At 33.9% G+C, this 268,866-nt stretch overlaps 22 protein-coding genes and 1 long non-coding RNA gene across 37 annotated transcripts; 12 read left to right on the plus strand and 11 right to left on the minus strand.

The window, feature by feature from the left end:
• The first annotated feature begins 32,953 nt into the window (after positions 1-32,953).
• On the plus strand, positions 32,954-38,403 carry LOC116773942 (Bardet-Biedl syndrome 5 protein homolog). The gene is made up of 7 exons (XM_061523880.1): positions 32,954-33,064; positions 33,179-33,327; positions 35,123-35,300; positions 36,344-36,434; positions 36,773-36,919; positions 37,210-37,398; positions 37,902-38,403. The coding sequence occupies exons 1-7, from the start codon at positions 33,000-33,002 to the stop codon at positions 38,118-38,120; spliced, it is 1,038 nt and encodes a 345-aa protein (XP_061379864.1). The 5' UTR covers positions 32,954-32,999; the 3' UTR covers positions 38,121-38,403.
• A 705-nt stretch (positions 38,404-39,108) lies between these two features.
• Positions 39,109-44,650, plus strand: LOC116774030 (microcephalin-like). Its single transcript, XM_032666636.2, has 9 exons — positions 39,109-39,397; positions 39,468-39,659; positions 40,150-40,318; positions 40,511-40,680; positions 40,992-41,151; positions 41,361-41,495; positions 42,692-42,843; positions 43,407-43,859; positions 44,222-44,650. Exons 1-9 carry the CDS (start codon positions 39,362-39,364, stop codon positions 44,519-44,521), a joined length of 1,767 nt encoding a protein of 588 aa, XP_032522527.2. The 5' UTR covers positions 39,109-39,361; the 3' UTR covers positions 44,522-44,650.
• Positions 44,651-72,441: 27,791 nt separating this feature from the next.
• On the minus strand, positions 72,442-80,026 carry LOC116773852 (protein krasavietz). Its single transcript, XM_032666382.2, has 11 exons — positions 79,870-80,026; positions 79,447-79,518; positions 76,248-76,421; positions 75,935-76,035; positions 75,676-75,741; positions 75,514-75,586; positions 74,662-74,827; positions 73,706-73,949; positions 73,298-73,444; positions 72,860-73,055; positions 72,442-72,725 (listed from the first exon to the last, which is right to left on the minus strand). Exons 2-11 carry the CDS (start codon positions 79,505-79,507, stop codon positions 72,697-72,699), a joined length of 1,257 nt encoding a protein of 418 aa, XP_032522273.1. The 5' UTR covers positions 79,508-79,518; positions 79,870-80,026; the 3' UTR covers positions 72,442-72,696.
• Positions 80,027-80,567: 541 nt separating this feature from the next.
• LOC116774185 (large ribosomal subunit protein mL45) lies at positions 80,568-84,805 on the plus strand. The gene is made up of 4 exons (XM_032666844.2): positions 80,568-80,792; positions 80,866-81,109; positions 81,729-82,117; positions 84,461-84,805. The coding sequence occupies exons 1-4, from the start codon at positions 80,769-80,771 to the stop codon at positions 84,773-84,775; spliced, it is 972 nt and encodes a 323-aa protein (XP_032522735.2). The 5' UTR covers positions 80,568-80,768; the 3' UTR covers positions 84,776-84,805.
• A 314-nt stretch (positions 84,806-85,119) lies between these two features.
• Positions 85,120-130,020, minus strand: LOC116773962 (regulator of G-protein signaling loco). The gene is made up of 12 exons (XM_032666559.2): positions 129,439-130,020; positions 124,499-126,003; positions 123,931-124,137; positions 90,545-90,637; positions 89,703-89,857; positions 89,241-89,430; positions 88,923-89,054; positions 88,409-88,504; positions 87,189-87,365; positions 86,502-86,882; positions 86,239-86,392; positions 85,120-85,950 (listed from the first exon to the last, which is right to left on the minus strand). Exons 1-12 carry the CDS (start codon positions 129,842-129,844, stop codon positions 85,853-85,855), a joined length of 3,594 nt encoding a protein of 1,197 aa, XP_032522450.2. The 5' UTR covers positions 129,845-130,020; the 3' UTR covers positions 85,120-85,852.
• Positions 130,021-130,297: 277 nt separating this feature from the next.
• Positions 130,298-137,667, plus strand: LOC116773963 (nucleolar complex protein 3 homolog). The gene is made up of 13 exons (XM_032666561.2): positions 130,298-130,457; positions 130,548-130,822; positions 131,040-131,263; positions 131,835-132,076; positions 133,058-133,223; positions 133,555-133,675; positions 134,028-134,238; positions 135,212-135,400; positions 135,750-135,931; positions 136,171-136,376; positions 136,847-137,025; positions 137,115-137,323; positions 137,452-137,667. Exons 1-13 carry the CDS (start codon positions 130,452-130,454, stop codon positions 137,642-137,644), a joined length of 2,403 nt encoding a protein of 800 aa, XP_032522452.2. The 5' UTR covers positions 130,298-130,451; the 3' UTR covers positions 137,645-137,667.
• A 2,683-nt stretch (positions 137,668-140,350) lies between these two features.
• Positions 140,351-148,228, minus strand: LOC116773964 (uncharacterized). The gene is made up of 17 exons (XM_061523915.1): positions 148,150-148,228; positions 147,849-148,069; positions 147,617-147,782; positions 147,065-147,548; positions 146,776-146,959; positions 146,495-146,587; positions 145,830-145,915; positions 145,472-145,658; positions 144,634-144,768; positions 144,137-144,225; positions 143,819-143,934; positions 143,467-143,677; positions 142,425-142,563; positions 141,979-142,109; positions 141,513-141,654; positions 140,888-141,102; positions 140,351-140,699 (listed from the first exon to the last, which is right to left on the minus strand). Exons 4-17 carry the CDS (start codon positions 147,112-147,114, stop codon positions 140,534-140,536), a joined length of 1,944 nt encoding a protein of 647 aa, XP_061379899.1. The 5' UTR covers positions 147,115-147,548; positions 147,617-147,782; positions 147,849-148,069; positions 148,150-148,228; the 3' UTR covers positions 140,351-140,533.
• A 460-nt stretch (positions 148,229-148,688) lies between these two features.
• On the plus strand, positions 148,689-149,709 carry LOC116774068 (trafficking protein particle complex subunit 2). Its single transcript, XM_032666697.2, has 3 exons — positions 148,689-148,895; positions 149,020-149,169; positions 149,437-149,709. Exons 1-3 carry the CDS (start codon positions 148,806-148,808, stop codon positions 149,614-149,616), a joined length of 420 nt encoding a protein of 139 aa, XP_032522588.2. The 5' UTR covers positions 148,689-148,805; the 3' UTR covers positions 149,617-149,709.
• Positions 149,710-150,034: 325 nt separating this feature from the next.
• Positions 150,035-151,365, minus strand: LOC116774067 (uncharacterized). The gene is made up of 4 exons (XM_032666696.2): positions 151,182-151,365; positions 150,875-151,111; positions 150,595-150,738; positions 150,035-150,185 (listed from the first exon to the last, which is right to left on the minus strand). Exons 1-4 carry the CDS (start codon positions 151,267-151,269, stop codon positions 150,127-150,129), a joined length of 528 nt encoding a protein of 175 aa, XP_032522587.1. The 5' UTR covers positions 151,270-151,365; the 3' UTR covers positions 150,035-150,126.
• A 212-nt stretch (positions 151,366-151,577) lies between these two features.
• On the plus strand, positions 151,578-156,359 carry LOC116774019 (DNA-directed RNA polymerase III subunit RPC4). 2 transcript variants are annotated; one of them, XM_032666622.2, is made up of 9 exons: positions 151,578-151,840; positions 151,915-152,042; positions 152,182-152,291; positions 153,862-153,994; positions 154,426-154,503; positions 154,731-154,837; positions 155,395-155,475; positions 155,596-155,706; positions 156,167-156,359. In XM_032666622.2, the coding sequence occupies exons 1-9, from the start codon at positions 151,677-151,679 to the stop codon at positions 156,323-156,325; spliced, it is 1,071 nt and encodes a 356-aa protein (XP_032522513.1). In that variant the 5' UTR covers positions 151,578-151,676; the 3' UTR covers positions 156,326-156,359. The 2 variants fall into 2 exon arrangements, with proteins under 2 accessions (XP_032522513.1, XP_032522514.1); XM_032666623.2 differs by lacking the exon at positions 154,426-154,503 and having other exon boundaries at positions 151,579-151,840.
• A 1,378-nt stretch (positions 156,360-157,737) lies between these two features.
• LOC116774065 (small ribosomal subunit protein mS26) lies at positions 157,738-158,595 on the minus strand. Its single transcript, XM_032666695.2, has 2 exons — positions 158,047-158,595; positions 157,738-157,978 (listed from the first exon to the last, which is right to left on the minus strand). The coding sequence occupies exons 1-2, from the start codon at positions 158,512-158,514 to the stop codon at positions 157,802-157,804; spliced, it is 645 nt and encodes a 214-aa protein (XP_032522586.2). The 5' UTR covers positions 158,515-158,595; the 3' UTR covers positions 157,738-157,801.
• Positions 158,596-159,088: 493 nt separating this feature from the next.
• On the plus strand, positions 159,089-166,888 carry LOC116774184 (calcineurin-binding protein cabin-1-like). Of its 2 annotated transcripts, none has more exons than XM_061523750.1 (2): positions 159,089-159,259; positions 159,561-166,888. In XM_061523750.1, exon 2 carries the CDS (start codon positions 159,573-159,575, stop codon positions 165,639-165,641), a length of 6,069 nt encoding a protein of 2,022 aa, XP_061379734.1. In that variant the 5' UTR covers positions 159,089-159,259; positions 159,561-159,572; the 3' UTR covers positions 165,642-166,888. The 2 variants fall into 2 exon arrangements, with proteins under 2 accessions (XP_061379734.1, XP_061379735.1); XM_061523751.1 differs by having other exon boundaries at positions 159,089-159,254.
• Positions 165,708-169,315, minus strand: LOC116774004 (protein unc-50 homolog). Its single transcript, XM_032666610.2, has 6 exons — positions 168,933-169,315; positions 168,380-168,445; positions 167,832-167,952; positions 166,763-166,896; positions 166,356-166,457; positions 165,708-165,936 (listed from the first exon to the last, which is right to left on the minus strand). The coding sequence occupies exons 1-6, from the start codon at positions 169,156-169,158 to the stop codon at positions 165,800-165,802; spliced, it is 786 nt and encodes a 261-aa protein (XP_032522501.1). The 5' UTR covers positions 169,159-169,315; the 3' UTR covers positions 165,708-165,799.
• A 1,161-nt stretch (positions 169,316-170,476) lies between these two features.
• Positions 170,477-182,295, minus strand: LOC116774106 (proclotting enzyme). Its single transcript, XM_032666757.2, has 7 exons — positions 181,938-182,295; positions 173,583-173,630; positions 172,526-173,503; positions 172,175-172,367; positions 171,471-171,631; positions 170,745-171,001; positions 170,477-170,632 (listed from the first exon to the last, which is right to left on the minus strand). Exons 1-7 carry the CDS (start codon positions 181,984-181,986, stop codon positions 170,477-170,479), a joined length of 1,842 nt encoding a protein of 613 aa, XP_032522648.2. The 5' UTR covers positions 181,987-182,295.
• Positions 182,296-190,851: 8,556 nt separating this feature from the next.
• Positions 190,852-213,457, plus strand: LOC116774039 (glutamate-gated chloride channel). Of its 10 annotated transcripts, none has more exons than XM_032666649.2 (11): positions 190,852-190,978; positions 196,197-196,268; positions 200,133-200,245; positions 202,581-202,648; positions 205,613-205,682; positions 206,137-206,373; positions 206,881-207,015; positions 207,916-208,068; positions 208,363-208,637; positions 209,040-209,218; positions 209,455-213,457. In XM_032666649.2, the coding sequence occupies exons 2-11, from the start codon at positions 196,204-196,206 to the stop codon at positions 209,492-209,494; spliced, it is 1,335 nt and encodes a 444-aa protein (XP_032522540.1). In that variant the 5' UTR covers positions 190,852-190,978; positions 196,197-196,203; the 3' UTR covers positions 209,495-213,457. The 10 variants fall into 10 exon arrangements, with proteins under 10 accessions (XP_032522540.1, XP_032522537.1, XP_061379704.1 ...); XM_032666646.2 differs by lacking the exon at positions 202,581-202,648 and adding an exon at positions 203,175-203,245; XM_061523720.1 differs by lacking the exon at positions 190,852-190,978 and adding an exon at positions 193,011-193,187.
• A 4,862-nt stretch (positions 213,458-218,319) lies between these two features.
• LOC116774051 (cyclin-H) lies at positions 218,320-219,495 on the minus strand. The gene has a single exon (XM_032666670.2). The coding sequence runs from the start codon at positions 219,361-219,363 to the stop codon at positions 218,383-218,385; it is 981 nt and encodes a 326-aa protein (XP_032522561.1). The 5' UTR covers positions 219,364-219,495; the 3' UTR covers positions 218,320-218,382.
• Positions 219,496-219,736: 241 nt separating this feature from the next.
• Positions 219,737-224,299, plus strand: LOC116773959 (ras-like protein 2). Its single transcript, XM_032666555.2, has 4 exons — positions 219,737-219,984; positions 221,204-221,291; positions 222,162-222,373; positions 222,975-224,299. Exons 1-4 carry the CDS (start codon positions 219,880-219,882, stop codon positions 223,167-223,169), a joined length of 600 nt encoding a protein of 199 aa, XP_032522446.1. The 5' UTR covers positions 219,737-219,879; the 3' UTR covers positions 223,170-224,299.
• A 3,483-nt stretch (positions 224,300-227,782) lies between these two features.
• On the minus strand, positions 227,783-229,541 carry LOC116774024 (ATP synthase subunit b, mitochondrial). Its single transcript, XM_032666630.2, has 5 exons — positions 229,381-229,541; positions 228,884-229,016; positions 228,519-228,717; positions 228,105-228,293; positions 227,783-227,998 (listed from the first exon to the last, which is right to left on the minus strand). Exons 1-5 carry the CDS (start codon positions 229,406-229,408, stop codon positions 227,825-227,827), a joined length of 723 nt encoding a protein of 240 aa, XP_032522521.1. The 5' UTR covers positions 229,409-229,541; the 3' UTR covers positions 227,783-227,824.
• Positions 229,542-230,185: 644 nt separating this feature from the next.
• On the plus strand, positions 230,186-233,851 carry LOC116773885 (small VCP/p97-interacting protein). The gene is made up of 3 exons (XM_061523861.1): positions 230,186-230,351; positions 232,289-232,453; positions 232,890-233,851. The coding sequence occupies exons 1-3, from the start codon at positions 230,292-230,294 to the stop codon at positions 232,902-232,904; spliced, it is 240 nt and encodes a 79-aa protein (XP_061379845.1). The 5' UTR covers positions 230,186-230,291; the 3' UTR covers positions 232,905-233,851.
• Positions 233,852-239,742: 5,891 nt separating this feature from the next.
• On the plus strand, positions 239,743-245,931 carry LOC116773927 (solute carrier organic anion transporter family member 1C1-like). Its single transcript, XM_032666505.2, has 12 exons — positions 239,743-239,934; positions 240,322-240,486; positions 240,675-240,842; positions 241,431-241,616; positions 241,820-242,023; positions 242,508-242,629; positions 242,900-242,980; positions 243,142-243,338; positions 243,640-243,753; positions 244,184-244,308; positions 244,709-244,849; positions 245,151-245,931. Exons 1-12 carry the CDS (start codon positions 239,910-239,912, stop codon positions 245,324-245,326), a joined length of 1,704 nt encoding a protein of 567 aa, XP_032522396.2. The 5' UTR covers positions 239,743-239,909; the 3' UTR covers positions 245,327-245,931.
• Positions 245,932-247,423: 1,492 nt separating this feature from the next.
• On the minus strand, positions 247,424-249,876 carry LOC133319446 (uncharacterized). Its single transcript, XR_009753059.1, has 2 exons — positions 248,386-249,876; positions 247,424-247,844 (listed from the first exon to the last, which is right to left on the minus strand). It is a non-coding gene; the product is annotated as an uncharacterized LOC133319446 (long non-coding RNA).
• A 1,527-nt stretch (positions 249,877-251,403) lies between these two features.
• Positions 251,404-261,709, plus strand: LOC116774180 (UTP--glucose-1-phosphate uridylyltransferase). Of its 4 annotated transcripts, XM_061523781.1 has the most exons (7): positions 251,404-251,540; positions 251,889-251,915; positions 257,414-257,600; positions 258,101-258,333; positions 258,776-258,981; positions 259,881-260,652; positions 260,944-261,709. In XM_061523781.1, exons 1-7 carry the CDS (start codon positions 251,511-251,513, stop codon positions 261,049-261,051), a joined length of 1,563 nt encoding a protein of 520 aa, XP_061379765.1. In that variant the 5' UTR covers positions 251,404-251,510; the 3' UTR covers positions 261,052-261,709. The 4 variants fall into 4 exon arrangements, with proteins under 4 accessions (XP_061379765.1, XP_061379767.1, XP_061379768.1 ...); XM_061523783.1 differs by lacking the exon at positions 251,889-251,915; XM_061523784.1 differs by lacking the exons at positions 251,404-251,540; positions 251,889-251,915 and adding an exon at positions 254,223-254,452.
• An 896-nt stretch (positions 261,710-262,605) lies between these two features.
• LOC116773987 (solute carrier organic anion transporter family member 2A1-like) lies at positions 262,606-268,081 on the minus strand. Its single transcript, XM_061523780.1, has 12 exons — positions 267,885-268,081; positions 267,070-267,234; positions 266,760-266,930; positions 265,389-265,580; positions 264,955-265,146; positions 264,751-264,872; positions 264,522-264,617; positions 264,134-264,333; positions 263,634-263,747; positions 263,394-263,515; positions 263,029-263,169; positions 262,606-262,770 (listed from the first exon to the last, which is right to left on the minus strand). Exons 1-12 carry the CDS (start codon positions 267,889-267,891, stop codon positions 262,622-262,624), a joined length of 1,671 nt encoding a protein of 556 aa, XP_061379764.1. The 5' UTR covers positions 267,892-268,081; the 3' UTR covers positions 262,606-262,621.
• Positions 268,082-268,866: the final 785 nt, after the last annotated feature.

Raw genomic sequence — 268,866 nt, forward strand, 5'->3', positions numbered from 1 at the left:
GAGGTGTTATAAGTTTAAATCTACGTGTGAATGTGTTTGTGTGTGTGTTGTGTATGAGTGTGTGTGTGTCTGTGGTATCCTAGCTCTCAAAGGGATCGTCCGATTTAGATGCGGGTTTTTTTCATATCAAGCCAGTTCCCACGCTCAGGTTCTTAGCTATCTTTGATAAATAATCATAATTAGATATTTTTATCAAACTACCATTTGCGGAACCATTTGTAAAATATTTTAAAAGCAATAGAACTTTTTCTAATACTCATGGATATTGGCCATTTAAATCAGAAATAAAATGAATTTAACACAAACATTAGTGTTTATTAAAATTCATCAAAACTTCCAATTATTTCATACGTATATTTATTAGTCTTGTACCGATTAAATTAAAACAATAAGTGTAGTTAAAGTCTTTTCTAGTAATCAAAATAATATAGAATTTTATTTAGACCTTCACCTGATTTCAGTTAAATAAATAATTAAGGCTCTACTTTAACAAATCATTTAAACTTATATCTGTTCCTTGGTTATCAGCAAAGATCTTCTCCAACATTTTCAAATCAGTTCTTTCTTGAGCCAATCTCCTCTGAAGGTTCTAATTTTAAAAGCTTTTATGGAGTGCTTATTTAATGTCATTTCATAAATATCATGAATTTATTTAACCAATTGTAATAATTATTTCGTAAATAGGAAGTTCTTTAAGTAACTGAAAATAGACGTTGAAAGCATATTAATGTCTGCCAACGTTTATGTGCGACACAAGGAGCAAGACTAAACGGCTGCTCAGTAAACAGAGAGTGCACTAAACCCTGAACGTTCCACACTTGAGATTAGCTTTGATATAACTTGTGCGTGACATAAAGACTTGTATTAAAGGTGTGGTCTTCTTAAACATATATATATATACATATATCTGTAATTTAATAATCGTCTTTACAAACTTAGTTACTAATTTTGTATTTATTATCTTAAAATTAATAAAACATATATGTGTTATTACTTTGAAATAACCTTGTATTCGTAAAATTCAAATGTGCGTTTATAGCCCACTATTCCCCAGCCTCCTCATTGGTCATATCTCATCACCTTCTCCACCCCGCAAGCGAAGACTGTTATGCGGTTTACGTATAAACAATAATCAGCCTCCTGCTTTCAAATATTATTCAGTCGTTTATTTACATACGTAAATATTAATTAAATCATAAAAAACAATGACAACATATTTTTTATCCCATAATTACTCGTTACGACCCCGAGCAATGAAATGTAGTTTTATACTTGCAAGACTGTAATATATACATATATATAGATAATCTCTTCTAATTCCTTATTCTCTTATCATCCTAACTGAATTAAAGACAGAATTACGAAATTTAAGTAATCTCGATCATATCTTTTTTATCCAAGCACCAAGCACCAAGCACCAAGCACCAAGCACCAAGCACCAAGCACCAAGCACCAAGCACCAAGCACCAAGCACCAAGCGAACTTTAAATAAAATAGTTGTGTTCCCAAAGCAGTTTTATTATTAAATGATAAATATTACTCGTGTTGAATTTAATACAAAATGAAATAAAAAGTTATTCTAAACCGAACTGTCATGTGTTTGAAAATTACTTCTTTCAATTGTAATTATAAAGTAAGACTGAGTACAATTTCCACCGATAATGTTTGTAGATGAAGCGAGCTCATACACTTCGTTACATCCACTACTTATAGTGGTTTCTGTGAAAATAGAATTAATATATATTTTTTTAAGTAAACCGTTTAATTAATAGAAAAGACGACGCTATTCTGTAATGACATAAAAAGCGTTACACTTCATAAAACCATGCTAAATGAAGGTTATTGTAGCTCATTGCTCGAATACACTGCACCGTTAAAACCTGGAAAGGGCGGGTTTGGATCCAGCAAGGGATAATAAGATTTTAAATATACCCTAAATTAAAATTATTACATAACATGGATGATAGATGAATATATATATATATATATTTATTACTTGCGTTAAATAATCAAATTATAAAAGATTCTCAAAATCGTTGTCTTAGTTCACAAGTTATAAATGACTATCTTTTATAAGGAGTGAGCTTTACGTCAGCTCTGTTAACATTTATAGTATACCCTAAGACGATCTAGAACATAGGATAAGCTCAGGGATCACTTAAACTTGTCTCCGCGTCTTGGGACTTTAACTTTAGAATAAAAAACTACAAATATATTTTAATATTTTTGTTTACTAGTCGTAAACGTTAAGTAATCAATATAATATGAGCTAGATTGAAACATTTAAATAAAAAATATATACTAAAAAAAAAATCATTTATAAGACCAAGAGTCGAAGATGCTTACCAATTTAATTGTCGTGCCCCGACTCGGTCAGTGTGTACAATCTTTATATTTAGCCATTATATTAACTTGCTAAAAATAAAAATATTTTACAAACGATGCATTTAATATCGGTATTTAAATAGATATATCTAATATTTTTAACCGACTGTGGTAAAGATAAAAAAGAAAGATTATATTATTGCAATTATACGTGACTGTGTAAGTGCGAGTGTGTGTGTGAATATGTTTGCAACTTTCCTTTCATCCAAATAATTTCAGTGAAACATTAGGTACGAGAGAAAAACTTGTAAATATATAAAATTTGAAATAAAATGTGCATGAAAAAAACTATCACGCGTTATTATTATTTATTTCTTCTTTATTTTCAGTTAAAATTTTGGGAGTCAATTTATAAATTTAAAAAAATATTTTTATAAATTTACTTTTGTTGATAGGTATTTCATGCGACATCTGTTGTGTACGTGCTGGTACTAGATGAGATAGATAAAGCTGATGTTACGATCTGTTGATATTGAGAGGAAAACAAGATGGATCTTTACAAGCTCTTCGGGTTTTGCCCCAAGGGAATAATCAAAATCATGTTATAAAATTTGCACCTTTATATGAGAGATGATAACTTTAGTGCAAATCTTTAAATTTTCCTTATTTTCCTTATTTAAAAAATAATTGAAAAAAGGTAGCAAAACTTTTAAGCGGTCATTTAAATTTTGGTAAATTTTTCCAATACGATATTAATTGTCAAAACTAATTTCTGTTGTTAAAAACGAATGGCTCATAAAATAAGCTGTGACGATCACAGACAAACGAAGTAACAACCAAACATTAGTTATGGATGAAATCTCAAGGCACACCAACGATATTTGGTTACAAATCCCCAACAATTTCCTGGAAGCAATCAACCGTCAAGACGCCATATCTCCAGTGTTATAAAGGGCAGTGCTGACGTTCCCAATGTTCACAAATCGCCCGTACTCTATCAGGCCCTTTTCAATCCTTATACGACATATAACTTTTAGTTATGGAGAATAATAAAACGGTCCGATTTCGCCGATGGGTCACCTTTGAACATTTGTACATGTAGTTTATCAGTATTTTACTATTTGTCACTCATCATCAGAAGTGACTAACAACATTACAATCCATTCTTTTAATTGCATATATATTATAAATGATTTTGCACTTGACTTTCACTGTGTGTGTGTGTGTTTTTACCATTTTTTCTATCACTAAAAAAACAAACAAACGTACATATAACAGTTTAAATGTTTCCTGGTTACCATATCTATTATTTTAACACGCTATATACATTTCTCTCTGATTCCAATGCTGTAGTTTAAGATGACGAAGTCGCGGGCAAAAAGCTAGTGATATATTATTTTATGACATAGAATATGATTTTAAGATATTTAATTCAAATCGAAAGTTCTTTGGTACAAATTATTTGCCATCAATACAAGTCTTGGCGTTAACAAAAAACTTCAGGACTATTATTTATAATTAAATATCACGTACACCACAAATGACCGCATCACACGCATTACACAACGTATTTCAGTGTTTTAAAATTAATAAAAAGACTATTTTTTCACACAAAATACATTAGATTACATCAGAATTATATCTGAGAGTAATAATAGTGAGTTGCTAAACTTTAAGGCTCTTAAAGAAAAGGCTGAACGTATAAAACGTTGAAATAAATCCTCAAGATTAACCTCAGCGCTTTCTTGTTAACTGCTAATTGCAGCGCAGCGTTAAAGTAATTGCACGCGGAGTAAGCATAAAGGCTTACGTTACTTTCAATATAAATGTCCAATGAAAACGGAAGTTTGAGATTTCCTTGTGGAGACATTTACTTATATAAGCTTTTTCGCTCAAATATATTATTATTTCATTTTTTGCAAGGCTACGGAAGTCCTTCTTGTCATACATCAGTTAAAATCATTAGTATTAAATAAAACTATATCTAAATGTTTTTATGCTCTTGTAAATTAATTTAACCTGGAATCGTAAAAGTAAAAGGAAGTACTTTTTTATTGGTAAGGCTTCATTCGCACTGGAATCGTGGAATATTTTACCAATGTCAACGTTTTTATTTTTGGACGTATTATAATATCAAGTACTGTGTGGAGGAAAAACAAAAGAGTTTTTCGAGTGGAATAAAGGCGTTTATTTATTATAATTATTTTTATTGTTTAAATAATACTTTAGATATATTTTTACCAGCAGGTAGAACAACAAAAAAAAATCCAAACATCTTAGAAAGATGTAATTATTATTTATTTAAGAATTTATTAATTGTCAAAATGGAATACAACAAAACAATTTATTTCATATGTGCTGACCAAAGAGTTTCTATATCAGTCTTCCAATTTTACATTCCATGTCTGTCAACCTTAACCGATATTGAATTATTTTAGAGCAATGTACATTATAAAACGCAAAGAAAAAAATAATAAGAAATTTTTAGTTTATATACAAGAGAATAACTTCTGTTTTTTTTTTAATTAGTTGTTCATAGAGCGATTTAGGATATAAGAGTTCACATTCCTCTTATTTAAAGTGATAATTCAGATAAAAAGACAAAAGTATCGATAAGAGAAAAATAGAATAAGAGCTAATAACACCTGACAGAGTCTTCATAACAATATAATATATTTCTTGAATGCTATCGAGTTATGAATTAATATAAAAAATAAAAAATAAATGCCTTAAAACCTACTTTGATTTACAAATACCTTGTTTACAAATAGATATTATATACGAGCAATGTTTTTAGTTTAGCTCGCTAAAATATTTTTAAATTTCCTTTGCACTAAACAATTACATCATAGAAATGAATAATAGATATTAAAAAAAAAATCTATCACAAATTATTCTTATAGCATATGTCCTGTAGAAACTGTGGAAAGGGAAAAGTAATCTCTAAGCACATCAATCCTATCTCGGAAAACCCATCTCGGATCATTTTTTCAACAGATGTCGCTGTGAGTCACAAAAGGTTTCCAATGACCTGATGATTCCGTACCATAGCGATGTTTATCAACAAAACGCCACATTATACTAACTCATATGAGGGACATTTACTTCTAAATCTCAATCAATTTATTTACTCAACACTATTTACTATGAATTCAATAATAATTATATATTTTTAATCAATATACCTATTTAAAATGTTTTCCTAACAATCAAATTTGGAGTATGTAGTTGTTATATTTCGAAAACGGGAAATTTTCATTGTTTAACCCCTCGAAAACGACCTTGTGGGTTGAATTTCGTAAAATCCGTTCTTAGACCACCTCTACTCGGCGAAAGGAATATACCTACGAAATTTCAAGTCCCTACACCTTATACTTCCAAGGATATCGTGATGAGTCAATATATCGATGGAAGCCTCATATATTATTGTAACACCTAACTTTTATGGTTAGGAATATGTGCTGCTAAAAGAAATTATTTTTCGTATTCTTCTTCTCACATATTATTTCCATAACGATAACTTTCTAAACGAATTCTATAAAACTGTCCTATGAATGTTCTGAAAGAGTTTGTACCAGAACAATCACGGTACATAATTTATTGAGTACTAAAATCATAGCTATGTTTAGTAAACGAGTTTGAAATCCTTAATACAGTAATAAACTTTAATATTGAGACCGTTAACTGAAACATACTTTGCATTGTAAGATTTAAATGTATACATAAAAAATTATTACAGAATTTATAGTAAATAACTGTTGCATAATAACTTTCCGTCTACCTTACTGAAGCCTAGTTTTGTTTCTTTATAGTGTATGTACTTTTATTTTGTACTTTCAGTCTAATCCACGAGAACTCTAAAGCCTTCGACTAATATTCTCCACTGGTACCTATTGCTGTCTTTATCTTAGTATCCCATCATGCAATAGATTTTTCTGATTCTTTTGTCAAATAATTTGATCTTTTATCTATAATTCTTGCTTTATGATCTATCATTTTAATTTTCAAAATTTTAAGAACTTACTAACTTCTGTTGACAATTTTGCTCAGATTAATAAAATATGTAACACTCATAGTAAACAATCTTTAATTTTGCAGTATTTGAACAGAAATTAATTCCGATATAAAAAAAAAAAATTTTTCCTTGACTCGTCTATGGGAGTGATGGTTTAGAACAGAAAGCGACTTCTTAGGTCTAAGCTAAACTAGTCTTAGGTTCGAAACGAATTGTAAGATGATGGAAAGGGTCATAGTGGCGCGTGTCACGGGACACATGAACATCGTAGGGCCGAGTTTAAGCCCCAAGCAGTACGGCCTCCGTGCGGGACGGTCAACGATTGGGGCAATAGCGCACCTGCGCGATGTTATAGAGGAGACCTTAGCTCAGGGCGGAGTAGTTCTGGCGGTATCGCTAGACATATCTAACGCGTTCAACTCCCTGCCCTGGGCTACAATCAAAGAAGGACTCCGGTACCACGGAGTACCCAAATATCTACGGAGGGTCATAAACGACTACCTCTCTGCCCGCTCGGTGCAGTTCCCGACGCAGGATGGATGGGAGGAGCACGAGGTCGTGTGCGGCGTTCCACAGGGGTCGGCTCTAGGGCCACTCTTGTGGGACATTGGGTACGACTGGGTGCTCCGTGGTGCCTTCATACATGGAACAGACGCGATCTGCTACGCCGACGACACTCTAGCCATCGCGCGAGGGCAATCACACAGGGAGGCAGTGCTACGAGCCACAGCTGTGGTTGCACAGATCGTGCAACGAATACGCGCCTTAGGATTGACAGTTGCCTTGAATAAGTCAGAGGCCATCATCTTTCACAGACCGAGGAACTCGCCGCCACCAGGGACACGCATCGTGGTCGGTGGCACGAGTATAGAGGTCAGGCCATCTATGACCTACCTAGGTCTCGTCCTTGACAGCAAATGGTCCTTCAAGGACCATTTCAAGAGGCTGTCCGAGAAGGCCACGAAAGCTGCGGGAGCGTTGGCGGGGCTCCTCCCTAATCTTCGGGGTCCGAGCCTCGGGTGCCGACGTCTCTATCTGGGAGTGGTACAATCTATGGTAATGTACGGTGCACCGATCTGGGCAGCGAATCTGCAGTCCGAAAACCGCACAATGCTCGGGAGGACGCAGAGAATCCTTGCTATCAGAGTCGTGCGCGGTTACCGTACCATTTCCAGGGATGCGGCATGCGCATTGGCGGGCAGCCTACCTTGGGACATAGAGGCCGAGTCATTGGCCGAAGTGTTCTGGCGCTGTCAATCCCAAAGAGAAGAGGAAGGACGCAACCCACCACCCAACATCATCCGGGGGTGGCGAAAGAGTGCGAGGGAGCGGGCGCTCGAAGCCTGGAAACGGAGACTCGGGGAGCAAAATACCAGCTCCAATCTGATGACGGCCATACGTCCCGTCCTGAAGGACTGGGCCAATAGAAAAACTGGCGCTTTATCATTCCATCTCACACAGATGCTGACCGGGCATGGCTGCTTCGGTAAGTACCTGTGTGAGGTGGTACAACGGGAAGAGACAACGGCCTGTCACCACTGTACTGAAGTGTGTGACACGGCCGAACACACGATTTTGACATGCCCCGCATGGGACAATGAACACTCGTATTTACGACAAATACTCGGATATGACATCTCCCTTCCAACATTGCTTCACGCATTGTTGGACGGGGAAAGGAAGTGGCAAGCGGTGGAGACCTTCGCTCATAGAGTGATCTCCGCCAAGGAGGAGGCTGAGCGCAGAAGGGAGCTGGAGACGCTCAACCCCCGACGCAGACGCAGGCCAAGACAAACGAGACGCCAGATCGACCATGATCGGAACGTCCTGCCTTAGCCTGGGAACTCGGGGTGGCGGCGTGGGGACGCCGTCGCCCATTGCACTGGGTCCCCGAGCTGGTTAAGGTACGCATCATACTCCATGCGTGCCGTAAAGAAGAAGAAATAGAAGGGTGAAAAACACTCTTGCAGAGTCGGTCCTGCTAGACCCACACGGCAGGTAGACTGTCGGCGGGGTCGCGGAAGTCATATAAACAGTTCCCGTGGCTCCTCCAATGGCGGTGAAGAGGGAGTATCGCTGAGTTTTTAGTGGGTAGAGGCTGCGTCCATTTACCATCTTTCGGGAGCAGCGAGTCCCACATACCCGCGGTCGGTTTCCCCAACTGACCGAGGGATGCGGAAGAGCATTTACTCAGCGTAAAAAAAAAAAAAAAAAAAAAGGTTCGAAACGAATTAACTTTCCAGATTGTTTCTAAAAAGTCTTTATTTAATAACATAATAAAACATTTGCTGTTTCATAATCACAGTCGTAAATTGCTTTAAATTTTTCTAATAAAGTACTGTAACTAAAAAGGAAATAAAAGTTACCAGTTAAATGCCATTCCTGAACGTTTTTATGGCACGCGATATAAAATCTAGGTTTATATACACTTCCATTACAAAGATTGGCGAATTTAAAGCAATAAATGCAAATAAAATACAATGATATCTAGAAAATAAAAAATTATATATCTTGATTTATGTAATAATCAAAAACTTCATATCAATGTAAACATTACCCGTTGAATAATTCCTTTTTCTGTTAATCAGATACTAACCATCTGTGCTGTGGAAGATCAACAATGTTACACACTGTTGCCTAGCGACGAAACAAAATATGTTACGAGCCGATAGCTCCCAAGAAACTATGTTAGTTTTAAGATAACACTTAAATATTTTTTTAAATAATTTTTCTTTATGAAGTGCCTTGTTATTTAATTAATATCAATATAAAAAAACATCAAAAGATATACAAATAGCCAAGTCAGTAAGAAATCTGGTTTCAAAATTATATGAGACGTCTCAGACTAAGGGTCTGCGATAAAGACACATACATCATGATTGGTCACGTTACTTAATACTGATTACATCTCTACTGAGTACTGGATTGAGTCAGTGTCATGGTTTTAGAATGGACTTTCGCCTCACTAATCTTATGAGTGACACTTGCATTCGTACAAGTGCTTGTGTTGAGTTAAGTGAGTAAATACTTTCACTGTTGTATTTGCTCTAATCAGTGTAATTATAATCATTTTTAAATTCCACTTAATATAAGAAACAGATTATTCATAACATTATGTTTCTTAACGTCTGAGATTTTCGCTAGGATTGATTTAAATAAAACGTAGGGTTTTTTAATTTACTACACGTTTTATTTAACTACATTGCACTCAAGGTTTCGTTAACTTTTTTCTTTAGTTATCACGAGTAGGAGATGTGAAACTGTTTTACGTGATTATTTTAAGTATTCTTATAAAAAAAAACTGTTACAGAATAAAGAAGAGTAGTAAATATTCCTCTTGGAGTTTCCCCGAGTGTGTTTTTTAAGATTAAATGAGAGAAATCTGCTAAAAGATAATCTTTTGCTGGATATAATGAATGTTACTTTTATTTTATGTATATTCAAACTGAATGTGATTTTTCTTTTAATCACGCTTTAAATTTTCATTTAATATTTTCCGACTTTTGCGTCTTTTATTCATATTTCTCCGCATATTTAAACATTTTGACCAATGACAGAACATAGCATTGTCAATTTAAGAGGAGATGTTTGATTATTTCAAGAAAACCATTACGGAATAATTGATGCTTATTCCATACCTGATGATTTATCAATTAGTACGAATTTGGAATCCAGATGGCATAGACTTTATAGCTCGGAGCTTCATTTCGAGAGCATTACTGCGATTTTTTTATTATAAGTACACCCAGTTCCAGTTATTCATTTCTACACATCAAACAAGATACTTTTTCTATTTAGTTTTACTATTCAAACTCTTGTTGAAAATAAAATATGATATGTGTTTTTAACGGAAATACAGATTTTAAGTTATTTTCTTCCGTATTCGCCTTTCCTTAACTCGTCTGACCCGAATTACGGTATTTGTCTGACCGTTAATAAACAATTTCCTAAACATTAATCCTCAAATTCGTTTTATAATGAGCTCATTAAAGTCCAAAAGCAAGTCAATCGTGAATTGTGAAGAAGGCTGACTCAATTATATTCAAGAGTAAGTAAAGAAAAGAACTCAACAAATAACTGGCCGTTTCATGCCATTTATATATTTTAATGAAGTTAGGAATTAAAGAAAAGATTAAATGTCGTTAAAAAAATAAACGTTTTTAACTAGCAAATAAAAAAAATCAAATTAATAGCAACAGAAAAAAATTGTATATACATTTAAAGTTCATTGAGAATTGTTCAAGAATTTGTCAACAACTCATCGAAAAGAAAACAGGAAGCAATTTTTACGTCATTATATTCAGAAGATAAGAGAAATATATTAGTAAGTGTAATAAAAGATATTATTCTTTGGTTAGTGGAACATAACCAAGATATATTTAACCGAACAAATTAATACATCGTTTGAACTCTTTGATACTATTTAAATAACATATATTGAAGTATGAATGAAAGTCATTGACTTCGTTAAGTAAAGTAACAAACATGTTTTTATATTATCTCACTGATTACGAAAAATATTTAAGTTATAACAATTTTCATTGATCACTTGTAGAAAATAAAACTGGTATTTTTTATTACTTCACGTATTTCATTGATCTATTAAAACTACTGTTCATTTAACTTGATAAAAGTGTCTGACAGTTTGTGTTGCATTTTTTCGACTACCCTCAAAGATTTCTGAATTTTCTATAATACTGCTTAGAATGAACTGTGTCTTGAAGTTTGGTGACGTGATCACGGACATGGGATTAAATATTTTAGTTAAAGGGATTCCTGGTGTTCAGTAATTGTCACCTATCGCCTCTCTTGAAATTTGATGAACTTTTTATTTCAATAGCCTTGCTGACTGAACTTTGTATATATCTGTCATCACAGGCGAAGATCTGTGGTTTGTGAAAACGGCTTGACGTCTGTGTGTTCAAACATAGCTGACTTTGACAGGTGCCTATATTTAATATCTGAGATATATTCTTTAACCCTTGTATTAATGCTAGTCTTTTGTCCTGTGGACGATAAGTCGCAGTCACTATCAAGTTTGTATTCTGCTTCTTGCAAAAGAAAGATACACTCAATTGATCTCAAGACTTAGTGGATCTTACTAATTGGTTTAAATTGTATTAATTATTTAAGATACGGCATTACTATGAATGACTTCCTTGACATATTCAAATATAGCTGATTATTACTCTTGTGGATGGATTCAGAAGGTTCTTATTAGGTTACTATCAATCATCCCTTACCAACAAAAACACGTCACTAACAAAAGAGTGTTATATAAGAGTCGTCTCTTAAAAAACAAACTTAATATTAAATTAAGTACTATTATATTCTATTGTTTGATTTATTGGCGTTTCCTTGTAGATGTTGTCATAGTATGTGAATATTAAACTCAACTATATAAAGAGGATTCGTGAATAAGCAAGTTAGTCAATAGATACTAAAAACTTTGATAACGCTCAGACCGTTCATATAAATGAAATTAAAGCAATATGATTAGTTAGATTTGGGTCAACGTCTAGAAAATACAACGAAGAAGAAAGAAAAGGTTTACGTCTCATTGATGCAATTTTTCTATCGTCTTATTTAAGAATTCAATTTGCTCTTCAATAATTTCAATTTACTTGATTTTATTGTGAAAAATTGCCTTTATAGATTTTTGCTTACTTTATTGACTTACGCTGGAAAGTGATGTAATTTCGTACGAACAACAGGAAACTGATATTGATATTTTTCAGTATTATTTATATTAAGAGTATGGTGAAAAATATCTGTTTTTTTATAAACACTCATCTCGAACTCCCTGAAAGTTCTCGACTACAAATGAGTATATTTCTTCCAGCTTCAATCTGTCGACGTGATTGATGACGCGACTTGATCGTTATGTTACACGAACTTCGCCTTAAACAACGCTAACTTAACTTTGTATTAACATACAACCTCCGAGCTGTACGTGGAATACTCAACTAAATAAACATGTAATGTCTCTGCGAATGGGTTTATCAGATTTAAAGACGAACATAGTTACGTTAAAATAAACAACGCAATTATTGTCATAACTACTATATTGGCACCCGCGAGGCAATAAGTCGTTCATACGCTAAAAATGCCTAATATTATTTAGGGAAAGAAAAAATAGCGTTAATCTTGAGAGATATTAACGATACGTAGCTAAGAAACACTGCATGTTTTTTTAAATTGAAACTAAGATGGTTTCAATTTAAAAAAAAACCTCAACGATATTATGCGATCCCTTTAAGAGCTAAGATGTCACAGACAAACACAGAGGCTCATGTCAAAGCTACAACATCTCTTCCGCGCCGTGGGTTACAAATCAAAAGGGTTTTGTGTAACTTTTATCCACAAATTTTAAAACTCTTCACTTCAAAGTGTAAGATATGTATTTCATTAAACGAATAACAATCGCACTTTAAATGGTTTTTAATATCTAAGTTTGTTTTGCTTTCAAATTCATTTCCATTAAAATTATGTATTTTCTTAACTAATAAAAAAAATCTCAACTGTGACGTCAGTGTGAATGTTGACACGTGACTTTTATTAAAACTATCAGTGGTGTGATCTCGTTCAAAGTTCGTCCGCATAACCTTTGTTAAGATTTAATATTGAGCAAAGACGCGAAGACCTGAAACATCATTCCAACTACGAGTTGATATTATAACATGATGAGTGATAAGTGATTGATCTGTGACGGGATGCGGATTACTGACAAATATAACTTAATGTATGCCAAGAACGTGTTGTATCCGTCTCTGATACTATCTACAGTCGCTCCACGCTATTCTTTATAAAGTTATAAAAGTTTTGATAAAATGTTAGTCTCTGCGAATGGTTTATCTGTTTTGAGACGCTTCTCTTTAACACATTCAGAGAGCAAGTAATTAGGAAGCTGCACCAGAGCAGCGGCACTCGTAAATCAGTCGTCAGAGATTAGCTGACGTTTGTACAGAGACGTGACATTTAAATAACATTAAGATTAAGACGTCGTTTTACTTAAAGTAGCAAAAATAAGACCGTGAGTCATTTTAATCACTTGTTTACTGATAATTTATTATAGATAATATATTTAGACTTTCTTCACTAGACGGTTTCATTGACAAGTTAAATTGTATAAGTACGTAGAAATAAACCTACACGCGGAACATGGAAAAGATAACTTTAGTATTACTTTATTTAGATCAATTCTAACCAATGACTTATATGGGTAGGATATAAGGCTTTGTCTTTGTATGAAGTCCTTTGAAACGGCAATGGACAGAAACACAGTGTACAAGTATTTTTAATATCAGTGTAAATTACAAAACGAGCTTGATGAAACGTCAGCTCTCTTAAGAGATCCATTAAACAACACGGACTCCCTCGACAGACATCGCCGTTTGTATTATTAGTACGTGACTTCAAGATTACAAACAAGATACTTGTGTAGAAGTAAAGATAACAGTACATTGCAGTTCTTGATGTTTAATGAAGACTTGAGTTACTCATGGATAAAGACTGTTTATATCTCTCAGTCATAAAGGTAACTATAGGTCATGGGATCGAACTTAACGGTGAAGATCCACATCTGAATATTCAAGTTTATTGGAAGGAACTATTTGAAGAACCTGTATTGTAACGCACTATAACATCACTATGTGTCTTTGTCTTTTTTTTATCTATGGCAACCTGAAAATAATTCTTGCATTAAAGTCTGGGTTCATTGAAACTCCCGTCGTTAGTGCATTCACAAAGATGAAACTAAGATTAATGTAAATCAAAATTAAATAACCAAGTAAAGTTTTTCCTGGTCTTCAATATGACTGAATGGAGCGAGTCTGTACATTTGACAGTCGATGTTATAAGAATACAACTGGGAAAGAAAAATTATTTTGCATTTGGTGGAACGAAAAGTAAAATTGTTCTCAGGTGGAGCGCGAACCTATAATCTTTGGTTACGGAACATTCAGACGTCATTTGTAACGGGGAATGTCACATTATATTGTACTCCTCGTTGTTTAAAATAATATTTTTCCAATTTGATTCTCGTCACTGCGTTCTGACAGAGTCGCTGCTATTAATATTACTTATAAGACTTACTGTTTGTACAGTTAAGTTATTTTTTACATATGGTTTTTGAAGTATAAACAATAATTGATTACAACCATAACAACTGCCCTTGCCTCCTCTGACAATCAGCGACATCTCGTTTGAAGTCATGATATCTCAACTTAGAGTAATATTAGGAATTATAAATAGTTACAAGTATCGCAGCAAGTCCGTCTTATAACACGAGAAGTGTTTGCATCAGAGGTTAAGAATTAATGATTTAAATTTAAACCCGGATGATAACTGTCAAATGTAAATAATAAGTATTTAATAAAACAGTTGTGATATTAATTAATTACTTTAAAGCGAATGGCTTCCATGCAGAATATTTAAAAGTATTTTACGTTATTTCAATATGAAGTTTTAGTTTTTATAACTAATCATTGATATTCAATTTAATATCTAAATTGTATTATAAAGGCTCGCCCTCTCGTACGATCTCTGACCCCTCTCATCTTACCTCACTCGTTGTTTCGTTACAACTCGCTCGAAGGATTCGCACGTTGCATATCAACATATTAAAATCTAAACACATCTGATAGCTTCGGAGCTATAACTAGCTGGTGTTTAACGGTTCATTAAGAATTAAACTCAAATCTTATTTATCGTTAGTTTAGTAACTATATCATACAATGTGCTGTGAACGCGTGTTTACGAGTGATTCTGGTTTTGATCACTAACCAACAGCAAGCCGATATTTCTGTCTGTCGTAACAAAAGTATATTACTGCTTGATTGTTACTAACAGAGCTTAGTATACTCAATTAGACGTAGAACGTCTGCCGTTGTAGCTATATTTTAACAAATGTGTTATTATTTTTAATTCTTACATTATTATAACTAAATACTTCAACGTTAAAGGCTTTGTTCTTTTTTGAATGCGGGTAAACTTTCACGTGTTTCACTAATAATAGTTGTAGGAAGCGAATAATTTCCTTACTTATTAATACATTACTTACTCAAACTACACTGACGACACGCTTTCTCTATAACGTTATACTAATTTAGAAATGCAGACCTAAAAAAATATTTCAAACGACACTCTCTTAACATCAGAATCTTGAACTGTTAGTGAAACACATGCTGTAACAAAACTTAACTGAAACGTACTTTAAGTTTAACGATGACATTAACAAGTAACTCGAATACAGAGTTCAGGATCAGGTAGTTGAGATAAGATGCACGTTTTAAAAATATCTTCAGGATTGAGGCAAGAGTTCGCAAGTAAGATCCAAGGTAACCGAAAAATAACAAGTGACTGCAGCACAATAAGGTTTGATATTTCTGTTACTATTGATCGGTGGATGTGTTTATAAGGTCTCGGATAATACCATTTATAATGCTAACAGAATAACTAACCAACTCATGACGGCGATACGTAACTGAACTTTGAACAGAGATTTATCTATGAACAATGTTGAAACTGCCGCTGTTGTGTCTGACAATAACAACTCATAATGAGATCTAAGATTATCGCGAGTATTCATTTAAATGAAACTAGTGTTATTCGGATTTACTACGCGGATTTTATTATTTAAAAACTACATAATCCCGACGTTTCGGTTACTTTGCAGCAACCGTGATCACGGGCAGACGAGGTGTGGATGATGAAAAAAAAAAAACGCGATAGTACATCCAAAAATATAAGTTTTATTTAAACTAAAAAAAAATATTATTCGGATAACGAATATTTAAAAAAAATATCAAATTAATAGCTTAGTGTGAGTGGAACAAACGTATATTTATAATATTAGCATAATGAAAACAGTCTCCCTAATGACCCATAAGGCCCGTAAACTTTTTAAGTGGGTTCGTTAAAATATATTAAAGTTTAATAAATTTGTTTTAGATAAAGTTTATGAGGCATTATGATCAAGTAACGTCATAAATCACTCCGACGTATTGAAGGCGGGAGAAAATGTATTCGTTTGTAGCAAAGATCTTTTTCTTTTTTAAATAAATTCGAAATTAATAAGGCATTACATAAAAAAAATATTACCAGTATTACCATGATCTATACAGGGTTAATATATTATATTTACTTTATATGATATATGTCTTTGTATTTTGAAGGAAATAATATCTGTCTTTTAATACAATTACTTATATTTTAAATTTGTATATTTAACTAATATAACTATAACGAAACACCAACACGAGCGAAGTCATGATAAGTAACTAGTTGCGAGCAAAATAACTTATCATTATACGATACTATAATGCAAGAATGGAAATGACAAACATATGTCATGTTTTAAAATACTAAAGTATGTGTGGTTATTGAAAAGACTATACATCATTATCATTAAGTTTTATATATTAATACAAATAGTAATTGCAGCAAAAAAAAAGGCGCCAAACTGAAACTGAATATTAGTACTTATAATATTCATATCTGTTTGAGATCTCAAACTAGTTCTGTGTTTGTTAAGCTCTTTGTATTGTGTAAATATCGTTAAAGCGTTGCAAGTTGTTTTTTATGTGAAAGGTGGCAAACGAGTAGACGGTCTACTTGGTAGGCAGTAGTCACCACCGCCCGTGGACATAGATGTTACCAACATAGATGTTACCAACCTTGGATGTTTAGGAAGAGGGAGGAGTGGGAATAAGAAAAGGGCAACCAGCTCTCTCACTCATCGGACGAAACGCAGCCATAAACGGCAACTTCACGCCGATGTTCTGTGAAAGGGTGGTACTTCCCCGGTCGAGCCAGCCCATGGTCGATAAAAGTTATTCACTCTTACATATTACGATAATGTTTGTATAAATTATGTTATAATAATCATGAATACTTTCGTAGTAAATACATAATGAAGTTGTGATATTTTACGGAAGTGAATTTTTAAAACAATTAAAAGAAAGACACAAAACATTTGATTATGTCCAACTAAGTATTATTATTACTCTCTCAGATGCACTATATTTTAAATATACATATGTTATGACATAACCTATGGACTAAGAGACATGACGTCTTTAAGCATTGTCTACACTCTACAGGATAATTCTTCTTATAAAACTGTAAGTTTTTATATATTAATTTATTTAACAAACTAAAACAACTATTATTAGTAAAATAGAATGCAGTTAAGAAACGGTATAATATATTTTTTACTTGTAAATATTTTAAACTTTTCATATTATAAATAACCACATTTATATTCTTTAAATAAGACAAGTGCTATGAGACTTTCGTTGTAGATCTTCCTTGCATACGGACGATGGAATACTCATCCTCCTTCCGCAAGATCACAGTCAGGTTCATTTATTAGGAAGTCTGCAGGGAAAGAATTAATAGGCTATTACTGAGTTAGTGTTCCGTCCGAGGCTACACCAGTACCGTCAGGTACAAGGATACCCAAACACCACCCAGAACTAATTTAATAAATCTTTTCATCATTTATATCAATGAATTAAAAATTACGAAATATAGAACTTAGAAAAGATATAATAAAAGAAAATTTAAGTGTTATAATCTTTAATCTGGCACTAAGTTTCTTGGACGCTATTTACCTTTGATGTATATATAGTTTTTTAATGATTTGTTGTAAGTCGTTTATACAATTGTAAAAATATTCAGTTCAAGTACTCAGCAACTTTAAGATTTGAAATACTTACCCATCACATGTCATACACAATTCTAGCACGGTGGAATTATTTTTAAGCCCACTTCATAAAACGGTTGTTTTAATTCAATGTCCTTAAATAATATTTAAAAGAAACATAAAGTAAATAAGAAGTATAATATACAGACGAGATATAAGGCTCATGGGATCAAACTTTCCTGTCTGCTGGGTCTCCTTTCGTAGAGTAGGATTACTTCTAATTCAGTCATGATTATGGAACAACTTCTTCGCTGAAAACTTTATTTTATTAACATAATAGTAGTTATCTGGGAAGACTTTACCAATATGTTTAATTTATTATTCATTGCTACCTTATGATTTTTCTAATTAAGGTCCTTACAGCTAGTTATCCTGAAACCGCCATGTGATTTTAGTATTTAACTATTTAATCTTGAGATTTTTCTTCCTTTTGGACAGCATTCGCTTGGTATAAACTAGACTATTTTAAAAGATAAATCTATATGTAAAATTCATATCCGACAAGATACTAGCACCATCCTAAATTTGATATTAGAAGTACTAATTAGTACACAGAACAGTCGTGACACTCAATAGACCATTCTCCACACCAGCAACATAACCCAGTAATCTTTCTCATCAACCTTTAGACACATCTTCAAGAATACTGAAGATTTTCTATCATATTGGAACATAAATTTAAATAAATTAATTGAAAGAAAGATTTATTTTCATACAATTTGCATTGGGTATTCAGTAAAATAATAAAAATATTTTATTCTATACGAGTTTTAAAGTTATCAAAGGGTGCTATCACTGCCTGTTTATGTTAAAGTAGGTAAATAAAAATTCTTTAAGATAAACTATTTTGATCGACTCACACCGACAGGTTGACGGTGGGAGACAAGAAAATATAATCTGTGGTCGAGAACTTTAGCACCACACAACAGCGGCCGTTTCAACATTGTTCATAGATAAATCTCTGTTCAAAGTTCAGTTACGTATCGCCGTTATGAGTTGGTTTTTATTCTGTAAGCATTATAAATGGTATTATCTGAGACCTCATAAACACATCTAACGCTCAATAGTAACAGAAATATCAAACCTTATTGTGTTGCAGTCACTTGTTATTTGTCGTTTACTTTGGATCTTATTTGCGAACTCTTGCCTCAATCCTGAAGATATTTTTAAAATGTGCATCTTATCTCAACTACCTGTTCCTGAACTCTGTGTTAAGTTCCTTGTTAATGTCATCGTTAAACTTAAAGTACGTTTCAGTTAAGTTTTGTAACAGCATGCGTTTTTCTAACCGTTCAAGATTCTAATGTTAAGAGAGTGTCGTTTGAATTAGTTTTTTAGGTCTGCATTTATAAATTAGTATAACGTTATAGAGAAAGCGTGTCGTCAGTGTAGTTTGAGTAAATAATGTATTAATAAGTAAGGAAATTATTCGCTTCCTACAGCTGTTATTAGTGAAACACGTGAAAGTTTACCTGCACTCAAAAAAGAACAAAGCCGTTAACGTAGAAGTATTCAGTTATAAATAAACAAACAGCAAGTCTTATAAGTAATATTAATAGGAGCGACTCTGTAAGAACGCAGTGACAAGAATCAAATTGGAAAAATATTATTTTAAAGAACGAGGAATACAATATAATGTGACATTCCCCGTTACAAATGACGTCTGAATGTTCCGTAATCAAAGATTATAGGTTCGCGCTCCACCTGAGAACAATTTTATTTTTCGTTCCACCAAATGCAAAATAATTTCTCTTCCCCAGTTGTATTCTTATAACATCGACTGTCAAATGTGCAGACTCGCTCCATTCAGTCATATTGAAGACCAGGAAAACTTTACTTGGTTATTTAATTTTGATTTACACTAATCTTAGTTTCATCTTTGTGAATTCATTAACGACAGGAGTTTCAATGAACCCAGACTTTAATGCGAGAATTATTTTCAGGTTGCCATAGATAAAAAAAAGACAAAGACACATAGTGATGTTATAGTGCATTACAATACAGGTTCTTCAAATAGTTCCTTCCAATAAACTTGAATATTCAGATATGGATCTTCACCGTTAAGTTCGATCCCATGACTTATAGTTACCTTTATGACTGAGAGATACAAACAGTCTTTATCCATGAGTAACTCAAGTCTTCATTAAACATCAAGAACTGCAATGTATTGTTATCTTTACTTCTACACAAGTATCTTGTTTATAATCTTGAAGTCACGTACTAATAATACAAACGGCGATGTCTGTCGAGGGAGTCCGCGTTGTTTAATGGATCTCTTAAGAGAGCTGACGTTTCATCAAGCTCGTGTTATAATTTACACTGATATTAAAAATACTAGCAAACTGTTTTTCTGTCCATTGCCGTTTCAAAGGACTTCATACAAAGACAAAGCCTTATATCCTAGCCATATAAGTCATTGGTAAGAATTGATCTAAATAAAGTAATACTAAAGTTATATTTTCCATGTTCCTCATGTAGGATTATTTCTGCATAGTTATAAAATTTAATTTGTCAATGAAACCGTCTAGTGAAGAAAGTCTTAATATATTATCTATAATAAATTATCAGTAAACAAGTGATTAAAATGACTCGCGGTCTTATTTTTGCTACTTCAAGTAAAAGGACGTCTTAATCTTAATGTTATTTAAATGTCACGTCTCTGTACAAACGTCAGCTAATCTCTGACGACTGATTTACGAGTGCCGCTGCTCTGGTGCAGCTTCCTAATTACTTGCTCTCTGAATGTGTTAAAGAGAAGCGTCTCAAAACAGATAAACCATTCGCAGAGACTAACGTTTTATCAAAACCTTAATAACTTTATAAAGAATAGCGTGGAGCGACTGTAGATAGTATCAGAGACGGATACAACACGTTCTTGGCATACATTAAGTTATATTTGTCAGTAATCCGCATCCCGTCACAGATCAATCACTTATCACTCATCATGTCATAATATCAACTCGTAGTTGGAGTGATGTTTCAGGTCTCCGCGTCTTTGCTCAATATTAAATCTTAGCAAAGGTTATGCGGACGAACTTTGAACGAGACCACACCACTGATAGTTTTAATAAAAGTCACGTGTCAACATTCACACTGACGTCACAGTTGAGATTTTTTTTATTAGTTAAGAAATACATAATTTTAATGGAAATGAATTTAAAAGCAAAACAAACTTAGATATTAAAAACCATTGAAAGTGCGATTGTTATTCATTTATATTCATTTTATTTACACTTTGAAGTTAAGAGTTTTAAAATTTGTGGGTAAAAGTGTTTACACAAAACCCTTTTGATTTGTAACCCACGGCGCGAAAGAGATGTTGTAGCTTTGACATGAGCCTCTGTGTTTGTCTGTGACATCTTAGCTCTTATAGGGATCGCATAATATCTTTGACGTATTTTTTTTTAATTGAAACCATCTTGGTTTCAATTTAAATAACATGCAGTGTATCTTAGCTACGTATCGTTAATATCTCTCGAGATTAACGCTATATTTCTTTTCCAAAATAATATTAGGCATTTTTAGCGTATGAACGACTTAACGCCTCGCGGGTGCCAATATAGTAGTTATGACAATAAATGCGTTGTTTATTTTAATGTAACTATGTTCGTCTTTAAATCTGATAAACCCATTCGCAGAGACATTACATGTTTATTTAGTTGAGTATTCCACGTACAGCTCGGAGGTTGTATGTTAATACAAAGTTAAGTTAACGTTGTTTAAGGCGAAGTTCGTGTAACATAATGATCAAGTCGCGTCATCAATCACGTCGACAGATTGAAGCTGGAAGAAATATACTCATTTGTAGTCGAGAACTTTCAGAGAGTTCGAGATGAGTGTTTATAAAAAAACAGATATTTAATAAATATAAATATTACGTTAAACAAGTCGTAGCATATTGTTAGTAAAACTGTTATTTAGAATGATTTCCAGAATCAGTTGTTTAGTTTTAATTCATTGTTCGAAAATGTGACTTCAGAACTACCGATATTTAAGTATGTAATACAAAACAAGAATGATTTACTTTTATACAATATATATATATATATTTAAATTTCAATCTTATTACATAGAGATCTCTCCAGAACGTAACGCACTCATTACTAATTAAGTATTAATTAAATTATTAGTTTTCCGTAGATCGAAATTTATTCTAACAAAATTATATTGTTATATGAGAATATAATTTGATTTTTTTTTAATAATAAATAACTTCATTGTTGTTGGTATATATGTATAAAATCAGGGTAATCAAAGTTGGGAAGAATTGTTATAATTCAGTGGTTGATTTTAACATCTGCGTTGCAATTAAGAATAGTGTTGTGTTGGAATTGACTTTCGGTAAAGTTATCGTTGTAGAGAGACTTTATATTCCCTTCCTTATTTTGGTAATGTAAAATTTTTATAACAAATGCTGTGTGGTATTTGCAAACTGAAAGTTTATATCAAAAACCGTTTCTGAGATGAATAAAAGTTATTTGATTTCATTAAACAGATAAGTTTGTGTATTTATAAATTTATATTTATATATATATATATTCCTATTTTAATTATAAACCGATTAAAATATATTGAAACTACTTTCTTGGTATACACTATTTCCTTTTATTGTTTTATTTTTCATTTATGTCGTTTAAATAGCAGCAACCGTCCTGAGTGTCAGGTGTACTAGAGACAATCTTGGTTCGTTGTCTTAAATGTGGCCTTCATCCGTGCAAAGACGTGCACAGTATATTCTGCCAGTGTCGTGTTGAATGGAGGAGACGCGATCCGGGATTAACTTAGAGATAACCTTAAATAGCAACATTAAAAATTATTATTATTAGTCAATGTTTTTTTATCAGCATCAGCTTTCTTCACGTTTCACTTACGACGTGCCAGTAAGCGGTTGTAAGTTTATCAATTTAAAGGTTTCTTTATAGATATGTTAAAAATTATTTGTGAAGACGATGACACAGACATATACTGATAATTAATTTAATTACGACTTGATGAATCGAAAGAAAATGTAGATTTCCCGATGTTTTTATCGTCTTATTTTAAGGTAATTTTTGTTTAAGAATCTCGAAGCTTTCAAATGTTGTTGAACCAATAGCTGAGATTATTATAAAATACTTAACAAATATGTATGGTATAGAGATCATATGATCATATGTAAATTTTTTCCGTTCCGGATCTTCTGTAGGTTTCGATAAAAAGAAATTTAAAACTATCCAGATCAAGATCGCAAAACATAACATTAAACTAACATATATTATATTATAGTAATATATAGATGTATAATTCATATTTGATTCTGTAAAAAATGTGAACAACGATACAGCATTCAATAGCCGTCTATGAAAACATACCTATACATTATAACAAAACTTGGCTTCACCAAAGAAAAACGTGATTTTTCTACGTTAGATTAAAATATTTAACAATATATTAAAGAAACAAAAGTGATAGGATTCTAAAGATGGAAACCAAGTAAACGGCCTACCAGATGGAGGTAGTACCGTCGCCCTTGGACCACCGCAACATAGTTTTACGGATGTGTTGCCACTCTTGATTGGGGAAGACGGAGGGGAGAAGGTGGGAAAGGATGGGAAAAGGGAAAGGGCAACCGGCTCTTTAACTCATCGGACGAAACGCAGCCAGTAAAGACTTCACGCCGATCTTCTGTGAGGGGGTGGTACTTCGCCAGTCGAACGAGCCCATGTTCGAGCTGCAGTAACTTGACCACAGCTAGGCTCTAGCATCTCGAAAAATATGACAGTACATTAAAAACTAAATGCAAAATAAATTTCATTTAGTTAAGGACTGCTTTGAACGAAGCATCGAATAATAAAAAATAAATAAATATAATTATATTAAATCTTTAAGATATTTTATTTTCAAGAAACAAAAATATGAGCAAAATAAAATAAGGTTTTATAAAAGATCGTCCAAAATGTGTTATAAAATGAAACAAATATACCATTAACGTACTAAAACATACTAAGACCTAATTGGTAGTACATTCATTATAGCCAGATAAAGAATATCTTTTAGAAGATTTTTCTCATTTTAATCATAAGCCGTGCGCTCGTGGAAAATCCAAGAGGACTGTTTCCTACTCCTTCCTGTAAGAGTTCTTTACAAGAAACTGTATAATACTTTAAGTTTAAATAAACACATAAAACAGCTACACATCGACTCCTCGTGATTACGAAAACTGCTAAGTTATCGACACGTTGAGTACAATGTGGTAAAATAAATAGTGTAATGAAACCTTAAATATCAAGAAATGTATTGGTGTTGGAATTAATTCGTAGCGATTATTATTAAAAAAATAACGATTTTTTTTTTAAATGAAAATTAAAAATTATCTTATTCAAAATACTGCCCACCGCTTGCCACTACTTTCTCCCATTTTTCAGGGAACTGTCAAAAAACTCTTCGTCCTTGGAGGCATCCATGAATCGATCCAATTTTGGCAATCCTCATAAGATATTAGTTTTTCCCTGACAAAGCCATGATCGAAACAAGTGGTAATCAAAATTTATACCAAATAAACACTTTATTTGGTATAAATTTCGACATAATTTAATAGCTGCCACTTGTTGTTTAGTAACAATGAGAAATAAGATGCGTCGTAAAAACAATAGCTAATAACAGATGTTTAACGATTAGTTTGTTTCCGAAGGTTAAAACAGAACTCTGTTATAAGCACGCCATCTCTTATCAAACGCAACGAACTAATAATATTAACTGAAATCTGTTTTTAAAAGAAAATTAACTTTAAGAATGATTAGAATTAGACTGATTAGAACGCACGCAACGTTGCAAGTATTTAAATACAAGCACTTGTACGAATGTAAGTGTCACTCATAAGATTAGTAAGGCGAAAGTCAATTTTAAAACTACGATACTGACTCAATCAGGTACTCAGTAGAGATGTTGTCAGTATTCAGTGACATATAAACAAGTTTAATAAATAATTTACAAGTAACAAGTATATATATATATTATATATATATATATATATATATATATATATCAATAACAAAAGTTTAAGAAATCTGAGAATTAACTTCAGACCACGTAAAAATATATTAAACCCAACATCAAGTTAAATATTATTTACTACTGTAATATATCATAAGATCTGTCTGTTTAGTCCACATTCATCTTAATTAGTAGACGAACTACTCTGCTTCATCCGAGAGAATCGCGCAGAATTACCTAAGTTGAGCTATTTACACATACATTTATTTAATTAAATCCTTAATACATTGTACGAAATTTACCACATATTACCTCTGCCTCTAATAAACTTGTTTTTTACTAAATATATTAGACAAGTTTCCTTGAAGGCAAAGCTGAATCAGAGCCACCAACATTTTTAATTCAATTATTAAGAATTATTTAAAGCTATCAAATTTTAAGCTTGAATTTCCTATCTATAATGATTTAGAAACAAACAGAAAAACGCTTTTAAAGCAACAGATGATTTGATTATATTGAAAGAATAATGTATTGAATTATTTAAAAAAAATTAATTCTTTATTTCAGATACATTGATTGCTATTAAAAATAGTCATACAAATACTGTGACAGAAGTTGTTGTAGTCGGGGAAAGGATATTTTATTACAGGATCTATTTTATTATTATCAAATATTAATGAGATGAATATAACCGACGCTTGTCACAATATACCACGTACTAGTTTTTGTGACTGGTTTTCAGTGTTATGTTTTACCATCAATAACATCTACAGTTGATTTTAAAGACAGCACAATATATTTCATCTATACCCTTACTACAAGTCGATACTACGAACACAGAGTTTCAATTTTCATTTCCTAAACTACGTCGAAAGTAACATATGCGAAGACTTATTTATTCTCACAAATCATAAATCTCTCGTCGTTCATGGTATACAGCATTATCATCCGCAGAATCTCAATCAACTATTTAATTCTTTATATAGAAGATAAAAAAACAAAAATTCCTTAAAATAAACTGTTCAATAGAAATGATCTCACTTTAATATTACTTAAGAAGACGTATGGGCTCAGGACGAATAATCCCTCGTCAATGGAGATAGATGTTTTCACTGAACCTATAATAATAAAAGACAAACTATACTCTAGTGCTTTTAAAAATACAATGAGTTTAAGTGACTGTTTCGATTTTCACAAACAATTCATGGCTATATTTTTAGTGTTGTAAATCATTAATTTTGAAACGTAGGCGTCATTAGACATCTTTATACAGTGTAAATAGTTGGGTTATTTAAAAGTATCTAACAACAGAGTTTTCTCTATTTTCTATAAACTGTCTATAACTTGGATTTTTATTTTTTTTTGAGTGAGAGATTTAATTAAAAAAATAAACATCTTCCATTATTGATTACACATTTATTTAAACTGACAATACACGTGTTTTGCACGAATAGCTTCATTGAGGCGAGTTGATAATATTATAAATCACGCAAGTATAAAGAATCTACTACTACTAGAATCTACTATTATTAAATAAGGCATAACCTTAATTTTTTAAGTCAGTCCATGTACATAAATAATACTTCAACTTGTATATTTCAATCCTTGTGACTTCATAACTCTAAGTTTAAATTTATTTATATTCTGATATTGATTGGGAACTCTTATAATGGGAAACTATATGATATTGTAATCTACCCTCACCGTAATGTGTTACCATTGAATATTAGGTATAAATAGTATGCAAGTGCTGTAGACTCGAGATTGTTACAAGTTGTAGAGAAATAAACAGCGAAGTGGAAGTACTACCTAGACTTAATTCTGAAAGTAAATAAGGTACATTAAATATTATGATACGAAGAATGACTTGAATTTTTGAAGTAAATTTCCGTTTCAACCGGAAATACTACTGCCAAGGCCGAAGCTTAACAATAGTTTCTGTTAGAATCGCCGTTTCCGTTGGATACTAACTTTTTGAATTTAAAATTCGTCTTCCGGCGCTCCAGTCCCACTTCCGGTTTTGCTCAAAACATTCGGCGTAATAAATATATCTAACATTAATTAAACATTAACTCAAAATATTCAACAGTACTTTATGTTCTTCAAATAAAAATCGGTTCTAAAACAGCATTATAACAATGAGTTATGAATTATAATTTAAAAACTTAACCTCTTTGGTTGTATCCAAAATACTTTCACAAATCGGACACCAGGCAATACGTAATGAAAACTTCTAGAATAAAATAATGTATACATACGAATATTACTAGAAAATCAGGAAGTCTAGTAGTCATTAAAAGAATTGTAGTTCCTCTCCACTATAACATAAACAATCGTCATTAATTACAGGCAAGGTAAAATTTTACAGTTCTTACCACAAGTCTGTACCTCCATACAAAGCGTTTAACGTTTCTCATTCGATAACCTACGTTAATATTATGTGGTTATTGACTGAAAAACTGTTAAGCATAAACAGCGTGACGCACAAACTTGTCGTAAGCGTGCTGTTATTATTTATTATACTATAAAAAGTATACCCTTTGTTACTTCTACCAAAAGTTGCAAGCGAAGCAATGTTTATCTTTTATAATCAAAATAAAAATTACATTACTATATAAATTTACATTGTCATTGTTGTTTTACAGCACACTATCGCCAGCACGTCGAGACGATACGTACATTACGAAAAATTTACGTGAATATCTTGTTTTCTTTAAATGTTTTTACTTACTAACAAAGCTTTCCTTTTACTAAAAAAAATATTCAAAATAATTAATATCACTTAGTAAATTTTTTCAAATCCCAATGTTTTCTTAACAATTTTTTTTTATGTGACAGGTGGCAAACGAACAGACGGCCTACTTAACGTCAGTAGTGACCGACGCCCATGGACATCCGCAACGCTTAAGTTGCCAACCTTTATTGTTGAGGAAAAGGGAGGGGTGGGAATAAGGAAATGGCGTGAAAGGGAGGGAATAGGGAAAGGGCAACCGCTTCTCTCACTCATCGGACGAAACGCAGCCGCTAAAGTCTGCTTCACGCCGATCTTCTGTGAGAGGATGGTACTTCCCCGGTCGAGCCAGCCCATGTTCGAGCTGCAGTAACTTGACCACAGCTAGGCTCTACCACCTCAATATAAAGATTTTCAAGAATTTTCCAGAATACAGCTTCATAAGTACTTCTAGATGAATCGAGACGATTTGTTTCTTTAAAAATATAACTATATTTCATTAATATGTTATAAATTAATATGTTCAATAAAAAATACACTTTAAACATACACATTAAAATAATTATATTATTTAACTGATAACTTGAAGATCAAAAACAATGGCCGTTCGCCGTTGAAACAGCTTTAGTAATTAAATTAATCTTCCTACTTAACAAATGTATTGATATTTAAGTATATTCAGATATAAACATATAATTTTTAAAGTTTGACATATGTAAATTAAAAGAAAAAGATTTTAAAATTCATTGGAACGGAACAATTTCAGTTGATAAAATATTCTTAAATACCATCAATAAAATATGAAAGCACGGTGAGATCTAAGACTTTAATAAGTATTAATTTAAATAAAACTAATATTCTCGGATTACTTCGCTTTTTTTATTATATTAAACTACACACTCCCGACGTTTCGTTACTTTGCTGCAAACGTTGCCGCGGGCAAATGAAATGAGTATATGGTTTAAGATGATAAAATTTTATTTAACATGTAAGCGTACTTTGAATGGAAACGTTAATCAAACGCGTGGGTCTAAGAAACGCTGTCGCCTAACCAAATAAGCCTTTGTCACTACAAACTTACCATGTTATATTCGAACAAAGCAAATTCCTATTTAAATCACAATTACATGAATTTACGACTAAAACTATGAACTAGTTTAATTTAAACTAGTTTTTTAACCAGTTTTTTTCTTGCAATCGTTTCAATTTAACTATTTTATCTCGTATTAACTAACAGACATTTTAAAAATCCTTACGTCTGTTTGACTCTTCATCTCTAACCGACACTAACTATAGAAGCAGTCTTAATGAAATGTTCATTAATACTTTTAATTGAATAATTTTACGCATCTGCCGACAGTTACTTCTAAACTTGACTTAAGTTATACGAGCTCATTAAAAGGGTAGTCAGGAAGTTGTTTAAAGAAAAACACCGATTGTGAAAAGACTGAATAAGTCTTAAAGTTCCTAAAAATAAAAAGATGCTGAGTCTTAAATTTTTGTCTCGAATTATCGAAAATTATCGAATTAATTGCATATATATAAATAAATATTATACTGAATTACTGAATACTCGAAGATTTTTCGCTATTAAAAACCGAGAAAACAATATAAATTCGGTAACTTCAATGTCAAAACAATTAGCTTAACGTTAAATAACAAAATTATAAATGACAAAGAAGACGGATGCCGTGAAAGGCTTTTAAGAGGGTTCCGTCAATTTGGGGCCCGTCTTTAGTTAGTGTAACTTTTAGATTTGACGTAACCTATTTGACCATGTAATTAAATTATGCTAAAAATTTTATTCTGTTATTAGATTTATAATAATGAAATGAAAAAAAAAGTGAAAAAGCAGAATATAATTACTCACAGTCAGTGTTACTAGATGTAAGTTACTATTTATAGATAACTATTGAACGCTATAAATTAGCTTAAGTTTTAATAACAATGCTTTTGAGTTAATTTTTTCTAACATACGCGGTTACTTGAAGTATCTGATTTATAATATAAGTCTGTAAACAATCGGTTTTTACACTTCGTTAATACATTATTTTTATTAATTTCTCAAAGCAACTGAATATCTAACTAACTGAACGCCACTTTCCAACTCTACCAAGAATATTTTGTTAGGATTTGAAGGTCAGAAAATGGTCTATAAGGAATACGAAAACGAATTCAACACATTCTTGTAGATTAAAAACCTTACATATGACATCAGACGTAACGGAAGGTGACTTAAAAATATATAGTTTGAGAAAACTAAGAAAAGCGCTTTAATATACATTTTATATACATACATATATGTATATCTATAATTCAAAAAAACTGTTATGATTTCTGCTCTTCCTTATATGTAAATAAAATTGAAAATCAACTTAATATACGTATTCTTGATAATTCTATAAGCTTACCAAATCGTTATTATTTAAATGGGATAACACGCATTAGACTTTAAATCAATTTAGTCCTGAACCTTCCGAGGTTATTTTTTAAGTTATTTCACGAAGAAAATTAAGAATATAATACTGTTCTAAAACAATCAGAGATAGCTAATTACCCCGATTCCTTATGACATTGTGTTCGGAAACGCGGCAGTACTGATCTCTTAAATAGTATGATTAAGTAAAATTTGACTTTGATGTCTTTTGGGTTTTTTCGTTAACATCCTAAGAAACTTTTTGATAGCGAACATTATCTTTATATCTCATCATTATGATGGATCTCATGAATCTGACAAACACACTGTTATTTCTGTTTAAATCTTGGTTACTATCATCAACTTATACATTGCTCAAAATATTTGTAATATACATTTATACACAGATTAATATATAAATACTTCTGTAATAAAATTTCGGGATTCCCATATTCGAATCCTGATCTGAATTATTAAATAACCCTGATATTCACTAACTCACTACACCACCGATACGACGTGCAATCATTGATAATATTTAAGTTTAAATTATAATCCTATGAGAAAAGTATTTATCACTCGGCCGATTTCCGAACGACACTCGGCCGGTTTCTGAACGGAGGCTCTGTACTTTCTCAGTACTTTTTTAATAAAACTGAAATACAGCGAACCAAATGAACGCACCTGTCGATGACTTGTGGAACTTCTAATATACGAACTTTTTCCTTCCCTTGCTAATAAAATTATGAATTTACACCCTGTTTTGATATGAAAAACGTTTGATATGAAATATTCCCGGATATATTATATTTTGATTGAATAAACTTTTGTTCAAATTATTTATAGATAAATCGATGAATTGTGTCCTTTAAAACTAAAATAAATCTTTTTGTAACAAATTTTATACGTTAATTATGAAAAAAAAAAAAAATCAATATTCAAATAATTTAATTTGAATTAAGTATAAAATACAACTTTACTTTTATTATTCAAAAAAATGATAAATATTTGTCGTGTTTCATAAAAAAAAAGTATTTTTTTATATTTTTTATCTGTTAGTTGTTATTGTATGACAGACGGGTTATAATTGTTTTGACATTCGTCTTTTCAGAATACCGTTATGTTCGAAACTAAATTAAAATATCCCAACTCTACTACAACAAAATCTTATTTAATTTTCACGCCAAAAATATGATAATTTTTAACAAAATAAAGATTAATGAATTATATTTTAAAATGTTGACACTTAATGTCACAAATAACTAGCTAAATTCTAAAACATATACATTAACTAGCTAAATTCTAAAACATATACATTATCTACATTTTATTTTTATGCAACATCAAAATCAACAATTATTAATACGTAAACAGCAACATTTATCAATTACGTCTGATACTGAAGAATGCGTGAGACGCCATCTATCGGTGACAGTAGTTAAATATGAAAACTATGTAGCTATCCTCATTTATGTACAAATAACTTGCTTACAAAAGCATCACCAGAATTCTAACACTATTGCTTATAATCCAATCTTACTGTCGATGAGAATGCTTATAAGAAATAAGTCAAATTTGTATAAACTGCTCTTTGAACCATTTCAAAGTCCTATTACATACAACACAAGACAACTTTAGCGAAAAATATGAAAAGCTTGATGTTTCATAAAATAAATTTCTATTATATATATATATTTCTATATTCCACTTATTTTCTTTACTTAGGTATTTTAATTCTAAAACATTAAAACCTCAAACGGGTCACGTACTCTCCCTCAATACTTTGTACGTGTCATTGATTACATATGAAATAGATGAGATTAAACTCATGCGTGTTATAAAAGTTTAATTTTTAAATGTACTTACGTTACTTGCATTACATTACAAACTTTTTAGAAAGACCTCCATGAATTCTTCTGAAGTGTCAATGAATTGACAGTTGTTTTTTTTTTTAAAGAACCACCCGTATTTATTTAATTGTCAAAATAAGAATAAATATTTAGTTGTTAAAAAAATAAAGAATATGTTAAAAAGTTATTAATAAAAATCATGAGAATTAGAATTTTTTGGCGGAAAATATTTGGTGAGTGGATTTAAATCTTTAGGTCCTTGTACTCTGAAACGCTACTAGACACGTCCACGTAATAAAACGTTTTAAAAGAGTATTTCTATAAAATATATTTTTAACAAGAAAACAGGGGATATTAAACCAAAATAATAACAGTGAAGAGCCATTTTATTATCAAAATATGAATTATGAACTATCCTATTATTTTATAAATAGAATTTGATTTATAAAATTTTGCTAAATTTTCTAACCGATTTTAACGACGTTTGAGACAAATCCGATGAAATGCTTTTAAGATATTTCCGTCAATGAAAGTTAGTAATTTGTTCTAAAACGCTTTTAAATTTAACACCAACGACATAATGTTATTATTGGAACAAGATGATAAGTGCACAAAAATATAAAAACCCCTTGTTTAATGTTAATAGTGTTTGAAAATGCGCAAATAGAAGAGATGTTTATGAATATTCGGTTATTTTAAATGAAAAAATCGTAACACGAAAATAATAAAAACGTAATAATATTACCTATTTAAAATGTTACACAAAAAATTTTGGTCAAAATTGTGTTTCTTGTATTTGTATGTACATTATATACAATGTTTTACAATAACAAATTGAAGCTCTGGAGATTTTAATGGTAAGAATATAAGATATTTTTTTGTAAACCTTTCCGATTTCCACGTATAACAGAACCATAGACAGTTAGACACGTTGCTATGACAACCAATACAATAACACACGAAACTGATATAAAACATAAAGGATGCCGAAATCAAAACGAGGAATTGTTTGGGAAGACCGCGAAGTTCTTTTCGATCTGCCGTTCTCGTGAGAAACGTTTTTAAATTATATATTTGTACATAAAAAGACAGACCGTTTATACGGCTTGCGATTGTGAAACAAAGGTACCTTCATTCCTATCGTTTGTATTAATGCTTTCAGATATCTCAAGCTGAGAACCGGCGAGAAAGTCTTCGATAGAATTGAACCGATAGAGGACACGAAAGGAAACAGTGGCATGAAGGGCCGGCTGGTTGTTACCAACCTTAGAATAATCTGGCACTCTCTCACCTCGCCCAGGATCAACTTAAGTTGGTATTATTGATTACTAACACCTCACTCCTCAGATACTGATATCTTGAACACTGTCAAAATAAAACATAGCTAGCTTAACTAAGAAATGACATACGATTTTATAACAGATTAAAAATATTATTTTATTTATATAGATAAATGTTATTTTTATTGCACTTATGTCTGACAAGTAAAACAATTAACATATTTTGTATATAAAAAAAAAATATAATAATAACATTGATTAATATAATATGTGAAATAAATTAAACAAAAAAATATTATTTAAATTAAGAATATTAGAAAATATCTTTGGTATAATATAATATTATAACCTTTGTTGAGCTTATTTTATGTTTAAACAATAATTACACCAGCACACAAAAAAAATTAAGTAAAATGTACATTTTTGACCGAACCTACCTACGAGTACGTATTTTGGTCCGCTAAATCCGAATCAGAGGTCGGTTTGACCCCTACACCCTCGATAGTCGACCTAGACCCTAGATAGTAGACCGATTTTCATAATTTTTAAGGTTTTTCGAAGTTTCCTCGAAATTACCCCTTGGTAAGTCCGGTCAAATGCACATTCTACTTATTTATTTTTTTTGTGTGTCGGTGTTATTGTTAAGGATAATTTTGTTTGTTTTATATGTAAACTTCACTGAACAGATAAAAAAAAAAACAGAAATATATTTTGAGAGACGTGCAATTAGGATGATCTTCTTTTAAAATACATAGAAACTTAAAACAATAAAAATCCAATATAATTAATATATTAGGCCTTACATCAAAACCTACAAAATGGTTTCTTTGACACTCAAACTTGGTGCTTTCCTAAACATATATTTTTTAATACAACTTGTGTGATTATATTAGTGCGTTCGCTATGCTCGCACCTTCGTCCGGTGAAAATAGTTTTATAACAGGGTGGAACAAACAGACAGGTAGACAAAAATATATTAAAACCTTATCTTCGTATATTTGTACTTAATAATAATGATATATCAATACTGCAAACAGACACTCTTAACATCATTTATTTGTATAAATAAATACTAACTATGCCGAGAAGAATTATCATAAATTATTAGTAATAACGCTGTATTTATATTAAATAAAAGCTTATTTTTTATATTTCGTAACAAAAAAAATTCTAAAGAATAAAACCACAGGAGACAATAATATATCTACAAAAACCGTTCCCAAATACGATTCACAACAATCAAAGCGTCGTTCAAACCCAAGACGTGCCCAAATATTTGCCATTCCCAAACAAACTTCCAATTGCCCTCTTGACCCTTAAAATGTCGACTGATTTATTCAGACAATTAGCTTTAAGATGGAATTCTTTTCATTGAAAATCCTAAGATTATTTTATAAGTAATAAACACAATATAAAATACGGGCTAAAGAAAAAACTGTTAAATTGATTATATATTTTCTGACTTTACCTTAAAAGTGCACGACTTAGTACTTTATGTAGACATCTACACTTATATATATTTTAATAATATTTGAAATATCGCATTTTCTACCAATTAACATAAAAAAGGGGAATTATTTGTTCAGACGTTACTGAGATTAAAACAAAAATATTATTTTGAATGTACTTTGAATAAATCGGCCAATTATCAATTCTCTCGTAAATTTTATTGGTACAGAATATAATTGTATAATTACGCGCTAAAAGTTTTTCGTTCAGAAATCATGTATCTTCTCACATTGTTTTATTAATATAGGTTACTGAACGTAACGAAGGATAATATAATTTTAATATATTAAATATTTATATGATATAATGTTTTAAAGCCGTCGGTCTGAACTGCTTTATGTCCACAAGCACGAAGGTTGTGAACTCCGGTCTCCGTGGGACCACGCAGGCTCTATACATACTGGCCGGTTACAACACGAACAAGTACGAATTCGTCTTCACCAATCTGGCGCCAAACTGCGTGAGGCATTACACATCCGTTTCCGGCGTTCATAAGTGAGTACATTTTTATATTATTATAAATATGTCTTGTAGAAAACCTTTTTCTAAATGTATTATTCATGTGTGACACTTGACCAGCCTTCGTGATCACGTTTATTACATAAACTATTAATACTTATTAAAGATATTATATTTATTACTAAACACACAAACTCCATTTCCATTTTTGAAAAACAATTTACGACTCACTTCCTTTCTGTCTAATATTTTTTTTTCTAATTTGTTTTGTATCTTCCTTATCATTTAACAACATATCAATCCAGCGTATTCGTTTCTATTTAGTGTCGTTACTTACTTTAAGTTATAAAAATAATAATAAATGTATATAAATATATATTAAATATATCATATATCTCGCATATACCTCACTTCCCCTTCTTAAAATTTTAATCTCTTGTAATTTTTGGGTTGTCTGACAGAGATAGCTTTTTTGAAATAAAATTACCCTTGGTAGACTGCAGTTTAGTTTTTATTCTGGGACTACGTACCAGCCCCGGCTCCGCACTTTTAACAAAAGCCCGGCTCCGGGCTCTTAACAAAAATATAATATAGCCTATTTAATTTTATATTAAACTTATATTATGATAACTTTCAAATGGCATACCCGATTTTAAATGATTTAAAAATTAATTTACAGATACTGATGTAGGCTTGAAAACGAAGTAATTTATTTTGATAAGACTTAATATCGTATCTATGTAAATAGCTTTCCAATAAACGCTTTAGGAATGCCAATTTTTAAAAGTTGTAAAGAGATATTGTATGTTATCCTTATGTAGACCTATATAAAATACACAATTCCACCATATATATATATATATATATACTAAAACCATCCACGAGAATCACGCTATCGAGTGGTGATATCTGTTTGATAAGCCGTGCAGTAGTTTTTCTTTTTATCGCGAACAGACTGACAGACAGACGCGGCGAGGGACTTTGTTTTATAATATGTATTGATTGATGGTACAATAAATAGTATTATTATAAGGCTTGCTCATTACATATACTACACTCAGATTAATTTCTATATCCAGAGCATATGCCTCTTCTCGTATGTACCGCGACCTCAAGCTGAGAGGTGCTTTCATTCACAACAAGCAATTGAAAGTATTACCACTAGAAAAGGTACAGTAAGTAAAGTTCATATTTTAAATCGTTATACAAAACATTAATAGTCCGGTCGCTCCGAGTTTTCTGATGGGACGGACTATTAATGGCCGTTTCTGATGGGTCGTTGTATTATTAGCAAACTCTAAGCAGCCGGACCATAAAGAATATTGTTAAATACACGATGCTAGCAAAGCAGACAGATGTCCATATTCACAAATAAAAAAAAAAGAAGCATGTTTTGACATGTGACATTTCTAATCAATGTAATTTCCCGCCATTACCTTAACGATTGAATACATGCACCGATATATTATAACATCTCGTTATGTTTCCGATTTTATGTTTAATTTCAGATCTGTCTAACTCAAAACGGTATATGGAATTTATCCAGCGAATCTGGTAATTTGGGGACAATGGTAATAAGCAACGTACGGATAGTCTGGTACGCTGATATCAACGAATCATTTAACGTATCCATGCCGTACATCACTATAGAAAGTGTGAGCTTTTAAATTTAAATATTAAAGTATCTTCAAGAATTATATAATATTCATAAAACTGAGATGTTCGGATATACTAAGCGTTTTTTATTATTTTACAACGACACACTCCCGATGTGTCGGTTGCTTTGCAAAAACCGTGATCCCGGGCAGACGAAACGAAAATGTCTGTCAGCTGGTCTTGTTGGCCAAATAAACACGTAGTATTTCAAAAAATCTAAGGCACATTTAAAAGAATACATCTGAAAATCTTAGATATCATTATATTTTGATAGTGTTGTGTAATTCAGATTACGGTGAGAGATTCAAAGTTCGGTGATGCATTAGTGATAGCGACTCGCCCGTCTTGCGGCGGCTACGTGTTGGGGTTTAGAGCTGAACGAGAGAGACTTCAGCCGCTATTGAGTGAATTACAAACGTTACACAACGCGTACACTGACGCGCCTGTATTCGGAGTTGAAATGTGCTGGGAGAGTGAGGTATGTATTTAAATGAACTTAAAATCAATTTCAGCTAACTTAATTTGTGTTTTTGTACATTTCTTCATACAATCATACAATTGTTTTTGTATAAGAATGTTCTCTTCCGGTGACACTGTAAATGCGGCAGGGTTAACAGCAATGTAAATAATAAAACTATTTTTTTTTTCATACAACCCTTATAATTGTTTTTATAAAATAATATTTTTTCTTTTAACGACGATTTTGTTTCTCAAAAAAAAATTGGGCGTGGTAAAATATTAGGTCGTAACTGTTTCATTCTTGACAAAAATACTGTTATAGTTTTCCCTACAAGCAATTACTATATTAAATCGTTAATAAAAAAATACTATAAGTGCCAAAAATCATTTAACAAGACAAAATCAATGGATCTTTATATCTTTATATGTGGTTGGAAAAAGCTTCTTTTTAGACCAATTTTTACTATTTTACATCTTTAGTTTTGTTGGTAAACCATAAATATATATTTGGAACCTTCATAGATATCCAAACCTCTACACGATGATATAAATGAATTGGAAGAAATCGGGGAACCCCGCGGCGAGATGGGACCCTCGTTATATTTAGCGTCTCAACAGTCTCAACACAAAGACGACGCTGACGTACAACCCGTGTACAGCCAGTACCTAGGGCTGGCCATAGAACCGTTAAAAGAAGGATTCACTTTACAAAGCCTTTTTGAAGTTCAGACAGCGTCTTAATAATCGTCTCATTACTATATTAATATTAAAAATATACTATATAATTTTATATCTAATAATAATAATAATTTATTGGTCTAAAAGCAAAACAGCTTACAATTATGTTAACACTGTTAGTTATACTTTTTATTAAGCACACAATTATTATATTATTTTAGTGAAAACGGTTTTCTATGCCCTGTGCTAGTTAAAAAACTATTACAGGGCACGGGACCTTTCGCAAATTAAGAATTATGTAAAGAGTGGTGGACGTTATTATTTAAATAAAAGTAAATTTGATGGAACTGTTTAATTTTTTAAGTTTTTTCTCAAGTTTGTTACGTAAGCATAGCAATAACCTTATAGCACATCAATGGTGTTAAGTACCAAGTGCTGACGCTGAGCCATCGGTGGGAATCGGAAATGTATTTTAACAAATATTCAGTCTGGAGTCAATAACTGACTTACAGACATATCTTTAGAATGTAGCTACTTATAAGTCTTATTTGTAACATGAATATAGTTTTATAAGTAAAATTTTTTGCACCCTCAGCTGCCACCAAACATAATTAGTTTAAAAATAATTATGTTTTTGTAACGTTCGGAAATGGTAACATCAAGAGGCAGTAACAGTGGATTGATAAGAACATTATTGTTAGTATGGTCTTTTAAAAAAATATCTTTTCTTATTGTTATTCTTGTAAATGGTGAAGTTTGTAAGGATGTTTGCACGCCAAAGTTACTATAACGAATTTCTTAAAAGTTTTCGTAGCACAACGTAAATATAAAAAATGAAAATATTCTTTAAATTATATAAAACTGCATACGAATTTTGCTTGAAGCTTTGGCATCGACCTGCCAGGTGAATAACTGTTCTTAATATTTATATATAGAGGACTCTTTAATTTAAACAGGACTCTGTATAATCTTTAAGTCCCAAGTCCAAACCATTTTACTATCCGATCGCCCTACAAATGTCAACGTGACAGTTACAAAAGTCAAAATATAAATAAAAATGTAAGTAACATAGAAATCAGACTTGTTCGAACTTGTTCTATTGTAAGCAATATGCTGTTTTTGTAAATCGTCTACAATTTTTATTTAAATTTTTAAGTAACAACTAATATTTTAATAATATAGGAAAAGCTAAATATTTCAATCTAAGTGTAAATTAAGTAACTGAAAGATTATAGTAAAATTGTAGGTCAGTTTCTTGTTATTTTAATGTGAGAAAAGCCTTAAATAAAATCAATATAAGCGACATGGCTAAAGACGATAACAGAAGCGCAGCAGGTCTTGTGAGTAATAGTTGTCTGATATGTTAATATAAATTAATTTGTAATGCTAGACAGTTGTTTTATCTAACAGAGACGCTCAGCTATTGCTGAAAGATTACGTCTTCGAGAAGAATGGTCAGCGTTAAAGGAGATCGACAACACAGTAAATCAAGTTCCAATACAACGAAACAATACAAAAAAGCAGCACCGTGGCAATTTGATTATTCGGTATCCTAAAACGGTTCTCAATAGTAGAAGTGTGTCAAAAAAACTCACACCGAGAGTAAGTATTAAAATCAATGTTATTTTACTATTATAGAACAAATGGTTTAGGAGTAACTAGTTCTGAACACAGTGAGAAATTTTAAATCTATTTCTTAATTACATTTTATACATTACACATTACATTACATAAGAAAGTTATTACCAAGTATTATTTGATATAATAGTTCATCATGGAACTGAATGAAATATAATGAGATCTAAGACTTTTACGACTATACATTTAAAAAAAATTAAGATTTTCAGATTTACTATGAATTTTTTATTATTTTAAATACATATTCCCGGGGTTTCGGTTACTTTGCACAATCAGAGTTGCTGCAAAGTAAATCTGAAAGTATTAGTTATATTTAAAAGAATTAAATTTAATGTGAAATTCAGATATTATGTCAACAGTGTGAAATTATTATTATTTTTTTTTAATTAAAAAAATTAGCAAACTTTGTAAGTCCTTTGTATTCATGGTAATAACTCTTTATATTTCAATTAAGCATGAAAGAGCTTGTAATAAGACAAGTGAAGTACTCCGAGGGCTGGTCGTACATGTGGATATCGGTTCAGAATCCAAAGCATTAGCATTACGCGCTGCCTTGATGGCTTTAGGAGCTTCTGTGGTGCCTCAGTGGAGTAATCTCGTCACACATTTGGTTTGGTCGGAAGGTCAGTATTTTAATATAAAATTTGTTGTATGTGTACTGTGATAAGTGGTGAGATTGTATGACAGAACATAAGATAATATAGTGGTCTACCGATATAAACTTAACAAGATATTAAGTATAAACAATACACAACAATAAGTTATAGCCCCCGTAAAGCTGGAGTTAGCACAGTAATTGTACTTAAATTTCACAGGTGGTTCTCGTGAGGTCAGGTCTAGAGCTCGATTACTGGCTTGTAAGCTCGTTTCCCCGTTATGGGTTGAAGCTTGCGCTACCGCTGGCAGGCGACTACCAGAAGGCCTATTCCCAGCTGCTAGTAGGCCTTCGGATCTTCCATCACCAAACAGTCTTAAAGTTATGTTGGTGGGTTGAAAAGATACTGATTTTTACATACAATTAGATATTTAACGTTTTGCTATAACAAAATTAATTCTAAGTAAATTGAATGTCTGTAGCTATTTATTATTGAAGAAAAGCAAATATCGAAAGTTTTTTAATGAAAAAAATTACATTGTGTGACAAATTACTTGACGTCTTGACTCCAATCTTCGTGATATTTTTAATCTAACACGCCAACGAGAGTCCTGATGTCCTCTGACAACGGCTTACGTGTCGTTGGTCTCTCCTACCCTCGCATATTCCTAAAATATAATAATTCATGATTTAATTCACAGAAAAGATTTGAGCTGGAAAATCTACCGCTGGGACTGTTATCAGATTCTGGAAGTAGTGATAACATTGGACGTCTTAGGATATCAAGTGACGATGATACTAACGACAGGTCTGGAGATAGATCTAAAGAAGTATCTGGAGATGTATACCCTAGTAGTCCCGGTTAATATATTCACTTAATTATTTTACTTAAAATATAATTTTCCTTAGTATCATATAAATATATATATATATAACTAGATAATGGATGGTTCTGTATACAAACAATATGTGTGATTGTATGTGAGGAATTAACTCAGAAATCTCATAGATGTGTAATAGTTGTTACATTCAATATATCATTTTATTTAATAAAATATTTCGACCAATAGATATAGCTGTCCGTGTGAACACAGCCCCTCGTAGACTCCTACCGCTGTCACCACCCCACCCACCAGCACAAACACGCTGCAAGAGAAAGTTGTTCACGCACAAGGAAGCGGACACACAAACAGGATCTGATACTGGTATATATATATTTATTTATTTATCTTCCTACACTTTGAAAACTTCCTAAAACAATAAACATATAGAGGCATTACTGAAATAGAAAAAAAATATCCTCTGTGAATAATATAAACATATATCATGACAAAAGGAATTTTTTTAATTCAGAATTTTAAAAAAAATATATTGATTGGGAAAAAAATGTTGCCATATATAATAAATATTTTGTATTATATGACATAAAAACTGTTTATACGATATTAACATCATAATAGTATATAGGATGTATTAATTTATCCCGTAATCCCGCTAGTTCCCGCGGGATTACGGTTATTGCACACGGGGTCGTTTGGAAACAGATATTTTCGAATGGTTCAAATTGACACGATTTTCAGTTCAAAATTAACTGATAGTTTATCAAGTAACAACCAGCAAATATAATCTAAGTAGTACATAAAATAGTTAAAATTTTAACAACGTAAAAGGAAGGCCAGTCTTCCGTATAATACTTCCACAGATAGATTATCCTCATTATTACTATGATCACATCTAAAATAGTTATAACATGATAATTCTGACCCTGGCTGATAATCGAGATATATATTTTTCACAGACGCCATCTTTATTTGTTTTGAATTAAGTTTTTTGATGCAATAAATATTATTTTGTTAAAAATCCGCATCGCGTTCGCCTCATATAAACCGTATTTAATGTCGACGGATCCGTTTTTCCAGAACCGATCCTTAACAGTTCTATTTTTATGTAGCGACGTTACACAGGCGATAGATGGCGCTGCCAGTCGGTTATTACGTATATTATTTTAATTGAATTATTTATTAAAAATTATATATATATATATATAATATAGTGATTTGGATGACACAATCGATTAAAATATTAATGAATTATCTGTAAGAAAAGATTTTATTGTTAGGTTTACAATGGATACACTCTGTATTGGTTCACAATAAAAAATTTAAAAGACTAATCTGTGAGATAGGAAACGAAATTTTAAGCTATTAATTTACAATGCCGATTCCAATATCACAATTAAAATTAATATGACATATTTTAAAAGTTCTCTTCTTGACTACGTTTTCGTTATACGCAATGAATTTGAAAACAAGCCACAGATAACAATATTTGGTGTTTGTCTATGATACGTGAAGAAAATTATACATGTATCTTTTTTACATACATATAACTTCATTTCCAGATACAGAGCGGACACCAATCAAACAGAAAACTCCGAGGAAACCACAAGCGAGGAGGCAGATAGACAAACAGCTTGTGAGGAAAATAATTGGAACACAAAAAATACCGCATGGGATAAAAGAAAAAGATAACAAAGATAAAAGATTGAGATTTGTGAGTATCTTTTAATTATAAGTTAGCATTTGTGGCTAAAAAATATTGTTAATTATGTACATATATTGATTTATTTAATAAGAACACAGAATGATTTGTCTATCTGTCTTGAGACTATATACCACTATGCCAAACACAAGTTTGCATCGACACACTATAAACTGAAAGTTAAAAGTTTTTCCTTCACAAATCTTCTCACATTAAAGAATGAATTAGATTATTGTATGAAAAACAGGAAAACATTCATACGTAGTTATATATGATAGAAAGTTATGGTAATTCAAAAATGTAAATTTAAAGGCCGGATTCTGTTTACTATATATTAATTTTAATAAAAAAATTGTTGCGCCATTGTTTATATCATAAAATAAAATTTAAAATCTTCAGTAATTATAAGTATATTTAGTTACCTACAATGAAAATGAGTGATTATGATATATATTTTTTTAATATAATCTCTATGTTACTTAGTATGTACTTGGTTAATATTAAAACGGCATATTATAGAATAGAAAATACTTATAAGAGTATTTCAGTAATTTAAACCTGGATACACATTCTAGGTGTTAACTGGTATGTCGAGACAGGAACGTCAAGAGGTTGTCACATCAATCAAGAAGCTGAACGGTAAAATACAATCATCGGTGAACAGGAAAACAACACATATCATACTCGGTGACAGAAATTACACAACATACTGCAGTAAATGTAACAGTCCGGATAAGTTGTTGTCGCAGATGTTAACTGATGTGGTTATAAATGATCATATAAATAAGCCTGTCCGCTGCTGTGTATGCAGGTGTGACGTGAACGCTTCATTGCTCGACCAACGTTGTCAAGGGGAAGTTTGTGATGGTAAAGTAAAAATTGATAAGCCGAGGACTATCAACACATTACTCGGTGCTGTAAGAGGTTGTAGGGTGTTGTACTCGAAGTGGGTGTTTGATAGTTTGAGAGAAAACAGATGGATACATCACTGTGGCTACGAAGTTAGACATTTGAAGAGAATATATGAGGTACGTTTAATTATATATATTTTTCAGCTATGACTTTAATTATATTAATATATCCTGCTCGTTTATTTTAATAAGATTATATATGTGCATTGATTTTTTAATTTAAATCCTAATTAAAGTTCTCGATGAAAGTCCGAATACCACTCGAGTTGACTTGTATCGATTTTTCGAGATAGCTTTAATGTTACAGAAATAATTATAACGACAATACATATTATCATTTTTCATATCGATACTGTGTTACTAAGCTACGTAACTATTATATCAATATACATGTATCCATACATATTTTCTCACTTTTCGCATTAACTATAACATTAATGAAAAATTCTAACACAACGTAAAAAACAATTTTCACACAGAAAGCAAGAGCGGAGAGATCGGCACTACAGAAAAATAATTCCGAATACGCTTACAACGTTTTCAACGGAATTAAAATAAACATCACAAGTAACGCACAACACAGGAACGCCATTACGCAACTTCTGACACTTTGTGGCGCGAGAATAGTAAATGGCGGGGAAAGTGACATTACGATAGGAATAAACAACGGAGAAATATGTTCCAAGTGGATATTTGATAGCGTCGCGGCGGCGAGACTGAGAACAACGAGACGTTATGTGAATAGAATTACAGCAGACGTGATTGATTTAAATCAATAATTATTTTATATATGAATTAAAACGTACTGCATGTGTATACTTTTTGTAATTATGATATTTTTCATCTATATTCATGTTTCATTTTTTTTTTGTTGTGGTATATTTAATAAATTATTATTTTGATGTGTCTTTCAATTGTTATTACTGATGATACAAGTTTCAATTAAATAAATAAAAAAAAATTGGTTTTGTACGGACCGTTTAGGATTTATTGATGTAGAGTATAGGATTTTTTTTATTTCCTTTAAAAATACTAACAATGATACTGCTACTTTTAAATCGTCCTAAGAAGATTTCAGCCTTTTGATGATTTTAAAGCTTGAACTTCTCATTATCGTTAACACAAGTCCCAATGGTTAAACTATATACTGATAGTATCCAGTTTTTTATTCATTAATATTCTTTATAGCGTCATTTAGGTTTATAATTGAAAATCTTTAACTATGTAGGGTTGTTTGACAGCACAATGTTCTAACGTAAAATTGTTCCTCCTTATGCAAATAAGCAATTCAAAATGAACTATTTGTACTAAAAGCATAGAAAAATAGGAAAATAATATTTTAAAATAACAGATTTGTTAGAGCATTCGGAATAGTATAAAATAAATATATTGACCAAACAAAACTTTTCAGCACGTGGGGACTGGTAGGTTCTTGAGAATATAAGAATTCTAAACGCCTACAGCATATCTTAGCCTTCATGGAATACGGAGTATGAGAATTCCACATGGAGTCGTGTCGGTGCTTATAGTAAAAACTAATTCAATTGTCTTTATTTATACTTCCTAATATAAACTGAATAATTTTCTAAAAATCTTCATAAAACTTCTATAAGCCGAAATGATTTTCACTCGCATGTGTTTTTATGAAGAATTGCTCATTATAACTTTGTCCTCGGCCCTTCATACTTTTTAACACGTTACCAAATACCAATTTATTCCAACAGATGGCGTAAAAATTAATCGTTGCATAAATTATTAGTTACTTTCATGTCCGCTAGATGTCACGACCAACCCAGCTTTTGTCACTTAATCATTTCAGTTTAAAATTTTCTGCCTAATTGTTGACATTCAACATGAACTTTGTGTCGAGTAAATTACTTGAAAGATTTAATTTTTTTTGGTTCGAAAAACAAATTATTTGAAAATTCCATTCTTATTAATTTTCATCCCTGAAAAGTGAAGAAGTTTGTATTAACACACATTTTCATGATATAATAATTTAAATTATTCTGAGATTATAATTAATGTCGTGATAAGTTTCAATAGAGTAAAAATTTATGACCATTAAAACAATATGCAGAATCAATAACAAAATTATTTTATTAATCGAATGTAAAGGCCCGCGATTACAGAAAAATATTGAATGGTTATCTATAATAAAGGAAGGTTTTGTGAAAAAAAAATTTTTTTTTTTTTTCTAAAATTTAATTGAAACCACAAAGACTCAATATAATTAACAAAACCGGTCCAATTCTTGTTTAAATCAGACTTAATATTGATACTCTTAAAATAAAGAACTCGTTTTTTTAATGTAAGCTATATTTATAAGAAAGATACACGTTTACAGAGTTTATAGTGTTTTTAAACTTATTTAGACCCAGAATAAAACTGAACTACAAATTATTATTTACTCTTTACGAAAATTATAAAACTTCAATAGATTTCTGTTTACTTTAGAAGTGTGGGGAAAAGCCAAACCCTTTTGATCCATCACAACGAACCAAAAAATGAAGGTTGTAGTTCTAACTCACGCGAATACTAACTAAATATTAATTAAAATTTGGGCTTTTAATTAAAAAAAAAACGCTTGAACCGATTGTTTTTTAAATATTAAACATTGTAATAAAAATAAAATCTTAAACTATTCAATGTTGCTTTAGAATGTTAAATAAAAAATCCTTTTTTACGACTTTAAAAAGTATTTTTTTTAATTTTCATTCATATTCACTGATACACCAATTTATAGAAATATTTTAAAAGGAAGAAAAGAAAAATATCATAAACAAAGATAAAATTTGTATTTCAATAAAAGTTTGTGTTAAGATTAATAAAAAAAAAATATATTAGTCGTGTAAAACATTTTTTTTTTTATTTTAATAAATAAAAAAACACTAGGATTAACATTTTATTTTATGACAATGTACGAGAGAAACTTTGTGAACAAATTCATTGTTTTATTTTAAAAATAGTCGTGTTTTGAAATATATATATATATATTTTTTTTATACACTGACGAGAGACATCACAGTCTATGGACGTATATGCATAAAGGCGCATTCGGATGTCAATCCCGATTTATTCAAAAGATAATTTTATTTAATAACATCTAAAACTTTCGAGAGTATTCAAGGAAACATTAAGACATTTTCATCTCGTCTGCCCGTGATGACGGTTAGAGCATAGTAATCGAAATGTCGGGAGTACATAGTTCTAAAATAATAAATAATTCGGTTGAAAATATTAGTTTTATTTCAGGTAATATTATCAAAAAAAAACATTCAAAATAGTTAAGGAACAATTTTGTAAAGGATGACACTCCTTCCGAGCTTAGAATTGCTATAGAGTGGTAAAAACATTGTAACTTATGTATTTCACAGACGTAAAACTGAAAAGAAGCACTTATAATTTTAAACAAGAAAATACTCCTTACATAAATATTCACATCTCGTCTGCCCGTTGATCACGGTAGCTGCGAAATAACCGAAACGTCGGGAATATTTAGTTTTAAAAGTAATAACATAACGCGTAGTGATCAGATAATACTAAGTTTCATTTAAATGAATGCTCGGTAAAGTCTTAGATCTCATTAAGAAAATACACCAAAAGCAGGTCCAGAAGTCGATACTCCGCCGTGTAGACCCTCCACTCTAATTACAGTCCGAAGACATCTAGTTCCAAGTTCAACAGTTCCCAAGCTCTGTTCTAGGGAAGAGACAAGAAGTCGCAAAATGAAGAATGAGGTTTGACAAGGAAAAAAGTCGACGGGTTGCATCAAAACTTAAAAATCACAGGACTAATAGGGTAATTCGCATACATCAATATCTGTATCTCAAAAATTATATATTAATAAACAATCGATTGAGGTAAAACGACTTTTTCGAATGACAACAGTCAGCTGTTTTACAAATCAATCGACCGTCATGATTTTATTTGGATTTCATTAATGATTCAGAATAAAGAATGAATTGAGCTCCATTTTATCTTATTAAAAATACATGATTCGTATAAAATTATATTCGTTCAGAAAATGTTTTAAAGAAATGTCAGGACAGCTTACAGAGAATCGCTCCAGATAACATAAAAAATTAAACTACTTATATTATTTGTCTTAAATATATCGTTAACAATAACAAAATAAAATTTCAACACGCCATAAAACTTAATCTATCATTTGTTCTGGTCTCGTGTAGTTCCCGCAAGTGCAGCCCATATAATTGAATTGTGTGTGATACGTCACAAAACAGACAACAGATGTCGCTGAAGCAGATGCTCGTTACCGAATCTATTGTTAACAATCTACTTTTTCTCTCGGAGCCCATTTCCGGAGTTTAAGTAGACGATGTCTCTAGTAATAATTAGTAAGCATTAAAAAGCTAATCTAAACCTGTTATTTAGAATCAAGTTACAGCAAACTCATGATTTATTCTAATTGACCAATAAATTAAGTATAGAAGAAATAATGTGATGTATGACTAACAGAATTCATATTATTACAATATATATGCATAATAAATAGAAAACAAAGATTCAATATTCCAATAACATCATCTATATCAAAATTACGAGCATACGATAAGATTTTTAAAGGAATAAATTGACTACTTTTTTGTCACAATATATCGATGAACACTTACAAACATCTCACTCGGTTATTACTTTTATTTTAAACGAAGTAAATCTAATAACTACAAGTTATTTATATATATATTCTATAACTTTTTATACAAAATAAAGGATTATAAATAAAAATAATACCAACATAAAACATCTTTATTAAAAGTATACAAGAGCTTTTCTGTTCATACAAAAAAGTTCAACCTTGGGTGAACTGCGCCACTAGTACAACCTAACCTCATTCAGCCTAGAGTCTAGACTGAGCGTAGTCTAGACTACATCCTAACCGTTATAATTGTAGACATGCACGTTGCCCTTTAGGTATGTACACTCAATAATTACCCTAATAAATATACGATCCAATTCTCAGAATTTTACGCTAAGTGTAAAGGCATTAGCGGTCTTAATAAAGTACTAGTGAATTTTCTGTATCTGTTAATATAAACAAGTCTCAAACAAAGGTTGCTTAAAGAAAGTATGTTACCACTAACTTAAAACAAGCCTGAACACACTTACTAAGTTAGAATATATTTATACGTCATCACATGCAGGTCCGAATTGTATTGTATTTGCAGAAGCTATAAATTTGTACATAAAAAATGAATAAGTACATAATTAAAAAAATGGCTGCCATGACGTTACTTAAAACAGGCGACGAACTCAACACGTCTGACGTCATAAATTATAATGTAATTGAAAATTAATTAATTCAGTCACATCATAACAACAAACAATAAAAATTAACATCGCACCGACCTATATATAGAACAATTGTATTGTCTATTGACATACAACTAGGAAAACGTTCGGTTTCATTGAACGTAACAGTATTATTGTTATATATCTTAAAATAACATTATAAGCTTTTAAAATATTTCATCTTGTGCTATTCAATTTATTTATTATTCAAACGACGCCGCGTGCATGAGCTAGTAAACCATAACAGAAATCAAGGCAGAACCAGTATTCCTTATTATGAATAAATCATTGACATTTCATGAATAATTTGCTAAAATGCAAGCGTGTCATCTTAATTAAAATAAATGACCATAAATCCGGGCGACGTTACCTTCATTTGCTTGGCGTTCGTCGCATTTCTTAAGTTTTTTTTTTCCATTCCAAATGAAACTGTTAAGTTTACAACCCAAGACAGTTTTACCAACATTGCAACATAAATAACAAACAAGTCTTATCAATGACTAAAACCTCCAAGCATGAAGCCCAACTCCGACCGACAAATAGAAAATGTAAAAAAATGCATCAAAGCAACACGCTGTTAAAATGAAAAGTGCTGCACGCGAACTGTGGGAAAATACTTTCACGTGCCGTTAACGCAAGCATACAGAGATTATAATTATTGTAGTAGCTTGTGTTTTAATATTACAAAGTTTCTCTTTTACAATTTTATATCCTTGCCGTTTCCTTCGATTCGACTCATAAAAACTTCTGCTTGTTGCTTGGACTTATTAAAAAAAAAAAAGAATTTCTTCTTCCGTTTCGAACACTTCAAGCAATGCGCGTCCTGTTTCTGTCTCTCTCTTCACGTGACATTAGATATTGCTGTCTCGCTCAGGTTTTGGTGCAACGACTCCACAATTGCATTACAAAAGGGATGCCAAAATACAAAAAAAAAACGCGTCGTTACGAACTAAAGTAACCATAAAGCACAATATTTTATGAAATAAAGCGATCTTCTTGTTAACAACGGAATACATAAATATTATTATTCGAAGTAATTAGTGTGTTACAACGGCAAACATTAAAAAAGAAAATAATAATCGTAAGTTACAATATTTACACAAAATTATGTAATTCATAATAAAAAAGCAATATTTATATCGATGTAAAGTAAGTTTATAATAATAATGAAATTATTACATCGTCACAAAGCTGAGTAAGGTAAGGTAATTGCAACAGAAATGTTGTAATGACATACATCTAATATTCTAGATCAATACCGGCAGTTTCATCGTATGTCTCACCTACGTATGGACGACAGAACACTTTGTAACCAACAGTTTGAAGTAACAGAGCTGAATGAACAAATATGTACTATCATTATGTTGTTAACTGAGGGTGAAATGAACTAAGGGCCATAACTAACTCTATCAGAACTCCGACCAAACAATTATTATACCATTAACAAAGACTTCAATAACCTTATTGCATCAAGATCATTACAATTGAATCCTCATATGCTAGAGAAATATTTGTATTCAAGAGATGACTATTGTTGTAAGATTTCTTTGCTCTTATAAATTCTAGTCGTTGAAACTTTTTATTCATGAAATAAAGACTTTAAAATCATATTTATATCCATATTTGTTCAATATTGTAAATATTTATATTTGTTATATGGATCTTAATTTACGAACTTCAGTTTATGACAAGCGATAGTCAGGAAAGACTATATTAAAAAGTCCCACAACCAGTAATAAATACTTACTTATAATTAGTAGGTACATGGTAAGGGATTTACCAATACCAATGTATTGAACTGAGTGGATATGACAAATACTTCAATTATATCTTCATACACACACTCATTTACATATATATTTCCATATTTCAACATATCACTTCTTATTTCAACTCTTCTTATTAAATTCAGAATCACATCAAAGCATCTTAAGTATTATATTCACACCTATCAATTGCATTACAAAATATTGTTTGTTATATTAAAACCTTTTTTTCAAACCGCACTTACTTATAAATGATTAAAATGCAAATGAATTAAAAACATGCAATATATAACTATATTACATCATCAAAATTATTTTTCGTGAAACTGAGATTTTATGCAACTAAACAAAAGAAATTACATTGATAACATGCATATGCGACAGTCAAATTAATAAAAACTTACTTAGATTAATTAAAATATAGAGTGACATTTGAAGGTACATATCAGGATGTGTGTAAAGATTCTTATAAACTTAGTTATACGAGCCTTGACACGGAAGCAGTCGACCGATTATTTTTCGCTTTTTAACTCATTTTGAAAGGGAATCTTCTTATAGAACACGAATTAAAATGTTCCGTCCACTTATTATGCAAATTAAAATGTTATAATTACAATATTTATCTCATTGTATCTACGATAGCGGCCGTTTTACAATTCACGCGTGTCAATAGCTTACGGTTGAAGTGATTTGATTTTATTGTTTACGTAAAAACGAATAAATTTTCGGTAGTTTAAAGATTTGTCCGATATAGGCAAGTGAACTTAAACATGATTATTTTAGTTTTATTTCTATAAAAAATTATTTTCCAGAAGATTTTATAAGGCGCGGGAAAAATTTTATGATCTTTGTTGATGATAGTTAAGTCGCGACTCGCGGGTACATTTGAAAAAATATTATACAATCTACATTAGTTTATAAGAATTCAGAATGCAAATTATATCCTTACTCAAAACTTACTTTAAAAATATATTCTTATTCAAAATCGTAATTATATCAAACACAACTTACGATTTGAGAACATATCCGTTTACAATTTTATGTTTTGTAGTTTCGCTAAAGAAACATTTACGTTCTCAATAACATAAACTAGTAATAATAATAAAACTATCGACACTTTTATTAATACACATTTAAAAATTATTTATCTTAAGTTAAAATTATTTTAAGTATACTATTAATAATTTGTTTAGTGCATTGTTCTTGTTAATACCAATTGTTTGGCGGGAAAGTTAAAATAATGCCAACATTGGATGCAAATCGAGTATTAAATGGTGTCAACTCGTGCGAGTAGACACAGAACTATCTTAGATCAACAATAGATATCGATAGACTTATATTTACATTGGACCGCCTTGAAATGGCCGCCTTTGTGTTAAAAAATAAACTTGCCTGTGAGTTCTTGCAGAAATATAAGGTGACCGTAAAATTATATTTGTGAAAATCGTTCTTGACAAAAACATAATTACCTGATACAATAAATCACGTCTGTCAAATACATTGCAAGTTTCGTATTTGGATTATAACGTCTCGAGTTTTGTAAAGATAAAAAAAATATGTTCCATTTTATCAACTAATCGTTGAATATATTAACTTAATAACATTAATCAAATAAAAAACGGTAACACATTTTAGTTACAGAGAAATCCTTACATCTGTGATTAAATAATGGTACGGGACGCATTTTGATGTTGGGACATAACGAGTTTTTACCGTTTTGGCGCCACGATCGCAAGGTAGGTATGTAGGTACCGCAATTCGTGCATACAGCTGTTGTAATTTAAATCATAACCGTTACTTTTCTTGGACGATGAATCATCTTTCCGCTGAGACGTCTTTGTGAGTTCGTACTATTTGAAAACAATATGTGCGTGACTGGATTACGTTAGGGAGAGACAGCGGTCGTCGTGATTACAAATCTGTGATCACAAAGACATCAGCTGTTTCAGCTCGATATGATAATTTATAGAGCGGAGGTTTAATGGGCCGGTGTCCTTCGTTTCGGCGGTGTCGATGTGTAGTTATACGTACGATAAATTTTATGAGAACCGGTCCTGTGTCTCCATCGATTCAGTCACCCCGTACGAAATCACCAATGAATCACCGGACCCGACTTTCTAAATCTAATACTGTCTTCGGGGATGTCACATTCTGATGGGTTTTAGGAGACGTTTTACATATTACCTGAGCAACATTCATTGCCACGTGCAAGCCGACACAACATCCACAACACCAGCAATGGCCGCATGCAGGCCGGGATTGGTGCAATGTGATAAAAGGCACAACGTTTACACCTAATCACGTCCTATGCGTGGCCAACGCAGTGAACGACCGGCCGTGTAACGGGACCCGCGCGCCTCGGATGCTGAATGTAGCGGTCTCCGAAGGCCGGGCCCGTTTGGATAGGCCGGGACTGGTGCAATATCGCTCCGAACCGAATATAGCGCCAGTCACCGCCCAGCCACCCGGGCCTCTTGGACAAAGCGCCGCACCCAGTGACTTCTTATTGTGAACTTATGTTAGTGAACTCGCGTACCGCACTTTGCGGCTTTTCAGCGCACGAAACACGTCTACCGCGCACGACGATCGGCGCCGGAGTGCGGCGGCGCGGGGAGAGCGACGCGCGCGCAGCTGTCGTGCCCCCTCCCGCGGCCCCAGCACCCCTCACCCCTCTCACCCCCCGGCCCTTTATCGTTCTGGGAAGTGGTTCCTAAACATCCCGGCCGAGTTGTTCTCTCAAATCCTCCTCGATACGTGGGAAATGTATGGCGTCGTAAAAGTTGTGATCCTTGACATGTTTCAACGTGTCTCGTGACGTATGGAGCTTTTCGTCCATATGATGCAAGTTTGATCTCAATGAATGATCATCGGTACGATATTTTATCTAAATCGCTACATGTCAAATAAAACATTTTTGGACTCGTTTTTAATTTTTTGTGACCTTATGGTAACTTTTAGATGTGGTCAGGCAACACTGGATCGCTTGCCTCATCCTGAGTTCCTACCTGCATGAACACAGAGTACACTACCGACAGAAGCTGTAGGTCATGAAACGTATTTAAAAAAAAATACCACGACACGGACGCTTTTCAAAATATACGATTCATTGTTTTTTCAACTTTACATTTTAAAACTATTAGAAAAACTTCTATTTAATTTTAGAAAAACAAGAAACAAATATTACATTAATATTATACTAAATTAGTTTTTACACAGGATTACACATAAATAATTACAATTAAATAGCCTTCTTCAACCTCTGAACTTGGTTGCTCTATAACGTTTTATTACACAATGTTATGGATACGGAATGAATAAATTTAAAGTATTTTAAAACGATGTATTTATGATTATTTAATAATTTTCCCACAGTCGTATTGTAAGAAACGTCTCAGTAAGGAATAATCTAGATGATCACATTTCTATAAATTTTATTAAAACTAAATTACAGACTGAAAATATTAAAATTATACCCTAATGAATAATAAAATAATAAACTATTTATACTACTCCATTAATGAGCGCACATATTATTATTTTTTTTATTCCCGATAACTTTTATATAAATTAAACGAATTTTTCACGGGACTGTTTATTTATTTAACGTAGCAATAAGTTTCAACTAAACCAAGGAGGTTGATTGGCTTTTTAATATCCAAAACATTTTAAAGTATTTCTTTATTATATTTTAACTATTTTCCAGGAACGGGCTTTAGTTTAGACCCACATCAGGCGGACGCAGACTGCGGCTCGGATTACAGAGGGCTAAAGACAATAGCCTTACAATATTAAAATATTTAGCAAAATCCTAAACTAGACCCACGCCTACACCTATCAATTGTTGTTTTAAAATTGAATTTATTTCATTCCATTCAGGTAAACATACCTGTTTGAATGAACTATAGAAAATATTATTACAATAGACGGGATTTGGTTTTTGCAAAACGGCGGGCGGATTTCGTTCAATCTAGAACAAAAGGAAGGAACCATTGGTTTTGCAAATTCTGTTAGTTATTGGCAAACGATTCTGAGATCTCCCACAATGACATAAGGTATAGAATTAAATGCTTCGTAATCTTTAAAACTCGGCCATGTTCAAGCATCGGTTCTTAGAAAGCATAAAGTGGTCATTCCAATGAAATTTTTGCACACAACTTTTCAACTAATAAATATATGTATAGAGATAAATATTTAGATATTGTTAATAGAAAATGCCCCGGCATACTAATTAGTACAACATTTTTTTTTACATTCTCAAAACAACAAAACTTTTTTTACTACACCCGTTTTAAGAAACTAGCATTTGTTTGACAATTGTCCTATATTGTCCTATATGGATATTAAGTTTTCGCGCGTTACACTTGATAGATCTGTGTTTCTCAAAGTTTTAACCTCTAAGCGTAAAGGTGAACTAGTAACATAAGGTTAAGTTATAATTATACACTTATTTTGTTAATAACTAAGTAGGTTAATAGCTGACACTCAAATATCGCTTACATATCCGTTTATGATATAGAGTAGTTAAATGTGATAAGTCGAAAACATTCGTTGGAAAAATTACGTTAGCTCATTAAAACTTTGTTTCAGTTCTACTATTAGGATGTTTATATAAAGGGCTTTAAACATTGTGCCATCTGACAACAATTAATATTTGTTTATATAATATAATAAAGACGGTTGAATAAAAAATAAATAAGTTTTTTTTTAAGCAAGAAATGACTGACGAGCAAAGTTCGGTTTAATGTTGTAATCATTAATGCAAATCTTTTATTTTTATAAAAAATATATCGAAATTAATTTAATTGACATTAAAAGAAACTTTTTTGTGTTTTACATTATTAGACGAATGTAACCATATATATAATTAGTTCAAATCGATTTACCTCATTTCCGGTTAGAAGGGAACATTTATAATACATTATAGGCAACATGCATATGTATACAGATAAAAAAATAATATGGGGTATTCATTTCGTCTCAGTTGTTTAAAATTTAGATATAACAAAACTATTCAAATTATAAAACTTTGTATAACTGGATATTAAAAGCAAATATCTCGAGTTTATTATATTATTATTAAAAAAAACATTCTAATTCACTGTCATAATTTCAAATCAACTTCTATCGAGCTTGTTGTATTATGTAATAGTTGAAATATTCCACTTTTATTTTATAATAAAACGTATATAAAAATATCAAAATTATAATGTGATATAAAACTTTTAAAATCCTTACATATTAATAAGTATATACGTATAATTTCAATAGGAAACTTGTATTTTAAAAGAATAAAACAGTTATTCTAGGTGTAAAGAAGCGTCTTTAAGTCCGTGGCATAATAAGATAAGGTAAAGTCCGTTAAATGACAATCCATGACAGTTAAAGGGGCGGGAAAGAAAGTAATTTTATCAAGTAATTTGAACAAAATCTAGGCTAAATTTTATTGAATTAATGAGGTTTACTTAGTTTTCTTACATAATTTTAATAACATAGTATTCAGTGTAAGCCAATTCATCTAATATTTATAAATTGTTAATATGTGCTCCTCGCTGACAATGGAAATCGAACACGCAATACAGTAAGTAAATTGTTTATACGTTTAACCAGTATGTAACTATTTCAAGTATTCAACTTTAGATTTGTTTATTTTAAAGTTAAATTGTAAAACAAAGCCTCTTTGTCATACTTATTACGTGTCGCTTGATATTTCCTTTAACAATCGATATTAGGAATTTCAAGTACAACATATAGCGTGAATAGGTTATTATGAAGTCTCTTTGAATTATTGGATCTTAATTTAGGTCATAATAACTACCCTATTTATTAATATTTGGATTGCATTTTTTAGTTTTATAACTTCATAGACATTTTATTTGTATACATATAGAAATGATGATATTATTGAGATAACGTAAACAATTTTAGTAATGTGAAAATTATATTTGCGATTAATATCAATGGATTACTTATTAAGTCTATACAAAGACATGAATAATATATTTTTTTTATGATATGGCTTCATTCGCACTGGTATTGTGAAATATTTTGCAATGTCAAAGTTTTTATATAATACATATATAGTTTCAAAGTAGGCCTCGTCGACTATACTAGAATAAAAGACATAGTTGATAAAATATGTTTCTGTTATAATTTCCTACTCTTATAAGTAATTAAAACTTTGATGAACAAATAACTGAAATACTTTCTATAATTGATAGTTTCTTTATTACGGGAGTGTAACATTATATTGAAGTAAATTTTACATAGTTTATGTAAAGATTTCAGTAGTCTAAAATTAAAAATATATATATGTATATGTTTTCGTGTAACTAAAACAAATCGTTTATCCCGGAATACTACTAAGTGATACATCGGACAAACAAAAGCTGCGTACACAAAAATTATAAGACGACAGTATTGTAACGCACGATTAAAATATATTTAAGACGTTGTGTAATCTAATAGTGGATAATGAACTGTTACTCTAGCTGAACGTTATCAGAGGCGTAGGTGAGAGGATGTTTGGACCTCACAGATCATGAATCGAAACACGATATTATGCATTAATACAAACTATAACATATGCTACCAAGGTTAAATAATTCATTTATAATGAATGATCGGTTAGTTCGCTATAGACGCGCAGGGCAGATGTGATAGCAGCTGTGAACGCACGCGCCGTCATGTCGATTGGCGAACACCTTTACTGGACTTTTTGTTCTTTGTTCAAAGATTGATTCAAGTTCCAGAATTTCTCTAAGCATCTGCTTATTGCGATTTTTTTTTAATTTGCAATTGTTAATACTGTCGATGGTTTGAATTTTTTCTGCCTCGGATTTCATACGACTCCCTCTCGTTAGAGATCCCGAATTCGTCTGAAGGAATTTGAAATAATTTAAGACTAAGACATGAGTAAAAGATTATGTATATATAAGTAAGTTTTATGGTAGAGATGAAAAATTTTATATCAATAATATATATATTTAATTATTGCATTATTTTTATTTTATTCGTATCCTTATAAAATATTATCATACAAAATCATTTTTTTTAATAGCACTTGGTTATCTTATATCTTGTTCCAAAAGATTGTCACAAGGGAATGTTATCACAAAGACTTTTTTTTTAATATAAAAATCTTTGTACTATTTGTTTAGTTGTGAACTTCTAAAGGATTTTAAGATAACTTTCACTATTTAATAATAAAAAAAAAAACACTTATTTTGATCACTGTTCTCGTTCGTAAACTATCGGTTCGTAGGTAGAAGCTGAAAACTTGTACTAAAGCTCGATTTTAGCCAGCTAAAAGGTAACGTAGGATTTGCCTATCTTTGTTATTCATAGTAACTTCTCCCTTTATAAAAAAAAACACAACTAAAGAGCTGGACTTAATATCATATTATAAATAAGATATTTTAATTTTTTTTTGTTGGTTTGGTAAGGTAAATTTGTAGAGAATTATTTTCGAACTACCTGTTGCCTGCGGCGTTGCTTGCATATAAAATCCCCTTTGAGATACGCGTTATAATCCTTATGAGGCATCATTCAACTTCTAGAGACTCCATTCATTATATGCTCGCTTTAGTGACTATAGAACTACTTCACGACAATGTTAATTCGTAAATAAAAATATTTCGCCGTATGAACAATTTCCTCCATTTTTAAATCGGTTAAATACCTAATAGTCGAAGTAACTTCATATAACATAACCTACCCGCTAGTGAAAACTCCGTCAAAATCGATCCAGCTGTTTTAAAGATTAGACGGAACAAACAGGTAAACAAACAAATTGAAATTGTATGTTTGATGTAAGTAACGTCAGTGAAAAGTTGTTAATTTCAAAATACAAATAGGCGGTACAATTTTATTAACTTATACAGTGCTTAGACTTAACAAGACATTAGTTGTGTCTTGTGCAGTATGTTGAAATGTTGTAAAGAAATTCTAATGTAAAAAAACTTTAATATAAATAGAATAAATGAAAATTAAATCTATTACTTTTAAAGCAAGATTGTTCTGACTGTCTAGATTAAAAAATTAAAATAATGAAAAGTATATATACTTACTGCATACTACAATTCTACCACAGAATTACCACAATTATATATCATGTAGATTTATAGGCATTATTTAATTTATTTAATCTTATAAATTTCTAAGTGACGAGAGATGAAATCTCACGGCCTTCCATGGATTCAGCGTGCCGGGTCCATCGCGTTACAAGGAGACGGCACCGCCTCTCTCTACTTAACCAAATCTGAAAGGAAATTATTATAATTTAACTTCTAAATACGTATTTTTAATAAGTATAGTTAAGCCAAATATTACAACGCTGGCGACATCCACGTCTATAACTCCTTTACCAATACTAATTAGCTGCTCCTTTTGGGAAACTCAACACCGATAGTTTGTTGTTTTGTTGTTGTATGCGTAGGGTAGGCAGTGCTTATTTGCATCTATGGAGTGCATGCCACTGAGTTTTTTTTTACAAGTGTCATATACTACGTTCTGTTCGTGATTTCGTCAGCGTCGACTTTATTATTTAGTTAAGAGATAAATTAATATTACTATATTTGGCAACGAAAGGACAGCGCCATCTATGGTCTGTTTCAGTGACTTATTACAGATAAATGTTCTAAGTGTTCGTAATGCCTAGGCTATCAAGTCTAGATTGTCTTATAAAGGAGTTATATTCAAAGTCTCATAAAATAAATTTAACGAATATCCAAAAATTAATTCACAGGTTCGTTTCCCATTATTACAATTATATTAGAACAGAAATAAATATTATTTACATTAGCTCGCTTATTAAGTTGAAATGATGAAATTATACGCAATAAAATTAAATTTAATGAAAAAAATACACACGAATAATTTTATTTCTAAACATATTTTTAGTATTACATTTGAAATTTATTTAATATATAGATAGGATAGATGTGATGAATGCTATGTTGCGAACACAGCTGATCTGATGATAGCTGACTCCGAGCCCACACCAACGACTACATACGCCATACACCAAAACCAGCAGGGTACCATGCTTTACATTGTTATACATAATAAATCCTTTAAAATTGTGTACCACCGTCATCTTTGATATTTTATATATATATATATATATATATATATATATATACATGATTTTATCTCGTTTCTAATTACGTATCTATTTAGAAGTATATGGCACGAATTGATTCATGTTTTCATATTCTATTGTTTTTTTTTGCATAATCTTTTAATACATTCCGCTCTGAATATAAAAAAGGAAGTATTCGATTAAATTCTTTTAACCCGTGTGTGTAGAAAAAAGTTTATATGCTTCTAAAATTTTAATATGTAAAACCGTTCCCGCCAAAATCATCCGTCACATTGACAGTTGACAGGAGTTTTGAGGAGAATTTGACAAGCGGCGTGATCACCTGCGTGATTGAAGCCAGGTGAGGCCAGGTCAGAGCCCTCGGAACACGCGGTACCGCTACTTGAACGAAAATATAAAAACATTTTTTGAATAATTTAATATAATTAATTTTTATTTTTAAGACACGGTTACACTTTATTTTGCATGAAGGCATTCAGCTTAGTGTTTAGAGCTTGCCATAAGCTGAGGTAGATAAAAAATATAATGGATTAGTTATCGTGGTCGTATTACGATAATGTCCTAACCGATGTAATACACACCAGTATTGTGTGCTATCTGTGCTGTTTGTTCTCTCTGTGCTGATCGTTCTCTCCGTGCTATCTGTGCTGCCTGTGCTGTAAATCCTTTTCCAACAGTCGCGCAATCTGTCCATGCAGCTGTGATGACAGCTGTGTCCATCTCAAACGAGTGTCTTACACCGCACCGCGCAAGTAACATCATACGAACATTATAAGCATTTAAACAATAAATACTTTATTCGACAGCACCAATATTTCATAGCACAGTATTTTTTTTTACGATAATAATGTACTATAAATTTGTTAACTCTTTGTCTAATAAATCCATTACGTACACTGAGACGGATGTAGAAGTTACCAACATATTGAAACATACATTTTTTAAAACGATGAAGAAAAAAATCTCGTTTGTTTGTTAAATTTCGATACACTAAACACAAGACGACCTTTCTTATGCAGTCGTTGATAAAATTCCGTCTTATGGTAAAACATTTTTATCTTTTGACATCTTCTATTTATGCTTGGAACACGGAGAAGTAAAAATGACGAAAGTACCCACTAAATGTACCTGTCTTTAGTCGACATTTCTGTTACAGAGCTACTTGGCACATTTTTTATCATATTATATATATGTAGTTTTTTAAATAAACGTGTACCCAGCCAATATTTTAATGTCGAAATCACGTAAGGTTTTCTTAAATATAAACAATTCAGTCACTTGTCTCTTCTACGAACTTATTAACAAAAAAATTTGTTTTTGAACGTGTAAAACCAATACATGTCTGAAATAATATACCATGAATTAAAAGAAAGAATAATGAAAGAATAATCCTTCTATCTTTCTAGTACTATTTTATTTATAAAATATAATAGGCGCTCGGATTTGTTTTACATAAATAAAACATTTTAAAAAGACATAAAAATATATAAAAAACAGCTTTCATATTGGTTTTAGACGCCTTTATCATTGGATTTTCTTGAAGCGAACAAAAAAATAGTTCTAATAATAATTTAATCGATGATATTGAAGAGTCATTAAAAACTTCGCAGCTATCAAACCTGAGTCGCCCACCGTACTGTATACGAGAGTGGGGGTTGACTATCGACGAAATGTGAACACATACTTTTACCGCCGACTTTCCTTATACTAATAACAATAACTTAACTCGCTAACTTATTACAATACGATGCATTTGCATCAACAGTTAATAATATTAAAGTACTAGTGTTATTTCTGAATCAACTTTTAAATGGGAAAATATGTAGTTTTAGAAAAAAAAATTTAAATAGGCACCTCGCATCTAGTTTTTGAGAAAGCAAAATTCTGCATATATTTAAAATAAATTATCTGAGCCGTTAATAATTTTTTTTTTCCAACGATAAAATATATCGAGAACAATCTAACATTATTCAATATAAAAACTATAAAAATTATAATTTTACAAATAAATTTTAACGTAACTCAATCTACTAGAAAATAGTATTCTGTTATTTATAATAAAAAAAAAAAACAATAAATATTTATATATCGCGGATTGACATTTTAGAAGGTGATGCTTTCTCTAAACTGGGTAGAGGTCAAAGTACAAAGGTCAAATATAATTTGACTCGTAAACCTTGACACTAAGGTATTGGTTTTTCACATCCAGTTCATATCAGTCTAAAGGGGATCATAATAAATATTAAGTGCATAGATGTCTTTAATTAATAATATACAATTAAATATTTGATGTTTAAAATTATTAATATCATATATGTATATAATAAAATAGTAACGTATGTATATATATAACCGGTAAGTATTGACTGTACCCTTATATAGTTTTAAGTACACTTTTTTTCGGAAAATAATATTAAAGATCATGGAAGCTTTCACCAAACTATTCTTACAGGTTAAATCTAAAATACTATATTCTAGAGACTTCAATTCACAAACGGACATCTGATTAAAAAAATATCAACCAACTCCTCTCTCGCAGACAAAATTAATGGCTGAAATCACTTTTATTATTAATCAGATAGAATTTTATGCACACAGTAATTAAAATCCTTCAAAAATGCCCTCAAAAAAATATATGCCACCGACATTACATTTCCGGACGATAAACAATTATTGCATTTAAATAAATAAAAATTAAAAGTTGTATAATATAATGAAATTCACTAATAAATATTGATTTTATTATAGAAACATAGGATCACGTGGGCAGATAGCGGTCGACACAGATGGGACCGGTTGACTCTCATATAAAACATACATATATATTAACTAATACATATAAATACATCTGTTGCCAAATGCTTATTTGGTTTTAATGAAATCATGTTTAATTCCAGAAAAAAATATCTCATTATATCGCAATAAGTAAAATGAGTTTCAATACCTATTTTTTTTTAATTCTAAATAAAAAATACATTACTTCAGTCCGACCTCAAGTATATTTCATTCAGACTTTGATCTGCCCGTCTTATAATTATCAAAATAGACATATCTCCTTACGACGGACATCCGGTTGCCTTTGCAATGTGATACAATGACTAGCTACGACACTATGAAGATCTTAATGTGATAATACTGTCCAGTTATGAAATTAAATTTATAAAATAAAAAGATTCAATGCAATACATATTACAATACCTTTTTTTTTAACAAATAAGTTTACGAGTTAATAATTCAAATATATATGAAGGTAAATGAATAGAGTAATGACATTATTCATACTTCAAAACTGCCGCCATTTTAAAAAAAAACGTGTATAATCTGAAATCAATCAGCCACCCCGCTCCCCAAAGAGCCGTGGAATTGTCAAACTAGAAATACATCACATCTATTATAAAGATAACTGTCAAAATGGCGGACGTCGAACTTTCTCCACAATTATGTTTCAAATAAATCATACCTGGCTTTCAAAGAATTTTTAACAATACACCCCACAGCCGGGGTTCGGTATTTCCCTGGAACAATTCCGTGCACAGATAATTGTGGGACAAATAAAAGTTTCAATAGATATTACTTCCTCGACGACGTTTTTTCAAACATATTTTATTGTGATATTTGCAATGAATTCTGTATTTAACTTTTTTTTAGCACAAAATACACCTGCACATGCCCAAAGCATTCATCCAATGATATATAAAATGTTTGTTAAATGAGCGCCGTGTTAAGTTAAATGTTTGTTTTTATCTCCGTGTACAGTTGACTCACCTCTGACTCGAAAGTGCAGCCTCCGAGCAGCGCTGACCTCCTTCATCTCGATATGTAACGTTACCGCCATTTTGAATCACTTCATTCAATTTACTCATAAAACAAAATGAGCTTATACATAACACGACATAATATTTTTGTATTAACCCTAATGTTTTCGTACTATAAGTATATCGCTACATGTGGACCGCGGCTTTGCTCGCATATTTGAAAATATACTCTGTTTTTTTTTCTCATTCATAACTTACCAGACAACTATTACGTTGCATTAAAAAAGAATTACATAATTTAATCCAACACATAAAAACTTTTAGTTATAACATTATTCAAGTCTAAAAACGGGAAGAACAGAAAATCAGTTGCTACAAATAAGTTTAACTTACTTAATCTATATACATATATGGTTTCGTTAAATATTAAAAATATACTTATAATTCTAGTTTATTATTAACAATACTGTTATTAAAATCTTACATTATGTCTTTAAATTATTTTGAGACGAGCAAAGTTACACCAACGCACATTTAAGATATATTTTTTTAATCCATACAACTGCGAGAAACATCTTAAAATTTTGTAATAAAATCATATCTATCACGATTACACGTATTAAATAACAAGTAGAGTTTCTAACAAAAGTAAATTATTGGCGAAATGAAAACCAGAAGATTATAAAAGTTTCAAAAAAGCCCGAACAGCTGCAGAATCAAAAGAATACGAGATGGTGATGTTCTTTGTCCGCACCTGGGTGTATTGAATGCTCAGACAAATAGAACAAGTCCGCTTGGGGAGTACTGATACCTGAGGGATTTCAACTCACAAGTTTTTTTCGCTAAGTACCTATTTAGTTTTTCACAACGGATAACTATGGAGGAGATTATATCACGGGCTCAGCTTTTTTGTGTTTTTAAGCCAGTTTTTTATAAATACGCTTAAAATCACATTATCCTTACAAAGATTTCTTTCCAGTTAATTTTTTTTATATTACAATGTGCTTAGAATGTTAACTAGAATTAAAATTGAAGAACTATAAATAAATTTAATTGTTAAAACATATTTTCCTTCTGGATGATAAAAAAAAAACGATTCAATTTTTTTTTAGTTTAATCCTTATTACGACAAAGGTCTCCTTCATTATGCCTAAAAATTTACAAACTGTATTGTATCATGTGAAAATTTAGTTCCCGTTAAAACCACTAACTAACCGTTAAAATCTCAAACAGGTATATAATAAGTCTTTATAAACAGTAACATCACAAACACACAATCGAAGACGTAACTGTCACCCTTTAAATATGAACATTTTTATTTCAATGGTCTCGTTAACTCCTTATTATAAATTATATAAATTATTCAAAAGATTGCCATTTAAATAACATTGGATCAGATTTAAACTTAAGGGTGGCAGAATAATATTACGTACAATTTCCTGTACATACAATTATTGCCATATAAATACATTAATATTCAATAAAAATAGTATGTTTATATAATGAATGGCTACGTTTCAAATATTTAAAAGTATACAAAAATTATAAAACTATTCATTCAATGAGTTGTTTTATTAAATTAAGCCATAAAAATACAAATCACGGATTATTGAATCATATGTACCTATTGGGTATATATAAATTATTATAATATTGGCACACCTGATGCGTCCTTGGACGCAGTGGCCTTGAAGCGAGGGGCTAACAAAGTACGGCCGTTAAACGGGTCTCTCCGGAAACACTCCCCTTTGTACTTCAACCTACCGAATAAAGGGTAGGAATATTCACTATAACTTATGATTATAACATATTTACATATATTTCACGCTTTATTGTACGTTTTAAGATATTGTAAACGAGTTACCGTTTAAAAATTTGGACTTAAGTAACGACGAGCAACAGACGATGTTCAATTAAATATGAAAGTACTCATTTTTGTGCTCGCTGGCTCACAAATGGCAGAGAAGATTGCAGTGAGTTGTATTACAATTTAAATTATTTCTTTATAATTTAATTCAAGTCTTACATAAATATCATATATTATAACATAGAATATGATTTGGGAATGGACATGTTTCCATGATTTAGTAAAAGACTTTGCGTTGAAGTACACACGACTTATAGCACGTTCAAAAACATCAATCTTATCTTTAATTTTATTATTTACCATAAAAAGTATTACCTGATAATTTTTTAAATATATAATTATAATGTACAGAATATATTACGCGTATAAAGTATTCATATTTACCAGATTCCTTAAATAAGAAAATTTTATATGTCGATGAAGTTAATTCAGTAATCGTACTAGATATATGTGTATAGAGAAAAGGCGTCTCATACCTATATTTTAATTTAAAGAAATTATTTGCGAATCGGACGTTGATTGAAAATTTCGTTGAAAGAAAACAAAATATCTCTTATTAATTATTAATTATATTTCGCTCTCAATAAATACTAATTGCATGTTATAACCACAACATCCGTTTATTTTAAAACCAGCCAGCTAATTGTAACGATTCTCAAGCATAACGAGAATTTATTCAACATTACAGTAACTAAAACTAATGTATAACTATTTATTGCTTTTAAGTTTTACAATTGCCATTACATTTTTGTGTCCATTGTTAGTCGGGTACTACAATCACAAAGACCTCTAGGGTAGTACCCTAAACTATTGTAGATATTCTGTTTAAACTCGGCTAGATGCTGACGGAATCTATTCAAAATATAAAATAGGGCTTACAATAATGAATGGGGCTTATTTTTATTATCACATCACCGTAGAAACTCAATACCTAGCTTAAAACATTCAAAGAATAATATAAACATAAAACGTTTTCATTTTTACACCACTAAAAGCATTGAAGAAAAATATTATATAAATATTTATAAATATATATGTATTTTCTATTTTAATAACCGGCAAACAATATGACACAATTAATTATCTGTGGTTATATTATAACAGATTATAAGTCCATAAACAATTTGATATACTTTTTGTCTCTGGAGTTGTCAGATTCCGTTCCTGTTATGATTTTTTTGTCTTTCAATGTTTTACATAACTATCGTATATAATCACAGCCAGGAGCGTTGTCGGATATTAAAATTATATGTTACAGAAATGTCCCAGGGCGTATTCATACAATATCAACGTGTACCTTCAAGGATAACTTGAAGGGTGCTTTGTTGAGATTTTTTAAGCTCTTTTGATTCTTTTGTATAAAGTCCTTGGCCATGACAGATCATACGCCGCTGTACTACGATGTTGAGATGTTTACACGTGTACGTTCAATTAATAATAATTTTAAGAATTTGTTTTTCAAATATTTTTATAAAATTTTTACAGCCAACGATTCTCAGAGTAACATGTTAGATTTGAAGTTAAAAAATATTCTTTCATTATTTAAAGGTTTTGTTTCTTATTTCCTTACATTTAAAGAAAAAAGTGTAATACCTAATATAATTAAAAAGAATACATAATATATTTAATTATATCCATATTTTTAAAGTATACAATGTTTGTTTTTTTGTTTTTGTATATTATCTGTCGATGTTTCATTAATTCTTAAAAAAGTAATACGAATATTCATATTTACATTTTAAGACTCCATGGAGGAATGGTATTTGTACATCTATATTGAAAAAAAAAACATTACAAGTATTAATAATTGTTACCCATCAGCCAAACATTTTATATTTAACCTAATAAATTAGATTTTCATATTTTTTAAGTACTTTTAGAATGGTAATCAGTATTTATTAGAAAACTATGTCACTACAACTTGATCACAAGACGGTTCAAAGTTTATCTTCCAGCCCCAAGACAGTTTAAAAATTACAACATTTTAGAGCCACAAGCTGTAATTTTTCCTATCTTCATAATTTCTCCACAAGATGGTGACAATGAAAAATTAGGTAATTAAAATTTTTTCATAACATATGTTACATGTAGCTTAGGTACAAGTAGGGAACCTATCAAAACTTCTTACTACCTCGTTAAAATATATGAGCAAATTATATTATGTAAAAAACGATACACGCATTTTGTGATATATAAAGTGTGTATTAAACCTTACATAGAAAATTTAAAAAGATTTTTTTTAGATACGAACAGGATTATATATCCGGGATATACAATTATTGTTGCTTGTGGCAACTTTAAATATCTGGAATCGGAACTTTTTAGTACCTGACTTAACAGTTAAACTGATTTACTTCAGTTCTTGTGATGGCAACACTACTTGAGTCTCTGTGATGTCTCCTAGACATCAGTTGACGCTCTGGTGAGCGAACCCAGGTTACAGCAGCCTTATACTAACGATTACAATATTTCAGGTACAAGACAATTGATAGCTTTTATAGTCTACTCTGTAAACAGCTGAAGAAAGGTCTGAAAGTAAAAAGTACACGAGTTCTTGGCGTTCCTTCCACGGAACAGTTCCATGGTCTATCAATTACAAAAAATATTATTCAGGAAATAAGCACGATTAATGTTAACTTCTTAGGGTTAAGTAAGCTTATATGGATAGGACGGGAACTCAGAAGTATTCTAGCGAGCAAGGTGTCGGTATGGTGTCTCATCAGAAAGCTTCAAATCCAACCTAGAAATGGGCCATTATACCCAGGTAACATTAAAAAAGTTTAGAAAACGTAAAACGGCTTAATGTAGAATGTTGCCAGTACTTTATTATTTTTCGAAATTATTTCCGTTTCTCTCTACACATCGAAAAGCAGCGGGTCCGTTATTCCTTAGGAGTCTCTTCTACAGCATTTTCGTATGTTTTCAGGACTCGTAAAACAAATTCCTTGATTTTTATCTTTATTTCTTGGGAATAATAAAAGTAGCAGAGCGCCAGGTCAGGACTGGGTGGCGGATGACTCATTGTCTCGACACCTGCCATAGTCAAATATTCGACAGTCTGTTTTAAGGAGTGCGCTGAAGCATTATCGTAGTGAAGAAGAACCTTGCTTCGAGGGCGCTGCAGACGAATTTTATAAAAGCAACAGCCAGACACCGATTGATATTCCAGTCTACAATAATCTTCTAGCGTACCTGTCGCGAAGTGACTTTTCCGACGAAAGAATGAAGCAATTACCTTTTTTCCTTGACTTCTTCCTTCCTTTACCTAAGTTTGCCAATCCTCGAAAGGAAACGTCCACTTTGCCGATTGTCTTTTGGTTTTGAGTTCATAGCTATATAACCAGCTTTCATCACCTGTGACGATGTCAAATACAGCATTTGGGTAACCGTAGTTGAACTTATCTAACATTTGGCGACATCAGTCCATGCGACAGTGTTTCTGGTCATCCCACAGCACTGCTGTTATCTTCAGTAGTCGCTGTTAAAGGACGTCCCTTACGCGAGTCTTCACTGAGATTGCTAAGTCCACGCTTAAACTCGTCAAACCAATTGCAAATAGCGGCATGATATGAGGCTTCATTGAGCAATGCTTATCGCAGCCTATAATAGTTTGTTGTTGAGTAAGTCCACAACAAAAGTCATAAAAAATGATTAATCGAAAATTTTCTCGCGTTAAGTAAATTTTCGCGTGTAACAAGAGTTTAAGATTTGCCGCCAATTTACAAAAGCGAATGACAAATGAATGCAATATACTTACTACATTAGGTGACGAAGAAGTTCTAAAATGAAAATTTAAGAAAGTTTTCATTATCATTGTTCGAATTGTCCAGTCCTAAACATTTTCAGTGTTACCCACGTACAGTTTTAGCCATGTTCCTACTATACTCATATGTTTGATACTGATAACTAAATAGACGTATACTCGCATAAACCTTTTTTTTCGGGGAGAAATCCTCTTACAGACTGCTCACTGCCCTGGCTCGACAGTGAGTTTTGTGTGGGGGTCGCCCAGCGCCTGATGGTATTGGCACTGGAAATACCCACTAAAACTCCCCGGCTTCCCTTCCTGCCTGTATTTAGGGTGATTTGGGACCTGCTGTAGCAATTCACCAATTCACCCCCGGGCCGCCCGGCTATTGTGCCGGACTACCGCGCCGATGGGGGACTACCCGGGAAAGCCGAGATAATCCCCAAACGTGGTGACCAGGTGCAATGCCTGCGTCAGTGCCATTTGACGCAGGCTGGTCGAACCTCCAGGTCGTCGGAGAAAGGCGTTTACGGGTTCACCCGTCTTCTGCGACCCGTACGTCTACGCCGGATGGAAGCGGCTAGAGCATCCTCCTCCCGCTCCCTCTCCGCGGCTTCTTTCGCCGACATTACTGCTTCGGCGAAGCAAGCAGCAGCCTCCAAAGGTTCATCGCTACCAATCATGGCCTCGACCAAACTTGGAAGCGAGAGGATCCTCCCGCCGAGCGCCGCAGTGAGTGCACGGCGCTCATTTTGCCACGCCGAACACACTACCATAGTGTGGTCGGCAATGTCGTTGGGATATACTCGCATATACCTATATAAACCAAAGCGTCAAATGATATGAAGGAGTTATCGAGTAACTTACTCATGAGTTAAGAAACATACTTCTACGCATCAAAACTTATGTCAGAACTCATCTAAATTTGGATGTCATAAAATGTATGAAACAGTAACTAAATGTTATTAAAATAAAATAAAAAATCCGCCCTTTAAGTATTAACGATTGTACTGGCAGGCGTCAACCGCTAAACACAGCAATCATAATGTTGGAAAAGCTGCTGAACCGATATTAACCAAATATAGCGAAGAATCACAGCAAGGAAACTAGCTTTTAAAATAAAATGAAAATACTGCATCGAAGTCGATAGATCCGTTTGAGAGCTACAACGCCTGGCGGACAGATATAGACAGTTTTTAAAACTAATTTAAAACCCCGCTTTTTACGTGGGCGGTTAGAAAAGAAAGTCGATCCTATAAATCAAAAACCCATCTAAAGTCCGGCCGTTCGGAGTTTGCGTTTCTGACGCGTCGTCATCGGATGCTAGCTGTAACTTTGAATTCCGGTTACATTTAACGCCAAAATTTTCAATCCTTTATAATATGAAGAAAAGTTTAATTATACCCAGTTACAAAAAAAAAGTACTAATTTATGACTAAATTTGTTAAAAACTATCTAAAAAGCAAATATTATTTTTTAAAAGTCGAACCCGTCAACGACGCTTTTTTCAAGATTATGTCGACTGTTTGTGTGACTAGTGATGTGAGTTGTGACAAAATAACGAGGCAAGGTTATCGAATATTGTATAATTATATATTCTTAATTCATAACAATAAATTAATAATTTTATTCCAATATTTAATAATGGAAGTAGTTTAAAATATAACAAAATAAATAAAAATTTGTTTTTCAAGAATTGTCTTGCTAAATGTCGATTGTCATGCAAGTACAATAAGGTCATGAGGGCCATGTGGAGAAAAAAAGTTAGCTCCTAATTATTATCAGTGTCAGAAAAACGGTGAGGTGTGAACATCGCATTGAGAATAGGTACATTCTACAAAACAACGAAAAGTGTTTCTATGTGAACACATTAATGTCCCTGTCACAATTTTACTTGGAGGTTAGCTGTAAAAGGAGCGACGATTTTTTGCAATTTAAGTAAGTATAATAACCAAGTCAAGAAAATATTTCTATCAATAAGAAACCTCAACATTTTTATCAAAATAAGACGAATATTACAGCTGGGATCAGTTCAGATTCGGTGAGGGAGTTACGATGATAGAGGTATTGTTACTAAACTAAGCTGTATTTTTAGTTTAAAGTGTTTATATGCACGGTTCAAATTAAAGGAAATTGTTCTTTCTACATTATGTAATCAGTTCTCTGAGTATCTTGTCAAATTGATAAAGCTTGCTTATTATTTATTAGCAGACTTACAGGCAATAGTCTGTAAATACTAGGTAACCTTCTTGGTCCTTAGTGTAACTGCTATTCGAGGTTCAATTTCAGTCTTGATATTTAATGTTCAGCTTTACTCCAAGTAATTTCCTACAAAGTGACTGAGCTAGTAGCTATTTAGTTTTCAAATATAAGTTGGTACTTAAATGTTGAAATTACAAAATTCGTTCAGTTATAATTTGTCATGAAAATAATTCTATGAATAGAATATTACAATTATTACGGCACAGATGGCGCCACTTGTAACACTACTAGTTTCTAGCGGTAGTTCTCCTACTTCAAAGTTCCAACAGGCTTCACGTGGTCTACAACACCGAAATCCAGTGCCTTATTGACCGAAGACGTGACATCTATTCCTAACATATTTCCATCACTCGCACCACTTCCCCCAAGTTTCAGAAGAAATTTTCTCTCATAAACTTAAAATATTTTGTTACAAGTGGCGCCATCTGTGCCGCACTAATTATAACATACTATAATCCTTGCAATTATTTTTATGGCTGATTATAATTATAACACTGAACCATCGTTATTGTCTAATGGCAACATTTAAGTATCGGCTTGTATTTGAAAACAACAAAATACTGGCTTCAGCCATTTTGTAAGATATTACCGGAAGTAAAGCTGAACAATAAACATCAAGTCCGAGAGTGTGGCTCAAACATAATTTGTTATAGTACGGAGTGGCTTTGACTCCGACTTTATCAAATATTATTTTAACGAGGTTTTGTCTTTAGTATTTATAATAATTATCAATATAACTTAAACTATATATAAATATTAAATGTGATATAAGTCATCACTAGTAAATGATATCAGACGTAGGTCAAGTACGGAACAATTGTAAATTTATAATGATTGTGAATATGAAGGATTTTATTTAGGAAGATGAGAAAAAACCAAACGCAGGGCGAGTGTTGCCACCGTTTATTTGAATTTTACTAAAAAAATTGAATAAAAAATATTTTATTTCAACATGTCACTTTAGAAATGAATAATATACAGTTGTAGAAAACGTCCCGCCTGTATCGTGGTGTTGGTGGCGCGACCAGTGGCAGTGCGGCCGCGGCTGGGTGGTCGGTGGTGGGTGGTAGAGGTCATGTGTGGTGGTGTCGGTGGTGGTGGTCGCGGGACGGCGCCTGTGTCAGTCTCACTCGCTGCCTTAAACTAATCTTCCTCCTCGCCGCTCTCCGATTCTATAACATTTTAAATACTTAGTAAAAATATAAAATAACTTAAGAATTTCATGTCAATATATTTATACAAGTCTTCGGTCTCCTGAGAGGGACACTGATGTCCGTATCATTATATATATGGGAGCACAGCCTACCCTCCTCGGCGCTCTGAAGCCACTCCACAAACTTCTTCATCTGGTCAAGGAACATGACCTTCCCCTTGCTGGAGTTGGGGTCTCTGTACCACTTGAGGATCACCTCCTCACTCAGCACGTTACTCTTGTACAGCATCAGCACCAGCTTACTGAAGGCCCTCATGAAGCTCATATTCTCGTAGCAGTACTCTTGAACCTGACGGGGAAATTGAATAATTATTGCTTTGTATCTACCCTGACCGGGTCGACTGAAGCTGATGACACGGATATGATTCAAAGATAGTTAATACAAATCATTACAGAATCTGTCATATCACAGTAAATGGGTTTCAGTATGTTAACACTGGTAGGTATTCAATATTACTAAGTTGGCCAGGTGTAGAAAACCTCATTTATTTTATATTTATTTAAAGTGTCACAAATGTTTGTTGCATGTACCTTAGTGAGCAGAGCTATCTCAGCCTTCGCGGACTGAGCGAACGCTGCCAGTAGCGGCGTGTAATGTCGGAGATGTTTGGCGGCCTGCTCCGCTAGCAGTTCCTCCTTCTTGTTCCACTCGCCGCGGGACATCACGCATTGCCAGGTCTGGGGGAGGGGGGGCTTGTCAACACGTCACTCATGTGTGTGTGTGTGTTAGTGTGTGTGAAGAGTGAGATCAGGCTGCCATATCGACTTCGCCACAGGAGAGACTGCACGAGCTTCAGAACGAACGAAATACTCGGCCGAGCCTCGCTCGTACACTCAATTCCTGCAACTCCGACTCGTCATCGAGTATCATCATATCAAGTGAGTGTGTCTGTATGTGTGTGTATGATCGTGTGTGTGTGTGTGTGTGTCCGTACTTACAATAGCGACGACCTCGTGGTCAGGTATGTCGAGCCTCTGCGCCATGTCTCGGAGGTCTGTGATGAGGTCCCTGACGGGTCGCTCGTCCGCCAGCTGTTCCTGCAGCGCCTGGGTCAGCTCGCGGCGAGCCTCCTGGGACGCCTGAGCCCGGTGCAGCCTCAAGAGCTCTGCGAGACCGCGTGATGCGAAGGCGCTAGCCAACACGTCCTCACTGCGCCGGTTCAGAGGGAGGAACTCTAACAGTCTGTAACAACATAGACGAAGTTTGTTAGTTAAGAGATTGATTGTCTATTATCAACTTAAGGAGCAGAATGTTGTATAAACTAACGTCGAGGCTGAAACGGGTCGATTGTGGGAATATTGGCTGTTATGTTATATGTGTAGCGTCACTTATGACTCCGCAACAATGAATGCTGCGTGCCAGTACATGATGCACTGCTCTACCCGCCTTGCCGAGCGGCGATTGGAACATCGACCGCCACGCCGGCATGTCGGGGTGGATCACACGCGTACATTAACCTCTTAATGTTTTTACCCGAGAGACTTATTAACAACCACTTGTTCCTATTGTCATCACACAACGTTCTTTAAAACTTTTTACGATATTTAATACTGTCTAGATATTAAGTTACATAGAGAATCATTGTACTCGTTATGTTTGTAAATGTCACTTATGAATGCCAGTCTAGAGTATCTGCAGGTAGTTTGGAATCACGACTTAGTATATATACAGATTTACTGCTATTTTTAATTATAAAGTTTTATCAATATCTACCTGACACAGAGCTAATACTATACTAAGCTAAGCTACAGTGAGTACATAGTCACAAGTGATTCTGTATAGTATCTAAAGCTCAAAAGTACTCGTATCCAGACGTAAAAACATACTATATATATATATATATATATATATATATATATGTATGGTATCTCTGTAGTGTATAACATAACCAGACCTGCCCTCTAGTTGTCCTCTCTTGAGCGCGGTGACCAAACTGGCGACTCCCTTCTCCGCCTTAACCGTAGCGAACACCTCCAGCACAAACTCCAGCGCCAGATTCTCCTTCAGCAGATGCTCGTTCACCAGCACCAGCAACACCGAGGGGGGCACACAGCCGTTGCCTATAACGAGTAATTTAACTTAACATATATATTTAACATATCGGATCACTACGCGTATTTTATTATTTTAAACTACATACTCCCGACGTTTCGGTTATATTGCAGCATCCGTGATCACTGGCCGAGATGTGATCGGGAAAATATTAGTTTTATTTCCAAGGACACTCGCGAAAATCTTAGATACCATTAAAACATGAATATTTGTAGTTTAAGTGTAGTTTTTAATCAAATAATCTGATGTGATTTTATTTCAGCATAAAATATTTTGTAAGTATTCAGAACAAATGTAGCGGTGAGTTACGAATATTTCAAAGGTATTATGTAGTAAATAAGGATGTCATATCATCTGCTTCATTCCTAGCTTATCGTGGCTTAAAGCTAATATATATTCCATGTACGTATGTTTGTGTCGCAGCCCGAGTATCGTGTACGTATGTAACGTACACGGAGATGAGCTGAGATCTTCAATGTAGCATCACTTCGACACCAGCACTACGATACACAGAGCGCTGGCTCTAATTGTGTGCAATATTCACATTTATTAAACATTTCCATAATTATCTTGATATCTACGTTTTTTGGACACCACATTCTGATTCATATTATTTTTGTCATTGTAACATAATAATTTGAGACGATCTTTTTACACCGTTACCTAATGTTCTAGAGACTGTTTTTCTACTCACCGATCCACAGAGCAGTCATTCGTGCCAATTTGATGCGTTGTAGAGGTTCGAATCCCTTGAGGTATACCAGCACCTGTGACCATATATATATTAATAAAAAATCTATCATTTAATCAATAATATATTAAAAATATTATTCTCCTTATAAATGTTTTCTCTCACCTTCTTCATTTCCTCCTCGAACATCTTCTCGAGATATTTGTAACGACGCATCAGTTTGACAAATACCTTTAAAAGAACAATCTCATTTCAGTTGGACGAAACAAAATCTATGCACCATACGTGATACGTTATCATAATCAGTGTAAATACGAACGAGAAAGGTTTTTCCACATCGATGTTCAGGACTCTAGCCATGTTTTTCATCATTTTGTTTGTACTGCGGTGTATTTTATATAGTTATCAGCGGTGTTAAGGTTACCTGTTCAAAGTTCCTCATAGACTCCATATCCTCGCTGGCGTTGAAGATGCAAGTGTTAGTCTTGGGAGTTTCCCCGTCCATAGACACCGAGCCGCCGGGCACTACACACGATGCATTAAACACAATCTTTATATAAACAACATGAAACATTGACTTGTTAATTATTTTTAAATTACAATATTTGAAAGGTAATGATGAATAGACATTTAGCTGGACTACATTATTAGATTACTTAGACATTAAATCTTATTTCGATCTTTATCATGAGTTCCGAGTGCAGGCGGAGTCGCATCATCAGCTATGTATTACTCACGCAGTAGCCCTCCGGCGATGAGCACGTCGAAGATGACCTCGCCATAGCGGCGGTAGTCGAGTTTGGACCCGGCCGCGTCTAGGTACTTGTAGGCCGCGTCCAGGTCCCCCGCTCGCTCCAGACCCGACACCAACGCGTCGCGGAACCCGTTAGGGTCATACTTCTCTTTCTCATCTGGACAAATGTACAGACGTCAGGTTAACGACGGTAAAGAAAATATATGGAGTCAGGTTAAAAACATATATGATATAGTTACACCACTCGGTTAAGAAATACGTATTGACTTATAAGTTATGTTAGTTTTCAGTGTTTGTGTCCAGAATAGCACTATTAGATATGTGTCGTTTTTATAACCGATAGCTACTTCGAGAGTGCGTTCAGAAACTGTGAGAAACGAATAGTTTGAGAAACGTGCGGGTCGTTACGTAACTACATATGTAATAATTAACTAACCGCTAGAAAATAGTGCCATATGTATACTGTGTTCGAACAGTCCCCAGACACGATTCGGTAACCTCTCAGATCACAACTTATAAACTTCTTTACCACGTGTGACCTGGGTCTTGTGCGATCAAACTGAACTTGTCACTTATTTTAGTCTTAGAAGTAACATCTAATATACAAAATACTTATCACAGCCCGAATTTTTAAAAAATCCTGTTTTATTGAATTACAAGAGATATATTTTTTTCGACCTTTATTAGTCAACTGGCGGTATGCTCTATAAAAAGAACAGTAAACAACAATACATAAATATCTAGAGTTGTCTTATATATTATTATAGGGAAACCTTGTAATAAACAAGCCGGCCATGTTGACGCCATGTGTCTCACGAGGGATAAATTATTGCCAAGTTTTGAACTCCATAAAAGCATTTACTAAACTTTACTTCGTCGTTTTTTAGAAGCAACATAACACATAGTAAGTAACAAAGTAACAAGTTTAAATGCTGTCGAGTTAGAAAATTTTATTCATTAAACCAGTAACGATCATTTTCCTCTACATCAATATCAGCACAAGGACGTCATGTTAGTCGTTAGTGACGCGTCATTACTGTGGTGACAAGATTTCAGTCAATAGTATATTGCATCTTCCTTCTTATTTTGTAATTTTTATTGTTTTTAATGTGGCTTGGTACTATATACATGTCTAAAATAGTTCAACTAGCGACGACATTCTAGAAGTCTCCATTACATAACTAAAAGGAAATGTGAATCGAAAAACATCTAGACTCATGACAAATCTTAAAATTTCATTAAGACACGACACACAGAAACTAATACAAAAACAAAATTATATAACATGTATGTTTGTATGACAAAACGTTTCAACAGGTATGACATCATGAAGTCTCGAACAAATCGAAGAATCCAGAAGGAAAATTGTTGATCAAGTAATAATATACAGAATCATAATTAATTTACATAACACGAGTGTTTATATGAAAAATAATAAATACGCGAACGCATCACGAATCGTACGACAATTTTGTTTACAATACTATCATTATATCGTTTTATTATACGCGTTGGAATATACGTACATACAATAAAACAGACATACAAAGAACTGATTTATTAAAGACTCCGCCGAGGCGTCGTCCATTTTCATTTGGAAATGCGTTGGTAAACAGTTGTAACCCAAATTACGAGCGCCATCTATAGGCTGTGCCACGTAGCTTTATTTATCACTTCCTGTTCCCACGGGAACTACACGAGATGCCGAACGTAAAGCACACGCTGTATACGATTCCAATTTCTGAGCTACAACTACTAAGACTTCATAAAAACATGTTGCATGAATGTGTAACAAACAGACAAACATCCATCTATCTATTTAAACACTTGCTCGGTGTAGTTGAACGGCTTCTCATTACAGGTATTCGGTTCATAGCAACCAAATGGCATTGGCATTGAACGACTTCCTCATTACCGTCTTTGATGATAAACCTAAAAAGGTCACACACCGTGGCCACCTCAAACAAACTGTGTCAAGGACCTATATGAATATTCATCTGTATTTTTGTCTAAATGTGAAATATCATCGGATACCTTATATATGAAACATAACCTTTAGAAGGCTACCCGAGAATAAATTGGGTCAATTCCAAGACCCACTTTTAATGCTTGCCAAAAATCATAGTTTTGCCGAGTTTAAGTTGATACAAATGAAAACAAAGCAATGTCATGGTATCTCACATGTTTGTGCCAAATATATATAATGTTATTAATTTGGAATTTATATATTATCGTTATATGTACATATATACTCATAACATTCCTAAAAATACTAATATATTCTTATATATTTTTTTTAAATATAATTTTATCAAAACAATTGAAAACATTCGTAATCAATTAGAGTAGAAGACCTGATGTTACGGATCAATTTTTTTATCCTAAAAACTATCTTTTTCCACCAATGAAAAATAACTCTTCAATGTGATTTGAGTAATTCCTTTTAAATTCACAGATATAATTGAAATATTTTTTTGTATAAAATAAATACATTGATTCACTGTGTACCTTAATTTAGAGAATCTAACAGTACTTATAATTTTTTAATTCAAAAAGCATCTCAAAAGGCAAGTGATCTTGCGTGACAGTCCTTCTGTGGTTCCTGTCATACTTATGGTGGCAAGATGTTTAAAATTAATATCAAGTTAAATATTTTTTGTATATAACTAACAAATCATACAGAAATCTGTACAGAGTACTTTCACTATGATAGTTTCAGCAGGTGTTATTTCAAATACTTTCACCACATATCAATTATGTGGAGGCGGAACTCCTAATCATTAATGATAATGATTACATGAGTTTAGCGAAATTTATTATAAATAATGTTGAATTTATATTAAGGAATACTTCAATACTATAAAAGTATAATGTTATGAAATGCTACCTATTTTTTATATTAAACAAACTTAAATCTTTAGTATGGGATATAAGCTATGAAGATAAAGTAGTGCTCCCGAATCGAACTTATAATATTGATTGGAGCATGTGCTTAGGCTACTTTCATACTAACAATGCTATTAAGACGACCTACTTACAGTTGAATGCGAAATATAAACTAAAATGTATTCGTAATAACCTAACTTTAATCTAACACCATCGAATTATTTGATAGCATTTTAGATTTCAATGATATGAAGGAAACACGATAAAAAATAACATAAATATAATAAAAATCTCACCTCTTTTTCTGGTCTTGATCCGTTGACCCGATAATACTGGTTTTTCTACCTTCTGACTCATACAATATATTGCTGAAACAACACGTGGCAATTAGGAAGATGCAAGGGTCCATTCAACGACAGGTCATCGCCCGCGCTACCCTACGGTATCTATACATGTTATTCGATTGCGTTCTAATACAATATACATATAATAATATCAGATATTAGCCACCTACTTATAAAGCAATCTATGTAATTCACTTAAAGAACACGCTAGACGCTTCCCCGTTACAGCAACCTGATTAAAACTTAGCGTATGACTCAGCAAGGACTCGAGTAATAATCGCTTGCTTTGAGTAATCTCACAACAGAAAATACAACAAAAGACAGGAATTGTCTAAAATTATGCGCAATAAAACAAATGTATGCACTGATACTCACGTAGTTACAGGTTATGTAGGAGCCTTTTACTCCTTTTGCGAGTTCTCTCGGACTGCGCCTGTTCAGAAAAGACAGAAACGCTGCTATGGTCTCTATTCTTTCGAGAGCTAGAGACAACGTGTATGGAGTCGCCGGATATCCGGTAAAGTAGGTCACGAATATCGATTCAAAAATTTTGTGTCAAGTTATATTTTTGCAATTTATAGATCAATTAGAAGTCAAATATTTAAAATCATATATTTTATACTTAAGCTTCAAATCCAAAATATAATTTAAAGTATAATTTCGCCTAAGAGATCAAGAAATCTATCGACGTGATAAACATAAAAGCAATTTATTATATTATAAAATGAGTTCAAGTGCAGCCTGAATTTATTAAATAAATTTTAAGGATACGGCACGGTAATTTGATGAATTTTGTAATATCTTATTACAAAATCACTTTTTGAAAGGAAAACATATGACTAAAAATTGCAGAATATATTTTTCATAGACAATTACTGTTGCGTCCAACTTAACATTATGTCTTAAATTTGGATAAATTGTGCTATTCCATAAAAATATATTAAAATTTAATCAATGGCCGCATATTTAATATTAGAAGATTAAATTAAAGTTTTTTTATAAATTCTATTTTGTAATATTAATATATACCAAATGTATAGAACAAGTTCGACTTTGACGTTTTGTCATTTGGTTATTACTTCATTAGACTTAAGTTTTGGTGTATACTGTTTAATTTCTAGGTTATGAAATCTTTATTATAAAAAAGTAAACATTATTTGCGGAAAATAAAGTAACTAAAGAAAAATAGATATTAATAAATAGGAGGTATAGAATAAAATGTGGTAGTAATTAAGGTGGATTTTCTTTACAACACTAACATTTTCTTTTAAATCATGGCGAATTCAATTTTGGCCAAGGTACGTGTTTGTTTATTTTTAAAATTATAATAATTAATAAAAGCACTATATTAAAGAGGAAAACACTTTCTAGTCCTCTGCACTATGGCACCGTGCTACAATAAGTGTTATTCAACCATACCGGACTACAACCAGCAAGCATTACAATCCGAAATTCAGAAAACATCGCGCTCAGAAGTACCTGAAGATTGATCTACCGGACATGAACGAGGATCCAGACACCATCCCCCCGGAGAAGATGAGGCAGAAGATGAAAGAGCGCGGGGTTTTACCCCCTCGCCCCTGGATGGAACGACCATTTTATATTTCCGCTACTGGTATACATTTACTTGTTTATAAAGACTATATTGTTTTGCAAATGTTCTGAAGCTGAAGAATTTGTAACTTTGAGTTAATATACAAAAATATGAACATAATAATGAAGTCACAGGTAAAATCCTTTTCTAATATAGTTGGTTGACCTCAGAATACATAAAATAAGGAAAAAGTAAGAGAATTAAAATATTCTGTTGATAAATTGTTATATTTGTTACTAGCTTCCATTTTAAGTAACTTTCTCCGAGAAGTCCTTTACATTTAATTAAAATGATCACTAAATTATATAATATTGGATTTTTTTAAACGGTATTTTGATAATTTTAAAATGAGCAAATTCCACTATATATGGTACAAATACCAAAATGACCTATATATTTTATATTACTGTTTGTTTGTTCCACATAATCTCAAAAATGGTACCGCTTGTACTGATTTTAATGGGATTTTCGTATGGATTAATATGATAAGGAAGCAGTTAGGCTACTTTCATACAAGAATTTCTTTTTGATTTACTAAATAACATAAATAATAAAAAATATATATCTTCCTCAGGGACAAAATCACCGGCGTAGTAAGAATTGTCTCTTATGTGTATATAATTCACGGTTATTATTCCAGGTGGAGTTTTCGAAGCCTATATCCCTCCGGAGGGTGATGGAAAAGCATCCCTTGTATCGACGACCCGAGCAAAGCAAGCCGTTCAATTACTCGAGAAGAAATCAAAGTCAATGATGGCCATACGGAAAGTTAAATCATACGAAGAGGATTTCGATGCGAAGGAATTCGCTAAAATAGCTCAGGATATTTACATTAAAGCTCACGAAAGCTTGGCTAAAGGTGACAAAGCTGAATTGAGGCGTTACGTGACCGAGAAGGCCTACCCGGAGTTCAGACATAACAGTCATTTGAAGACGATACATTGGAGGTATCTGGATTCATTGGAGCCCCCGAGGGTGGTCCACGCTAGATGTACTGATGTGGTCTCCAAGGAGAACATCTTCGGACAGGTACGGAGAAGTATTCAATCCATCACTGTACAATAGCAATTGTGATACTGAATTCTGATACAACTCTCACTTGTTGTGTAACGAACTGCTCAAACCCAACTCTCTGGTTGCGGAGCCCTCAGTGAGCCGAGTGCTAGTTTCAGTATGTACAGCCTAGTATATGTCTGCAGAAGTATTTCGATTCTTCATCATAACACAATCAATAAAATCAATAACATATTTTGTTCAAATACATTTTCCATTGCTATTGATTTTATATTTATGTTTAATAATAAAAATATTCTGTTTTTTAAATCTATTCAAAAAAAAAATATAAAAAAATACTTAGAATTTCGGAGACATAATATTGTTACCACAAACGAGCGCCCAGTAGGTTTTGTGAGAGAAGGCACTAGGGCTATCAAACGTAAAGCCTTACTCTATTATTAAAGCGGCTTCGGATTGGACTTTAAGGACATATTTATGTATTCGCGAACTTTAAAGCGCGTTGTTTAGGTAAAGCTCACGGTTGCTTGGGAAACCAACGTCCCCAAAGATTATGCCATCAAGGTCAACAAGTATTACGAGCTCACTAACGAACTCAAAGAATATGTTCGTTGTAAATTTGTACGCGGTAGAAGTGGGAGCTAGAGGTATAACGGCTAAATCTCTCTACAACCCGCTAAAAGACTTGGGCCTGTCCAGAACTCATATCAATTCATTCTTAGAACGTGCTTCGAAGGCAGCATTAGTACGTTCGTTTCTAATTTGATTAGGTAGAGAGAGGAGCTTGGACGGTGGAGGTGAGCGTTTAACGCGCGTTAGATAGGGGCCCCTTAAACCTACACCTGGGTCGCAAGTCCCAGGCACTGTTGAAGCTCCTCTCCCTGCAACGCTGGACCGGGCACCCGCACGGTGAATCCATGGTAGCTGAGCAGCTTCGCCTCGTCTGTAACGCCTTAAGACCTCAAAGCGAATATCCGTCTTAGCAAGTTATGTTGTATTAGAATCATTATTTATAGTAATTTCATAATTGTGAACGGCATAGAGCGGAGCAGATCCGAAAAAATCCTCATCTGAAGTTAGGTCTATCTTAATATACATTTGTTATAAAGAAGACGTTTGAAAAATTACTTAGAATGACATAGAATAGTTTTAATATATTGGTGTTTGTTAAGTATTCCTTACCACTTTAGGTTTACACTACATAGACAAATTTATATGACAGAGCATTCAACGTTCAGCGTGATTATAATATGTAAACTATGATTCAGTAATGACCAACATAGTATTAAACGCGGACAAAGAATAACATATAACAAAATTGAAAGAAAGTTAAGACCTTAGATGATTTTAAACCTTATTTAAATATTTTAATTTAAAAGCAGTATAGCGTTGGCAACACAATAAATACCTCGGTGGCTCAATTGAAGTTACAAAATTTGAGGATCATCACAGTCTGAGGCGTTGGCGGAATCCCAGAACGACAGCTACAGCTTGTGGGTTAGACTAGCAGCGTCAAGACGTGTTGGTCATTAGTCTTATATAAAACATGCGGTTCTCTTTGAAATTCCATTACAAAATGTTGAATATAAAGTTTTATTTTACGACGGATTTAATGAAAACATCCCCACGAGTCATTATTCCCTAAGCATTTGCATTTTTTTTCTTGAATTCCTCTGTTTTCTATGGAGATCACAATAAAAGTGTTTATTGAATAAAAAACTAGGCCCGCTTGTTACACTCGCGTCACGCGTCACACGTCACTCGCCTGTCACCGAGCGCGCACGTCTTTAATCACGTGATCAAATATGAAACGTATATAATTTCTGTAACGATTTTTTTCATGAAAATGCATACATTATAACTCAATTAACGAAAAACTTTTTTTGTAACAATTTGTTTTATATTTACATTGGAGTCAAGCACCCTATATATTATATGAATTACGTGTCGAGTTGCATTCTATAGGTTATTGTACAAGTTGTAAATCGCTCGTTGATCTCAGCCGATTAAGATCTACGGCCGGTAGATCCGATCACGATAAGCCTGTTTTTAGTATTATGACCGATTGCTTAATAATATTTATTCGTATATAGAGATCAGATTGATAGAAGAAACGTATTTGTCGTTAGGGTCAGCTATTGGACTATATCAGCAGGTATCTTTATATTTGTAAATATTGCATAATTTAAAATAGAGCCATCTAATGAATGAAATAGAAACATCAATAATATTCTAATTGCTGTTATTACGTTTTGTCTGTTGCGACATCTTAAACAGCTCGTCTCAGTATATTAACGCGTTACAATACGCTTGTTACTGAGATCACGACATCACAGCGCCGTATTTACCTCGTTCCAGATCACAGTGCGTTTCCACTCTCGCCAGCAGCTGGCCGTGTACGACAGGTTCGGCCGCTTGATACACGGCAGCGAGATCGTAGCGAAGGACGTGCTAGAGTACGTGGTGTTCGAGAAACATCTGTCCAACGTGTACGGAGCGTGGCGGATCCACGACAAGATCATACCGGACTGGGCGCCGCCCCGGGAACCCTCGCGCCTGACGAGGGCGAAGCCCGACCCTCCGCCCGCGGAGCTGATAGAGGAAGGCAAAGACGAAGCGAAGGATGTGAAGGAACTCGAACAGAACAACCAGCCAGCTCTAGCCAGCGCCTGATGATGCATGTTAATATATAGTTAGATTGTTTTTAGCCTTTCATTTTTGCGGGTAGTCTTAGAACTTTCCTTGTAACGTTGTCTATCTACCTCGCTCTTTGGAGTCGTATCTATATCTCTCCTTGTAGATGAAAAAATTTATACAAATTACGGCCTAAATTTTCCTAATCGTAATGGAGTTATCGGTATTTAAGAACTTATCGAAGGAACTGGTTTCTTTCTTTCATTATGAACACAGAATAATTGTCGATATCTCACGATAATCACATAACTTTGCCTAGTTGTTTCTCCCGACCTGATCCACACTCCAGCGCTCTCCGCAGCGGATGAAATAAAATGTCCAGATACTTATACGATCTTTATTCATATAATCAATAAATCTTTTTTTTATCAAAATAGTACGTTATAAACAATAAGTTATTTATCTCAAACGTGTGCCGGCTACCAACTCCTCGCCAGCCCTGGCTCCGGCTCTCTCTGAGGTATATTAATGTATTAACGCAATGTTTATTTAGCTTATTGTATGGAAGTCATTGATTAATAAATACATTTTTCCTAGTTATTAAATTCATTCCAGCACTTCATCTAACTAAATACAAAGTCTCAATATATTACATGTCTTAGCGCTAAATGGAGATTTTCAATGAGATAATATAATATTTATTTACAATAATCATTAATTTAATGATATAATGTTGAATCACAACGCTTCGGATAACGTCCGTGTCGTGAAAACAATCTAAGGAGCGGCGGAAGGTTCTTGGGAAGGTGTTCGTGACGTCATATCCGCTCCGATTTCTTCAGCTCGTATGTACCATGTACATATTGTTATCTTCCACAACCCTGTGTGTGTGTGTGTGTGTGCGTGCGTGTATGTGTGTCTGCGCGTGTATGTGTGTGTCTGCGCATGTCCGTGAGTGTGGGTGTGTCTCACCCAGCGGGAGGCAGTCCCTTCATGTGTCCAGCATGTCGTGTGTCTGTGTGTGTATGTGGGTGTCTGCGCGCGAGTGTGGGTGTGTTTCACCCAGCAGGAGGCAGTCCTTTCCTTCGTGTGTCCAGCATGTTGTGTGTGTGTTTGTCACACGAGTGTCGGCGCTCGAGGTTTAGGAGGTAGCGGCGGCGGCGTGCGCGCCGGGAGCCTCTGACGCTGCGTCTCGCGCAGGTTTTCAAGGAAATCTAAAAACGTTAGGATGATAATCAATGCACGTGTTTATGTTGGTCACAGATACGGTTGTGTATCGTAAATAAATTCTGAGTTGGTCCGAGCCCCGTTATATATGACATAAGCTTATGTTGAAATATCATATTAGTCTGTGTTCAACATTTCGACGAACTTTGAACCTTCAAGAAATATAACATAGAAAGGCGTCGACATTGGAGTACGTTAAACTATATAAAATATTGCCCGAGGAAGCTCAATGTTTTTATCATTATATAGGGTGTTCCGTTAAGACATGTACTGACCAGGAGGATGATGATGTAGTGGCGGGCCGGCCCGCAGCGCCGCCCTCACCCTGGAGCCCGGGCCGCCGCCCCCGCCCCCGCTCACACCGGACGTGTTCACAAGGGAAGTCACGTCCACAGTCTGGTTAGAACTGACGCTACTTCGACTTGTACTCTGTAACGAGGACGAGCTTAAGAGAGAAGTGAAAAGATACTATATACAATAATTAGTTCATTCTTGGCTCGACTTAAACTGTTAGTTTTCATTACTTCTAAATTATTACCTGGTTGTCGTCGAGGTCGTCGGGGCGGAGAGCCAGGTCGCTGAGCGAGTCTCCGTCCTCGTCGCGGGTGATGGTGACGGGCGGCGTGCTGGTCGTGTCGTCTTCCAGTATCTGAACCCTGGCCCCGTCCAGCTCGTCGACTGGCGTGTCGGGGTGTATGGGGACGCCGGCGGAGAGGACCCGATGAGAGCCGAGATCTGGCCAGTAGCGTTGCAGGACGGGGCGCAGGACGTGTCGCAGGCGCCGCGACGGACGACACCGGACCGCGACCGCCCGCCCGGCGACGGACACGCGTAACACCACGCGACGCTCCACGCGCGCTACGCGACCTCCGAGGCGGGACGACGGAGCGGAACACGGGACGGTGGAACCCTCACCCGCCTGTCATGACACACGCAAAGATATATATAGGAGACGCAGACAACAGACCTGTATCAGTGTGACAGTCAAGATGATAGTTTCTGGAAGTAGTAGAGGCCAGGCGTTAATATTATGATATCTAAGATTTACTCCACGCCGCATTCAGACAAAACCACGTGTTACGGACATACTTAGTCAACAGGATCGCGTCAGACCAGTTAAGAATTTAATATTACTGATGTTTCCATACGTAGAGTTGTATAAAGAAAGAAACTAACTATAATAAACTATTATAACTCATATTCGTGATAAATCAATATAAGCTACCTGATCGACGAGTATGACGTCATAGGTGTTGCAGTCCAAGTTTCGTCTCTGGAGGAGTCTGTCCACGAGGCGTTTGACGGTGACCTCCTCGTCCACCCCCACCACCGACGTAGCACCGTCTGGGAGCACCACGCGGCACAACGAACACTGACCGTTCGTTTGACTCGACTTCACCACCTGACGGATAGATGCGGCTCAAGCAGATCATCAAGTGACAGCGTACGCAGGAGAGTCATTCATTGTTAGATAATACTTCATAGTTATGAAATATTCTTAAATTAGACGTTAATAACGACGTAAAAAAACAATATGGCTACAATGGATACGAATACATCGGGTTTTCAGACGACAGACAATATAATCTCACATTTCATTTACATAGATGATATTACGATTGTGCAACAAAAGGTAATTAACATTATATATGGAAAGTAATCTGAGTTCTGACATCTATTTATAAAGTAATCTCAGTTCAACTCGTAATTTAAACAATTCAATTAATGAAAATAAATTCAATGAAGTCACGAAGTAAACGGACAGTTGGTGGCGCGAGACTTACTGAGATAGAAACAGACTCATTTGAAACACTGATAAGGAGCGGAACTGTGATTACTTTTCTTTTTGCCGTGTGAACCGTGTCTTATTAATTAAGACGAGTGGAAGAAATTTGAATGAACGTAAATTTACACAATGACATCATTAAAAGTAACAAAATAATCCCCGAAGAAACAATGATCATATGATATTGGTGCTGGGTGACGGGTGGCGGGTGACGGGTGACGGGTGGCGGGTGGCGGCTGGCGGGTGGCGGGTGGCGGGTGTCACCACATGCTATTATGGTGTTGCTAATATTTGTTCCGCTTGTGTACATTTTCCATTCACTCGCCGTATAAAGCCAACACAAACAATGACTAGGTCTTTTCTTATTTAGTTATAATTTATTTTAAACCTGCCCGCGCCTAATGTGTATTGAACATTACAAGTCAGACGTGTTTGTAAGGAGTTAAGGGATTTCTGTGATGTTAAAAAACACACATACTTAAGTAAATTGGATTGTCATATTGGTGGGGAATGAGAAAAACCTTTTTTGTATGTTTGTATGATAATAATGTTACAATGATTGGATATATATATAGTCTGTCAGAAAACCGAACACTGCCTGCTGTCGATCTCTATCTCCGCCTATCTCTGCTATCCGTCAGTGCCAGCCTCATACTCACGTCTTCGTCTCTCTCCCTGGACAGCGCCCTCGTCCTCCAGGGCAGGAGCGACCCGCTGCGCCGCCTCTCGGACGCGTTCGACGAAGTCTTCTTCAGCTGATAACAAGACAAGTCATTTCGTTATCAACATTTCGCTAATAACATGAAGGAAAATTTACAAAGTCTGGCTGAGGTTCAGTGTTAGTTAGTTCTTCATTACTTAATATAAAACGGATAACATTTTCAGCTTCCAATCATTATTTGTAACCAGGTGTCTGCCCAATATTATTTTTTATTTTCCTTCTCTCAATGTTATAAGAAATATTTTAAACTTCTCTAAGGACCCAGTTATTAAGTTATCATCATAGGATATCATTTTAAACATCTGTTGATATGCAGCAGTTACAGGTCGGGTCCTCGTCGGGATGTGTCATATGTTCATCAGTCTCCAAGAAGTAGTTCATCAACTTCTTCAAGACATATATAGGTTACTCGCTCATAGTGTCGAGGCATAAAAACTGGGTTTGACCTTCACCTTGTTGTTTTCTGGTGCGTACGGCGGCGGGAGGCCTCGGAGGTCAGCTCGGGCGCACTCCGCGTGGACCGACGAGCGAAGGAAACGAGGGTAGCTGTCGAACTTCATCACGTTGAAGATCTGCTTCTGAGCCTGGCGGGGAATCAGGGCTGGCATGTTATCACTGACTTAATACTCACACTAATCGTCTTGGGAGATTTTTTTATTAAAAATACAGGAGTAATCGCTAAGTAACAAATATGAGATTCGTTTGGGTCGTGGGGAGGAATTTTTTTGGGAAGACCCGTTTTGGACGACAGTGACTAAACTTCTATATACCTGAAGAAAAAGATCTTGCGGCGGCGGAGTCTGGTGCAGCCTGAGACTGACCGCCCTCAGGGCTGCGGCGTCAACATTCACGGGATCCGAGGCCCCGTCCGCGAGGTGTCTCTGCCAGATCTGAGTTGCGAGGGCGGAGCGCTCGGCCTCCGCCCCACTCAGGCGGTACTGCTCGCACGACCACCAGAACCTGGACCGGATATGGGACATTATGTTTTGGTCTAATGTATTTAAAACCTTAGTTTTACATGATATTATCTAGTGATACTTAAAACTTTTTTGTATAAAATAACTTTCTTATCGATTAAATATATATTTTAAATTTTGAACATTATTTGACACGCTGACACTCTTTTTAGTATGCAAACAAATATTAATGCCATTTATAGCACAGACCTCCAACCTGAGTGTCATTACTTTACCGCCGTAGTGAAAACTGATTTATAGAGACCGTTCACTCACCGGATGTTCTCAGCGGCGTACTCCTTGTCCAGGAAGTGGGCGAAGGCTGCAGCCCCTGCTGGATCGGCCAGCAGCTGTTCCAGGCCTAACGACCAGCGAGCCACGCCGCCCTTAGCGGAACCAGACTGGGCTGGCGCCGAACCTTCGCTCATTTGCTATTAAAGATAATTTAACTTAAAATATATATCTAACTAAGCGCGTCTGATTTCGTTGGGCTTAACTCTAATTCAAGTTCAAACAAAGTTAGTTTGCGAGTACAATGATTCATGTTTATAAATAACCCAACACTAGCTGAACGCTGGCTGCTGTTTTATTCGGACGATATCGTGCGACCCCATTACCTCGCGTTTGTTTTGCTGCGGTTCATTTCAACGGAACTGTATCCGTCACATCGTAGTATTTTGTTGTATATAACCTACTCATTGCTTTTCAACCTGCTTATTAAATTGCTAAATTTTCAGCTATCAATTCAAATTTGCTGGTCATATTATTATCAAAACACACGTTCAAGTCTTGAACTTGAGGACTAACTAAATGAGTTAAATTTCCTGTTATACGATCTTTCTAACGGTCGTTGTTGATATACTGTTATTAAGAAGTTTTTTTATATCCACTAAACAAAACTGTTAAATTATATTTTTATATTTCATTTAAAATAATCTAAAAATGTAAGTAAATCAATCTATGAACTTTTAATTGGCACGCTCTAAACCTTTCGTATTATAGGTTACAAGGTTGAAAAACTTGACCTACCCTCAAATCAGAACATTACATAAGTGAAGCATTCTTCTCTTAATGGTTTTATTTCTTAATTAAATTATATATAATTCTGTGAAGCAAACCTTATTGTATAGACCTCGGTGGTCTGGGTGCCTGTAAGAGCTGCCAGCGCCACCTCCTGTGGTCCATCGACGGAACGGGGAGGACTGTTCGCTCTGAAACAAACACATACTATTACAACCAGCTCTGGATGGATAGGTGATTCAGAACAAAAGACAGATGTCATCTTAAATAGGATTAAAGTCTGAAAAAAATTATTAGTTTCTGAGGAAAATTTACGATTGGCATGAATTGAAGATGGGAGAGGAGATAAACATCTTGAATTACATCTCATACTTGATTTTATCAAAATCGCACTATAACTAATACTTATATTTATGTATATGTTAACTTTAATTTATGACGATGCAATATTCGCATATATGTAGCTCGACACAGATTAAATGTGCTCAAATTTCATTTTATACAATTAAATTACCAAGAACTTTATAAATAATAAACTAGAAGATGTCTTCAATTGAAGGCGTCAACGCGACGGAATCTTCCGAGAAAAGTTACATTTAATTCTAAGTACGGATTGAATTAAAGCGTGAGAACAAAAATTACAAGGATATTAAAAAATAATTTAAAATTATTAGTATCATATATATTAATGAAACATTTAAATACTATTTTTCTTGCTTTATTGTCAACAAATTTAGATAAATATTAATAAAAATAAACTTAGAATAATTGCAACTAAATTAATAAATTAACTCAATTCAGCCTTTCTTTTATTTTATATTTAAATCATTACTGTACATGTTTCTAAGCAAAGAAAATTCTAGAGTACATTCACGTTCAATGCTCACTATTCCAATTGATAGCATCTGTACGCACGTAGACCTTGAAATGATATTTTAAATTTCTTTTACATGACAATACGCTTTCAAAATAGACTCGGTTTAAAAAATATACAGATAATATTCTAATGTAATGAAAACAATATACAAAAGAAGGTTTTATATATATATAAATACCTCGTCGTCGTCCGTATACCACACGACCATTTTGTATACGTTTTTACTCAAGCAATAAAAACGTCCGCGATCACCCAGCGGTCGCCATAAAGAATTTTATTTCGGATTAAAAACCGCATGCAATTATTTCAGCGTCGTTGCTGGGTTCCGGAACCGTTGTACAGAAAAAATACTTTTCACGTATGAATTTATATCAAGCTTACTTTTAATGCAAATGTCTTAGATTAACGCAACACTCGAATAAATAATGTTTTAAATCTTCGAATGTTTATCGCGACTAACAAGCACTTCGTTTACTAGATTTGATATTATTTTTTTCTATATAGCAACACTGTATTTCTGTCCGGCATCACAGAACCGACTGGTGGAGACAGTCATCCAACGATACATAAATTACAATGACAATCAAAGCGAATACAGCCCTATTTCCGGCGGACGGCGGACCTCGGCGCAAACACGCAGCAGAGGCGGACGGTGGCGGAGAAGTAATTATCTTGTTATAACAGCAATCATACAATAAACATCGCATGCAATTTATATCGGTTTTGGGTTATAGATTAAATTATAAATCGCCAATGATCAAAGATGATATCGTAACTGTCGAGGCCGGTCAACTTCAACCGACTGATCGGGAATAAAATCGGTCTTCCGACCGTCATAAACACGCCGATGCCGATTCATTAATATCGATCAAACCGAAATTAACGATGGAATTATTTTATATATATGTCACGAGCGGTTTTAGTCTTTTATTGTTTGTACGCCGATATAAACTCTGTATTTATTTACAGTCGTAGCTAGTTAATGTCATATTGCGATCACGATCAATTCCTCAAACTTGTCCCATCAGTGACGCATCCAAGCCAGTTGGCGAGCGCCCAGGTTCTTGGTCTGTTATGGCGCTAGGGACATTGTTTGCTAACAGCCCATTCAATTATTATAGGTCACGGCGACCAGTTCAGGATGTACTCCGCATATTTGGCAACTTTTCCTATTCTTCCATGAACCGACGTCATCATAGCCAAAGACATAAATTAAAAAAAATACGATACAACTAATGGTTTTTTATTTACTAGTTTATTATAGAGATTTAATAGTTAATTTAATACGCGTACTCGAAGGTTTTAAAACGCGATTTTGTATATTACAGATTCCAAAGGCGCGAAAAAATATATTTTTCCAAGGTAAAGTTCCCAGCGAGGACTGTATAATCAGGACAATCCCGCGTGCAGGAGTACTCAAAACATTTCCACTATCGGCATTCTCTGCATAGCGCACTCCAACGAGATATCCATCGCTACACGTGATAGGAGCTATTGGCGTCAATAGTACACTTCAATAACATTCAACAAAATATAAAAGAATTTTCTGACCAAAACATGTCTCAATTCGTAGCAAATCACGTCCTTTTTGAACCTTTAAGGAAAATAATATCTTTAATATACACATAATATGACCACAAACTCATTGTATGAAGACATCACTAAAATATTGTTTTAGTGTCGTTTGTTATAGAATAAAATACATTACAATGCAATTAACAATCATTAAGGATATTGCGTAAGAAACATCTATTTCTTACATGTTATACGAAATAAAATATTTTATTCAATTCAATACTAGACTAGAAGTTTTTTTTGGAAACCTATAAGCCATATATGTAACTTTTTCTACCTACGATCTACATTTATATTAAATATTTACAATTTCAATATATAAGTGTAATCCAATACTCACAAATCTATGCAAAGTAACCAAAAGCTTCTCTACAATGAGCGTTGGCATCTTATATTTTATAACGCAACACACGCTACTGAAACAATCTCAGTTTGTGAGATGAATCTTCTTATCACCGTTGACAGTATTATGACACGGTTATATATAGCAAGGCTGCAGTGCACAATAAAACTAGAAAATTATCAAAATCACTTATAAATTAATCGTAACACGACTTTTGTACTGTTTTCTAAAATACTAATTGGATTGAGGTGTTCTTAACCGTCTCCGAGTATCGATGCTGATGCGTTTATCAGCCGGGAGGTCCGAGCTCCGACTGCTGGTGGAGTGGGCGAGGATTACGGTTATCATATCAGCACGCATCTCGAGCGTGGTGACTGTAGATACTACCCACGTATACGAGATAACTTGTAGTTAATATTGTACGATCCACACTCAAGATCCTCTACAGAATATGTAAAGCACGAATTACATTGACGATTAATAAAACGATAACCTTGGGATATATCTGACCGTATTGTAAGGTATTGTTGAGTTTCGAGACCCTGAAGAAGTACTGATAAAGTGATAAAGATAACTACTGAGGTCAAGGACGCTTTCCGAAGACACTGACATTATTAAGAAATCGAAAAAATAATCATCATTAACCTATCGGCGCCCACAGCTGAGCAAAGGCCTCTTCTCCCACGGAGAAAGTTAGAGCATTAATCACCACGCCTGCTCAAAGTTTGGCGAGTTCGAACTTATGATTTGAAATTATGAGTCCAGGTTTCCTCACGGTAATTTCCTTCGTCGCCTGTCAGTGGAGTCTGAATACTTTTAGAAAGTACATATAACTCGGAACTAAATCACATTAGTACTTGCCAGGTCTCGAACCCGCACCCTCGTGCGCCAGACCCGGGGCCTTAAACTCTAGGCCACCGTGACTTAATAATAAATAATTATTTTGTAAAAATATTAAGACGAATCATTAGAAGTAAGAAATCTTGTCTAACTCATTGGACATTTATTCGCTATTCACATAACTAATAAGGATATATTTATTTTACCGCTTTGTTTGCTGACTTCAAATTATCTAAGTATAGAAGACAGTACAAAAATGTTTGGTCTGCTTTTACGTTATATTGTAAAGGAAAATATTCAAATATTATAAGAAATTTTTATAATTGTGTCGGGTCATATTATTATTTGTTTATAATTAGGACTAAACCAAAGGGTTCGTTCATGATGACGTCATATTATCCTTAAAAGTCTCAGCAAGCGAGTCTATAGCCTGTGGAAGCACCATCAAAACCAGCTTAGCCTTTCCAACGATTATCATAACATGAAAATATTTCTATATTAAGCATCGGTATTAGCTAACCGGACGATAAGTTTATTTATTTATGATTTAGATCTGAAGTAACTGGCATGCAGGAAAAGATAAGGGGACATAAAAAGATATATTTTTTTTAGTGTTAAGTCTATAAATAACCGTGTTGATTACAAAACCGTACAAGAGTTTTAATGACTCCGGTTCTATGTTGACGGAGTGACTTATACAGGTGTAGTATAGTTTTATTGTCAATTTAAAGGTGTGTCCTTTACGATTACCACGATTTTTGCATAGTCACACTACATACTAAGCGTATCCCGTTCCTCAATAAATAACCCACATTAATACTGCAATGTTCGAATTACGATTTGTAGACTGGAAACAGACCGTACGTAGTTCGACGAAGCGAACTCGGAGTTAGCTTACAGAAGACGTTGCGCGCGAGGTGCATTAAAGGTTTTAAATTAAATTTAATAATCATTTAATTACTTCTGTGATATTGTGTTAACTGCTGTTACGTTTAAATTAATGTTTGACATAAGTAACGATTCAAATTCCTGTTGCTTCTTCTTTTTCTAAACTACAAGATATTCATCCCTTACCCTTTTTGGAGGAGAGAAAAAAATAGAAAAAATATAAAGAAATATGTTATACAGTACGTTCCGCATCGTCAACCTCCCTAGCAGGAAACATCAATTCAGTAACAAAGCCTCCATACAAGGGACATTGAGTTAGGAAAAGTTAATATCAGATACACACCAATAGAGAGCTCATATTTCCATCACGCTCGTGCACAGAGAACAGCACTCTATGCCCTGCATAATAAGGTTCATCGAAAAATTTCCCAGCTTTCCAAAGAAATTCAACTTTCACTCAGCACTCAATGCATCAAACACATAGGACACTGAATTATTAATTTAATAAATAGATGCGTCTTATTACAATAACATAAGATTGTTTTTTGTATGACACTTAGTAATGAACCGACCGCGAAAGCCTACGTCCGAACATCGACTGTTAGAACCGTACAGTCACGCTCCGAGTGATTTTCCCACATACAAATCAACTTTAATATACAATGAAAACTAAACTTTAAATTTATAGTATAGAGATATTTTTCAAAAGATTTACGGATATGTATCGTAATATTTAAAAAGTTGAATCACAGACAAATAAATAATTTCAATTAAAGGCACATACTAACATTAACACAACTACAAAATTAGCAAAACAAATAAATTATTATTTTAATACAGGATATATATAATTTAAAAGGAAAATTTTACAAACAATAGAATCAAATTAAGAGTAAAATATTTTATAACATATCCTACTACTATAACAATGAGACAGTTTATGAGGATGTTTGTTACACTTACATGCAAACGCTGGTAAACGGATGTCGGTGGTACGTTACAGTAATATAGTTAAGACATCAGAATAAGATATAGATGATAATTTACCCCGAAAATCTGTATAATTTCCACGGAATCACGGCATAAGTTGTATTCTGTTTGAAGTTAGGTGACACAGACAATAGATGTCGCTGACAGTTGGTTATCATATCTATAGTTTTACACACTTGACAAATTTATCTCTAAGCACAAATCCGAAGTATAAGCTGACGAGTCGCGGTTAAAAACTAGTTACAAATAAATTAACTGTTAAATAAAATTTTGCGTTGATTTTGTTTTGCATCTACGCCAAATGCGTTCAAGGTTCTTCCGCGTTTCATAACAAAACAAAAATGGTACGCTATGTGTCTGTCAGCTGAAAAATCTTTACGACGTATCTTGTTGGAATAACTCTTACAATTCATATGTATCCTTACTATATGTTTCAATCAACGGACTTAATACGGCGCGTGTCCAGTTGTAACTCCGAGCCTGCACACGGTAACATCAATGTATGTAGTATGGAATTTAGGTTGAAAATGTACACTTTTGGTAGGTGATTGCACGAAGTTATGAGTTCAGATCACTGTACGAAGCTTTCTTTTAGTTTAAAATCAGCTAGATATTTTATGTTTCAATAAATTAACATAGTTTACGGTAAAATATAATTAAAATATATATATAATACAAACATGTGTTAAGCCTATGATAACAAGATCAGCGGTAAGATCCTCAATAGTAAAACGAATGCGTTGTTTCCTACATCAAAGTCTAATAAAAAATATCTCTGCGGAAACATTCAACTAAACAAGACTTTTTTCTTTTTTTAAGCTTTTCCGTATAAAGAATTTAAATATAACAATAGTATGGTTTTAAATTATAACACTTTCAAACAAATACAGAAACAGTTGAATTTATATGTAATCCTACCAACGTAACTGATACGAAAGTTCTGACTAGGTACGAATGTTTGTTACTCTTAAACGAAAAATCTATTAAACAGATATTGATGAAACTTTCCAGTGATGTAGCTCGCACAGCACAATAAGACATGGACTGTAAATGCATCTGTATCTAACATTAAGTGTAATTCCTTTGGATCAAGGCCAATTAGTTGTATTGTGTATGTAGTCACAGGACACAGACCATAGATGGCGCTGGCTGTTAGTCACCCCATGTATTGTTTTTACACGCTATACATTTCTCTCGGAGACCAATTCCGAAGTGCAACGTACTAATCTGAGAGTTGAGGGCAGTGATTAATCATCGGTTCTTTAAATTATTAGATAAAAACAGTTATTAGATAAAATATAAATATATTTTAACAAAAATTCCAACTTTTTTTTATCGAAAACTTAAAATAGGACACCTTAAAGTTATTAGTTATGTGACAAAAAAAAATTCTATTTCTTAATAATAACACTATCAGTACAGTACAGTACAATGCTGAGTACAATACACATTCAGCTCACAAAGATATAATATATTACACTTCATACTGAAAACTGTATATAATTCTTGAGAAAAGAAACCTTCCATGTTTCATATAAATATATAAAATAATATATTCGATATATTCAAATAAAAAAAAAGTTTTAACACAATCAGTTACTTTTTATTTGACTTACTAAAATAGCCGAACTGTTTTCACCGTAAGTAATACTGTATAGTCCAATATCCCATTGGACTGGAATGATATACAATCTGAGACAGTTAAATATAACTGAAGATTACTATACAGTCTCGATACTTATCTGTTAGACTATACGAGGCGAAATAGACGAGGTAATATCAAAGAACGGCGCCCGTTAAAATTGCACGGTTGTTAATTGATGTTACTTAATTGTTATCGCGAACGCATAGAAATAAAACCAAGGGGGTCACTGAACCGACACTGAGGACGAATATATTTTTCATAACTGATATCAAATTATTCGTATTCAGAAGACTTGCTTTTCACTACGACTTCTTACAGGTGGACATAAGAATTTTTGTTGAGGAGGAAATACGTTAATTATGGTTAAGAAACAGAGAGCGCCATCTATTGTCTGTATGAAGATACAACTGCCCGTGGCCCAACGGAAATTCCGACTTCAGGCTTATAAGTGAATCCATGTCAACGCTGCGTTTTTGGGAAGTGTCGTTATAAACGGTTTAATAGTTCTTAACTAACACGGTAGCGTACATTCAAACACACATTCTTTAAAGAATTACACATTAAACTAATTTTTTCAACTACACTCAAACCGATTTCCTTTCACATGTCGTATGGTGAGAGACACAATATATATGTTTGTATAAATATAGAGTTATTTATTACATTTTATTGAACCACAAAGTAATCAGATAAAATACAGACATCTCTTATGACATTTTTTCCATTTATTTCGTTCTGATAACACATTAAAGATCACACGTACAGTAAATATAATTTATTACACGTTACAATTTAATCATTTTATATATCATTAAATCATTTGTATCATTATCATTTATTATGACTGTATGGAAATTACAATTAAGTTATGTATATAATCGTTGTACTGATTAGGATGATAGGATCGTGTATTTACGACAGGGGAAGCTTCACCGTCTTCTTTGCACATTTAAATTCTTTAAATAATCTGTAGCCATTACAATACAACTAATATTAATATATACGTTATAAGTAGAAAAAATATTTATTTATTTTTATTCTGTCAAATCGAAGATAGTTCATTAATTGTGGTTGTACCTCCCACTACATATAAGAATAACAAATTTCAGGTAAAAATTTAAAATACGTACAGTAAAGTAAAGACGTGCAAACAGACAATGGGTCGCCCTAATTCCATTACAACAATATAAAAAATATTGATTAAATAATATCATATATTATTATGTACAATAATAATAAAAAATAAATTTGATAAATAACTTAAAAATAAATATAAATTATTAAATATAAAGATATTTTTAATTAAATATATATTATAAAAAGATACCTGTTTGATTGGAAATTGAAACTTTTGCGGATATAGATCCTGAAGCCGCTGACAGAGCTGCACAGCGCTTGTCGCTAGACGGGCCATTTTAATAAATGCTAACAATTCCACTGATTCCATATATACCAATAAAAAACAATCACATCACATTTACAACGATATTATAAAATAAACAGCGAGAGTTCAAATGTGGAGCGTTTTATGGTTTGAGTATCACACGTCCGTCCTGTTAGGCGGCCGGTTCACGACTAACGAGTGACTCTCGAGTCTCACATCTTGGCCACACGTAGGGCGTCACAGCTGAAAATGTATTTCAACTGAATTTTGAACTCATCGCATTATACGTATATTATGATATAATTAATAAAAAATATATATATTTCCACCTATTTTGGGCATCGTGATTATAGGCCTAGGTTAAAAAAAATTATGGCACTAAAACTATTGGCGTGTCAAGTGACGCACTTATTCAGCTGACTGTCTTTGTCGCGATGAATATAGTGTTGATACGTTCCAACGATAAACACCTTACAATGAGATGCCATTAGGTGGTACAAAAGTTGAATAGCTCACTTCATGACTGTAGAATAACGCTGAAACAAACTAACAAGTGTAAACATATGCATACGTACTATATATTAAAATTGTCTTTATATTCCTAGTTTATTAGATACGAATACATCCGAATTATGTTATAAGGAGAGCTCATTCGGTCGAATTAATTCACATGACCGACGCCCTTCAAGAATTTCTATTCAAGGCAATAAAAATAAAACATTATTGTGTAATTAAAGCCAATGTTAGAGACTCGAAGATTGTTTTATTCCGATCGTTGTAGCTGAAACGTTTGTTTATCGAAGATGTTTAATAAAACCTTTGAAACAGCAGAAAGCAAGACAAATTATATCCAGCTTTATTGGGAGATATCATGAAATCATATTTCTATTACAAATGATCATTAACAATCGGAAAATTCTGAACATCCTGATGGTATAAAGACGTACTTATTATGTTCGTGTAAATCTCTTTAGCACCAGCAGCAATCACGAGCTGCTCAGTCACTTAGCACCTAAGCCGAGCTCGTCTCGGATGAGGTTCACGGTCTTGTGGTACATTACATTAATATAAATACATTATATTCTACTGTTGTTATAGACAAAAATGTTTGTAAGGATCTTTGTTGCTCTTTCAGGCAGACACTGCTAAACCGATTTTGATAATACTTTACGGTAATGTAGCTTGGACATCAGAATAGGACATAAGATAATGTATCTGAAATTACGTTCCCGCGGGATCAATGCATATCTTTTATCTCGTGTATGAAGTGGGTAGGTGGCATGGACTATAATGTCGCTGATGGTTGGTTACCATTTTTAGACAATTTAACCTATTTCACCGGTAAACTTGGAAGAAGTCGCATTCAAAAACTAGTCTTATAGCTAAAGTTAATTTGGTTAGAACGTAAAATGTAGTGTATTTTTCAAACAGATTAGAGTAACAAAGTTTATCACTTAAAGCAAACAATACTAGCTGAAACAGGCGACTTTTCTTGCTATATCTAATATATTAACAGTTTTCATATGTGACAAAACACATCTCTAAAGATTTTTATCGTCCTTGGAGAATACATTTAATGGAACTAATGCAAAGTTATATAAACGTAAAACGCCCGTAACTACGCAACGTAACGACGGAATCTTGTAGTGCTCGTGATGGCAAAGTATAATTTCGTTAACCCAAGATGTCACACGTTACAATCTTATGATCTGTTATTCCGTAACGTTGCTCGACACTTCTTGTTCCTGGGTAGTGTTTATCTCATTCTCTGTGGAGCGATCTATAAACTGCAGTTATCTGGAGCGACCTTCTCATCAGACGTCTCAATGCGAATCTATGTCGCGATACATTTTCGACTCATCCGTATTTTATCTTGTTTATAACTATTTTTGTGTTATTCGACGTTTTTTATTTTTTTTATTTTCTACAGACAAATATTTTAAATATTAAAATTTTAGACGGAAATTAAAATTGCATATAATTGGCCACAGTTATTCTATTTTTTTAATATTGAGAAGGAGAATTATTTATGTTTTCTCAATTCATAAAATAAGAAGAATTAGCAACAAACGACAGGTTCAAAATCTTAGGAATCATATAAATTATACGTTAATACACATTTTGTATTTGTAAGTTACTTAAGATAAACATTCCGAACTATTTTCTTCAAAACTAACTGTTAAAAACTAGACATAGGAAAAATATTAAATTACAAATGACTAAGGGTTATCAATAATTGTAAATATTACGTTAATAAAAAAATATCAGGCGTCAAAGACGATTATTAAACAAAAATAAGAAGATTAATAAATAAAAATAAATAGCAAACTGAGACAGTATGTTAAAATAAACTTTGCTAAAATAATTAATTTTAACACATACTACCCTATCGATATTCAACAGTAGAGTCTAGACTGAACGTTCCTTGATAATTGAATATTTGGTATACGTGACCAACTAGTCTCAGACTCAGCCGTATCCGTGCGAACGAGCCATTGTCTCTAGTGACGCCAGCTATCCAATATTGTACACTCAATGACATCTGTTACAATACTAACTACAGAACAATACAATGGCTGTTATATTAATCAATAATATATTGTATTAAAAATATATTACTTATATGAATTTTTTTAACAGTTCGATCACGTTAATAGAGACTGTTGAGCGAGTCAGAGAGTAATTTACTTGTAGGTTAGAATTTGATTCTAAACTGTAAAAAAACCTTTATTTTTCTAACATGCGCTTGATATATTTCCTATGAACTAATTGTTTTCATTCATACATATATATTAATTGTATTGTAAATGCGTTTATTCGTTATCATTCCTGCCTCCAGGGTCATTAGATTCATATCAGCAATCGACATCTTAAACCCATTTGTCAGATAAGATCTCGTCAATGGCACATCAGTTCAGAACACTTTGATACAAGTTCTTGTATCATACGCTCTCATAACTTAAATCACTTTATTAATACTCTCCATACATAAAAAATTGAATTAATTAACATAAAAAAACTATACGTTTGTAATGTATTTAAAAACCTATTGATTTAGTTATTGGGAATCTGTCTTGTATCTCGACGTCTTGTTGTTGTACAGTCAAGGACACTGCAGATTATCGCGACAAATTCACTGAGAAATAGGCGTTATATCATTTATTTACTCTGTCCAAACATTCAATGATTTGAGAGTCATGACTCAGCCACAGCATCCAGCTCCCGAATACAATTCCAGTGTTAAGAAAATTAACGTTTTTGTATCACGGAAGTCATATTTTCGGATTTAATGCAAGTTTTTTATTATTTCAAACTAAATACTCCCGTCGTTTCGGTTACTTTGGAGCATCCGTGATCACGGTCGAACCAGATGCTCGTAGAAAATATTACTTTAATTTAAATGTATACTCGCGGAAGTCTCAGATCTCTTATACAACGTTTTTGAATCACGGAACTTAGTAATCTCATGAAAAAATTATGACAATTCTTTTGTACTACAAACATACCATATTCGTATTTATTACATTTATTATTATTATTTAAATAACAGTATAAATATCAATAAAATCATGATAAATATTTATCAGTGTCGAAAATAACACAAATTCAATATCTTGACGAGATAGCCCGGTTAAGAGAAATGATGTTGTGTTTTAAATAGATTTAGTACTAAAATAAACTGAGAGGCCTCTTGATATAAATATAAAGACCAAAACACGAACGGGAAGTTATACACGAAAACGTCGTAAAGTGAGTTACATGGTGTTTATGATAGCCTTACTATTAGTTCATCATCATCATCATCATCAGCCTATATAATCTTATAACTTGAAATTATAAGACCAGGTTCCTTCACCGTCCGTCAGTGGTGTCTAAATACTCTTAGAAAGTATATGTGATTCGGAAAAGATCACATTGGTACTTGCCAGGTTTCGAACCCGCGCCCTCAGGTATGAGAGGCGGGCCTTTTAACCTCCAGGCCACCACGACTGTACTATTATTAGTTGGCGTGATCAAACCAAACGAAAAAAATTTGCAATTCAACAATTACCCCTAAGCTACGTTGATACTAGATTAAAGAATGGAAAACTGCCAATGTGTAAGAATAGAGAAGACTTGTAGTGTTTTCGAGAAACGAGAGTCCCCCAGAACTAATTAATTTAGTCCAATAACAATACTCCATACGCTACGCTTCATTGTTCCTGTACCCGGTAGTGTAAGTCAAAATACAAAAACAAATTTGAATTCAATTTAAATACTCGGTTTCAAATATCGATATTTTACTTTTAACAACGTGACTTAAACAAAAAAATATGACAATGCTTTTAATGAACAAAGTTATAATAAGCAATATGTATACGTACATATAATTTTCATAATTACACTCCGCTTTGCACGCTTGAAGGACAATAAAACCGCTTTAAACAAAAAGACTACTAAGTTCAAAGTATGCACTGATATGTATTTTGATGTCGAAGCAGACTTAGACATAACATTCATACGTAGTTATCAAATAATGAGATTGTATAAAATAGTAATGTCAAAACGTACTTTCAATCATTAACATTAATAATTGATTTCTTTTATAAAATACATTAAGTTAAGACCATTATCATTTTGAACAAAGTATATAAGACGTAATATTATTGGAAATTTATGTATTTTTTAAAATAAATATAACACACACACACACAATCCATGGACATTCCTTGATGTACTGTCACTGAATGTCAAACACAATGACACTTCTATTCTACTACTGAACTCGAAATAATCAATGAATTACGTTCGAGTATCGATAGTTATACAAGGGATTTTATTTTCACTTTGTTTGCATTGAAACGGCATTTTAAAACTCGTCTTAGTAAAAAAAATGTCATTGAAATTGAAATAAGGATGTCTTAAAACATCATTTGAAGCCTCGCTAAGTACCTTTATAACTCCCCCTCGTTTCCAATCACAATACGTCCACACATATATCATTCATTATAAAATATAAACTATAGATTGATTATGTATAACAAGCCTTTGTACGCCGGATTTCTATAATAAAACCCTTGTTAGGAACACCAGATATCAATAGACAGACATACACGTACGTATACCTTCACAAGCTTTTTATTTTATAATCAATGTCACAGCGTCATTCATATTCAACAACGGATACCTCTTTCGTTGAAGTCGGTTATTATGAAACATCTATTAATATACTTATCATTAATTCAAGGAAGTAATTTTATCTATAAATAGCCACCTATAGTATTCAACTGTTCTAGTGGCTGCGATACTGTGATACACCACACTAGTATTTGATCATCTCTAGAACAATCCATCAACGATTACAACTACACTTGATTAGTATTCTGGAAGAGATCACCAATACTAGGATGTGTGTATGTTTGTGGAAACTGATATAGTGATTTACAGATTACAAGGACCTCTATATTGATTTGAGAATACGAACCCGGGTAGTCAGGGGTAGCGATTAGCTTGATAAAAATTTTAATTATCATTTTGTTTTATTTATAGAGCAAAATAAAGTTTTAATTTTTAGCGTATTTATATAAGATGAGTCCTTGGTAAGTCTTCCTAATACCAAAATTGTTATTATGATATTTGTTTAAAATAATAAAAATTCGCGCAGTAAATCCGAAAAGGTATTAGTTTTATTTACATGACTCGCGAAAGTCTTAGATCTCATTATGATATTTGTTATTTTTTTTTTACATGAAACACTAATATAATCTGTGGATCATTGTTTGCCTGTGCGGTAGTTCTGAGTGGGGTGGCAGACCTGCCGTGACGGAGGAGCAGGTGGTGGCACACCTGACTTCATAACGGCTGCAGACGCACATAACACTATATACGTGAATTGGAAATGTTAATAACATAAACGTTATGAACAATACTAAAATTATTTTTTTATATTAATAATGTATATTTTTTCTTATCAAAAAAGCTTCTTATTATTTATTGCCGCTCCATGATAATGAATTTTGACGGCAAGGTTGGGTCAATGTGAAACAACACGTCAGGAGCCGAAGGACATTACTTACACTATATACAAAGAAAAAATCTATTCCATTTAAATAGATATATATAGCATACATTATATAACATAAAAGGCAAGTTACGCACGTGGTGTCGAAGGCATTTTAAACATCCGTTAGTAAATACCGCAGATTGTAAATAAAGGGATTTAACCAACGTCTTGTTATCATAATGAAACGTTATTTAATTCTATGAATACTAAGAAATTTACTATTTTTATATTATAGATATGTATGGGTAATTTAAATTTATATCCGTGCTAAAGAGACATTGTCACAGTCTTTCAAATACACGTACTAAATAACATTTACTGAGTTACAGCGGTAGGGGCGATGACACACAATTAGTCATTTAACAGACGAAAACATACAATTAAATATATATTCTAACAACATAACACTAAGGGTCGAAATCCTTAGCACGGTTTGAGCATACCAAAACGTTACGAGCGATGTATAAGTTACTTAAATATGTTACCAGGAAACGTTAATGTATACAAACGTACTGAAACACACTTTATGACTCGAACTAAGGTATCAATATTATAAGAATAATTCTGTTTTATACGACATATTTTGAATAAATGTATTGTATGTATGTATATGTTTATAGCAATCTCTTATATTCAACTACGAACCTTGAACACTAAGTTCTTGAGTCCCTCTGGTGGTTTCCGCGCTCTCAGTGACATGTACCCTCTATCCATGGTGGTGACTACCATACCACAGCACCACCCTACCACTCGACCACACACCAGCACTTCACAACGACGACTGAGCTACCATTAGCGTCTGTGAGCACTGAACTGTGACGTCTGACCTCGAGAACAACCCTCGCGGGTACTTCCCTGTACGTGCTTTTTTATAATCTTTAATATACAAAATGTGTATAATGATACAATAAATCATTTATATTTATTAACATTTTTATATTATCATAGATATGACATACGTCAGCTGATTACAAAATAAATTTAAAAATAACTCAAGTTGGTCGACACGTAAGAAACAGAAACACGCCCGCGTCGTCTTCATTACGGCATAGCACATAAACCTCACCGTATTAACCGAGACGGTGACGTTTTAATGGGTTATGAAATCTATTACATGCCATTAAGGTTTAAAATTGATCGATTCATTTTATATAGCATTGTTGCTTCCCCTTTTGGAGCGGTCATACACGCAACTATCAAATTCCTAGAATTCTTTAATTCACTAATACTTTTGTAATGAATTATATATAAAATGACAATAACCACATCTCTAGTGAAACAGATGATATCATGTACAGAATTAAATTAAAATATAAATATACAAACACGTACACACACACGCACAAACACACACACACATACATATACTTAGAAAATTCTCAACACTGATTAGTCTAAACGAGAAACAATTTAAAAGACATTTATAAAAGCTCTCAATGAATTTTAAAGTAAGAAATAAAGTCGCATTTTTTAAATGTAACCACAGACCATTATAAACGCAATGGCGGAGCAGACTTCCTGTGTTGATGCGTTAATTGGAGCACTTTAATATACTCAATAGAAACAGACTATCCACACTATTTAACGAGCTGTCTACAGTCTGGACAGATATAGACGCGGTTAAATGTACAAGAAAAACTACACACATTTTAGAACGATTTAGTTGACATTACATAAGCTATAAATGTCGTTGAACAGACACTGTCGTAACACTGTCACACGTGAAGCACTTAAACGAATGGTTTAAGTCATTTTGGAAAGGGACTGATAGTCTTACAATCCTTATTAACTAAATAGCCAAGAAGTATCAATATCGGTCAGTATCGGTCGACCCGTTTGAGAGCTACGATGTCACACACACATTGACAACAAACTCATATATATATATATTACACCCCATCTTACATCGGGCTTTCAAAATAGATTGAGAATTATATAACGAATATAATATTATTAATCAGTTTACTATGAGCGGCCATTGTCAAACTATACAGTTACACTAACAGTAGCAACGTCCAAAGAATGAACTAGAAGCTGATCGTTAAGTTTGAAAATGGGGGATCGTAGTAGAGTTAATGAAACGATTTACTTAAGCGAAGAAGTTTAATAATTCTCCTCTAATAACAACATATGTATGAAAAAAATATTATATTCTTAATATAAAAACGAAGTTTTCTAAAAAAATATTATAATTTTATAACAGTAATGGCTAACAGTTATATCGTAGTTATTTGATGAGTTAGATCTGAGCACTCAGCACTGTCCCCGGATGTGTTATAATGGAGCAATGGAGACAAATTGCTCAGAGATCTTCAATTACGAGGAATTGAGCGTGGGAGGGGGAGGAGGGGAGAGAGGGGGAGGAGGGGGAGACGGTTCATTGAGAGACGTTCAAAATAATCTACAATTGTTCGACATGTGGGTCATTTGTATTTAATAGATCTTAGTTATAGACATATAAACCAAAAATCAGTTTTAAAGTTTGGAACTTTAAGGATATTGATGTTAGTAAGGCGTTACAGCAAGTTACTATTTTAAATTAATAGCTTATACTTATAATATTTCATATAAAATAAATAAAAGTTTAAAAAAAACTAAAAAACACGCTTTTTATAGAAAAACGAACTAAGAAATAGAAAATAAATTTTAATAAATTTAAATTAAGAAAATAGTGTTAAAAATTTCAATAAATATAAATTAATAATAGTGTGAATAAAAAAAATGTATTTTATTTTTAAAAAAGCGTGGGGTGCTTTTTAAGATATTATCGAAATGATAATCACTCTACTCATATCTGTCAATAAAATATTTATAACTATTGACACCATGCACCCCAGGCAGGCTGTGATAAGAGAGGGGGGGGGGCTTTATAATCCAAAATGGACGCCGTGACGTCATCACAGACGACATGTCGACGGTAGGTGGTAGGTGGTAAGTGGTGCAATAGATAACTGAGTCAATTGTACAGTGATGAGCAACATAACTGACACACGCTCTGTGACGTATTGAGATAACAATGACGTCACAGTCTAGACTAGTACGACATTATAGACTACTGAGTATAGTTAAAAGGACTTAGGAATTTCTAATTAGCTGTTAAATGGTTTATAAATTAATGTCCCAATTGTTCCCATTCGCTTCAGCTCATGAATCACCAATAAAATAATATAGTCACAGCCGAGCACCGAATCCCGAACACCGAATACGACAACAGCTGAGTCACAGCGGAAACACAATCACCTTAAACACATCTGGATCATAACACAGACATACAGATATATTACGCACGTAAAGAATACGATATATACACACATATATACATACATATATATATACATATGTCATTTAACAAAGCAAACAGAATCATTTTTAATTTATAAAATCATTTTCAAACACTATTAGTGCTGATTTATATTGCATGTTAAATTATGAATTATGTACATTATTTGACACGTATGCTTACCATCAGTTCATATGACGTGTTATTCACACTACATACGGAGAGTATCTCGTTTCTCACTCAATAAGCTACGTCAGTACTGTAAATGTAATGTGAGATGTGAATGAAAAAATTTAATGCTCCGTGTGTGGTGACGATTACATTTAGTATTTGAATTGGTTTTATAAAAATTAACTAGGCTTATAAATATTTTAAATTTAAACAATGTTAAGTAAAATCCATACAAAATATGTACATAATGTTTTGTGTAATTAATTTGTGTATATGAATATTTGTTAAATCTATTTATTTAAAACTGTAGTTTCCTTCAGCAATTTACTACATACTACGCGAGTTGCTTAGATTATTATTTATTTATTTTTGTTCTTGATGCTTGTGAAAATATAATTGGAGCCTTTAAAAAACGTCAGCATTCCATTATACAGACTCCTTCGTGTTTTCTCCACAGAGTATTCAAAGGTATATTTGTTTATAAGAATTAAAAACGTTGACATTGCCAGAATATTCCACGATTCCAGTGTGTAAAGAGCCTTAGTAGAGAAAAATATATAGTATTGTTTATTTGCGACATATATAATGTGTTTTTCACCATCTGCCATCACAGTATAATGTATAATACATTTTCCTGATGTCCCACTTCAAATGTTCCAATTCGCGTGGTCGAGTTCGTTGACACCTCACGTCCTGGATTAGGTCATTGTGTATTTTCATGAGATGAACACTTTATTTGGCTTCACGATGAGGGAATTGTCGTACTAAAATACTGCATTTATATATAACGTGTCGAACACTTTCTGTTTGTTTCAAATGAAATTGTAGTCTTATGAAGCACTCCTCGTGAAATGTTGATGCCCAAGGATGTAATATTTGGTGTAACCTTTAAATCACCAAAGTATATAGTACGCATATAGCCAAATCATCACCAGAGGTCACTCCAGGTTAAATCTGGACGTATGTGCAGGACGTAATCCGCTTCCTGCACGTCCCATCATAAAAACAATCGCCGCCAACCTTGACGGCTCGCGTCACCCAACTTCACTGTAACAATGGCTTAATTGAATCTGACATCCAGGGTCGGGACGAGTTAGACGCGACTGTCATTGACTGTTGATTTGGATATCGGGTTATTTAAATTGAACTACTATTGACGGACGGCTTTGTTTGTTTTGTTTCCATACTCCTTTAGATCTTTCCGTATATTTTAAGAGGCATGTTTTCATGCTTCAGAAACATCAGACGATGATTGTAAGGAAAACTACTTTCAGCTTTAAAATAATCGTTAAAACCTGTGTGGTGGTCAAGTACAAAAGTGTAACATTTAAATGAAACTAATATTTTTCGGATATTCTACGCGGATTTTTATTATTTTATAAAACTACATAATCCCGACGTTTCGGTTGCTTTTCAGCAACCGTGATCACGGGCATCTCGTCTGCCCGATTATGTAGTTTTTTAAAATAAAAAAAATCCGCGTAGTTTATCCGAAAAATATTAGTTTCATTTAAACGAATAAAACTCGCGAAAATCTTAGATCTCAAAAGTGTAACAGATAAGAGCGGTTTAGTTAATTTAACGCTTCATAAATAACTTTACATAAAAACCTGTACAGGAACTGTCCGTCTGTACGCATTTCATTCATTATTTCCAATTAACGAACCTGAACAAAATTTTCACACCTCGTGGTTCATTGTAACTGAAAAACTAACATCTCACAAAATACATATCATGGAAAGGCTGCTTAGTGATTTATGATACTTAATAAATACGTTACACAATTATTATACCTACGTTATATATATATATGTAACCTGTGTAATGTAACCTGTGTAATATATATATTACACAGGTTACTTAATATCCAATTACATAGTGAAAGTGTGAGGAAAAACAGTAACTAACTAATAGCGGTTTATATAAGAACGTGAGATAAGTATCTAACAATATCTTTATACAAAGATTTTTTGAATGCAGTTAAAACAGCTGTAAGACAAGGGCAAAGCCCCTTAGAGAGAGACGACACTCGGTGATGGATGCTGCGAGAGAGATGGAAGATCATGTCATGGGACCTGTGTTTACTGAACATGAAAAAAATATCAATCAAAGTGACAGATGCTGTGAGTATGTCAACAACTTGGCCGGTGAGAAGAGATTTGAAAGTTACATTATAAGGTGAACTTAGAACGTTTGTTACAAAAAATTACTCAGAACTATGTTACACTTGAAGGTTGTAACTTAGTTACGGATAATAACGATACAAATAATAATCTTTACGAACATTTGAGTTTCAAAAAAGATCTATTTTTGTATGTTTTTTTTTATTAAAAACTTTTAATAAACGAATAGCTTGAAGACAATAGCCGTAGTTCCATCAAAGCGTTAAGTCGGAACAAATAAACACACATACAATGAATTATTCTTGATTCAGGTGAATTTACAAACAATAACATTTTGTTGTTTACATCAAATGTTTACCAGACGATTAGGTAAGTAAATGAGAATGTTTGATTAAGAGAGGAGAAGAACATGTTGTTATTACGTTCGATTTTATAACAACGGACAATAATCGATTACACAGAAATAAATGTCCAATTATTGATAATTGGAAATCAGTTTTTTTAATTTCTTGTTGGAGTATTATAATAGCTTATTTATATTTATATTATATATAAAATTTCTGACGTCAAAAATAATATATACGAGTAATTTTTTTCATCATCATCATCATCAGCCTATCGGAGCCCACTGCTGAGCAAAGGCCTCTTCTCACATGGAGAAGGTTAGAGCATTAATCACCACGCTTGCTTAAGACGGGTTGGCGATTTCAATCCTAAATTTGTAATTATACGACCAGGTTTCCTCACGGTGTTTTCCTTCACCGTCCGTCAGTGGTGTCTTAATACTGTTAGAAAGTACATATGACACGGAAGAGATCACATTGGTACTTGTCAGGTTTCGAACCTGCGCCCTCACGTATGAGAGGCGGGCCCTTAACCTCCAGGCCACCACGACTTCTATTTTTTTACATATATGAAATAACAGTTAAGTATGTTCCTAATGTTTTATTTTTACGAATTATAAAAACTTATATAAAACTGTATATTTTTGTATACCTATCTATTAGTCATTTTGTTTACGTTTTAAAATCTCGCTATCCTGAGAGCATAACTGCAATATGCAATATAAATCTCTGCACGCTTACCACGAATCTGCGTAGTCACACGTCATACGGAGCGTTAACAGTTATTCAGTCATAAATCCTCTCACGTTATAAAATTAAGTAAGGTTATTGAATGAGAAACGTAAAACGCTGTGTATGTTGTGTGACGATGTAATACTTGTAGGAATATGAGAGGGTAGGAGACTCGAACGGCATCTAAGCAGTTGTCAGAGGACGTCGGGACTGTTTATTCTTTAGTAACACGCGTTCACGCGTTCAAAGATAAATCAATCGTAATTTTTCAGTGTGTTTAAAAGTTTCGTTTGTGTTATATTCATAAGTTTAAATCGAGACAGTCGATAGATATTAATTTAAATATAATAGTGGATATTGTATCCAATATTATTTAAAAAAAAGTAAATTCTGATCTTGTCTCTAAGAATAACTATATTCAGAAAAAATAAATCAATTAAATTACTGTGGTTTTTGAGAATTTTTATATATTGATACCGTATATAATACAGTCAGATGCGTATGATAGAGATTTTAGTTCAAACAGAACAAATGAATCGGAAAGCATTCATTCACGTTATCTATATATAGATACGTTTGTATGAATCACTCTAATACTGAAATAACGTAAATTCCATACTACTTGTTACGTTACGAAGAATGTTTTAACGTACATCTGTTATGTTACTTCAATACTAGTTTGGTTTGACAAACCGAACACGTGTAGTTCCATAGTTATACAAATTAAGAAACTATGTTCGTTTAGTTTTAGAGTGCAAAGTAGTTGATGTAGGTACAGATATGATATTTTGTTGCTTATCAAAGATAATGATAATTTGTTCAAATAAACGAATAGCACAGATCATAGTATACACTATACGCCCAACAGACAATGTGATTGAGACATTGTAAATATATATCATTAAAAAGAATGATTACCAAATATTTATCATATCATTAAATATGACGCGATTATCGTAACACCCTAGATAACTTACGAAAAGTACTCCCCCTAACGTGTATACAGAATGTACATAAATTATAGCCAAACATATAAATAGTCACAGTCTCTGTGTCATTATCGCACACTGAACCTCACCTGTTGAATATCAAAACTATATTAATATTCTCAAAGTGTCACACTTCCGCTAGAAGCGCGGGATAAGCCTCGCTTCATTACAATTAACATAATCAAGGCATATGATAAAATCTGAACATGGTATATTTCTTTACCGGTATTTATGTAATTCTCGGTTACGTTTAGTCATCAGAATAAGATAGAGGAGGTGATTTTTGCTGAAATTCATACAAGTAGGGAACTACTTGTAATCCTATCAATGCTGGTGATACGAGTGTTCTGATCACATGCGGATGTTTGTTGCGTTTAAACGAAAAATCTATTAAACAGATTTTGATTAAACTTTCCAGTGACGTAGCTCGCACATCAGAATAAGACATAGACTGTTAATGTATCTGTATCTAAAATTACGTGTAGTTCATGTGGATCAATGCCAATCAGCTACATTGTTCATGTACACACTGCTTAAACGATTTCGATGAAACTTTACAGTAATATAGTTAAGACATCAGAATGAGATATGGATTATAATTTCCCCCAAATTCTGTATAGTTTCCGCGGAATATCGACATAAGTTGTATTCTGTTTGAAATTACGTGACACAGACGATAGATGTCGCTGACAGTTAGTTAACATATGTGTTATTTTAAAAGACTTTATACATTTTGCTTTGAACTCAGTTCCTTAGTTCACAGTAAGAAATGGTTAAATATAAATAACTATTAAAAGGGATTTTTAAAACATCGGAAGTAATTACGTTCTTGTTATAGACAACTCAGTATACATATTACAATTTAATAAAATTTTACTATCTCTTTCAATTGAAGCAAAATTTTCTATTGTTGAATGTTTATTAAAAATTTAAAACACTGACTGTTAATGAAACTAGTATTATTCGGATTTACTACGCGGATTCACACCTCGTCTGCCCGTGATTCACACCTCGTCTGCCCGTGATCACGGTTGCTGCAAAGTAACCGAAACGTCGGGATTATGTAGTTTTTAAATAATAAAATCCGCGTAGTAAATCCGAATAATACTAGTTTCATTTAAATGAATACTCGCGAAAATCTTAGATCTCATTACTGACTGTTAATAATTAATTTATTTCATATTTAAAAAAGGTGATTATTTCTTGATCCTTAGGTCACTAAAGTTTTTCTTAACTGTATAAATCACTGAAAGATTACTACGAAAGTCATGATAATTGTATTGGACAAAAATTAAGCCTCCGCCATTTTGGGGCCTCCGCCATATTGAATTTATTGCCATATGGAATCGTCAAAGATAACTAATTTAAAATTTCACTTTTAAAATTGCAAGACAAATAAGTGCTGGTCAAATACGTTTTATATACGCTGTAAGGTATCAAAGATAAAGAAATTAGAAAAATAGCACACCATACCTTTAGTACGAGTTTTTTTATTAAAAACTATACACCGACAGTTTCAATGTTTAACGCTTAATTATTATCTACGTACGTCGAATAATACAAAGATTTATTAATTATACACTGAGTGTTACAGTTTGTGAATGATGGTTTACGTATTCATATATCACGAGAGCATTTCGCGGTTACCATCATCAAACAGACACACATACATGTTTTAGTCACAGATAACTCGAAAACTTATTATAAGATATTTTTCTTATAACACCAACAGTAATTGGAAGTAGAATCATGAAAGTAAACAATTTTCTTCGGACTCATTTCACAGGAACAGATATTTATAACTGGGGTCGGTTCAAAACTATTCTTGAAACTGCTCTTGGCATTAAAAATCCTGAACAACTTTTGATGATATTCATCAAATATAATAGATTATAGTGGAGATCATATCTATGAATCCATTCCACACAACAACGAGTCTGATAATATAACTATTTAAATGGCACACAGACTTAGTCTTAGCCTTAGTGTCTGACCTAGTTTGATTTCCAGGCCAATTATTCTGACTGACCTGATCCACTTACAACAATTATATTTGAGACTAGTTTTTGCACGCGACCTCATCCGCTGGACTCAGGAATTGGGTCCAGTGGCAGAAAATAGACTCGTCTATGTCACGTGGCCTCTACAAAATACAACCACATGCTCACCCCAAGTCTCCATAATCAGACTACAAACGAAGCGCTAACAGTCTCATTCCTAAATCTTCTCACATTATAGTAATAACGTAGACTAATGAGTTAGAAACGGGAAACGCATTGTATTTAGTGTGACGACAGAAACTTATGGTAATCATACAGTTATGTTTTTTATCTGAGTTGCTACACGGAATCAAAGCATACATTACATTCCTTACATTTTCCTCGTGTATGACCTACGCTATTGTTGAAAATCATTAAAATCAGTTCAGTGTGATTTTTGTCAGAAATGTGTTACATCATCTTATACTTACAGGAACATTCATATAATAATGAGTAGTTTACAATCTCGATTGCTATGCTGTTGCTGAATTTGCCATAATTTGATTATTAATTAATTCGGTCAGATACGGTTCAACCGTAACGGAGATCGTTAGGACAAATACAGACATACAGACAATTAAATGAAACTAGTATTTTTCGATCATCACATCTCGTCTGCCCGTGATCACGGTTGCTGAAAAGTAACCGAAACGTCGGGAGTGTGTAGTTTTTTACAAAAATAAATCACGCGTAGTTTATCCGAAAAATACTAGTTTCATTTAAATGAATAAAACTCGCGAAAATCTTAGATCTCATTATTAGACATACAGACAATTCTATAGTAAAATCTGTCCATGATATCCAATTGTTAATATTAGTTAATACGGAACAACATTTGAAAATCCGCTAAAATATTATTAGTCTAATTGGTTCCGTGATACAGATCATTGGACTTAAGGATCTCCAATGGGACAGAACACCAAGTAGAATGACAAGCATCCCTGAATATTCACGTCAGTATACGCAAAGTGTATAAAATTATAATAGATTTCATAAAGTTGAAAATCTTAGAAATATAATATACAGAACATTTAAGTTGAGATATAAACAAAATTAATTAAATTATTTAAATTTAATAACTGCTCCGTAAGAAGCGTTCAGTATTTAAGTTGTTATAGAACATTATTTCCTCGTCGCTAATGATTCAATACAACGAGGAAAATAATTTTCGGAGCACGCCCATACACAGTTCAATTAAAACTATTCAATACCAAATTTTCGTAATACACAACACTAGTATTTGATCGCGACTTTCTCAATGAACACGAGAGTTGCCCTTAGAGATAAATGCATACCTAGTTTTTTAAAATAATAGGCATGGCAACCACCTAGCGGCGACATCTGCAGTGTGTCATGTGACTTCATACATAAAACACCTATTAGCCTATACCGAGAAAATTACACGTAATTCCGGAATAAATTACAACTTGTGAGTTATGTTAATAAGCAAGCAATATTATTCTAAAGTTTTATGAAAATCCTTTCAGTATTTTTATGTTAAACATTCCTACAAACAGTCTGACAGACTATAATTTATAATATGTATTAGTGCTATTATATATTTTATCAGAATATTGTAACATTTAAATATAAAAAAATCGTTTACGTCACAACATTATAAAGCGACACGTAATAATATTTTCTTCATAAGAGGGACGAAACCGTAGTATTCCACTAGTACGTAAAAGACAAAGCGAAAAATCAACATTTATAACAATAGTATTTTTCTCAAGATTGTAAAGAATCGATTCACACGGATATTCAATAGTAATAGATGTTCCACTTCTGTGTACAACTTATAAGAGACGGTTCTTAATATGTACAATTATAAAATACTTTAAAACTCAACTATATTTCATTACTTTGAGTATGTTGAAAAATAATTAAATAAGTCTTATTTGATGTTTTATTATATTTAATACTTCTATAAGTTATCTATTTAAATGTATAAGTGTATAATCCAAACACCTTGTATAATAGTGTATGTGTATAATACAAAAGTATTGTATAATATGAAATGTAAATATATATAATATATTAACACATGCCACTGAAACCAATTATCTCTCAAAGACACAGTGACTGTAACAAAAAATACTTGCATTGCGCGTAAAAAAAACATAATTTATACAAAAAAATATAATAATTTTGATAAAAAAAATTGGCATAAACATTATAACCATGCGAACTTACCATCAAATTATCTACTGAATTGTACCCGCATATAACGTATCCCATGACTTTGTTTGCCATTGTAAAATCACATCACAACACAGACGATCACAAACGAACATCAAAATAACAATTATAAATAACAATATAACAACTCGTATAACATAGAATACTATATTGATATAAACGGTTTAATTTAAGCGACTTTAATGTAAGGAGACGTGTAACACTTGCGGTGCTCTGTGGGTAACTGATTACAGGCTGTTCTGAAGGAGGTGGAGACGTTACTCCTGACACCTATTACGTGGGGTTAAGGTCGAGAATGGTCATTGTGGTCCGCTGAAGAACTTAGAAATCGTCCCTCGGTATAATAAAGACGTAACTCAACAGTCAGAGATCAAATGACAACAATTGGCTGGTTAAAAGCATGTGATGTGAGTTCATCGAGAGACAAAAAAGAAATGTATTTCGTATAGTAATTATATCAAAATCATTTTTTTTATATTTCCGTTTCAAACAAAGTATCATAAATACATACATAGATCCCTTAACAGACAAATATAATTTATTTTGGTACTTTTTAAAGTGATTTAATTTGTTTATAAAGTGATAAAAAACAGTTTTATATAATTCCATCAACGATACGTAACTTTAAAACAATACCGGGATATAACATCACAAGAGAGTGTCGCAGCGGGGTATCGACCCCGGAACAGTGTGACAGAGGCAGCCATTGTAACTAACAAGCCATCGGGCTATACATTTTGTCAGTAGTCGATGTGATTATGACAAATTAATGTTATCATTTAATGAGCAGGTTTCGGGGTTATTGTTACAAAGGGTTATCAAATCGACGGACATATCTTAGAGTCGACGGAGTGACCTCGATGATTCCGGCCAAAAATTTTTATATTTATCTTTAGAACAATGACTTTGTATTAGAAATGTGTTGTGTAAATTAATAAATACTTCAAGAAAAATAACGAACTTTTATGAGATCTAAGACTTTCGCGAGTTTTATTCATTTAAAGTACTAACTTTAGACAAAATATATGTATAAATAATGTAAAAATACGAAAAATATACACTTCAAAACTACTATATTTTAGAAAACGTAAATAAAACATGAGTAATGATTACACAAAGAAAATAAAAATAAAAATGTGACAACAACGATAACGCGAATTTGTCAGGTGAGCCTAATATAAAAATAAAATAATGTAACGTAAATACCGATGACATACAATGACATACAATGGAATATACAATACGGATGACATATAAAGAAATATAATCACATATAAATTGACATCTCCATGTATATTACATAAGAGGTTGTGTGTGAATCTATTTCTGTAACGTAAATAGGCCGCAGCCTCAATACATTGCTTCAACTTCTAATATATTATTCCAACACTAGCCCCGTTTCCATACTACGCTCACTGATTTGTATTACGTATGACACAAACGTAGACAGAGATATCACAGTTTATATATTATCATAATCACAAATATCTCTTAAATCGGTTCCAAATATATTGATTGTAGTAATATTTTAATGAAAATTACGTATATATATATATATATATATATTGTATACCAAATAACTCCGAAACTATTAATAGAGACGTGAAAAGTGCGAGAGGTAAACTAAAACAAGCAATTAATTATTTGCTTACAAATAAAATGTTACCAAATATAATAAATTATTTTCAGACATTTTAAATCCTGACTTTGTAAAACAAATCTAACTACATCATTTATCTATAATGTTTATATAATTTATATGATTAACCGCTCCTAACCGGTTCAATCTAGTTAGCAAACTTATCTACGTCTATAGTTCATCTACAGTTCAGAATCACGTTTCTATTCAATTCAATGTAAATCACTAATATAAATAGTGAATATTGTACATCTTTTAGGAGCTACCGAAAAATGTACCCTTAGCGCGAGTTCGCGTCGTCGAAGTGCACACGCACAGAGCACAGTTTTCATTCGTACACACACGTTGGTAGGTACTAACTATTTGCGATGGATGAAAAACCGAAAATTATGAGTATTGAAAAATACTGGTTTGGCGTGAAATTGTTTGGTTTGATTTGATATTTGATATTCTTGCTAGTTTTTGACAGTGGCTTCGCCTATGTGAACTTCGTTTGTGAACTTCGTCTATGTGAACTAGCTATTAGGGTATCAAAGAGCTATTATTGTATACAGCGTGTTCCATCAATAGATATTTTAACCAACTGTTAGCGACATCTATTGTCTGGGTCACGTGACTTCAAGACAATACAACTATTCATTGATCATGTGGCAATTTCACTGAATTTCAGGATAAATTATAGCCAATGTCTTTATCTGAAGCCAAGTCTCTATTATTGTAAAGTTTAAAGAAAAATCGTTGATAAGTTTCTTCGTTAATATGACACAAACATACATACATCCTCACACAATTTCGCATTTCTATTGATAATAATGAAAACATCTTAATTATTGCATCAATAGAATCGATTCAATATATTGTATTACACTGATTAATAAGTAAAAATCAATATAGTTTATAACCAATCAATGCTTTAAGTATATATTAACAGACAGACAAACATTATATACACAAAGACCCCGCAGTTTAACGGCTCATTCGTGAACTAGAATCAATAATCATACATCGATTTTACGTCTGAAATTATTGCGACATTGGCCTATTTGTTGAAAATATACGGAATGACAGCACATCACTGACGTACGTACTGGAAACTTAATAAAAAACTTTCGTTTTATCGATAATATAAAATTAATTCATTTACACTGTAATTTGTATACAAATTCTTTGATTTTTTAACTAAAGGATACACACGCGACTTATACACACTTAACAGCGTACAGTTTGTGTGTCCGTCTTAGACGTGATGGATTATATCACATAAATTTAGCAATTATCAGCTAATAGACATACATATGACACTTGACATAGAAGGCTATCACATAACACAAACCAAAAAAACATTTCACAGGCTAAAAGATCACCAAACTGGCAGTCGGTGTGTGTTTAGGACGAGTGGCTTGTTGTTTGTTTATCCACACGAATATCCCTTATCCTTACTCGCTGTTAGCATCGTCACACTGAATACGGGACGTTAAGAGTTTTTCATTCATGAACCATCGCACTTTATATTATAAACGTAGGTTTTAGTGAGAAACGTGAGACTCTTCGTATGCGGTGTGCTGATTCAAACTTGTGATAAGCATGCCTACTGATTAAGACACTCCCAACGTCGTCACATTTAATGCATCTGTCGGTGGGTACAGTACATATTCGAAAAAGCTTTTCCCAATTCCGTGATTACATGTCTCATAGTCATAAGTTACAATATATTATTATATAGTAAGATCTGACAAAATAAAGTATTTTTTTTTATTAAAGGTAAAACAATCATTAAAGTATAGAAAAATATCATTTTTTTTTTATATCGATAATTAGAATCGACTACAGATCTTGATATGAAAATTATTAAATAATCAATTTAGTTTGTCAATTATTTAAAACTGTATTATATCGTAGAAGTTACTGAAGAGCAATTTCTTGTTTCATTTTATATATTTGGACGAATGGAACAAGAAAAAATATTGGCTTCTATAATGTTCATGAATTTTCTACATGAATGAAGAAGAGAACAGTGGCTGTACACATTTTGAATAAACTTTCACACACCGATAGTTGATTCAACGAAACGACTAAGAACAATCCGACAAATATGTTTTGAACGCCCCACACTATTTACACTCACTGTTTGTGATCAGATAGACACATGATAAAAGGTTCCACAAACACGCACACATCAAACCAACAAACACTTAACAGGAACAGACATTATTAACAATACATGAGGTCAGTGACCTGAGGGGTATCCAAAAACGAGGATACCCACACCAAAAAGTACGAATACCCTCAAAAAATTAAAAACTTATTGGATGATTTCTTTACATGAAAAATATGCCAAAAAACAAGTTTTATCGAAAGATAATCTTTATATATATATTATCATGTCACATGATCTATTTATATACCAGTAACATAACAACAAGCTCACGATCCTCAAACACGCAGTGCAATATAATTGAACGAATAAATTTATTATCTCGTTTTATAAACAACAATATTATTACTGTTACTTAACTTACACAAAACCAATTTTTACAAAATTTTTGCGTCGCATTTCGAGCGTTTTTTTAAACGATCGCTTATGTTCGCGCTGTATTGTTCGATATTGAACATTCTGAACATTATTTTCATATTATATTTCTTGATTTAAAATAAATGAAATTTTCTTCTATATGAATAATTGTTTAACTTCATGGCCGGCGATATTATATAACAAAGGACAACTTTGTTCGAGCCGCTGTCACGACGGACATTTAATTTAAATGACAAAGGAACGACAACTGTTTCACATGAAGCAGGTCACGATCCGTCAGCGCGAAACTTTTACATTACACTATTGGTTTTTAATATATTAAATCTTCCGGAATACCAGTTTTTTGTTAGCATTTTGAACATACTCATGTTATATGGTAAGTACGACGCGTGCGTACCACAAGTTTGTACGACACACTGCATACGGAGCGTCAACAGTTTGTCATACATTAATCTTGTCGTATAGTACTAACGTATATTATTGAACTAGCGACCCGAACCGGCTTCGCACGGACATAAAATTTTAATAAGGGCCATATATATATTATATCAACAATGTATTTACGGTATTTATTTGGATAAGAATTATTGCTGTATTTGTTAAAATCGCTTCGAAAAATAGCCGTTATTTGTCGTAAAAAATAAATGACAAACAAATGTCATTGTCCCATTATCCATAAGGGATAGATATATATATGCCATCGCAGAGTTTCCTGCAGACCTTTTCAATGTGTGCAACGCTCTGATAAATCTCGTAGGCTTCAGCCTGCGTTTGCAATGTGAGCGGAAAAACATGTAATTATTTACGACATCACATTAGAAACTTCAAAAATAACAGTATTTGTCTAATATTTTGCGGATATTATTATACATGTAAACGTTCCTCTTCAATCATTCTATCTATTTAAAAAAACCGCATCAAATTTCGTTGCGTAGTATTAAAGGTACACAGGGATATAGGCACGGAGAGAGCGACTTTGTTTAATACTACGTAGTGATGAAACAGGCATCCGTATGTAGTGTGATGGGCACTTGAAGTAATCGGTTCTGGAAGTGCTGGAACCTATACATCATTATTATATCGTTCCATCAACAAAACAAACATCTCTTGACCAATGATCTGTCCCGTCGAAATTCTCTCTACACAAGGACACCATCATTATTTTTTTCTAACTATTACTCCGTACTCCCATTCACTATAACATAATATAGTAACGGTGTATACGTTGTCATTTGCTTCCTTAAATCATTCACGTTTATCGCATCGCGCCTCACGTTATATCACGCGCCATCACGCCCACGTTATTGACTAACCCCGGTCACTAAGCACCGAGCACAGCCCTCAGCTATATTTGGGACCGATAAGTGATAAGGTTTGACCAACTTTCACCGGTTTCGATCAGGCACAGATAATATCCCAAACCGATATATATATTGCAATAGTTTATTATATTAAAAAGTAGATCTGAAAGACTTGTAGTATAATTGTTGTAATTGATTCTCAGTATTCAAGTAATACACAGACATAAAAGAACTAACTAATTTATCATATATATATATATATATATGTATCCATCACGGGAGTTGTAACGATCGGAACTCCAAATAAAAGCACACTTGTACTGTCCAATATCTTGTTACTCGATTTCCTTCCAACAGTATTTAATATCACACTCAAATAATAACACGAAAATGGATTACGAGCCGATAGGTTGGACTTGTGCACTTCGTTTGTCGGCTGTCCATCGCATGGCCGCCCTCACTCTCAGTGACGATAGCTACCCTATTCGGAACTGGCCGCTCATAATCTTTATGAAACAAATCTACTGAATTACTTATAAGGTTTATTATTAAACTAGTTCAAAATCGACGCGCCGTCATACATATATATAAAACGTGTATTAAAAAAACCTCACGGCTTATGTATAGATTTCATATATCAAAACAATATATATATATATAAAAGTTCTATAGTAAGAATAAAATTCTCTAACGAGGATTTATTGTAAAAATAATTGAGCACAGCCAATGCGAGCTTGAAGCGTCCGTATTTTTATGAAAATTTTAACAATTACTTACAATTATAATAACTGTAATAAATATTTTCAGTCACAATTCCGTTAGTTAATAATTCAGTCGATGGTTACTCGTACCTGTCACTAGATGGCGCTCTTTTTAAAACGTTTTAAACTCCAATCGAAACCCCTTCAAAGATGTTAAGAATAAAATAATTTTACGATTTATGTTTTTTATAAATAAATCTAAAAAGGATAGAATCTAATAAATATACAACTCTTCTTAATCGACTAAGTTTCGTATTTCCCTCGTATCCTTATAGAAGAGTTAGAATTAGCACGTTTTAAGCTATTTCGAGAGCATTAAAATTTTCCAGTTTCCGACTCGTAGCTGACTGATCTGTTCCATATGATGTGTTGACTCTAAGTTTCATGTAGTTGTATTGATTGAAATACATTATCTCAATATCCTTAATATTGCATGTGTCGTGAATATTAAGCTCGGCCTTCTCCAGCCTTCCTATAATTACTGTCCAGTCCGAGAGCGCTCCGCTTGTACGTCATCCATTAAACGTAGATAATATAAACCTAATGAATGTCCGTCTGTTTGTATACACATAGCTCACGTTGGCACTAACCAGCCGCGGTCAGCGTGTAGCGAGCTCTTGGTGTATAGTATATTAAATTCGTCACTCCATATTAACTGAAGGTTTACTTGTTTCATTGTGTTTTGCTATCAAATAAACCGCAAAGCTATAGAGTTGTCTGTATTGTTATGTTTTGTCTGTGGCTCCTTAGTATAACCTTATTGGGTATATATATAATGTCCAACTGACCTGTCCCCGGAGGTCGGGCTCGCTGGTGGCCCCGGCCAGCCCGTCCACCCCCGCTCCGCCCGCCCCTGACACGTCCCCCTCGCTGGCGCTGATCGCTCTCCGTCTCTCTCCCTCGCTAGCGTCTTTCTCTCTCTTGTCCTTGTCGCTCCTTCCGCTCAGCATGTTCTTCGTCTTTGATATCAAATTCAATGGCTTCGATTTCCGGATCTGATGATGGAAGGTAAATAAAGTTAGGACTTTAAATAAGATTAATGTTTATAATGTGCAGGCTGTCAGTTGGTTCACACTAAAAAAATACTATTATGTTTATAACCCTGGCAGGGTGTGCTTGTATTCTTAATGAAGAGAATATAATGTACTATTTCTTGCGATATTATTAAAAATATATATTCTCGATAGTTATTACTTGATATAACATTACATCTGACTCGGTAATGCCTGTACACAACCACAAAATATAAAGCACATAGGTATAATTATGATTAAAACTGAAATAGATATATTTAAAAGAGTAATGGCCCTTACTGCTATGCTTTGAATGTCTCTGCCATTCATATACATCACCAACCTTGCATTTAACACTGGCCGGATGTAGGAACTTCCCTTCATCTTTATCATTCGGAGGGTCTCTGAGTCCACACACCAGCATGTCGTCCAGGGAGGCTTGGAGGTGCCTTCGCCTGGTCGGCCGAGCCTCCTCGTGGCTTCGTGATGAATACATGGACACCGTGTCCGCACTGGCTTTACTTATCCCGGATATAACCGTGACATTTTCCACAGATTCGTTCGACTGGTAATCCCGTTGCCTCTCTTCATAAATCTCCACTGAGTTGAACGTCTCCGCCACCCTGTCCACTTCGTCGACGTCCAGCTGTGACGGCACGAAATCATAATGCCCCTCGTTCTCGGTGTACACCTGGTCGTACAGAGCCCCGTTCAGGTTCCTCGAGCTGAGGGGCACGTTCCCGTATATGTTGTTGTAATTATACGTATCTTCATCGTTTCTTGGGCTTACGTGTCGTGTCAGGTCGTTGGCGTTGATGATGACGTCGTCCAAATTCAAAGGTCTCCCCTGACCGCCGAAGCCGTCTACCACCGGGGTCGTGTTGGAGAGGAATGAGCCGTCGGTCTCGAAGCTGCACCCGACCAAGCCTATCGGCCGCCTGGGTATTTCTTGGCGGAATCTGTTCGGAGGCGGCTGTTGTCCGGCGAAGTCGACCACGAGTATCCTATCAGATATATTCCTGCAGTCGTTGTGGAAGCCTATACCGGAATCACTGTTGCTAGATGTGGTCGTGGTCACTTCGCTGTGGTTGCTCGGTTGCGGCGAGTTGGCGACGAATTCCGGTGGCTCAACCCTCGCTTCCTCTTGTCTCGGTCGTCGATCGCGAGGTATCCTAAAAACTGGGCGATTGCCCCGCGAAAAGTTCCCTAACGCCGGACTGTCACTCTTCACAGCTAATTTCGATATCTGTTGTATTGTGGAGCTGGAGCAGTCGTCGGGCGGCAGGGAGTACATTCCTCTTATGACGCCGACGACATACTCAGCCGATGGCGGGAACTCCAAGCACCTTTCGGCGACAGGATCCCTTGTACACACTATCTGGAACTCCCTCGCTCTTGCCAGGTGAGCTTCGTGGTCTGCCGTCCTCGGATCGACCGCGAAGACATGACAGCTATGAGATGCCTCCGCCTCCAAGTCGGTAACTTCAGCGGCTGTGACCAAACCGAAGAATCTTCTATCAGCGTCAGACCCAGATCCAGCGTACACTATCCTCTCCCGTTGATACTGGGCTAGGATCTGCGTATTTGGCCGTCGGAGGAGTAAGGCGTTGGGAAGTACAGACAGCAACACAGGTGCAGCCGTCCGTCTCTCTTGGCGTAACTTGCGGACTGCATTCCGAACATTGCCAGGTGCGGCGGTCGCTGATGCCTGGGGTGTTTCGATGGTCCCCAGATATCCCACGACCGCGCGACACTCCAGTCTAGCGATATAGTTTGGGGTGAGCTGTGCTCGACTCAAATTCTGCAGGATTTCGTTCACTCCAGATGTACTTGGGGCAGCGTGACAACCTGGAAAGAAAAGTATACTTATCAGAGACAAAAACTGATATACATAATGCATATTTATAAGGCTTAGGTCCACATTGTTTAGACTAGCCACTTTTGTATAGTTTAAATACATTTTAAATTTCCCCTATTGTTATGTATTTGTGTATTCTGTATTTAAAATTTGGAGATTCATTTATTCAATATTAATCATCAAAATTATACTCTCATTACGAAGTGAAGATTCTGAATTTCTGTGAGAACTGTTCGAATTGAAAATATGATATACATATATGAAGAAGGTAGCACTGATGACGAAAGAATGGCACTGTAATTATTATGAGCTTTTCTTAAGATTTTCACTTTAAAAAACTCCAGAAACAATTTAGGACTCAAGCTAATAACAAGGAAATGGAGACAATTGGAATCATTAAGGACTATGTACCTTGGAGTCAACAACAAGAATTGGTGCGATTGACAGGACATTTTCAATAAGCTCAGGTACATGGTACTACACCGAGCGGGAAACTAACAAAGATTAGTTATATGGTAACTTACAACTGAAAATGTTTATTGTATGGATATTGGCAACATTCATCACAACTATCAAATAGTGGAATTGGCCTTAACTGTTCAAAACGAGTGTTACTCGGAAAACTACAACAGACTTGAACTGTCAATGGCGATAGCGTACTAAACCTGCTTAACATATAACAATTCAATTATAATAAGGGGTTTTCCAATAGGGACGCTTGAACTTTGACAGCTGATTGCGGCCATGTTGTTTGAGTGACAGCTGTCAAATGCAGTGTGTTATATTCATTCCGTCCTCCCAAACCACCATGGCAGGTTACAGTGTCGAGCAGCACGTGCAAATCATAAAATTGTTTTATGAAAATGGGTCTTCAGTTCGAGCAACGTTCCGCGCACTTCGCCCGTTTTACGGTCGCGATGATCGTCCTGCCGAGTCGACTATCCGTCGATTGGTGGACAAATTCGAGTCAACCGGGTCAGTTAACAATCAGCCGGTTTCCGTGCGTCAACGTAACGCGAGATCTGCCGAGAATATCGCCGCTGTGCGCGACAGTGTCCTCGAAAACCCGCGGCAGTCAATTCCGCGTCGCGCACAGGAACTCGGCCTTTCGCAGACGACAACTTGGCGAATTTTGCGTTGTGACTTGAGCCTGCACCCGTACAAGATCCAGCTGACCCAAGAGCTCAAGGTTAATGACCATAGACAGCGCCGTGTGTTCGCTGACTGGGCATTAGAGCAGTTGGAAGTTGACGCCGATTTTGGCAAAAAAATCATCTTCAGCGACGAGGCGCATTTTTGGATGAATGGCTATGTCAACAAGCAAAATTGCCGTATTTGGGACGAGACCAATCCACACGAGGTTCACCAAGTGGCAATGCACCCGCAGAAAGTGACTGTTTGGTGCGGATTTTGGGCCGGAGGCGTGATTGGTCCGTATTTTTTCGAAAACGATAATGGTGTGGCCGTCACCGTCAATGGTGAGCGATACCGGTCGATGATAACCAACTTCTTTTGGCCTGAAATCGAGAATATGGATCTGGACAACATGTGGTTTCAACAGGACGGCGCTACGTGCCACACAGCACACGCTACGATGGAAGTTCTGCACGATCAAGCGCCCTTAATGGAAAACCCTATAGTTAAGTAATCGTGAGTATTTCAAACCGAGATGAAGCCAGCCTCTATACAAACAAGAGCTATCGTTTTAGCCAAATTTATATCATAATTACGTCTGGTTCATGATGTCTCTAGAGTCTAGACTACATAGTTCTGAAATACACAAATTAGAATTAGCTGGTTACTAGAGACGAAACCTCTCAGCATTCCATGGTTTCACCGTGCGGGTGCCGGGTCCATCGCGTTGCAGGGAGAGGAGCTTCAACAGTGCCTGGGACTTACAACCCAGGTGTAGGTTTAAGGGGCCCCTATCTAACGCGCGTTAAACGCTCACCTCCACTGTCCAAGCTCCTCTCTCTACCTAACCAAATATAAAACGAACCTGCTAGGGTTGCCTTCGACGCACGTTCCAAGAATGAACTGATGTTAGTACTTGGCAGGCCTAAGTCTTTTAGCAAGTTGTAGACAGATTTGGCTGTTATACCTCTCGCTCCTACTTCTACCGCGTAAAAATTTACAACGAACATATTTTTAGTGAGTTCGTTTGTGAGCTCGTAATACTTGTTGACCTTGATGGCATGGTCTTTGGGGATGTTGGTTTCCCAAGCAACCGTGAGCTCTATTAGTACAACGCGCTTTAAAATTCGCGAATATAAAAATATGTCCGGTCTAGAGGCCGACGCACAAATATCCTCTGAATAAAGATCTTTAATATATCCGTATCTTTGGCCTTCCTACTTGATCCTAACCCTACTCTATTACTTTGTGCCTTATCATAAACTGTTTGTGGAATTGAAGTCTCGATTCTAGCTCTAGGGCATCATTGTCTTTTGGGAGCAATGTAACGACGTCATCATGGAATTTCCCCAGAATATGTCTCTTGGAAACTCTTAGGTGTTTGTAGAGCTTTTTCGATTCATCTCAAAATTATTTCGATCCCTGAATAACGCTGACGAATCAGCCGATAGCGCGAGCCCAAGCCAAAACATTATCAAACACTGCTTCCGGACTGTGGGTTAAAAGTGACAATTCTTATAGGAAATTGAACTTGGGCAAAAAATTATTCAAATTGTCACCTTCCTTAAGCTTCACACATTAGGTCTGTAAGGATGGGATTATTGTTGAGAATAGCGTATGACCTTTGAAGCAGAGATGAAAAGAGACCTCCACAAGGAAATTTCTGCTTTGTAAAGTAAACCGAATGAAATGTACGACCCTTGTGAAGTGTCAAGTGACATATGACCTCATTCTCCAAATTCCCCAGAGTCCCTTGAAACTGATGAAGCTTTTCTTTAAAAATAATTCCTATAATGAACTTTATATCCATGTGACTTCAGGTATTATCTACTTAGAAATCAAAATGCTCCAGAAACTTTTTACATACAACTAAAATTTTAATTTAAGTAGAGGAGATTATTTTTCAATTCTGCAGCCTCATGCAGTTTATATAATCTTTGGGAAAATTTAAAGAAATTGATGCAAGGCTTTTTCTCTTTATTTATGACTGGAACAAATCAAGTTAAATCCTTATACTTACAAGTTTCACTTTATATTTAGGAATTGAACATAATATTAAGTATAGTAATCAGCTAACAATAACTATCAGTTATCTTTAAGAACTTCCAGCCACATAAGTTTAGAAAATTAGGGACTTTTGAATAACAATATTTTATCTACAAAATATAATACTAAGTTCACAGTACGAGACATGTAAAAAATATATTCGAGTATAATATTAATTACATGACTGCTATAATGTAAGTATAAAAATAAAAATTTGAGCAAATTACGACGTAAACATAACATACCTGGATGATGAAGCAATGCTGGTTGTGGCCTGCGTCGCGGCGGTGGATATCTGCGTCTCGTCCTAGCTCGTTCTTCAGGTTCGGTGTCTTCAGTGTCAGTCGGCGCTGACTCTCGCGGCGCCACACTCAAAGCTATCGGCCCTGAAGCTGATGCGACAAGGCGGGCGACTGATGCATGAGGTGCTCGAGCCACACTCGCCCCGTCCACGGCTAATAATGCGTCGCCTGCGCGCAGGCCGGCCCTCTCCGCAGGTCCACCAGCTGCTACAGCAGATACAACGCAAGGTCTCTGCCCTGCTATCGTAAATCCGAAGCCTCCAGCTCCTCGCACTACAACCACACGACGTTCTGCTGTCCTAGATAAAGCCGCTCTCCTACGCCTCCGTCTCTGCTGCTGAGGAACCATCCTAAACCACTTTTTCAACTAGACTAAGTCCTACATCACAGCTATTTCAAGAAATCCTCATACTATATAAGGCCTTAAATTTAAATGGCTTGTGCTTAACAGTTTTTTTTACGTCATGAAAACTAGAAAAACAAGAATTTATAAAGTTAAAGAAACTTTCGAAGACTTGACGTTTAGAAAGTTTCAAAGCGTTCAAATACGGCATCCAGTCACAACAAAACTAGTTTTTCTCGTTCTACGCTTTAAAATTACTAGGAATTCCTTACAATTAATTGTGTTAATCTATTTTTCTCTTTGAAATACTTTTATATCTATTTATATATACTTTTCTTAACTACAATTATATGTCTTATATTTTTTTGGATTGTATGTAAGAAATTTTATATAATGTTTTTTTTTTAGATATAATTAACAATTTGAGAATGTTAAGAAAACGGAACTTCATAAGACAGCAGTTTAACTTGACATTTAAATAACCAACTGTCAAAGTCACACAAAAAGTCAAAACATTGTAGTTGCAGAGCATGCGAACACACGTTGGATTTTTTTAACAATACTCGACATAAACTCATTAAGTGTACTATACGTTATCACATAAAACCTAAAAATGGCGGTGAGTAATAATAAATAACATATATTGTGAGCTTCCATTTTTTGGTTCGAAATTATAAGCAATTCTAACCTATAACAATTTTATCAACAGAAAAAAGGCAAACCAAAGATAAGTAAAATAAAAAGGAACAACCACACAACGAATAAAATGAAAAAACAGGGTAAATTAAAGCTCCAGAGGCACAGGACGAAGGTGCAAAAACAGAAACAGCCGGTGAAGGAGACACCAGAATATAGCAGTGACAGTGAGTCCTCGAGTAACGAGTGGGCGGACATGTTGGATGAGGAGGAACAGCAATACATAGTGAATAGACTGGCCAAGCAACCCAATCTGCTGTCAAACATCCCAGAAAAAGAAGACAATAAGTAAGGCAGTCAAGTAACTAGAACACAAAAATTTTGGAGGTTGCCGGTTCAAATCCTGCTTCTGTCAATGAATTTTCCATTCTATTTTATCTTAATTACTTTGTTAGGTCACCTTTTCTTTAACACTAGAAGTATAATTCTTATTTTTAATAAGTTAATAAATTTCTATAGTTTTTAACAGTAATAAACTATACCCAATTCTAAATTTGCTGATCAGGAGAGGATCTAAACGCAAGAAAGACAAAGAACGCTTACCCAAAGTGAAGAAGCCAAGAACTGAAAATAGTATGGATGACAACATTGGATCGTCCGATGACTCTGACAGTGAAGTGGAAGTCAAATATGAGAAGGACCTGGCACAGCGGCCCGTGAAGAAGATGAGATCACTGCTGCCCATTAAAACCAAGGATGGCCTGGTGGAGAGAACTGAGGAGTGTGACGGTAAATATTTGATGAAATCTCTAATTACCTCACAACTAATTCAATGGATAGATGTAACTAAAATTAGTCTCTGCTTGTAATGCTAATCTGACAGCTTTTTTCCAAAATGTATATGTATAAAATGTTTCTTTGTCTATCTGTCTGTTTGTACCGGTTATATATACTCAATCTGGAACAGCTAGCCAGATTTTAACTTCCACTTGTGGATATAGTAACTTAGTGTGGTTTTATTTCAGACAATAATAGGTACATTAGTCCTTAGTACATAGTTCAAAGGCAGCCCTAGTGGGTTGGTTTCAAATTTGGTAAGGTAGAGAGAGGAGCTTGGACGGTAGAGGTGAGTGTTTAACGCCCGTTAGATAGGGGCCCTTAAACCAACACCTAGGTCGCAAGTCCCAGACGTTGTTGAACTCCTCTTCCTGCAACGCGATGGACCCGGCACCCGCACTATTAATCCATTGAAGGCTGAGAAATTTCATATCATATCATCAACTCTACTCGTGTGAAGTGGAGGGTTCAACTATTTGATTATTTATTGGCAGTCAATAATTATGTACATTACTTATTTTAGACTCTGATACGGAGTCGGCAGAGGAAGATCAGGCAGGTGTCGATGATGAAGTAGAAAAAGCAGCTGTTGAATCAGGCTCGGAACATGATTCAGATGAAGAGACGATGGAAAAGTCAGAAGATAACGAGGAGAAAGAGATTACTACTGTTGAACTGCTAGCAGCCAGGCGGGACCGACTGAGGCATGAGAAGTTAAGGATCGGAGCACTCTGTTCGTCACTGTTGGAGAGCCCCGAAAAGAAGGTACTCTAAAACTATAGTAATTGTCATTATTTTTTTTTTTAATGAAACTAGTATTTTTCGGATAACTACGCGTGATTTATTTTTGTAAAAAACTACACACTACATACGAGATGTCTCGTCTGCCCGTGATCACGGTTGCTGAAAAGTAACCGAAACGTCGGGAGTATGTAGTTTTTTACAAAAATAAATCACGCGTAGTTATCCGAAAAATACTAGTTTCATTTAAATGAATAAAACTCGCGAAAAACTTAGATCTCATTAATTGTCATTTTTCTATAATTTGGTTTAGAAGTTAAAGTTTATTAATTCTTGTATTAAATTCACTTAGAAAACGTAAAATTTACCAACTCAAACTTAGCAGCTTCATTGGCGATGCGACCGAACACCAAATATAATGATAGTCATTATGAAATAAGGATGTTTTAAGTATTAAACAAATATTCTTCAGCATATCGTCCTAACTCCTAGCAAATCAATAAATGTAGTCCAACATTCTTCTAGACCCATAAATTTGTTGGGGAATATTCTTTGTTTTGTCTCCCCTGAAACGCAAGTACAGCACACTTTGTTATCGGCGTAGTTTTGTTTGACTCGAAGATCGGCTCATAACACAGCCGAGGGAAGAGAATCACTGGAGGGTTGTAGTAATACTAATCACGTTATTTTTATAGCAGTTAAACAAACTGCAGGTATCGTTAGCTGGTGCGTCGTCTCAGCGGAACAACACTCCAAGTCAGAGTTTGTTTGGACTCTTTTTTACTGGCCTCAAGCAGCCTTTAATGCTCTGCGTACTAAGAGCCCGTCATTGCGGCTACTTTTTGTTGTGTTCCACCGTTACAAACCTGTCAGGGTCCAACAAATCCAGTCGCCCTAACCCTTCTTGCCGAACATTACTACTTGAATATTTGAAGTGTGAACTCGTTTCAAATTGATTGACTATTTCGGTCTCTGGATTAAAATGGTGGACTCATCTATTTGCAGCTTAAAAACCTCTATCCAATCTTGTATCTGATGGACGAGCACTTGAAAGATGGCACCGCCAACCTGGTGTCAGTCCGTAAGCTGGCCTCCTTGTCTGCTGCGGAGGTGTTCAGAGACATCCTGCCCGAGTACAAGCTCCGGCATCAGGACTACAGCGACGTTAAATGTAAGCTTCACACAGATATTGGTTCACTTGAATGTGTGTTACTCGATAACTCATAAACATTAAATTTGTTCCATACAAATCTCAATACAGCGCTTATTTTTGTATCCAGTCATTGTGATCCATTTATGCTATAGTCATAAAGCTCTGCCTGAATGATGTCTATAGTGTCTGTTACTTCTATTCTATAGAAAAACATTTTTTATTGCTATTTCACTTATAGTGTTAATTGTCATGCTATAGAAGACGGTGCAGCAAACCGAGCTACATGTAATAGGAAAAAAAATCGGTTTACCTCATCTTTATGACTACTCATTAATATGTTGTATTTCAGTGAAGAAAGATACTCTGTCACTATACAAATATGAAAAGGAACTGCTGGAGTTCTACAAGAGATACCTCCAGAGATTGGAGAAAGCAGCCAGCGTACTGAGACCCAAGAAAGGAGATAAACGGTATGGCAGTGATATATTATATATGTATAAAACATATACGTGTCTGTTCCTTAAGAAATAGTTTTTTCGATTTCTTGTGGGAACGTGAACCGATCTCCTGTGTTAACCCTAACAGTTTAATGTAAATTCTTTCAGACTTACAATATATTGAGATTAACTTCATCAATAAACAAACTACCCACATATTAATTTATAGAATATATTTCCATTTTGAAACCCTTGACACATAGTTAAGGATATGAGGGAGGTAGGCTCATTACTTGTCTGATAATCAGATCATTTCCATAACATGTGTGAATTAGAGGAACCTTGTTCTACATAACCTCCAGCTACCTCACTGATTTCTTTCCAGTAAACCCGATGACCCTCGGGTCAGTCTTGGCCTGCTGTCGATCAAGTGTATGTGTACCTTGTTAGTGGCGAGACCTAACTTCAACTACGCCACCAATATAGCTCAGAGTGTGATCCCGTTCCTTGACACCACACCGGAGGCAAGAAACACTGTCACCGAAGCCTGCACCGACGTGTTCAAGGAGGACAGTAAAGGAGAGATCACATTGGCTGTAAGATATCACAGATTATATTGTGATTGGATGCCTTAGCGGATTATATCATGTTTATTCAAATTGCAGCTGATTTAAGACAACATATGAATGGATTTTTGAAATTGAGACGGTTGGTTGAAAGATATAAAAATACATAATGTCTTGTGATTTATTGTTACATTTTAAAATTAAATACTTTGTTCAAAAAATCCTTAAAAAAGTATATGTTATGTGATACTTATGCTCATTAAATAAAAGAAAAAAAAATAAAAGAATTTACACAGAAATGTAGAGTAGAATTATTATACATTAGATTTGTTCATGCAGATTTCGTTAATGATGGATTCTACTAACATACACACGAGTAGGTTTGTTAGGATGTATGAAAGTTTGTTGGTCTGACACGCAAAAACTACTAAACTAATGATAGAGCTTAGACGTAGGAATATTAAATAGCATATAATTTATCCTGGAATTGAATGTAGTTCCCACAGGATCACGGCTTAGCTGGTCTATTCTGCATGAAGTCACGTGACACAGAGTATACATGTCGCTTAAATGAAACTAGTATTATTCGGATATACTTCGCGGATTTTATTATTTAAAAAACTACACAATCCCGACGTTTCGGTTACTTTGCAGCAACCGTGATCACGGGCAAACGAGATGCGAGTGTCTGTCAGTCGGTCCTGTTATTTATCATCTACCGCCATCTATTTTTTAATTTTCTGGCGTACCGCTCTGGATGCCGGCAGAATGCGCTCACGGTGTCTTGAGGTCCTGCGGTGTGTTTACGGACATGGGATTTTTTATTTTTAAGAACGGGGTCCCAGGTGTTAGATCTCATTATAGATGTCGCTGTCTGTCGGTTAACATGTACTGCTTTCAACACACTATAGGTTTATCCCAATTGCGAAGTTCAGACAGAGGAAGTCACGAACAAAAGCTCGTATTAATATATATAATATTATCTATAATAAAATATTTTCAGATAGTTCGTCTAATAAACCAGCTCGCTAAACGGCGAGGCTCCCGGCTGAACCCCGCGGCCTTGGACTGTTTGTTACAGCTGAAGATACAGGACGTGGAGCTGGACGAGGAACACGACCTCAAGATGAAGAAGAAAACGGAAGAGAAGAAGAAGAAGAGGATCGTCAACCTGTCCAAGAAGGAAAAGAAGGTGGCGGGGACTGATCAATATACATATATATTACAGATGAACTTGTTAATTAAGACTCGTAAAATTAAAGTCATAGTTGTGGTATTTCGTGTCCTAACGAGATCCAAGACTCCCGCGAGTATCCATTTAAATGAAACTAATATTGGCAGACTTCTCGTTTTATTATTTTGATCGACACACTCCCGACGTGTCGGTTAGTTCGCAGCAAGTGTGATCGCGGGCAGACGAGACACGCCACATGTCGTATTCCGCAAATATTAGTTTCATTTAAATTTCGTGCCATTTTTCTTTAAGCTAAATATATATAAGCATAGCTTTGCCTTGGAGTTCATATAAACGTTGTTAACAGAGAGCTAAGAAGTTGAAAGAGGTCGAACGAGAACTTCTAGAAACAGAAGCCAAGGAGAGCGAGTCGGCGAGGAGGAAACAGCTGACGGAAGTTACGAAAACCGTCTTCCATATATACTTCCGGTTACTGAAGAGCTCTCCCACCACTGGCCTACTCATCGCGGCTTTGAACGGGATCGCCAAGTTAGTTGGATTAACTTAAGGAGTATTTTGAACAAAGCCCGAACAGTCCACGAGATTGTTATGAACGAATGCCTTACAAACGTGCTCGATGTTTGTGTTCGATGCAAAGTTGCTGAAAGGTCACATTTGTAGTCACAGACGTCTAGAGATATATTGGAATTCACCTTTAAACAGACATTGTTCGTCTGAGCCAAAACTGAGTAAAACCAGCATTATTTGTCTATTATGTTCTGTTCCAGGTTCACGCACGTCATCAACCTGGAGTACTACTCGGACCTGGTGTCTATCTTGTCTGGTCTGGTGCGATCGTCCGCCGACCGCTCCACCCGGCTGGTGGTGGTGGGGACCGTGCTGGCTGTCCTGGCCAAGGCCGGAGACGCTCTCAACGTGGACCCCGCCGTCTTCCACACACACCTGTATCAGGACATGCTGGCCGTACACGCCGGTTAGATATTCATCTAAGGTTTTAGGATGGATGAGCTCAGACTTAGGCCTGCCTTACTCCTGAGGTATCCTCTCACACGTTCCTTGGGACAGCTTCCTTAAACTCTATTACTTAGAGAGTACACACGTTATGTGAGTTCTGGATAGACGTTATCCCTCAGTATTTCACCCTCAGCTCTCGCTATCTAGCCATCTAGAATCTGTTAAATATTTCTTTTAACATTTGATATCTGAAATACCTTCCCTGACCTAGACTGGAAGAAATGGCCGCAAAGTTAATGTGAGTGAATCCTATCAGAGACCCGAGACGTTACATAGTCGTTTATAAAATGCAAAAAATATAAGACAAAATGTCAATTGATTTATTCGGTACCCCACCACACTTAAAGTCACTCAATTGATCTTATACAAACGTATTTACTGGCAACGATGAAGGTCAGGGATATAACGTCTGGTGACGGTGTGTGTCAGGTTGTTCGCGGTCGGAGACGGCCACGGTGGTGGAGTGTGCGAGCGCGGTGTGCCAGAGACTGAGGAGGGTGTCGTGCGGCGTGCTGAGGGCGCTGGCCAAGAGATTGCTGACCATGTCCTCGCACGGACAACACCACGCCGCGCTCGCCTCACTCGCGCTCGTGTGGACCATCATGCAGGTCGGTGGCTCTCGACAACGGCCTTGACACAGAGAACGGCCACGAACCCAGCACTCATTTTTTAACCTTGACCGTTTATATCCTGCCAGCACAACAAGCACGTGTCCGCCTTGTTCGAGGCGGAGTGTGCGGGCTCGGGTAGGTTCGACCCGCTGTCGCCGTCCCCCGAGCACTGCGGGTCGCACGCCGCCCTCGGGTACGAGGGACCCATCCTGACCTCCCACTACCACCCGGTGGTGCGCGCCGCCGCCACCGCGCTCCTCCAGAGAGGAGGCTGGCCTCAGGAGTTACACGGACTGTGAGTGTCCATGCTCGTTCACTATTCCTGGTGATGCGACCATATCCGAATTATATAACTTACTTTCAATGAAATCAAGCTTATAATACTATTTGCTAAATGTTATTTTTTTTATTGTAACATTGCAGCACCCCGATGCAAATCTTCGATCAGTACGACTGTTCCCAGCTGTGTTTCAAGCCGGCCATTCCTCCGCCCAAGCCCCGCGACCTCACCAAGCCGAAGACCTCCCAGACCTGGGCCAGGCCGGACTTCAAGACCTACTGCGAGACCGTAGAAGACAATCTAAATATGGACATCGACAACTTCATAGAAAGATGATTACAATAAATAGTCAAATCTTATTTGTGTTTTGTTTAAGTGTTTCCTAGGCTTTTTTAAATACAGTTACACTTCAGTTGCATCATATAAATTATCCTCTAGAGGTGAAGGTATTTCTAGAACATTGTTATCATTATTATAAACAAACAACCTCTCTAATATTGTAGTGTATATAGAATAAACCTACCCACTAACCTTAAGGCTTAATACCATACAAACACACTATGTAGTATTTTCAGCGTCGCTCAGCTCAGTCAGTCCAAACGCAGTGTATTTCAGAGATCATTTTCACATACTTTTGTAACGAAACCATCACCACAGTGTCAATGAACCTCAAAACAAGTCTGGGATCCGAATACCGCTTTTACTGATGCTGTCACAAACCACAAAAATGGTTGTCTTTCACGTAGCAAGTGATACTCATCTGATCATTTAGAGCTATCCACTATAAAAAAAAATTGGGAACCTCTGGAATAAATATTTTTTTAACAATCGACGTAAGAAGGGGTCGGTTGTAAGCGAGTCCTCGATGTCCGCGTGTCTGTGTCGTCGCAGCTTCTGCGGTTCGTTTTTTATCTGGACGTCATTCCCTTCGAGGCGGTTGCTCGCTACAGATGTCAGTTTCTTGTCGATTCAGCATTGTATTAGCTCTTTTTCAGAATCAACGATGTAAAGCATTTCTTAATTTCTGGCACATGATTACTGGATGTAACTCCCGCGGGTCGTTATCGTTCTATTAAAACAAATGAGTAAAAGATTTTCAAGTCTGAGCAGGTCAGTGAGGAGCCGCAACCGCGGGAGGTCACACGCTTTGACAGCGCAAGAGATGCAAAGGTGAAAGGCTTTGCATCTCTTGCGCTCCGTTGAAGAACGTCACGCGTAAACTACAATAACTCTGTTTATTTATAAGAATTCAAAATAAAGAGACGTTTAAATGAATAAAACTCGCGAAAATCTTAGATCTTATCTTAGAATTATGAAGAGATACGATTACAGTCTCTGGAGAACGTCACAGGAATCCACGATTGGACACACAGGAAAGGCTATAGAAACTATATTACTATAGTAATTGTCACAATAATGAGCTTCCTATCTTGCAATCAGTTCTAAGTTCATGGGAAATCCAACCAGTCTTTCAAACCCTAACGCTCCTCCACGGACGAGATGTCTAAATGCACAATTATTTTGCTCAAAACCTAAGTCGGCATTTCAACTATACATAAAAAAAATCATATTTTAAAATAAGGTCAACAGAAGCCTTTTAAATATTGATAAGACCAGGCGCTGTGGACGAGAGACTGGCCTCTTGGAGCAATTCTTCAGTAAGCGGTTTATAGAAAAATCGCTATCTATTCAGGAGATGTACAGAATAAAGAAAACTTAAAAATAGACGGTCTTTGACAAACCAACAGCTGGAAGAATGTTTTGAGAAGTTTTGAACAGTTTCCGGACATGTGAAGCATGAGGCGGAAATTTAATGAGATCATTTATTCAAATGTGATTGTTTTATTTACTTTAATATAACTCAGTTACGCGGAAACAGTTCGAGAAGCCTAAGTGATTTTGTGGCGGCGTCTCGTTACGTGTCACGTGACCTGTCGCCTCACTAAAGGTCATTCACCCGATGTTTCCCAGTGATGTTTCCCATTTTCGTTTATTCATCGCTACAAAGTTTGTTTGGAAATTATATTTTATTTCAAGATCAGGACCTTGGTAGACTCAAAATACTCTTAAACGTACTCGTTGAACGTATCCTCATGTATTAGACAGTGAGGCAAGAGATCCCACACAAGCCAAGCTATATAGAGACGAAAACTTCTCAGAATTACTTAGATTCACCGTGCGGGTGCCGCGTCCAGCGTTGCAGGGAGAGGAGCTTCGACAGTGCCTGGGACTTGCGACCCAGCTGTAGGTTTAAGGGGCCGCTATCTAACGCGCGTTAAACGCTCACCTCCGCCGTCCAAGCTCCTCTCTCCTAACCAAATTTGTGACCAACCTGCTAGGGCTGCCTTCGAAGTACGTTATAAGAATGAATGATGATGATGACTGACGACGCGAGTTTTGGCCGCTATCCAGGAATACCCTCCATCCCACCATCAAGCAATTAGCAGTTCCAACTGCTTCTTCGTAGATGTAGCAAGTTTTTTCGGTATCTTTACCCCATCTCACTAAATTACTCTGATCTGGGAGAGTCATCTGGAGCGCATTGATATAAAATTTTAGCGATACTGGCGACCAATCGTGCATTAAGTTCGCCATTTTAGTGCTAATGGGATGCAAAAATCTCCTATGTCTAACCACTCGTTCTGCATTTCTAAGGTCATTGCATGGATCTTATATTTAGAATTGTCGTCTTGCCGAATAAAGATCTTTAATATATCCGTATCTTTGGCCTTCCTACTTGATCCTAACCCTACTCTATTACTTTTTGCCCCTATCATAAACTGCTTGTGGAATTGAAGTCTTGATTCTAGCTCTAGGGCATCATTGTCTTTTGGGAGCTATCTAACGACGTCATCCTGGGATTTCCCCAGAATATGTCTCTTGGAAACTCTTAGGTGTTTATTGAGCTTTGATGGCCTCCTTAGATTCATCCCAAAGTTATTGCGCTCCCTGAATAACGCTAGCCAATAGGCTAGGAGCGCGAGCCCGAGCCACAACTTCAACATCTTTATGTTAAGGGTTTTATTTAAATGATAGGCGATAGAAGTTAGTATGTTTAATATATAAGTAATATTAACTATAACGACAAATGTATTTATTGGTACAAACCCATCCGGCGCGTGATGGCAAAGCTTGCTTAATCTTTGATGGCACGAACCGGATGAGCGCGAATTATGTTATAAGGAGCACAACTAACTGTAAGCCACACCAACACACTCCGGCCGCTCACTCCCTGTGTATTTCGCTGTTCCCGCCCAGCTTCTCCCTCCACAGGCGGAGGGTACCCTCGACCAGCTGCGCCCTCCTCGCCCTCCCCTGCTCCAGCCTCTTCTGCATCACAATCTTCTGCTGCTCTATATATTCCTTCAACTCCGACAGTTTGGATCTCCACCTGGACATTGGGATCTGTCATTAATTCTTTAACTAATATATTCAACTCTTTCGACGGATGTTTTTGTTGTTTATATTAATAACTGTATAGTTTTTGGCGAGCGTTTTCGCTATTTAACGTTGATATTTTTCACTAGTGATTTATGTGGTCAGTTAAAATCCTCTCTCTTCATATAATCTCCTACTCACAGTCCGTCTCTGTCCTCCCAGTAGGCGAGGTGGTCGGCCACGCTCCTGTACTGCTGTATCCTGTGCTCCAGCTCCTGTAGCCTGGTGCGCGTCTCTCCCTCGTGCCTGGTCCACTTCCTCACCTCCTCTGCCTCCCTCTCTCTCTCTCCCTCTAGACTCTTCTGTTCTCTCTCCACGGTCGCGGCCACCTCGCCGATCTTCGACCGCGCCTCTTCCTGGACACAAAGTTGTATATTAGTGGAAGAAACTAACGCTAAACAATTCTAAACTTCTTACACCCGTTTAATGGGTTATGCTTCATCTTACCTTCCCTATGGCTTCATTACGGGATGATTCACGTGATCATAAAATTCCACTTCCAACGTGGACAGTATTGCCAGAAGCAACGTTAATTTCGCACGAAAAATAAAAAAAATATTCAGCTTTAAAACAGGTGTTTAACAAACACGAGTCAGATCCGAAGGATGAGAATAACTTAGTGCCATCGTATTTTATATATTTTATCGTGAACCAAGAGCTGCCAGTTCCAGTTATTGTTCTTCCACATATAACAAACTTCTGTCATAAGCAGCTAGAATACTATCTGGATCTCTTAACAAGTGTGCAAGTTGACATCTCGTCTCACCATCATAGCAGTTCTCTTCCTCGCCAGAGCGCTCCTGGTCCTCAGGAGTTCATTCTTCTTAGCGGACAGACGGCTGGCCTCCTCACGGAGCGTGTCCACGGCCAGGGTCACCAGCGACACACACTCGGCACCCATCAACGAACTGAACGTACAAATACTCAATTAACAAGAGAATAATATATTTTTTTATATATAAAACTACATTTTCGCATAAATAGATAGATAACTTCAGTTTTAAATCGAGATTCTAAACAAATGCTTGATCTGTTGATTTTTACGATTGTCATTTTTTTAATAGACGATTTTTTGGCGTTAGACAAAATCTTGTTGTTTGAACACAGTGACATCCTCAAAGTGCTCTAATAATAATTGTCTAATAATACTTCAGTCAACGTTTACATATATTCCTGATTGATAATATTGTGTGCGTGTGTGTGTGCGTGTGTGTGTGTGAGCGTGTGTGTACTTCTCGTCGATGGCGAGTGCGTTGAGCGCCGGCAGCCCCGCCAGGTGTATGAGCCTCTGGCGGTACTCCCCGCAGCTCTCCAGGGTCTTCTTCTGCCACAGAGCCAGCTCCGTCTCTTTGCTTGACACCATCTACATACAGTATTACACTTTTAGTACATTAAATCTTCTACACATTATATAAAATGCTTGGTGTTTCATTGGAAATATTTTGATCCAGCGATCTCACCAACAGTTTAAACACCCTGTATCAAAAAGTAACTCGTCACCATGAACCAACTATATCCCTCGGTCCATCTTTGTAAATAATTTCTGCCAACTCTGAACTATCCGGCTTCACATAAAAACAAGTTGAACAAGCATCTCTTTTTTCTCAAATTTGTGTCTTATGCTGCAGCTGTTCCAGAAGATTGTCCTTTCTTATAATAAATATAATAATCCTGTAACCTTCTGTATCTCGTCGGCCAGCGTCCTCTTGGAGTCGTGCACCCTGACGGCGTAGTCCAAGTCGTCCAGCAGTCTGGCGCGCTGCTCACGAGACATCACCTGCGACTCCAGGTCTGACGTAACGCGCTCCAGCTCCGCACTGTATACACGCAGAACAAAAGTTAAATGAAACCAAGTTTTCTCCACACAAGTTACCCTATCAGTCGGTTTTGTCCAAATATTACATCTAGCAGCATGTTATCAAACGGAACTCTTCAACAACACCAGATTTCCAGGTGTAGAGCAATATCCCGTTCTTTAGAACATTTAATCTTGACATGCCTCCCTTACACCTACTTTATCCGTATTCCAAACAGCATGTTATGTCCAGTGTCTCTGTCTTCACATCATCAGCCCCTCTTACTCATGTGATTTTCTTACAGTCCATGGATACAACCTATGTTCTGCCTCCGCCCACACATTCTTTCCACATTCAAATCTATCATTTTTCTAGTAACATGACACTAATGCATTCACATCTCACGCTCTGAGCTCTAACCTTTTGACCTTGAAGCTATATTCCACCTGAGGGTAGGAGTAATTTGAGGAGAAGATAGTAAACGCTCTATCCCCAGTAATAACTCTCTCACTCCTAGCTCGCAGACAATCAAATTATAAGGAGTTGGAACAGCAATGTTCTTTTTTGTCATGTTGGTATCAATTAACTTGATCTTAATCCAACGGAAATTAATTGATTTCATATATTTCGGTCGCGCTCACCACTGGCTTATATTAATGATAGATAACTTGCCGCATTTGACCAAAAAATCCCACTCAGAAACACTCCTTCCTTTCAAATTCTGTCAGCCATCCTCATCATTATGTCCGCTGTTCCTGGCCACCTGACTCTCGTTCTGAACATTCACATCTCGTTCACAAGTGTTCACGGTTGCTGCAAAGTAGCCGAAACGTCGGGAGTATGTAGTTTAACATAATAAGAAACGCTTAGTAAGCCAAGAATATTAGTTTCATATAAATAGTCGCGAGTCTTAGATCTCATCACCTGATTCTGTCGACGTCAGCGTCTATCATCTTAGCCTCCTGGTCCGCGTCCCGGGCCTCTGCCCGTAGTGCTTCACTGGCGGCCCGCGTGTCCCTCCGAGTGGCCTTGGCTCCCTTCAATGCGGCCCCGAGGGCGGAGCGCCTTTCCTCGCGCCGCGCCACTTCAGCCCGAGCGGCCGCCTCCGCCTCGTCATTCAGACACGCAGAGTATTCTGTTGTATGATATACTTGCAGATTATTTAGTATGTAAAATTTTATTTTATTAAAGCAAAATTTTTATTATTCCAGTCAAGTAATAAATTTAATTTAACATTAGTCATATTTTCTACACATTTACATCCATAACATCTCACTCAGTATAACTTGCTCCAACTCCTTGATCTTCTCCTCGTCGTTCCCCAGCAACGACTTCAAGTTCACCAGATACTCTTCATTCAGATCCTCGAACTGGTGTCCTGGATGTTGGAATCTGTCAGATAAATAATATAAATACAAGATACCATATAAACAAGAAGACAGTGTAAATTAAATTAAAAGTATATATGAAAAAAAAAAATTTACAAAGATTGTATTAAGTAAAGTAAGATAAAGCTTTCTATGACATGAACAAATGTTGTATTTACTATTTACTGTCTATTCAGTAGTTGTTTGGAACATTTGATGTGACTCACCTTATCCAGCACTTATACAAGTAATCTCTCCGCAGACAGCTCAGGTCGTCCTTACTGATGTAAAGCCAGTCGTCCTCCACCGGACTCTCCTGTATGTTCATTCAGAATGTGTGCTTAAATATATTTACAGCAGAAGCGACCTCTATCGTCATGTGACTATATAAAGTAATGTTTGTTAGAATAACAATAAATTAACGGTACCTACATTACGTATTAAAGAATTAGTTTTATTAAAATCCATTCAGTACCTTTCGCATGACAGACACACATACATGTTTACATGTTATTTACTCACACACAAAAAAGCAGTGAGTATTTTATAAAGAAAACTTACGACAAACAAAAAGCGTAAAGTTAAACCGCTTAGTTAAAAACAGCTATTAACTAAATTACTAACACATATGTTTACACATTCTTTGCTATTTCGCATAAAAAATAGTCAATTTCTTACAAAGAAAACTTCCATGGTAAATAAATAAAGCGATCAATTAACCCACTATGTGTGTCACCAGGTCCAGGAGGTAGGCCACCAGAGCCAGCGCATGAGGGAAGGCGTGAAGAGTGTTGACTGTACGTAGCCAGGACTTGGAGACTGGCCCGGGGTACAACACACGCTTAGACAGGTGAGGCAGCTGATGGGACCAGACAGACATACAACGTTACATTATTAAATAAGAAGGATAGTAAAGAACACAGGGTCTACAGAGGCAACAGCTCTGGACTCATTAGATTTGTGGTACTGAAACTCACAAGTACATACCCATTGCTATTTTATATTAAAATCTGAAACTGAGAGAGCATATCAGCTGTCTGGAGCTTCGTGCTCTCATACTCATTAATGTTTGCAGGTGATATCAAAGAATGTTATGAATGAGAATCTTCTAACTTATAGTTTGATGAAGCAGACTTGAGATACATTCACACATGAGACTAAATATTTGACATATAGATCTCTATTACAAATATAAAATAAATAATTATAATAGACAAATCAATTTTCTTTTTCTGCCTACTTCAGTGAGGTGTCATTTAAAACTGTTGTCATAGTCAACATATGTACTGATTCAACTTCAACCCCTACTCTAAAAAACATTTCTGTAAGTGGGCAATAACACAATTTAAGGGGCGCTAGAGGCCTACAGGGGGTAAGAGACCAACAAAAAAATGGACATTGTGTAAAGCCCTGGGGGTCATTTAGTGAGGATAAATTATAGTTATAGCAGATGAAAACATGGAGGTGCTGAAAATAATTTATTCCCAAAGTGGGCAGCAGACGAAATAAGTTTGGGAACCCCTGGTCTATGTAAACATTCATTCATGATTTAATATACTAACTTTAGTAACGTAATTGTCATTATTAAGTTTAGCATCCTTGGTGATAGCAGTCAGTAGAGCCCCGACGGTGTCCACAAAGCGTGTGATAGTCAGCGGACGGATCAGAGCCATCGAAGACTCTCGCTTGGCCAGAGCCTCACCCACCCTCGCACACTCAGAACGCTGCCAGGCCACATTAGATATTGGCCTGTCACCAAATAAAATTAAATTATGAAAATTAGCACTTCACTTGTACTTATACAAATTCTTTAATATCATAAATGTTTAAAGATAGTGATCATGTAGCACACATTTTATGGTCTTGTCCAATAACTATCATTAATAATAAGTAATATTCAATGAGTACGATAATATTCACCTCTGATCTTTGATGGTCACAAAGGCTAATGCTCTTTCAAGACAGGTCTTCCAATCACGATTCAGCCGATCCTCTGAAGGGGTTCTCTGAATGGTATTGAAACTATTATTACTCTCTATGTAAAATATTAAAAACATTACATACATTTGTATCTAAATTGAGTTATTGCGAGAAGTGATCCATTTGAAGTGTCTTCACAGCATGGAGATTTTAAATTTAGCTTCTATTGTTAAATATTTATAACTCATTTTCCATGTTTGTATGTAATAACAAAATTATGTTAAATGATTGACTTGATTCCAAAATTACACATTTTTTTTTTTATATCAAGGTGGCAAACAAGCAGTAGATCTAATTGATGGAAGGTCACCATCACTCATCGTCTGCAACATAAGGGATATAGCCGACCTTGATTGTTGAGGATAGAGGAAACGGTGGGAATAAAGAGATGGCAGGAAAGAGTGGGAACAGGGAAAATGCAACCAGCGCCTTCACTTGTCAGATGAAACGCAGCTGTTAAAAACTACCTCAAGCCGATCTTCTGTGAATAATCAAGTGGTACTTTCTTGGTCAAGCCCGCCCAAGTTTATGCTGTAGTAACTAGTTACCACCTTTAAAAATAGCAACTCAGACTTAACTGGGAGTTGTTATCTTAAATATATTACCTGTGGAGTAGTAGTAGACCTGTAGTGGCTTACTCGCAATGGAGTCGAGGTGGCCGCACCATACTTAGCATCACCTGTTTGTGATCTAGACCTCTAGAACAAGAAATAAACAGTTAATATTAAAATCGTATATATTAATTAATCATAATAGGCTTTGTTCAATAAAAAAGAATTAAAGTGCAAAAATAATAATTAACTTTCTTTGTAATTTAAAAATAGAGATTTAAGCTACGAGATTTGATATCAATGAATGAAAGATCTCAAGAATATTGAATATTCACCCCATTCACAGGTAGCTTCGTAGCAGAAGCCTCTCTGCTCAACCGAGGGCCGAATGTTCCTCTAGGTGGATCAGCGCTGCTAGATCTGTGTCCAGCTGCAGAAGGACGACGAGTCTCCGTTGATAATCGATCACTTGAACCCGGCCGACGAGGCTTAGGAAGAAGAGAAGGCTTGCCTTCTAATCTATATTTAAAACAATTTATTGGCTAAAACTTGTAAATATGAACTTTCATAATGACAAACTCAATGTAAAATTTAAAAGTTCTAATTAGATCATAACAAACCCACCTAGATTTCCGTATTGAAGATTGTCCCAACGTATATCTATTAGACATCATGATTAAAGCTAAAAACAACTCAATTCTCTATTACTGAAAAAAAATATTAAAACTTATTGAATATTTATTATTTGTTTTGCTTTAAGTCTATCAACAGTGTTTCAAAAACAAACGGCTTTTTTTAAATTTGACTGTTGACATGCACAGAAAATTACATCAGGCAACTCCTGACGACTGATAATAAAAATGACTTTTTAAATAATTCTGAAAATTTATTCAAAGTTTAAATTTATTTACATGAACAAAATCAAAAATATCAAATAAGAATATCAATCTAGCATTTTTTCTCATTTTAATTCATACATCAGTCTTTTCTAAATATTCATTTACTATGTCTTCGGTTTCAATCACAAGTTGCGGAAATAATGGATCTAGAAGACACAATTTTACGAAATTTTTATATTCAGCCGGCGTTATGGACGTATGCAATGAATCTGTAAAAAATACACACACAATTTTAAAGTAAAACCAAATAATAAAACCTTAAATACAAAATACGAACCTTTTACTTCAAATGTTTTCTTTAATATGTCCTCTACATTGCGATATTTTCCTTTAAATTTTTTTCTAGATGGTTCTGAACCAAATTTTAACACAGGGAATCTTAAACCTAATTTTTGTAAGCACTGGTTAACATTTTCTTTTATTTGAAATTTAATTTTTCTGACCTATAATAAATAGGAATTCATATATTTTTGATACTACTAAAACATATTTTTACATATTTTTCTAACCTCCTGTCCAATAACGCTAATAATTAATATAAGTACGTCATCTTTGAAAATCCCTTTTAGTTTGCTATTTATATTAAGTGATTCTATAACTTTTTCCTCCATTGTAATAAGAAGCTGATCATAGTGAAGTCTTAATACCAAAGGGAAAGCTTTAGTTTCATATTTCACCCAATTTCCACTCTTCCACATCCGCAAATTATCAATGTGATATAAAACTGTATCTAAAATAATTGAATTGCGTTAATAACTACTTATTATACATAGCGAATTATTGTTATTATTAATAATTATTTCGTCTTACTCATTGTTGTGTACGAATATATTAATTGAAAGCAATTAAGTGTGATATTTATAACCGACACCTATAGAATAAATATTATGTTGGCGGGAAAAGTTAGAACAATTTTTATTATTGCTTCGTCGAAGTAATGACTTATACAGTCTATAAACAAATTTTGTTTTACGTATATATTTTTAAAATATGTACTTTTATATTATTACTCGATTTTAATTTTATTTAGAAATTTTTAAATAACGTATTTATGTTATTTAATTAATTATATATTACTAATACAAAGTAAATAAATTATCTACATTGGGAGACGCTTAGTTACATCATTACTTGATTGAATTCGCTATAATTCTATTACTATTATATAACTGTGGTGTATATTACGTGTTTATATTGTATAATTTTATTTTACATCTTTCATTTTTTGGTTAAAGTATGCCACTGAGAAGTAAGATGACCGTTTGACTTTGAACAATTTGTTTTCGCCTGTGACATCTTCAATTCTTTAGTGTTTTTTTGTTTACAATCTGTACGAATATGTCAATGTCATGTAAATATTCGAGACATTTTTTTCTCCAATAAATAATACCTAAGTAAATATTATAATTTTAAACATCAAATGTCATAAATAAGAATTATCTTACTCTTGAAATTAGGTACAAAAAATGGCCGGCACATATTACTTTGTTATTGTTGGCCACTCCGATAATCCGATTTTTGAAATTGATTTCATTCCAGTGACCAAAGAAGTTAAGGTATTTAAAAAATTAATTTCAACCTTTGTAGTTTCTTTTGCAATGAGTTTTTACTATATGATTTACGCTACTTTCCAAATCTGTCCTAGTAACGTTTTAATTATAAAGTTTGGATGTTTTTAAGAAAGAAGACAACAGACACCTGAACCAGTTCATCGCCCACTCAGCCCTGGATCTGGTTGACGAACACATGTGGAAAGTCACCAACACTTATTTGAAATCGGTTGATAAATTTAACCAGTGGTTTGTCTCAGCATTTGTTACCGCTAGTCAGGTATTGTTCAAGATCACTTAATTTGATTTATAAAACTTATACTAACCAATAACTTCCAATAATAAACATTATTCATGTGACTTGCATCTTAAATTTACAAAAAATTATTATTTTAAGATGTCTTCAAGAATGTTTTCAATTGTCATCAAAATCAATACTTAAGTCAGTCAGTCAGTTCATAAAACTGTAATAATTTTGATTGCTCACATGATGTGTTGAAATTATATGATGAATGAATATAGACTCAACAAACAAATTCTTTCACAGATGAGATTTGTGATGGTACATGACGCTCGGAATGAGGATGGCATTAAAAACTTCTTCACAGATGTATATGAATGTTACATAAAGCTGTTGTTGAACCCATTCTACAAGGAGGACACTGTCATCAACTTTCCAGCCTTTGAAAAGAAAGTCCAGCTGCTGGGAAAGAAATATTTAACCTAGTATATATATATTAATATAAGGAAATGTATGTATAAGAAAATTAAACATTAATATAATCATTTTATTTTTAATAAATAATAATACTGTTGGTTATTTGAAAATTATTTCAATTCTAGATTCCTAATGTATGAATTCTATAAAAAAAACAAGTCAAAAAGTGCTTACAACAATATACACAAGCTTATGTCCTAATAAAGTAATTTTTCATGTATTTCTAAACCTTATAAGAATGATAAAAATTCTATATTAGTATTGGTCCATTGCTTTTTATAGAATTCACAGACAGTAAACAAATTTTATATTAAAAATAAAAGTTTTTTTTTTTAATAACTTATAAAGCTCATGTTATAATGCATTCATCTTTTATCTGGCACATAGAATATTAATTCATGTTTCCACAAGTGTTGAACAATAAAGATTGTCTACGTAACAATGTTTATTTCTCAAGTAAAATAATGTCAAGTTGTATTGGAATTACATAAACTATGATGCCTCTATGGTTACATGTGACTAAAATATTTCCGGAAGTCCCAAGTCGTCATCGGGGATACTTTCATTGGAAAAGTCATCTGTAACAATTATGAAGTTTGAAACAGAAGCTAAATATGACACAAAAAAGGGAAAAACAAAAACAAAATTATTAAAGAAAAATGTGAATAAACAAAAAATTGATTAGTTTTATATTATACATAAATATAAAAATTTTAAACAACTTTAAAAACCTATTTTATAATTCGATAATCTGAATAAATAAAAAAAAAAATTGTCTATTCCCAAAGAATAATTTGATGATAGACAAATTTTTACAGATAAGATTTTGAGTAATGTCTGCTTAAATGGATATGTGTATATATTATAAAAAAGGCAAAGAAGTGATTTGATCATTAAAATGAATGCAAATCATACATTTTCATGCAGCTCAAACTGAACCTAAAACCAATAACTGGTTCATTTGGTTACAAAAATATAATATTTTACCTGAAAAGAATTCATCTTGATAGGAACAGTCGAACTCCATGCTATATTTCCTTATGAATGGCGGCGGAGTGTTTGGAGGAGTGATCTCATGCCTCTGAGTTGTTGGTATGGTCGGGAAATCAAGGAGATCTCTGTGATAATTATCTAGAAGATGCAAATACAATGTTCATAAATACAATGTCATGATTATAAGAAACTAACAAAAAGAAATAGTTTTTTTATAGAATTCAGATAAATATAAAAAATTTGTTGCTTTTTTATTCTTAAAAATGTACTTTACCTAATCTGTATGCAGGTTTAGTAAATTCCAATTCTTCGAAATTAAATTCTTTAGTGTCGTTCGCTGTTTCGTCGCTGTATATGAGCGGTCCCACGTTGATTGGTGTGAAGACTTTTTTCATCGGAGTACTTTGAAGGGCCTTTCCAGCATTGGAAAGGAAAGATTTCTTGGTGTCGCCTTTTTTCAAAGGCTCGTTAGGCTTTATGGGGCCAGAAGAGACGGTCTTTCCCATATTTTCTAAAAAAAAAAGAAATTTTAGTCATCGTGTGGAAACTAGGTTTACAAGTAGCAAACTAAGAAAAATTACCAATATTGGATAAAGGCTGTCTGGAAACATTCTTCACGACTTGTCTTGTAATATGATCCCCGAAAATATCAAAGAGAGAATCGCCCATATTTTTAAAAACGACTTATACTTTAACAAATACAAGAAATGCAAGAGGTCTATATGACTCGAGTTCTCTTTTCCAAAATAAACGGTCAAAATAACGGTCGTTTGTTGACAATTATGAATACAGATTCAAATCATGCGATGACCAATACAGTTTATGTTTTTCTAAATAGTAATATTCGCAAATGTAAAGTAAAATAAATATTTTTATAATTATGTATAATTATTATTAAATTATAAGACTTTATTTATTTATTCAAAAACTGATTTTAATGTGTTTTTGTTATGACATTAGTGACACTTGAGAACTGTCAAATCTGCTAATTCATAGATTAGATTGATATAAACATGCTGTATTATTATCAAATTCAATACAATTTATGAGAGAATAAAACTTTAAAATAATTAAATATGTCCAATTCCGGTGACAAACCAAACGCAAATGGTGTCAACACGGATCCTCTACAGAGACTAGCTTCGTTTAAGGCCCCAAGAGACCTATCACTGGGTGGATTAAAGCCAAATAAAAAAATCTTCACTCCAAACTTAAATGTAACTAGGAATAAAAATAAAGGGTAAAAACATAATGAAATTAATCTTTTCTAGTCTATTAATGATCAAGATATCACAGAATTTTTACGTTTTTCAGTGCTTCGTCAACAAGTAATCGTGATTCTAAAAAAGATGAGAGAAACAGACGGGATCGCAAGAACGATAAAAATAAGAACTTCAAAAACGGACCAAATATTATAAAGTCCAGCGGAGTATTCTCTGAAGGTAAGAAAATTTAATTCACGTAATTTAAATCATCTGTTGCTCATGAACAAATACATTATTCGTACATAAAATGTTATATCTTCTTTTCATAATGTATTGATATTTGCAGTGTCATAGTTGTATCATGTTAATTTTTCAGGTCTGGGTAGTGCTGAACGACATCACTCCAGTAGGGTGTCCTATGGACGTGACGTTGATTCCTCACACACTCTCCAAAAACCTACACTAAGGGTCAAGGATGTAGTAAAGGTATTTAGATTTCTAAAAACAAATCATCTGAGGTAAACCACAATATAGCATAAGTTTGAATTCGTTCAGTCTGTGACACATAAAAATAATACCTTCACACAGTTATTTGGCGATTTAAATGGAAATGTTGGTATTTAATCTTAATACACTAAAAAAAAAAATACACACTAAAAACACAGAGGTGAATTAAATATAAAAAGAGTAGTTTTAACGGTTCTGCCAACATAAAAATAATCTTTTAAACTGTATTGTGCCTAAACTTAAAATTATTTTTTTTAATAAACAAATCAACATATAGTTTCTTATTTTTATAATATTTTGTGCATGATGTCAGTTAATCTATGTATTTGTGTGTGAGCGTCCAGACCAGACATATTTCTGTATTTGGGAATTTTAAAGCCCTTTGTGTTAATAGAGCTAATGATTCATGGTAAACCAACATCCCGAAGGACCATCCCATCACAGTCAATAGGTATTACGAGCTCAAACACTCACTCTGGGAATAGGAATAGCTTCTTTGTGGATTTATAGGCATTAGAAGTAGGAGCTACAGATATAACACCCAAATTTCTCTATAACCTACTAAAAGACTTGTGCCTGTTAAGAATTAACATCAGTTCATTCTTGGAATGTGCGGCGGAGGTAACCCTAGTAGGTTCGTTTCAAATTTCGTTAGTAGAGAGTGGCTTGTCGAGGAGGTGAGGTGACTTTAGGTTAGGTTAAGTTAGTTCATAGCCACGGGGGGGAGGACCTCGACCTCTTTGTTCTCGAGACCTCGACCTCTTGGTCCAGGGCTGGGGGTCAGCCCATGGAGGAGGCGGCCGTCCTCGGCTGCCGCGTTTGACGTCGGAACGTGACGACCCCATCGCCCACCGGGTAACCGGTGCAATCAGTCACGAAGGGGGGGGGTTCGCCGCTGAATACGGCGAACGGAAACTTGGGCCTCTTCTGTCCGGGTCGCTTGTTGGCCGGTCTCCCTTCTGTCTGCCGTTGGACGCTTGCGCTCGGCGGTGGGTAGTTGGAGACTGTCCGCGTGGGCTTGGGTGGGAGGGGTTAACCCTCTCGCGATTAAGCAAGCCCGCCAGGCGGGGGGACGCTCCTTGCCACGTGGAGTGAGCCCTCGGGGAGGGTGGCCGTTCGCGGCCTGCCATCGGATCGTCGCGGATGCATGGCTTGAGCGATTCCCGCGTCGATCCACCAGACGGTGAGGAGAATGACCGCTGGTGTTTTAGTGGGTAGCATGGGCCTTCTGGTCAGTGAATCCCACATAAGATCCTCCGTCTCCCCTAGACGGAGGGGTAGGTATAAAACCTTTCACCGCCTTAACAAAAAGGTTAGTTCATAGGAGCCCATTAAACCTACACCTGGGTTGCAAGTCCCAGGCACTGTTGAAGCTCCTCTCCTTGCAACGCGATGGACCCGGCACCCGCACGGTGAATCCACGGAATGCTGAGGAATTTGTCTTCATGTCATGTCACAGAATTATGCTATTATAATATTATTTAGAGTTACCAAAAATATTTTAAACACACCATGAGTATAGCACTTTGATAGCACGAGACCATTTCAGATAGATAAAGAGTTGGAGGAACAGAAAATCCAAGAGGCTTTTGGTGAGAACAACGCTTTTGATGATGAAGGAGAAGACTTCAAACAGGTGTTGGACATTGAAGCTCCTATCAAGTTACCCATGGACGACGGAAGTAAGGATACAAATAATATTATTCTGTAAACAAGCCTAATAAGCACATACCTGCTGCTCCTTACTAATAATAGAAATAAGTTACAAGTTACAACCGAGGTCCCTTTGTTTTTTTATAATAGTGAATATTCCCATATATTTAAACACAATATTCTAATAGAAACTATATATATAAAGATTGATTTGAGTCGCTACTAAATCCAATACTGATTGCGTACCGCTTTTCTTATAAGACAATAATTATTTTCATTAAAATATTACTATGTTGCATTAAATATTGATTTATTATGGAATCAAGTGAAATTGATATATATATTTATATATATTATTGGCACGTCTTCATAGTGTATATAATGTTTACAGGAATGTCATATAAATTAAATGAATATAATAATTTTATGTAGAAATTCAGTTAAAGTGAATTTATTTTAGGCATTAAGCAATTAAAAGCCGCTGTGAAGATAAAAAATGAGGTGATAGTGAAACAGGAGCCGAGCGAGGAAGCATCTAGTAAGGATATTTGTTACAGCACCAGATATAATCAGGGCGAATCGTTTTGCTCTGGCATTCATGGTGCTAGAGAAACAGCTTATCTGTGGAATATACCATAGAGCTTTGAATTTAGAGGGCTCATTTATATGCTTATCTAATAATTTATACACTTATTTGAGTATTACATAGTTGCTCTTAGTATAATAATATTGTTGTGATATACTTATTGATTGTTTGTGTTTCAGCGGCTGTGTTGGAACAGAAGCCCTTGGCTGATGTGAAGGAAGTGTATGAAGATTCGAGTGTTATGAACCTGTTGCGGAGTGACAAACCAACACTCATATTGTTACAGGTAGGGGATATATATTGTTTGCATAGATAACAAATATTGGCTTATTTAATGTTTGATTTGAATGTGTACAATAAAATGGTAAAAATTTTTTAGGATATATAAAAGATAAATATAATATCTGTGACTATATATATATATATATACGAGTCTGTGTGTGTGTGTCTGAAACACATTGTTGGGCATGACTGAGTCTCTGAGATGACTAAGTAATGTTTTATGTTAATGACCAAGTCGGTTGGCAGTAGGAGTTGCATTGTGTGATTTGAGTTATCTACAATTGAAAATGAATCTCATTACCTAAACAAATATGATTACTGAGCTGCCTGTGTTTGTTCCTCACCAGGATATCTTGAACAAGTTGAATATTAATAAGTTTAAATTTTCACAGGTGACATATTTCTATTGCCGATGTAACAACAGATGTAAAAAATATATAAAAGGCTTAAATAAAAGACTAATTTTTTTTATTATGCGGAACCATCGATGCGCGAGTCCTACACGCACTTGACCAATTTCTTTATGTAACACATGTATTTAAATTAATTATGTGATTGCAGTTAGCCGACTCCCTGCCGGGTAGAGGTGGTGCTAGTGATGATAGGAAACATGAGCCTGGGACATCTGAGGCTGCGGAACAAGTGAGTTATATGATTTGTATAATAATCAACCAAATATATACTTTGTGTGATTGATAATGATGTAGTTGTAAATAGTACTACTAGCTACATAATTTAAAGTTATTATGTAATATTGTTTAGGAAACTGATAGCAGATGTCACCTGACTGATCTCGAGGAAGGAAGAATAGGGAAGATGAGGATACACAGGTCCGGCAGGGTCACCATGGCCTTAGGAGATACGATATTTGAGGTGGAGTGATATTAAGTTACTATATAGTTAATGTCGAATAAAGAGGACGCTGCATCAATACTTGGGATGAAATTAAGAAATAAAAAATTGCAGCGGTTCATAAAATGGTCATTATGGAACTAAAATAGAAACTTGCAGAAAGTTATAGCATATAAATGACTTACGTCCTCGGAGTCTTGTTTTATGTATAGTTATTTCCAAGATGGCAAAAATATATATATTTACAGCTGTGCCCGTGACCGTCGCTGGAGTAGTGACTCGGGGGAGCAATTTTTTTGATATATTTAATGTCCTGTTTAAACAAACGTTTTGTCAATGCTCTTCTCTACACGATGATAGACGATCTATTCAAGAATACAGAGCCATATATTTTTCCTCATACATCTTCAATATTCTGACAGCGATCAAAATTTCTGTGTACAGCCTTGAGATCTGGTTCTTAAGTCATATTTATATCCAGGTGAGTGCTGGCACTAAAGCCTCCTTCCACCAGGAGGTCGTGTCGGTAGGAGTGGATGAAGCGTCCCGTTCCGCGAGCCTGGTCTCCTTGGGTCCCCTTCATCACAAACTGAACATAACACCGCACTGGCAGTCAATGTTCAATAAAATGTCCGTGTGAAGTAAACCGTGTGTAATAAATAATATTTAATGTATACATTTTTATTTCATACACCTAGTCTCACCTGCCCTCGTCCCAAGTCATTTGGGATACACAACGCTGGCTTCCATATATATATTTCACTGATCTCTTCCTCTCCTATCATCTCTGTACACTCCAACCATATCTCTCGTCACCAACATCCGTAACCTAACATATTTGTATTTCCTCTCATATCCTTCTCGTATACACCTTTTCATTTCTTGGTTTCCAGCACTGCTCTACTATCACACTCCACATCTGTATACGATCACCTCCTCAACCTTCTTAGTAACTCTATTCAATACAACAGGTCTTATACCTGCCTTAGATGAGGCATTTATAATTTTAGAGACATCCCAGGGGAAAAAAAATAGCCGCTGTGATCTTAAGCAATTTAACTTACTTTCCATATAAAATAATTTTGAAGCGTTTATATTTTTCTGTCAATTGTTATATTAAAGAACTTAAGTTTCGTAGACTGTGGCTCATATCGCAAAATCTAAAAAAATGTGTCACATGGAAATATAAAAAGCCGTTTTATGATAGAAGACACGAAAAAAAAAGATAATCATTTATTTTTATTTCATTCCTTTGGAATGCATCTTAATGGTATATAGGTGAAAGTTATGTTAACTTAAATCTTCATTCACGAAAATCTGGGGTTTTAAAGGGTTTCTGATAAACATCTCTATAGTGACCTAAGACTCGCGAGTATTCATTGAAATAAAACTAATATTTTTCGGTTTTACTACGCGTTTATAATTATTTTTAATCAACAAACTCGCGACGTTTCGGTTACTGTGCAGCAACCGCGATCACAAGTACACGAGATGAGACGACATTCACGTAGTAAATCAGAAAAATATTCATTTTATTTCAACATCTCTATAGTGACCAGTCGTCTTTCGCGCTTATAGTATCTTTGATTATATTTAGTTGTATACCATTTGTTTGCTACGTAAAGCAAAAGAATATGAAGTTCTGTTAAAGCAAGGTAGGATAGGATAGGTAGGACAGGTAGGAACTAGTAGGATATATTATCTGTTAAGCTATCAGCAGTACATATCAGAACTCCATGCTGCAAGAGTAGCATTTACTGATTGCTGTGTAAAAATGGGCCCTAGATATATATGTAGCCATTTTTGTTCACCATACATTACTGTTTATGGGCTTGAACCCTTTAGCACATTGGTTATTAGTATCATATGTTGGCTAAACTCAATATCACAAATATAAAAACTATACATCGCCTCTTAAAGTCCCTGTAAACATACATAACTCAAAGACGCTTGGAAACAATCTTCTACTTAATTCCACACTACAAAGCTATAAAAATGTTCAGAAACTGACAACTTTGAAGGATATGATCGTTAAAATTTACAAATATATAATGAAACATGAATAAACTAAATATTTATTGACACTAAGACATACAGATAAAATAATAATATAGCACTATGTGTTGGTGTTGATGGCATTATCTTTCCTATCCTGATTCACGACGGGTGTGTCACGACCATAGAAATGATTACCCTTAAGATCAATAGCAAAATTGTAATCTATTGGATTCGCAAGTGCCGTGTCAATGGCTGCTTCAAGATTCTCAGGTGTGATGAAAGTTGCGCTCAATTCCTGGAATATTAATAATAAAAATAAGTATATAATAAGGTTAAATTTGAAGTGATTAAAACAGGACTTACTTTTTGCAGCCTAATTTCTGCTGAGGCTTTTTCGATTTTCTCTCGCATCTCTTTGTCTTTGGCTTCAATTCTTTTGAGTGTGTATTCCTCCATAGTATCCAGTTCAATTTTACGTCTCTGTTCCCGTTCAGCTGCGACCTCTTTATTCCACTTTTCATTAAGATGAAGACATTTCTCCCACTCTTCTGCTTCCAATTTCTGGGACATTTCCGAACTCGCACTCTTTAAGGACGACAGCTCCCTCATCATCTCCTCATGGTAAAATCTTCGAATGGCCCGCATCTGAGTTTTGTAGTTATTATTTATTCGCAATAACTCCAATCGTTCTTCTTCTGAAATCTCGGGACGTTTTGGTATTCGATATATTTTGCTTTTCGCGACCGGCTCCCATCGCGGCTTCCGATGTGCTTCAGCGATTTGTGTTATTAATGGTGACACACGTTTCAACAGGACATTTTTAGGAATCATTTTTGAATAAAGTAAAATTAAGTTTAAATCACAACATAACCTTAAATAGCGTTTGTCAGCTGTCAAATTCTATAATCGCTCAAAATAATATCTTTTCTGTAAGTCCGTGATATTACAAGTAGTTATTGGATCTATTCCTATTAAAATGTTTAAAGAAAAACAATAAAATAATCTATATTTACAAGGGAAGTTCACCATAGTTGAGAGAAAAAGGTCTATAAAACAGTTGTAAGTTTAATTATATTGTATAAGTTTAAGCTAAACTATCAGCAAATATTAGCTAATTTAGCTATTTACTTTTGAGCGCATATTTCATTACTTGGTGAATATTTTTTCATAGGTACTGCAAAAAAAATAATTTTAGAGATATAAAGTACGAGAACGTGTAGTAAATCAAAATGAATATATTTATATAGTAGTAGTATAGTCTATAAAATAGACATTGTTTTATAACTATTTTAATCATATTATATTAAAAAAGAAAGTATATAAAACGGTAACACCTAACTGTTTATGGTCTAACAATAAGACAACAATGAGTGTGATAAAATTTTATAAATATTTAAATGTACTCTGTGCCCGAAGCCGACAGCTGAATACTTAATGTTTATTGTCAAAGAGATACTGCTTGGTTAGATGTAAATATAGTTAAAGTATGGAAATAGTATTTATTTTTATGGTTAAATTTGGACCTAAGAAAGTATGACACTACAATAGTTTATGACTTATAAATTTGCTAAGTAAGGTGAGTTTTTATATGGATGTTTCTTTTTTACTAAAACCGGCTTCAAAAATATTAAACCTTAAAGACAAATTTTGTAATTTATTAAGTAAGTAATGAGATATAAGATTTTCGCGAGTATTCATTTTAATGAAACTAGTATTATTCGGATTTACTACGCGGATTTTATTATTTATTAAGTAAGCCTCATTTGTGCATTGTTGCATTAATATATAAATCGATACATATTTTTTACTATCCTATTCTTAATGCTTCTTTTTAAATTTTCTTGCATGCAACTATACGCCGATTTTTTTCGTTGAAGGAATTAAGAAAAATGATCAAAATATCAGCATTAAACGGAAACAAAGATACAGAAGAAGAAAATGATTCAGAAATACAGATTTCAGAAGAAGCATTACTACAGATTGCATCCCAGCAATATGCTAAAGCCCTTGAACTGCAGAGGAAAGGGTGCCTGGATGAGGCAACCCAGTTATTAAAGGAATTGTTGGAAACCGAGCTTCTAGATAATGTTAAAATACCTGGCCCTGGTGAGGTTCCATCCGGGCCACTTAATAAATTAAAGTATCTCTGCTATAAGAATCTTGCATATATGTTACAAGAGGCCGGTGACATAGAGTCGGCCATTGAATGCTATAGCGATGCCTCGGATTTTGATGATACTGATGTCACTTTGTGGTACAGAATGGGCTTATTATGCATGCAAGCTAAGCAATACGAAAAAGCTTTACTGGCATTCCAACACGGCTGTCGAAGGAATCCACAACACTGGTTGTGCCTAGACAACATCGTTAAACTTCTATTGGGATTAAATTACAGAGAACAGTGTATAATCACCATCCATGAAGCACTCCAACTTGATCCTGGATATCTGAGAGGAATTGTGTATCGGAGACATATATACACAGTTTATAAATATATGAGGAAATACATGGAAGATTTGAATCCTATATATAAATGGAATGAAGACTTGGACGGTCCCATTGACGAAGCATTAGCTGGCAAGTTATTAAAGGAAGCTGAAGATATCTATGAGTCATTTGTCGAACAGCGGAGAGGGGATAATTTTGTTCATGTAGTACCTCGTATAAAGCTAAAGAAGTCCATAGCAAAGGAAACTTGGGAAGCCGTCGGGGAATCATTGGTCCACATGCACCAATATCAAACAGAACATTGTCTCAGCCATGCTTGTTTTATAGACATCAGTAGTCAGACAGAGAATACAGAAGAATGTATGGAAGTTTGTGAGGAAGAAGATCAATTGAAATCAGCGGAGACTAAATTAAAAGGCAACACTGCTGATACCGAAAAAGTCATGGAGACTGTGTCAGAGAATGAAAATAATGATTTATTAGATAAAGACAAAGCCATGACGGACAGCGAGAAAGTGGAAAGTGATATTGAAATGGTGGCTTCGGAATCAGCAACAGAAAATAATATAGAGGACAAATCAAATAAGAAGAATTCGGTTAGACGGAGAGGAAGTGCATTGAGCTTTTTGCATCCATGGGAATGGTTCACACGAGGGTCTGTAAGAAAAAAGACGGGCAATATTGTTGATATTTTACGAAAAATGGTACCGCCTCACTTAAAACTCGAGACGGCACGAAAGATAGAGAATCAAACTAAAGAAAGTTCACCAGACATATCAGATCTCGACAAACTCTTTCCTGACGTGTCCATGAATAGAGATGAAGAGAAATTAACCAATGAAACCGAATATTTCGGGAGTGAGGCTGAAGAGACGGACGTGAGGGCTTATATAAAGTTATTCACAGAAAATAGTAAAGATATTATCGACATGTTGCATGATTATTTAAAAATATTAAGTGATAAGTGGAACCTGAAGTGGCCGGACGGGTTGTGTAAAGTGTTTGTAGGAGCCGCCGAGTGTTACAAGGATCACGTCGAAGTCCCCACCTGTCTGGACGATCCACAGAACTTGACTTACTACTGCCAGGTTAACTTGGTCGCTGAGGAACTGGCAGTGAATGAAAAATTGATGCAGGACTCCGATCAGAAGTCGAAGCATGATTTAAATGTAATATCGGCTATCGATATGATAGTAACTTCGAAGCCACATCTGTTCTCCAATCCGAGCTGCTTGGAAATGATATTGCGGTCGCTGTGGGTCAAATTTCACGTGCATTTATTTTTAAATAAGTCCGAGGACATGGCGTTGGAGACTGGATACGATCTCCTCGATGAATTCGACGCTATGGGAGAGTTCGCTGAAACTTATAGTCTCAACGTAACAAATTTTAAATTTAAAAGCGAAATTAGCAGAAAACATATTTTATCACTCGTACACATGATGGAGAGGAATAAAAAGCTTTTATCCGTCATGGAGTTGTATAACCAGGGTAATTATGATCAAGTGATTGCCATTATAACTGAATCCTTCGACGAATGCAAGACTATTGCTATGGAAAGAAAAATTAAGTTGCCTTTGGATTTTCCGATTCAGCTTACACTGATTCTGGAGAGTTATTGGGCCTCTGACGACGTTCATAACTGTTTAAAGTGGTCATTCATCAGTCTGCACGAATCACTGGAACATTATTTTGATACCAGGTCAGGTACTGATTACGAAATGTGGACACTGGTCGTCATCAAAATGTTGACCTGCATCCAGCATATACTACTTACGGAAGGAATATTGTGTCTGGACTCAGTCGGTTCGAAGGAGCTTAGCGAGGGAGTCAAAGATTTAATACGGATAATCGGGCATCAGGTCGAGACGAAGAGTTCTGAAATGCCATTCAATACCTTCTCACCGTGGATTATATTGCATTACATCTTGCAGCGAGAGGAGGATCGTGGTAGGGGACGATCGGTCACGGAACAGGACTCCGTATCCTGTAATGGTATTCCGTACCCATTGATGTTACTGTTCATAGCTCATGATAACTTAGGCGAAAGGAATTGGTGTTGTAATTCTGATGGCGAATTCTTATATTTTATTCTCGATACAGTTGCGCCGTGTCTGCGGTCTCCGTTGCTGTCTAACTGCTATCAAAATATTTGTCAATATATGGAACAGGTGGTTCTGTGTCTGTACGCACATCCGAACAAAATCACCAATAAAATGAAACACCTCAGGGATCACAAGGCTGCGCCTAAAGTTCTTAATTGGAAAAGAGCGGAGCAGATTTATGATATTTTCAGACCTGTTAATATACCCGCGATCGAAGGGATCAATCCGGAGATATCCATGGAGACTGAGGCGCTGTTCCAGAGAATTTTATCACTCCTTCCAGCTGAATGCGATCCATCTAAATATATTACAGAAATAGATAAATATATAAAGGGCATTGATGAAAAGCTTACACCGATATCACCAAACTTCCCTTATAAAATAAGAGATATCTATTTATATTTAAGTGATTATTACTTTAAAAGGGAGGATCAACAGAAAGCTATTAAATACAGTATGTTGGATATAACTCTGAATAACGATCGTTTCAACTCCTGGGCTCTGCTGTCGCTCTCGAAGGTTTTCTTCTTAGATAGGTCCTTAAACCTGTACAAAAAACTAAACAATGAAAGGGATTATCTGATTCCCGCAAAGTCGGCGATTCGATGTTTCAAACGAGCGCTAGAACTCAATCCTAGAAATTATACCGTCTGGTTAGAATTTGGAAATTTCGTGTATAATGTACATTCGTATTGTTCGAGACTTCTGAAACAAGACAGCGAATCGCTAAGTATGGAAGAGTTTGCGGCACTTGAACGGCAGAAAGAGGATCTATTGGACGAAAGTTATAAATGCTATACAACAGTTCTGTACGCCCCGGAGGATACAGATTTGACTGAAGATTCGTGGCCACTGTTTTACATGTTGGGTAAAGTTGCAGAGAAGAGAAATAAGCCTCCGTCTGTTTATCTGGATTTTTACATGCAAGGCATCAAGAAACTACACGACGCCAAAGCTTCTTATCCATCGAAAATTAATTACAAATCACCGCCCAATCTGTCGATAAAAGTTTTGGAGTTACATTACAGAATGCACGCGTCCATCCTGAAATACATCGAACAACACGAAAACAAACCCATACCCGCCTCTGTGGGCGAAGTATTCTTAAATTGCATTGAGAAATGGCTTCAAGGGCCCTTTGTTAAGAAACCAAAAGATAATAACGCTACAATGACATCTACATCAATAAGGAATGAGGCTGAAATGGCAAAGAAGTATGAAGAACCGCATGCTGCCAATATTCTTAAGAGGTCAATTAGTGACGCTGGTGAAGAGGATACACAAGAAGTCAAACGTTTGAAAATAGAAGCTGCAGCGGCTAAAATAAGACGATCGGCCTCTTACGATACTGAACGTATTGGAATAACGGAGGCTTCGAAGCCAACGTCGCCTGATAAAGAAAATAAAGACGATGATAAAATAGTAACAGTTCCAGAGAAACAACCAGAGTCCCAAGAGATTGTTGGCAAGCAAGATGCACCTGCGGAAGTTATACCGGAGAAGGAAAAAGAGAGCGTCGACTACAAAAAAGAGGAAAGCTCCAGCTCTTCCTCGTCCACTTCTTCATCGGACTCGAACTCTAGCGACTCGTCGTCGAGCAGCAGCGACAGTAGTAGTGACACTTCTAGCAAGGCCTCCGAGGAGAACAGACAATTATCAGACGAAGAAATAATGAAGATCGTTTCAGCATGCCTTAACGCTCTGGAAGATTGTGCCATTCGATATCAACCGAATTATAAAGCTATCTACAGACTAGCCCACTATCATTTTTATTATAAAAAAGGACGAGACATCGAAAGATGTAGGGACTTGATGCTTTCAACGTTAACATCACGGTCCGGTCAGAAAATGTGTGGACTGTTCAGCGAGAAGAAAACAAATAACTTCTTCAATAACATTTGGAAATTTCCGGGCACCGACATCGAAAGAGCGGGGGGTTTTGCTTTTCATATGAACCGTTGTGTGTTACTAACCTTGGAGATATTCAAAGAGATTGATGATCACAAAACTCTATTGGATCTGAGCCTACATTTACAAATAGAACCAGATCTGGAAAAGAAGTACTTAAGAGATTCCGACAGGGAAGATTTAGCACAGCAAGCTTTTTCTCTTTGTATCCAGTTACTAAAGGGACAGCTGTTAAGATTCAGCCAGCAAAGTGATTTGAAAACTAACGAGGTGGAGAGACACGCTTTAAAGAGCTTCATGGCAGATATTTATAAGGCTTATCTGAAAGTACAGAAAACTCCGAACGCGAAACATCTGACCACACTACTCGCAGATGCTTACAAATTGATTAGCACGAGCACTGTTTCTGAAACCGTCAACTTAGTTGACCTCAGCATTAAATACTGTCAGTCGCTCAACCAAACCCACAAGCAGCAACCCATTATAAATATTGAAAAAAGTCAAAGCTTACCGAAGAAACAAAGCTCTAAATTTCAGTCTTCGTCCAACAGTTCTGTTGCTAAAGCACCGGTTACAGCTGGCCAATCGAAGGCCGAGTCCAAGTCCAACACGCCGAATATTAGTACAAGTACTGGTCTACCAAAAATTTCAGCTCAGGAAATGGCGGCAGCTTTCCAAAGTTACGTTCCGATGCTCAACGACATTTCTCCACAGGCCGTTGCGGCTTTGTCATTGACATACTTGAGCAACATCAGCGCGCTGGCGGGGCTGGCGAATCCAATGCAGGCTTCTCGCCAGACGTCATTACAGAATTCATATCAAGCGGAGTACTATCGCCAGTATTTCGAGTCTAGTTTTCCTGGTTTCAACCTGCCCCAGCAGCAGAAGAAGCCCAAGCGCGGCCGACCGGTAGGTTCGACGTCTTCGAATATAATGAAATCTAAATCATTTTCGAATTCCATGAGCTCTATTGTGCGCGCGGCTCCTTCGGCGTCCACCAGGTCACCATCTATGACATCGGTGAGCAAAACTTCGCCGTTCCCCAAAGCCGCTCCCACCTCCGTGATCACCAGCGTTCACAAGTCTACATCCAGTTCTCTGACTCCCAGTATGGGCACCGTCCTCTCGTCGTTGCCTGCATCCATGACGGCGAATTTGTCTTCATTTGGCTCGCACGGACACAACTCAGGTCATCAATCGCACATATCCTCTTCCTCCGCCAGCTCCAAATCCCACCCGCAAGCCAGTCCGGGTAAAACGCTGCAAGAGAAATTAGCGGAAAGACAGAAAAACATTCCATCGCTGCCGAAAACGTCCCAAGAAATAAAAGCCTCGTTGAACCGACTGCCGTCATCGCTGACCATAACCAAGACCTCCGTCTCCAAGAACCAGCAGGCAAAGAAACCTGAAGCCAAGAAAACGCTCTCCTTCAGCGAGACCGAACCGAGACCGAAGCCGATCTCAAGCGATGAAGTAATTGTACTGGACGACGATTAACAAAGGAATTACCAACACTAACCGCTGATGAGCTACGCGGAGTGTCTCACACAGCAAAAACACTAATTTAGCATAATGATTTTATTATAAATACAGATTATTTACATTGGAACAGTTACAAACAACGTTCATACACGATAATGATGATCGTCACATGACTAAGAGTGTCTCGCTTCATAGAAATGGATGAGTTGCACGCTGAGGTTGTAGTCGGCGAACAAGGTGCACACGTACATGAGGAACAGTATCGGCAGAGGGAACAGGAATGCCCTGGCGTTCTTCAGCATCGGTACATCTGGAAGGCAGAATATTAGCTGTCAGACTGGAACCGAGTCAACAAAAAACATTCATTTATAAGATTTTGAATAAAACATGAAAAATTACAAAGTACTAAATTTGTTATTTTTAAATAACGCCTCTACATCGGCGGGAAATTCATTTTCTGGACAAATGTTTTATAAAAGTCTAGCTTAACGCTAAGAAAATTTGTCGACCAGCTGACTTAAGGAAAAATTTAACGGTTCCTTGCAAAAAACTCTTTTGTTAGGATAATTTAAATATTTTATATAGCATGTAATTTTCTTTGACATTTTCGACAACACCGAGATGCCATTTTGAGAAACGCTGTACATTACTAAGTCAAACTGGTTTGTAAATTTAAGACATGTCCGAATATCTTTGTCATATATTTCATAAACAATAATGAGCGCTCACTGCTGTAGCCGAGGAAGGTGATGTACAGGTAGTAGAAGACAGACACCAGCCAGAAGGTGTTGGACAGGAAACAGGATACGAAGCCGTCATGTTTTAATATTTCTGGGAAACAGATTAAAAACATTAAAAAAAATACTTGTATATCTTTACTAGAATTATAAAAAACTATCTGCACATATTGCTTCATACAGCAATGTTGCTTTAGATTCACACACGGTAGTCTGATTAAATCACTAAATGACATATAATTTGAAGAACCTATCTTATATAAAATCCTATTGTATGTAAATATAATGGCATATGAAAAAGCCATTATGTTATAGCAGGCTTTAATTCCTCACAAAATTTCAAAATAGGTACGAAGAGGAACTACTGTTCCTATGTGGTAATACTAAGTAGTATCTTACGATTAAATAATAGTATCTGGAAGCAATGCAACAGCGATAGAGGAGGGAAGAAGGCGTTGATGTGGACGTCGAAGGCGTAGCCCCACTCCACGTCCCCGCCACCCGGGAGACAGAGGTACTTGTTGCTGACATACCTGGAACATAGCACAGAACAAGTAGACAACAAGATATCAGTCATGAAAATGATGAAGCCAGGCTCACTAGTTCCTGACCGAGACTGAGAAATTTAATTCAGAGATAAAAGAGATCTAAGACTTTCGAGAGTATTATTTAAATGAAACTAATATATTTCGGATTACTTCGCGGATTTTATTATTTTAAACTACATACTCCCGACGTTTCGGTTGCTTTGCAGCATCCGTGATCACGGCCAGACGACAAAGTAACCGGAAAGTCGAGAGTATGTAGTTTTTAATGTAATAAAATACGCGAAGTAATGCGAAATATATTAGTTTTTACTCAGTAGAGTATTTATAGTCTACATGTGACTTCACACTAAATACAACCTTCCCGCCGCCTTCCTCAGGGAATTTTTATTGAAATATTTAAGCTATACAAAAGGAAAGAGGAATTAACGTCCGTGCATCCGGTTAAACTTCATTATGACTAATTAATAATTAATGACTAATAAGGTTTCTTTCGTGATATATGAGAGAAATATAATTAGAGATACTCTAAATATTTTCAAGTTGAGGTTCAAAAATTTCAACAAACAATCCATAGAAATGCTTTCATCTAATAAAAAATAATCTGATCACAATACAAGTGTTTTAAAGAACTCGTTAGAACTCCCCTAAGAGCTGATGCATGGAAACCAAAGTATTATAATATTATATCATATTTTTGAAGTGCAACTTCTAATGCGACTTCCAACGCTCCTGGGGAGGGGGAATAGAGAGAGACGGAGCGAGATTGAATGGGTCGGTCAATTGTGAATTGTGAGCAATGTTTATAAAGTTTGTCTTAAACAAATAATATGAGTTTACTAAAAATTGAATTATTCCCCTTCCTATTTTCATCACCGCATTACAAGTTTTCACTTCCACCATCCTCACCGCTTCCAACTCACCAGAAAAATGTTGACACTAATATACCAAGCCCGATGAAGTCTATGAACACAACGAAGAATACAAAGCCAGCGATCCTCTTCACACTCAGTCCTATCGCCACCGAGAAACATATTGATGATACTGGAATGTGTTTTGAAGATACAATAATATAAGCCTTTGACTCCACATATGGTTTAAATTAGTACTATACATAAAGTTATCAGATCTAAGATTTTCACGTGTATTCCTTTACATAAAACTAAGAAATATCAATGAAAATTCTCATTTCGTGTATCGGTGATCGAGCGCTTCACAGGCACAGAGTCGACAGGAGTGTGTCGTTGTAAAATAATAGAGACACATCGGATAGACAAAAATCTAAGTTTAATTTAAATATGAGATTTATAATGAAATCATAAATGATACATTTAAGTGAATATCTCTAGCAACGAGTGCTTATATATGGAAAATCATTTATCTGTTAAGATTTGCCAGAATATTTAATTATGCAATATAGAAATGTTAATAGTTTTATTGTAAATATGATAACAAGCGGCAGAATACTTACAAACAAGCCAGAGGCTCAGGAGCACTAGAAACGCAGGGTCGTCACGAGCATATTGTGATTTTGTATCTTAAAAAGGAAAGTCGAACTATTAAAAGGTGAAAATTACCTTGTTATTAGTAATGTTATATTCTCATGGTACAACATTTTAAATATGTATTGTGTTGGTTTCTGAACGTATCATTGATTAAAAAATATATATAAATACATGTTTCAATGTCAAGTTTTTAAGTCAACAGATAGTTATTGTTGATAAAAAATAATAACCGACTTTGCACATAAGATGAAGACCCAAGTAATAAGTTTCACCAAAAGAAAAGGATTTCTGCCGCTGTGAAACATTTGTTTCTCTAAGATAGTTTATAATAAATTAATCAATACATTACAGACATTTGTTGTCAATGTTTCATAGTTTATATACATAGATATGTTATCTGATATAAAATAATAATAATCTATTAGAAAACATGAACTCATCAGATCCTGGTGATCAATTGTTGATTGGGCTAATTGACTACCGCAGTAAGATATTTCCACAAAAAAGACATGAACTTACGTTTTCTATAGTTAAAATTTCTGAACACCTTCTGTGGGGCGATAAAAAGGTATACCATTTGCCAGGCGGCGAATTCAAAGTCCATTTGATTGAATTTAAATAATCTCCTCAGATATTTGTATCTTTTGACTGCAGCACTGGCTGTAGTGGGCTGATAGTTGGCTGGAGCTGGCAAAGGAGAGGTGCTCCGCGGATACAGGGGCGTCGGTGATGTTGAGTGCTTCATGTTGCAATCAAACGCAGAACACTTATTTTTTATTGATCGACAGGTAATGTTTTTACATCACCGATGAAATTTATTTAGTATTATTTATCATTTTCATTGCATATCATGTCACAGTATAAGGCATAAGTCACTGAATCAGACAACTCTACTTTCAATTTTGACACTTTAAGTCAGTGAAGTGACATTATGGTTTCGTTCTACATTTTCTTTAATTTGTTATCTGAGATATAATAGATTCCCTGAGTAACACATAAATATTTTCAAATATTCATATGTGAAATTGACATAAATTAAAATGTATTTTGTCCAACACAAAAGAGTCATTCCTTGATCAATGTTTTTTCAATATAGATAAGGTAATGCGATCGAAACCTTTACGACAAATAAAACTGCCTTAAAATTTCTAGTATAGTTTCCTCATAGGCACTTTGATATGAATTATTTAAATCAGTAATAAAGAGAAAGTTAAATGATAAATTAGATATATAATATAAGATTTGTGAAATTAATAACAAAATATGATAATGTTGGTACTTTTTTTTAATAAATTTGCACTTCAATCATCTTACAGTTCCCACAGCAAGTGAATTTTAGTAATAAACATATGTTTATTACGATTTAATTTAATTTACAGGTAACGGTAAATTTGAAAATCAAAAAAAAGGATAACATACTCAGCACAGTTTAAAATTACTACGTTTGTATCGAGTATACAATATTTTTTTAAATACATAAAATTTTTATGGCTTACTGTGCCTGTTTTCAGGTATAAGGTATGACAATAATTAAAAACAAAACGATAACTAGGTACTATTTTTATTTACATTTTGAGAATTTCAGTTTATGTTCGTTAATAAAACATTATTCCATAAAAAAAGGTTCTGCCATGTTTATTAATTATTAACAAACAAACATAGGAATCGATAATTTAATAACATTATGGCGCCGTTAAATAAAAATATAGATTAAAAATATTAATTCCAATATTAAATACTTAAAAATAATCCATGATTGTCATGATACAAAGATTGGAAAACCAATATCTTAGAAATAAAATACTTTTTCTTCATACCATAGTTGCGAACTGTAAATGTTGACGGTGCTGGGTTAAGGGTGATCGCTTTCGTTGCACCACACACCATTTTTTTAAGACAACATTATTCATACATTATTTAGTGTTACCTCATTAAAATATTACGACAAAACTGTCAAGCACAGAAACAAAGAGGCATTTATATTTCTTTTTTTCTTTCATAAAAATGACAGCACATGTAACGACTGAGGCAATATAAGTCTTGAACAGTGTTGTATGTTGTAGTTAGGTGAGATTGTTCTTCAGCCAGCCGAGGTAGTGAGTAACCCTGGTGTATACCCCGGGGTAGCCCGGCTCCCCGCACTTGTTACCGAAGGACACCACCCCGATCTGTGTCCACCGACCTTGGATCTGCAGCATGAGCGGGCCTCCTGAGTCACCCTGAGGATATTCAACATGTATTTCATTATCTGTGTTAGTGCGAATGAAGCCATCGCATAAAAAAAGTTATAGAGAAAATCTATAGATTAAATAAAAAAATCCAAAAAAATACCTGACAGGCATCGACCCCTCCTCTGGGGTATCCGGCGCAAAGGAAAGTGTCCGTGATTGGTTGGAAGTAAGCCCGGTCGCAGTCTTCGTTCCTCCAGACCGGAAGTCGCGCCTCCAGCTGTGTGGAGCTCTCTCCGCCGCCGTACCTGGTGGTGCCCCAGCCCACCACGGTCCCTACCATGCCGTCAAACTGCTGGCGACCCGCCTCACCCTTGGGGAGACAGATCGGTATCACGTATTTTGATTTGGGGACGTTCTCTGAAAAGTGGGAACTGGTTTTACGATACTTATTTCTAATATATATAATCTGTGCTACTGAAATGTCTCTTCAAACAGTCAATGTCTCGAAAGCAGAAATCTTTATATATGAAAAAGAGGTCGTGTTAGTTACACTACTTATAACTCATGGACCGTTGTACGGGTTTGTCTGAAAATTTGTGGAGAAATAGATTAGAAAAAAGGAAAGGATACTCTTCATCCGATTGAAAAAGAAAAAAAATAAGTGTTTTGAACGAGGAATACAGTTCGCACGGACAGCTGTACATTTCTACTTATGAAACTACCACAGACGATGTCGCGGCAAGTAGTGTCTTTACAAAATATTGTAAAAAAATAGAACACAATTGGCAACAAACTCCCAGCTGATGCCTAAGACAGTGGGTAGGTTGTGCTTCGTCCTCTATGTCGTCATAAGCCGGTCACTCCAGCTGTATTGGTTGTCACTCACCAGCCAGCACCAGCACGGCGATGTCGTTGTAGTATCCGACTCGTGAGAACTGCTCGTGTGCCCGCACGGCCGTGACGCGAGCGGTCAGCGGCCGCGAGGGCTCGTCGGTGCGGGAGAGGTCCACGTCCCCCAGACGCACTGAGAACTGACGGGGAGGAAACCTGTGGTTTGGGAACGCCGACACCTGTTACTGCTGGGAGCTCATACAAGAGCTGCTACATATGTATTCATTTTTGATTGCAATATGATGGAAATAAAACGGTAATTTTAATGTCTAACGTCTGTCCGTGATCACGGCTGCTGCACAGTAACCGAAACGTCGGGAGTATGTAGTTTTTAAAGTAATAAAATACGCGAAGTAATCCGAAACATATTAGTTTTATTTAAATGGATACTCGCGAGTCCTAGTTATCTTTAAGTTTAGTTAATGTCACACATAGTTTGTGGTAATCACTAACAATAAAGACTGCCATCTCTACGATTAGGATCCAAAGATCGCTTAAACCAGTGATTCAAAAAGAAACAATAACTGGTGATGTTGCGGAGAAATGTTCATTAAAGAAGTATTTGGGACAAACATTTAGTCAAAAAAATTGTAAAAATTCCTTTTAATAGTTCGTTACTATAGGCTCAGAGCTGATTTTGGTATGGTTGTAAAAACTACGTGATGTATCATGAGGGCTTGTGTGGTGTGATTGTCTTACGGCCTCTGTTTGGAGTCCCTGGTGCAGTGCGCGGCGGTGAGCACGTGTCGGCTGCCAACCAACGTCCCGCCGCACCAGAACTCCTTGCGCTTGTTCCCGTGCAGGTATATGGCCGCCATCCAGGGCCACGCGCCGGGCTTGGACTCCGTACCGCCGACTATGCGACCTCCTTCGTCTTCACGCTGACCACAGTCTATATAGAAAAATTTATTGGTTGATGGTATATTGTTTTTTATCAAAAAAATGAAATGAAAGGAGCCTGCACAAGGGTTTGAGGTTTCTATTACTAAGTTTGAAGTGTTATGATGAAAAATAATAAGGAATAAGCTAAAAGTATTGTTGATACTGTACCGTTGACGTCGACGATGTTGGAATAATTTCCTAGGAACGGTGGTGTCACAGTGTAGAAGCTGGTGGTGGACGGTGCTCTCGGTGTGGTAACAGTGGTAGGCGTCTTCGTAGGTCTAGGACTGGTTGTCTTTGGCTTTTTGGTGGTCAGAACCAAGATGGCCGAAGGCTTTTTCGTCGTCGTCGGTTTTTGAACCGGCCGCTGAGTCGTTATAGGTACTAAATAAGTGGGTTTGCTGGTCGTACTCTGGACTGGCTTCTCTACAGCCGGCGTCGATGACACGACAGCGTTTCGTGGACAACACACGCCAGGAACAAAAAGATCTTTGAAACATAACGATTCTCTGAGACTTATGAGATTCAGAAGCAATTGAGGGCAGTTGCTTAAATCCTCGCAGACCCCCTGCTCTCCATCGGGGGTGGTGCAGGATTTGGAATTACTTTGGCTCACATCGGCTGTAGCTATTCTAGTGATCGGTGCGTCGGGCAAAACTCTGGGTAACGCTTTCTTGACTATGGGAGCAATTGTATCTGTAACATTTCTACCTAAGACATTCTTGCTGATGGTGTATATAGCGTTCGGAAGCTGCTTCAGGTTGGGATCGGATTCGTTTCTATCATTCTCGTTGACCATGTCCACCAGGTAGTGGCCGACGGTGTTGATCGCTCCGAGAGTTTCCGATATCCTGGTGAACGCTGAATCTGAGAGCAGTCTTCCGTCATTGGGAACGTCTCTCGTCTCGGTATAGATGAGGTCAGCTGATGATCTACTTGCATAGTTTTGATGTCCCTGGATGTCCTGTCTTTGAGTCTGTTGGTTTGTCGAGAACTCATTATTCTGGAAGGGATTTTGATTGTACGATAGCTCGTGGGGTCCGTTGTAATAGGCCTGTGGTTCAGGTGATCTTTTGCGAGGTGATGTGAATCGATGCCAAGGCGGGTGCCCGTGCTGATAGTATTGTCCCGGTCTTATGAATGTAACTGGAAAGTATGGATCATTGGAATACTTGAATATAAACACGTGATTAATTCCAAGGGAGAATCATTGATGCATACCTACCGGGGTGGACTTGTTGGCATTTCGTCTCTGACGCTAACCCGATCAGCACTGAAAAACAATGAATATTTTAATAACATTTATTTTGTTTTATATCGTGGCGTGAGACGTTCAAGTGGAAAAAAGTTCTAAGGCTTTGATAAAGTTATTAACGAAATTTCAAAATAAAAGTTTACGGTATTCATTCCTGCAGCAAAAGAGCTTAGGTCCCAAAACATTCACGTTAGTCGTCTAGGTCTAACCGAATCAAAATCTGAACATTCCTTGTACAAGTAGTATACTTTGAGCATTTATAAAACGATTTATTATTTACGATGCAGTATAAGTCAGGTAAGATAGAAAAAAAGCCAACAAGAAGATAACACCTTCAGCTATGAACATATAAAAATAAGAAGATACGGAAAGTTAGGTTCAAATTATAATTCATTAAACTAATTGACAAATATTTTGATCAAAATATTCTATGATCTAATATTACAGTTTCAGAACAAATCTAAATATATATTTTTAAAATCATAATTTGATAAATTTTTTTTTTCACCAAATAAGTAGGTACTGAATGCGAAGAAAATGTGGTTGTAATTCAAATTGTCTGGTGATGTGAGTTAATTCGGAGGAGTTATTATAAAGGAGTTTATATTAGACCATTTTTTTTTTAATAAAATATATGTATATATATATATATTTATATATATTTATATATATTATTAAAAAAATATATATATTGAATTATCTTCCTATAAATACTTCCGAATAAAATAACAAAAGCGAATGCATATTAATATCTCTATCGCTTTTTAAATAACAGTCACATTGATAAAATGTCGTCCAATAGTAATTTTTCCATTTTTGTCTTCATAAAAAGTCCATCTAACTTTCTAAAAGTCTAAATTAGATTTAATCTAAACGGTTTTGCTGTTCCGTCCAAAGTTGTCATCAGCCGAGTGCTGTGAGAGTTGAGCTTTTGTTATTTGTCAACGCATAGATATTCTCAATTATTGCGCAATTATCGAGAAGAAAGTTGCTCCGTTCGAGCGCTCTATTTTTAGTCATTTCTTTTAGTTTAAATTTTAAGCTATAATTTCGAACCATCCAACACTGACGAAAATCCTTAATTATTAAGATTTGACGAATTTTCAGAGGCAATAATGTGAACCAAAAATGTCGGCTATCTTTAAATCTTAAAAACAAATTTTATTTGCAAGATTGAATTAACGAATGTAGGTTAAGAATTTTCAACTCAATGTGTAATAAATATATACACTCAATGTGTGTTTGGGTCCGTTAATTAGAGTTTTGTTTAAAGAATCCCTACAACCAGCTCACTTTAACGGTAAATGTGAAATATGCATCATTAAGATCGATTCTGAAGCTCTTAATTGCGCAACCTCCTTTGTGCGAGGCAAGGAACAAGTTTGGAAGGACCGGTTGTAAATCCAATACGACATTTTTTATGTATTTTTTTTTTAATCTGGCACAAAGCAGAACGCAAAAAAACATCAACATTATGCTTTTTGTATACAGCCAATGTTATTAAAATATATGTGAAATTAAATGATAATTATACAATTATCGAATTTACTATATTATTAATATTATATTAATTCGCATTTTAATTGGCCGTCGTAATAAATATCGACGTTTTACGTTCGGAAAGTTGATTTGTTTTTAATTCGTGTGAAAATTTTCATTATCAGCTTATGGGAAATAATTAACAATTAGTTTCGAATGTAAAACTACTTTCCTTGTGCTTCTCTCTCACTATGAGTACCTTATAATGTTTAACTATACTATTTTAATTAATTAACAACATCGTTGGAGTTAATCAAATAATACGAATATGCCTTTATTTTATTATAATTAGTTATTATTTCACTATTTCAATATTTCTTTAAAGTTTTCAAGTTTGTGTAATAGTACCAAATAAATAATTTATTATAACTGACACAAACAGTATTCGTAATCTGTCCTAATATTAACTCACACATGCATTGTTTGTACAATTGTAGTCTGATTAAATCTTTTATCATGTATTGCTAGTAAAATTAATATATATATGAAAGAATTGTAATAAGTTACAAAGTTATTTTATTTTTAACAAAAATTTCGTGTTTCGTTACGATTTTTATCATGTTATTATAAAAAATGTGATTTTTATTCCTTTACGTGAAATACGTTGTAATGTATACATTTAGAGTGATTGATGTAAGTAATTTTTTTCATTCGAAAATCTTCTTATAGTATGGTATCGTACTTCGAAAGCCGGCTTAGTAGGTTCGTTTCAATGAAACTAGTATTATTCGGATTTATTACGCGGATTTTATTATTTAAAAACTACATAATCCCGACGTTTCGGTTACTTTGCAGCAACCGTGATCACGGGCAGACGAGGTGTGAATGTCTGTCAGTTGGTCCTTTCAGGTCAGGTTCGTTTCAAATTTCGTTAGTAGAGAGTGGCTTGTTGAGGAGGTGAGTTTAGGTTAGTTCATAGGGGCCCCTTAAATCTACACCTGGGTCGCAAGTCCCAGGCACTGTTGAAGCTCCTCTTCTTGCAACGCGATGGACGCGGCACCCGCACGGTGAATACTTTGAATATTGAGAAGTTTCGTATCTACACCTAGGTCGATGTTTGAAAAACTTTAAACGCTCCGTGTACAGTATGAGGACGGAACACGTGCTAATGATACAGTGTGATCAACATTAGTTTGTCTTCACTGTATACGAAGCGTTTCTCGTTTCTGATACAATTTAAAGTAACATTTTTTCATTTAAAACCAACGTATTACTAGTCTCTGAATTATTGCATGTGTGAGGCATTTAATAAAGTAAGCATATGAAAAATATGCGTTGCATAAATTGAAAAGAATCGATACTCTTACACTTCCGGTTTTAAAATAATCAAACTTAATGAGATCTAATACTTTCGCGAGTATTCCTTCAAATGAAAGTAATATTTTTTATATTATACTACGCGTATGTTATTATTTTAAAAAACTACATACTCCCGACATGTCTTCCGTCACGTCAACGAGGCATATCTAGTGACTCGTCTGCAAGTGATCACGGTTGCTGCAAAGTAGCCGAAACTTCGGGAGTATGTTAATTAAATAATAAAATCTCGTAGTAGAATCCGAAAAATATTAGTTTCATAATCAAACTTACCTGAGAACCCTTTCGTGGAATGTTGCTATCAAATTAAAGAAGCCGTATTAAAATCGGTAAACCCGTTTGAGAGATATGATGCACCACACAAACATACGTCGAAACCTCAAAGATGTGTTACACAAACTTGCGTAATTCAGAGAATGTAAATGACACATTGATTATAAAATAAAAAATACATTTTTTATTGTTCATTTCTTAAGTGAGTATTCTTGTTAAAATTTTAATATAATATGATTTAATATAACTTTATTTCAATGATATAACAGAGAGATAAATAACTAATGTTGTACCTATCAATAATACAATTTATTTTTTTTATTTCCAACTTCGATAAAAATCTTTAAACATATATATAAAGTTTTGCAAGCAGACAACAATTTCATATTATTGAGAAACAAAAAAATCACGTAAATCCGAGAGGAGTATTAATTTGAAAAACATAACCTCTTTATGTGGATCTAGTTTATAATATGCGTCGTGAGTCACGGGTGAAAGTTGTGATGTCATTTTTACGTATTAATGTTGCTAGTTATTTAAATTTTTATTATGTTCCAAACAAACTTTCATTTCTCTATTCTGTTATATCTGTTATTGTTATGCGAATGTCTTAGTATATTAAATATAGGTTTTATAATTTGATTCCAAATTTGATTCAAATTTCAATACATTTTCACATAGTTAGAAATATATTTTAAACTGTTATCCCCACGAAACCGTTTGTTTCAAAATTAATGAAATATTATACTTTAAATAAATATCAATAATGTACCTTAAATTAATCACATATCTGCCTGTAAAAGTCCCTTCGAAATTGGTGCAGCTTTTTCAGAGTATAGGTAGCACAAACACATATACATACATACATAAATTAAAAAAAAATCATTATTTGTACATATGCATTTTGTAAAAGCTTTTTTTTTACAAACGGTTATGGGAATTGTATTAAATTGTTTATATATTATACATTTAAATAAACCCAATGTCGCAATCAAAAAAATATAGAGTTGAAGTGTTATGTAAAAACACCTTTATTCCGTTCAGCTCGTCAATGTGTCCCGGGCTTTAGTCGGTCAGGAAACCGGAGCTGACTATTACGTTACAAGGCAACGGTTTTATTGAGTCATTGTTTTTAGTAAAAAAATCTTAAATTTTAACATTGTGGTAACAAAATAAGGAAATTTTGAAACTTATCTACTAATGCAACGCAAAAGGGGTGTTATGTTTTATGGTATCCGAAATTTGTGAAGGAGTTTGACATTACTTTAATTATTATTAAATATTTCAATTGTACTTCTATAATAATTAAAAAATTTATATAAATCGAGAAAATAGATTTAAAAAAAATTACAAAATCTAGCTTTGTAATTAAAAACAATAAATTTTATTCGTTTTTTTCTTATTATAAATATTCTTTAAATAAATTGCGTATTAGAATATCCCATAACGAATTCTAAGATTGTTAATTATTGTATTACAATCAAAATCATTATATTTAAAAAATTATATGAATTACCTTCGATCTTATTATAGCCTATTATATTAATTCTGGCAACACTAGATACATTATTATCTTAGAACATTATTGTCTATGAATTACTGATATATTAAAATAAATGTTCAGTCTATTATTATATTAAATGCACATTTTATAATGGAGTCAATGACATGAGGACGGCGGTAAAACAATTGGGGACAAACATCAACCGTAATTTACAATGCGGGCATAAGGATAACATAATATTAAAAAAGTAACAGTTTATTTCGTTTTATTATTGAAATTTGCCTGTGTTAATATATATAATGGACACACCCAGAACAGTTCCTCGCAATTTTATTTCGTGTAATCAATCATCAATACATATTATAAAACAAAGTCCCTCGCCGCATCTGTCTGTCTGTGTGTTCGCGATGAACGGAAAAACTACTGCACAAATTATCAAACAGTTATCACCAGTCGATAGCGTGATTCTCGAGGAAGGTTTTGAGTATATAATTTGTTAAGTTTTGTACCTACTTGTGCTTACATTAAGGATATGTGTTGAAGATGTCGGGGAAACCTGATCCGTCTGAGAGCTTTTAACGAAAAGGCTGCCTAAAGTATTTGAGATATAACAAAATAATATATGGTAGAATTGTGTATCTTATATAGGTCTACAGAAAAGTCCGCGGCGACATGTGTATACCTTAAAGATAACATAATATATACATTTTAAAACCTTTAATAATTGGCATTCCTAAAGCGTTTATTGAAAAGTTATTTACATACGGTATTAAATCTTATCAAAATAAATTACTTCGTTTTCAAGCCTACATCAGTATCTGTAAATAATTTTTTAAATCATATAAATCGGGCGTACCTTTTGAAAGTTATCATAATATAAGTTTAATAATTCTCAAAATTAAATAGGCTATTTTATATTTTTTGTAAAGATCCAGCGCGAAGCCGTGGCTGGCACCTAGTTTAAGGATAAGATTTGATATAGACAGAAGTTAAGGTTTAGTACACAAAGCTAAGTGTCAAGTGCTCTTTAAAATAATATTTATTTATATAGACAAAACGATCACATGTTTTCAAACAATTCAATGTGTGTATGATTCCATAGCAGAAAATTTATAATAAAAAGATTCAATATCTTTTAAAAACTTTTTTCTCATCTTATTTGATTCTAATAAATTTCGCCTGCTTTGTTTTTGTAATATTAGACATATTATTACTTCACATTATTGTAAACGTGTAGAATTCAACGTGGTCAAATTAAAAATATTAGCATGGTCTTTTATTCATAAAAATATATATCAAATGAAACAGTAGTTAAACTGTTGGTGTTTAGTTACGCCAAATTAACTTGTAAGATTATAGAGGTTAGTAAATAAGCTGTCTATCAATCTAGCTTGTGGTCGAGTCTTCAATGCGAGCTATAACTGAACTTTTATTAGGCTCAGCACACAACGCTTGTTAATTACGCTTAGGCTGAGTGCACAATGCTTGTTAATTTTAAAATGTCATTTATTTTTTATTAAAATACTAACAGTAGGATCATTCCTTTTTTCACGGGTTATCAACATCAATGTTAGGTGTAACTATATCGACAAAACGATTTCATGAACGAGAAGTACTCGTATATCTTCATGTCGACATGCGATAGGTAGCAAAAAAAAAATACTGGACGGATAATTATGTGCTTTCATATACATATATTGGGATGAAAACAAAAATGGGAAATAAAGACACAATACTGGGAGTTATATACAAATAGACAAAGTTTGTGAGCGTTTTTGGGTGTTTGTTTCTCTTTCATACAAAAACTGTGAAATTGATTTTGACGAAACTTAACAGGAATGATGTTTGGACATCACAATAAGATATAGACTATAATCTATATCAAAATTCCGTGTAGTCGCCTAAATACAGGGCAGGACAGTTGCATTGTGTATGAAGGCACGTGACGCGGGCTATAGATGGCGCTGGCGATTGGTTGACACATCTAATGTTTATATTTCTAATTATGAAGTATACGCGGACGAAGTCACATATTAAAACTAGTGTGTCAATAAAAGTAAATCTTATTTTACTCTCTGGAGTTTTTGTTGCTAAACATTTTGTTCTCCATATACATTATAACGGCTTATTACATACAAGCTGAAGCTATGTTCCGTTCTGTGGCGTCACTCGTTATGTAACTACCCTCGACACGTTGAAACCTCCTGGTTTGCACAACCGTCACGACCAGCCTTGACATCGAAGACACTTTCCAACGATGACTCATAAAAAAGTTAATACGCTCTAAATATTCACTTGTGTTTGAGTTAAAAAAAAACATTTTTTTAATCGATTTAGTAAATAGAAATAAATATTTTTAAGCTTTTTATTTTCGATAACGGCTTATATACATTACACACGAGTTGAAAATAAATCAGTATATTGATGTCCATGAACTTTTTTATGGCACGGTGACAAATCTATTTCATTAACTGTAACTTACCGAAGGTCTCATCAGAATCGATTTAGTTAATCAGTCCTATATAAACTTCCTTATTCTTGTGTCGCAAATTATTGAAGCGTATATAATTTTTCGTCTGCTAAAGATGAATAATTATCTGTAATAGGTTACGTAATAACCAGAAAATTCTCTTGCTGATGTACAACATTAATGTTTCTTTCATACTGTTATACAAAATTCATTTACTTTGGAGATAGGTAATATAAGCGAATAAATATTCTTTTTTTTTTCTAAATATTTATTTATAGTTTTTTTCCAACAATGTAATTCAAGCTTTTGAATGATGATAATTAAAATAATATATAATGATTATTAGTGGCAATGAAACTTTAACGTTTGGTTATTTTAATAAAATGGAAATGCTTAAAATATAATTTAAGTAATAGCTACTCGAATTTTATCACGATAATCAACCTCCAGCCTACTTTTAAGAACGGTTGTTGATATAAATTCTGGGAAATTGAGCAACTTGAGACTAATAAATTTAAAGACGTAACAACCCTCGCGTGTCCGATACCGTAATTTTTAAAAATATTCAACGAAAATTTTAAATAATTTTGATAATTTTAAAGCAATTACGATCATTATTTCTTACGAACCCATGCGTTTGAACACACACAAATAAAATCTTATAAGTACACACAAACTTAAATTGTTTTTTTTTTCTCAGTTATTAGTTTTGTGGCAGCAGTTCAAAATATAAATACATATAATTATTAGCTTGCAATAATTTTATTTTTAAATAAACATAGCCTTAACTTACATATAACATAAATTACAAAAAAAAGAACAGTAAATACTTTAATACTGTATTCATTAAGTAAGGAACATTCAGTTGAACATAAAAAGTAAACGTCTTTAATAAAACATTTAAAAGTAAATCATTATCTTTTGAAGGAGAGAAAGTGGCGCTAGTTTTTGCTTTTCGTAAAATAAGACAACAATAGATTTAGGCAGCCAAGTCTCACAATTAGTCACATATTTTGAAGTTACAGATTATAATATTAAAAACACAGGTTGGGAATATAGGTATTAATGTAAAAAAATATAATATACCAGTATAGTGAAGTCAGCCAATGTCTTATTAATTTTATTGCTACTAGAAATATTCATTGATATTTATTTGGTAAATTTTGATAGTTTCATAGAATTTCGGTTGTATTTAAAGTATGTCATATAAATATAAACTCACCTATAGCTATGTTCAGAGTGTAGCACTTCCCTAACCCGATGGTACGCATTATGTCGGTTCTAATGTAACGCTTACGTCACACCACTTTCACTGCGAGCATCGTATAATCACTTATGAAACCGCGGCCGCTGCACTCAAGTTCAACGCACTATTTCAAAATACTATAAAGATTTTAACAAACAATAAATGGAATAAAAGCAATCAAATGTCAGACGAGTTATGGCGGGAAAATTTATATTGAAAAAAAAAATACGTCAATGTCAAATGAGATTCCAGGTTTTTTAGGCGTGAATAATTTTCATAGAAAAAATATTTTGGTTATTTTTGGCTGGTTCCGTTCGAGCGTGGCGTGCGCTCACTTTCATGACGCGCAATGAAACGCACGCCTTTTGCCTCGTGCTTTTACTTTCCACCAAATACAGTGGGGATCGCGATACGCGGATCTAACCAACGTCCCATGCTGAGATAATCGGTATTGAAATAATTATGATATTATCTCATTCGCGAGAACAATACTTGCCAAAAAAAAAGAAAGCCCATATTTAAATCGTCAGATTGAACCTATGTTGGAACAGTACTATTATTAACTTTTTAAATTTTACTTTATGACCCATTGATATTTAACGAAATGTAAAAAAATAATCACCAAGTAAATTACGTTTAGAAACAAAATATATTTGGAATATAAGACGTTACCAGTTTACATGTAAAAAAAAAATTATACGACAAAAAAGCAAATGTAACGTGACCTCAAATGACTTTATATGTTTTCTTATCCGGTCAAAATATGAAAACGATATACACTTTACAAAATTAATTCAAAAACAAAGATGTTTTTGAATTAATTTTGTTTTTATTTATCCAAAGGTATCATAATTTGATCGTATGTAATGTGTAAAAAAAAAAATAACTTGTGACTTTTGACGAAGAAGTATTAAATCACTGTAATAATAGTAAAAAAATAACTAAAATACGATTAATAAACTTCAGGTAATTATTGTCAAGAACAATTATTAATATGCACAGACCAAGACAAGACAAGAGTGAGTCTTCACATCATTTAAAGACCTATGTTAATAATTACTCGTATAATGTGCCAAGATTTATAAAAAACTATTAAACCTCCGTAGACAATGTCACGATGCCAATTCAGACTAAGCATACAGAATTCTCGAAAACTTTTACGATTGCTTCAATAACAAATACGAGATGATAATAATATAAAGGATTATTTGAATAAAATAAAAAAAAAATATCGATTTCGTTTCCATAAAAAATATTTTAAGTGCGAAATCTGGAATCTGGATCTATAACCGATAGGTAGATCCGCTTTGTGCTGCACTATCATTCGGTATAGTTTAATATAGTTTTATTCAGTACTTCAGTGGTTAAAGAAATTATCTTTCGACATATTTATTACATCTCCAGTAAGTTAACCACAAGTTTTCATCGTTTCCAAACGTATCGTTTCCCGTTCCTCATTCAATAGCCTACATCAAAAATATTAACTGAATCACAAACTTAGTGTAAGCAAAATCTTCAAGAAGCCAATGTTTAAAACGGCCAAGGCGTATAAATGAATCGGATTTTGCGTAAGAAAAGACCAAAACGGAGAGACGTACAAAAACCTATAAACAAACGTACTCAGTATAACTAATATCATACATATATACGAATGTTTCTTTGTATACTTATATCTTTAGATGTTTGTTGTTCGTTTACGTAACTACTGAATGGATTTTGATGAAATATTACTATAATATAGATAATATATAAGTAATTATAATAAAACAATGGACTATAGTTCATTCTTAAACGTCGTGTAATTTCTGTAAAAAGTAAATATCACGTAAGTAAGATAACATAACATAAGGTACGTTAACAATTTTTCATAAATAAATACTCGCACTTTATTCTGTTAACGTAGATTTTTGATTAAAAAACGTGAAAAGTTTCGAATGTAGAATGTAAAACTCAGACTAAGGGTTTTGGATTTAGCTTTATTAGGTTTGAAGTCGCGTGTCTAGCTGTTTTTATTTTTGAGCACACATTAGTACTATTTGAATTTGATACTAAGGTCCAGGCAGACGAAGTCGAGGGCACAATCTAGTTCCTACTTTATAATATAATAATCATTGAAGCAAATCAGGATGAAGTAACGATGTCATAAAAATGATTTTTCCATACAAAGGACGGAGCACTCATTAGGCGATGCGTCGTAACATATTTTGTAACACATGTCGCAAGCATTCCAGCTACGGTTTGTTTGTTTGAGCAACGCTGGGTTTTTACGAATGAATAATTATTACATTTTTTCCCTAAAATTACCTTGGATTCTGTAAAATTACGGTTTAAAAAGTAGCCTGTGGTGTTATAAACGTGAAAGGGGCGTCGTTTCATTATGAAATAATAGCGTTGTCGTTGAGAACCTGACATCATAAACTCGGATTAATAAGTCTTGTGAAGCTTCAAACTAGAAGAACCATGGCACGAGTTTTTGATTTACATTTCTTCGGAAATAATAGTATTAACATACGTTTATATGTCAGTAATAAACCGCAACCCTGTAGGTATTTATGTAAACTATAAATTATACCACACTCCTGGTAAGGATACGGACTGTACAGTGTCTATTTAATTGCAATAAGTTATAAATATAATATTAGGTCCCAACATATTATAAAATACGCGTTTTGTCACACTGGCCACTTTGATCTCAAATAACTCCTCTTTGGTTTGGAATTCCAATTTCAAATTTATACAGCTATTGTTTTTCGAAAACCGTAATCCGCAAGCAGTTTTATTTTGATGATTTCTTTACAAAATGGAATAAAAATGGATCTATACACAGTGGTGTTGCTGAGCTGGAACGCTCCGGAACGTCGTTCCAGTACTTCCTTATAAGCCAGGAACGCGTTCCGGAACTAAAGAAGATTTCTGATAACGAGAATTGGCTGACGTATCGAAAAAAATAAATTAAAAAGAATTTCAGGGTTTTGTTTTGCAAATTTTTGACGAATTATTATATTTATTATTATAAACAAGGGCTTGAACCGAACCCGAACCGGAACAAAAACCTGAGCGAAGCGGCTTGTTTTTCCGAACCGTGAACCGGAGTCCGACGCTTTTTTCTGCTGAACCGAAACTTGAACCGAACCGAAACAAAAACGTGAACCGGTTCAACTGAAATTAAGCTTTATTTATAATAATCATTAGAAGAAAACTCTCCTCCCCCCCCCTGTCAAATTTGGGACATGAGATCAAAAAAAAAATTAGCACACACCACCGTCTTTACAGACTCCATCTAAGAGTACCGATTATACAGTGCCTAGTTAAACCTAGTTAGGTCTACTGTAGTAGGCCAACAACATAATATTAGTTGTATCATAAAAGTAGTAACCGTAAAGAGAGAGAAAATTAACTGTCTCGTGTCTCCATATAAACAAGGTCACTGTTCCTTTACCAGCTCAAACTGACGAAATAAGCTCATTTTCATTTTCATACTATATTAATTTAGATTACATTAATTTTATCTTGATCCAAAGTTGCTGATAACGATTATGGTTTTAAAAGAAATATGATTTGACAACTAATGTTCATGAAAATTTCGTCTTTGACAACGGAATTCACACAGGAAAAAACGCTGACCGAGTTCAGTTGAATATTTTTAAGTAAAAATGTCCTCAACTCAGGAGAATTATTAAAATTTGTATCACGTGAGCGTCACAAGGGGATCTCTTCTCGCAATCAAGGAATCTTCTCGTAAGCGTTTATTCTAAACAAGGTTTTTTAACAAGCTACTTCGAAAATATATCAACGTTGTAAAACCAAGCTAAGCAGGGCGCGTGCTCGTGCATAGATTACATATTTCGCATTACTCTGTTATTTTTAGACTGAATAATTTTATATTTGCAGTAAAAATAATATGGATACAACGGTTTCAATTATATTTATATATAAGTAGCCGTAGGATTATCGCTTTTAAAATATTGATTTATCTTGTAATACAATTAAAATGTAATGTAACATAATAGTTATTACTGAGGTGTATTAAGGAAATTGAGTCTTAATCTATCTGACAGTAAGAGTTCTTTGACAGCCGTGAATGCTTCAACACGCGGTTATTGTGGATGGGTTAACGAGTAAATTTTTTGGAGATGAATCTTGCACAAACGGATTTTACACTTGATACAGATATCGTATCACCTGGGACTGAAGATGGACCCTCATGACACAGGTATGTTAGGAAACACGGTAATGTCGATTATAACCTATTGCTTCACATTTGTTTTTATGCTAAGGCTTCATTCGCACTGGAATCGTGGAATATTTTGCCAATGTCAACGGTATTATTTATTGGACGAATCATAACCTTGAGTACCTACTGTGCGACACAATTATAGATGCATAAAAGTGACATTGACACATTTTTATCTAATTCTTTAAGACACTCCTCATGATTCTGACGTTAAGAAGTAATCGCTATAACGTCCAAAGTGAAACGTGAATCGTACCTCGATTTTACATACAATTTTTAAGTTGTGTTAGCATTGCTACTAAATGATTAACGTGTGATTTTTAAATTTATTTAATTTAGGAGGAATCACAGACGTTAGGTAGCGTAAGTGTCTATTGCTGACGAATTGAAGGTGAATGAACTTTAAGGGTGTAAATCAACGTTTAATGTTCTTACATTGAGTCTCAGAGTACAACAAATTATTAGATGTCTTCAAAATGCATACAAAATGGTTCTCTCGAGTATGAAGTGGAAGTGACAAATGCTGTATGTCAGATTGTGGTATACTCTGAAGTGAAGTTAATGAGACTATGAATGTAATTTAAGTAGCCTACAATACGTACACCACATCCCGTATGATCATTGCCTTGAATCTTATTATCTGTGCCCCAAAAAAATACTGTATATAACACATAGTTATTATTCGTGAGGTATTTTAGCGATTTATATATTTACAAGAAAATAATATTTTCTTCTTGCTTACTGACGTCCAGACAAAATATCAACAAAATCATTTCATTCAGTATGATACGTATTCGGTATGCTTACTCTAAGTCTCCATCGTCACTACATACGGAGCGTTAAAAGTTTTTCGTTCATTAATTCTCGAACGTTATAGTATTAACGTAGCTTATTGACTGACCAACGTGAAACGCCTCGTATGTTGTTTGATGCAAACTTGTAATATGTATACAGCTCTCATGTCCTTAAAATTATTTGTTTTGTGGGTAATCAAAACTGATAAACTCTCACGAGAATTGATATAATGAAATTAAATATACATTATAATAATGTTTAAAAAAATATATATATGTTTTTAAAATATTTTTTGAAACAGTAACACGGCTGCTATTGTGGTTTCTCTAAGTCTGTTGCTTTTAAATTTTTGTGCAAATAAAATGCACTTAAACACTTGACAAAGTGTCTCTGAAATTGTAGGGGAAGCTGGTACCCTAGGAGGAGTTCGTAATATCCAAACTAAATACGGACGTATGGAGTTTTGTTCATATATAAATATTTAAATTAAGAGAAATCCTGTAATTGGTAAAATTCACAACAATATTTCTTAATACATGGAAATTAAACCGTCATTTTAAATTACCCTAAGTTGTTAGTTAAAGAAATAACTTGGTTTGTCAATATTATCTTAGTTCATGATATATAGAATACTTTATGTTTTATTAGTCCCATCTAATAAAACATAAATCCTATTAAATAAGTCTTGTTAGAAACATCTCTCTTCTTTTCAGACGGATAAGTAACAGACATATGTCATAATTTATAAAACATATTAAAATATGTTAATGATATAGTTATATATGTTTTGATGTACACACCTTCGATACATTTCTCAGTAATATATTCTTAAACTGTGAGAAATGATTTTATCTAAAGTGGCAATTCCCTCGCCGGAAGTGTGAATGATTTGATATCCTGCCCCATAAACATACGACGTTCAAATGTACATTGAATGAAAACGTTTGTACATTACTAACATAAACCGTGGCGTAATTTCCGAAGGGGTAAAAAGGTTGTGTCTTCATAAGATACAATTTCATGATTTTTCTTATTCTGTTATTGTTTTTTACAAAAAAACTTATTAAAAATGTGACTTATATTTTTAATACAATAACCTGGGTCGTAATCATGAAAATGTCATGCCGTAATTACTCAGTGTTCTTGTACTATATTATGTTATGATCATTTTCATTATTAACAAAAATAATTAAAAAAAACGTAGTCATTTTTTATGAAGAAAATTAAAGTTTTTTTTGTGTTAAATTCTATAAAACATTTAATATGAATCTAAGCATTGTAAGGCATGAATGTGTTCGTCCCATTTAGCGCCTGCCGCATATTTCGAGCAATACGCTATTCTGCGTCTATCTTTTGTGTATGCGCTGAATTTAGTATTCTAGTTTCGTTCTGCAATCTCCAGGCAAGTTCGTGAAGAAATATGGTATTATATTTGAATCCATTGTTATTTGATGGAAATATAATGTGATATTGAATGTATACGGGCCGAGCGATATTCATAAAGTCTTTATATTGCTTTGCGTTAGGTTAGAATTACAAAGTACAACAAATTACAAAGTTTGTAAGTAAAGTCTCATATAGCGATGGAAGTTAGGCTACGTCTTTATTAAACTATTCCGTGCATAAACTTTTGTAGCGCGTGTTTTAGACGTCAATAGCTGCGTGGTCTGGCAAGTGGCAACTACGCGCGGTTTCGGGATCAGAGGCACGAGCTGATAGCGTTTCCTTTACTACAATTAAATTAAAAAATATATACAAGTCTTATACGAATGTGTTTGTTTTTTTCAAACACATGTATAGTGGTCTGAAATTTATTTAACACACGCGTATATTTCACAATAAAGAAACAACAAGAAATCTTTTGGTACGGAAAATAATATGAAATGATGTCTATTTGATAAGTAACATTGTTAAGTGAATTTATGAATAAAAACATCGGCATATATTTAAAATAACATGTCCCTTTAATGTAACTCTTGTTATTTTAAGCAATGCTGTAAGAAGAACCGATAACAGACTGTTTTCAGTCATAAAGCCAATATGAAAGCATATTTAGCATTTATCATTATAATGTAAAATATGTCTTCTTCACAACTAATTTCGATCCACTGAATACGAAAAAAAAACTTTAAAGGTTCCTAGTTTTAGAATTATAATATTTAAATTATTATTAGAATAAACTGCCATCAGAGATTTCACTGTTTTCAGCACAGCCAAGCTGTGATAACTGATAAGGTCATTATTATTACTGTCATTTTAACTTTTACGCCTCTCAGTTTATTTTTTAATTTCTTAACGTATTTATAAATGTAACAATCTATATATTCAGCCAGTCTCAAAGTGCCATTACTTGAAATAGTTAAAATCACAATTTTTTATATATTTTTTTTAACCGTAGTGAATGGTAATAAAATAAATTTACTTTTATGTAATTATTGAGATAGTTGTTACATTTTAAATTTTATTTGACATTGCTCTGTCAGATTTTAATATCTTTTATTAATCTTAAATCTGTCTTATTTCTAAACGTTACTTTCATGAAGGTTTGGAAATGTATTATGTATTGAATATAAGCTAGACATTTGTGATATTTGAGAAATGTTTATTAACTAATAATATTTTAATCGCTACGAGTAAGTAATTTACGTCACACCAGACTCTTCTCGCCTTCTGACGTCACGTCTAAACTTGTCACTTGATTGACGTGTTCAGCTTTTTTTAAACCAAACGAGAAAGGAATGTGTTGGAAATGTGGGAAATTTAATTCCTTTAATACAAATATTCACACCCTGTATAATAATAATAATCAGAGTGTTGATTTTTTTGTTTAAATTTTATTTGTTACAGCTAGAAATTCAAATATATTGAAACAATTTCATATTAAAGTTTTTTTCTTATATACTGTTGTTCTATTTTAAAATCATATCATCATAAATGGGTAACCCTTCACAAATCGTCGTTTTATAATAGCTTAGATTTCATATATATTTTACTATAACATCAATTTTTAAGTTTTAACCTAAAACATAGACTTAAATTTTTTTAAACATATAAAAGCTTTAGTACACGCCCTCATCCGTGTCTATATTGTCGAATAAATTTTTAAAAGCACTCTGGAAACGAGAATAGACTCGCTAAATTGGACCTAACTCCGTCTGACAGACCACACCCTCCATGTTGGATGCATCAGAACCGGCTCAATATGAAATTAATTATCGATCGAGAGCTCCATCATACACGACCTATAACATTTTCGTTACATACAATATCAACATCCGCATACACTATACGATTACATGGAACAGCGTTCGCACTTGTAGTTTATACGAGTTGTATTATGTTTTTTTGTTCAGTCATAAACAAAGGAATATAAACGATACGTGAAAGCAGTGACGTTGTTTGCTTAGAATTAGGTTAGTTGCATGGTAAATACAAAAAAAGTAAGGAGAGCGAGGTAAGAATCTCATTATAATTATAAGGCAGGTGTGTGGGGTCATGATGGAGGGTTTGAGCGCCAGGTATCTGGGGTCCTCCGGGTGGAGCGGCGCGGGGAGGGGGCGAAGCGACGGTTGATGAGTAGTTAAGTTGCATTGTCGACATGCTAAAGATTTCCACATGGTTATTTAAATATATATATTATAATGAATCTTTAAATACTTCTGGTTTTTAATTTGATCATTTTTCACTGGATTCCCACGTCAGATTTCCTTTAATTAGTATTACGTGTTATTAACGCAGCAATGTATATCGTACATTTCTTTAGCGCCTGAGGGTGTGTAGTAGGAGGCCGTCATCTCGGGGCGAGGCTGGGAGCGTGCGCGGCGCAGATCGATCGACCTGCAGCATCCCGGGCCAGTCTGCGACGGACGCGGCCGCAAACGTTTTCTAGTCGCTTTATTTTTTAATATTAGCAGGAATTTTTTATACCATCGCCTTTTTTTAAACTGCACGAGCTCCGGACTTTTCTGGAGATGGGATTTTGTTAAAGGTGAGTTGTTTTTTTTTTGCACATAAGTCCCACATTGAACTTAAGATACTAGTAAGATAAAAATATGTACCAGTATTATGTTCCGATATTAATATCGTTCAGGTGTAATCTGAACGAACAAATAAAACTTTTTTCGAATTTATCGATTATAGACTTGAGCAACATTAAATGACCAAAAAGTTTTATATGAAACTTGCTATTTATAGAGCTGTTAAACTGTGGCTCTATTGCAGAATCAATATATAGAATAACTGTATTGCGAATTAATTAAACTCATGTGTTAGAAATTTTAATTCATCATTACATATAACCACCAAATTATGACAGTTTAATGTTCGACGAGGTTTTTAAACAAAATAATATCTTTATTATTATTAAACATGTATTTCATTGCCATGTTACAAATTAAAATCCTTTCAAGTCTGCGAGTCCCACTTCGGGCGCCATTATTAATTCTGACAGGTTATCGGATCCGCCATATTTGCAATATCGAGTGACTTGCAGTTGAGATAAATAAAATGAAATAACTGTTATCAATGAACATTATTTATTGGGCGGAAAATAGTAAAAAATATATAAATATTAGTTATTGATAATAATTGTACCTAATTTTTGTTATATGGAAAGTTATAAAAGACTCGCGTGATTTCTATCGGATTAAACTTTCAGCGTGATGGTGGAGGAAATCGCCACCAATTAAACATTATTTTCACCCGTAGAGTTAGTATTATCTTTATTTTTATATATAATATGTATCGTGTATATCTGTCTGTCTGTATGTTCATAAATTTATTGTGTCGGACTACACCCTCCATCGATCTGCGCGGTAACTCTAAACTCAATTTATAACATCTACCTGTCTCGATGGCTGCACTCTCAACTTTTCATGTCCACCGAGCCTTATACAGAAACTTATTACGAACGTATTAACAATCTTATAAATTATAATTAATTTTTTATTCAATAAATTACTATCATTCAATAAAATAAATATTTATTAAATTTTATAATAAGGAATATTGTAAAAAGAGATTTTTTTTTAAGTGAGATCAACACGGGAAGCTTATAATGTTTCTTTACTAGCTTTTTTTCTTTAAAAAAAATGTGTATTGTAGGATTTTGAGCCTTGGGCGTGTGCATTTATTAAGTAAATTAAATTTTTACACAATTTTTGGGCTGTATAAAATCATAAAGGAGAAAATAGGAAAGTATTAACTAAACAGCGTATATATTGAGAAAGATATGCAAAATTTAATATTAACATGTTTAATAGATTAAATGCACGCCTAATGCAAGATGGCGGTGCAACAACGAATTTCAGTTACAAAATGGCGTTCGCTTTGTCTGTTCTGTGCAAGTCAATAATTTTAATAGAAATACTATATATGTATATTAAAAACAATATCTCAGATATGTTTTCAAAAAGTTATAACATGGTATAATTGCTTATATTCCTTTTTTTATTCATTAAGGCGGTTGGTTTTTGAACAGTAAATTTTCTAACTGCTTGATCTATTTTTGGGCTCTTTTGACACGTGTGAGTGTAGGTCAATGACACGTATCTTTGACCCTGCCGCAAAAAATTGGGTCTTGGTTAAACCTTGCGTTTTCTTTTTATATTTTCAAAAGATATCTTCCGGGCTCTTTATTTTTAGCTTAAAATACAACGGATCCCTACACTGTGAAATCTTTTTAAAAATATAAACGCCCTCGGAGACGTTGCTTGATTACTTTATTAAAAAATAATTAAGTTATCAATTACTTCAAAGTCGCAATAAATTAAAAGCATTAAATAATATTTTCATCACATAGTAAATCCTTATAATAGGTACATACGTGATGCATCTGTGTTAAATGTCATAAGTAAACTGATAACATTCCTTTTACGATGTATAAATAACAACGAATTTGAAATTTACCTTTGAAGTTGTGAGAAACATATAGCAGGTGTAACGGTCAAAGGTTACAGCCTCATTCCATTGCGCAGGTCCAGAACATCTAGGATCTGATGCAGAACTTGACAGATGACGCCCTAAACGAGCAGTACCTCCCGGGAGCTCGTCGCGAGTAGTTGTGCGTCGCTAAATATAAACTCGACTTACAATACACAATACACTTGGCATTTGGAAGTGCGTTGGCAAGATGCATTTAATTTATATTTAAAGTTCAAGTTCCGTCGCATTTTTCTGAATAGAGAATTTCATTAAAGGTATTTTTTATATACAACTATTTAACCGCGGTTTCGTTTCTTTGTTTTTCAAAATGGTGTTCCCGTTTTTAGGATTTTAAGGACAAAGCAGCTTGTGTTCTAATACTATAGATACCTAAATTAAAATTTCATACAAATCGGTTCAGTAGTTTTGGCAGTCTAGACTAGAAGAATATTAAATTACTTCACAATGAACTATAATGGAAATATGATTCGATGTCGAGTAAAAACTTTTTACTTCCAAACTTTTTCGTTAGTTTTTTTCTTTTTACAACTTCTTACATAAAGTGTTAACTGCCGCGTAACAATTTGTGTAATTTAACACTAATTAGAATTTATTTTCGACCGTTCCGACTTTACTTTAACCATGTAATAATGTTTAACCACAATATTGGCGGTAATCCAAAAAAAGTTCACTTGTCAATATACATCGCGGTTGTTTAAACAGATCGTTTGTCTTAAACAGTCGTTATTTCAACTTTGACAACTACTGTTTCTCTCTTTAATCTACTAATTGAATAACAAATAGGTTTCAATGAAAAATAATTATAAATAAATGTATTAATGTTAAAATTTGATCTCGTCACATTTTCAATTCTGATTAATTTTATACAAACTTCGATAAATGTCAAACTAATATTTTTTTTATCAGCGTTACATCAAATTTATACCAAATACTTGAAATATGTAAAATCATTAATTGAAAAATATAATATAGATCATAGAGTTGTCTATACTCTATGCAAGTTTCATATCCGAGACAAGAAATGCTCAACTATTATTACGATCAGATACGTTTTGAAATTAAAAAGTTAAATATATTGAATTCTATTTTCCTTTTAATGGAGTGAATATTTACAATTAGCAAAGACTTACGTGTTTCTTAAATAAAGTTCAGTTTAATTTTAATATCATTATTTAAAATTTTCATCGTCACATCAAACAATAATTAGAATAAATTTTCAGTCGTTTATTTACAAATTTGTATAATTAGAAATTTCGAAACTATTTGTCAAACAATATAAACTATACTAAAGACGTATATATGCAATATAAAATAAAAATGCCCGTAAAATAAAACTTTTAGAGCCTAATTACGTTACCAGTGATGTACGCTTCAGGGAACAATTATCGACTATCGACTACCGATAACGCAACCTATATTTAAATGGGTCCACCCTACACAAACATAGAGGCTTTCCGCCTTAAACGGTGGATGTCAGGCTTGACAGTTGTGTAAATAACTAATATTTAACATAAAATGTAGTACAAATATTTATATTTTCTTTTGAAACCCTTCCCCTTCCATAAAATAAATCAAATATTAGGAGTAGTTTATAAATATACATAAAAAATCAAAACTATAACATAGGGATGGCTTAATAATCTTACAAAATATACCTCCTACACACGATCTGATAACTTAAAGTGAAATACCGCGTCGCTGTTTTTAAACATGGCGTCTAATAATTACCGAAACAGGTTTTTTTTATTCTTTGTATTATTATTAAATAATTGCCGCTAACAGTTTACTTACCTAGTCTGTTATTAGAACCGGAATTTTATTAGCCTGCTCTTTTCTTTCTTTTTATTATCTTTTGATGTGTCAAAATGAGAAACGAGTGACATTATTCGACATAAAAAATGGATGCCATCTTACACAGAGTATAAAAAGTTTTTATATGCAATTTATTATGCGATTAAAAACATATTTTATATAAATTTTGTTTTATATTTTTCTGGTTAGCTTATTGTATTACTTTTTGAAGCTTAAGGTCGCCAGTTCAATAAACACATTGACTTGGCTCATGAAGATTGTGTCATTACGATGAGATGAACAATCAGGTCTTATTGTTATTATATATTTAGAAGTCTTCTCGTTTTCTCTCATCCATGTATTAATTTCTTGTTTTATATTACAAATACAAGAAGAATAACTTATAAATTAAATTAAGCAGTGTACATATGATTCTTAAATATATTATTTTATCTCAATACACGTTCATACGAAATATTTTCGATGTTCATGTGAAAATTATAAATTACAAATAAATATTTTTAGTATTTGTGAAATATAGATTAAAAATATATAGATAGTTTGCTTTTTGGTTTACATTTAATTACACCTAAATTCATTAGTTTACCTTGCGATAACAATTTCAGTTTTATATTTATCAATGTTTATTGCTCTATCATGCGAACCCTAGTAAACGGGTTATGGTAAAACCTTACAGGAATATAGTTTGAACACCAGAATAAAACATAGAGTATACTTTTTACCGGATTTCCGTGTAGTTCCCGCGGGTTCAAGTTATAAAAGTTGTATTGTGTATAAAGTTCCATGACACAAACTAAACTTTAGATGTCGCTGCCGGTTGGTTAAAATATCTATTGTCATATTTTATTAAAATTTAGACATTTCTCTTTGAACCTAATTTCGAATACCTTGCGGAGGAAGTCACACGCAAATCTAGTATAAAAATAATTTAGGTTCGAAACAAAAGTCATAATACTATTAAGTTTGTGATATTTAAAAAATGTAATAATAAACGTATATAAATAGATCGGAAAGAAAAAATATATCGATCTGTTAATTGTTTTATTAATCGGCCGCCGACAGCTCGGTTCACGCGTGATTGAAAATATTAATGTGTTGCCAAATTTAAGTGGCAGCATTGAGTTCTTAACGTACAAAGAATTAAATTGATTGATTGAGAAATATACACAATTTGAATTTTTTATTATCATTATTTTTATAAAATATTTTAAATTTATTGACATTAAAATGATTCGTTTTCGAACACACTGTCAACTTATAATCTCCACAATATAACTATTTTATTAACTTTATTATTTGTTTTTGTTTTTTTTTATTTAAAGTCAAACGTACATTCAAGTTTATATTTTATCTGTACTCTAGTCACGTGTAGCGAAACAATACTACTACAATTTAAACGTCAGTTATTACTCGTTGTACATTTGATATGATATTATATGTTTTTGTTTCAGTCAGAGGATGGACATCTCGAAGCCATCATGCATCCTCGTTCTTCTAATTATCTACATATTAAACCTAGCAGAGTAAGTAACAGCTGGCATCCTCACCTCAACCCACACCTTCATTGACCTTAATAAGAATCTATACAAAAATATATACAGTTAGATACGTTCAACAGAATTGTTCAGTTTATTATATTATATTTATATATAGTATTAAACAACTAGACAATTGTATAGCAATACTATAATAGTATTAATTGTATAGAAGTACATAACATTATTTAATTCTTACTCGTGTTTATGATGTGATTTGAATTGAGAAAAAAAATTGCGTTGAAGTATTTTTTTCACGGAGATACTAATTAGTAATATTACCATCATATAATACTAATTTTTTGAATAAGATAATTTTATAGAAATACTATTAATGTATAAATTAATGGTTTGGTGGAAGATATGACAAAAATAGATTCTATACCATAGACAAGCTAAGTATAATAAAAAGTCCTTGTGTTGGAAATAGACATTTAATTAAGAGGAAAAAAATATGTCCTGACGTGGATTCCTGTTCCATGTAAGATTCATTAAACATTTAATTTTGGCTAAATATAATATTAATTCCAATCAATGTAAATATTCTTTAGATATTAATTCAAAAAATAGCTGAAAGTAATTCATCTTTATATATAAAAGTACCATAAAAATTAGCATCTTTTAAATTATTTTAGTTTATCTTTCGTATAATATTTTAATATAAAAATTAAATGACATCAAATTGTCAAACAGACTTGGCTAGACGAACGAAATGAAGCATTTCTGAACGTTGGAATCTAAAGTTGTAGCGACAGCGCAATGCCAAGAAATCTCTATAGTATATCGCTGTCATTAATTAAAGGAAATAATTTTAACAATATGGGTTTGAAATATGTGTTAAACAAATAAACTCGGACAGAGACTAACTAGAGGTACGTCTCTAGTACGAGTTGTATTTTTAACGGGAAGATTGACAGTTTAAAGCTTTTTGTTCTTTACGTAACTATTAACGGAACTTAGTACTAAGTTTGTATCGTCACACAACATACGAAGCGTTTCCCGTTTATCATTCAATAATCTACGTTGATACTATAATGTGCGCAGATGAATGAATAAAAAACTTAATACACACCGTACGTAAGTGACGATGCAAACTCAGGGCAAGATTTTTTTTTCTCATGTATAGAAGAAGTGACATTACTTTAAAAAAATTAATTCATGGTTTTCGGTACATATGAAATTGAATAAATAAAAAAGATCTAGATCTCACTAAATAAAAAACAACTGGATCAAAATACAGGCTGAATGTTGTTAAACAGTCACGCGTTGTTGAAATCGGAAAATATGTCATATTTATGTCACAACACTATTCGTGCTAAAGTGAGGATTAAAATAAAATATTCGTTTGTCACGTTGGTAGGATATGTATCTACAGATTATTCGTATACGTAAAAATAAGTCTTACTTCGTTTTTAGAAACTATTTATAACACGCTTATAATATTTGTTAAATTATGAACAAATCAGTGTATTTACCGGTTTATCTAATATGAAATGTTGAGAGAATATTTTTATTAAGTTAAACATGTACTCCCGGTTGTAGAAAATAATTTGTTTCAAGATGTAATCATGTTCACAATGGTTTAAGATCTTTTAAGTCTCTCAAAACTTTGCTCAAAAAATTTTTCTCTTAATTTTTTTTTTAATAACATAAAAATAATATGCAATTATAAATCGAATCGAATTAATTAAAAATAATTTGTTTTTGACATTTGGAATGGTTTGAACCGTAACTAAATATTTGGAAAAGGTTTTTAATCAATAACAACAAAATATATATCTAAACCCAATATAAATAGTACAGTAAGCAGTTTCTTTACGATCCACTACTATCTTGTATAAAGATTCATATAGTGTGCAGAAGCCAGCATGCTCTAAGGAGGGTATGTAACAAAGACGACATGCGATAGCTAGCCAAAAACATGAGACGATATACATAATTAAATTATCAGTTAAATAACAATAAATAGAGTAGAGACAATAACTTAAAAATACTTCATGATCTATAGTTATCTTGAAACAAATATATTATAATAATATTTAATAAAAAAAATTAAATCTTAATAGGAAAACATGTATTGTTAACTCAAATGATAATTTTTATTTAAATGATACTGATTTTTATTTTCTGCAAAATATATTTTGAAAGTTCATTCATATTTTTTTTTAATAAAAAAAATACGTAATTATTATTATGGTTTGTTTAAAAATTTTAACAAAAACAGTATGACATTGGTAAGGCTTCCCTTAAAACCATTTCGCTGAGTCACGATCATTCAAATTAATAAAAATTTCTCGTTTCTTATATTTTAATTAGAAACAAAGTCAACTAATATAAGTTAAAAATTAATTTTGCAACAAAATTTTAATGAAGATATCTCTTAGAAATACCTACTTAAGATTATTATCACACTTATTTTCAGTTCAAACATGAATCGTGTAAGACATTAACGATTTTACAATGTCTGCTGTTACTGAACGCATTGTTTGGCCGCATGCCCGTTCCGCGTTCAAACTTTCGCTAAATATTCCCACTTGTAGTATTAACAAAATGAATTTGAAGTGATAACACTAGGCCTTTGTCTCAAGGTCCACGGCTTTTGTATCCGGATACTTTATGTATTATAATAGGTGTATCTTCTATGATACAACTCTATATAATTTTTTTACTCTATCAGATTTTTCTTATTTTATTGTGTATTAAAAACTCTGAATTCCATGCAAGAATGCTTGACAGCCTGTATTGTAAAAAAAAAATGTTAATTTGTCACGTGTACTAAATTTTTTTTTAAATATGTAATAACTCTATGAATTATCTGTAAACCGATTCTTTGTTACAATTAATTTATAACGTATCAATTGATATTAAATTATGATCAGTCTTCTTCCATAAATCTATGATGTTCCAATAAGAGATATTTGAGTATTAATACGAGATTTTGGGAAAACTATCTTTGACTTCAAAGACAATGTGAGAAAATATTTTTCTTATCTACAATATAATATTACACCAGTTTAAGATGAGCTGATGTCTCGCGTATTTCCGGTCATTGTAAATATATATGGGGATGGCTTACGACATCTGTGTCTTACTCAGTAATTGTTAAATACGACCTATTCGTTACATTATAAAAATTGTGTGCACAGCTTTAGTTACTATGGAAATCATGTGATAGTAAGCCTTCGTCAAAAACAAAATTTGCAAAGGAAAAGTGTTCTCTGTTATCTGAAGGATTATATTCTTATCACCCCGTTAGTTAGTCGTGCCGTCTTATCAACAACGATGTCAGGATATGTGACCCAGTAGTACCTATTGTATCGCTTTATTACATTGCGATCTTCTGTATAATAAAGATTTTAGGCGACATCCTGAATCTTAAGTGCCCGTTCATAAATTCCATACACAGCTATTAATAGCAATAGCAATTTTAATAAACGTATTTTAGTTGAGGAATGCGCCGGTCGGAGCGTAAATATCTTTTTTTTGAGTGTACTATTTTTCTTGCTGCAACATCTACTGATTTATTATTCTTTAAGAATATATAGAGTTAAAAATGTTAGTGTTCTATTTCAGTTATTCAAATTATCCAAATATTTGGGACTAACAAATGGTCTACGGAGGTGAAAATTCCTTGATAACTATATTTTATTACCACGCGTGTAACCGTGATCACGGTTGCTGCAAAGTAACCGAAACGTCAGGAGTATGTCGTTTTTAAAATATTAAAATACGCGTAGTGATCCGAATAATATTAGTTTCATTTATATGAATACTTGGTAAAGTCCTCGATCTAACTATATCTGGCCCTACTCGTTTTCTCCTGCAACTCTCTCAACTAACACTTTGTGGCAGATGTATGAACGGGAAGATAAACTTCAGGGAGAAGGAGAAACAGATCCTGGACCAGATCCTGGGCCCCGGGAGATACGACGCTCGCATCCGGCCATCCGGCATCAACGGCACTGGTATGTGGAATTTTTTGCTATTACCTCATAAGTTACAAATAAGACGTACTTTACTGAGAACGACCACAGCTCTAAGTATATTATATTTTAAAATGCTTCCGCGCTGCTAGTGAACGATCTAATACAATATGCATATATATCATCGTGTAATTTAGAAATCAAAATAAATATCAATTCAGACAAATTAAAATCAGACATGTTGTGAACTGCTTTAGAAAATATTCCATAATTTTCAGACAAGGGATATTGTTAAATTTAACGAAGTAATATTTGTACTAGTTTCCGGAACTCAATGTACAAATTGGGCTCACGACTATCACGGGCTATTTATAGTTAAGTAAAAAATTGCACACGTCGAGGAGTGTTACAAGGGTCTACCCACATTATTTATTCAGTTGGAATGAGATTTGAAACTCACTCTAAATCGATTATTTTAATTTCACAGATACTTTATAGTAAATATTTCAGAGGCAATACTAAGGTAATATTTAACGTATATTTTTTTCATCTAAAATATGAATTTTCTTTAAGGCAACTAGGACTGTGTATCGAAGTACATCCGTATTATGTATAACATATATATTATTATCATTTATTAATATAAATAAACTATATAATGTTAAATTAATAACAGTTATTCATTAATAACTATATAATGATATATTCAGGATAGTGTTTTAAGCCTAAGTTCGGAGAATTTGAATTCTCTCGGTCTAACCGTAGTGTGACCTGTGTTATATCCTGGTACAGTGTTAAGGTACTTTGACCTCTCTCGACAGATGGACCGGCAATAGTTAATATTAACCTGTTCGTCAGAAGTATAACAACTATAAGCGACATTAAGATGGTTAGTAGTTAAAGAATAGGTTATCTTTAACGGACGCATAGCTTTGACGCTTTGGACAATCACCTCACACGATTGACGTTTAAACTGACATTTAACTGACGTTTAAACGTCATTGAGTGATTTTTTTTTTAATGTTTGTAATACATATAAAAAAGTTATTTCCTTTGATCTGGTGAGTTGTGCAAGGCGTGTTGGAACCGCTTTGACCCTTACCATGGAATTGTTATCAATACTGGTGATTACGTCAACGGAGTCTACTTTTTCTGCTCACGTAACGTACATCCCCATTAGACAATTACGTGTTATTAATTGTCAACATGAAATAAACTTATACAAGCACAAAGTTTAGGGTACCTATAGTTTATACTAATAGATATAATAAGTTGAATCCCGTCGACTTTATCAAATTAATTGCTAATATTAGTAACTCTGTGGTAAGGGAAAACCCGTAGGAATCCTGTGTCTTTTATTTTTTTTTCCCAATGCCTGGACGTGATTAAGTGTTGACGGCTTTCTTGACATACCAAAGAGAAATAGTAATCGATCTCCTTGGATATGTCTGGGAAGTCGGATCTCAAAATTCATATTACGGCCTGGTGGAATAAATATATATCACAAAAAGTTAAATTAAATGCCGCACGAGTGCGGGCGTGAGCGTTATTTCTATTTTAATCATAAAATATAAAAAAAATATATTATAAATATTTTTCTAAAGTACTTTATTTTATTGAAATATCTATAGCGGCATTTAAAAAATCGATGAACGTGTTTTAGCACGCGATTATAACAACTACAGATTGTATGATATCAACCACGACATATATTTTTACATGTTCTGTTTATTATAATCAGTATGCAAATACGTCTGTCATATATTTCGGGGCTTACAAATTTTGTCCAACGACGAACGATAGAGAAATAAGGTTTTATTTGTTTACGAAATAAATACATACATGATACAACTACAAGTGCTGAAGGGACATTTCACGACATTATGTTTTCTTTTTCTTCATCTGTTTTGCTTATGTTGAATGAGGGAGGAGTCATTTTATGTTTATTTTGATCACGACCTTGGAAATTGCATTAGAATTTAAAGATGTAACAGACTTGGCGACTTTCACAGTTCAGAAATTTCAAGGATGTTCATAACATTTACAGCTATTTCCAGAATTAAATTACATTAATTTTCTAAATGGCCACCCTTTTTACAATCCTGAGCCAACACTAACACAAATTCCTATAAACAAGCTGTTCGTATTGTTTCCGCTCCCCTTTATTTCCGTTGTGTTGTTTTCGACAATGTTTTATTTTATTCCATCATACACCATCGATCTGGGTGCGTACTTATATAAATCTTTCAGGCGGAAGGTGAGTAATTAGTGGTGTGGTTCACAAAAGGCACCGCGTGACTGACACGTGTATGCTCCACTAGGGTTTAGAAGTTTTTTTGTAATGATATATCAACAGTATATTTTGCTTGGTACTTAGATGGGCCAGCCGTAGTCAGCGTCAATATATTTGTCCGAAGTATATCAAAAATCGATGACGTCACAATGGTAAGTCACCACCGACTGGGCCATGCATCTAGAATAAGAATGTTACGAATTGTTTTATAAAGATACGATCAAAACAAGTCAAATGAATTTGGAACTCGCTCCGCATGGAGAGACTTACCAGACCAAATGTAACCTTATTATTATTATTTTTTTTATATTAATTTATTTTTTACAATCTTCTTTCCTTTGGTGTTGACGACCAAAATCGTTTTTAGACGCGCGCGTTTTGAAGTATTATCAAACGAATAGAGTATCGGTTCATATCTCTGGCGCTTACTTTGATTCTTCTCAACTTCCTCACTGACTTTCCATAGGGTGATTGGCGCTTCTATGTGTAAGCTGATGTCCCGGCTTGTAATGAAATGGACCTCCTTACGTTTCCATCTCATTAGATAAAATAACATTTAACATTTTTTTCTTTATTTTGCGTGTCAAAAATCATAACAGGTTTCTTTTCTGGGTCGGGTGTTATGTTAACAAAAGCGGTTTAACTTCTGTTTTAAATGCGTGTTTTTTTCTCATAAAGGCGATGCGCCAACGTTAGTCCGCGTCAACCTGTACCTACGATCCATCAGCAAAATAGATGATTACAAAATGGTGAGTGGTTGCACATAACCAATTAACCAAACGATGTAACCATGACACTTTTATTTATAAACAAAGTATCCGGCTGGACATATTATGTGAGAGTCGCAGTACTAATTTGCTTGACTTCGAGAGGAGTTTTCTATGAGAGGAGCTTTGTTTATAGTAAAACTGGTCATAAACTGGATATCTGGCAATGATGCACTGTGCTGAACATTCTCAAGCTGTCGTTTTCGTATTTGGGTATGTTTGTGTTTTTGATTTTTTTGTTTTCTTTCCTTTTATACTTTTTTGTTTATATTTCTTTGAATGATTTGCATAATTCCAATCCCTAAATGTGTATAACAAGAGCGGTGCGGTGCCGCGTCACCCGACAGAGATAACAAGAATCATGTCCAAAATTTTCATACTATTTTGTTTTGTTTATGTTGTTTATTATTATTTTTCTACATAGAGGGCACGGGGTATTCACAAAAATTTAACACCTGATGAACATTGGCATAGTAGTTAGCACTGAAGTCGACCGCTTCGGTAAAGCACGCCGAAATTGTACATTAGTAAAGAGACCGTATTTTACCACGCTTACTGAACTAGGAGGTAAACGCGGACCGCACCTTCGTCATCATCTCATATATTCTTTATTCTTTTTATTTTGTCACGCTTCTTAACCATTAATGTCATGCATATCTATATTTTAAAGTTATATAAAAACTATTTTGGTCGTACCTTGACTGTGACATTAATATTGTCTTGTTCATGTGAATTTGTGTTGTGTAAAGTTATTATTGTATCGGGAACTATCGACGCGTCCGCACTCGGCTTCGAGCTTCCGAACGGTGGTTGCCCACCTGACCGCAATATGTGACCCTCGCCCTGAAGCTAGTAATGTCGTGTAGTTGTCCTAGTTAACTGGTCTTTAAGCTGCATGGGTAAAGCATTCCATCGACGAATGCTAGACGGTGAGTCGATTTATGATGCGCTTTTTGACAGTTTTAGTTTGACAGCACGGCATGGCATATTCAGACTTTTATATCGATATAAAACCTCCGATCACTTTCAAATAAATACAAACTAAATGTGTTACCATAACTTCTATGAAACTAATCATATACATAGGCCTGTGCATGAATTTAAAAATGTAAATAATAACACGTTTTTAGATGATATTTTTATATCGATATATGTACGTATGATGAGTTAGCTTTTGGGTATATTCGAAGAGTACAGACATTCCTCTCGTTATTTGGTACCCATTAATAAACATATTTTTATAGAACATATATGATTTACATCATATGATGCAACGAAAGTCAACTAGTGGAGCTAATTTAACCGTTTTGTTTGAATCTAAATATAAATATAATAATAACTGTGATAGCATTATGTGGATCGTATTTATGGCACTGTAATATCCACATTAACGTGTTTTTCTTAATATCAAGTCAATAACACTAAGTCCTGGCTGACGTCCAAAGTGATAAGTGACGTGTAGTGATGATTTAGCAGCCATCAATCACTGTCTTGTCTACTTGAAGCAATCATTACTATGAGCGTGTTATGACATTGTCAAGATTTTTATAATTTTCCTATGTTATATATAATAATGTATAAATTATTTTTTTTATGGAATCAAAATTTAGTATATGTAATGTTCTCTGGATGATAATGAAGATCATTATTGAATTTGATGATCCCGATGAAAAATTTATTAGTTTTTCAGAACCGAATTAAAACTCTTTAAATTTTAAGATCATTGAGGTGTCAATGAGTAGTGATGAATAAAGATAAGCGTCTATTGAGATTCCTCTCAAAACAAGTCACATAATTTAAGACGGTTAGTTTTTTTTTTTAACCAAAAGCTAACTTAAAGCATGATATTATTTCGTGTATTTTAGCCGCTTTATATGTTACGATAATTCATTTGACTTGCTCCTTTGATGTCGAGGGATCTTTTTGTTTATTTGATGGTTTAATGTATACGGAACCTTCGACACCAATCATTTTATTTTGGATCGGTATAAATAATATATTTTTGTATATATTGGTGAAATGCACTCGCGATCACTGGCACTAAATTTGATATATATTAAAACGAGCAAGTTGTAGACTTGTGTTGTCTTTAAGTCACTCCAACATCACGACGATTGTTATGGAAGTTGTTGATGGTATAATAAATAGCTTTGATAAAATAAGCAGCCTCATGAAGCTTTTAGAATTGAAAAGTAAAGCCAATAGGGTTAAAAGATATGAAGATATAGATTGCATTTGTTACTTCTGGGATTGATCGATTAAATTATAGAAATAACTCAGTTTTGATCACATCCACTTATTATATATAGCTATGTGAGTGTAAAACTAATTTTGTTGTAAAATTTCTAGGAATACTCTGTCCAATTGACATTCAGAGAACAATGGTTAGATGAGAGATTGAAATTTAACAATTTAGGCGGTAAGTAAACAGTGCTTATATTCGTCTAGAATAATAAACCAACTATTTCAATTTTTAATTGCATTTAAATCCGGGCTAGCGCGTTTTATGTGAACTCAGTACGTTACCACAAGTTTCCATTGATTACTACGTACGGACAGTTACGAGTTTTCCATTTTATAAATCTACGTCGATACTATCAAGCGATGAGATTTATAAATGACAAACTGGTAAGGTATACTGTCATTTCTGAGAAAAAATACTATGTATACTCATTAAGATAACAGAGAGATTTCGTTTTGTCTTGTCGCGATCACGATTTGAGAAAAGCAGTCGTAACATGCGTTTAAACTGGTTAAAAAGTAATAAATACTTTGATTGATATGAAAAATGAATTTTCTTCTATCAATAATCCTAGATATCACTAAGACGTGATAGTTTAGTCTTAATTTTGTTATAAATCTTTGTTCTTTAGATCGTCTCAAGTACCTGACCCTTACGGAAGCCAACAGGGTATGGATGCCGGATCTTTTCTTCTCCAATGAGAAAGAGGGGCACTTCCACAACATCATTATGCCGAACGTGTACATCAGGATCTTCCCCAACGGGAACGTGCTGTACAGCATCCGAATCTCTCTTACCTTGTCATGCCCGATGAACCTAAAGTTATATCCTTTGGACAAGCAGACGTGTTCTCTGAGAATGGCCAGTTGTGAGTGTTGACAGAATATTGAAAAATTGTGTGTTATATCGAAAAAAGATAAAGATATCGAAAGAAAAAGTGTAACTTTTAAAAGCATTTCAGTCTGCTAATCGAATGTTTTTTTCCAAATGTTGTTAGCCTATTATTGAATATCCATTACATATAACAATGAATCCAACACAAAGTGTTAATCCAACGTTAACGGCCTTCAGTTAATATTAATCGGGTGTAGCAATAATTCATTAATTCTTTAAATAAACTACTAATGTTAAAAATATAATATTTTTAACCGCTTCACGTAAACAGACACCGCCCCCAGTTGGGTAAGAGTGCTAACATATTTTAAACGTACATACATTGGAAAGAAATATATATTTTATTCCCCAGAAGTGTTACGTGTTATCTTAAAATCTTTAGCAATTTCCCGACCTATAAATATCTTTGTTGGGAACGGAATCCAAAGGCCACTTAGCAATATATGTTAATGCGTACATTGTGTACATCAAATGTCCGCAGACGGCTGGACAACTGACGACTTGGTGTTCCTGTGGAAGGAAGGTGATCCAGTGCAGGTGGTCAAGAACCTGCACCTCCCGCGGTTCACTCTGGAGAAGTTCCTGACAGATTACTGCAACAGCAAGACTAATACCGGTAAGATTTCAATACAATCTCAGTATGGGTTTAGTAATTTGTGTTACAAGTGGCGCCATCCGAGCCGTACTAATTATAATATAATATAATCCATAGTACTGTTTCTATGACTGATTGTAATTAATTATAACACTGAACCATTGTAATTTTGTAATGTAAAATTGTATTTGATAACTATAAATACTTCAGCCATTTTGTAACACAATACTGGAAGTAACGCTGAACATTAAAAACCAAGTTTGGCATCGTACCTCTAACATAATTTCAAATACAGTTTCAACTAATATCTGTTGGGTGTGAATCTGTAGTCGAGCACAGAGCATTATATTTGTAAAACTCTGAGTATAATCTAAAGTATCAGACACAACGCAAATTTTCACAGTTACACGGCCATTGTCTGGTATAAAATTAAAAATGGTGGATGTACAAAAAAAAAAAGCGTCGGAGATACGATGATTTTTAATTTCCGAGCAACCTTCTAAATTTCATAACGAAGTACGACCTAGTTTTCGAGAGCAGCACTAGACTGTATCACCAACGGTTGAACGATCCGTGTACAAAAATACGCTAAGGCCGAAATAATTACACGTTCTCGACTGACATTCAATGTGACTGACGATGAATGGGAGGCATGACAGGTGCATTGTTCTTTGCGTGAAAATGGAACAATTGCGGCTTTATTACGAGCTGTGTATGAGCTGGAACCGACAGCGATCGCCCATTACGAAGGAATTAGATCGGATGACAATTTATTTAACTACTCTTAGAGTTTGCTGCGCGAGTATTTTATAGGACAACAAAAATATTATTTCTTATTCGAATTGAATAGTATTTTTAACAGTTTATCTTATTTTTTTGTGTTCAAACGTTGTTCTTCATCCTAAACGCCATCTTTTTTAGGTGAATACAGCTGTTTGAAGGTGGACCTGCTGTTCAAGAGAGAGTTTAGTTACTACCTCATCCAGATCTACATTCCCTGCTGCATGCTGGTTATAGTGTCGTGGGTGTCGTTCTGGTTAGACCAGGGAGCAGTTCCCGCCCGAGTGTCCCTTGGTAAGAAATCTTGTAGAAATACGTGCTTATTTTTTTGTTATAAAAACCTTTTATTGTTTGTTTTCACTAAAATTAAAAAAAAATTACTGCACAAACTACAAAAATACGAGCACTAATGACCAAAGCTTATATTGTTTGAAATCTCCATTTACTATAATTTTGTAATTTCAATTACTTTGATTATTTTTTGATTTCTTCCTTGGTCATTTTATACTGTTTTGCACTAAAATATTTACTAAATTATTAACTCGTTACACTACTGTATAACTTGTAATCACAAAATCCCGCCACCAGGAGTGACGACCCTACTGACCATGGCGACTCAGTCGTCCGGGATCAACGCGTCCCTACCCCCCGTCTCATACACGAAGGCCATCGACGTATGGACGGGGGTGTGCCTGACCTTCGTGTTCGGGGCGCTGTTGGAGTTCGCCCTGGTGAACTATGCGTCCCGCTCCGACATGCACAGGGAGAACATGAAGAAAACGAGACGGGAGATGGAAGCGGCCGCCAGCATGGACGCCGCCTCCGACCTCCTCGACACTGACAGTAACACGACCTTCGCTATGGTGAGTGAGATCCGGGACCGGGGCTCTGACCTCCTGTGAAGTTAATTTGGAACTAGCGTAGAATATAGCGGGCATGATAAGAATGTTTAGGTTCATTGATTTGATTTGATTGGAATTTTATTTTACTTAGTAGATGTTCTGTAGATCGTAAACGATTTTTAATTATATGAATTTGTGACTTGTCACCGCCGAATACGCTAAGTATGAACACAACGTAATCCACCGGAACTTACGCTACACACACAAGCTATGAGTCTGCTCAGTAGTACCAGATAAACAGATCCAAATACATCTCCACACAAATACAACAGACACGTCCATGACAAACACACGGGTCGGGTCACGTTAGTATATTAGTCCAAGTCCTAAGTCCGTCGCCCCTGACGTGCCTACAACTGTCAGAAGCCGCTGATGCGCGGCGCCGGCGACAAGATGCGGCAGTGCGAGATCCACATCAAGAGCAAGCCCAAGAACTGCTGCCGCCTCTGGATGTCCAAGTTCCCGACTCGCTCCAAGCGCATCGACGTCATATCACGCATCACCTTCCCGCTGGTGTTCGCGCTCTTCAACCTCGCCTACTGGTGGGTACATCTCGATATCGTCCGCCGTATACTAACAGATCTTTTACTGGGATCTCAAGTCCTCTTTAGTAAGAATGACGAGTCTTTAATTCAGTTTAAATTAAAAACAGTCAATTGAAATGAGTAAAATAGCTTAGTTTGAAAACTAATTAACACTTAAGAAATTATATCAATATATGTCCTTGAGAGTAGAGTTCTCTCCCTGCGAGCTACACGTGTTCCTTGGCTTGCTGCAGGTCCACGTACTTGTTCCGTGACGAGGACGAAGAGAAGTGATTCTCCGGGTGGAGCGCGAGCTGGGCGGACACGGTGCTCCTGGTGGTGGCGGTGCTGGCGCCGTACGTGTTGTTCGCGCTGGTGTACCTGTGGTGCCTCCTGCCCCGGCCCGCGCCGCGCCGCCAGCGCCGTCTCTGACGACCGCCCGCCGCGACCACCCGCGTCTGACTGGCCCTCCCGCTGGCCGTGCTCGCTTATCTAGCCTACGAGAGTCAGCGCCCCGATTGTCCGAACGGTTCCTATTGAACCCTCGCTGGTCACTCGCCCGCTCTTCGGAATCCTTAAACTATGCATCCGGCGAATACACCCCTTGTTATTATTTATTTTCTCCCGATTGCTTTACCAAGGCCCATCTTTCGTTACATCCTGTGACTCCGTTCGAAGACTTTCTCATTACAGCTGACCTGGTGTAGGGCGCCATCGCAGTTTAGACATAGACTATAGTTAGCTTCCACGAGACACAGACTGCACCTTCACGACACTGCTAGCTGGTGAGAGTGTGTTACGACCGGGACAGTGACCGACAGTGACGTGCGCGGGAGCGTCGCGGCGACAACCATTGATTCATTGTAAAAAAGAACATTCTAATATAAATAATGAAAATTTTGGATAATTTTACCCGCTCGAGCGCCGATGGCGTCGCGTTGTGTAGTTAGTTACATTAGCAAATAATAGCACAATAGTTTAAAACTGTCGGCGAATAATTTGCGAAATGTTGCGAATACTTGTCGGTGCAAAAGATATGAAAACTCAGTTTAATTTTTCTGTTCACTTTAAAAATATTCGGTGCTCTAGTTAGTTAAACCTTATTGTGTTTAGTACAGTTTTAATTAAGCTACATTAAATTTTTTTTTCCTACAACAAACACCAGCTATTCGCAACTCTTCGCTGTCAAACGTCAGTGTCAGTAGCGTACAATATAATCTGTGGTAAATGTAAGGTTGTATGAATCACTTAGACGTATACCCATGACATATTGATCCTAATGCCTTTTATAATAAGGATCGATTTTGTGTACATACATGTTTACAATTAGTTAAGTCACAGTATTTGGACCTTATCTCTTAGAGAATAGAGTTCATGTTCCAACTTTTAGTGTTAGATCTAGACAGTTGTCGTATCTAGAGAGGGTAATTACCTAATATTTAAATGAATTTATTACCCACTAAAGGTATTTATACGTAGTCTTAGACGGTATCTTTTTCAACTTATGAAGCAATACGGATTTTTGGAACCTTAGTTGATGAAAATTCGATACATCTTTGAAAAAGGTACTGTAAAAAGTAGGTATCTGATGTATATAACAACCTACTCTACACCTGTGTCGCTCACTGTACAGCCAACTAGTGTAAGGTTTACTAACAGGTTCACTGTCTCACTTATAAATGATTACAGCATGATTGTTTTAATTACAACTATAGAAGTCACATGATGATATGTTCGCGTTGTATTTAATATTTGTAAAAAATAGAAAATTCTCAACATGTTGATGGATATTTGTAAGTTGATATCGCGATTTAAAGGGTTCTCCGTGGACAGCTTTAGGAATCAGTTGTCTAGAGTCTTGTCTGACATAAAATGCCTTCACTCGATGGAAAAATACAAATATCATGTCTTTTGGCGGCTAATGCGTGGGTTAGGACAACATTAAGACATTAACGGTAAAACAAACTATTAGCTGAATATGGAGACGTCACAAGGAACTCCGAATTACTTTAAATCTATTCAATTCTCTGTTTTATCGTCCCTTTAATGGGCTGTACATCTCGTCCCTCTATGTATAGTCACGGGAACCTTATTCATTTTTAATTTAAAGCCAAAACACACGCATGTCTTGTTGATATTATCCTTTTAAATTGTAGAAGTTCATTAATGAGGTAACGTTCCACAATATATTTAGATATTAGAATGATCACAAAAAACAAATGAGGAGTTTCCTCTCCGTATTGGGGCGGAGCAGAATACCTTCCCCAATCCCGTGTCGGGAGAGCAGGGTGTCGTAAGAGGCGACAGAACCCGACGGTGGTAGGGCTCGGGCCCGCCTGGTTGGATACCACCCTCTTGTATGAGTCCGTCGAGCTTCTCGACTTAACAAGAGACCAGGGAAAGTTTTCTACGCGGGAAGGAGAGCAACAGGCCGCAGCTATCTCCTCATTTATTTCATGTAGTTACTCGTGTATCTACAGCGTGGGTACGGCTGGCGTTGTATTTTCATTTGCAGTCGAGTTACTTATGTTGTTTTCCTCCCGTTCTGGCATTTGCTTTTGTTTCGCCATTGGAGTAGAGGCTATTGTTTGTTATTACCCTATGTTGATTAAATTTTTATTTCTTTTTGTTGCGTACTTTAGACTGAGTTCCGTAAGTTTTCTGTTTATGGTGAGTCGTGATTTTGATTTGTTCGTTTCATTTTCCTAAGTTCTTTTCACTTATATTGGTGCGCTGGGGCTCAGCGAACAGTGTCGGGAAATAGATGAGAAGATAGCCAAAGTTCTGTTCGGCAAAAGTTTTAAGATGGATGAACAAATTGTAAATACTAGTCATAGTTAAGTGCGTCGGCTGATCTTTATAAATATAGTGTAAGGTTTAGCGGGATTTGGCATCACACGAAGCGCCAAGTTATCGGAGATTGTTTAAGTCTTCGTAGTTGTCTGTGATCTTTCGCGTTCCGTTGTGGTTGGTGTTACCGCCATGTGTTTCTATTTTACGACCATAGGGTAGACAAGTGTGGTCGTAGAGTTCACGCACATATTTTATGGTAGCCGGAAGTGCTTTGCCGCCCCGAAAGGCACGAGGCTTGGCCGTAGCGCTTCAGGACACCATAAGACCGCGGCAGCCGCAACCTTCCCCAGACTCGTCTACTTTGGGTTCAATATCCGTCTTCCGTCACCTTCGACCTAAAGTTGACTCGGGTGCCGGCCGCTTCTGTATTGTAAATAGTTTCTGTGAGCTGTTTATGTTCTTTTTTTTGATGACGTCTTTCCCTCGGGGCTCCTGTTGTCCGATCTTTGAATGGGAACTCGACGGAAAGCCGGTGGGTTGTATAATCGTCATCTTAGGAGATTTCAGCTCGATTCTGATGGGACACGGATCAAGGTCTTCGAGTCTCTCCCCCGCTTCTTTTATTTCCTCTGTCCCCTTCTATTTCTATTCTTCGTTATGTTATTTTGGAATAGTTCCAATACCGAGGACTTAAACATTAGCCGAGTCAGTCGCCGCACTTAAGTCGCTACTACACCAATAAAGAATAACATAATTATTCTTTCTTGGCTGCCAGTGATACTCTACGTATCGTAATTAAAGTTAAATACTCATAATATATAGGAATAATATATTTCAATACTTATAACCACAATGACTTAATATAAAACGTGCAATGGTATGTGAATCGTTTATAAAACAATCATGCTGTTATGTAGTTCGTACATATTTCAATGTTATATATCACTATCGCTGTGTTCGATATAATAATATATTAATATATGGAAAGATTCAACAATTTTAAGAAAATTTTTCGTTCGCCATCTCGCTCATTTTTCTCTTTCCGTCCCTTTTTTTCAGTGACGCTAGTTTTTTTATAAACATGAATTGAATTAGTTCGAGCATTACTATGTAAAGACTCAAATTAATTTTACAGCTCGGATGCTATTTTAATTTTGTAAAAAAACCGATTTTTTCGGAACTAGCCCGGCGTAGTGGACGAGATTTAGTGTCCTATAGATATTCTTGGGCTGTGATTTATCAGGTATCCACGTTTTGGCAGCACTTTGTACGTCATCGGTAGATGTTGGGTCAATTATTGGGAGACGCGGTAATTCAATTTGTTTCTATACGGAATGATTCGGTGTTGCCATCATATTATTTTCTAATAAAACACACTCACTATATTAATTCTCACATATATTTAAAGGACAGTTGTAAGACGAAATGTCGGAAAGGGATTTTAATAAAATTATACCCATCTTATTATTACGTTTTCTTTGAATACCTTGTTACAGACTAATGTCAAAACTTGAGTTGAACATTTAGAACAAATACCAGGTGTATGTCATTAAATTATTATATTCCATGTTAATAAACAAGGATACACCGAAAAAAAGACAAGCTCGTTTATAAAATCTTACAGCCTTAGACAACAATATTCAATTATTTCATATTATGTTGAGATTTCATACAAATATGAATAGACTTTGTATGATGTATGGAAATTGATAATTTAAATTTCATTAAAAAAATTGGAAATTTATATAAAAAAAATAAGATTACCAAAATTGATGTACCTTATCATGTATTGAAATCCTACCTAGAATTTTTGTTGGATTAAATAGTTCATATAATTTACTTCAAGTATATATATAATACTATATACATAATTTATTCAGGGAAAAGAAACTGTGGTACGATTGAAACAAACGTAATACATTTCAATAAAATTTATTTGCAAAAAATAAATAAATAAATAAATAAATAAATAAATAAATATGAAGAAGCTTTTTGCCGTCGTGGTTTTGTCCCTTTGTTGTTGAACATTAGACACGTTTGCTTTAACGCTTTTTCCAGATACGTTTGTACTGAAGTCCCTCGTAACAGAAATCCGCAAAGAAAATAGAAAATTTTAGAAGACATTTGTTGGACTGTAAAATAAATACTACACGTTAATGCTATATCTCAGAAGTTTAAAATTCATTTTTAGAAATTACTACAACAATCACGACTTTAACGTTATACTACCCTAGTTGTAGTTGTAGTTATAAATTAAATAGTACTAAAGAAGTGACTATACATATATATACTTTATATATTTACTCATTGTCACAAAATTTATATGCTCTTAGTAGACAAATCAGCCTCTGATACAGAATCGAAAAAAAATTGCAAAAATATACTCGTAAGTACCACCTATATGTACGACATACAAATAAATAGAATCAAAGTTATTTTTCCCATAAGAAAAAAGATTTGCTCGATCAATATTAAAATAAATCCAAACATATTTTAAAAGTTTCTAAAATGTATATACGTTATCCATTGGGCTACTCACATGCGTGATCCGTGTGGGTTTGGAGCTTATTGGAGCTGATCTTCGAGGTCGATGGCTATTTCGTCATCTCGGGACCTCTTGCCCCAGCCGGAGGAGAAGGTGAGTTGACCCTCGGAGACGGCGATGAGGTTTGCGAAAGCGAACAACAGACAGAGCGCTGTCTTCTTCATCAAACGTCTGAGACCTGCCATCTTGGTAATAAGTTCTGGAATGACCAGGAACCCGCCAACCCCGTCCTTATATATTCAGGATACAACCTCCGGTTTCCCTTACCAAACAATTTGTCCGCGGGAAAATAGTCTTTAGTGGAATGTAATAGGAACTGAAAAAGATTGAATAATTATTGTAGTTTTTTTCATTAGACTCTTGAAATCAAGTGAAGCTGTATAAGATATAATTACTCATCTCGTTTGTTCTCAGTTTTTTAAGTTTTCTTTATTATAATTTTTTCAGGGATTTTTGTGTTTGAAACTCGAACAATGGAAAATTTCAAATACTTTCACCTGATGTTAATGTATCTTATATTGACGTTATCTAAAATAAAAATGTTAATTTCTGGATAAAAATATGTCTCGAAAGATTCTTAGCAAGGTTTTGTTTTGTTATATACAGCGTGTTCAGTTTAAATTACTCTATCTTATTTATAGCATTTTAATACTATCGGTTAATATGTAATAATAACCCAAAAATGGATATAAATAACAGTTTTAAGAATATATATAAGTGTGAGTAGAAACTGAGATAAAATATCCTCTGGTAGAATTGCCATCAAGCATTTTCCAGTCAAATAATCTATCGCAAAATATTTTACGGGGTTTATAGTTTATTAAAAAATATTTGAGGGTTTGACTGACGATACTAAGCTTTTTGGTGAGGATTTGAAACTGTTTATTCAATGTCAATGAAAGTGATGTTTAGATTTAAGTTGACTAAAAATAATGGAAACACCGTCTTATACTGGCAACTCCATGAGTAATGTATGTACATTAATTAAAAATTATAGTAACACAATCCGATACTGGCGTTGCCAACTTCATCAGTTTTATCTTAAATCATATAAACATTTTCTTTCTATATATTGTAAAAAAGTGGGCTAAAAAAATAAAAAATAGTGTCAAAATATTCTCCTAAAGTTATAACTTTTGAATTTATTATTAAGTAGTTATAAACTAAATTAGTCCGTCTGAATGTAAAGTCTAAATTTTAGCTAAAATAAACCGCTTGCACAAGCGATGTTTCGTCAAAAAAAATAATTAAATAGGTAACAACAAATGTAGAAAATATATCTTTAATTACTCGAAACTTCAATTTCTTATATGAGGATGTTTTATTTAACAAATTGCGATAGATTTCGTGTCGTTAAAATTAATGGCCGACCAAAAAGCACAAAACCTTTCCTAACGTTAGTACGATTATTAATTAAGTTTACGAAAATAAAACTCATGTTACCTGTTATAACACAAAATATTTATTTTCAATTATTTAATGCTAGATAGATTTGATTCAATTAAGGAATTGCTTTATATTTTTAACGTTACGCGATCAGTGTTAAGATAAAAGTGTCAGTCTTTCAGAAGCTTTTAGCTAATCTGACAAGATAAGCTTCATAACAGAGTATAAGTTGATTACTTTACTTTTATTGAACGGAGTACATACACAAAATATTGTTAAGCATTGAAATCAGCGTGCTTAGACCAAGTTTGCATCAACACTAAGTACGAAGCGTTCCCGTTTCGCATTTAACAACCTACGTTACTATAATGTGAAAAGATTTACGGAGAAAAACTTTCTTATTACTTTAAAACAATTACTCAAAAAATTCTAAAGTAACAGCTGATTAAGTTAAAGATTTGTTAAATTGAAAAGACGGCTCATAGTGTGTTTTTTTTCTGCAATTTATTTCACCGCAATGTTTCCGTTTGTGATACCATACACATAGCAAATAATTTTCCCTTAGATAATTGGAGGCAAATTAAAACTACAGAGGCTTCTTTCATTTGTAAGTTGAGTATAAAAACTGAATGCCGAGGTACCGGGGCATCAGAAACATCTGCGCTTCCAATCTTCCTACAGTGTTCAGTATCTAATAATAAAAAATGTACAAGTTTTTGGTCGTCATCTTCCTTCTTGCCGCCATCTTTGCAATGACGGAAGCCCAACTGACATTTACGTCGAGCTGGGGAGGCAAGAGATCCGCGGGACCCGTGATATGCCGAAGTGAAGAAGCTATATCTACCATCTACAAAATGATCCAGGTAAATTTGTATCAATAACATTTATTTTATTTTTTCTACAACACATCGGCTGAATATAACCGAACACGTTTATCACGAATGAATTTATTTGAAGATATTTCTCTATGGAATAAAACTTGATTTAATTCATAATGAGATATCGGAATCAAAACTGCGATTTCCACAAAATCTCGTAACAGTATAATTATATGTCAACTTTTTTTTTTCAGAATGAAGCCGAAAGACTCCTACTCTGCCAAAAGCCTTGAACGTGTCTGTACAGAATAAAAAAAAAATAAAAACAAATAATGGCTATATTTGGAATAATGTACTTTGTTAAACCTTAATATATTATTTACCGCATTTATCTCAATTGTTAATGTATATTCATCAAAATATATTTTACAAATAAATACATATTTTTACCAATCGGTGTTTTTTACTTGGACACTAATATTTTAAAAAGACATCCCTCGCACTTTTTGAACAACAGGAATCATGTCTTGCTAGGACCTTACTATAACATGCTAAAAAAACAGACGTAGCTTAACTATCAATTTTATTTCCTTATAATCAAGTTTACTCTTGAAGTAATAATTGACTTAATCAGTATTTCCTAATGGCTTTTCTTTAATACTTTTTGTCTTTGATAAGATAAAAAATAAAATAAAATATTTATTGATAATAAAAATCATCGTTGTCTTTAGAACTTCATCCGTAGTGTTCGGCACAGTACGTTCGATCGTATTATCTTCGTATCGTATCGATCGTATAATTCTGCTGTAAATCTGTGATATTAAAGTTTTAAATAGTAGACTTGCTTGCTTGTTAACATTTGCGAGTCATTGGTCTAATAGAAAAAAAATATACTAGCAAAAAGCAATCGTAGTCTACTATGATACTATTAAATCGATTTTCATGGAGTGGGGTTTCAAGTACATATATATATCTTGAATTCTTGTACATAAAATATTTGAAATGAAGAATTATCAAAGAATATAGAAAATGTCCAAATAAAATATGTAATAGTAAAGAATAAAGCCCTCAAAGCAGTTTTAAAAAAAAATATTAAATTTTTTTATTGTCCGAATAAATAATCGCAAGTACTCGTAATTGGTGACCTAATTATGTCGACTACAGCCGGAGGTTCCAAAAGAAACAAAAATTTACTTAAAATTAATTTATTACTTATTAATTCTAAATACAACTTTCCGTTACAAGATCGAACGAAGAAGCGACTTAAAAAACAATTTTAAGTTTATTTTAAACGTTTTTGCAAGCCGTGTGGAGTCGTATTTACCCCATTCCGTTCCCATCGGTTCCCTGGTGTCAGCACTTGATATTTAATGTTATTTCTGCACTGTATAGTTGTTTTACTTGGCTTTGTCTGCATATTAATATAATAAAGTTATGCTGGCGTAACAACCTTCATAGAGAATCATAAAAAAAAAATATATTTAAAACACAACTGTCAATAGTTGAAGTTCAATTACACACAGGTGCACTATGTACCCATAGCTAAAAAAATGATCTTAAAAAAAAAACAAACATAATAATATAATCATAATAATTTATTTCATGTCTGTGTTTTAGTCACGTTAAAGTATATATATAACCTATGAAATGGAAGGAGACAACACTTGTGATATGCCGCTAGTATCCAATGACATCCTGGTGGACCCAGTATGAGGCATGTCATCTTCGTCGAGGAGTTCTCGCATCCTACGCTTGTATATTTCACTGTCAGGATTGTTTTCCTGATTCCGGCACCTATCTAGTTTCTTCTCTATAATCCTAACACGTTCCCGAGCTGGGCTCTCAACCATTTTCACCATGGAGCGTATTTTACGGACGGCTTCTATCAGTATTGCCAGCTTATCGGAGCCGGCATCCCTAAATAGCATGTCTGTTACATAGCTATCCAGATTCTCTTGTTCCTTGCTAGCTGCATGTAGAACCGCAGCCAGAGCTATCTGGGACGGAGCATACAACAAACAAGCATCGGTCAAAAAAACTTTCTCCAGAAATTCATCAATTCCACCTCTTAAGCGTTCAGGATTCGCCAAAGTACTGCACCTTGTTTTAATGTCAATAAGAAATCCTTCCACCGGACGGAAAGGATTGTGGATTGTCAAGTGATAGTTTAATTGCTGCATTAATAGTAATTCATTGTTAAGAATGATGTCTGAGGCCTTCTCTCTGTCACCTTTAATATTTGCTACAAACTGACCTATAGAAACATTGAACTCTTCCACTTTACATGCAAGGTACACGCATGTAGCTAATATCTCTTTTGGGTGATAGTCCATTGATGAGTTATAAAGATAAAATCTTTTGAAGTAGTGGAAAGCTGTGCCGACTACACCTTTTGGCATCGGGGGAGCGAATCTTTTACAGAACTCTTTCAAATGCAGCTCATATTGCTTTAATAAAAGTCGCTCTTCATCCGGTGATAAAAAGAAATTGTACCTCTGATATTCGTCTATATGATGACCGTGTTTTGCGATGAATTCCAAATTATGTTTCTCTCGGTGGCGAGCCAACTCGCTTTCATCATTAAACGTCCAAAACTTTCTCTGACTACTCGTTGAAAACATTTTTTAATCACACTAAAAGAATTTCTATTTAAGAAGCTTATGAATTTATCTTCTGCGTGTATAAATATTAAATAAAGTCTCCCAATCCAAAGTATAGCCGTCACAATTTAAATTTGACATGTGTGTTTTGTATTTATTAATCAACAACGTCGTTCTAAAATGTAAAATGACATAAAAAGTAATATGTGTTAAAAAAAAATATCAGGACTCCAAAAAATATATTTATGAAATACATAATATATTTAAGTGTCAGTTTGTAAAATATCAGTGATTTATATATTTGAAAGTTTGAAACATTTTAAGAATGGCAATTACTAATTCAGCTGATCTCCGGTTCGATACACGCAAATTCTTTATATTTTTTTTATATTATCATTTCGTTCAACCAAGTAAGAACTGCGTCAATCGGAACGCCATCATTGAATCATCCGTGACCATCATAGAAGCTAGGAATTAGTGTAATATATGAATTAAGTGAATTATATTTCCATTTTGTGTTCAATTAAAGTTTAAAAAATGTCGAGACCCGGTGATAGACCAAACCAGGCACAAACCTACAAGCTTGTCGTCGTCGGCGGCGGTGGTGTCGGAAAGAGTGCGATCACGATACAATTTATACAGGTATTTTTTCCGTATTTGGTTCCATAGATGCCTTAGAAACGTATGCTAATCTATTTTTAGCATTTCGCATAATCAGTCAATGTGCTACAAACATGTATAATGGTTTTAAGTAACAGCAATCAGATGCTGGTGGGATGTAGTCATATTTATAAATAGTGATATATTGACCAAGGTCTAATGCTAACGCCGCCTACCTCCTATCACGGACCATATGTTCCACACGACTATTCGAGGACAATGTTTTGTAACATCCATGATATAATTAATAAGAGCATAAAGTTTTCTATATATTATTTGTAGCTACCAGATAATAATTTAATGAGATCTAAAACTTTTTTATTTCAGATAATACCTAATTTACTAAAATTTTCGAATAAAAAAAATTTGCAAAGCGATTACTCAAAAAATGTTACAACCATATATATGTCACAAGTAATTACTTATCTTTAATTAATTAAGTAATGTTTACTTCATCAATTATATCCAAGATTATATTTGTAAGAAAATAAAAAATTCTGTGTACAAAACGAATTTTTCATATGAAAATTGTAAATGTATTTAATTTAATATAAACTACTAACATTAATGATGGTATATCCTCCTTGTAATTTTTTTTAATCCCTGAAATATTTTAATTTGTATGTAATAACTGTGTGCAGGTTTATTTAAACAACATTTATTTAAATATAATTGATGTTATCAACGGTGTCTCAGACAGCCTTTTGAGTTTTGTATGAACACAGAAGTCTCAGTAGAGAATTAAATTCTAAAAACTTTAAAATAAAAATTATAAAATGTTTGGCCCAAAATGAATGAATGATTAGATGCTTTTCATTGTTAATTGTAAAATATTATGTTAAATTTATTTTCATTAACATCGCTATTTACAAAAACTAATAATTTTCAAAAACAAAAATTACAATTGTAAATATAGAATAAAAAATTCATAGATGCGAGCAGGAATTAAACAACCAACCTCCATGTAGCGAGATATTCATGAGCTTGCAAGGTCGATTCATTTTAATTGTCTCATATAAATATAATATTTAAAACATAATTAATAATTTTCCCTTAATCAAGATAATTTTTTGTTTTTTTTTTATTAACACGTTATAATTTAAAAAAAAAAGCATTTTGTTAACTTTCTTCAGACACAACATTAAAATAAAACCTTCCTGTACTTGTAGGGATGTCTTATATATAAGTTTTAATGTTTCAGAGTTACTTTGTCACTGATTACGACCCCACCATCGAAGACAGTTACACCAAGCAGTGTGTTATCGATGACATCCCCGCCAAACTTGATAGTAAGTGGATCTGTCCCGACATAGATAAAATATTGTTTGTCTGCAAAATACATACTTTTCTTTTCATCCAACATATAAAACCTCATTTTCATGTTTAATTATGTGGAAATATTCCGAATTTTTTTTTATTCAGGTTTCATTAAGTGGTTTTCTCTTAACATAAATGTTACTAAATAATTGACTGTAAAATTTACGCTTTATCTTTGTACAGCCAGTCTTGAAATTGTTGCCTGTGCACCAAAATGAAATAACTATATATATATACTATGTCCAAAACTAAAAATATACATTACACTTGGTGACAGATGTTTCCAATTAAATTTATGAGTGAGTCAATTAAAACGATCAGTTTGTGGTCAAACAAGCCAAGAATAAAGTAATTCTGTGTATCAAGTAAGTCAGCTCATAGCTACATCAAGGTTTCTCGGTGAATCACAATTTTCTACTGTTCCAAATTTTTTTAAATACTTTATAAAAATCAGGCCAATGCTTCACAGTCTCTTCTCTGTGATGTGAATGACGTGTTGATCATATTTGTATCATAAAAGAAAATATTGAAAATGAAAATTGCTACAGAAGAAATCTTCATGAAGAAAATTCACAGCTTTATTTAGTCATTTTAAATTTGACTTCATTTCATACTGATTTCATATTAAGGCTGGATTACACTTAATATTAAGGCTGGATACACATTACCTGCTCTATAAACACTTACAAACTTCTTTATTTTCTTGTTATTATTATTTCATAGCAATATTTCAAAGAATGAATTTATTTATTTTTTGTAGAAATCTCTTTCAAGCACCTATTTTTATTAAAGAATATTAATATTAATATGATATTAATGTGAAAACTTCTATTCTTAAACAGTTTTAGATACAGCTGGCCAAGAGGAGTTCTCGGCTATGCGGGAGCAATACATGCGGTCAGGGGAGGGCTTCCTGCTCGTCTTCTCTGTAGCCGATCATGCCAGCTTTGACGAGCTGTTCAAGTTCCACAAACAGATCCTCAGGGTCAAGGACAGAGACGAGTTCCCCATGCTCATGGTGGGCAATAAAGCCGATTTAGAACACCAGAGAGTGGTACGAATCAGACTTAAACATTTATTGTATACAGATAAATAAAATTGCAGTGTCCAATTAAGATATTAATTTAGTGAATTTTTTCTAAATTATTGTCTATGCTTAATGCATATTGCCTATTAGTTATACTTGGTTGGTATTGCTAAATAATATGTTGTTAAGTGTAATTTAGGCAGTCCCATTATAATATGAGGTTCCGTCACTCAGTCTTGTTACTCTAGACTGTGCATATATTACAAATTGTAACAGTTATAATCGATCCAACAATACGCATACAAATAATGGCTTTTAAATTTTTTTATCTGTCTGTTAGTTGCGACTGATCACTGAAACATGTGACTAGTTCACTGGCTGACATGTTATTACATAAGGAATAACTTATGATATTTTTTATTAATTTTATTATTATTTTTTTATGAATAAGAATTACAAAAAACTATCCAAACTAGGTCGCGTGTTATAAATTTTATCCTAAATGATTATTATACATTGGAGATGTACTAAGGCATAGATTGAATTAATGGCCACTTAATATATATTGTTGATAATATTGCTTGGTTTGGTAAGAATATATGTATAACATGTTTTTTTTTACATAAAGGTTACCCTGGACGAGGCGCAGGCTTTGTCCCGCCAACTAAAGGTACCTTACATAGAATGTAGTGCGAAGGCGAGAATGAACGTAGACCAGGCATTCCACGAGCTAGTTAGACTGGTGAGGAGGTTCCAGGAGGCGGAGAGGATCCACATCAAGTCAGAACAGAGAAGCAGAAAGAAAAAATGCACAATTTTGTAACGATAATAACAAATAAATAGATGTCAAATTCAAATGACAGATGTGTTTTGACATATGCAATACTTCTATATAGCTGTCACTTGAGGAGGGAAATGCATATTGTTTTTAAAACAAATATGTACCTTTGTTTTTAAGGTTAAGCCAATGTAGTTATCTTTTCCCTCGTTTTTGGTGATATAGGAGTATTTCATATGTTTTTTTTTTGTTAAATGTTGGATTTTTTGAAATGGTGCTTTGTCTGTCAGCTTATTTTTTAACGCACCGTTCGTATTTTTCCGATTGGGATTTTATATTTATAGGTTCACATCTAGAATAAGTTTATTTATTTAATTTTTTTTTTATAGTTGTTTTTATTTCAAGTCTAAAAGAGGAAATGATTTTATTTTATCGTATTTTGAAAATTTCTGTTACGTATGTGCCATTTTGTTTTGAAGTTTTTTTTTTTTATTTACTTCATTGCTGTCTATGTTATACTATGGCAATAATTCAGCACAAACTTTCGTTGATATAAAACCATCGAGATTGTCACTTTCACAAATAATTTCGGTTCTTAATTACTTCTCGATTATAATAATATATAGAAGTCTCGAAACCAAATACTAATTTGTATAATTGTTAATCAACATATGTAACAATAACTTAGGGTAAGTGTATTATTGGAACGTGATTAATGGAATGAGCGTCAACTGTGACAGCGGGATCGATCTGTCAAATCACAAACACAAGTAAAGTCACGATTCAGGAGTTCGCATTGAGTTTTCTACGTGTTATTAAAGACAGAGAACTTAGTTCGTAAGGAGATATACTATATATTTTTTATAACGTATTATTATTTATAAAGTATTTGCTAAATATAATTTACATGCGCAGTTTTTGATACTATATAATTTTTTATTAGCCGCTATGGATTATTTGACGCTTCCATTTTACATATCAGGTGACCAGCCAAAGAACTGAACAGGCCAAGCCTCGCCCACCTCCGTGTAATGTATACGTCTTAGACCGTTCGTGTTAGTTTTCTAGTTCTTTGTAAGGTTGATATATTAGAACTGAAATGTGAAGAGCTTTAACCGCTGGCTGCCGATTCACTGGTCATGTAATATTGTATTGTAATACATTAATATAACAACTTTTTGGTGTTTTTTTTTATCCGATGACCCTTTATGACGAGGTTTAAGTTTAGAGTATTCAGATTTTATAAATGATATCATGTTTAAAAGAGTTATATATTTTTTCACGCAAAGGACAAGCGTTTTTTTGTAGTAAGATGTTTCGCAAAAAATCAAATATAGAATATATATAGAATATGTTTTAAAATTTTTTGAATGTTTATTCTTTGTGTTATGACAAGTATTGCTATCTGAAAGAAAATGCCCTTAAGCAATTAGTATGTCATGTTGTCTGTTTTTTTTCTATTAAATATTTTTTAACTTACAAACTAATCGTATAAGTGTAAAATTAATTTAAAAAAATATATCATTGCATTTCGTTGTTAAAAGGAAATAGTTTCAAACTCCCACAAAAATATATCACTTAAATTTTTTTTGCTTAAAAGGGGTAGGGGTATCAAGATGTGCCACAAGCATACTCAAGAACACGTAGTTTTTTTTTTAATTTCTCGATTTTAAAACAGTCGTAATGTATTAAGATCTAAGACTTTCGCGAGTATTCATTTAAATAAAACTAATTTAGAACTACATACAGCCAACATTTTCTTCTCGTCTGCCCATGATAACGGTTGTTGCAAAGTAACCGAAACGTCTGGGGTATGTAATTTTAAAATTTAAGAAATACGCCCAATAATCCGATAATATTAGTTTTATTTATTCTCGTAATGATTTGGATTATACCCCTTCCTCATCAGGAATCGCAACCGTCGAACTGAAACCGGTAATTAAAGTTTTTTATTCCTAAATCATCGCATCTATCTCTGTGGCTACGGGATTAAAAACGTATAACTTATATAATGTATCTAACAAAATTTTCTTAAATTGAGGTTATTATTATACATGTACATTTTTATATATATAGTATCGTTGCTTGCACGTATCTTGCCAAGGTTGTAGCTTAAGGGGATAAGACGTAAGCTCCCGTATGTCACTTAGTGCAAAAAAGTGCCACCAAAAATTGCATTCTGCGCATCTATCGTCTCATGCCACGTTACGTGCCACTATACGTAGTTCTTAAAGCAATAACATTATTTACTTATGTCCTAGAAAGCTTATATTGTTTTGTCGCCTGTTATAAGAAGTCAAATCCAAAAATATAAAAGAATGTGATAATTAAAGGAACTTTTGATATACTGAAAATCTTGAACTCAATGACTAACATGAAGGCATAAATATGCGAGTTGGCTTCATTAAAATAACACTCTTTGGGCCTGAAAATTAATTGACAGTGAATTTATTTTTTACCTTGCTCGGAACACAAGCCAAAAAGCTCTGTTTGACTTAAATATAGTTAAGGTTTGGCTCTAAAAGACATTTAACAACATGAGTGCACTGAAAGAAGTATGAACACTACTCGTACAAACAGAAAATTAAGGATCTTCATCATCAGACTAAAGACAGTTAATTTGTAGTTATTTAATTAATTTTCAAACTGCGAGTAGTGTCTACGGAATTCATACGTAACAGTTGGATAAAGTTCCGTGACACAGACTATAGATGTCGCTGTCGATTGGTCACTACATTTTGTTAGGTCACATATTTCTCTTCGAGACTAAGACCGAAGTATACAAAGACAAGCTGATAACATAATTTTAGCGTCATAGACCATAGCGTCTCCTCAGGGGACCGTTGTAGGACAAGAATTAGCAAAATGCGTTTGTTTACCGCAATATTTAAAAAATTGTTGAATTAATATTCTCTTGATAATTTTAATTTTTTACCTTATTGCGTTATATTTTGCCCAAACCCGAAGCTATTTTTTTTTTTTATTATATGCGAACAGTTTTCACAAATTAAAACAAAGACAAGTGTAAGACACTTTTTATCTGGCTTTGGTATATACGCGATATAGATGTTTGTACATATCAAATGAATATGTTTCCCAGTGTTGATTTTTTTCCATATGCAAATTCACTTAACATTCTCACAGAAAATACGGATCCATATCCCCCTGTAGTAATTCTTTTACTTCACACACCTCGGAAACTTTTGCAAACAAGTCTGAAAAAGCTCACCCCACCTCACTAGAGCTTTCAGTTAGCATTAGAAAAGGCATGATCATGTATCATACAAACCTCATGGATTAAAGGACTTTGATCAATTTGAAGCAATTCTTTAAAACCTAATTTATTTTTTTGTAAAAGTAAATAGACTATAATTATTGTGGGACATTTTTTAAGTTTATATAGCAATCCCTATCTTTGAATAATCATTTCTATGTACTTTAGTTATACAAAGGAAGATTTTTCAAACAAATCATTAAAATTAGATCCAGGTTTCCCGCAGAAGATACAGGATTGGTGTATGAAATCGTGCTCGTGGAGGATAACCTGACTCACCTGCACATGTATCTGTAACTTGATAAAGTACCTACTTATATTTAAAAATATTTAATCTTTTATATTAATAAATATTTAGTGCAAAAACCATCTTGATTCCCATTCATATTTATATACTTAAAATATACATTTACGAAGTCGGTGCAGCTGAATAAAATTTGTCTTATGATCCGCTGGCTGGAAAATTTTTACAGACGTTTAATTAAAAAAATTGCCATATTTCACAGCGATCAGTCTTCGTACCTTTTATAAGCAATTTAAAAAAAAGCTTGTATTGAATATAGTAATTACAATAATATTCTTATCGTCGTTTACAGTTAGTCGATATGGTAAAAATTACTGACAAATTAACACTAGGTCCTGAAATGAGCATCGAAATATATTTTGCTGTAAGAACGCCACCTAGCGACGACAACCGAAACATTATTTGTCAAAACAAGTTTTAATACAATGAGTTTTTGTACTACAATATATGTTTCAAATATCAAAAAGTATTTTAGATTCTACTGTTGTCAAGGCTGGTTTTATTCTAGATATTAGCTTCCGTTAGGAGCAAAGAATTTACGATACTTCATCTTTGGAAGGTCGTTTTAGTTTGATAACAAATTTTCACGGAAAATTATTCAAAAAACGCAACGCTAATCAATACTATATTATAGCATGTTCCACTACTACAAGTTCGCGTCGTCTCACTGCATGCGGAGCGTTTCCAGTTTCGAAGTAATATCTTCTTATGGGAGGGTAAACCGCTTCGTAACGTAACGCGTAGCGGTGCCACCTTACCTTTCCTTTCCTTTATTCGTATGCGGCGTCAGTATAAGACGCATGCGGCATTTTTTCTAGTAATATAACAAATAGTAAATTTGATGTCTGTAAAATTTAATTTATTACCTAAATATTTTATAAGTTACACAATTTCTATAGTAAATACCTAGTCAAAACTTTCCATTCATAAATCTACATTAATAATTTAATAGTTTATATGAGAGAAAAACTACTAATGTTCCTTCTGATTGTTGTGTGGACAATGTATAGGTAACTTGGGGTAAGGACAAGGTCTTAAAGGTAAGAAATAAATACAATCGCCACAAACAATGACACAGAGTAAACTATGATTCTTCTTTATTAACAATTATAAATAATTATTCTACTTCCCGGCCAGAGCGGCCAGGTCTGCGATGCAGCGGTCCATGGCCTGCTTCTCTTGGTCGGGTGTAATGGCCTTGGTGACGTTGGCCACGATCCAGTCAACCATATTCTTCTGAGCGATGCGTCTCTCCAGGTTGGTTTTCTCCAGCTGGTAATCCAGACGGCGTTTGACCTGGAACGATCATCATATCATTAATCATATTCATAATAAAACAAGACCAGTAATGATAACAATATTTTAGTGTAGGTCAAGCTGTTAAACTGATTTATGAACTAACTTCGCTATAAACCATCATCATGCGTTCCCTGTACGCTGCTTCGAGCTGCAGAAGAACATTTTCTTTCTTGGCAGCTATCAGTAGTTCCTGACCGTTGGCACGCCACTGAGCATCCTTTTCATCCTCGATAGCCTTCTTCAGGTCATTAATGCTTTCCTCTCGACCCTGGTTCCAGCTGCTCTCTACGGCCTGTGAATTTAAAGTTATTTTCCTATACAAAATACTGTTATAACTTACAAGTTTCATTTGCACGAACCTTCATAAAACAAAATTTAATTCCTTTACTTTGGCATAATAAATAATAACTCAGACAAATGAGCATAATCTGGACCAAAAACCTTCACAATCATCTCTAAAACTAGTAGTAAATCTAAAATACACACTGAACATTACAACTTATTTATAACGACATACATCGACTTCCTTATCCAACCAAGCAGCTATTTTGGGTCCAAACTTAGTAGTACCGAAGTACACCATGAGGGCGATGGACAGCCCTGTGTAGTATTCATGCTCCATAATATAGATCTCCTTGCTGCACAGGTACGTGGCGAGACCTACACCAAATGCGTAGGGGCCGGTAACACCAGTTTTGGAATGGAAGAATTGGAACCTGGAAATATCATGGTGTAATTAGTTCTCAAAAATTTGTTTACTGTGACTTATATATTATACGTCGTGTTTAATTTTGTAAAAAAATAACCGACCATACTAAACTTTATTTTGACAATATGACAGCAAAGGTTTGTTTGAAGTTTATAAGATTTTTATAAATATACCATTCTTCGGGTAAAAAGCCGAGTCTGACTTTCCCAGGCTCTCCCCTCACGGGACGGGGGAAGTTTTTCTCATCACGGACACCGGATTCTGTAGCCGAGGTGCGGACGAGAGCTGTGGACTGTCGCGCCGCAACTGAGAATAAATATTTACTCTAGTTATTGAGAATCTCATATCCGAATAATACAATTTGTACCATACGATAACGCTATAAAATATAATAAATAATGTGAAAACGCAATTTTCTGAAACATCGCCCTTATATGACAAGACTAGGTTAATTTTATAAATATATATTATTTTTAGAAATATATTGACTAATTATGTATTTTTTATACAGCTTGAATGCTGTGCTTTTAAATAGAAGGAATTTCTTTTAAAAATCAAATTTCGAACATCTTTACTTGTCAATCCCGATTACATAAACCACCTAAATCAAGGGTTGATGTTTTTAAAACTTTCAAGACTTAAATTTATATTTTGATAAAAAGGTACATACCTGAACGCAAAGCTACGCGTGATAGCATATTTTATAGTGCAATTTTTATTAAATCTAAATTTCCACGACAGTCCCGAAAGCAAGTACTTTTGCGTTAGTGTTGTACAATGAAGGTTTTATCGACAGAATTTTATCATATGATTGTTGCCATGTAGTGAACTGGTCAATAGTATCGATATATAGTCATAGACGGATTAATTCCTGCTATTAATAATAATCATAGAAAACTTACTTTTCTATTATAAGTATGAATTTTATAATTATTATAAAATAAAGTAGGTAAAAAAGACTAAAGTGGTCATAAAAAAATTTGAGTTTTATTTTTTAGGTTGGTAATGTTTGAGATTATCGATTTATGAAATTTAAAGCTTGTGCCCTGTAAAACATCTTATATTTCTGAAATTTATATTTTAAAAGTAAATTTAAGACTTTTGAAAAGGAAAATGGCAAATATTAATAATATTTTATGGAAAAGGATGGTTTGTTAATTTTTACTAGCTTATGTAGTTATTTAGTGCTTATAGTATAAAACGCAAAGTTAAATGTTATATCGATGTTTGTGGTAGTTTAGAACAATGACACTTGTATGTTATTATTAATTCAGATCATTTACGTTGCTCACTTAACAGTTAACACAGAATAATATTGTACTGATCTAATTAAATAAAATTAAATTAATTTAGAGTATAGCAAATAATTTGCATCTCTGACATTTTGCTACTTCTATTCTTTTTTCCATTTACAGATTTTGTAAATGATCTTATACGGTATAAGTTTTTGTACGTAGAACTAATTAATGTCAATTGTCATTTTATGTTATATTGACAATTATGATAAAGTTGGATTTACGAGTTACTGGAATATGAATTAAATTTATTGAAAGTTCAGAATATAAGTATATTTTCCGTAAAATGGGAATATTTACATCCTGCTGTAAGCCTTCCGCGGCAGACGTGCTAACTCCAGATGCAGTAAGTTCTCGTAAACTCATAATGTTGCTACGGTGGGTTGGATTTTACAAATAAATAGCTATTTCGTACCGAGCTTATATAAAATATGCAAATTATATTTTAAGAGAGTATGATTTACTTCTTTAATATTGCTATTAACAGGTTTAGGTTAATATTTTTAACAGCAATAAAAATTAGCTTTTATGGTTTGAAGATAATTATGTCTGTTTAATATTATATTTTTTACACTATGAAATGCTCATGAACTTGCATTTATGTTTTATGATATTGTTTATATAGTTTTGCTATAAATGTGTATCAGAAATGTATGTAGTTTTTCTGATATATTGTGTAGCCTTCCAAATTTCTAATTGCAACATTTTATATATAATATTAATTATATTCATTGAATTTAATAATGACAGATAAGCATTTATTTTTTGGAATCACATTTGTAACCAGCACATGTAAATTTTTATTATATTAAAGTGCATTACAGGCTTCTCTCTTCTATTATTGTTGTGTTGCCAGCGTTTGTATGTGTAGAAGCAACTGAAAATTTGCTACATTTACATACATAAAATATTATATATATGTGTTTGTGTGATAGATATTGTAGTTATTGTTTTATGTTTTTATGTGTGTATGCTAGTTGAATAAAATTTTTACTAGAATATTCCGTCAGAGCAGGAATTAAATATGTGAAAGGGTAACTGTGAGACATCGTAAAGATGAAATATATTAAATATTAAACAAACGACATTTGTTTTAATAAGAGAACTAGCATTAAGTACTAATAATACCTACATCTCCTGTAAATACAAATAGTTATACAGTTTTCACATAACACAATTTTTTGATATGAAATTCATTAACACTAACACAAACAGATATTCACTATTTTTTTTTTTTTATATTATTGTTGTATGTGGTATAAAAGAAAACACAATAACATATTGATTAGTGATTGCTTTATACACTTTTAAAAAAATAAAAAATGTAATTATTGACGTAATGATTTAAATATCAATTTCTGATTATTTTTAATCTGTACCATTATTTTAAATAATTAATTAAACAGTATATAATGTTTATTTTGCGAAGGCAACCCTTACTTTTTATATGATGCTTATTGCTCGCTTCTAACTATTTAAAGGAAGCTTTTGTCACTAATTATAAACTTAAGATGCACATCAAGGCATATGCTTTGCCAATGAGGAACAACGAAAGGTAAATTATTGTGTTTGTGAAAAGACTAATAGCTATATTAAAATATTCACATAATCTAATTGGTTTAAAAAAACCAGACTGTGGTTTTTAAAAATGTAAAATATTTTTTTGAGGGTAGCCTCCATTAATTGTAAAGCCATCTAACAACTCCCTAAGTTTACAATATTCCTCCATTCTACACTACGCTGGCAGAGTATACTGTGCATGTGTCTGCACGGATGAAGGTCATATTTAAAACAACAAAAATTTTAATATTTATCATATATAGTAATAATTTTCAGAAACATTACTCCTATTGGAGCCGTCATGGTATTTTTTAACATTAAAATCTTGAGCTGATAAGGAAAATAAAATTATTTTCTGTATGTTGGAAGATTTCTATAGTTTTTAATGAACGAAGATAGTACTGCATTTTTCTTTAGATTATTTATATGTGAATTTAAATATTGTCTTTGATCAGCTCACTTATATTTTATGATAGTTTTTGTACACATCCAATATCTACAGAGAAACATTGTTATAAATTGTTATGGCTTAATTGAATAATGAGTGTCTGTTTGTCTGTTTGGTGGATTCAATTTGTCTCTAAAAAGCATTTTGAAAGACCTTTAATTCACAAGTCATCTAAGTATTATTAAATTCCCTACAGTACTTTTCCACATTTTACAGGCAAAAATTTGTTTACCTGAAAATTATGTTGTTAATATTTTCCAACAATGATATATCAGGAGACGAGGAGAAGGCAGCAGGTCGAGGCGGCAGAGCGTCGTCGTATCGAGGAGGCTTCCAGGGGAGTGAAGGATCCTGAACGTATGCGACGAGCTCAGCAGCGTTCCGAGGAGATGGAGAGAAGGGAACAGGAGCTGAACAGCGCTGGCGGGGCCAACTTGAAGGTGCTGTACCTCATATATATATTATTTAATAATTATTGACCTAACTTTTGTGATATAAAAATTTTTACACCATTTTTATAAAAAAAAAAACTTGGAATACATCTATTCCTGTTAAATATTGGGTAGTACACTCATTATTTAAGTAGCGGTTTTTAATATCTTCTATAATAATTTCTCTTTTATTTTGTTTATATTATTTTAAACAAAAGTTAATTTACTTTTAAACATTTTATCATCCATAATGTGGTTATGACAAACACTTAACCCATTTTATTCTTCATCATATGCACTCCTATATATATATATATATAATCCGAAAATGATATTATTTAAGTCTTCTCAATTACAAGAAGGTATTTTAAATTCCAATAAGTTAAGTATAATCCCAGTGGCCAGTTGTTTGGTACATATGTTTACATGTTTTATATTGTCCCAGTGGACGGCCAACTGAGATACGGAGTCGGGCGGAGGCTCTTCATCCGCTGACAAATACAAATACAAAAACTGAAGCCCACCCTCATCACAAGACACATCGGCCACCAACAAACATATCGAGCAAAATCATTACAAGCAGCTGATTTTAAATTTGTATTCAATTCTCTTAGACTAATATACGTTTACCACAAACTTGTTTATTTTAACAAGTATGAAACTTTTCATTAAACATAGATCAGGAATGTGATGACCGACTTCAAATAAGAGTTAATACTGTCTTTGAAGAATATAACCTGCACTTGTGTACCAAAAATGAGAATATGTTAAAAAAAAAATGTTGAAACACAGAACCTCTCTTTTGGAAGTCGGTTAAGGATCTTAATATTTAAACACTAAATGTGTTGTAGAGTAAGTGTTTTCTATGATAATTTTAATGTTTGTTAATAAAATTCTATATATTAATCTATTTTGTTTGATCTATTGATGTTGTATTGGAAAAATTTTCAGTTCTTGATTTTGCATATAATTAATATGAATAATTTTATTATGAAATTTTCACTGTTAGTTGATGTAGCCTGCAGACATATATATTTGAGATTTTGATTTGTCAGTCTCGATCACACCTAACTAAATGTGTTTGAAACAGCGGCCCGTTATTGGCCTTATGAGTTAAGAGATTTAATGTTACTATATTTGTATTGTCTTAGTAGTTTTTATGTATTGGTGTCTATATTGGAGGAAGTCTTAATATTAATGTTAGTGTAAGGACTGAGAATACCGAATTTTTTCCTCTCCCAAGACTATCAAAGTAATAAAGTTGTATCAGTTCAGAATCATCCGATGCGAGGAACCACACTGAAGACTATGCTGTCTGTTTATTGAATGTTGTAAATTAAGTGATATTTTTCTTATATTATATATTAATCTTGATTGTATATTAAATAAATGTTATGATTATTGCAATGTTTTAGTCTCTTTATACGAATCGGTGCCAAGACCTGGTCCATACCAACTATCTACTGAATCAGCTCTCTCAAAGATGCGAGTAATTTATTAGATTTGGGAATTACTCGTCAAGGAGTGAATGTATTATTTTTATCTTTTATCATTTTTTCTGTTTCAAATGACTCACAGTGTACTTTCCTAAGTCCTCATTATCTATTTGCCGTTCATTGTGTCTTAATTTTCCTCTTGTATAAAATATATTCTGAGATGGACACTTAGCCCAAAAATAACTAAGTTTAATTAAAACAAAAAAATATTTTTCAAGATTCTTTATCTTCTTATTGTGTTGTGTTGTAGAAAACCAACCCCATACTGAATTTGTCAGTTTAAATTTTAGAAACTACTCTAAAGACATCATAAGTAATTCTTACCTAGTCACAGAAATTATTTTACCTAGTAGAGGATGTCAGATGTTGTTTACTAATGAAATCCTTTTAAAAATTCACGATACACAACTATTAATATATGAAAATAAAATGATCTCTTCGTGTAGTCTGTGCATGAGACAATAGTCATCTGTCTACCACGCTTGCATTTGTTTTACAGACCATACATATACATACCTACATGTGTATTTAAGTTTGTACTTATAGTGCATTAAAATATTTCTAATTTCACAATTATTAATATTTTAATGCATTGACATTGCATATGTCCGTTTCTGTAAGTCTAAGCCCTAAGGGTAAACATTATTCAAAATAATTATTACTTTGATTACAAAACACAATCGACTTTTTAAAGAAAATAATTAAAACAGTACGACTTCGTGGTAAATCACTTGTTTATTTCTAATTTCCACAAAATAATGAATTCCCGCCGCTAATTCACATTTCATCCCTTAGTCAATACAGCTCCCCTTTATAGTTTATATAATAGATACAAACATTATGTCGCCCACACACGTTACTTGCACAAATATACTGTTACGTGTATTGAAGGAAAACTGCGCAAATATCAGACCAAGTTCTTGAAAAAGTTCAAAATTTCAATTCCAAACTTGTGCAATATTGCTTTTGCCTAATTTTACATGACTTTCTGTGGTTGCAGGAAGCATTTCGCGCAAGATTTAGTTTTGTTTTAGACTTTTAGCCACATACATGGCTACGTCACTTTCGCGCCAAAATGAACGAGACTATTGAGAGGCATGGAGTTCGCGCTATACTAGAAAGATTTATAAATATATATAGGAATGAGCCCTGTCTCTGACAAATAAAAAAATAAGATTACCTCCACAGGGACAAAAAATAAATACAGATTATAAAATCCAAAGATTATCGGATCAATAGATAAAGAAACTCCTTGTTATTCCTATTATTTTATTATTACTAATATATAAATATTGTCCTCAAAAGGTTTAACGGCTTACAAGCATAATATTACTTATCGTCCATGACAGGCCTGCTGCTGTTATAATTATTCTTATTATAAGCGTTTTGTTTTTAATTTTATTTTATTGTTCGTTATGACTGATTACATTAGGGCAGCTTGTAATCCTGAACAATCACCACAGATAAGGTCAACCATACCAATTGTTTACTATTAATGACTTTATCATATCTTACAAACGAAGGGTTCTGTGTGCTTATTTGAACTCTGTATTTTTTTTAATAGGTATTAAAGTTGCCGAAATAATGGTATAAAGAATTGTCCATTTTTTTTATTCAGTGCTTAATAAGAGCGATCAATGAGGTAATGAGTTAAAACAAAATAGGCAAAAGGCTTACTGTTGCAAGCTTTCTTATAAAATTTAATTTATTTCCTTGTATCTTTTGTTATTTATTTGATACGAATATAAGAAGTTCAACGGTTCTTTCTTCTTTTATTGCCTAAGAAAATGAATTTTGAGCACTTGGTTTTCACTTAAGCCAATTTCTTTAATAACTTCCGAATGAAACTTTTTTAATATTTCTAAAAGATAAAGTATATCTATCAGAACATTTTAGATACAGAATAAATCTAATCATTGTTTCAACTTGATGCAGATGGATCTCCGAAACGATTTTTTGTATCTTACAATATTTTCCTATTAGATAATTACGTACATCTTGATTTACTGCTTGTTGGAGAACATAAGATAAGATTGTATTCAATTACATTCCCTTTCTACTTCATATTTGTAAGTCAGCGAGTTTATATCGAAAGTGATTATTTTACATGCATATTCTACAAGTTTTTAAATTAAATCGGTCGCTTACTATGAGTGATATGGAAAAGCGATTTGATTGTTTAATTGGTTTAAAATCAATAATTAAAACAGTTCTGATAATATAATTATTACTTAAGAACAAATCTTGTAAAAGATCGCTAACCAATTACAAAAATAATTGTCAGTAAGGTCACATGGGATGACCTGAAAGAAAAAAATCTTGTCCTTTAATGATTACTTTAACGATCATAAGTTATACTAAGAATTCATTGATTTGAACATAAAGTACACCTAACGCTGGTTGGATGCATAACATCTAGTGGCATTTAATGAATTGTACTACTTAAACCTCAATAGTTACTTCAAAAGTACTTATATTTTAATTTCTCGACAGTCTATTTGTTACTAGGAGTTACATAGAGTGGGTAGATTCACTTTTTATGATTTACCTTACAAATATGTTTGCTAAAATATATTTAAACTACGAAAATATTTGTTGTTCGCTATAAAAAATACACAGAATAATTAATAAATTAAATGATCAATGAACAAAAAGTGGTTTTTATATCAAATTGAATCACCTCGCGATGTTACGTGAGTATCTTAGTTCTGATATTCCGGTCACGTTTTCCCGAGAGTATAAGCCAAATCTTTATAGATATGATATCAGTGTGTTTAGTCCTCGTTGGCATCATCTCTAAATACAGTTAGCATAAATAAAGATTTATGAGTAAAGTACTCATCGCAGTTTAGATGTAGGTTGGTTAATGAGGAACGGTCAAAGCCTCGTTTGTAGTGAAGTTGCAAAAGGCTAAGAATACTCTGTATGATTTGTAGTTCTTATCCCGGATTACGTTTCAGACAGAGCTTGGTACATTTTAATGTGTTAATGAAATAATCTATAACGCTTGTTTTTATAAGGTTTCGATGGTTCCTCGGGTTATTCCGAAGTAAATACAATAACATTCTGAAATTTGGGTCTTATTTTGCTATAATTGTGGCTCAATTGCTTTTTTAGTTGGTAACGTTTACCACATTCAATCCGTTGTTTGTAATCTTATATTTAATTAATGGGTCGCTGATTAGCTTTTTGACAGCGTATCATTATCTTGATCTATAATTCAGACTTTCCCAAAGTGAGCGATACCGCGCCCTTGAGTGCGCTGCAGACCTTAAAGGGAGCAGTGAGAGACCCAGAAAAAGAATGAGGTTGTTGTGTAGAGGCCTTTTTTTATAACAAAGGCGGACACGAGCAGACGGTCTACTTCATGGAAAGAAGTTAGCATAGCTCATTGACATCATCAATTTAAATGATGTTAAGGATGCTTTGCCGACCTTGATTGTGGAAGAGTGAGAGGAAACTGGAAAGGGTGGAAAAATGCTCCAGCAAGCTGCTCTCTCATTAGACGAAACGGAGCCATTAAAGACTACTTTACACCGATATTCCGTGAGCGGGTGGTACTTTCCCGGTCAAGCCAGCTCCTGTTCGAGCTGGAGTAACCTGACCACAGCTAGGCTCTACCACCTTAAAAAGTAAAAGGCCTGGCACGTGATATGCAATTTAATTTAGCGCGGATAAATAATAGTGGTTTTTCAGCAGGTAAAAAAATGGGGGCGCTAAAAAATAATTTATTCGCAAAGTTGGCAGTGCACAAAATAAGTTTGGGAACCCCTGATCTATATATTGCTAACAAATTGATGATAAGAAGGCTGTTTGTAAATTTAGTTTTAGACGTTAATCTAATGATGACATAATTCTGATACTCGTCCACTAATAAATTAGTTATTTTTATAACTCTCTTAATCTTCGTGTTTTTCGCATCGTACGACTTGATAATTATAACCAAGTGTAGCATTTAATTATCAGACGGTTTGTGGCCTATTTTCGACTTTATGATAAAATTTAAAGAATACTATTACTGCGAGAAATAAATGTGAGCTCAGGAATTGTATAAATAATAATTGTGTCACAGATAAATGTATTTCCTTGATAGCCTTTGACGTTGTTCTGTTATCGATATGACATGTAGGCTACAATCGATTTCCTTCAAGTCTCTTTATAAAACCTTTTCGTCATAAAAAAAAAATATTTTTTTTCCCGACGCGTTAATTAGTCCTGCCGATTTTGTACTCATATAATGTAAGGAAATGTATATACATTACCTGTTAATATTTTCTACAAATCTTATTGTTGTGCGCACATTTGTAAACATGCACATTCAGATTATTTTAAGTATCAAACATATTTATCTGCCTCACACTACGGCTTTCACGTTAGATTATTGTGATTTTATCGTCTGGTGGCTCTAAGTTGAGTTATTTACTTTTTGTATATATTATACAACGTAGAAAAATGACGGACATTCTTATTATATATTTTTTTAATATGAAAAGCAGCTTAAAGCAGTAAATCATTAATTTATTAGAATAAATTATGAGATTTGATACCCGGATGAAGTATGTATGAGTTGTTGAATTATTTTTTATATCGGTCTAGTGAAGGACATAAGACGCGAAATGCATATTTCCGGAGTCACCCCGTCACGCCTCATTGGAGCTGCTCTAGCTTAATCCTTAACATTTTCCGGTTCGTTTTGGCTACACATACGTTGGCCACGAGTTTCCATTAATACACTACCAGTAAGCTCTCTCTATTTCATACTTAACAACTCGCGGTCATACTGTAATGTGAAAAGATTATGAATAAAATACTGTGAACGCTGCGTTTGTTGTGTGACGATGCTGACTTGTATATAGTAAGATAGTGATGCATCATCATTGTAGATATTTTATTTGTAAGTTAGCTTTAATTACCTTCGATATTTGTTTTTTTAGGCTAAATATAACAAAAAAAAAAATACATATTATATACACTAATGAGGTCTCCCCCTTTTATTGTTTGCGTTCTGATAATAAATTTTGTATTAGTAAATGACTGTTGTCTTTTTGATGATATAGATGAAAGGCACGTTAACGGTTAAGGCGAGGAGAGATGAACGATTCTCTGAGTTTGTAATTGTGCGTTAAATAAACGAAACCTTAATTGTGTAAGTCGTATACGGATTACAAAGGTATCCTGCATCTGTACGAATTAATAATATAAATACAAATACGTCGTTATCAAAAGAACCACAGCTTTTATCAAGTAGATAAAAGATGCTGTGATATCGAGAGAAAATAAATTCTCAGTATTATTAGGTTAAAACGATTTGATAAGGAATTAATCTTTTAATTCGTTTCTATGTCACAGCACTTGTAGTTCTCTGTGTGTAACTGTAATATAGTTTCTAAGTTTAGACTCTCTAGACTTTAATTAAAAAAAATTGTTATACAAATTACTCACTTCGTGTTCTAAAATTCTTAAAACAATATATAATCTTGCCACACTGAAACGATTTCTTTTTTGCTATTGCGTTCTAAATAACATATGATTTATGGTTGACTGGTTGTTTTGTTGGTCTTTTATTGCAGAATAACATTTATTGGCATCATAAACGAATAATCATTGATATATTTTGTGTTATCTTAATATTGTTGTGAATTAAAACATGTTCCGTGTAATTTACATACATTAAGAAACAATAGGTCGCTTACTTTTCACAAATAAACAAAAAAATATGAGTAACTTATTGCAATTTTTATTGTCTTATATATGAAAAGGTATTGGATAAGATTGAAAACGATATTTACTAGATAAGATAACAACCAACAAGACGTTCGTAAATATACTTCAGTTTCAACCGAGCTTTGCAAAAGTACACGTACTGAGTGCTTGAAGTGATAACAAAATAAAAAAAAAATAGTTTTAATTACAGATATAACGATCATTAATATTATACACAATAATCTGTGTTTTTATTTAAACATAGCATGGAATGGACACCGCTTGTGAAGGGTGAGCACAACGTTATTTGTGATTATAATTGTTTTTCGATTAAATAATTTGACATTTGAAAACTGAAACATTATTATGGTTTTATATATGGAATTATAAAGTGCTGAAATCTTGAAGTCTTAAATTTATATTCTACAATATAACTTAGATTTTTTTTTTGTAGATTTATTTAATTATAGTAATATCAATGAATATCACGAGCGCTCATTTAAATTTAACTGTCTAACTTTTCGTATTTCATTCTTCGTTTTGTTCAGTAGTTCGATAGCTAAGCACTAAGCAGTGACCATAGACATTTTCATAACGAATTTTATTTTGAATTATTAAATGGCGTCTAACAGTTTTAATATTAAGGTGTTATTTATAGAATATATGTGTATTTTTCAGCCCAAGATCGGGTGAAATCATGGATAAATCCAACGGGCTTCGATGTTCAGAAGTTGCGAGGTTTACTGATGGGGAATATTTTATCTTCAACCGTCGGTGAAGTTTGCGCTTACAGACTTTTACTCCAGGACATAAGAGGCGGTGAACTACCTTCATACGTGCCTGGTTAATATTTTTATATAAATAAAATCTTAGCCTCGCTGAATACTGAAAATTAGTTAGTGTAATTATAATGTCTGTGTGTTCGTACAAATATATTTGAACATAGCTTGATTTTTTTAAAAGATCCTCGCTCTGAAAATGGTAATATTATTTTAAGGTATTCTGAGAGTTTTGTCAAATTTATTTTTCAGATATTCTTATCGTATCAATGTCTGCATTGGAAGCTATTGTCACCCCCTTCGTGAGCTGGTGGGGCTTTAAGAACCGGAGACTCCTCATGATATCTTACACTCTTATGGTCATGCTGACAACTACCTCCTTGTACTTTTTACCGTCAGCGGCCGTTAGAGAAGAGTCAGGTAAGAATTAAAAAAGATATTTACCTTTCACTGTTACACTGATAAAAAATTACACCTCAACTAACTCAACTTCAAACAAGAATCTTTGGTGATACTTAAATAGTGGAAATAATGAAAGAGACGGCATAACTAAAAATATATATTCCGGATAGAGAGATTTAGTATATCTCCGAGTGGTTACTCTTAAGATGTGAAAGCAATACAAATCATGATCATCATCATCATCAGCCTATAGGAGCCCACTGCTGTGCAAAGGCCTCCTCTCACATGGAGAAGGTTAGAGCATTAATCACCACGCTTGCTCAAGATGGGTTGGCGATTTCAATCTTATAATTCGAAATTATAAGACCAGGTTTCCTCACGATATTTTCCTTCACTGTCCGTCAGTGGTGACTAAATACTCTTAGAAAGAACATATGATTTGGAAAAGACCACATTGGTACTTGCCAGGTTTCGAATCCGCGCCCTCACGTATGGGAGGCGGGTCTTTAACCTCCAGGCCACCACGACTACTATACAAAACAACTGACTAATCTTAAAAATACAATCTAATCATTGTAGTAAGTCATCTATCAATAAATATTTCAGAGTTCTGTGACGCGGCTAACTTAAACAACGACCTCTCCTACCTGGGTGTCAGCGCGCGTTCAATAATACGCCTAATATTCATAATCTTTTCGATCGTGGCCTTCCAGTTGACACGAGTGGTCACTTGGACCCATGGGATTGGGTACAGTGATGAATACGCCCCTGAACGAACCAGCGTACATTATGGTAAGGAAGGCACAATTGATGGGATCATTGTTAGGGCGAATTAATCCAAGTCTTAAGTTTCAGTAGTATTTAATGTTTAAAAAATTATAATTAAAATGATGATTCATTAAATGTTTTATATACGAGAATTGAATAGAGATTTAGTTATATAAATATGTTTTTGTCAAGATGTCGTCATGGGTATAAATGTAATTTTATTTTAGGAGCCCTACTTCTCGTGCGTGTGTTAATATTGGTTATTGGAAATCGCCTGGTGGCTGAACTGCTGGAAAACCTCCAGCCGGTCCAGATCTCTTTGGTACTCTTCGGATATGTATTGAACTTCTTCAAGTTCTTCTGCGTCCTTCCCAAACAGGCCCCTGAAGTTGATGGCGTGCAGAAAACTCAGCTTCCAGTGATAGGACGAAGTAAGTGTTTTGTTGTTATTCAAATTCTTATATCTTATTAGATAAGACATTATAAATTTTAGTACAAGAAGAAAAGATTGTTAATATATTATTCATGGTTAGCATAGATTACATTTATCGTTCTTTATTAGCTATTAAAAAGTAAATTTCCTCAAATTTACAACACTCAACTTCTGATAAAAACAGGTTATGAGATTAGCTGTTGCTTTAATTTGTAAAATTTTATTTATACAATCTCACAATAGTTATTGCCTACTGGGATATGATCTAAGCCTCAGATGTGCCTAAACCTGCAGTTCCTTGTTAAAACCTCTAAATCTTATTAAATAACGTAATTATATTGTAAGCGCATATTACAACATTTTTGTTTCACTTCCATCTGAAGTCTTTGTCTCTGTTGTGATGTATTATTGAATCAGAACAATGATCTATATACTACATACGTATCCATGGTCCATACTAGAACGTATATTTCGGCTCGTAGGTTTTCCTCTAAGCATGGCCCGCGTGTTGTCTCTGTCGTTGGTGTTGAAGCAGTCCATGGCCGCTGGTCTTCTAGCAGCCGCGCTCTGGGGCATAGGATACAGTCAGGTTCAGATCGCCAAGGTATAATCGGAATTTCAAATTATTAATCAAAATATTATTGTTCATATGAGAGGAGCTTAGACGGTGGAGGTGAGCGTTTAATGCTCGTTAAATAGGGGCCCCTTAAACCCACACCTGGATCGCAATATCCAGGCACTGTTGAAGCTCCTCTCCCTGCAATGATGGACCCGGCATCCGCAAGGTGAATCCATGGAATGCCGAGAGGTTTCGTCTCTTGGTATTTCCAGAATTATTGAAATGAACTTTGATAACCTTAGTTTTACTTTTTAGGTCAAGTTTCTCTTAGCTCCCAGCGCTAAACTTGGTTTGGCCGAAATCCTGCTCATGATGTTCATCATATTTCCAGTGGCTGTGAGTTAAATTACTTTAGTATTATTAATAGATAATTAAACTTTCTTGTAATAACATCTTCGCTGTATATTCTAATATCTAGAGTGAGAACTGATATCTTTATAACATTTATTACAATATTGAAGACGAGTTATGTTTTATTGATGTTACTTATATTTCAGCTTGCAGGTGTAAAGTTTTCAGTGCCAGTGCTGAAGGAATACTGCAAGAAGAAGGCTCTGAAACAAATAGTAATCATGACGACCTTCACATTTGTGTTCCTGGTGCTACTCATCACTCTACCCAAATGTGACAGAGGGAGAGTGTCAGGGTTGGGAGACTATTATTACGACCACCCGCAGTGTAGTTTTTCTTGTGGGTACGTTCTTAAATTGTTTAAGCAGTGTGTTCTTTTCTTGTTCATAAAAAAGTAGTTCCAAAAGGACGGAATTTCCTTGCCTGTTGGATTGTATGTCGGGTAACTTCAGAATGTTGCATCTGTTGAGTCTAAGTTAGTGCTTAGAGCGCTAAGCGTCTAGTCTTTCAATTGGAAGTATCTTACTACACTCGCCAAAATCTTTTACTTTAGAAATATTTTTTCTAAAATGGTAGACAAAGAAGCTAAAGTCAAATTGCATACATTGAATTTAAATTTTAAATGTTGTTTTTTCCATTGGTAGTTGTAAGCCAACGTGGTCCGAGTTCAACCCTGTTTGTGTGACAAACAATATGACAACCTATCTCTCTCCTTGTCACGCAGGATGCAGTAGCTCAGAAACGATTAATGGAGTGCTGTGAGTACTTCGATAAAGTTATCTCTTTGAATGTTTCTCTCACAAGATCAGAATTTTCTTGTTATTGATGCTTTTATCAATGTCTTTCAGTCAGAAAATGCCTATCAAGAAATATTCAAGGCAGATCACGTTATTAACCATCATAAAAGCATTTAAAAGTCAATTTCTTCCTTAAAACTTTAAGACTGTTTATTTTATTTAAGAGTTTTTTAGTACAGTCAACAATAATTTTCTTAGCCTTATTCATATCTTATAACACTCTATTCATTTATACTTACTAACAAACAAAAGTTTGGAACAGAACATTGATTCCATTCACTCCACTTCCACATTTACTGTTGACCAAATTTACTTAATTTTCGATAACATATTTATTTATTCCTCCTATTTCTTCTAATTAGTCAACATGTTTAATTTCTTCTTCCCCCAGGGTGTACACCAACTGTTCATGTGCCGGAGGTGGACCTGCCCTTCTCGGAGCCTGTTCCGTCACCAACTGCGACAACCAGTTCCTATTACATCTCATTCTATTTGTCGTAGTGGTGACCTTCTCTCGTGAGTATTACGTGGCGTATAGGAAGAATTAAATAACGGGGAAGGTTTCAGTAGCAAGGAATAAAGCTCATGTAGTATAGTATGAAGGTTTGGTGAAGGAGTTAAATGCCAGCTCTTTGGTTTCGTAACTTAAATATGTTGTTAGACGGCCGACCTACCGCTAGCCTTAAAACCACTTCCTCAAATAAGGCAGTCTTAAAAGACGTTTATAGGATTGCATATATAGATAATCATTTAACAAATTATTTTTGATGATCCTTTTATTGTTATCATTATATTATTAAATAGGTGACTTGGATGAAATATAACGAAAACTGATATACTGAACCCTAATTATTGACTTTTGAAATGTGGATGCATGCATGTATGTGGGTATATTTTGTTATTTATTTGTTTCCAGTGCTAGCTTTCCAAGCGCAGGGTGTCCTGATCCTCAAAACAGTGGATCCGAGAGACAAGTCCGTGGCCACGGGGCTGTTTTTATCCGTGGTCGTCATGATCTCATTCGTCTGTGGTCATCTCTTATTTATGTCTATACGAGGTGAGAACTTTGCTTGAGTTACAGCGCTTGTGTCTCTATTGTGGTTTTATACTGAAACGACTTAATTTAAGACTATTTTAATAGGAATGCATGAGTTTTGAGAAATACTATCATGGCTCAGTGTCTTAAAACGGTTTGGAACAATCTTTCTATAATTTTTGGTGGGTCTTCTGTTAGCTTTTAACTCTCATTTGTTTTACGATTATAACAAAATGCAGTAAAAACTCTCACTAGATGTACAAAATAGTATTAGTATATACTTTATAGTATTTTTTTGTATAATCATCATTGTTTCAATCAGTGGCGACCTGCAGTTGGTACGAGGGTGGTGAGTGCCATGTCCAGAGTGATCTCTTCCCAACCGTGGTCGGCTTCACAAGCTGTTTCTTCGCTCTGCTGTCAGCTCTCATAAGCGTCGTGTCCTTGGTTTTGTGGAAGGTGTATGATAACAATGATGAAGGCAGTACCAACTTGTGAAATTTAATGTATTTTTAAATTTTTTATGTGCAAGAGTGGAAAATGCCTCCTCCAATATAAATTTTAATGGTTTTTAAAGTGTATTCGAGGAAAATTTATAGTAACATCTGTGTTACCGCGTACTTATATATGGAGATGTGTATACTCAGATTAAAAATATTAATCTTTAGGTATGACAGAATAAAATTTTTATCATTTGTTTAATTGTATAAAAATTTAAAATATGTAAGTTCCAAAAGTGCATCTTAATTTATTTATCATTGAAATGTGTCTGGTAGGTATGTAGGTATCTGCAAAATTTAATAATTTTTAAAAATTTGCAAAGGTTTTTTTTATGTCACGGCATGCATTATTATGTCTTCATATAAAATTTATTCCATTTATTTTGATTATTTATATAGTATAAATAAGTATAAATATTAGTCACTAAATATATATTATTTGTTAAATTGCAAAAACGTAACAAAAATATAAAAATTAGTTTTTTTTAATTGTCAATTGTAATGTTGTTTTAAGAATTGTTGTAAAGTGTAAGGAATGTCATGTTGTATTTGCATGTGCATTTAATGCAAGCTTTAGTACAAATATTAAATTATTTTAGATTTAATTTATTTAATAAGTCCATATTTGTAAAGTAAGTCAGTAAGTCTAGTTATGAAGACGTTAAACGAAAGGCTTTTTTTTATTTCCCTTTACTTTAACCCCTAATTAGGTTATAGTGTGGAATTCTCGTTATTGATTATAATGTTACACAGCTAAAGGTGCCTTTCAACAGGAACGGATTAATCTCCAGCACTGGCCTGTAGCATATTCCGGTAAAGGCGCCCTTGCTTTCTCTAGGTTCTCAAAACTGTTAAAAATTAACTTTTCTGAATTTAACCAGATAATGCTCCATATTCAACAAAGTCAGAAGATTAGGACGTCCTTGGTTCATGATGTCCCTTAATTAATTTTTCATAAAAACGTTCGCCATAAGACTTAGGGATCGTGAAAGAAAAGTAAATACGGAAAATTTCTAAGCTTTTTAAAGAATTATTTGGTAAAACTTTATAAAATCGCTGTTGCCGAGCATTCTATTTTTTGCCGGTTATATGGTAGCCACACCACTTTCCAACAGCTCTGCGAATGGCACTAATTCGTCACTTAACCTGTTCTCCAAACATTCGAAACACTGACCATACTTGAGAACTTTTCCAAAATCTGTTCTGTCGTAAGATATTTTAGTTGTAGATGCTTCAAAAACAGTTGGAACCTTATGACATGCTTCCATACGTTTAAAGCAGATAGTATGTCATCAATGACAATAAGCACCTGAACATATCAACGTTGCCCAAGTGTTTGATTTTGAACAATTTTGTCGAGTGTAGTCGACGCATTGAAATGTTCGTACTTTGTATTTCGCTGGATTCGTCTGGTTGTCTGTTGCTGGTATTCTTTACAGTTGTTCAAATATTTTGGCTCTTACCTCAATATCTGAAAATATTTATTATAAGGTCCCGTATCCCGTACTAAAGCAGATATCAGCAGCGAAGCACTAGTCGCTTGCAAGCGTTCTAGGATAATGTACCAGGTAATTCTCATTATTCCCGTTTGTAACTCATTCGTCGTTGAATCTAGTTCGTAGGCTTTATTATTGCTCACCGCTTATAATGCCCGTTGTAAAAAATGAATTCCAGAAATTGGTTTTTAGTGATAAAGCTAAATATATAAACATTAGAACATTAATTTTAAAAAGAGTCTAAAATGACTGATTTCTATGGTATTGTACTGCTTGTCCCAGTTTCGCCCACGTGAACTTTTGAATTGGGTTGAGAGAGAAATGTATAGTGTGTTAAAATTTTATATATAATTAAATGTAAACATGAGTTTTCAAACCCAAAAGTGACTACATACACAATACACCTGCAATGGCGCCATGTATGTAGCAAAACATATATTTTTATATGTCTCTGTCCGTCTTAATACAATTAAATCACCAAATATATATATCGGATTTTATTACAAATTCATTATTTTAAAGACAGGACGCCAGCCTCGCTGGCGTCTCTAATGTCACTTGTTTCAGTACGTTCCAGATATTTTAAAATGAAACTTCAATTCTTCTAAATGTTCTTGTATTTCTCGAAGGTTCTTTATGCTCCGCACTCGCTGAACTCTGCAGTCCCCTGTCGTGCGTCCAGACGTCATATTTAAACCAGAATTCAAACATAGTTCTATTCTCTTTGATTTCGTTTTACTTTTAACAATAGTAACGACGACCAATAAGGTGTTATAATAATTGGTGCCAGTTATTTCCATGTTGCATCCGTCATTGAAGCTGCTTGCGCGAATACGGCCATTCTGGCAGGCGGTGCGTGCTCTGCACCTGCCTGGTGATGTGTTCTCTCTTGCTTAGCTTTCGTTATGTTCTCGTACCCGTTGCAGGTCTCGTAGAGTATGGGCCAGGTTCAAGAATTGATGCTTCATCGTCCGAAGTCATGCCGATACGGTTATACTGATGCGTGCTCTGCATTGTTTTCTGTGATAACAGAGAGATACTTATGTAGTCTAGGTACTTCCACAGTAAACCTAGATAACTTTATATTGTTATAGTTATGGTTAACAAATTTGTTGTTGTCGTATGGGTTACGTTGTTTATTACGACTCATCGTGAGACGAAATCATAATATCAGGTCCAATTATTTAATCTACTTATGGCTTTGGGGCGTCACACGAACATTCATAACATATGTCATAGGACGTCTCCATCCGCCTACATTTTTTTTTTTCTTTATTTGTTTGGCGTAAGACGTCTCCACCCATGTACAATTTTTTTTTTTCGTAAGACGTTTCCACCCGTCTACAATATTATTTTTTATTAATTATTATTATTATTATTATTATTATTTTTTTTTTTTTTTTAATTTATTATTTTTTTTTGTTATGGTTCGGATCCGCACGCCAAATGCATCTTTTATAGTAATATATCTCAAACTAAGTGTTAGACAATCACATTGCTAGCAATGATTAATGGTAATGCGTTTGAATGAAGCAATTTGAACAAAATGAAATACGCTCACCGGATAACTATTAGGTAGGCGAACCGTCCACCTAACTGCTTGCTTAGTAATTCTGTGTCGTCCCTCAGATGCTGTGAAGTCTCATCGTAGCTGGTCATGTGCCACATTCGTAGCTGGTCATGTGCCACATTTCGAAGTCATCCACGGTCTAAAATCACTTTACAAGATATTAATCATTCTCAATTATTTTCTGGATTTTGTATAGTTCACAAAATTTTAAATATAGGGATATCCGATTTCTGGGGTTATATTTTTATTATTACAATATCTCCCTTCTGGAATCTTTTAATCGTAGCTCGACCTCTCAAAAACCTAGCTTTGTATCTTCTCTCCGCCTCGACCATCCTGTTTTGAATGTGTTGGTGCATTACTTCGATTTAAACGGACTGATTGTTGAATTGTAATCTAAACTGTCAAAGCATAATTGACTTGTTCGTATGTGCAAAACATCGGCAAGGATACTAAATTTTCCACATGTATTCTTATCACGTAATAAATCTGCTCCGGTTAATATATTAGTAGTCGTTTCAAAACCTGGAACAGTCGATATTGAATTGAAATTCGGCGTCATCTTCTTTTTCTCGTCGGAAACACGATTCAAACGCATGATCACGGTTAGCACAAAATTAACAGAAATTAGTTATATTCGCAATCGATGTATTTTATCAGGATTTTGGAGTCGAGTATGCTTTCGTTTGAATTACAGCATCCTTTTTGTAGAGGCAATGCCGTGTGTTAACCAGACATGTTGCAAATATTACTGTGAAGAGTATGTCTATTGTCGTATTTAAATGAAGCAATGGTCTTAGTAGTTTGATATTAAAATCATGCAAGTTCTTATAGATCGAGTGAGTACCTTTCTACTCAAGTCTTCCCAAGGCCTCCCTACGTCATCTCATGGTATTCTTAAGGATACAGCAAGGACCTGTGGTTGGCTCAAGAGTAACACGCGATTAGTTCAGAGGTACGCTCTCCACATCTGTGGTGTAGACTTGTCTTCTCACGGCTCCACAAGGCATCCCTACGGAATCTCATGGTTCTCTTATGGATACATCAAGGACCCGTGGTTAGCTCAAGGGTAACACGTGATTAGCTCAGAGGTCACGCTCTCCAGATCGGTGGTGTATAATTGTCTTGTCACGGTACCACAAGCCTTCCCTACAGAATCTCATGGTTCTCTTGAGAATACATCATGGACACGAGGTTAGCTCAAAGGATAATAACAAATGTTAGCTATGGTCTCACGTAATGCCTCTTGTGTAGATGTTGCAACTAACCAATCGTCTGCACACTTTCTAGCTCACTCCTTTAAAAGACTTCAATTCGAATGTCGTAGTTACTGATTTGGTACGTATTTACAGCCGTAAAGATGCGTTTGAATCAATCCCGAACACACACACTATCACCGGGATCAAAAGATGATAAAATTAATATGATCTTGTTAGTAATTTTAATCGTATCCCTTGTTTTTTTAGTAGCAAATGTTCGGTCACGCTCTGCATTGTTGACATCATTTGCATGAAAGACTGAGGAGCGTTCTTCGTTACGCAAGTTTTCCGGATGATTATTTTCTTGAGCTCGATCAGGATTTACAAATACACTAAGACCGGCAGTAACTGATCACAGGAGCGATCCCACTTCTGATATCGGATTTTATTACAAATTCATTATTTTAAAGACAGGACGCCAGCCTCGCTGGCGTCTCTAATGTCACTTGTTTCAGTACGTTCCAGATATTTTAAAATGAAACTTCAATTCTTCTAAATGTTCTTGTATTTCTCGAAGGTTCTTTATGCTCCGCACTCGCTGAACTCTGCAGTCCCCTGTCGTGCGTCCAGACGTCATATTTAAACCAGAATTCAAACATAGTTCTATTCTCTTTGATTTCGTTTTACTTTTAACAATAGTAACGACGACCAATAAGGTGTTATAATAATTGGTGCCAGTTATTTCCATGTTGCATCCGTCATTGAAGCTGCTTGCGCCGATATATACAAAATAAACATAGTATCCTGCGCACTTTAAACAGATTAAGAAGAATTAGCGAGAGTGTTATTAAAAATTGCTCAATGCAATTTATATGTTTGAGAAGTTTCTTGCACTGAAGTATCCATCCAGGAGATCTCTAGTTATAAAAAAGTAGGTGCGATTTAAAATATGACATTAGATAAATTCAGATAATATTTAGAAGAAAATGAATTATCAAAAAAGTATTTAGTGGGCTAACTAACATCTCAGTTGATTGTAGTGTTTCTGCCACCTTAAACTTACCGCATACTTTTTATTCTCCAGAAAAACAACCGGGCACAAATATAAGTAGTTGTCCAATCGTAAGGACAATAGATTTAGAAGTATCAAGTAGAGCCACTTGGCAGCTGTCCTTCTACGCTAACTCCCCAGCGGATTCTTTTATGACACAGGGAAGCTTTTAATGCCGGTAAGCCTAGACCAAAAACATAGCAAAAGACATCCCAATGCAAGATGGCGGTAAAACATTTTGCGAATTGCAATAAACAGGCGCTTAATATTTTTCTTAGTTAAAAATCGTCTTCACTGATGATTATGATGAAAGCTTTATCTGCATGAACCCTTAGTGTTGAACGTTATGAGCAAATTCACTGTGTGATAGATCTCAATCCATATTTCGGAAGTGGCCATACCCCACTTTCTAGAACATAAAGGGTCGGAGCACTGTAGAGCCAGTGGAGATGAGATGACAAACTGTCAAGAAATTTACTAGTAGGGACTAGTATTTCTTGCAATATATTGCAGAACAATCATGTCTAAGATATATTTTGACAGCAGGTTTTTCAAAAAAATATAAAAATATAGTTTTGGTAAATATGTATTAAATTGCCCTTAATCTCTGTCTATATTCATCAGATTAACTTTTTATTCAAGAATTTTTTTATTTACTGACAGAAAAAAGTGATTCATTATATAAAAAATTTCACCCACTGCTATAATCGAAACGCAAGTTTTGACACCTGCCGAAATGTATTTGACATTAAAGTTATAGAATAAAAATAATAGTACAAACTACAAATCCCTGTCAAAATAATTAATAAGACGTTTTATATAAAAAAAATCGTATTTTTAAAAATTATATTTTAAGTGCATACATAATGGCTGATAACAGAGAGACGGCAGCTAAGGTAACAATGGTTATCTATTATTAGCTTGAACCATGTACACAAGTTATCGGCGTCTGATTATTAATAATTGTTAAAGTTATCTCGACCTTGTGATATTAGAGGTCGGAAGGTCAAATTTATGTCGTAAATATAAAGCGCAATTTGTGCTCTGGTTTTATAAATTTATCTATAAGATTACACTTAGATACTCGTCCAATGATAGGTTATCTAAATTTTTACATATTACTGATATTTATGGTATACAAACAACTTTTCATGTAGTTAAGAACATGTAATGATATATACATAAGTAAAATCCCTTGTAAATGCATCATTTATATAAAATGGATCTGAAATTTAAAATTACAGGGAGATGACAACCGACTGAGACCAGCGGTAAGACCTAGTAAAAAAATGTTACATCAGTGTAAATTTCTTATTAAATATTGAAAAATCTAAATTAGTGTCAATTTAGATGAGTGCATGAATTAATTAAAAAGTCTTTGTTTCATTTATTTTATTCGTCATGTAGTGCATGGTCATTGTGAATAAAACTTTGGTGACGGAGAAATAAATTAATATCTTTAATTGTTGGGTGTTAATGTTGGTGATAAATTAGAAAAATATAAACCACAAACATCAGGAAGTCATTCCTTAGCAAATTATCATCCATTTTATGTTGTCTTTATAGTAGAAATATTATATTCTCATTTTAGTTAAATAATTGCTTGCAATAATTTACCCTCATTTAATATTGGTTTTGAACATATTTATTAGTTTTTAAAAAGACAAATTATACAGACAGACAGACAGACATATAGACAAATATATTATATTGTCTATATGAAACAAAGAAGCTGGAATTAATTATTTAATTTTTTATTTTCAAACTATTGGTTAAAAGCAAGCCTTATTTAGAATGAAAGTCATTAATCTTTAATATTAAATGATAAATCAAAACTAAGCCTTAAAATGTGGTTGAAAAATTTTTATACCTTCATTACCTATATAATATATAGGTCAATAAATTAATATTGTTTGAGAAATAAACAAAATTACAATTCTTAGGAAAGTATTTGTTACCTCGATAATTGTTTTACTTGATATGTTAAGAAAAGTTATTTATTTAAGTAATGTACATGTCCAGGGTGTAGTACAATGATATATCCAGACCATCTATGTAAATATGTTTATACATTACTGTGTATAAATGTACATTACAGGTAAATACATCTTCATAAGTTGTACACACCAATAATATAATGTTGGCTGACAAAATTGGACCGAGAGCTAGTGATGTTCATAGATTTTCTTTGCAGATGGAGAATTGTGAATGGCAATAATTTACACTTTACCCTATTATTAGATAGTGTAGTCTTCTTTATTTGTTTACTAGAATATTGTGCAAGTAGATGTGATAAAGTGGTGAAAAATTTAACGCTCTATATCTATTTTATATTTCATTAAGTTTCTTACTTAGAACTCGGATTATTTGTCAGCTTAAAATGTTACAAGTGGCACTTGTGTAAGCAGCTCGCTGATAGATCTTTTGGCTATCCTATCATTAGTTACTTTGACATGTTAAATTGGCCTTAAGTGTGAATGAACCCTTATCATAATATGAGCGTAAATAAAAAATACTTTTATATAATTTACCAGATAGTACTTCTCCCAAAGTTTGCAATACCCTAATGATTTACGAACGTAAGCAATGTAACTGTCGGTAAGTAAGTTGACGACGCAAATCCGTACTAAGGTACAAATCTCGCGCGATGTAACAAAGCCTTGAATCTATTACGCGAGCACTTAAGGTCTTATTTATTTATACCGCTTTAACTAGAAGTAATGATTTGGTAATTATTATTTGTCTTAATAAAACCTGAATACTTGATTCTCTTTAGATAATATTAGCTATTCTGACTTCATATAGAAATATCATTACGCTAAAAGCGCGGGAACTTCAAATATTTCTAATCACATATATCCTTTACGCTCCATTGATAATGGTGAATTAATATTATTATAAGTAATAATTTGGAACAGCATGCTGAGTGTCAGAACGTCGATGACTTAATTAAATTAAATTCGTTAGAACTTGTAACTTACAAGAGCTGATCTTTTTTAGTTATCTGTTATCGGTTTAGATATGGCGACGCACGATAAACTATCTGAACTTAATAAACTCATATTGTTTTGTTGGTCTGGCCGCATTATTCAAATTGTTTGACACGTTTGTTTAAAGAAACGACTGAACTTGGAAATAATAATTTAAAGTGTCATATTACTATTATGTAGTTTTTAATGGCTGCTACCAGTCAAATTGATATTGTTCTTTTGATGAATTTTTTTTGAAAAGATTTTGAAAAATAATACAGTCTCATATTTGTAAAAGCAAAAATATAGACTACATGTTTTTCAGAGAGGTTTGTTTTTCGTCTCCGACCAGAGTAGGCTGCAATGTAAACCCAATTATATTATTAATAATTTCACATAAAAAAATACGTAAATACGTAAATTTGTAATAATGATGGATATTTTAAAGTATGCAAATATTATTACAACATTTTATTACTTACTGTCTAAATATTGTTAATAACTATTAATTAAAAATTATATATGGAATTCGACCTTTTTCATAAAATCGTGACTTTGAAAACACACGAAGGGCGAGTAACTCGTCATACAAAGTAACATTACACTTATTGTGGTAAAAGATATACAATAACAACATACCGACAAGCAAATTCAAATATATATTGTATGGGCGGGCACAATTGTAATAAATAAAGCGATAATTTCATCGGTAGTCAGTACTCAGTACCATCGAGACTGTTGACTCGTCCGCGTGACATTGACATTCGTTCCCGCCAAAACTAGTGTCAGAGTGAACTTTGTTGTTTTTTTTTTTTATAACCATGGATATACTGTCAAAGGTAATTATTGTTGTGTAACTCACGTGCGTTTGTGTATATTAATATAGTTTTCCTATTTAAATTTATTATGTTAATTAAATTAATCATCTAACAAAATTTTACTTGCAAATCACTTTTCATTGACGGCGAATACGGTATGTTCAATCAATTGAAATGGTTTTGAACTAAAACAATTTAAACCATACTAAGTAATAACTTTAAGTATGAATTATTTAAGCGTACATTAATTATAGTGTCATGTTATTTTGCATTGTCATGCCTTGTATTATTTTAAAATTACCCATAATATAACCTATTAGTGTGTTTTCAAATTAAAATACCAAGTAGTACCTCAAAAATTATAAACAAATTACTCATGTTGTATATATTTTACGTATTTCCTATATTTTGGGCATGTAATTGTTAGTCTATAAGATAACTGCGCACTACGATAACAACTATGATAAAGTATGGAAGGAGTTTGTTTCTAAATTTATATTAATTCATACATCATGATTGGTTACAATTGGTGAGGCGCTTTGATTACAGAAAGACCTTGAGTAATTGAACCGCGACGATTATAGATATACAGAAGATTTAAAGAAAGTAGTTTTTGTCATGTGATTTACCGATAGTTATTTCATATAGTTAATATAAATTAGAATATCAATAAAATATCTTTCTATTTAAAAATAAATGAAAACAAATTGTACCATTTCAAGAAGTTGATAAATATATATATACAGAATATAAATGAGCCATAGGTCGAACCTCTTTAAATAAACGATTTCGTTAAACAAATATAACAATTAATCAAACAAGAAAACAGTTGTCTGAACGTTACGAAATATGTATACTGGATGATGAAATTTTAATGTCTATCGATCATTTTTTATCTGTGTCGGTGTTCACTTCCAATGTGACGTTATTCGTGAAAAAGAAAGTATAAAGTTTTTTAAGAACATATTTGAAATGGATTTTTTTAAATCTTTTCATTACTTTTATATTTTTGCTTAAATGTTATCCTAAGTTAGGTTTTCTATTTACTTTGACGCTTCGCTCAAGTAATTTCATTTATACATTAATTTTAATGATTTTTGTATAGAATGTTATAATTTGTAATAAATTTTAGAATAGTTTAGAATAAAAATTAATTGTTTTTGAAAAACTTTAACTTTAGTATGGAATAAATACAAAAAAGTCAGCATTGTTTTGAATTGTACAAATACAAGTGTCACAAAAAGAGATATTTATCGTTAAGGTTACTTTATTCTGATTTTTTTTATTTTTCACACAAACAATGCGTTTTTCATCAATTATCTTCAGCGAGTTCAAATAAAAACACAAATGATATACAAACATTTAATAATATTCTTATGTTTAACAAATTTACATTATTTTAATCGTTTATTCTAATTATTTTATGTATTCAGAAAAACTCTCGCTCCTTAAATATGGCTGACTATATAAAAAGTATGTTACAACTAATAATATCGATATTTTATAAATTGATTGCGTAGTAATAACATGAAACTCAAAAAAAAGTTAAGTATACTATACTTGAATATTTTATTAAATATTATTATAACAAAACTTCATGCGATTCATGACAAATGTTTCGGACAGAACATCACTAGACAAGTCATAGAGAAAAATCTTGAATCTATAAACAATTTTCTGCGATTATCTCATGACAGTTTATAATTTTATCTACGTATCACCTACATACAACGAAACAAGATAAATTTTGTAAATATATTATCAGAGCTACTCTCATTACAAATGAATTATTATTATCTGAGTTTTCCACTCGATATCAGTGTGTCTTACAAAAGTATTTCCGTTCTTTTAGATTGTAAATAAATTATTTTTTTGGATAACAGCTATCTACTGATCTTAATTATATTTTGATTACACTATTGATTTTAAAGTGTACCTTACACTCATGTTATAGAAAATGGTTACATATAAATAAAGTAGAACAGCCCTATAACATCTAAAAAGTATCATTTAGTTTTTGTTTATGAGTTTTGTATATGAGTTAATGACCAGACCATTAATCTATCTTCCGTCTGAAGCGGTTTTAAATAACATTTTTATTTTTGTCAGGTTTCTGCGTTAACACAAAAGTTAGACTTATACTCAAATTATAGCAATCTGTAATTAAATTATGCCAGGAAACCTAAACTTTACTTACATTCTTATATGTGTTGTTATTTACTGGGATTATAATGAACGTTCTAAGGTAAGTATATACACGTGTAAAGCCATCGAAACATCAAATTATAAGTGTGTATCTGCCTTCATGATAAAAACAGTCGTACTATAAATACTGATATCGGAGGCTATAGTCGTTAATAGACATTATTCAGTTAGTCTTGATTTATTGGTCGAAAATTATAGCTGTTATTAACTTAGAACTTTTTTAAATTGAATTATGGAGTTTGAAATGGATCATGTACAGTTTTGGGTAAGTTTTAATAAAAAAATAATAAATATATGGTTTCAAACAGAAAAATAATGTCACAAAGTATTTACATATATATGTCAATACAGAAATAAATGAAGGCTTATTTTTCTATAACAACATCTGTTAACTAAATATCACTCCTGTATAATGACGTATACATCCTGTCATTATACGACCATAGACAATAATATTTCTTATTAATAGATATCCAATTATGTAATTGTAAATAAAAAAAAACAAATTCAGTTTTTTTGTCCCTCTGACTCTTAGAAATTAAATAAATTAAATTAGTGTTATCAATACGAACGATGTATACTTAAAGTATTTCGTAAAACAATCTTTAAAGATATTTATCTAGCTAAAAATGTAGTTCTTATTTTGGTTATCATATGTACCTATGTGTGTAATCTTTATTGTATATTTTATTTAGATCCATAATGTTCTAATGGCATGGCAATCTATTTGTCCGTATGCGCATTCAACACCCTAGCTGACTTTAATTGTTGCTCTAGATCCGAAGCCATCAACGTACGCCGTCTGGGTCCCGGGACTTTAAAGAGGCGACCAAACGTGATGCTCTGGCTCGTCTGGAAGTGGAACTCGAGAGACTTCTGTCTACAGTCCCCGAGCCCAAACAGCCCCTAGTGGAGAAAGAGTTCGCGGGATTCAAGAATCTATTCAGCAGGTTCCTCGCTGAACGTGAGTATTGTCTTGATAAAAAAAAAACATTTTTGGCCCATCCCTACTGTTGACATCCACAAAGCTAAAAAGACATCGAAGTGATCAACATTTTGCATATAAAAATTTCAAGAAAAAAGCGTTTTCAAACCAGCTGGTAATCTATTCGCTACAATTCTCATAAAATTTTAATGATAACAGAACAATAATAGTAATAATAGTTTTATATCAATCATTATAATAAATAACAGTAATGTTTTCACGACTAAAAGGTTTTAAAATTGCATTTTAATTAATATACAGATTAATGCGTTCCAACGTTAGATCTTTATTTAATGTTACACAATATTACTAACAATAAATTACTTGAGATGGGAAACATTAATCTCTTAAAATCATACATATAATATTTTAAGAACTAATCAATTGTTACGTTGTTTGCACAAAAAAGAGCAAATCCTAAGGAAAAATCCATCAACGCGTAATGGATATCAAATCCAAAAGTAGATTTTTCCTTGCAGAGGGTCCGTCTGTTACGTGGGAGAAAATCCAGAAGCTTCCAGAACATGCCGTCATTGATTACACCACGCTTCAGACTCCTACCACCGATAGCATTCACCACATGCTGGATAAGCTGGTGGTGGTGAAACTGAACGGTGGCCTGGGAACCTCCATGGGCTGTAAAGGACCCAAGTCGGTCATCCAAGTCAGAAATGAACTGACCTTCCTCGATCTGACTGTGCAACAAATTGAGGTGAGCCCATTGGAAATAGTTTGAATTGCAATGATCTAACAGCGACAGTGTTTATTTGTTGATTCCAACAATAAGGCTTATATAGAATTCTGTATACATAAAAATATACATGTAAATTAAAAAAGCATTGACGTGACATACATCACTAAAAGAAAAATGGCGTTTTGGACCAAAACAGTAAAAAAAAATTTTTCGTCCTTTTGATGCAAAATCTTAGAATTCCTAAATTTAACACTTGAAAATGTAAATTACGTTTTTGTTTTGATTTGTTTGGTAATTCTTCATAAATAAAGTATACATAGAAATCTACTTTTATTGAATTAGGATTAAAAAAAAAAGTATAACATCTAGAATGTTTTGAGTAATTTTAGCATCGGAAGAGTATAGTCCTGCTCGTATTATTATTTTGTGCCATATTTACTTATTTTTATTTCATATATAGCATCTGAACAAGACGTACAAATGCAACGTTCCCCTGGTTCTCATGAACTCTTTCAACACTGACGAGGACACGCTCAAGGTCATCCGCAAGTACCGCGGCCTGAAGCTCGACATCCACACCTTCAACCAGTCCTGCCATCCCAGGATCAACAGGGAATCCTTACTGCCGCTGGCCAAAGACGCCGACGTACACTCGGATATCGAGGCGTAAGTTTACTTTGAACATGTCTTGGCTATGAAAATTGTAGAATTTTATGCTTAGTATATTCGCTTTGGGTCGTGATTAAATCAGAACGAGGGCTTAAAACTAGTTTAGGCAACGTTAAACATCCTGATTTATCGTACATAATATGAAAAATAGAGCGTCTGCTCTTAGCAAGTGGTTATCTGGGGTCCTATATGTTGTTGTTTATTTTGGGAGAAAATTGAGTAATGTTGCCATATAGGCACAACAATAATACATTACTAGAGCGCGTCTATACTTAAACTCGGAAAGAAATTAGTATAATTGTTGTTCAGTGCACAGATGTGTTGCGTAACTCCTTATCGTGCACTTAATCGTTAATTAGAACAGCAACTGATAACAGCAATCACAACCAGCTCGTTACAAGATGTTATCATATAACACGAGTTCATTCAGTCTATATTAATGAATATGGTATAGTCTGTGACATGTGTTGTAAGATAAAGAATAATTCATGATTGAAGCTCTTACACCTGAAAGCTGTCTTGACACAATGTACATCAGATCTTAACGCGGTCTACATTTGATGTGGGCCAAGTTAGACAAATATACTACTAATGAGATCTAAGACTTGATGATACGCGTTTTTTTTTAAATATATAGTAGCAGTTATCCGAAAAATATTAGTTTCATTTATACAATTACTAGATGTTAACAACCACCCCCGCAGCTTCCTGTGCGGGTGGAATTTTGTAAGATCCGTTTTACCAAATTTCCAGTCTCTACCCCTCACGGTTCCAAAGATACCGTTATGAGTTCATACATCGGTGGAATTTTCTTATATATATAAACATAACATACTTGTAAAAATATATGCACCGTGACATTTAGATAAAGAGTAAGTTTTGCAATGTTGTTGTAGTTGGTACCCGCCTGGTCACGGAGACTTCTACGAATCTTTCTACAATTCTGGTCTTCTGAATAAATTTATTAAAGAGGGCAGGACGTACTGCTTCATCAGCAACATAGATAATCTGGGGGCGAACGTCGATCTGAACATCCTCAACCTGTTGTTGAATCCGGACCAGAAGGAGCAATCGGAATTCGTCATGGAGGTCACCGATAAAACCAGAGCCGACGTCAAAGGTGGCACTCTCATACAGTACGAGGATAAACTTCGTCTCCTGGAAATCGCTCAGGTGCCCAAAGAACACGTGGACGACTTCAAATCGGTGAGCCAGTTCAAATTCTTCAACACCAACAATCTTTGGGCGAAGCTGGACGCCATCAAGAGGGTCGTCGAACGAGGGTCCCTGAACATGGAGATAATCGTGAACAATAAGAGTCTAGCTGACGGAGTGAACGTCATTCAACTGGAAACGGCCGTGGGCGCGGCCATGAAGTGCTTCGAAGGCGGCATCGGGGTCAACGTCCCACGAAGCAGATTCCTGCCGGTCAAGAAGACCTCGGACCTGTTGTTGGTGATGTCGAATCTGTACAGCCTGTCGCACGGGTCGCTGGTGATGTCTTCTCAGAGGATGTTCCCATCGACGCCTCTAGTGAAACTCGGTGACAACCACTTCGCCAAGGTGAAGGAGTTCCTGAACAGGTTCGCTACGATCCCCGACCTCATCGAGCTCGACCACCTCACCGTCTCCGGAGACGTGACCTTCGGCCGCGGCGTGTCTTTGAAGGTCAGTCATGCACCATGTTAATCATTAATTTTTATATCCCATCACAACATTACCACCCATAGTTAATGACAGGTCGTTTACTTTTTATATAACAATCAAAATATTTAATTCATTTTCTTCGTATGTTTTATGTTCCTAACTAACCCGATCACTTGGAACGTTTATATTTATCTTGTTAATTACTCGATGTTTAGAATTCCTGTTTACGGTTATCCTTCTTAACATTGCTCCAGTTTTCAAGGTATTTCTTGTATTTGATACTGATAACATGTTCCGTATCATCTTCGACAGGGCACGGTTATAATAATAGCCAACCACGGCGAGCGCATCGACATCCCCTCCGGGGCGCTGCTGGAGAACAAAATAGTCTCAGGAAATCTAAGGATATTGGACCATTAGGGGAGAAAATAAAACTGTAAATATATTAGCGAGAAACCTTGTGTTCGATATCTGTACATACATGACAACCTCACCTTCAGCATGTAGATATAAAATTTTGTCAATTTAGTTGGAGATTTTTGTCAGCCCCAAATCCTCGTTCGATATCCTCAAAAAATATGAATAATTTACAGATCAACGACAAATATCTTGGAGATTTGTTAAAATAAAGCAAATATTGAGTTATTTTTGGGACATTATCCATCATTAGAACGTTTCTGCGTTTTGATATCCAGATGTGTCTAATGAAGGAACGCTACTTTTGTTTCTGAGCAATCATTTTGTAGTATAAGCCGTAGCTGTGAAACAGATGAAGCACAATTTTTTAATAATTTATTTTTTATATATATATTGTTTTATATCCTTGGCATAATATTATCGTAAGTGAAATACGACTGGCTTGTTTTTTTTTTTTTGAAGAATCTAAGTAAATAGTTTAAGTCGAAATAATATTAATTGTCTCGTTGGTTTTAGTCCGAAACAGCGAACTGTTACATGTTAGATGTGAATTTTTTAATCTATATATAATTGTATTTATTTTAATAAAAGTAATTTATTTGCGGTGCAATAGTTATTTATAAATGTGTGCCATTTTATGAAAATAAAAAAAATATTGTTATTTGTGTTCAATCATTTTCTCCCAATGACACTGATGTTATAACCACAGATAAAATAAATCTTATCTTAATTATATATTATCTATGGATTTACAATATTATTATGTTTTTAATGTTTGAATATAGTCTTTTTATATATAATGGTGAAAAACAGCCAGTTGGTGAAGCAATAAAGTATTTATGGAGACCTTTAAATTTGCTGTAATACAGAGTATTTAATACCCATCTATACCTATCTATCAAATGATAAAATAATTTTGCAAACATATTACATGTATGCTATAATATAATTTTTCCACATATTTCAGATTATACCTTTGTTTATGAATAATAAAAAGTGATACTGAGAAAAAAAAATAATACACAAGTTTAGAATACATAAGATTTATGTATTGACATATAATTTTTTTTTTTTAAACCTCAAACTTAAATTTTGCACCTAAAACCAAAAACACATTCCACACGACACTGGCAGAATATACTGTGCACGTCTTTGCACGGATGAAGGTCATATTATAAAAAAATAAAAAATCCCAAAAGCAGTACCGCAATAACTGTCCACTGTACATCCTGTATATGAGATATGTTTTTTTTAAATCAAATATTTCGTCTCTTGTAATGGGTACAGAATATTGATTTTAGGTAGAAAATTTACTTAGTTCATACAAACTAACTTCAATCTTTTTCAACTAATCCAAAAACAATATAATCCGATGTTAATATAATATATAAAAACGGGGATAGCCACACACCCAAAAAGAAATGTAAAATTATTACGCTTATAACGATTGGAACTTATTCCCAACCCACTTTAAAAATTCGAATACTTAGACCGGACGCTTCGCACATCTAATTTAATATCATAATAAAAGACTCTTTCCATATCCTCGAGCCCAATCTTGACCTGAAGCGAATCAGCCGGAATTGGAATTGGAACACCTGCTAGCTAAGATACTTATTGCCCCGGACAGCACAGCTAATACGGCACTTGCGGCACCCACAATCCAAATGCTGTAATCGTGCAGCAGACAGGTCTCACCGTCGCTATAACCGCAGGTTAAATCTGCAAAGGCCAGTTCCGGATTGATATTTCAGAGAGATCTTGAATTTTTCATACAGCAGAAAATGTACAACAACAAACGTGTGTATGGAATTAAAATATGTGGGGTATCGAGTTTAACGTGATTATTATTTATTTCCTCACTTCCTTTTAAACATAAATTCAAAATATTTGTTTTCATTGAAAGTTATCAAGTATGTATTTGACAAAACTGCATCTCTTAACTCGGTGGTAGTATGAACTTTTTGATCATTGACTTACATCCTATAACCATATAGAGCAAGTGACCGAGGCCGTGGGCAGTCAGACCCACGATGGAGAAGGCGACCCCGATAGCGATGGGTTTATCCCGGCGGGGAACAGCTCTTAATATAGCCATCCCTTGCATGAGGAACGACGCAGCTGAGAGGAAAATTTGAGATCACTACAGTAATTGCAACGAAGCAGTCATGGATACGTTCATAATATAAAATACATAGGATCTAATGTCTAATTATTACATAATTAGTTACAAATCTTTTCTTTTCATAGTAAATATCTTATTTGATCACATGGAAGCGTGACATCCAAGAGCTAGAGGTCAAAATGAAATAGGAATGTTTTACCACGTCATAACTCTCACTCACCACTGCTAGCAAGCATGAGTGTGAAGAAAACGAGGTACAGGGAATAGGGCAGCCAGCAGGAAGCGAGGTTACAGGAACCTCTAACCGCACGTCCGGAGCCACACGCACACTCACTGAACAGTCTGACAGAATAATGGCTTAGTAAGTTAGTGAAGTCCAAACATTTTTATTACATAATAGTTTACTTCCGAAAATCTATGGAAAAAACACAGTTATCTTATGCAACAAAATCTCCCTTACAAGAATCCCCCTAAGTCCTCATACTCGCGGCAGCCAGCGTGGCACGGAGAGAAATATGTTGTTGAGGTGTTCAGAATACAGACCGGACTGAAGCCGTACTTCTCGGAGCTGCACCTAAAAGACAAATATAGTGTAATAAATAAATTGAAACAAATACATTTAAATGTTCATAATTTTTCCGGAGATTTACATTTGATACGCGGGAATTTAGGAACAATAAGAGAGATATCTTTTATGTGAATTATTGATTAAAGAGTAATAACTAATAAACACACATATTTCTTATCGTTCATAAAATTAGTGAAATCCGCCTGCCCTAGTATAAGTTTTATCGGGAACAAATCGCAAATTTTCTCAGCACTTACCTACAGATTAATGATAAAATTTGAGCATTGCTCTCAGTTCTGTTAGCTGTTTTTTAATCCGTTTTATACGAAAATGATTGTGCTGTGATATCTAACTGCCTAAAATAATAACTAGTTTAATTTTGTTCAACTCACCCGCACTGCGCGCTACACGAGGGCTGCTCGTATTCCTCCGTGAGACCTCCGAACCCTGCCAGCTCTCCGGTATTACAGTGCAGGCCAGCCAGCACCGCAAAGAAGGCCGCCACCAGAACACATACAGCCCCGCCTACACGTGACGCTGTGTTAGATTTCACACCGTCGCTACGGCGGCCCGAGAAGCGCATGCGGAATATCTGCAAAAATCACTGCCACTAACATATTTTGTATATATTTTAATTCTTATCCTAAAATAGTCCTGGTTTTATATATCGACCGTACAAATATTCCTAAAGTTTTAGTATTAGGTTAATCCTGGGAGGAAAACATAATATAGAAATACTGTAAAGGAAAGTAGGAGTAAGATTAAAGAATGCGAACTCACAGACACGAAGAAAATGATGACAAGCGATCTAAAGATGTCCATGATTGTCCGCACTGTTCGAGGATCTTGGCGTAGAGTTTCCACGAAGAACTTAGCCTGGGAAATGATTTTTATATGTTTACAATTGTAAAGTCTAGAAAAAATCAATATTTTTAAAGTAATAGATGTTAAAAATATTTTAATTTAGGTAATTTACTTGATGTATGTCATTATTACTAGTAATATCCACCTGTATGGAAGCAGTATCAAAGTTTACGTAACCAAATACAGCGGTGTTGAGGATTGAGAGAGCCGCTACTTGGAGCATCAACGCTTTATTGCGTAGCATACGACCGATTGGAGCTAAAATACCTGAAAGAATAATATTAATAAAAGTATAGGAATCCATAAAAATTGTTGAATTTTATTTGTAAAAATATATTCTCTTGCTCACAGTTATATTCCAACTCTTCGAAATCTTTATATCCTTCCATTTTATGAGGGAACAACGTGAAAAGAATTGAGAACATCAGAGTGAGCATGGCCAGGGAAACCTGAGCCTCCCACCAGTCATCACGCACTGACACGTGCTGCAACCAGTTCTGAGCGCTTAGACCCAGAGACAATCTGATAGAGATTAGGATACCTGGAATAATGTATTCATACATACAGATTTTACAGAACGATGGCCTGCATTATACTAACATATGATACGTCAACGAAAAGTTAGACGAATAATAATTTTTTCTTTATTTTTATACTACTTCCCTGATATGCAATGTTAGTCGCTGTCATAAAAATTTCATTGCCAGTTAATTAATATGTTTACTTGCTACTTTCAAACGAATATCGTGGATAAATGTTTGGACAGTGGGAGGTATATTTTACCATAAAAGTATGTTCCACTCTCAGGTTCGTGGTCATCTAGATATGTGATGCCGTGTGCCCAGACGCTTATTTTCGTGAGCGCGCACAGAACAGCCGTGAGCACAAGGAATCCGGTCCTTGCTTGAAGGTAATGGTCGATTGGTACTGCCTCAACATCATTGTACCCGGATATTGAACCGCCTCCACACAGTTCTTTAACATAAAGCAAAATGTTATATGATTTATATTTGAATATTAAAGGACATTTTTTTGGTCCAAATATGAAAGTGCCGGCCAATAAAAAATTACGCTGTATTCCGTTAGAACTTGTCCCCCTGAGTATTTAATATTATAACATCAGAGCTGTAGGGCCATTGTCCTTGGTTTTATTGGAGTTCAAAAATTCAACATCTTCATACATTTTCAGTGAGTTTGATATATCTTAAGTGAGTAAAATATATCTTACTAAACGATGTTCAAAATAAAAATATGGTAGAACAAATCATTTGTTTTTGTTTATCAACTCACTGAAAATGTTTGAAGATGTTGATCTTTGAACTCCAATAAAACCAAGGACAATGGCCCTACAGCCTTGGTGTCATAATATTTAATACTCAGGAGGACAAGTTCAAACGGAATACAGCGTAATTTTTTATTGGCTGCTACTTTCATATTTGGACCAAATATGTATGAAATCGCTATGATGTCCTTTCACGAATGCAAGAGCATTGTATTATATTCGTTTAATTAAATTAATGAACCTGTTTAATATCTACATTAATAAAATAGTTTCTGTTTTGTTTTGTTTTGTAGCTGGTAACGTTGGTATGTCACTTTGTTAGGCTTTGTAAAGATTCCCTTAAGGACAAATATATGTTATCGCTTTTTAGAAATTCCAGTTTTATTTGAAATAATTCCTAACTTCAATTCAAGGAACAGTCAACTTGAGTCACGTTACTTTCTCATTAGCATATGTACATTTAAAATTGTGTTTTTTATAAGGGCATCAGTAATTTAATGTAACTTTGTTTTAGAGGTTCTTAAAAAAATTGTATACAACGCTGTTACATTTAAATAATTCATTTTTTTATTTACTCCGTGTTATTAGATAAGTATCCTAAAATGCTACGACTAACACATGTTATCCTCACTGTCCATCCGTCGACTATTTGCAACTACTATCCGGACAAAAACGACGGAAATGACGTTCTAATATTATTTTGTATAATAATCTGAAATACATCAATAACATTGTAATCAGCTTAAACGATTATTACTTTTCAGTGTGGTCATTAGCACAGTATCTAATACATAATTAATATTACTAAATATTATACAATTTGATAATGATATCGGGTCGCGACGCAAATGGGTTTACGTAATGATCCTTACGGACAGAGCGTCGTCCGGAGTCAGGGTATGGGAAGGCCAGAACTATCAGACCCGACACCGCTGTCAGGCCCAACCACCCAGATAATGCGAAGTGTCTCACACCCCTCCCGGACCAAGCTACTACAGAACCGAGGAAGAACTCAGCTCCAGCCACGCCGATCTTCACCCAATCTATAAAAATCGGTCACGCTATCAGAAAAGGTAAAAAATCGGTTACTATAACTTGAAATTAATAACATTGCTATTTTTTTTATTATGGTGGTTATGTTTGATGCTTCTGATGAATAATTTAAAACAGTTCTCGACTAACCTTCATTGATTGATGACAAGTAACCCGTGCCGGCATTTCTTCTTATTAGAAGATATGAGTAGCTCTCCAGGAACACGACAATGAGTAGAGCTCCCTGCAGGAACAGGTCGAATCGAGGGATAGTTAGAATATACCTCCGGAGAAGGTACCAACCTTTAGATATGACTGGAAACAATACAAGCAAGAGTCTGCTTGATCATACGTTCTGATAAAATAACAATATTAAGCTAAAAATTCGATGGATAGCGAATACTAATCATGAAATGGGTTACAACAATGTTTACATCTGATTTTTATCTTTAAATATTGTTAAAAAACGTATAAAATTTATTATAATTATATTAAGTATAAATAAAGTTAAAAATATATTGGTTTTATTGAAGGCAATACTTAATTAAATTTAAATATACCGTTTCTTATCTTTGACATAAAACTCGTAACATTACACTGAGAGTTCAATGGGAAAGTTCTAAGGAAATTACTTCAAATTATAGAATTAATGAAGCAATGGGTAAGATAACATTATACGAGGAAAATATTCATTAAATTATAAAATATCTGTTAATGTATAACAATAATATTTTTATTTTTACTTCGTCGAACATTAATTTTAACAATTCACAATATTATTAATGTTAATGTACCTCATACAAAACACGAATGTGTCATAAAAGGCAGTTTCATATTATTATTTTTTGGTTTTCTTATTTGAAATAAACGGTTAGAAATCGCTAATATTAACGATTATAGTGTAAGGTAATTTTTAATTTGTTTATTATATTTGAAAAAAAAAAAAACAATACAATGTGACATACCCATCATTTCTGTATTTCTGTATCAGAACACTTCGATTCCTTAATCTGAATATATTCTAATACTGTCACAGAGCGGAGAAGACACGCAAGAGGTTGTTCAGGATGAAGAGCTTATTGGAGGAGCTTTTCATCATTTTCCTCTCCCTAAATGTCAGCTTAACACGCGTGTTGAAGGCGCTCGATATCACCGAACTGGCGGAATGTATCGATTCCTTTATCTGAAGCTGATAACTTCAGTTACTATTTAAAGCTGTTATCAATAATTTAATCTTAATTATTTTTATGTCTCACCTACATGTTTGTTCTATAGCGGTTTGTGGGGATAAGATAGTGTTCTCTTGGATGTGTCTTATAACATGTGTAGTTATGTGGTCATTAGACGGAATTTTCCTGGGGTTTTTTCGTTCTAGCCCATTGAAAGCTTCTTATCTGTACATTAATTGGAGAGATTCATAAAAGATCCTTTGAATGGATACTGCTGCAAACATGTATCCCAGAAGAAGGCAATGGCGACTGAAACAGACTCGCCGTAAAGCATCTTTAGCGTGACACTTAGTAACAAAATTGTGCTGACACCACGGCTGCTAGCTCCACGTAGTTCCACGCCACACATTCCTAAAAGATATGATAAGCCGTATCCGTCGGCCCTCCATACTGGTGGTTGCACGGGTCACCTCTGTCTTAGCGAACTTGTGCAGCTATTGCCCGATGCAGCCGGCGCCTGACAGTTCCTGCACGAGACGGAACGTTAGAGTCCTTTGCCATCTGCATATCGACCGTTCGAGTTAAGGAGGGATCATACCCACGTTATATAGACCGGGGACTCTAACTTCCATTTCTGAAAATAGTTTCGACATAAATATGTCACCGTTCGGGATCTCCCGCTCCCAATCAATGCTATAGTCCTTTGCGTATTTAGGTCGACCATGCAAAAATTTGGTAATAATACAGTTTGATTAAAAAAATTGTAGTTTTAAAAAGG

This window comes from Danaus plexippus, chromosome 20 (genome assembly GCF_018135715.1).
Source record: "Danaus plexippus chromosome 20, MEX_DaPlex, whole genome shotgun sequence".
Lineage (NCBI taxonomy): Eukaryota > Metazoa > Arthropoda > Insecta > Lepidoptera > Nymphalidae > Danaus > Danaus plexippus.

What these genes read in the sequence shown, in the direction of transcription:
- LOC116774030 (XM_032666636.2), top strand. Translation starts at nt 39,362, where the DNA reads ATGGCTAAAGACGATAACAGAAGCGCAGCAGGTCTT. An exon ending in ACAGAAGCGCAGCAGGTCTT is followed by an intron (nt 39,398 to 39,467) that starts GTGAGTAATAGT and finishes TTTATCTAACAG; the next exon opens with AGACGCTCAGCTATTGCTGA. An exon ending in AAGATAAAAGATTGAGATTT is followed by an intron (nt 42,844 to 43,406) that starts GTGAGTATCTTT and finishes TACACATTCTAG; the next exon opens with GTGTTAACTGGTATGTCGAG.
- LOC116774039 (XM_032666646.2), top strand. Translation starts at nt 196,204, where the DNA reads ATGGACATCTCGAAGCCATCATGCATCCTCGTTCTTCTAATTATCTAC. An exon ending in ATCCGGCATCAACGGCACTG is followed by an intron (nt 200,246 to 203,174) that starts GTATGTGGAATT and finishes TTTCTCATAAAG; the next exon opens with GCGATGCGCCAACGTTAGTC. An exon ending in GAAATTTAACAATTTAGGCG is followed by an intron (nt 205,683 to 206,136) that starts GTAAGTAAACAG and finishes TTTGTTCTTTAG; the next exon opens with ATCGTCTCAAGTACCTGACC.
- LOC116773987 (XM_061523780.1), bottom strand. An exon ending in TTGATACTGCTTCCATACAG is followed by an intron (nt 264,618 to 264,750) that starts GTGGATATTACT and finishes ATCATTTCCCAG; the next exon opens with GCTAAGTTCTTCGTGGAAAC. An exon ending in ACTCATGCTTGCTAGCAGTG is followed by an intron (nt 263,170 to 263,393) that starts GTGAGTGAGAGT and finishes TTTTCCTCTCAG; the next exon opens with CTGCGTCGTTCCTCATGCAA.
- LOC116774068 (XM_032666697.2), top strand. Translation starts at nt 148,806, where the DNA reads ATGGCCGGCACATATTACTTTGTTATTGTTGGCCACTCCGATAATCCG. An exon ending in CAGTGACCAAAGAAGTTAAG is followed by an intron (nt 148,896 to 149,019) that starts GTATTTAAAAAA and finishes GATGTTTTTAAG; the next exon opens with AAAGAAGACAACAGACACCT. An exon ending in CATTTGTTACCGCTAGTCAG is followed by an intron (nt 149,170 to 149,436) that starts GTATTGTTCAAG and finishes ATTCTTTCACAG; the next exon opens with ATGAGATTTGTGATGGTACA.
- LOC116773885 (XM_061523861.1), top strand. Translation starts at nt 230,292, where the DNA reads ATGGGAATATTTACATCCTGCTGTAAGCCTTCCGCGGCAGACGTGCTA. An exon ending in ACGTGCTAACTCCAGATGCA is followed by an intron (nt 230,352 to 232,288) that starts GTAAGTTCTCGT and finishes ATGATATATCAG; the next exon opens with GAGACGAGGAGAAGGCAGCA.
- LOC116773852 (XM_032666382.2), bottom strand. Translation starts at nt 79,507, where the DNA reads ATGAGTCAGAAGGTAGAAAAACCAGTATTATCGGGTCAACGGATCAAG. An exon ending in GATCAAGACCAGAAAAAGAG is followed by an intron (nt 76,422 to 79,446) that starts GTGAGATTTTTA and finishes ACATTTGTCCAG; the next exon opens with ATGAGAAAGAGAAGTATGAC. An exon ending in ACCACGAGGTCGTCGCTATT is followed by an intron (nt 73,445 to 73,705) that starts GTAAGTACGGAC and finishes CCCCTCCCCCAG; the next exon opens with ACCTGGCAATGCGTGATGTC.
- LOC116774185 (XM_032666844.2), top strand. Translation starts at nt 80,769, where the DNA reads ATGGCGAATTCAATTTTGGCCAAG. An exon ending in ATTTTATATTTCCGCTACTG is followed by an intron (nt 81,110 to 81,728) that starts GTATACATTTAC and finishes TTATTATTCCAG; the next exon opens with GTGGAGTTTTCGAAGCCTAT. An exon ending in AGGAGAACATCTTCGGACAG is followed by an intron (nt 82,118 to 84,460) that starts GTACGGAGAAGT and finishes ACCTCGTTCCAG; the next exon opens with ATCACAGTGCGTTTCCACTC.
- LOC116774051 (XM_032666670.2), bottom strand. Translation starts at nt 219,363, where the DNA reads ATGTTTTCAACGAGTAGTCAGAGAAAGTTTTGGACGTTTAATGATGAA.
- LOC116774184 (XM_061523750.1), top strand. Translation starts at nt 159,573, where the DNA reads ATGATCAAAATATCAGCATTAAACGGAAACAAAGATACAGAAGAAGAA.
- LOC116774106 (XM_032666757.2), bottom strand. Translation starts at nt 181,986, where the DNA reads ATGCGTACCATCGGGTTAGGGAAGTGCTACACTCTGAACATAGCTATA. An exon ending in AGGGACTCCAAACAGAGGCC is followed by an intron (nt 171,632 to 172,174) that starts GTAAGACAATCA and finishes CCCAAACCACAG; the next exon opens with GTTTCCTCCCCGTCAGTTCT. An exon ending in CGCCGTGCTGGTGCTGGCTG is followed by an intron (nt 171,002 to 171,470) that starts GTGAGTGACAAC and finishes CCCACTTTTCAG; the next exon opens with AGAACGTCCCCAAATCAAAA.
- LOC116773962 (XM_032666559.2), bottom strand. Translation starts at nt 129,844, where the DNA reads ATGGTTCCTCAGCAGCAGAGACGGAGGCGTAGGAGAGCGGCTTTATCT. An exon ending in ACGCACCAGAAAACAACAAG is followed by an intron (nt 88,505 to 88,922) that starts GTGAAGGTCAAA and finishes TCTTGTTATCAG; the next exon opens with CTGAAGAAGACTTCGTCGAA. An exon ending in ACTACATCATCATCCTCCTG is followed by an intron (nt 85,951 to 86,238) that starts GTCAGTACATGT and finishes TAACGTTTTTAG; the next exon opens with ATTTCCTTGAAAACCTGCGC.
- LOC116774180 (XM_061523781.1), top strand. Translation starts at nt 251,511, where the DNA reads ATGGCTGATAACAGAGAGACGGCAGCTAAG. An exon ending in CAGCAGGTTCCTCGCTGAAC is followed by an intron (nt 257,601 to 258,100) that starts GTGAGTATTGTC and finishes TTTTCCTTGCAG; the next exon opens with AGGGTCCGTCTGTTACGTGG. An exon ending in GTACACTCGGATATCGAGGC is followed by an intron (nt 258,982 to 259,880) that starts GTAAGTTTACTT and finishes ATGTTGTTGTAG; the next exon opens with TTGGTACCCGCCTGGTCACG.
- LOC116773959 (XM_032666555.2), top strand. Translation starts at nt 219,880, where the DNA reads ATGTCGAGACCCGGTGATAGACCAAACCAGGCACAAACCTACAAGCTT. An exon ending in TCACGATACAATTTATACAG is followed by an intron (nt 219,985 to 221,203) that starts GTATTTTTTCCG and finishes TTAATGTTTCAG; the next exon opens with AGTTACTTTGTCACTGATTA. An exon ending in ATTTAGAACACCAGAGAGTG is followed by an intron (nt 222,374 to 222,974) that starts GTACGAATCAGA and finishes TTTTACATAAAG; the next exon opens with GTTACCCTGGACGAGGCGCA.
- LOC116773964 (XM_061523915.1), bottom strand. Translation starts at nt 147,114, where the DNA reads ATGATGTCTAATAGATATACGTTGGGACAATCTTCAATACGGAAATCT. An exon ending in CGAAGCTACCTGTGAATGGG is followed by an intron (nt 146,588 to 146,775) that starts GTGAATATTCAA and finishes TTCTTGTTCTAG; the next exon opens with AGGTCTAGATCACAAACAGG. An exon ending in GTTGGAGCAAGTTATACTGA is followed by an intron (nt 143,678 to 143,818) that starts GTGAGATGTTAT and finishes ATCATACAACAG; the next exon opens with AATACTCTGCGTGTCTGAAT.
- LOC116774004 (XM_032666610.2), bottom strand. Translation starts at nt 169,158, where the DNA reads ATGAAGCACTCAACATCACCGACGCCCCTGTATCCGCGGAGCACCTCT. An exon ending in CCTGAGCCTCTGGCTTGTTT is followed by an intron (nt 167,953 to 168,379) that starts GTAAGTATTCTG and finishes AACACATTCCAG; the next exon opens with TATCATCAATATGTTTCTCG. An exon ending in CACCTTCCTCGGCTACAGCA is followed by an intron (nt 165,937 to 166,355) that starts GTGAGCGCTCAT and finishes TCTGCCTTCCAG; the next exon opens with ATGTACCGATGCTGAAGAAC.
- LOC116774067 (XM_032666696.2), bottom strand. Translation starts at nt 151,269, where the DNA reads ATGGGCGATTCTCTCTTTGATATTTTCGGGGATCATATTACAAGACAA. An exon ending in TAAACCTGCATACAGATTAG is followed by an intron (nt 150,739 to 150,874) that starts GTAAAGTACATT and finishes TGCATCTTCTAG; the next exon opens with ATAATTATCACAGAGATCTC. An exon ending in TCAAGATGAATTCTTTTCAG is followed by an intron (nt 150,186 to 150,594) that starts GTAAAATATTAT and finishes TAATTGTTACAG; the next exon opens with ATGACTTTTCCAATGAAAGT.
- LOC116773942 (XM_061523880.1), top strand. Translation starts at nt 33,000, where the DNA reads ATGCCGAAATCAAAACGAGGAATTGTTTGGGAAGACCGCGAAGTTCTT. An exon ending in CTCGCCCAGGATCAACTTAA is followed by an intron (nt 33,328 to 35,122) that starts GTTGGTATTATT and finishes AATGTTTTAAAG; the next exon opens with CCGTCGGTCTGAACTGCTTT. An exon ending in TCCGTTTCCGGCGTTCATAA is followed by an intron (nt 35,301 to 36,343) that starts GTGAGTACATTT and finishes TTCTATATCCAG; the next exon opens with AGCATATGCCTCTTCTCGTA.
- LOC116774065 (XM_032666695.2), bottom strand. Translation starts at nt 158,514, where the DNA reads ATGATTCCTAAAAATGTCCTGTTGAAACGTGTGTCACCATTAATAACA. An exon ending in CAGAAATTAGGCTGCAAAAA is followed by an intron (nt 157,979 to 158,046) that starts GTAAGTCCTGTT and finishes TTAATATTCCAG; the next exon opens with GAATTGAGCGCAACTTTCAT.
- LOC116774019 (XM_032666622.2), top strand. Translation starts at nt 151,677, where the DNA reads ATGTCCAATTCCGGTGACAAACCAAACGCAAATGGTGTCAACACGGAT. An exon ending in GTTACCCATGGACGACGGAA is followed by an intron (nt 153,995 to 154,425) that starts GTAAGGATACAA and finishes AATTTATTTTAG; the next exon opens with GCATTAAGCAATTAAAAGCC. An exon ending in GCCGAGCGAGGAAGCATCTA is followed by an intron (nt 154,504 to 154,730) that starts GTAAGGATATTT and finishes TTTGTGTTTCAG; the next exon opens with CGGCTGTGTTGGAACAGAAG.
- LOC116773963 (XM_032666561.2), top strand. An exon ending in TGTCCAAGAAGGAAAAGAAG is followed by an intron (nt 135,401 to 135,749) that starts GTGGCGGGGACT and finishes CGTTGTTAACAG; the next exon opens with AGAGCTAAGAAGTTGAAAGA. An exon ending in TCGTGTGGACCATCATGCAG is followed by an intron (nt 137,026 to 137,114) that starts GTCGGTGGCTCT and finishes ATATCCTGCCAG; the next exon opens with CACAACAAGCACGTGTCCGC.
- LOC116773927 (XM_032666505.2), top strand. Translation starts at nt 239,910, where the DNA reads ATGGAATGGACACCGCTTGTGAAGG. An exon ending in ACTACCTTCATACGTGCCTG is followed by an intron (nt 240,487 to 240,674) that starts GTTAATATTTTT and finishes TTTATTTTTCAG; the next exon opens with ATATTCTTATCGTATCAATG. An exon ending in CTTATTTATGTCTATACGAG is followed by an intron (nt 244,850 to 245,150) that starts GTGAGAACTTTG and finishes TGTTTCAATCAG; the next exon opens with TGGCGACCTGCAGTTGGTAC.
- LOC116774024 (XM_032666630.2), bottom strand. Translation starts at nt 229,408, where the DNA reads ATGCTATCACGCGTAGCTTTGCGTTCAG. An exon ending in GGTTGGATAAGGAAGTCGAT is followed by an intron (nt 228,294 to 228,518) that starts GTATGTCGTTAT and finishes TTAAATTCACAG; the next exon opens with GCCGTAGAGAGCAGCTGGAA. An exon ending in TGATGATGGTTTATAGCGAA is followed by an intron (nt 227,999 to 228,104) that starts GTTAGTTCATAA and finishes TGATCGTTCCAG; the next exon opens with GTCAAACGCCGTCTGGATTA.